The sequence below is a fragment of the Leopardus geoffroyi genome, chromosome D4, assembly GCF_018350155.1.
Source record: "Leopardus geoffroyi isolate Oge1 chromosome D4, O.geoffroyi_Oge1_pat1.0, whole genome shotgun sequence".
In the NCBI taxonomy this organism is placed as follows: Eukaryota; Metazoa; Chordata; class Mammalia; order Carnivora; family Felidae; genus Leopardus; species Leopardus geoffroyi.
Window position 1 is genome coordinate 46962974 of NC_059342.1, and position 288358 is coordinate 47251331.

Consider the following 288358-nt stretch of genomic DNA (forward strand, 5'->3'; position numbering starts at 1 on the left):
TAAGATAATTTATACCTATCACACTTGTTTGAAAACAGTTGCTAAAGGAAAACCTTTAAGCACTAGAGAAATGATACCAGAAGGACACTGGGAAAATCAGGTATGAAGAGCAATAGGAAAAAAAAAAAAAACCCAAAAACCAAAAAACAATGCTAACTAGATAAATTTAAACTATTTTTCTTTGAGTTTTAAAAAACACATTTGACAGTGTATTTATTTATTTATGTATTTATTTTTTCAAAAAGGTGATTTTATTAAAGCACAGAGCAGGACCCATGGGCAGAAAGAGCTGCCCACATTTGACAGTTTAAAGCAAAATGTGTATAGCATTAACTGATAGGGTGTTTCCACATATGTAGATGTAACATACACGACAATTACAACGCTGTACACGACAATTACAACGCTGTGTGGAGAGGGAAAGGGAATTGAGTTGGTGGTAAGTCTCCACATACCAACTGAAGTGATACAATATTGATTCTAACTAGATTTTGAAAGTTAAATATGCATTTTATATTCCCTGGAGAGCCAATGAAATAGGAGACAAATCGAATGGAGCTCAGGAGGCACTATTTCCAACTATAAGATTTTATTGAAAATAAAGTGAATATGGTAAAATATTAACATGTATTACACCTTGGAAGTATGCACATGAGATCTATTGTCCCTGTACTATTCTATTCTTAAAATATCTCATAATATATATTAATTTTAAAATAATTACAGAAAGGGGTTATATGGTTAGGCTCCAGTGTGAAATCAAGATAAAATTACCACTTTATTTAATATATTAAAGGATCTGGTTCTAGAAATAGCATGCAGACTCTTAGCTTGCAGTTGTACAACTTAGCTTATGAAATGTCCATTTCATCTAAAGTAATAGACATGATTTTTTTTTCTGATTCTAAATACAATACATATCTATTGTAGGAAAAGTAAATAAATCAGAAAAGTGTAAAGAAGAAAACAATCAACTACCAACTCTAATCCTACCATCTAGGAAAAAAAAATCTCACTATACATTTTAGCAAATTTCCTTCCAAGTATTTTTTTCAATATTTGTTTGTATAATTGATATCACTTTTTTCATTTTTAGCTCAGCTTTAAATCAATCATTACCCTTCTTTCCATGATTATATTCTTTGTAATCAATAAATAAAAGAGATCAGATGTTACAAAAAATAAGAATCTTGGGTTTATTTTATTTTTTTAAATGTTTCTTTTTAAGGGACAGAGTGAGTGTGGGCACACATGTGAGCAGGGGAGGGGCAGAGAGAGAGGGAGATAGAGAATCCCTGCGCTGTCAGTATAGAACCAGACATGAGCTCGAATCTACGAACCGGGAGATCTAACCTGAGCCGAAATCATGTCGGGAACTTAACTGACTGAGCCACCAAGGCGCCCCTATTTTATTTCATTTTAATTTCAGCATAGTTATAATACAATGTTATGTTGATTTGAGGTGTACATATAGTGATTCAACAATTCCATACATCACCCAGTACTTCGTGGGTTGATTTTAAGTAACAAATTTTAATTTCCCAAATTATAATTTATATAAAAAAAGTTCTTATCAAAGCCCCAAAATCTTTAAAAACGTGAATCATTTGAAATTGTATCTAGACCATGTGTGAGATCCTGTGTTCTTGGCTACCAAATCAATTTATGGTTTTCTTCATATCAAAGTTTGGGACATTTAAACAACAGCCAGTCTACCTTCAATAAAGTGGGGTTGTTTTTTTTTTTTTTTTTTTTTTTTTTTTTTTTATTTTCTGCCTGGAAAATACTTTAAAAATGTGAACCTTGAATATTCACTGGAAACCTATCATTTGCAAAATGTACAGTGTGACCTTTAAAATTCAGCAAAATAAATCATAGTGTTACAGAGAGTACTTTCCTATTAACAAAAGTATACAAGAAGCTATGCAGCTTCTTCAAGTTCTTTCCATGACATTTTTACAATATTTACAAATAAACTTGCCATGACCACTAAACAAGAAAAAAAATGAGGAATTTCGGGGTAAATGCATCAGATGAAGCTTAAATGGCTTCATTACATGAAATGAGAACACACTCCTTCCTGGAAATTAAACCACAACATAAACAATAAACTACAGAAGCAATAACTGCAGTAGAGAGAATTTAACATGGAGGATAAATGTTTATCTTCTTAAGTCAGCTTGCTTGGGATAGAGTATGGATTGTGTAAGGGACTAGTTGTAATTTTGCACAAGTTATCTAAAGTCTTAAGTCTTTATTTCCTTTTCTCTAAAGTGGGGATACATCTGAGATTGTGTTCAGGATTAAAGGAGTTGATATATATAAATATATATAATGTACATAAATCTTCTAAGATGGTATCTAGCTAGGGTAAGCATTATGTAAAGTTTTGTGGTGATGGTAAGTAGTAGTTGTAAATATATTAAATATTGAAATTAGAGTCGGGCGCATGCAATTTCAAATCCTTGCTCTTCGTTGTGCGAGTGAGACTTCCTCAGAACAATATGTACCCACTCTGAACCCGTTTCCCTTCTTTGAAATGACAAACAGCGTGCCTATTGATAGTTTGGCACGAAGAAAACTGTAACCATTATTATTACCATTAAAACCATTGTAGTTGGGACACCTAGGTGACTCAATCAGTTGAGCGTCTGACTCTTGACTTTGGCTCAGGTCATGATCTCATGGTTTGTGAGTTTGAGCCCCACATTGGGCTCTCTACTGACAACATGGAGCCTGCTTGGGATTCTGTCTCTCTCTCTCTCTCTCCCTCTGCCCCTTCCCTGCTGGCACTCTCTCTCTCTCAAAAGAAAATAAATAAATAAACTTAAATATTATCATTATTATTATTATTTATTAATCAGCAAGAATTTGATGTCTAAAGTAAAAAAGTGTTTTTTTAAATACAAGATTAGAGACTGAAGAGTAAATCTGTAGGTTGCAAAAAAAAAATCACAAAATAATTTAATGTACTTTCCTTTAAGAATAGAACTATATTGGTAGCATATTTTCCACAGGCATGTTAAGAAACATGCACCATAAAATCAACTTTAGCTATGGAACTTTCAGAATAAAATTTATAGTACCATATATTGTCCTATAAAAATTTTATATATATCTAATTCTATGCAAAGAAAGTAGAAGCCCACCTTCTGTTCACAGTGGTGTGCAGATTTTTCTTAGAGCATTCAACCTCAGCATCTGATTTTATCTCTAATTCACAGGGTATTTTATTAGCATCATGGCACAATAAAAATAAAACTGTATTGTAATTGGTATCCTGATTTTTAGTGTTGGTTGATTGATTTCTTGTTACTGACCTGAATCTGGGCAGCAATTTGAACCTTTGAAATTCCAGTTTTGTAGTCTAAAGTGACAGTACATATTTTATAAGACTGTGGCAAAGAAATAACATAATAGCATAAGAAAATACTTTGGTGAGAGTAATTATTCAAAACATGTACACTTAATGAATGTGTGTATCCATTCATTTATTCAATCCATACTTACAAGTTTTGCCTTGTTCTATAGTGAACTTTGAACAGCTGATAAGAACTAATTTAAAAATGTGGTATCCAGTTTGGGGTAATAAAACTATATATCAGAAAATAAAGGCCATGTTAGGGGGACATAAACAATACACAACTGAACAAGTCTTAAGGACTTATGTAAATCATATAGCCGAGTCATATATTTTGCTCTCAGTTTCCTGAAAATCAAAGTGAAAAAGGGAAGCATTTTTAGCTATATGGTTCTAATTAGTCATTCAAAGAGATTATATCATTTTCTTTCCTTGCAGTTAGCTCTAACATTATAGTAACATTATAGTTACTTTATGTTTAGTACATTAATGTTACTTATAGTAACATTCCAAGAAATCTCACTTCTCACTAAAATGCAAGTTATCAAAAAAATAAATAAATAAAAATAAAATAAATAAAATAAAATAAAATAAAATGCAAGTTATCAAAGAAGTCCTGCAGGGCTCTAAGACTAGATGGCCCAACCCTTACCTTTTGGTTGGTATGGCTTGATCCAACAATGGGTTATAGGCTATCCAAAGGGACAGGTGACCTACATGTTCTTAAGATAATTCCCCACAATGACCACTTTTCCAGTGAGTCATTCAATAATAATTGGACCACACATTGAGATATGTTACCTAATATGGACTTTAATACCTGCAACACAGAAACTGATTTGTTGTATTTAGCAAAATTCAAATACTTAACAGATCAAAGAATACATAGGAGCATAGAAAATCCTATAAGACTTCTAGCCTGATTAAGTATATGCCTTAAAATAAATGGCTTAAAATCAAAGATTAATTTTATAAACTACAAAGAAATAAGCATCAAATTTAACCATGCCTTGGAAGCATCTTTTCTTAGAAAAGCAGAGTATATAAAATAGAGTTGTTTATTGAGACATATCTTAGCACATATGTGTATATATATTAGGGAAATAGGAAAGCCAAAGTAGATTTGTGCATCTTCTATAAATATTTGTATAACTTTAGAGAAATCAATTATTTAAACCTTAGTTTTTACATCAAAAAAATAGGATTTTGGGTTATGTTACATCTAAGATTTTTTGTAGGTTTAACATTCAATCACTAAGTTACTAATCCCATGAACACTTAACATAAGCATGAACTGATAAATTAGGCTAAGGGCTGGGGGCGGGGGAATTAGATGATGATATATTTAATGCTTATTTATTTTGAGACAGAGAGAGAAAGAGTGAGCATGCAATCTGGGGATGGGGTTAAGAGAGAGGGAGAGAGAATCCCAAGCAGTCTCCATGCTCAGTATGGAGCCTAATGTGGGGCTTAATCCCACCCCCGTGACATTACTACCTGAGCTGATATCAAGAGTTGGATGTTTAATTTACTAAGCTATCCAGGTGCCCCAGATGATATATTTAGAAAACAATATAATTTGAAGACAGTGTTTGACTTCCCAAAAATCCCAGCAAAGAAGCCAGTTTGAGTATTTTTAAAAAAGGATATTGTATGAATGCAATCTTGTGATTATAAGAGATAAAAACCATAATTAAGAATGATGCTAATCATAATTTATATTTGTAGTCAGTTTAGGACAGCAATTTCAATTGCTTGAGCATAGTGTTCGATGAAGTCAAAATTGTAGGTTAATCTAGACATAATCAAGTTAGTTTCAAAAAGAGTACATTTTTCTCTCTGTTTATGGCCCTTGATTTAAGGGCAGCTATAAGACACATGGACAAAATGTAAAGAAACCAAGAAAAGCCAGTTCAAGTCAGAATAGTCTATGAATATCAGTGCCTCCATAGTAGTGATATTACTATCTGCATATCAAGGGATATTAAGGTGCTCTCAAGAAACATCAAAGAGACAATCATATGAGAGTTTTCAAAGAAGTAATTTCAAATAAAATATTTGGTCAAAACATTCTTTGTGGTAGAATGCAAAAAATTTGGCAACAAGTTCCTGTGATTTCTAAATGCATTTGTTTTGCAAGGTGACTCTTAAAGCTGTGTAGTCTTTTCCTCTACCTTTTCAATCTGGGCTTGATTATGTAACTTGACTTCGGTCAGTGGGACTTGAACAAATCTGATGTAAGGAGAAGCTTAAAATGCACGTGTGCCTTGGGACTTAATCGCAGGTGCTGTTTGGAAACCTGAACCAGGTGAAAAACCAGGGCTTATCCTAGTAAGTGCTAGAGACATGTGCCCAGTTTCTCCCATTGCCCCAGGCAACCACAAGTCAACTCTTCAGAAGAGAATCAAACAGATCCAGACAACACTGTAAAAGCAAACGTAGGAATCAAAGACAAGTTCTTAGTATAGTTACTGGCTATGGGAATTTGATAATTTCAGAAATGTAAAAACAAATATACAGTATTAAAATGTATATTAATTATCTTGCTTCAGTTATGATTTCACTAGGGGCATATCCTTTATAAACAAAGGGAAGGAGATATAGGGATGTAATCAAGTAATTAATCAACAAATTAATCTCAACTTTTTATTTGTTGTAATCTCAGTCACTTCAGGCAAGTCACTTAATATTCTAGGCCTGACCTGCTAACAGCTCTCCCAGCCATTAGGCTTAGCCTTGAGTTCACAAGGACTATCAGAAAGATCTATTTAAAACCTAAATATGATCGTGATAATCCTCTGCTTAAAAAAAAATCTGGGGGCACCTGGGTGGCTCAGTTGGTTAAGCATCCAACTTCAGCTCAGGTCATGATCTCACGGTTCCTGGGTTCAAGCCCTGTGTAGGGGTCTGTGCTGACAGCTCAGAGCCTGGAGTCTGCTTCAGATTCTGTGTCTCCCTCTCTCTCTGCCCCTCCCCCACTCATGCTCTGTTTCTCTCTGTCTCAAAAATAAATAAATAAACATTTAAAAAATCTGGCTCCTTACAGTAGACAGCATAGGTTTGATTTTTTGGTTTTAGCCTCAAAAGACTTTAAGTGAAATATAAAGTGTTAATGTAAATAAATACTAATAAATAAAAACCAAGCTGCTCTAGTTGAAAAAGAGGTGAGACCAGAACACATTTCACTCTTTTTTTGATGTCTCTGTAGAGGTTACCACAAGGCACAATTTGAAAATAATCTGGCAGAAGATTATATTTCAAGATATTTAATATGGTCGGTAACTCTTATAGGCTCCTCAGTAGCCTCACATCTAGAACTTTCTGCCTTGCATTTTATATTTCAGATATGCCAAACTAGTTGTAGCTCTGGAAAGGTAGCATGTGTTTCTGCATGTGTTGCTAAATTGATTCATTCACTTGGTTAATCTTTCTCCTCTTTGGAGTAATTTTTTTTTTCAATGTTTTTTTTTTTATTTATTTTTGGGACAGAGAGAGACAGAGCATGAATGGGGGAGGGGCAGAGAGAGCGGGAGACACAGAATCGGAAACAGGCTCCAGGCTCTGAGCCATCAGCCCAGAGCCCGACGCGGGGCTCGAACTCACAGACCGCGAGATCGTGACCTGGCTGAAGTCGGACGCTTAACCGACTGCGCCACCCAGGCGCCCTCTTTGGAGTAATTTCTATTTGCCTTTTAAAATCCACTTTAAGGCACTTGTACCCCAATGTTTATAGCAGCACTCTCAACAATAGCTAAATTGTGGAAACAGCCTAAATGTCCATCTACTGATGAATGGATAAAGAAATTGTGGTTTATATACACAATGGAGTACTACGTGGCAATGAGAAAGAATGAAATATGGCCCTTTGTAGCAACATGGATGGAACTGGAGAGTGTGATGCTAAGTGAAATAAGCCATACAGAGAAAGACGGATACCATATGTTTTCACTCTTATGTGGATCCTGAGAAACTGAACAGAAACCCATGGGGGAGGGGAAGGGAAAAAAAAAAAAAAAAAAAAGAGGTTAGAGTGGGAGAGAGCCAAAGCATAAGAGACTCTTAAAAACTGAGAACAAACTGAGGGTTGATGGGGGGTGGGAGGAAGGAGAGGGTAGGTGATGGGTATTGAAGAGGGCATCTTTTGGGATGAGCACTGGGTGTTGTATGGAAACCAATTTGACAATAAATTTCATATATTAAAAATAAATAAATAAATAAATAAATAAATAAAATAAAATAAAATAAAATAAAATCCACTTTAGGGGGTGCATGGGTGGCTCAGTCAGTTCAATGTCCCACTCCAGCTCGGGTCATGATCTCATAGTTCGTGAGTTTGAGCCCCACGTTGGACTTGCTGTTGTCAACGTAGAGCCCGCTTTGGATCCTCTATCCTCCTCGCTCTCTGCCCCTCCCCCACTCACACTGTCTCTCAAATTAAAAAGAAATAATAATTAAAACAAAAAATTAAAGGTCACTTTAGATATGTTCTCCCAAGAATCTTTCCCTTGCCACTGGAAGAAGGAGGGATTTAATTGTCTGCTAATATTTTATGTAAATCAGTTTACCAGCACTTTTTGAAAATATCAATCTAGAATGACATACATAGAGGGGACGAGGGATTAAAGGACCATAAGAAAGGAAGTATAAATTCCAAAGGCAAACAATGGATGATTTGATATTAAGTTAGAAATGGAAAAATCTACTGGTTATCCCAGTATATAGTGAGAATTTGCATATTTGCAACCATGGATAACTCAAAATTACATCATAAAGGAAATATCATGGCCACCATGTTTCATCCTACGAAATAGGGAAGGAAATTTTTTTCATTTTCAGCTTGAAATTTAGAAGTTTTGATCCTTGCAAAAGGGAGAATTATTGTAAGATCCCCCCTCCCCGTATATGACTGAGGTTACTGAATGTAGAATGTACATTAAAAATATGCCCAAAGATGCCTCAGTTGTATAAAAAGAGGAGCTGACATTTTTGAAGTTCATTATGTTGGAAGTTCATTATGGAGAAAGCAGGCCTTACTGTTAGATGAACCCTCAGTTAATTAAAATAAAACTTGGAATTACTATAGAAAGATAAAATTTGAAGTAGAAATGAACACCTTGATATAGTGAACTAATTCTTCAGCTATAGATTGCTGTGATGCTGGAGTATCCTAAAGCTCAGTGAAGAGGCACAATAGAATCTGAATCATATAATCATAAGATAAACCTGGAATATTTTGAAACTGAGTCAATCCTCCTGGCTACATCTACCTGAGGGATTTCTCCAATTTCTTGGAAGGAAAAGTAGGAAATTTATGTTTTGTTACATTTTACATGTGCATATTTTCATTATCTGAATATTGAGCTATATGTAGTATCATTCATTATTTTTGAGCCCCAATTATTTTCAATAAAATCTTTTAGTTTTTTATTAATGTCCTAAATTAAAGAAACTTTTTGATACAGAAAAAGGGTTCCCAACTCTACCTGTATATTAGAATTACTTGGGGAATATTTAGAAGTGACCAATGCCAGCACCAGAATGTTTCTACCATGTGATTCTACCATGCAGCCATGGCTGAACTGATACAGAGGGATTCCGAGACAAGGTAGTCTTATTTTTTAAAAAATATTTATTTACTTATTTAGAGTAAGAGGGAGAGAGCGAGAGAGAGAAGGAGAGAATCCCGAGCAGGCATTGTCAGCGCGAAGCCTGATATGGGGCTCGAACTCACAAACCATGAGATCATGACCTTAGCCTAAACCGAGAGTCAGAGGCTCAACGGACTAAGCCACCCAGGCACCCCATGGTAGGCTTAATTTAACGGCAGTTGTAAGATTCAGGTCCTAGAATAAACAGACCACATACATACAATATTAGCCCTTACATGGTCTTATTTTTTATCTGTGTGCTTTTTAAGTTACAGTTTGTGCTGGTAACCTTCAAGAGATTAAACCCGTGGTCAAATAACACCTTAGGTTCAACTAGCTATGTTTCTCCCACAACAGGGATTGTACATGACACAGAATGCGATGAAAGGAATTTATGATTACACAGTTCAGTATTTATAGGAAATAAAACAGAGTTAAAATTATATTAGAGGAGATAGTACTAAATAAAGATTTTCAAGAAATCAGCTCTTACTTGAAAAACAAAAGAGGCACATTATTGGAATGGGAAGTTGCTAAGCATTCAGTGTTAGACTATATAGAAGAAGCTACGTAATTTGAAATAAGAAAACAAGACAATTAATAACTAGCACAACAAATTCAACCTTCAGCCCAAGTTGCAATGCACTATAACGCAGAGATGGCAATAGCCTAATATATAATCTAATGCCATAAGGTTTAAATCTAAGACTCACAGAGGACACAGATGATCTTCATTGAAAGGCCCTCTGGATTTTCCTTTATCTCTGTAGAAATTAACATTCCAATTGTAGGTCTAAAACAACCTGCATTTAGATATTCATGTTAAGTAAACTTAGGCTTCCACATGGTGGCAGTAAGTAGCTGCTACATTCAAAGGGGAAAAAAAAAAAACAAAACCAAATGCTTTGTATCTCCACACACTGAAATCTCTGCCATACCAAGATGAGTGTCTGATAAGATTAAATATGCTAGGGAATTTAGAGTCATTGTGAAAAGCCTGTCTTTAAGTGCCCTCTGGGACCCATGTATTAGAGTGCACATGGTACAACTCTGATTATATGGCAAGACCGATAATATCTGGTGTCCACAGTCAGGAAGGACATTGAAATTCTTACTCTTTTTGGTTTGGCTTTACCTATCTCTCCATTTGTGCTACTTGCCAATTCCGTGAATAGCACTTGTGCTACAGTTCGCTGTTAACGGTGACTTGCTTTACCTTTGTGCCTCTTGTTAAGTTTTCTCTACATGGCTAAGTACCGTTCCTCAGGGCATCCATAGGGATCCTATTCCTCTTATTCTCAGTCAGGTATTCCCCCTGTGAGTGTCTGCCTGATTATATATATACATAACTCTGTCCTAATGCTGATCATTCAGTATTCTATTTATTTGATTCCCTGTTAAAATAGCTTCATCTTGCATCTCTCAGATATTTCAGCACCCGTCACAGTCTTGACACATAAAACTGCCCAATTCAATAGCCTTAATGTTTGCTTTTCCCCATTATGGCATCTAGTGATTGTTTTCATCATGACATTTCTAACAATTATAATGAAAAAATTTTTTACATCATCATTTCCTTTAATGTCTCTCTTTAGCCAGACTCCAGCTTTTATGAGGGTAACACATGTGTTTTATTCATCATTCTATAACCAACTACTATCACAGTTCCTGACACATAGGAAACGTGTTTGCTTTATGTCAGGTGTTTTTTGTGTGTGTCAAATCATTAAATGAAGGAAGGAAGGAAGGACTGAAGAGGCAATATACAAGATCAACTTGACTAGATGAGTATCCAATAATTCTATAAAATAATTAAATGACAAGTAATTGATAAGTTTTATTTTAAAACCAGATAGGTCATCCATTTCTGCCTCTTCCACTTTAATTATCCTTTATTAAGTACATTTATCATGACTTTCCTGAGACCCTAGAGAATTTACGAATCCCTAAAGATCATACGTATTTTCTTTGGAGTACAAGTGGTCAGCAGTTTGTTTAATTAGTTTTGAGTGGGGCTCATCCTATTGTATCTAAAATTCAGTTCATTGTTTTCAATGAAAGCTTACCTAGACATGAAAATAAATAAATTGACAATAAATTCGTGCAGACATCTATGTTCCCATCTTCATTTGGATAAGCAGAATAACTATTACATTTCTTGAACAGGAAAAAATTAATAGTATAGTTTACTAAAGTAAATGGTTTTTCTTTCCTCAGTTATGGTTAGCTAGTTAATACTACACCATTTATTTTAGCGACTATATAAAAATGCTTTTGTGTTCAAATCTTCATACTGCTTTTGTCTTAGGCATTGTCACGATTAGCCGAAAAGTAGATAGTTGGGGTACAGAATGTAATGTAGCACTGTTTTATCAGCATATCAGCAGAAAAGCTACTAAGTCAGAAGAAGAGGAGTTAGAGGAAATCTTGCAGGAATATGGGTACTGGTGGCAAACGACGAGACCATTCTTTCTTCCCCACCTTGTGCCACTTCCCACTGCCATTACCCTGAATCCAAACCGTGAGAAGCAAACATTGCAATTCCTAGGCAGATGTCATCTCATTGTGGGGTTGGGGGAGAGTGGAGGAGCAGTTTGAGAAGATCAGAATGGAGATGTCATGAGGTAGATGATCTCAAGAACGGCCGGGCGATGGGAACTGGAGAAAGAGGGTGTTGCCACCTGACTAATGTCTACTGGGCTTCCACACAGCTGTTTGATGAAAAGGACATGGATTTGCAGTTGGAGAAACTTCAAATCTCACTGCTTTATGATTTGTGCAACTTTAGAAAAGAATATTTATTCCTGTAGGCCCCGATTTTGTATTTGATAAACAGGGTAATAGTATTGCCCAGCATGTTTGTGTATATGGTAGGAACACAGTTGACCCTCGCTAAATATTTCCTTTCTCTCCCATGTAAGGTAAAAGCCGTGGCTTTGAGTTTGTTAGTATTTACTCTGAAAACTAAGTTGAGTGTGCAGATTAAATTTAGTTTTCCATAATTACCAACGACTGATTTGAATTGGGAACATATACTTAGTGGATGGGTAAGCCTAAGTAGATCTTTTGCAGGTGGTACAAATGCTGATAATAAAAACATATGCCTGTTTCACTCAAAGCATATTGATAATGTTTCAAAATTCCAGGGTTTTCTTATTGTAACACCTCAACTGAATATCTAATCTGAAAAGCAACAGATTAGGCTCTTCACTGAAGAATTATCCTCAGTGAGAGCATTACCTGTTCTGGAAACAAAGAAAACTGTGATTCTGTATTTAATCACACAGTTGTTGATACCCAGCTTCTTACACAAAAGGTTCTAGATGGGAGCCATTTGAGGTTAAGAATGGAGGACACACAAGATCAACTGTAGAAAAGAAGCCTTAGCAATAAAGACAGAGCAGCTGATCTTAACACTAAAAACAGATGGAAACAATAATGAAGGACAATGTGAGGTGGCAGAATCCAATGCACCCTTTCTCCTCCCACAGAGAAAATGCCTAACGATACAGTGCTTTCGTGCTTGGTACTTTAAACTTAATAAGATGCTTTCCCTCAGTTTACAAAATATTTCTTATAAGTTATGTGTTCCTTAACAAGTAATACTGAACTAAAAATGAAAAAGACTGTTTTAGTGGCAACCAAAGTATTAAACTAGCTTGTAAGCCTGCATTTACTTTCATGAAATAATTATCTTTAAAACACAGGAACCTGCTGGGGAATTAATATCTGAAAATTTTAAAAATAAATTCCATATAAAGCCCATGCCTGGTTATATGTCTCATTTCTCTAATTCTTATTCTTTCACAATAGTAACCCAGATGATTCTCATGTGAATCAATCTTGGAGATCTCTGATTTTGCATGTTAATAATGTCCATGTATCATGGAGGTGCCATTTGGAACAAAAATAAAGTGATAAAGGGGGAGAGAAGGTTATGAGCTTAGGTTACCATTCAGGTCGCTAGGGGTAGTCTTGAGAAATATAGGGGTAGCCTGAGGAAAACTAAGTAGGCAGCAAGTCAAAAGAAAAGTCAGAATATTGGAAAAATGGGAGGAAGTATGAAGTCAAATTTTACCCTCTTTAGGATTACAATGTACTGTAATACCACCATCCAACAACAACTAAAGAAGCAAACAAGAAAACTCAAGATATTTAAACCCCAATCTACAAATACCACTTACATGGACACTTGAATGATTTCATGTTTCTAAGTCCTGATACTTCTATCTCTTTCCACTCTTCCCTTGCCCATGGCTATCACCTTAGTTTAGGTCTACAGTATGTTCTACCTGTGCTGTTGAAATGATCAAGTTGATTCTCATTGTTTTTATTCCCTCCTCACCCTTCCATTCTCCACATTGAATCCATATTGACTCTCCTCAACCAGCTACTCTTCCCTCTCGAAATTCCTGAGCCTGTCATATAACTCCATGATCTGACCTCTGCTGATCTCATGACTTTGCCTCTCATCATGGCGACACATACTTAACAGACTTAGTGGTTTATGTACAGCTATTACAACACAACCGATTTAGATTATGTTTTTAACCTCAATGCTTCCAAGCTCGTGCTACTTCCTCTTTCTGACCTTTCACGACAAAGCATATATACATCCTCCTTTGAGAAACACTGATCCTACCCCTTAAATATCTGTGCTCATTTCACTTTGTGTGCTGTATACTTTTCTATTATAAGATTTACTATATCATGATTCAGTCATTTGCTTACTGTCTTCTAAATCTTATGAAGTCTTTATAGCTCACAATGGCTTGCACCTCAATAAATGGTTTAAAATGAATCTATGAATTACAAGAGAATTTCACCATAAAATAACTTAGCTGATGTTTACAACAACCATAGAGCTGATATTGCATACGTTTATTTTGTTGACATGTCATACTGAATGAAGCAAGAGAATATACTCCGTATCTTTTTTACCTCTGGTCTAGTTTACCTTTCTTTACTTTTATGAATGGAAACAGCTGTAGAACAGCCAGAGGGTCCAGGAGTATCTTGCTGCAATAAAAACAAAAACAAAACAAGTCACTGAGTTTTATTTGCTCAAGGGAAAGTGTTCTTTTTAAGTCATTATGGTATCAAGTTGATATTGTTGTTGTATGAATCAATGAAGAATAGTCTGATAATGGAAACACTCAATGGATATATTTGCATAAATGCTCTGTTTTGTTATAATGATGTGAAAAACTCTGGTCCTCTTTCATTAAGGATATTTTCATACAGAGCATTGTGAATAACACACACACACACACACACACGAATCCATTTTCTCCCTACATTCAAATTTCACTGCATCTCAAGAGCCTAGGCTATTTTACTGTGGAAAAAAAAAAAAAAGACCAAGATAGAACTAGAGCTAGGGGTGATTGTTAAAATTACAAAATGGTCAGAATATGCCACCATTACCAACTAATCCAATTCTCCCTCTGTACCCCATTTTTGGGTTAAAATAGAATTTAAAGGGTTTGAATACCTTGGCATGATAGAGTGTTAATCTTCCTACAGATAAAATTTAAAGACCTGTTAATGTCTTCATTATACCACAGAAACACACACAGTATAAAAAAAAGCAAAGTATGTGTAGAGTGAATATCTAATTTTGAAACCTGCTTTTAAATCAGAGACTTAGAGGGGCGCTTGGATGGTTCAGTCAGTTGAGTGTCTGACTTCAGCTCAGGTCATGATCTCACAGCTCATGAGTTCGAGCCCCACGTCGTCGGGCTTTGTGCTGACAGCTCAGAGCCTGGAGCCTGCTTTGGATTCTGTGTCTCCCTCTCTCTCTGCCCCTAACCCACTCGCATTCTGTCTCTGTCTCTCTCAAAAAGAAATAAACATTAAAAAAAAATTTTAAGTCAGAGACTTAGAAAGTATGATATTTTAGTAAGCTGTGTAATCTCACTGAACTTTGTTTTCTGCACATGTATATTATCAAATGTATAAAATTATAATAAAACTTCCTAAGTTAGCTGGAAATCCAATGAGAAAGCACACGGGAAAGCATTTGATAGACTATAAAACCTAGGAGATTTTACATTAATCATTAAAGGATTATCTACTAATATAAAGTTCATAATTATTATCCACTGTAAAACACTTTTCTCATTAATATGATCGATTATTATCGTATTCTAGATTGCGGTTCCCAGCATTTTTTGGTCATAAAATATCTATCGCAATGATATATAAAATTATTGTGGATTAACCCTTATAATATCATTGATAGAGAAAAAGCATGACAGAAGGTCCCATGAATTTAGGAATACTAAATGACAAAGCATTTCAATTGAGCTATTGCGTGCCTGCTCATAGATCCAGACACACACATACCCCCGCCCCCGACACGCACACGTATCTTTTGTGCTTGTATATCTATTATGATCAATTTTAAAATTCTTTATCATCTGAATCCTAGTTTGTTTCACTGGGAGCAACTCAGGGTCAGCCAGCATCTAGGGGCCTAGAGTGAAGAAACTTTCATCAGCAGGACCAGAGGGCTGAGGGGTAGCTCGGCCCGTGAAGTGCAATGTGCTTGAATAGTAGCTGATCACAAGCTGGTATGCTTGACTTCTCTTACTTTGTCTTTGTTACAAGGTCTTGGCAATTTGCAGAATTCTCCCTCCTTTCCTTTCTTTGACCTGTCATCTTCTTCGCTTCCGAAATAAAAACCATGTGTGTGACACCAGTACTTTAGAAAGGCATACGTTATGTGGTTGTAATCCAACCTGCTGCGTCAGATGACTTACTTAAATCTTCCGTGTGGAAAAGATTAAGAACAGAAGAAATTCATCTAAACTTCTGGGAAATCCAGTTGACTTTTAAATGGAAGAATGGAATCCCACACACCTAACATGTTAAGCTATATGACAGAAACCTAATCGATGGATACAGTATTTTGTGAATAACTTAAAAAATTTTTTTTAATGTTGATTTATTTTTGAGGGGGGGAAGGAGCAGAGAGAGAGGGAGACACAGAATCCGAAGCAGGCTCCAGGCTCCGTCCAAGCTGTCAGCACAGAGCCTGACACGGGACTCGAACTCACAAACTGCAAGATCATGACCTGAGCCAAAGTCAGATGCTTCACCTACTGAGCCACCCACACGCCCTGTGAATGACTTTTTAAATAAAAGAAAACCTTATGTAATAAAAGATTATACCATATACACTGGAGATGATGTATATATGTTTAATACTTATATATAATAATGTATGTTAATGTGTATATATACCCATAAAATATATGTATGTTAATGTGTGTGTATAAATATATCCATGCATAATATATGGACGGGATTTGTGACAAATAAAGCCACAGTTGTTCAGGCATCCTTGCTACTTGAGAGTCAAAAACAGCATTGCTAGGGGTGCCTGGGTGGCTCGGTCGGTTAAGCATCCCACTTGGTTCAGGTTATGATCTAGCAGTTTGTTAGGTGGAGCCCCGCATAGGGCTCTGTGCTGACAGCTCAGAACCTGGAGCCTGCTTTGAAATCTGTGACTCCCTCTCTGTCTGCCCCTGCCCCGCTCATGCTCTGTCTCTGTCTCTCAAAAAATATATCAATGTTAAAATTTAAATAAGTTTTAAAACAACAGCAGTGCTAGATGAACATCATGTGTACAAATAGATTCCGAAACTCTATCAACCTAACTCTAATTTTTAACAACTTCTTCAGTATTCTCCCGTTTCCATCAACCATTATTTTCTTAATTATTTTTTTAAAATGTCTTGCCCATGACAGATATAATAATACTTTAAAATTTTCAAATTGCTCAATACAACCAGATTTTGCATTTTTGTTAGGAAAGTCCTGGTGAGGCATTTGATGCTTTGTTTGAGGTGTTAGTAAAATTAATAGAACAGTGAGCTTCAATTAATGGTATATTTTATAAAGAAAATGCTGACATAACTCTGGATTGGATTTGCAACCAAATTCTACTAACTTGTCAATGGGGCAGCGATGTTTGGAGATTTTACCTCAGAATCTTTGTCCCATTCCAAAATTTCTCAGAATAATTTTGACATCTGTATGGAAACCTCAAGTGTATGAATAATTCTATTTGTCAGCATTTTCTTACCTCAAATTGGGAAAGGGACAGGTAACATGATACAATGTCATTCTATTTTCTTAGCCATTCAGATTTAAAACCTGAGAAATCTGATCACATCTTTCTCCATCTTACTTTACATCTGTTTGGTCCTAAATGCTATGGATGTTATCTCTGAAATAGTCAAAATCATCCTGCTTTGAATGTAAAAACAAATTTGGAAGCGATTAAAATCTTTATAATATTGAATCTTCCAATCTATGCAGATGATTTATCTCTCCTTTTGAGTCCTTTTAAATATCTTCCATAACATTTGTAATTTTCAGTCTGATAGACTTCTCACAAAGTACTTGATCTTTTTCATGCTATTGTAAATCCTTAAAATTTTATTTTCAAAGTCTTTGTGCTTCAAATCTTTATTTTTTATATTGGTCAGTTTGATCAATAGTATTTTTTATATCTTGAATCCTCATACTGGTTATTTTTCTATTTGACCTATCAGCTATTCAGGCATGTATGTTAAAGACTTGCACTCCACTTGTGCATTCTTTCAGTTGTCCTTAGAGTTCTGTTGATTTTTTGCTTCTATATTTTAAAATCATGTTATTTCCTGCATATAGGTGTAGAATCGTAAATCTGCCAGGTTTGATTCAGATTGAGTTGAAAGTACATATCAACTGGGGATAAAAGACATCTTAACAATACTGGACTTGTCATTCCTGATATTGATAATTTGTATTTTCTCTTTTTTTTTATTCTAATCACTTTGGCTATCCATTTGCTTGTTCCTCTCAAAGAAGTAGCTTCAGATTTTTAAAAATCATCCCCATTGTTATGCTTTTTTTCCTGTTTATTCAATTTCTGTTCTCTTTTGTATAATTTCCTTTCTCTTGCTTATTTTGTATTTAATTAGCTTTCCTTTTTCTAGTTTCCATTATAATACAGCAAACAGTAGAAAATGTACTTACAGAAAAGAAAATATAACCTACATTTTCTAATAGCAATAAATACTCTAGAATAAATGTAGTAAAGGTTGTTCAAGTTCTTTGTCAAGAAAATTAGAATTCTAAGACATTCTTGGACACCTAAATTAATGAAAGGTGTCAACTATTTCCTTTGTTCTCTTTTCTTTAAGAACTCCTTCCTGGGGCGCCTGGGTGGCTCAGTCGGTTAAGCGTCCGACTTCAGCTCAGGTCACGATTTCGCGGTCTGTGAGTTCAAGCCCTGCGTGGGGCTCTGGGCTGATGGCTCAGAGCCTGGAGCCTGCTTCCGATTCTGTGTCTCCCTCTCTCTCTGACCCTCCCCCGTTCATGCTCTGTCTCTCTCTGTCTCAAAAATAAATAAAAACGTTAAAAAAAAATTTTTTTTTTAAAAAAGAACTCCTTCCTTATGAGATTTATGGAATCATGAGATTATAAATGTATATGTATGTGTATGTGTCTATACACAGTCTTCTAAATGTGTATACTTTGGGCATTCATATTTAAATATTTAATCTACATAGAAATCGTTTTTGTGTCTGTTGTGAGGTAAAGATATTTATTTATTCATTTATACATATATACACATATTCCCATGGCCACTTCGTGAATGATACATCAATACCCCCCTGTACTGTAAAGTCTACTCTATCAAAATCAAATTTTTTTTTCATAAATTAATGGCTTTGCCTATTAAATCCCCATGATATTTCACCTGCTGATTCTTTGGATCTGCACTAATAATATACTAAATTATTTACCTTGGATTTCAGTAGGTCTTGTCCTACTTCAGAATGTTTTTATTTTTAGTCTATTTTTACAAAAATTTCAGAATCAACTTAGGTGCCACTAAAAAAATATTAGGACTTTTCTTTGAAGCATGCTGAACTTATTGAATAACTTGGGAAGAAATGATAGCTTTACAATATTGAGGCTTTTTGTTCAACAGTGTCTTTTTTATTTAATTTAGGTTTTCCCTAACATCTTTTTATTATACTTGTCTTACTAAAGAGCTTAAACATCTTTTGTTAATGTTATTTCTGGATAATTCACAGTTTGGAGTACTATTGACAAGGTAAAATTTTTTTATTGTTTAAATAAATTTTCAAACTAATTTTTGTTTTGTGATAAAACATCAAGTGACTTTTATATTGATTACATACCCAGAAACTTTGTTAAATGTTTTTTAAGCTAATCTGTAATTTCTGTTGAATGTGCTACATAGAAAAAAAAATGTATTAATTGCAAGTAACAATTCTTTGCAGTAATTTCTTTGCCATAATTTTAATTTTTGGTCTTATTTTTCTGAACTAATAGCAGCTCTATTAGAATGTTGACTAGAAAGAGGAAGCAGGCATCTGGGTCTTATTTAAAGGAAATGATTTTGTTGTTTCATCATTTGTATCTATAGCGTCAGATGTTTTTGTAGACATATGTCAGTTTAAAACTGTTTATTTCTATATCTATTTAGCTAAATGAACTTTTAAAGGTTTGTTTTTTTTTTAAGCTTATTTGTTTTGAGAGAGAGAAAGGGAGAGCCTACATGTGCAAGCAGTGGAGAGGCAGAGAGAGGGAGATAGAAAATCCCAAGCAGACTCTATGCCATCAGCGCAGAGCCTGACTAGGGGCCCCATGTCACCAACCGTGAGATTATGACCTGAGCCGATATCGAGGGTTGGCCGCTCAGCCTGAGGCACACAACTGCCCCTGGACTTTTAAAATTATTATGAATCATGGTTAATTTTGGGTTTTATTCAATATCCTCTGCATCTAGTGAGCAGAGTATATGGGTTTTCTCCTTTAATTTGTTAATAGCGAATTACAGTTATCAATTACCTAATATGAAATCAAGTTTTCAAGCTAAAATAAACACTATTATGCTAACTTTTGTAATAGTTTCTTTAAAATTTCTTTATCTCTAGTATCTATAGTCACAAATGAGAATTCCTTATGATTTTCCTCTCCTATTCTGTTTCTCTAGTTTGGCAATAAAGTTTTGCAACTAATATAAATGAGGATGTTGGGGAATAGCTTCTCTTTTTATATTTTCTAGAAGAGCATATAATTTTGAAATTGCATTGAATTGGTGAAACTCTCTTATAAACTCATTAGATCTCAGTCGTTTTATTGAAGTAAGATGTTTACTTTCCTATCAATTATTTTTTTATACTTTAAACCCATTTGCTTATGGTAGACGGTAGCATCTACTCCTAATATCTACTTGTTTTAATCTGCACAGTATCTGTGGTTATAAAAAATTCATTCCTGATACCATTTATTTATGTCTTCTCTTATTTTCTTGCTTAATTTTGCAGAAACATCATTTTTACCAATTTCCTCATATTGTATATCTCACTGTTGATTGTCTCTGATTTGTGTAATTGAATTATATAATATGTAATTGAAAATTGTTTTCTGTGGCACCTGGGTGACTCAGTTGGGTAAGTGTCCCAACTCTTGATTTCAGCTTAGGTCATGATCTCACAGTTGTGAGATCAAGCCCCCTGTTGGGCTCTGCACTGGGCATAGAGCCAGCTTGGGACTCTCTCTTTCCCTTTCTCTCTGCTCCTCCCCTGCTCATGCTCTCCCTGTCTCTCTTAAAATAAATAAATAAAATGTTTAAAAAGGCAATTGTTGGGGCATGGGTGGCTCAGTCTGTTAAGCATTCAACTTCAGCTCAGGTCATGATTTCGCGGTCCATGATTTGGAGCTCCGCATCAGGCTGACAGCTCAGAGCCTGGAGCCTGTTTGGAGCCTGTTTTGGATTCTGTGTCTCCCTCTCTCTCTGCGCCTCCACTTCTGGCACTCTGTCTCCATTTCTCTGCCAAAAATAAATAAACATTAAAAAAAAATTTTAAGGCAATTGTTTTATCTGATCTTAATTATTTTCTTCTACTTTTTTTGATTTCTTATTCTTTCATAACTCATTAAATTCCAAGGTTAGCTAATTAATTTGATCCTTTCTTATTTTCTACGCAATTTCTTATTTCCTTCTATTTGTGCTTTATTGGCATCCCACAAGTTTTTGACTTCTATATGTTTCTGATTTCAAAGATGACTTCTTATTTGAGGCATGAGGTGTTAGAACTATGTTTTTAAATTTTAAATATATTATTTTAAATTAATTGCATTGTTGTATAATCATATCATTTTCAAAATACAACTGTTTTGAACTTTGATAAAATGAGCTTTGTGGTCATGCACGTACTCAGTTTTTTAACATTGCATGTGTGTTAGAAAATTATGTATGTTCTCTAATTTTAAGGGGCCATATTCCATAAAAATTTAACTAAGTAATTACTTCATTTAGGTCATCATGGTGAACTGAATCAATCTAGTCAACTGAAACTTTGTTTTCATTACTAAGTGACCTATCCCGTCTTTAGTTTGCCTTTTCCTTATACTATCAATTGATCTCTCATAATATTTTTTAGCATTTTCTTGACATATGCATATCCTTATACTTTGGCTTTTATTTTTTTGTGTAACCTTTGTTTTATGTGAATTCCATAAATAATATAGAGATGGATTTTTCAAATTTTATTTTAATATTCTTTAGGTTTTAGGTTTAAATCTGTTGTATTTACATTTGCATGCAAATATATTTTACTATTTTATTGTGTAAATTTTATTTCTTTTTTCATCAATTGTGTTCTCCTTGTTTTTATTTGAATGGATTTTTTTCTTTCCTTCTTCGTCACTCTCTCTCTTTTTCCCATTTTTTCTCTTATATGTTTAGAAATTTCACACAAAATGTCTCTTATTTTTCTTAGTAGTCCAGATATTTTAATATGTATATTTAATAATGTATAATGGCAATATCTTAACCCTCCTTCTCGGTAATACAAAGATTTTAATATGCTTTTATTCTGATTTCTATGCTCCCACATATGGATTTTATCCACTATTTAAGTTAAGCCTTTATACTTTTATATTAGGCATTATTATTATATACAATCAATATTTATAGAGATTTGTCCACATATTTATAGATGTGCTTGCTCTTTGCTCACTCTTCTTTTTATATCTCAATGAAGTTCGTTCTTTAGATTTTCCTAGTGTAGGCCTTTTGGATGTAAACACAGCTTTTGTTTATCCAAGAATGTTTTTGTTATGTCTGCTGCTATAACAAACAAAACCTAATTTCAATAGCTTAATATCATAGAAGTTTATTTCTCATTCATATTAAGTAGAATTGAGTATTCAACAAGCAGCCTTCCATTTGGTGATTTGTGTATTCCTTCTTATCCTGTGTCTCTAACATTTGCTAGGATTCCAAGTTCATGAAAGCATATAGATAAAAAAATACGAGTGAAGGATTGTTTAACTACATATTATACCAAGAAGTGATGTATATAAACCCAACCACCTTTCATTGACCAGAACTCAGACACAGTTCCACCTAATTTCAAGCAAGCAAGGGGGTAATAGTCTAGCTATGTGCGTAGGAGAATGAACAAGGTTTTGGTGAAATCCAAGTGTTCTCTGGCCATCTTTCTTTAAATAGGTATGTGTATTGAATCCAAGGTTCACAGTTAATTCTCTCAGAATTGTTGAAGATACTATTTCATTGCCTTCTTTTCTCGCTATGCTTTTGAGATATCAGAATGTCCTTCTTTTTTAAAATTTTTTTGGTCTATATTTTTACGTTTTATGTTATTTTTTTAAGGAGTAGAATTTAGTGATTTGTCACTTACATATAATGCCCAGTGCTCATCACAAGTGCTCTCCTTAATACCCATCACCCTAAAGGCCCTTCTAAGTGGCTTGTAAGTGGTCTTCAATATTTTTTTATCTCCCTTATCTATCTGTCTTGCATACTGAGATAATTCTTTTGGTTTTCTAATGTGTTTCTCTCTCTCTCTCTCTCTCTCACTATATGTATATGTAATTGTAATACAACTCATTTAAAGAATATAATTCAATGGCTTTTAGTATGTTAATAATGGATTCTTTTTTTTTAACGCTTATTTATTTTTGAGAGACAGAGAGAGACAGAACACTAGCAAGGGAGGGACAGAGAGAGAGGGAGACACAGAATCCAAAGCAGGTTCTGGGCTCTGAGCTGTCAGTGCAGAGCTCGACACGGGGCTCAAACCCATGAACTGCGAGATCACAACCTGAGCCAAAGTCGGGCACCCAACTGACTGAGCCACCCAGGTACCCCAATAATGGATTCTTTTTAAAATCAATTTTTTTATTTGTTTTTGGTCTTAATCATGTCCTACTCCTCTTTAATAGAATCTATGTATGTATGTGTGTGTGTGCATCTGTGTGTGTGTGTGTATGTGTGTGTATAACTTAAGAATAATAATTGTTCCAAAAAAGTTTCTAATATTTCGACTGTTACACTAAATTAATTTTATTCTGATAAAATGCATATACCAAGTGTTTAAACTGTGGTCCTTTTAATCTCTGCATTATATTTCTTCACTTACTTTGCAATTGGAGGCGAATTTTGACAGGAATTATTTTGGCTTATTATTTTTGAACTCTGTGTTCTCCTCTTCATGCTGAATGCATTTGACCTTGCTTTTACATGAAACTTTTATTTGCCTTTGTCCAGTTGGTACCAAAATCCTTGATTCCACCTACTTCCAGACAACAGTGACAAGTAGACCCAGGCTTCGTCCCATTTACCTGCTTTTAATTCTCATTCTATTTCTGGTCTAAGTAGGATGATAAGGCAGGGTTGTCCCATGTAATATTTGGGACATAGTTACACTTAAAAAATCATTTGTTGTTTGTCTGAAACTTGAATGTAACTTTGCATCTTACAACTTTGCGAAGTCTAGCAAATGTAGCTCTAAGTATATGTTTTTTTCTTTCATTTTTTTTTCTTTTTGCCCCAAGCTTTATCTTTCCAAAGTGTTTAAAGAAAGGATCATGAGTCAAATGTAAGATACTTATGCGATCCTGAACAGATTCATAATTTACTCTTATAATCAGAGATATGTAGAATATGCAAAGAGATGAAACTATCTAGAAAGTGAGGCAAAAATAACTAAAATCATGTACCCACAGTTACAAAACCAGTAAAAGACACAGGATTTGAATCCAGTAGACTAGGGAATAATGTTTCAAGACACTGAATTGTTTGGTGGTTTGGATATTTACAGGTTGTAATAGTTGGCAGGAGCTGGTTCAGGATGCTGGTTGACTGATTAAATGAATGGTTATTATTAAACCTGATGCTATTTTGACTTCATTTTCAGTGTTTAAATTGGACTCTGAGATGTGCAAGGAGCTCCACTTCAAAATTGTATCATTCCTTGAAGAGCTGTTTCTATGAGATGAGATCTACTGCGTACTAGTTTATTTGAAATTTGCTTTACTATTATTTTTTGCTGTTTTCCTGCTTAAAAATCAGTCATATTCCTTTGCCATATGTTGGTAAGTGCTAGAAGGACTCTCATCTGTTGAAAGTGATATTAGTTTTGTTTTGCTTTGTTTCTGATCAGTTGCTTTTATTTTTGATGTGTAACTTGAATGTGTCAACTCATTCATCATTTGGTTTAGATACTGTCTTATTGCCTCTTTTTTCTTATGGTAATATTTTATATCATTTTTCAAAGCCATGAGTTTTTCTTAGTCTTCAAATAATCAGTGGGATACAGAAGATTGAAGAAGGCCCTTTATTTTTATAATCCCTCTGACTACAGTATTTTGTTATTTGCACTGTTATATCAAAATGGCTTTTTGCATCTCCTTGAGGTAAATAGGAAGAGAATGAGATGAGATGAGCAGATATTGGACAGTCAAAATCACATAGTGTAGTCATGGTTACCATCAAAATACAATGGCAAATGGGTGACTCAATCTACAAAGAATATATTATATATTATGTATATTCATATATATTAAAAGATGGGTTGGCATTTTGTTAACACCTCCCTCAAAAATTCCCATTTTTGATTGATGGAAAACAACTTGTCATTTCATTGACATTCATCAAGATTACTATGGCATGGATAGAAATAAAATACAGAAAATCTAACAGGAAGATCTGAAAAGAAAGTACTGAGAAGTATGATACAGGGGCTTTCTCTCTCTCTCAAACACATATTCATATAGTTTCTGGTATTTTAGTCATTGCATTTTGCTACAAGCTCTGTGTTATACAGATTCACTGAAGGTTGTTATTCCCCACATGCCTAAGTGATAATAAATATTCTACAGAACTTACCATTTTCCTTTAAAAATTTTTTAAATCACTGAATATTAAATCTAAACCAACAACTTAAATCATTGACAGTGAAGAATGCTGTCTATTCACCTGCAGACCAATGAAAATAATGTTACTGAATTTAATGTGGATAACATTAAAGAAAGCAACTGTTTTAAAGTCAAAATAATATTCATTTTGTATCAGTTTAAGAAATATTTATAAACTAGCCAACAGTGAAAGTAAACCAATCTAAGTATACACAGGACTTATATAGAATTAGAACATTATATGATTTATAAGTTGAGTGTCAGAACCAACTGTATTTTGAAATTGTTGATGCCCCCTCTATCAGCGTAGGGAGTTGACAATTGAATAAATACGGATTATCATTTTTATCAGATTCCTTTATTTAAAGGAATTATATGTATATTATACATTCCTAGAATCGTGGAAGGGGATTCGGAGTAGGGAGATTTCATTCCTAGGAACACTGAAGCTTCTCTGTTGCCATTCCAATGGATGCTCAAATGAAACTGCTGTGTGGTCTATAGGGCTAGACTTCAACTGATGTAAAACTCAGGAAACACCTTAAGAAAATCTAAAAAGTCAGCAGAGCAAGGGCCAAAGTGAGCTGGGAAGTAGTGAACCTACATTTCTGATCCGTGTTATAAGAACAGTTGAGCCAGTTTTATGTTGTGTCTCAATTGTGGAGTTTGAAAGAGGAAGATCCCTTCCTTTATTTCTGAAAGCAATGATTTTCAGAGAGCAACACAAGATTTCTGCTATGTCATGGCGAATACAGAGTAAAGCAAAAACGATAAACTGACAAATCCAAACACTGTAAGTTGTCCTGAGCAATGAGTGTAGAAACCCTTCGATGTCCACTCCTTCCAGCCAGGCTGTTTGCCGTTTAACTTATTCACTGTTTTGTTAATAGTTTCATGTACTTTTTACCCATATACACTGTTTTTTTTTTTTTAATTGAAGAGGAATGGTTGAAACATTTCAGCAGACTTTCTTGCAGAAATTAAGAGTGCTCACTTTTTGCACAATAGTTTCTTGGATATAGTGGCTTATTCTAGTTCACTATATATAAGCTTTGCCAATATAAGTAACACTTAGGTTGGGAGATAGTTGATAATGATGCAGACTGATTTTTGAAAACATAGTTACAGTCAATAAAACACAAATCTATTGAATTTATCCAATGTATTAATTTTGTAAACAGTTGTAAGCCATTGTGACTATAACTGCAAGGGGTTCGGTAGGCAATGGTGAAAAAATGGCAGGGAAATAAATATCTACAGAACGGCCATGTGCCTTTATCTTTTAAAGTGAAATGGAATAGGGGGCGCCTGGATGGCTCAATTGGTTAAGTGCCTGACTCTTGATTTCGGCTCAGGTCATGATCTCACAGTCATGAGATCAAGCCCTGCATCAGGCTCTGGGCTGGATGTGCAGCCTGCTTAAAATTCTCTCTGTCCCTCTCCCTCTGCCTCTCCCCTAAGCTCGTGCTCGCTCTCTCTCTCTCTCTCTCTCTCAAAAGAATATTTTTTTAAATTTTTTTTAACGTTTTATTTATTTTTGAGACAAGGAGAGACAGAGCATGAACGGGGGAGGGGCAGAGAGAGAGGGAGACGCAGAATCGGAAACAGGCTCCAGGCTCTGAGCCATCAGCCCAGAGCCCGACGCGGGGCTCGAACTCACGGACCGCGAGATCGTGACCTGAGCCGAAGTCGGATGCTTAACCGACGGAGCCACCCAGGCGCCCCTCAAAAGAATATTAATAAATAAACAAAATGAAATGGAATACAGGTGCTGGAGCAAATACTCCCAGATAGGTAATGAGAGACGTATTTGGAAATTTTTAAAGAGGACTGGACCTGGACAGGTGATTAAGGAAGAATTGGATCACATGGACACCTAAGGAAACATAAGAAAAGGCTTTCAGAAGGGGGTACAGCACTAATGAAGGAGTTAAGTAAGGAGGAAACAAAATATCCCATTGCTTCTAGAGCATATGGTGAGAAAGCCTGGATGAAAAGCCAAGATCCCATTTGTTTGTAGGCAAAACAAGCATTTTGCATTTTTCTTTCTAGCTAATGGGAACTGAACTGATACTTTCTTTGCAACTAGGGGCATAACATGATCTTGTGAAGGGAGCAGTGAGGTGGATAAGTTGAGAGAGGAATAAACTAGAGCTATAGAGATCAAGGCGGTGATACCGAAACTTTGGAATATTGACAAAACGTGACCAAAGTCGGCATGGAATGATTGGGATACAGTCACTACTTTATCAGAACCTCTCAACATTCTTTGAGCGCAGAAACTGTATTCTTATCTGTTCACTGCTGTAGCAACAAAGGCTAGGACAGTGTGAGATAGATAGTGGGTTTCAGGAAATGAGTCATGAATACAATAACAATAAATGAATAAGCTGCCAATCAAAAACACGACGTTGATCATGGACCCTCAGGACCACTGGGCATCCCACATGCAGCTTTATTCAGTGCTAAATACTCCAGATCTTCTAAAATGGTCACATCCCTGGATGCCACATTTAGAAAAACTTTTAAACACGCACTGCACAGAGTAAGAGCCTGGAAAATAACAATGTCGCGTGAACCATTGCAACAATCATGTCCAATGTTTTGGGGAAGGGTTTGGAGTTTTTATCACCACATGGGATGCAAGAATTGTCGAAAGCATTTTGAAATTTTCTTAAGGAAGCTCACGAAAAGATATCAACAGTACGTTTCCTCCTAGTGTGGCATCAACTCATGAAATGGTAGTCAATGCACAGCCAGTGATTCTCAGCTAAGGAAGAAGGGTGCAAGCTCATTGACAGAACTCTGCTGTCCACTGGGAGGTTTCAAAAGGAGAAGCAGAAGTTAATGAGAAGAGCCCTTTGTGTTCCAAGCAGTCCACTGGCTGTGGCCTCAGCGCACAGAGCACGATGAAGAGAGCCACTTGCAGCTGTACCTTTCCCCGGCAGTCCAGGGCAGGCACTTTGATGTTTCCTGGTTTGCCCCCTGTTGCTTCCTCTTCAAAAGCTTGAGGATGGCTGAGCTTGTACCTCACACACACACGTGAGCCTCAGTGCAGCAACATTTCAAATTTGGTGCTTGTCTTTGAAGTGTAGTGGCTTGTATGCATGGAAATTCTTGCCCCCCAAAGACTTCTTTTCTTGCAATCTTTCCTTCCAAGTAACTATACATTTTCCATACCCAGGTGAATTTAGAGGCCACAGACTGAATCAGTAACCTTAATAGAATGTTGCCTATTTTTCCTCGTTGCTAGAGGCACCACCGTCTTTTTGCCTCGGCATCCAAACAGAAAGCATATGCAGCATATGTTGATTACCTCTCTTTTTGTTTCCTCTTGATATAGGAAGTTCTCCTAGTTAAGTTCTCCTAAGGAGTTAAGTTCTCCTTTTAAGATGCCTGTGTCCATCCATCTGTTCTTTCTACCCTTAAATGAGTTGGACTGAGTCACCCTGTATTCAAAAGTGGAGTGACATCATCAAGAAATGGAGAGCTAGGAAGTGATGCATGCCTAATTCCCTCAAGGTTCTCTAGGATTCCAAGGAATGTTATTAGATAACATGGTATTACATAGGAAACATAGTATTAATAGATAACAGATGAGTCTATATTAATAGATAATAGGGTGACATCATGCCTATTCATTTCATGGTGATCACTTTATGGAGCACTATGCACCCTGTTTCTTGGATTAAGGGTGGGATGATAAGAAGCAGAAAAACTACACTGATAAAATAAGGAAGGCAATATTTAAAATATAAGATGAAAAAGTCATGCCAAACAATATTAAAGATAAAGCATATTATAAATATCTTATTTTCTCAAAATAAGGTGAATATTTTATAAATAAAATAAATTTCAGTTAGCCAAAGACTTGGGATTATCTATGAATGTAAATAGTGCCACAATTTTCTCCCTCCCTCCCTTCCTTCCTTTCCCTTTCCTCTTTCTCTTTTCTCTCCTCTCCTCTCCCTCCTCTCCCCTTCTTTCTTCTCCTCCCCTCCCTTCCCTTCCCTTACCCTCACCTTCCCTCTCCTCACCTCTCCTTTACTCTCCTCTCCTCTCCTCTCCTCCCTTTCCTCCCTCTCCTCTCCTCCTCTCCCCTCTCCTCTTCTTATCTCTGTGTGTAAAACACACAGGTTCCAAAATACAAAAGGAGTAAATGAATATACAATTAGAAACACTTTACATGTCTGTTACTCAGCAACCAGTGAGCAGTCTCCAGAAGCAGCCAGTATTGCCAAGTTCTTCTGTATCCTTGCAAGACATTCTACGTACATTCAGCTACGTATGAATAAAATAACTTAGTTTCTTAAGTATCATTTTACAGAGTTGTGAAAAACAAGGCTTTGAGAGAGTTAAATGATAAACTTCAAGGTTATGCAGAAAGTCAACAATGAAGTTGGGGATGAGCCCAGATTTTGTAATGTTTTTCTCTAGGCATTGTGCCATCTTGCAAATTTTTATCTTCTATATGCCAATATTTCTGCCTTTTGTATGGATGGGCATATATCCAAGGGTTTTAAATTTGATTTTGGTTCAAAAGCTCACCCTAAGAATAAATAAAGTATACGAGTCTCCTTCATATGCAACATTTCAATCTAGACAAGTAGGGGTGTTAGTTCAGGATTCTGTTTTTTCAGGAGGACACTTAAGAATATCATCCTTACGGGGCGCCTGGGTGGCGCAGTCGGTTAAGCGTCCGACTTCAGCCAGGTCACGATCTCGCGTCCGTGAGTTCGAGCCCCGCGTCGGGCTCTGGGCTGATGGCTCAGAGCCTAGAGCCTGTTTCCGATTCTGTGTCTCCCTCTCTCTCTGCCCCTCCCCCGTTCATGCTCTGTCTCTCTCTGTCCCCCCAAAAATAAATAAACGTTGAAAAAAAAGAATATCATCCTTAGATTCGGAGACTTTGCTTCTTTCAGAGTCATAAAATCCTACTTAGAAGTCAAAAATAAACAAAAATATACATATGTAATCAATTTTCAATAAGAAAAGTTTGCCCAAAGAGTTCAAAATTTTAAATGTTTTTTATTAAATTTGGATTAAGACGTATTTCTTCACGTTCACATCTCAGATATTCACTCCGAATAAATGTTCTCAGTTTCTTAAGTCCTAGCTCTTCTTAAGAATTTGCCTTTGCCAGCGTATTTCCATTATGTAGGATAGCAGAGAATGATGCCCATAAGAGATGAATAGGAATTGGTACTTTCCCCTTGCTAGCACCTTAGACACAAAGTCTTCAGAAAGAAGTTTACTTAAAAAAAATAAGTACCAAGCATCTACATTCAGCACATAAAATGTAGAAAATGAAAATATTTCATGCTATCAGTTCCAAATATATAAAGGATCCCCCTTCACCTTAAGAAAAATGGGAAAGAAATATGTACTCTTTCTGTTATGGCTTCCCAAATTTCTCTGTTGCATGTCCTCTGACACCGTGGTCTAGTTTCCCTAGATATTTCTGGCTGTGTCTGGTTATGCTCTTTACTCACAGCTCTTTGGTTCTGTTCTTCTGATTGTCTTCATTTGGGTGCTTAGCTCTTTGATTTGTTTTTGAACCATGGAACAAAGTCAGAAAATACATATTTGGGAAAGCAAGATGGTAAGGAGAAATGCATGGTTATTTTTTCTCTGTCACCATCTTGTTTTTATTCCTCGTTTTTATTAAGACTCTACCTGTTGCTAGACTTTCACCAAAAATCCCCAAATCTGATTTTTACCCCCTCTAGCTGAAAAATTAATTGAAAAAGAAATAGATGTTATCACTTTGCTATAGAGTCTTTGCCTCAGAAGCATATTCTTCTTCACATTGATGATTTTGGAAGGTTTAATGCTTTAATTGCTTGCTTTGTTTCAGTCACAAAATGAAGAGTCATAATAAGGGAAAAACACTTTATGCACAACCTTGTAATTCTCAGTATTTTGGGAATTGATATAATACTAAAATTTAAAGCACTGGTTCCAAATTGACTACCTTAAAAAGGACAGTGCTCATTTAGATGTATTTGTTCATCTGTGTTAATATCACACAATTCATACATCCATTTCTCTGCTGGTAGAACTCCGTCAATTCTCTTATGATAGATTACGGACAAAGATGACACAAAGTGACACATGACATTCCTTCCACAAGAGGTTGCGTCTGTTCCTCCCTTCCCTTGAATCTGTGCTGGATTTATGACTTGCATTGAAAATACATTTAGTTGAATTGAGGTTATACCAGTTTTGAGCTCAGACCTTAAAACTCGTGGGAACTTCTGTTTTCATTCTGTTTTAACAAAGAAATGCTTTACATAATGAATTTTTTTAAAAAAGAGGCACCACAGTCTAAACATGAGTCACAAGTCAAAATAACATTTAAAGTATGCATGAAGTTTTCCGGTGCTAATTCATTTTGATGCATGTCCTGTAACTCGTGAAGAGATAAACAAAGTTTGGTATATCAATACAATAAAATGTTACCAACAAGAAAAAGGGACTAGTTATCGATACATGTAGCATCATGAGGTCTCTTAAAAAGAATATGATGAAAGAAAGAAGCCAAATAAAAAAGAGTACATATGTATGATTCCATTCAAATAAAATTCTAGAAAATGAAAACTAATCTAGAGACAGCAGACCAATGGTTTCCTAGAGACATTGAGAGGATTGAGCGGGGAAGAATTAGAAAGAGGCGTGAGGAGGGGCGCCTGGGTGGCGCAGTCGGTTAAGTGTCCGACTTCAGCCAGGTCACGATCTCGCGGTCTGTGGTTCGAGCCCCGCGTCGGGCTCTGGGCTGATGGCTCGGAGCCTGGAGCCTGTTTCCGATTCTGTGTCTCCCTCTCTCTCTGCCCCTCCCCCGTTCATGCTCTGTCTCTCTCTGTCCCAAAAATAAATAAACGAAAAAAAAATAAATAAATAAAAAAAGAAAGAGGCGTGAGGAAACTTTTGGGGCCACAATGTACATTATCTTGATTGTGGTAAGTACTTCAGGAGTTTATAGATTCGTCAAAACTCATCAAATTATATGTTATTTATTTATTTTTAAATTGAAGCATAGTCGACACACAATGTTGCATCAGTTTCAGGTATATAACACAGTGATTTGAAAACTCTATGCATTATACTATGCTCACCTGAAGTGCGTAGCTGCCATTGGTCATGTTATCATACATCACTATTACAATACTATTACTATATTCCGTATGCCGTACCTTTTATTCTCATGACTATTCATTCCGTAACTGGAAGCCTGTATCTCCCACTCCTCTATGCCTGTTTTGCCCATCCTTCCCCACCGCCCCCCCCAAAATTATATACTTTAAATAAGTGCAGGTTAAAATACTTCAATTATACATCAGTAAATCTATAAAATGACAAAGTAATAAAATGGCTATAATCCTTGTTTTTCATTTCAAAGCATTTATTTATTCAACAAACATTTGATCCGTTGTCAATGAAGGAGATATGATTATAAGTAAAACATATCCCTTCCATCAAGGAAACCAGAGCAGTGTGGGGACGCAGGAAAAACAATTTTGCACTAATGTGTGTAAAACTGCAAAAGAAAAGGGGAGCTGGGTGGCTCAGTTGGGTTAGGTGGCTTACTTGGACTCAGGTCATGATCTAGCGGCCCATGAGTTCGAGTCCCACATCGGGCTCTGTGCTGACAACTCAGAGCCTGGAGTCTGCTTCAGAGTCTGTGTCTCCCTCTCTCTGCCCCTCCCCCCACTCATGCTCTGTCTCTCCCTGTCTGTCAAAAATGAATAAATGTTTAAAAAATTTTTAAATAAATTAAAAAACAACTGTAGAAGAAGAAAAGACAAGAGAGTGATTGTTTTTTCACCCAGTGGTAACAAATAAGTAGAACTATGTAATTAACAGAAGACATAAGGAAACTCTAAGCAAAGGAAAATCATGCATAATCATTGAGTCAGAAAAGAAAGATGCTCTTCTTCAAAATAGCAGTGTAACTCAAGGATAGGCATGGTGGTAAAAAGTGAGATTCAACTGGAGCCTTGAATGCCATAAGAAATTTGAACTTTATATATTCTATAACAGTAAAGAATATGTTAAAGTAAGATTCAATCTATATTTTAGAAAAATAGCTAAGACAGAGAGAGAAGGGAGGAAACTACTACTTTTTTTCAAGAGACAGAAGATGAGGCCTCGAACTAAGTAATGGCAAGAAAAAGAACCATATAAAACATGGAGGTAGAAATGACAGGTTCAGTGGGAGCTCAGATGATTTAATGGACATGGATATATTTCAAAGTTCTCAATCAGTATTTCATATAGAGTATCACTGAACTATCATTTCACTTTAATAATGTCAAATCATAGATGCCTTTTTGCATTATATTTTGGCTTAATGGTTTCAGACTAGATATCCAAACTTCTGGTGGAATTTTAATTCGAAGAATATATGCATTGATATTTTTATAGGTTTTATTATCACATAAAGCTCAATAAATAAATTTGTGTTTTTCCACAAGTAAAAAATATTTTTGATCATGGTTATTTGACAGATGAAAGATTGTTATTGTTTGTAATCTTAATTTGTGTAGGTTTTTTTTTTTTTGTTAAGTTTATTTATTTATTTTGAGGTGGGTAGAGGGAGGGATAGAGAGTGAGAATCTCAAGCAGGCTCCGCAGTGTCGGCACAGAGCCTGATGCAGGGCTCGAGCTCACAAACTGTAAGATCACAACATGAGCCAAAATCAAGTCAGAAGCTTAACCCAGGACTGGGCCACCCAGGAGCCCCATAATTTGTGCTTCTCATTATGAATCATAGAGGGTTTCTTCTCATGCATTTCAAAGTTATTTATATTTACTTTTCTCTGAATTAAAACTTCAGATCTTCTATTTTTAATTAGATTGTCAACCATTTTCTTACTGACTTGCAGAAAACTCTTGATTGAGTTTTAAATATGCTTTCTGAGTTTGTCATTTGTTTGTTTGTCTTTAATTATAGTAATTGCTTTTCCATGTAGGAAAAAAATTAATGTAAGATTCACTGTACTGAGGACCAAAAATAAAATATTATAGCAGAAATAGGAAGAAACTTGTATAAAATTCTTGCTCTGTCCTCTAAAAATTTCAAGAATATATTGGCTCTGAAATATGAGATAAAGATGACACAAGTGGGAAATATTGAAATGAAAAAAGAGGTTTTTTGAGGAGCTAATAATACTGTAATGGGCATAAATGACTTAAAGGAAGAAGAACATAATATAATAAATGTGTCTTAACAATTTCTAAATGCATTCTGAAGTATAACTTGCTAATCAATGAAATATTAGTCAGCCATAAAAGAGACTGAAATCTTGCCAATTAAATAATGTGGATAGAGCTAGAGAGTATTATGCTAAGTAAAAGAAGTCAGAGAAAGACAAATACCATATGATTTCACTCATATGTGGAATTTAAGAAACAAAACAGATGAGCCAAGAGGGGAAAAAAAAAGAGAGAGAGAGAGGCAACCAAGAAACAGACTCTTAACTATAGAGAACAAACTGGTGGTCACCAGAGGGGAGTTGGGCAGGGGGGCGATGGGTGAAATAGGTGATGGGGATTGAGGAGGGCGCCTGCTGTGATGACCCCTGGGTATTATATGCAAGTGCCGAATCACTATATTGTACACCTGAAACTAATAATCACGTTATATGTCAACTAACTGGAATTTGAATAAAAAGTTTAAAAAGATAAAAGGTGAATATGCAAGATCAGAGGAAGTATTGAGGGCAGAGAGTTGGATGAATAAAGCTATTATATAGAAAGAAGGAACAAAATGTACAAAAGTCCCTGAAGATTAAAGAAAGTATTTTGCATTCAGGGATATGAAAATAGTTCAGTCTGAATGGAAGTATAGACTTCACCAGGATTGGAAAAGTTAGAATAACTTTAGAATAACTCTAGAATAACGTTAGAATAACTCTAAGCAACGCCCAGATCCTCTATGGACTTCATAGTATTTATAAGTTATTTATACTTTATTCTGAGGAAAATGAAGGAGTGCATATAGTCTGATTTGCATTTGGGAATAACCTTAAATACCATGTTAAGACCACTTAGAAAGTTTCTTTTTGAGCTTTCTTTCATCTCATCAAGTAATCCCCCTAATAGCTACCAGATCGTTCCACTTTTACTCACATCCACTGCCCACACCAGTATTCACCTAATGGAAAGCAACAGTTTCAGTATAAAATATCCTAGTCTATCCCATGTGACTCTTTCTCCTGGTTACCCTTTCCAATGGTTTGCGTTCCCATGCTTTCACTGCTATCTTTATGGAATCTCTTTTCTACTACAGTATAAATTTTGGGGGGTGCTTGGGTGGCTCAATTGGTTAAGCATCCCACTCTTGGTTTTGGCTCAGGTCATGATCTCATGATTCGTGAGATCAAGCCCTAGGTTAGGCTCTACACTGACAGCATGGAGCCTGCTTGGGATTCTCTCTCCCTTTCAATCTGCCCCTCCTCAGCTTGCGTGTGGTCTCTCTCTCTCTCTCTCTCAAAATAAATACATAAACTTTAAAAAAATAAATAAAATATAATTTTTTGCAGGCAGAAGTTGTGTCTGTTTTATTCAAGTATTTTCTATCAAAATCTAGACATACTCCTCTCTTCCTTTCTGTCTTAAGACTTCTCTGACTAAGCGGAGTGGACCGCCTGTGGTTCTGCTCAGCACTTATATACAGGTACAAAATTGAAAGTTCGACCGACTTACACCTCTGTGACTATCCTTGACCAACAAGAGAGTTGATGGATTAATTGTCCCCTCTTCTATCCCTTGAGTATAAGAAATTTGAGGCTTCTTTTGCTTGAGCACCTCGAAGGATTCCAACAAGATTGTTCCTCACTTGCTCGAAGCGCTGAGCTGCTCCATACTGTACCCTCATACTGGCTTTCCCTCCTTCCCTTTTAATTCTTCCCAGCCTGTTACTGCTGTTCCCTGAGATTACTTCCCAGATTAAACCACCTGCATGCAAGCACAGTGTCTGCTTTCTGGAGAAAACCCAAGCTAAGATGAACACTTAAGGGGCACCTGGGTGGCTCAGTTGGTTAAGTGTCCAACTTCAGCTCAGGTCATGATCTCGCAGTCCCTCAGTTCAAGCCCCGCATTGGGCTCTGTGCTGACAGCTCTCAGCCTGGAGCCTGCTTCCGATTCTGTGTCTCCATCTCTCTCTTGCCCTCCCCCACTCACACTCTGTCATCTTGAAGAGGACAATTTTGGTGGAGTGCAGCAGGAGAAAGCCTGAGTGCAGTGAGTTAAAGAAAGATGAGGAGGTAAACAAGTGGATAATGTAAGTTTTCATAGCTTTTGTCCCCAGTTTTTAAAAAGAATCCACTGGGGGAAAAAAAAACAGAGATCAAGACAAAACTCAGAAAATGATAAATGTGAAGAAGAGACCATAAGGCAAGGATACATATTTCTGTTATTAACAGAAATATGGAATATTCTATAGAAATATAGAATTTCTATGGAATAGAAAACAGTTTAGATCAAGGAAAGAGACTGAATTATTTTCTTGAAGGTATCCACCATCTAGAAGCTGATAAATTTCATGGAAAGATACATGTGCCCAAGTATAGCTTGACTCAAAATAATAAGTAACCTGAGTGCTACAAAGAAAATACATATTCAAATGGTAGTGATCATAAGAAATAATTTCACAGCAATCATTTGTTAGAAAGTCAAATGAAAAAATTAAAATGATAAGAGTTCTTATATCTAAAACAAGCAAAAGTCTAAAATAATACCGGTAAGCTCCACTAGAAATATTTAAGATTGATGGCAGAAAAAATGTAAGGTAAGATATTTAATGAGTTATTCGAATAAAAGAAGAGACCATATCAAGGAAAGATGACAAAAATTCAAAACGAGAAAGATCCTCTCCTAAGACAATCGTAAGTACAATTGCAAACATAATCACAGAGAGATATTTTTGGAACTTGATAATATGATTGTAAAATATATCTGTTAAATTGAGAATAGTCAAGAAAGAAGTGAAAATTTTAATAAAATGACATGTCATATTTTAAAATATGCTACAGCCAGGGTACCTGGGTGGCTCAGTCCGTTAAGCATATGACTTCAGCTCAGGTCATGATCTCACGGTTCACGAGTTCACGAGTTCAAGCCCTGCATCAGGCTCTGTGTTGACAGCTAGGAGCCTGGAGCCTGTTTCGGATTCTGTGTCTCCCTCTCTCTCTGCCCCTCCCCCACCTGCGCTCTGTGTGTGTCTCTCTCTCTGCTCTCTGTCTCAAAAGTAAATATTAAAAAAAAATGTTTTTAATGTGCTATAGCCTTCTGATAATTAAAGCCTGTTGTATTCAAGCAACAGTGCAGTTTATTAATGGAAAAATGTGTAAGACTAACATAAAGGCAAAGGTAAGCATCAGCATTTATATTGTCACAAAGATACAATGTGAAATCAGCAGTAAATGGATAGGTTACTTACAGAATGGTGTTAGGATATTTGGTTGCTATTCTTAGTGAAAAATAAAATTATGTCCTTTCCTCAAAAATAAATAAAAACAAATTCCAGTTATATTGCATGTAAACATTAAAAACATTAAAAACGTAACCCAGAAACATCCTAGACAAAACTATGAATAGCTTTGTAAATTAGAGATAGTAAGGGCTTGCAAAACATGACACCAAAGATAAAGACTATAATTAAAAATTCCAATAGAAGTGATTACATAAAAATGTTAAATTTAAAAATTGCCTTGAAAAACACTATGCAAGTTAAAGGTAAATCATGAACCAGGGCATTATTTGCAATATCAAGGCCAAAGAGTTGACCTTTTTATATACAGATATTTTTCACATAATAACAATAATATAGATGTATGATATATGCAGTACATACTGCTTGACTAATGATCTAGATGTTGGAACTACCTTGTCATTTAGGTTTCAGCATGCTTATGTCTATTTTCCTAATTTTCTTTTTTTTTTCCTTTGATTTTTTTAACGTTTATTTATTATTGAGAGACAGAGAGAGAGCATGAGAATGGGAGGGGCCGAGAGAGAGGGGGAGACACAAAATCTGAAGCAGGATCTAGGCTCTGAGCTGTTAGCCCAGAGCCTGACGCGGGGCTCGAACCCACAAACCTGAAGATCACGACCTGAGCCGAAGTTGGAGGCTTAACAGACTGAGCCACCCAGGAGCCTCTCTATTTTCCTAATTTTCTTTACTGAGCATGTTACTTCCCATACATAATACTATAAATGTTACTAAAGATAAAAATAATATATTAGGTGGTTTCCAAAAATGATTTTTCCGTTAATTATGGATAGAAAGATGGATTGGATAAATACAGAATATAAAACAGCAAGGCTTGCATTTATTTGCCTAATGTTACTATGTTAGGTATATCCCCAGGCCACATCAGCCTAGGGTACAGTTAGCTACAAGATAATAATAAACCCCTTACACTTGGGAGTGCTTAGGAAGCACAACTTTCACACTCCTCTTAGTTCCCAGGTGTTCTATATACACCTATGTCATATACTTGAGCAGTGCGAGGGCAGCTGCCCAAGAATGTGTGTGCCATATCATGTCCCATTCACTTCCATGTAAAATAACTTCCTGGACAATATGCCTACAAGAGCAGAATATTCTATTCTTAACACCACAAGCTATTCTTGCATTTTGATATATTTGCTTCAAATATATTCTACGACTGCTTCTTACCCTAAAATGTAAACCATATAACAAAAACATAGAACTTAATACATACATTTAAACTAACAGTACGATAGTGAGCATCCAAATAACTACCACACATTATTCTGTCATTATTAGTGATCATTTATTTGCTTTTCTGTAGACTTTAAACGTCTGTATGAGCTCCTTTATAATTTAATGTAGGTTTGCCTCTTTCTGACCTTTGTAAAAATAAAATCATTGGCATTTTCATTTCATGCGCTGGTTCTATCATTCAATTTTGTATTGGTAAATTCATCCAATGCTACTGGATATAGCTTGTTTTTATTGTTGAAAAGTAGTTCTATGTCAAAATATAACTTTATCTCCTGTAGTGCTGATAAATATGTGGATGGATTCCAGCTTTAACCTATCACCACCGATGCTGCTATAAAAAATGTGTACAAAGATTTTACTACATATGCAAACACCTGAGTAATTTCTGTGCCATGTGATGCTGACCATGAACTTAACTGCATAGTGGCAAACTGTTTTCATATTTACACCTATTCGAAACCACACTTTTAGGACACTAAATATTTGCCATCAGTTGGCAAACTATGCTAAATTTGGAGTGTGTACGTATACATTATTGTAGTGACAATGATAATTTGTCCTATCATTACCACTATTGAGTAATTTTCTTATATTTATTGTCATTTCGATTCCTCTTATGTAAAGCACCAAGTTAGTCCGTTACCCATTGTTTTCTATTTGTTTTGTTTAGAGGAGTTTTTTATTGTTTATTTTTAAAAATTTTAATCTGGATATGAATATGGTTCAGTTATATGTATTGCCAATATTTTCTCTTGCTTGGTGGCTTGCATTTTCATTCTTTGATACTGTATTTTGGTGAACTAGAGTTCTTAATTTTAGATGAGTCAATTTATTGGTCTCTTCCCTTATATTAGTATTTGTATCTTGTCTAATACAAATTTTTCATTACTCCATGGTAATGAAGATGTCCTTTGCATTGACATCAAATATTTTTCAATTTTTCCTGTGACATTTAGGTCTATAATACAACACAGAATGATTTTTGTACATATACAGGAAGTTCTTGGTTTTGTTGGTATTTGTTTAATATCTTTTCTAAAGTATTGCATATAAGTCTGTAGTCTTCATCATATGGGGCCACTGAGGTCTGTGTTCTGTTAGCTTAGAGGTCAGCTGGAGTTGTAACAATTTTCTTAAATGCTTAGAACCAAGATGAGAAGAGGAGGGGGGGTGGGGAATAAAGAGAAAAATTCTCCCAATCTTTACAGACTGGCTTTGTCTTGGTTCACTCCTTCCGTTATCCAGGTCTTTTAACACTGCCTCAGCCTTACATGGAACCTGAAGGCCAGCCAGAGGGAAAGCTTAGAGTCTTCTCAAGGCTTTTCTGAACACGCATTCAACCATGTTTATGCACATGGACTTCTCCATTACCCAGCGTGTGAGTGAGCTTTTAAAAGCCCTTATTTTTCACCTCTTTTCCCAACCTCTTCCTTTTTAGGCTCTTTATCTGGGAAACCTGTCTTATTTCTTGTTATTCCTGGTCCCAGGCTGCTGCAGCCAGGACTTTCACCTTCATATGCTTCTGACAGAAACCACCAAGGAAGCCATCTTAGCCACCCCGGGAACCCTTCAAGTCACATGAAATAAAAGCAAGCCTTTATGGCAGTCTTTGAGGGAACCGGGTAGTTCAAAACACAAAACACAGTTCTTTGAGACTTGGGCCTATTTTTGCACCATTTGACACTAGTAGCAACCTGGAACATGTGTGGGCTGCCATCTTGTGGCCACCACCAATCTGGTAGGTGGGAGATGGGAGGGGGGCAGTTTGAAGTGCCACGGTGCTCTCACATAATGCAGTAGTTGTTTTCTGTCTTAAGCTTTCCCCTTACTGTTGTAAGTTTTTTACTAAATTCCAAAATGCAGAAAACGTTGATTCGGATAGTTCTTTCCAGCTTATTAGTTTTTTAGTGTGTGTGTGTGTGTGTGTGTGTGTGTGAAGGGTCAGAGCCCCAAGATTCACTCCTCCTCTATTTTCAGTGCTGTCGTTCTCACCAGCTTTTATATGTAATATTTTCATCACTCAACTCAAAATATTTTATAGTAATGATTATTACTTCTTCTTTGACCAAGGGTGTATTTAGAAATGTATTTCTTAATTTCCAAATACTTGGGTATTTTCTAGCCATCTTTTAAAGACATTTCTTATGTGATTTCCAGAGCAATGAATGTATAAATCTAATTAAAAAATTTTTGTGATTGGCTTTATGATTTATAATATCAAATATTGTAAATGTTTCACATATGATTTAAAGAAAAAGTATATTTTCAGTTCTTAGACATGGTGTTCTACATAGGTCCGTTTGGCTAATTTTGTTATTTGTATCTATAGTCCTGTTAAATTTGTGTCTACTTATTTGCTATAGAAATCTGTACTTTACTTTAGTTAAGCCAAATGATGTGGCTGGATGAGATAACCTTAAAATCTCAATAATACAACGTGAAGCCAGGCTGAAGTTCTACATGAATTTTGGTCCATTCCTACGCTGAGAATACAGATAAGTCGATGTACCTTTTAAAAGAATCATTCTAGGGGTGCCTGGGTGGCTCAGTCAGTTAAGCGTCTGACCTCGGCTCAGGTCATGATCTTGCGGTCTGTGAGTTTGAGCCCTGCATCGGGCTCTGTGCTGACAGCTCAGAGCCTGGAGCCTGTTTCGGATTCTGTGTCTCCCTCTCTCTCTGACCCTCCCCCATTCATGCTCTGTCTCTGTCTCAAAACTAAATAAACGTTAAAAAAAAAAAAAAAAAGAATCATTCTAGCTGTGTTGTGGAGAATAGCCCTTAGGTAATGAAGAAAATGACAGGGAAACAAGTTTGGAGGTTATTGCATGAGCATAGAAAAGATGATGGTGGCCTGAAAAGAGGTTTTTAGAAAACGAATTGGAGCTGGTAAATTGTGATCAGATTCTAGATATATATTGCATATAGAAATTATAGGATGTGATTATGATTGGATGTAGAGTGTAAGAGAAAGAAAGAAACCAATTATGCCTCCAGAGTCTTGGTCTGAATAAGGTTGGGTGGAGAGGCCATTTCCCGATATGGGAAAGACAAAAAAGAAATAAGATTTTTGGAGGAAAGTAAGAATTCTCTAGTGTACATGGTAAGTTTGTGGTGTTTTATCAACATCTAAATGAAGAGGTAAAGAAGGGATTGTATTTATGTGTCTAGAATTCAGGGTAGAATCAAGACTGAAGATAGAAATTCAGTCATGTACGTGGTATTTGGGACTCATGGAGGCCAGGAGCAGGTCACTTGGAAATGAATATAGTCAGAGAAACAAAAGAGATCCCAGGACTGAGTCCTGGGCAACTCCAACATTTAGTGATAGGGAAGAGGAAGAAGAAACTCCAAAGAAGCCTAAGATGGGGTTTGTGATATAGAAAGAAAACCTATAGAGATTATTGTCTATGAGGTCAAGAAAGTATTTTTTAAATTAATGTGTTAAGTGTCAAATACTGTTGATAGTTCAAAGTGAGGGCCAGTCATTGGACTTGGAAATGTGGAGGGCCTTGATAACATTAACAAGAGCAGTTTTGGTGAGAAAATCTAATTGGAGTAGGCTTAAATGCAAAAACCTGGAGAGGAGGTAATGACTTTTTGAGAGGTATTTTTCCAAATGATATTAGGTCAGTAACTAAAGGAGAGGAGGGAGGTCAAGGACGGGATTTTTCTGGATGGAAAATAGTGTAGCCTGTTTGTATCATCCAGTAGATGGAATTTTTTTAAAGTTTATTTATTTATTTTGAGACACAGACAGAACACAAGCAGGGAGAGGGGCAGAGAGAGAAGGAGAGAGAATTCCAAGCAGGCTCTGCACTGGCAGTGACATGGGGCTTGATCCTACAAACTGACCTGTGAGACTATGACCTGAGCCAAAATCAAGAGTCTCTAGAGTTGGATGCTCAACCAACTGGGCCATCCAGGAGTCCTAACTAAGTAATGGAAGTTTTGGACTTCAACTTGAATAGTCAAGAAGGAATGCAAACCATGCCCATGTAAAATTCTGGGCATGGATACATAATGAGATGTTCTATCTTAACAATAAATAGAAAAAAACAAAGGCATTTGGAAGCTTGGCATATGTGGAACTTCTCTCCTTTTTGTTTTCATTTTCTAAGGGAGAAAAGAAACAAAATTGCCAAATTAGATAACGAGCAGAAAAAAAGGCTCTTGACTTTTGAGAAGAGAAGCAAAGATTTGAAACGTGTAACCAGGAGACTGGGAGAGAGAATAAACAATAGAAGTACAGAGGTTGTCTAGGCGGCGCTGCAGGCCCATGTGAGTTTTTGATCATAAATACAAAGTGAGTCCAATCACTAAGGTTGTGTGTTTCGACCCAGTCACAGCCTTCTCAGGGACAGGGTAAAGTCTCTTGGCGTCTCTGAAGAGTTGGACGTAACCAAAGCTGGTACTTTTGCCAGGAAAGTGTGAGGAAGGGAGAGAGAGCAAGGAAGGTGAAAGTAAGCAAGGGAATATTATGACTATGGAGCATGGGGTCTAATCCAGATAAGGCTGAGAGAAAAGATGGATGGGAGACATTTAGAAGGTACGAATGATTTTTTTCCCTAGAGGTAACTATTGATTTTTTTTTGACTTTACTTCCAGTCTATTTCCTGTTACCCAAAAACAGTATCTAATCGTACACATTGATGACTTCCTTAATTTTTTTTAAATTTTGTGATAACAGATTCACATGCAGTTATAAGAAATGATATGGAGATATTCGGCATACCCTTTACTCAGTTTCCTTCAGAGGTAACATTTTGCATAACTAGCCTGTAATGTCATAGCCAGGAAATTGACATTGACACAATCTACCAACATTATTCTGATTTCATCAGTTTTATATGCACTTTGTATATGTGTGTGACTGTGTGTAACTTTGGTTCTGTACAGTTTTATCACATGTATAAGTTTCTGTATCTGCCACAATCCAGATATGGAACAGTTCCATTACATGGGTCCCTTATGCCTTACTTTTATAGGCACAGCCATTGCCCTCCCTCCCTGGCAAGCACTAATCTGTTCTTAATCTAAATAGCTTTGTCATTTCAAGAATGTTAGGTAAACAGGGTACTTTGCTGGCTCAGTTGGTTAAACATTCAACTTCGGCTCAGGTCACGATCTTGTGGTTCGTTGGTTCAAGCCCCATGTTGAGCTCTGTGCTGACAGCTCAGAGCCTGGAGCCCGCTTCGGATTCTGTGTCTCCCTCTCTCTCTGCTCCTCCCCTGCTCGTGCTCTGTCTCTGTCTTAAAAGTAAATAAAGGTTTAAAAAAATTTAACAAAAGAATATTATATAAATAGAATCACATAGTATTTCACCTGTTGAGACTGGATTTATGTCACTCAGCATAATTCCCTTGAGATTTATCCAAGTTTGATGTAGCAACAGTTTTGTTTTATTGCTGAATAGTAATTCATGGTATGGATATACCATAGTTTATTTTACGATTCACCAATTGAGAACATCTGAGACGCCGCCAGTATTTGGCCATTATAAATAGTATTATAACATTTGTTTATAAAAAATGTATATAAACATCTGTGTGAACATAACGTTGGATTTCTTTGAGACAAATGCCCAAGTATGCAATTGCTGAGTTTTTTGAAAATGTTTAGTTTGGTAAGAAACTAGCATTCCCTTTATCAGAGTAATTGTTCTATTTTAGAATCCCACAAGCAATGTTTGATGTGTCTTTGCCCATGTTCTAATGAGATTGTTTGTTTGTTTGTTTTTACTATTGACTTTTGAGAATCCCTTATACATTCTAGATATTGGTCCTTTGTCAGTTATGTGGATCACAAATATTTCCTCATGTTGCTTAGCTTGTCTTTTCATCCTGGTCACAAGATTTCCCATGGAACAAGTTGTTTTAAAATTTTGATGAGGTCAAACATCGTTATCTTTCCTTTTGTGGATTTTGCTTTTGATATCAAGTTGAAGAACTCTTTGTCTTAGACCGATTTCCAAAGATTTTCTAAAAAGATTTTTTTCTAGAATGTTTAGTTTTACATTTAAGTCTGTGATCAATTTTGAGTGAACCTCTGAAATTTAGATTGAGGTTCAGTTTCTTTGCCTATGGATTTCCAATTGCTTCATTTGTCAAAATGTCTATCCTTCCTCCACTAAATTGCTTTTGCTCAGCTGTTAAAAATAAGTTGGAAATATTTGAGTGGATCTATTTCTGGGTCCTCTATTCTGTTCCTTTGATCTATGTGTCTATTTCTCTCCAAACATCACACTGTCTTGATTACTGTAGCTATGTCAGAGGCTTTAATATTAGAAGGATTATTCCTCCCACTTTATTCTTCTTTTTGAAAATTGTTTTAGCTATTCTGTAAATTTTGTAATCACTTTTTATATGTCTGCAAAAAAAAAAAAACACATTGCTTAGGTTTAGGTTGGAATTTCATTACACCTATGATTCATTTAGGTAAAATCTGTATTATTACTTCCCATCCATGACCACATTATGTCACTCCATTTACTTAGGTCTTTTTTCATTTCTTTCATCAGAATTCTGTGATTTTCACAGTACAAATACAGTATATATTTTATTAAGTGCTTATATTTCATTTGCTAACCCAATATACATTATTTTCTTTGGAGTAATTTTAATGACATTGTATTTGTATAACTGTTTCCACAGGTCAATTGTTAATTTAAGAAATGCATTATTTTGTGTGATTTTGCATCTTGCAATCATAATGAACTCACTTATTGGTTCTAGGAGTATTTTTTCTTAAATATTCCTTCATATTTTCTACATAGATTAATATGTCATATGCAAAGACAAATTTATTTCCTTCCTTCCAATCTTCTGCTTTTTATTTCTTATTCTTTCTTTGTTTTAGCAGCTAGAACTTGCAGTCATATGTTGAATAAGAGTGGCTAGAGCAGACATTCCTTTCTTATTCTCAATCTTTGTAAAACAGTAAACAGTCTTTCGTGATTAAGTATGATGTTAGCTGTAGGCTTTTTGTACGTACTTTTTCAAAATTGAGATAATTCCTCTCTATTCCTAGTTTACTGAGAGTTTTTATACTGAATGGGTGTTGGATTTTTTCAAGTGTTTTTCTACATCAGATGATTTTTATGTTGACATGGTGGATTGCACTGATTTTTTAAATCAATTAAATTTTTCCGTTGGAAAGAGCAGTTTAAACTGAATGTAATTAAAGTGTTTTATTTTTATAAAACATATATCTTATATATGTATGTATGTATATATGTAAGATATATATATGTGTATGTATACATATGTGTGTGTGTGTGTGTGTATATATATATATATATACATATATATATATATATATCTTGTAATCTTATATTCAACAATTTAAGCACATTGTTTCATCCATCTTCAAACCTTGGAAAGGGCCTATGCAAGTAGATGACATATTTGAAAACATAGTTATATTCATAGTAAATGTGACTGTTAGTTTTCAAAAGTTGAGATTCTTTATTTGTTATTCCATTCTCTAATCTTTGGCAGAATTTCTATCACAAGGGACAGCAGAAAATGTGTTACAATAACTCGCCAACTACTATCACTACCTCTTCTGTTTTCCAAATATTACAAATGCTAATAGGTTTGTAAAAGCACAGAGTCTAGGGCGACTTTTTTCTTTTTTAAATAAATAAAGAGTACGGTGAGATTGCAGGAAACACTTCTGTAATTCTAACTGGGACTAAGCAAAGCACCATAACAGTAGATTTCTGTAGTAACTTTTGGTTATGTTAGAGGAAAGTCAAATCGAGGTTGTATGGGACTCAAGAGAGAAAGAGGAGAAATCAGTTTTTCTTGTAGTAATAGAATGGAGGAAGCAGGAAATAAATGATTCTGGTGCTTTTTCAAAGGGGGAAATAAAGAGGAAACAACTAGAGCAACAAGGGGGGGGGCGGTGGCTATGTAAGATTCTGGAAGCTTGTTGCATATTGACTGCCTTTTGTTATGCCCTATTTTCCATTGGTAATTAGTGATAAAATCCTTACACTGAAAAGAGCTTATTTTCAGTAGCCTCAGAGGAAAGGAGCTAGTTCTACCGAAGAAAGAAATACATTTAAACATCTGTAACCTGCAATTAGAAAATAAGGAATGAATATGAAGCCAGTCTGGGATCCAGAATGTGACCTAAGAGATTACTTAATTCATAAGAGGTCCACAGAGGGTTTATAATCATTTATAACGTACTAATCTAGGTATTTCTGTGGCTTTATGTAATAGCACCATTGCAAATGTATCACTGATGTACTATAAATAGAACAACAGCTAGTGAAAAAAAAACAATTATATAACAGATGTATATATCCTCAAAACTACAGGAAGAAAAATATCACAGGAAAACTTCATTAAAAAGATCAGAAGAACTTGAAAACATTAATTTGGTATAAGTGTAACGTTTAAAATCTACTTACTTAAATACTAATATGGAAAGATAGATCTAATTCTCTCATTTGTGTGCATCAGGTCTTTTTCCAAGCCATTTCTACAAAAAAGAGGAATATTTAAAATATATTTGGATAGAATCTGCGACTTTTAGTTATATGATTTTATCATAAGTTGTGAAATGGTCACAATTAAGGATTAATATAATCCTTAAATATATATATTTAAGATTGCCAGAGAAATTGCATGTACCAGAAGAATTATATACTTAGAATGGAAGTACTACGTGTGCAATTAATGCCTACGTATACTCAATACTTAGAGTCTCATATGAAAAGATGAAAGTATTCGGAAGATCTCAGCTCTGCGCAAGATGGAGTACCATCCTTCTTCCTAGGTCCTCCCTGTCACAACTCTGAAGTCCTGGACATAACGGCACAAATAAGCAAAGTAAGATTCTTGAAGCCAGAAAGAAGGCGGACTGCCTAGGGATTTCAAGACTTGGCCAACAACATAGCAGCGAGTTCCCTGTTTTCCCTGTATTGCAGAAAACTCCAAGATAATCACCAATAGGCACAGATAGACACACCTGCAGGAAAAGCTTGTTCCTCCTACTCAATGGATCAGGAAAAAAATCAAGGAAAACAGAAAACATTCAGAAAACAGAAAACACTTACCCTTTCCCGTTCAAACACAAATGGAAAATTGCCCTCACTAGTGAGTTCCGTGAGGAGAGATGGGAAGCAGATATTCTACCCAGTCATACCCCTCCCCTCTATGGAAGCAACAACCCTCACTCTGATTTCCGCAGTTGGGTGGTGCTGACAGCATGCAGGGGGTTGATCTTCTGTACCCTGCCGAGCAGAAGCAAGTAGTGTTCTGATCCCCCAATTAGGGTAGTGTGCCAGCAGAGCCCAAGGTGAGCTGAGCCTCTAGACCTCCTCCACATGGTAGGTGTGAGACTTAATGAGATGCTGTGAGATGATGTAGCTAATCCCTAATACCTTTCCCTGCCCCTTCCCCACAGGTGTTGTGGGACCAGACAGAGAGCCCACTCAAATATTCCCAACTGATTTTGACAACAAAGGAAAAACAATTTAATGGAGGAAGAATAGCTGTTTTAACAAATGGAGCCATTAGAACTTCATAGACAAAGCGAATGTTTTTATAATAAGCCTCAATATAAACCTCAGACCTTAATTCAAAATGGATCATGAAGCGGGACGCCTGGGTGGCTCAGTGGGTTACGGGTCCGACTTTGGTTCAGGTCATGATCTCGCGGTTGGTGGGTTCAAGCCCCGCTTTGGGCTCTGTTCTGACAGCTCAGAGCCCGGAGCCTGCTTTCGAATTCTGTGTCTCCCTCTCTCTCTGCCCTTCCCCTGCTCTCACTCTGTCCCTCTCTCTCTCTCAAAAATAAATAAACATTGAAAAAGTGTAAAAAAAAAATGATCATAAACTTAAATGTAAAATGTGAAACTATGAACATTTTAGGGAAAAAAATCAGGAAAAACATTCAGAATCTAGGACTAAGCAAAGTTTTTAAACTTGACACCCCTGTAAAGAGGATAAAAATACAAGCTACAGACAGAGAGAATATTTGCAAACCACATATCTGACAGTGCTAGTATTAGGATAGAAAGAACACTCAAAACTCAATAGTAAGACAACTAAATAAACCAATTAGAGAGTGAGCAAAATATTCGAACAGCATTTCATTGAAAATGATATGGACATGTAAATAAACACATAAAAAATATTTAGTATCATTAACCATTAGGAAAATACAAATTAAAACCACAATGAAATGTAATCAAGAACTTATTTATAATGGCTACAAAGAAATAATGAGAAAAGCAAATGCTGTAAGGATGTTGAAGACCTGGACCATTCCTACATTGCTGGTGAGAATAAAAGTGGTCAATATTAACCAATTTTTCTTATAAAGATAGTAGTTTTTTCAATATAGGTGTTTTTCTCAGAGTTTCCTGAAAATCTTTTTTAATAGAGCATATTTTGCCTAATATAGTTAAAGTTGTTTACTAAAACACAACAAAACAAAGAAACTTACTACTTACTATAACTAAGTCAATGTTGTATAGGTTAATAGATAAATAGATCAATTAGAATAACAAGTCCAGACATGACCTTCTACATATATATAGAAAATTGATTTTTGGCAAATGCTCCAAGGTATTCCAATGAGAGTGAATGGACAATTTTTTTTGAACAAAATATGCTTGAACCTCTATATATGCATATGGGAACAAAATTTTACCTTACAACTGACCTTACACTTACCTTACCTTACAACATACACAAATGCCTTACCTTACAACACATACAAATATCTAAGAGGGATCATAGACATAAACATTAAATGTAAATGCATAGAAATCATAGAAATCATAGAAAAATATTTGCTTAATCTTATTGCTGGGAAAATGTCTTTGATATGACAAAAAGTCATCAGATATAAAGGAAAAAATAGAAAACTTGATTTCCACCAAAATAAATATTTTGCTCATCAAAAACACTGATAAGAATATGAAAAAAACCAAGGCATAGACTTAGGGAACATATTCTCAATACACATACCTCAAAAAGGATTTTATTCCATAATACATAAAGATTATATAGAAATCAATAGACCAACAACCCAATTTAAAAGGGAATGTGAACAGATACTTAATACACAAAAAAGTAGTTTGGTGAAGTGTAGTCTTCCCTGGAATGAAATGTAATGAATGTAAATGAATAATTATGTCCCGTCAAAGACTTGTATTTGAATGTACAAATGTATGAAAATCTTTACAACCATGTACTAATGTTTATAGCATTTCTGATAGTGTCCCCAAAATAAAAACAATCCAAATATCCCCACACTGGGAGAATGAATAACCAATCTCAGTGTAGGAAAAGTTTTCTTTAACAGTGCAAAAAAAGCACTAAAAATGAAAAAAAAATATCAGTTTAATTTTACCAAAATTAAAATGTTCTGCATTTTTCTCGGGCACCTGGGTAGCTCAGGTATTTGAGCTTGGACTTTTGGCTCTCATGGATTCCTGAGTTCCAGCCCTGCATCAGGCTCTCTGTTGTCAGCAGGAATCTTCTTGGGATCCTTGGTCCCCCTCTCTATCTGCCCCTCTCCAGCTTCTGCTCGCTCGCTCTCTCTCTCTCTAAAATAAAATAAAAAATAAAAGTATTAAAAAAATGTTCTGCATTTTTCTGGTATCTGTTGAGGTTGAGCATCTTTTTATGCACAGATTGGCTGCATCCATAAATTTCATGGAAATGTAAATTAAAGCAAACTTAAGTACTGTTTCACATTTAAAAGCAGACTAAGGATTCAGAAAAACTGGAACTCCCCATTTTCCGTTGGGAATGTAAATTAACATGACTATTTCAGAAACCAGTGTGACAGGTTTTCAAATACTTAAACGTAAACTGGCCCCATGACTCATTCCTTTCTCTCCTGGGTTTTTACTCATGTTAAATGAAAACTTGTGTCTACATAAAAACTGCATACATAGTGTGTAAATGTTCATAGCGTCTTAACTCATAATACCCTAAACTGGAAGCAATTTAAATGTTCCTTAATAAGAGAATTTATAAGAAATCTGTGGCACATTATCACAATGAAATACAATACAGCTTTAAAAACAAACTACTGATACATGCAACAGTATGGATGAATTTCCAAATTATTGTTTCCAGCAAGAGATCATCCATGTACTTAAAAAGTTCACACTGAATTATGCCCTTGGTGAAACTTGAGATTAAGCAAAAGAGTAAATCTATGACCACAAAAATTGGAACAGAGATTGCCTTTGGGAGTGGTAATTGACTGGAAAGGGGTATAAAGGAACTTAGGGCTAATGGCAATGTTCTATGTCTTGACTGGATTGCTAATTACTTAAGTTTGTATGTATGTCAAAACTCAGTAAACTCTATATTAAATTTGCATATTTTTGTTTGTGTAAAGTGTGCCCTATGAATAATTTTTTTTTTTTAAAAATCCCGTTATTTTCTAAATTTGGTGACATTTGTAGCATTTTGTAAGTTGTATAATCTCTTTTTTCATCCTAATGAATATTTGGTTTATCCCTAAACATTGTATTTGTGATTTTGCATTCTATCTTTGAAAGGTGGCCTCCATAACTATACAAGCTTCAGGCCCCAAAAAACTAAGTACAAATTGTGTGTGTGTGTGTGTGTGTGTGTGTGCGAATATGCAAATGTGTTTTCTACAAATATGCTTCTTTCAGAAATTTTCTCCTCCCTGTTTACCCAACCCAAAGTCACTATTGGGAATTTACTTATTTATTTGTTTATTCACCTCTATTCTTCACCTTCTACCACTCTCACATGCATCTTATTTACCTAATGGAGTCACTTTTATGAAACTGTTACTTTCACAAAACTTCCTTTAATAACCCAGAAAAATGTATGTGTTTCATTTCCTTTTTCTTGTATTTCCTTTAACATGTGTCACTTTTTTACATGACCATAATCACACATATTAGCCACTCTATCTCTTCCACTCTACTGGATTTTTTTGAGGTCAGGAACTCTCTTTTCATTCTTTGGCAATGTCAAGTGCAATCTTTGTCATCTACTTCATCTGCCATGTACTAGGAGATGATGCAAATATCAAGAGATATGTGGCCTCTTCTCTTACAGTCAAATGTTCAGAATTAGCATCTGCATCCATAGTTTCTCAAACAGATATTTAGATTCACATTGTATGGTTTGCTTTATAAATGTACTCACAAAGTCGAGACTCAAAGTAAAAATTCAAGTAAATTAAGTCAGTAAGGGGCATTCAAGATGAAGGAAATGGTTTGTGTAAAGGCTGGAAATAAGAAACACAAAGTGGTGTAAGACATGTAATTTATGGCTAGAATGTGGGGAGTTTTAGTAGAGAGGTGAGACGTTACGGACAGGACTTTAGTGGCATTAAACACAATGGCAGGGAGTTTGGTAATCATCCTGCAGATTTCTCTTTAGTATGTAAAAGTCAGTTAGAAAAATATTAATTGAATATATACTAAACAATTGAATATTTGTTTGGAGTACACCATTTGGTGGAAAAGACAGATATTAAATAAGTAATAGGATAAATAGATAAAACAAGATAAATAAAATAATATAATTAATAAAATTATCTTAAGCTGTGAAAATATTCATGACATTTTATGAATATGGTTTTAATAACCTAGGCTTGTGGGTGGAGGAAAGACACCTTGTTTTCTTTGCTGAGTTGTTTTCCCAACCTCTATTATTGTGTGTGATACATAAAGAAGCTCAACAATTTTTGCATGAATAAGCAAATAAATACTTGAACTCTATCAAATGAGTATGAGTTAGCTAAATAAATAAAAGATAAGTTTTTAGCCAGGAGGAAAAACACTGACAGGTATAAAAACCTGGGAGCTTCAGGTAGTCTGGGATGTTCAAGAAACTGGGAAAACCCAGTAAAGCTCCAGTGAAGAAAGCAATATATAGAAGGCTAAAAGATGAGCCTGGAGAGGGACATAGAATCTGTACCATACAGATGATAATAATCCATGTTAAAGATTCCAGAATTTATTTCAAGGCAATGGAAAGTCATTGGTTAGTTTGTATCGGGGAAATTATGAGATTATTTTGCAATTGAAAAAGATAGTTTTAGCATTATTGTGGTGATTCAATATGTGAGGATGGGGAAGTAGACACAAGAAGATGGGTGGCTGTGAAGGTATCAGAGTCTGTGCAGTCTAGCAAAGAAAGCATTGAAGTTGGACTTGGGGTGTGGCAACGAGGATCGGGAATAGCAGAAGGATTGAGGATCCTTGGGGAAGTAGGACTGAAGGGATCCAAACAAGGCTGAGTGAGGGATATTTTGTCAGGAGCCAAGGATAACTAATGGGATTATATCTTGCAAAACTAGGTGAATGGAGGTTTAGCAAAGTTGCAGAAGACATAGATTTTGAGTATGTTCTTTTGAGATTTCTATGAGATTTTTAAGTAGACTGTTTGAATAAACAGCTGTACCAAAGACAGTCTGAACTGCAGAGATAGATTAGAGAATGTAATAGTGTTCCAGACTCTGGAAGAAGAGGAATATTTCTTAGGAAAATAGAGATATAAAAGGAAAGGACTAGGGACAAAGCCCCAAGAAGCTACCATGTTTAATGAACAGAGCCTTAGAAACAGAATTCCAGCACAAAAATAGAAGACATAGGATGTCAGAAATGTCAGGGGAATAAAATGTGTTTCCTAAAAGGAGAAAATGATCAAAGTTCTTTTAGTTAAAAAAGTGCTAAACCTCACTGTAGCTAGGAGATTTCTATCATCTGACTGGTTGTATAAATCAAACCAAAGAGTTTATGACAAAACCACTAGAAGAAACCTAGGCCTCATGCATTGCCATGTACAATGGCGATGTAGTATTTGATATGCTTGGGCTTGAAAAAAGATAACAAAGAAAAGAAACACCAGCTGGGATTATGATTCTCTCACTTTACATAGTCTTCTGTATTTGAATAGTATCAAGGCAGTCTATAAATACATATTAAATTGGATCTTTAATCTTGCCTTTTGAAACAAATTGCTCGCTTTTATGAGTTAAATTATGCTCCTTCATAAAAGAAAATAAAGAAGTATAAAATATATATTAGTATAATAAGAGTTTAAAATTTGCATTGTTTAAAATTGGCAAATAAAAAAATGTGAAGAAGGAAAAACAGTCCTGATGTAGCATCCATGAAAATCATTAGTAGTATCTATATATGTACATATATATTCATTATGCTCACACAATTAATATATTGATACATTATATGTATGAATATGGTTAATATCATAAAGTAGAATATATTTTTCAGACTGTAGTCAGGAATTTCTGAATATATATAGGATTTATTAATAAATAATGAGACTGACTTGTGAGCATTCACAACATGAAGAATCCTGATATGTTTCCTGAATCAAATTTTATAATAAATAATAGGTACTCAATAAATCTCTTTAAACATTTTTTTTAATGTTTTATTTACTTTTGAAAGAGAGAGATAGAACGTGAGTGGGGGAGGGGCAGAGAGAGAGGGAGACACAGAATCTGAAGCAGCCTCTAGGCTCTGAGCTTTCAGCACAGAGCCCGATGTGGGGCTCAAACTCGTGAACTGCGAGATCATGACCTGAGCTGAAGTTGGACACTCAATCAACTGAGCCATCCAGGCATCCCAAATCTTTCTTTTTTAATATTTATTTATTTTGAGAGATAGAGAGAGAGAGCGTGAGAGAGAGAATCCTTGCTGTCAGCGCCGAGCTGGACCCAGGGCTCATCTCATGAAGTGCGAGATCATGACCTGAGCTGAAATCAAGAGTTGGATTCTTAACCGAATGAGCCATGCAGGCTCCCCCTAAATAGATCTTTCTAACTGTTTGACTCGCCCCCCCAAACAAATAAGAATAATAAATTATTTTTCACTGATAAGAAAAACCTCAGTGAAAGTCTTCGCTTAGTGTTTCTCAGCTCTCTTTTGGTTTCCTGCCTTAAGGAGTTTTCAGTGAAAACACACACTTGCGCACACGCACACACACACACACACACACACACACACACACACAACTGGCTGGTCATGTGTAACTCTGATTCTAAATAAAAGTTGATATATCTGTAGTCAATTCTTGATGTTTTTAGTAAATCGATTTTTATTTTGTATCATGTTTGTTTTCTGTACTATTTATAACTTCAGTTGGCAGTTCTGTGCTATTTTCCTCAGGAATGAATTTACTAAAAACTTTTAAAATTGTCTACAAATAAATTAACTTTTAATTGAAAACTGAAGAGCAACAGAAAATGTAGATGGATGCAAGAAGAAAATTGAGATCCCTCTATTTTTATTACATTTGTGTTCCGGAGCAAAACTATTCACTTAGAATAGATAGTGCAACTGTAAATAAAACACAAATAGTATCCAGACAGAGTAGTTATCAGAGGAAGATTGCATCTCAGCACACAGCTTCATCAGTGTTAAAATGCTGATTCTCTCTAGCAGGGGAATGTAGAGATTTGTTTGCCGCATTAAATGTGAAGACCACATATTCTTACCCTTGTAAAAATAGGTCAGTCTTCAAAAAGGACATTTTTATGCTTAAAGTTACAAAACAAACAATTCTCACGGGCATTGTTTTGTTTACTGAGTTTTAGTTGCATTTACTACGCGTGAAATGTGAAAGATTTATGGGACTAGCTGGAGGCAGAAGTCATAATGGCTAATGCAACTTCATCCTAGCAAAAGCTATTTCTCAACTAGGCACAAGGTTAAGGTGAAACAAACAAACAGAAAATGTAGTATGGAAGGTAGGAGTGTTACCAGACTTTAACCGAAGTTCCTTTATACGATACTGTGCCCTTTCCAGTTCCTTGTCTTCCAAGTGTCATTGACAACTCAAGCATGTACCAATTCATTTATCGACTCTATAAATGATTACAGTGGTTTAGACAATTCTTTCGTGAATTGCCAAAAGGTGAAATTAATAGCCAACGCTGATTTACTCACTGACCTTTCTGGTTCGAACAGTGAAATACAATCTACTTAGCACCTAAAAAGAGAGCTTGGAACATAATGAGTACTCCATGCATATCTATTATATAAAAGAACGAATAACTCATATTAATGAGAGTATTTTCTTTTTTTGCTTATCTCGTCTATGCAGTTAATACATACAGACATACGTGAAATCTGTTCCCGGAACAATCAGCCAGTATATTTGGGTGTGACAGAACATCTTGGTGTGTAAACACATCATGGAAAATATTTGCATCTTTGTGAAGTTCTTCCTAGGCTCTTTATGTGTCACTGCATCTGTTTCGTGTGTTCTAATATGGCTACCGTCCCCATCTTTTAAACTTCCCCACTTGGGCAAATACTCCATAATTGGTGCAAGGATATAATTATCTGCATGTTCCCTTTTAAAGCAATTAAAGCTAGTAGGTTTTTTCTAATACTTTGAAATAAAGGCAAAATTGACAAAAAGCTTGTTAGAAGGGAGAGTTCTGTGTCCATGAAGTGTTAACTCTGAACAGATTTGCAGTCTGACCGCATTGTGCGTGGCTCTTCCCCTAGACGTCCACCAACACGTCCACAGATTTAGTCTCCTCTTCTGAAAAGTGAAGTTATTGCCCTGAATGATTTCTGGATTCTTTTCTCACCTGTAAAGACATTTTGAAATTATTTATGTAAACTCAATCTTTAAAAAGTCCTTCACTGGAAACTGTTGACCATAACATGGTTATAAGTCACCTTTCCTAGAAAAAAGGAATTAGGAGAGTTAAAAATACCAGGCTACCAGGTCTCTTTTTAGGCCAAAATTCTTGTTATTGCAGTTTTGGTAGATGGACACTGATGCTCGCTTCAAGTTCTGTGCTCTAACATTAATATCCAACAGCAGTTACAATTCTAGTGGAAAAATAATAGCTAAGATTTATTTTTCTTTTGTTAATGGACTGGGATCCTGCTCTGTATAAAACATGCAATCTGTGACAAGTGATAATTCAGACTTTAACTTTTCAATTCATGCCTTAACAATTCTATAAGAATATTATGTAGAAACAAATATCTTTAGCTCTCCCCTAACCTTGGTAATTTTCTTTTTATGGGCCATAGGTTCAAAGCCTTTGGCAAGCAATAGCATCAACCTTAAATTTAATAACACTGTTTGTATTGATTCTATTTATTGCAGTAACCTTTAATGAAAAGTGATACTTTCTCTCCATTTGCAATAGTGATGGACATTTTCCTTCTAAAGTAGATTTAAGCAAAAGACAAAGTGAATTGATTTTTAACATATTAAATTGCTAGAAGTACACGTCATATGTGGATAAAATAAAAATAGTGAAAGTGATCATTAGATGTCTAAAGATACATAAACACGTAGCTTTGGAAGTGGATGTGATTTATCGGTAGCTCTCTTAACCATGTGTGATGTCTTAGATAATCATAATAACCCTCCACCAGTTTGCTTCCAATATTATTCTTTTGCTTACTATAAGAAACTTCTCTTTCACTGAGAGCCAACTACGTGGCTGGTTATATGGTGGGTTTTGGAATTGACTGTTTAATGGTGTTTTGCAGCTTTTGGCTCAATTGAAAGACAGAGGTATCAGCTAACCAGAGTTTGTAAATGGGCAAATCACCTCAGGGCATATCTCATTACCTCCCAAGTATTGCTTATTGAAAGGCATCTGAGACAAGGTGTGCATTTTCTTAGGTGTACTCTTTTATACTAGGGACAGAAATGTAAATTTGAATGATTTACTTTTGGTAGCTATAATACCTATCAACATTTTAAACCAACATAGCTTTTTCCTCAAAATTCTATTTCTAGGATTTTAGTCTACCAAAAAAAAAAAAAAAAAAAAAAACGATTACAGGTTAGCTATGATATGGATATAAGAATGTCTCTTGAAGCCTTCTTTGCATAGTAATAATTGGAGATTAAGCAAATTTCCTTCTTCTTGAAATATTTTCTACTCTTGGTTTCAGAGATACTTCCTTCATTCTTCTGGTTTGCATCCTACCTCCCTGGCCACTCCTTCCAGGATTCCTGCTTCTCTTCATCACCTCTAACTCCTAAGAATGGAGTGGGCAAACTTCTTTCAGCTTTTTCTTGATCAATTATTTATGCCTTGGTATTTTTCGCAGTCTTATAACTTTGAATAGCCTTTAACCATTAGTGATTGACTTCTTTTTCTTAATTGTTCATTTCCACTCAAATAAATGCTTACACATTTAACTGATCACTCTACATGTCCACCTGCCAGTCTACTATACATTTCAAACTTAACATTCCCAACATAGAGCTCTTGAGTTTCTAACTTCCTCCTGTATCTCTAGCCTAGTACTTGCATTCCACCAAGCTGAAGTCATATTTTCTTAGATTTTTTTCTTTCACCTACTGCCACATCAAACCTGTTAGAAAATACTGTTTGTTCTGTATTCAGATTAAAATAAAACAAAAGCCATTTCAACACAATCATGGGTAAATTGAGTGTTCAATGATTTTCCCTTTGAGATCAGATGCGAGATAAGATTTCCAGTTATCACCACTTCCATTCTTAGCCAGCTTATTAAGGCAAGAAGAAGAAAGGAAAAAGGATGGCAGATTATATCGTTGTGTATATAGAAACTCCTAAATAAACCGGTAGTAAATTATTAGAATTTATATGAAACTTTATCAAGGTTACTGGTTTCAAATGCCATTGTATTTCCAAGTGCCAGGAACAAAGTTAGGAAAAAATACACTATTACATCAAAATTAAAAATTACCTGGGACTCCTGGGTGGCTCAGTCGGTTGTGTCTGACTTCGGCTCAGGTCATGATCTCCCATTTCATGGGTTCGAGCCCCATGTCAAGCTCTGTGCTGACAGCTCAGAGCCTGGAGCCTGCTTCAGATTCTGTGTCTCCCTCTCTCTTTACCCCTCTCCCATTCACACACTCCCTCTCTCTCTCTCAAAAATAAATAACATAAAAAATCAAAGTGTATTAAAAAAATTACCTAAGACTAAATCTAACAAAACACGTGCAAGTTCTTTTTAGAAAATGATAAAAGGTTATCAGGCAGAGTAGAGAGGATCCAAATATTCAGTGTTATAAAGATGTCATTTGTTTCCATTTCAATATATAGATGCATTGAAACTCCATGTGATGGTTAATTTTGAGTGTCAACTTTACTGGCCATGGGGTAACCCAGGTTAAATATTATTTCTGAGTGGGGCTCTACGTATGTTTCTAGATGAGATTAGCATGTCACTCAGTAGACTCAGCTAAATAGACTGCCCTCCCAATGTGGGTGGTCATCATCCAATCCAATGAGTGTCTCAGTAGAACAAAAAGTGAAAGGATTTGCGCCTTTTTTGTTGTTTCTCTGCTTGAGCTGAGATACCCTATCTCATCTTCTACCCTTTGACGGGGGTGATTCACACGAATGCAGACGTTGGCTCCCCTGGCTCACAGGTCTTTGGATTTGCACTGATTTATACACCACCTGCTTTCTTGAATCTTTAGTTTGCAGATGGCAGATTGTGGGATTTCTCAGCATCCATAATCTCATGAGCCAATTTCTCATAACAAGTCTCCTTTTATATACATAAAGCTTTTATTCTTCAGACAGATTATGAGAGGACAGCTCTGGCGCAGATGGAAATTCTTGCACATGTGCATCAGGATCCACATATAAGAATGTTCACAGCACCATTGCTGGAATAACTGAACCCTGACAACAACCCAAGGGTACTTTACTTATAGAATGGATAAATGAATATTTTTAGCATATTCATACAATTTTATATAACACTGAACAGAATTTACTGCTGGAAAATGGAAGAATGATATACAGACATATATAGTAACACATTCAATAAACACTTCTTACCAAGAATCAGTTAAAATTCTCATGATGAAACGAGAGCCCTCTTGCACTGTTGGTGGGAATGCAAACTGGTGCAGCTGCTCTGGAAAACAGTGTGGAGGTTCCTCAAAAAATTAAAAATTGATATATACCCTATGACCCAGCAATAGCACTGCTAGGGATTTACCCAAGGGATACAGGAGTGATGATGCATAGGGGCACTTGTACCCCAATGTTTATAGCAGCACTTTCAACAATAGCCAAATTATGGAAAGAGTCTAAGTGTCCATCAACTGACGAATGGATAAAGATGTGGTTTATACATACAATGGAATACTACTTGGCAATGAGAAAGAATGAAATCTGGCCTTTTGTAGCAATGTGGATGGAACTGGAGAGTGTTATGCTAAGTGAAATAAGTCATACAGAGAAAGACAGATACCATATGTTTTCACTCTTATGTGCATCCTGAGAAACTTAACAGAAGACCATGGGGGAGGGGAAGGGGAGAAAAAAAGTTAGAGAGGGAGGGAGGCAAACCATAAGAGACTCTTAAATACTGAGAACAAACTGAAGGTTGTTGGGGGTAGGAGGGAGGGGAAAGTGGGTGATGGGCATTGACGAGGGCAACTGTTGAGAGGAGCACTGGGTGTTGTATGGAAACCAATTTGACAATAAATTTCATATTTAAGAAATAAAATAAAATAAAATAAAATAATAAAATAAAATAAAATAAAAATTCTCAATAATTGTGTTAGTTTTCTTTTTTTTAATATGAAATTTATTGTCAAATTGGTTTCCATACAACACCCAGTGCTCATCCCAAAAGGTGCCCGCCTCAATACCCATCACCCACCCTCCCCTAATTGTACTAGTTTTCTAATGCTACTGTGTCAAGTCACCACAAACTCAGGGGCTCAAAATAATACAAATGTATTATCTGGCAGTTTCTGAAGCTGGAAATCTGAAATCAGTTTCACTGCTTATCATCAAGGTGTCAGCATGCTTACGTTTCTTGCCTTTTCCAGCTTCTAGGGCCACCAGCATCCTTGGCTCATGGCTCCTTCCTCCATCTTCAAAGCTAGCAGCTTAGTATTTTCAAATCTTCCTCTGCTTCCATGTTCTATTGCCTTCTGTTTCTCTGATCCCCTGCCTACCTCTCATCAGGCCCTCTATATTCACATAGAACCCACCTCGATAATCCAGGCTACTTTTCCCTTCTCAAGATCTTTAACTTAGTGATATCCTCAAAGTCCCTTTTGCCATATAAGGTAACATATTCACAAGTTCCAGGGATTAGGATGTAGACATTTCGGGGGCAGGCTTTTTATTTAGCCTACTACCATGATATATCAAATTAAATTGAAAAAGCACTGAAATTTTGAAATTGAAGAGGAAAATTATCTCCAAAACATTTGATCAATGTTTATGTGAAAATAGTAAGAAAGAAAATATTTCTGTTCAAAAATTTGCATTTTATCATCACTGACAAATATGAATTAGCACCTCAGCTTCGGAGAATAAAGGAACTAACTGCAGGTTCCTGTCAGCTACCAGTGTCTTTTGTGTGACGGTCTCATCAAATAGTTCTTTAAAAATTTGATGTATAGGATCCTTTTTCCATTTGCAAAAATTTTAATGACTTTTTATACCCCTATACTTAACTCGACCCAGTAAATTTCCCACATGACCTGAAAATCCCCTTAGAGTAGAATTTGGGAAAATTATTTTAAGAAATATTTCTTTCAAACCAAGTGTTTCGAACAAAGGTCAAAATATATTTATGAGTTGTCTTATTATAAACTTCCCATACCTGTTCATTCGTCATTTATTTCATTATTTTTTCCCATAAACATTTATTGATTCTATTATGTGCCAGAAGTTATGGTACAATGTGGGGATCCATCATGTAAAAAGCAACATACTTACACTGAAGTTTTCATTAAAAGAGCATAAAATAAAACGGAGGAAGATTATTATTACAAGTAGAAAATGACAAATGTATTTGGCAAAGAATTTTGACCTATGAAGAGATACGAAGCCATTCTAATGAAAACAGAGTAAGTAAGAGAAGCCTTTATCTTCTCTTGGGTGATCCAACTAAGGCTTCAAGGAGGAGGTGACTCTTCACGGTGATTCCACAATGCATGGACAGTAACATGCAGCTAGGCAAGGCAGGGGAAGTCATTAACACAAAGAACAGCATTTTTTTCCCCCAGAGAACATTTATCTAGAGACATTTCTGGCTGCCATATGGGGGAGGACTGCTGTGGGATCTAGAGGGTTAAGACCGCGGATACTGATTAGCCTCCTACAACGCACAGAACAGCCCCCTCCAGCAAAGACTTAGTCAATGTAAAATGTCAATGGTGACGAATTTGAGAAACCCTGTCCCATGCTCTGCATGAGTCAGATAGCGTGTCATGGCTTGAAATCACAAGAAGCCTTGTTTGTGGCTGTTATTTATTAAGACCATGTAGTGTATTTTACTATTCGAGTATAAGGACAAGTTGAAATGCAAATGAAGACATACATGGTGAGTGGTAGGGAGAGGCTTTAAAGAAAGGACTAAAAAAGTGGAAATAATAAAAAACTTTCATAAGGGCATGAAGTGTATGATGAACTATTATCAGTGAAATATTGTCATTAAAGAGAAGCCCCCAAGACAAATTATTGAAGCATTGACTCTTAAATAATAGACACAGGTATAGAGTATACTCGGAAAAAAGTCTGAAGTAATTATATTTAGAAAAATATAATTGTTGCAATTACCATTATGGAAAGCTGGATCGGTTGCTCAGTGTATTCCAACATTAAGCATCTAAATTCTTTCAGTCCAAATATGTACGTTATACCGTGCACTGTCGTTTTGGAGGTATGTTAGTATTCTTATTTTCAACATCTCAGTTTTCTTTTAGCATCATACAAATAGTATACACATATTTCTTACCAAGTTCCAACGGTTTCACAACTAAAAGATAATTTTATCATTTGGTATCAGCATCATGTGTTAAGGGCCCCAAGACAAAGTGTTCAAGGTCTGAGTGTTCACAAATCATCAGATACAGTATCATAAACATGTTGAGTATTTTTAATTGTTTTGAGTGCTGTGGAAAAGTATAAGACGCCAAGTCAGCTTGAAATAAAATTCAGAGATTTTATTGTACAGGCAGCACCTAAAAGCTATCAGGACTGTGTGGGTGTTTGGATATCGTTTTTTAAAAATGGAGAGAAAACTATTTTAGTGCACAGTCCCCTTGGAGAAGTAACTTGTCAATTATGCTGAATAGTGGCATGGTTTTCAATGTGCAGAAAACAGACAGGGACTGACCTTAGACTCCTTGAAGCAATGAGCTCAGCTGGTTCTAAACCCAGATCCTTAGGGTGCCAAGGCGGCTGATCACCCTCTGCATTAACTAGCCTCTGTGTGTTTACTTCTATTGATGTCCTGTGTGGTGCTTTCTCAGACAGAACCCAGCAATCATAGGTTAGTATCCTTGGAGTTGCAACTTTAGAAAATGCCATTGCAATTTAAGCAACAGTGATCAAAAGTAACCACTTCATATCACCAGGAACCAGTTCTAGCTTTTACACTAGCCCCAAATAAGTAAAGAACATCATGTCCAGAGAAACTATTTTGTATAAGACTTGACTTTTAAGTCTGATGAATTGGTGGGTGAAAAATATTCTTTTTGATCCGAGCTCAGTGATTGTTACCTCCTATCTGAAAAGACTTTGTGGAATAGATAATACGTTGGATTGGGATGTAAAACTGAGAAGGTACAAGGTAATAATTGTCCTAAAAATCTGGCCTCAGAAAAAGTCACATTCAGAAACGGTCCAGTTTCAAGCCCAAGGGAAGCAGCCAGCAGCAGAGATGGGAGTCAAAATTTGACATTTGTCAGGTCCTTCGTTTTGGAGATCACGATTCTGTTTCTTTAGTCATTAGATCTACTCAGGCATCTGAGAATCAGCTTTCATCCTTTAATTCTTATTTCTTCTGCGATTTTTCATAAGTCTACATAACCCATTTCTCTTTAGACGAGCCCCGCAGAACTGCCAATCTCATGGGCATCCATGCCAGACCCATGATGTGCAGCTGACAGATAGGAGTCTAAATACTTGGTTTCTATGGTTGGAGGTATATTATGCAGTTATCGACTTTCTTCCCTCAAAGTCAATACCGAAATTTATTCAAAGAAGAAATGGTGTTCAAACAAATTCAATTTTGGTCGAGAAGTGCAAATCAATGCAACACACACAGTGTTTATATGATAAAATAAAATAATTCTGGGGATAAAGTGAAATGATCATACATATATCTTTTATACCTGGCTGCAAAAAGAGATGATTTGATAATGTTACTTGTAAATATTCCCAGCTCATTTACTCCTTTTATTAATAAATTGTAATAGGACCAGTGTGTTACACTAAAAACTGAACCAGCATCTTCAAAAAGTTAATAAAAACAGATTTAATACTTTGTGGTATCACAGTTGGTTTTTATGAGATACTCGTGCCTTTACAACTGACCTTCTCTGAGACATTATTACATACTCTAAGATTTCAATCAGTTACTAATATATTTTGAAATGGTCAAGGAAAACATCTATTGATTAGCAATTTTAAATATTAAATAGTCTTTAAATATTTAGTAGAAGTGCCCAGACTATCTTCTTTCAAATAAAGCAGTTATACTGGCATGTCATAATGCATTGAAATTAAAAGATAAATTGTATATTTCTTCTTTGCCCTTGACCCCCAGCAATCAGAACAACACCTATCTGCAAGAGAAGGCTAGGACGTGCAGTTATATTTAGTAGGAGGTGTTCCAGGCACAATTCATTTTGAAAGAAAGGGAGAAGGAATTGAGTTTAACAGTTTCCATCACACAATCTGTTTTTTAAAAATGACAATTAGTTGATCTCTTTCCTCCATAATGCTTTATTCCCTCAAGAAGCTTCATGTAAATATATTCTCTTTGGTTCTGTCTCACCGGTTGCTCAAAAATTCCCAAAGATTATCACTCAGTGTGTTCTCTATGGTTAAGAGTCTATTTCTTGGTTTCTCTCTCTCTCTCTTTTTTCCTTTGCTCATTTGTTTTGTTTCTAAAATTCCTCATATGAGTGAGATCATATGGTATTTGTCTTTCTCTGACTCATTTATAAACTTCTAGGATTCTTAACAGATTAGGAGAGAATTCACCGTGAAGCAAATCAAACTTCAGATTGGAAAGATTCAACTATGCATTGGGTAGGACTCTTGCGCTATGTTATATGGTCATATAATTTTGTAAATTTTGCAAGAATAAGACATTTTAATTGCAGTCAGTAGAGTACTTGCGTCTGTCACATTTCCCTTTGTGTCAGGAGCGCTGGTGAAATGGATATTTTATATTAGTAATTTGGGATTTCTCTTTTCTTCAAAGAAATCTAAGAAGTCTGTGAGCCTCAGACGCTACGAAAACTGGATTTACCCCTACTTAAGATGTCTGTACTTTCCTTCTTTGGATACCTGTAAACATAAGAAGATACTCAACTAGTTCATCCCACCATAACTGTAATAGCAGAAATTGGAATGAAAAACCTGCCTAGCCTCCTTTTCATCCAAAGGTTCTTCTTTCCTTTATACTAGGAACGTTAGTTGTGCAGATTCTGTGGACCAATATTTGTATCCAGACAGCAATTATAACCCTAAATGGAATAATAAGAATTGAGAATTGTATTTCTTTGGTTAATAGTCTGGGTTGCAGTATCTAGGAAAATACAGTATCCATGGCAACTTGATGTTCAACTTGTAACTTTTGAACACTTTGCCTTTTTCTTTGCATTGTTATGATTTATAATCACACTAATGACCTCCCAGTCAGGCATTTTCCGGCCATTAACAACAGGCTGGATTAAAGGCCCCTAGCTTCACCTGATACCACCAGTGCTTTTCATTGGTCATTAATGCCAAGAAAATATCCAGTTTGAAGGTCATTATTGCTTAAATAGTAACTTGGAAAGTTATGCAAGGCTAGCAATTAGGTCGTTCTTTAGACTATTTTAGAAAGTCTGAATAAACACCAGGATCAGACAAAACAACAATAATAATGAAAGTCCAGGCCACTGATGAAACTCAAGAAAAGGTAAAAATTTCTCTTCAGGTTGTTGGCCTTTTAAAAATAGCTTTGAGACTTTAATGATGTGAGAGCTATATACAGTCTGGAATTATTAACTTGCTTACTCTTTCTCATCTCCTATTAAGATTCCACCCACTCTTCTAGGAACTGTCTGCCCCAGAATGCATTTCCTGCTGTGTTAATTACCTTGCAGAGTCAGGACTATCACTGGCCTGTTTATGTTAATTGCCCTTGGTGGTTTTACAAGTGAGAAGAAGAGAACCAAAAATTAATTTGGAAAGCTCTCGAGTTCTACTGTGAACAATCAATTGGATTCATGTTTTAAAAATTTAAAAGTCATTTAGGGTGTGTTGTTTTTCCTCCACAAACAGCATTCACTGTAACAAGAAGGGGAAGGGGCCATTTTGGCCACAATATACATTTTGTCCCTTTTGGTCTCATGGCACCTATTTATCCACTTCACTGAAAAACCTCTAAGCTGACCCCCACATTTCTCTTCCCCCAAGAAAAAATGTTTATAAGCTGCTCCTCCTCCTAAAAATGAAAACCTTCTATACTTTGCGACCTTGATGGCAATTCTGTCTTATCCCTCCTGCAAAGGCAAGCTCATGAAAACTATGGGCTGTGGTCATCATCACGTACTTTACTTTTCGTTCCTCAGTCTGCTAGAATCTGTTCACCGCCCTTACCATTCTGAAACATCACTTCAACTAATGCTACCAGAGGTATCCTGATAATCAAATTGGATTGGCACCCTTACTTCGTATCTGAACTCTTAGATCCACTTTCAACACTCCATATAACTTCAAAACGTTTTTCTTAAATCACAAACCTATATTTTATATTATAGTTTCACTCCCCTTACAAAATTCTCTGTATAATCTCATTTTGATCATCTTTTAAATGCTGTTGTCTATAGGACTCCATCAATTCTCCTGTCCTTACTTTATATACTTTCCTGGGAGATTTATCTTAACTTCAAGGGTTAAAAGGCCATCTGTATTCTAACAATACACTAACTGAACCCCAACTGTTTTCCTGTGATCTAGCCCTATATATTCTTTCATTTCCTATATATATCCACTTGATTTTTCGTTATGAATTTAGTATCCATTATTTTAAAATTGTTTTTAACGCATATTACCTTTTCCCTTGAATAGTGTTTCCTTCCGTCCAGTCAATAAAATTAGAAATACAGAAATTATTCCCCATTTTTCCTTTTCTACCACTCTCATATTCAATCTCCAAACCTATAAATTCTACCTTATTAACATTTCAGAAATCTATTCCCTCCAAGATACTAGGCCACAGATACTACTTTAGTCCTACTCGCTAGACATGATGTTTCCACTATACACACTCAATTCATTCTCAAATACAGTTCTCTTAAAAGCATAAACTCATCATGTTTTTCTTCTGTATAAAATGTTTTAGTTACTTCACCTTTCCCCTTATGATAACACTTGAAATTCTTATCATTGTTTAAAGGATAGGTCAAACAGTAGAATATAACCTCCATGATAAGCTTATAAGCTCCAGGATAATTCCATTATCCTTCATTCATAATTTTATTCCCAATCTAGATCTAACTGGACCTCACACCAAGTAGAGCCTAAATGGCTGAAAGGCCTTCAAACAGGCCCTTGATTATTTTATCTTCCTAGGGAGGATGGATAGGGGTGTCTGGGGGAGGGTGTGTGTGGAGGAGGGGGTGTGTAGAGGAAGGGGTGTGTGAGGGAGGGAGTGTTATGGAGGAGGGTGGGGGGTGGGAATTAGCAAGAATTCCTGTTCCCTTCAAGGTCCTTCTAGTTGGAATAAGATCAAATTGACATGAGACAGATTGACAGGAGAAAATCAAATTTAATAGAGTACACATGGGGAATCCACACAGATGTGGAAATTCCAAAGACAGTCAGGCAAAATGAGGTATATATGTCATCCTGAGCCAAGGAGAATGCGCTAGGGGTCTGGGACTTCAGAGGAAAGGAATACAATTTATAGGAGGATGAAAAAGAGTAAATGTTTGATAAACAGATGTTTGGTGAGCTACTCTAACAATGGAGTAAAGAGAGAACTTTGATCAAAATGGCCTTGCTAAGTTCCTCCATGTCTAGCATACCTAGTTCATACCATAATGTAGTTATTAATGGTGATAGCTCCCTTCCTGGAGCAGGTCCCCTATCTAAATTCTTTTGAGGCAGTTAAAAAGGAGATAAAGAGCTTTACCTGAACCTGCTGGGGTTTGATTGTTCTTTAACTCTAAAAATAGTCTTCATGCCAAAGAGGCCCATGTTAGGGCAGCCTGCAGTTGGATGCTACACTGGCTTACTCGTCTATCTCATCCTTTGACAAGCCTCTAATTATACCTAATTTTCTAGCCATTTTGAACTCCTACGACTGAAGTTCCCTGACGATGCCATTTGGGTAATACTTTTGGGTTTTGCTTCCTTTGCTTCAATTAGTCTATCTATTGGCTCTGACTGCAAATGTTTATCCACCTTTTCAGGTTTACATAATAAATAATACATCTGGATACATGTGTTTGTCTGATGTACCTATAAAATCAGTAGAGATTTTCTACATTTAATTACACATTTAATTAAATGTGATCAACACATTTTTTCTTTAAATACAAAGGGTAGGGGCGCCTGGGTGGCTCAGTTGGTTAAGCGTCGGACTTCGGCTCAGGTCACCATCTCGCGGTCCGTGAGTTCGAGCCCCGCGTCAGGCTCTGGGCTGATGGCTCAGAGCCTGGAGCCTGCTTCCGATTCTGTGTCTCCCTCTCTCTCTGCCCCTCCCCCGTTCATGCTCTGTCTCTCTCTGTCTCAAAAATAAATAAATGTTAAAAAAATTTAAAAAAAAATACAAAGGGTAGAATTGAAAATAATACATTCTTACTAGGTGATCATTGTATTGTGAAATTTTATTTGAGACACACACACACAAGATGTATGTGAACTGCATTGTAAAGTGGAATGTCTTTTATATAATGGATCAGGTCAAAAGGTTTTAAGAAGCCTAAACTAGATCAAAATGTCTTGAAAAATAGGAACTGGATCTATACAACATTTTAGCTCTGGCATAGAGCCTTTTGTTAAGCATATATTAATTGCTGAAAAACATTTTGAAATTACTGCCCCTCAAAAAGCATGACTTCCAGAGCTTCTGAGTATCATCATAGTGTAGGGCTCAGGCACTTAAAATTTATAATACTGTGTTTGGGTTCTCAACTGTGGTAAACAGAAAAGTGGTCCCCTAAATATGTTCACATCCTAATCCCTAGGATTTGTGAATATATTACCTTACATGGCAATAGGAAATTTGCATATGTGATTAAGTTAAGGGTCTTGAGATAGAAAGATTATCCTAAATTATCCAGGTAAAACCAATATGATCACAAAGGTCTTTATAAGAAAGAGGCAAGAGGGTCATAATCAGAGAGAATATGTGATGATAGAGTAGAGGTTGTAGTTATGTACCTTGAAGATGAAGGAAGGGGTCAGGGGCCAAGGAATGAAGGTGGCCTCTATAAGCTGGAAAAAGCAATGAAATGGATTCTTCCTTAAAGTCTTGGGAAGAAACTCGCCCTGACAACACCTTGATTTTAGCCTGTAAGATCTAGTTCGGGCTTCTGATCTCCAGAACGGTAGGAGAATAAGTATTGTATTGTTTTTAAATAACTAAGTGTATGGTAATTTTTTACAGCAGCAATAGGAAATCTTGTTCAAAGGAACACCTCTGCACATTGTATATTCTTCCATTTTTGGAAGTGCTAAAGAGTCTAGAATCTGACCATAACTTCCAAAACAATATTTTCTATTCTTTAAAATTTTTTTTTAACATTTATTCATTTTTTGAGAGACAGAGTCAGAGTGCTAGTGGGGGAGGGGCAGATAGAGAGGGAGACACAGAATCTGAAGCAAGCTCCAGGCTCTGAGCTGTCAGTGCAGAGCCCAACGCAGGGCTCGAACCCACAAACTGTGAGATCATGACCTGAGCCGAAGTTGGATGCTCAACTGACTGAGCCCACCCAGGCACCCCAATATTTTCTTTTCTTTAGAGTATGTAGCAACAGGACTTCTGGCTGCTGCGTCTGGTTTCCCCAGACCTTACTTTTAATGCCATTGTTATGTATTTCCAAAGGACAGGTAGACCCTGAAGAGGAGGAGAGGATATTTATATTACTATTTACTCACATTACCTAGCACATTATGTTGAATATCAAAACACCAATTAATATTTATTGACTGATTCTGTTTTTATGATTTTGACTCATAAGGCTTTCCATATTCTCCAGGGCAATGATGTTTATGAATCCGTATATGAACAAACCTTAGAGTTTCAAATTTTGGAATCGGTGTCTTTGTTATTCTCAAAGCATTTGTTATCTAACATGTCTAATCATTACCATGAGTTTAATGCATGCATGTGAAGAAGAGCATAATTTGCCACCCCAAAATATGCCCTTTGGCATAAGAGTTATCTTGAGATGGTTATTTTTAAGGAACGGCAGACCTAAGCTGGTAGAAGTTACCCTTTTGTAAGAGTCATTTACATTAATAAGGGAAATCTCCATTTGTCAGGGTGTCTTCCTCTCTGTACTAGGAAAGGAAGAAGACAGAATCTCTAGAAACTCTTATCAGTGAAGAAAAGAGAAACTTAAATCTACATGACAACCATACGTTACTGTGATTTGCCTGAAAACCTCCCATAACTTGCTCTCTATACCCCAACATCTTCTTTTGTCTTTAGCTGGAGGTGGTATTTAAGATGATGGCTTGGGCCATTTCAAGGAGTTATTCAGTTTTCCTGGGTCTCTCCTTTGTTTACAGGAGGTATACATGTTTAACTTCTGTTTGTTTTTCTCCTGTTATTCTTTCATTATGGAGGTGTCTTAGCCAAGAACCCAGGAGGGTAGAAGGAAAACTATTTGTCCTCCTCTACACATATATGATGTCTGTTCTTTTTAGTATTCGAATTCTGATTTAATCTATAGCCATTCTGTCTTTGTAATGCCAAGAGGCTCTCAGTTCTGATCTGTGGGCAGAAGATTATCTTAAATAAATGCTTAAAGAAGCATATTTATGAGATAAGCACCACTCATGGAGAAGAGTAATGGTGAAATGAAAATCCGTACTTGGCAAGTGCCATTCATATGGAAGGACTCTGGTCTATAGCTTAGAATATCAGTGGACATTCCTTCAACCACGTGTATGCAGGCTAATATGTGAGTAGGATAACAAGTGCATGTTTTCTCTTTATTACAAGCTTCATTAATATATGCTCCCATAGACTACAAATATCTTATCATTTAAAACATTTTTCTTTGTTACCTGATTGTTTTTATTTATGTGTGGGTATTGCTGTTTTCCTAATCTATAAGAATCCATAATTTTGTCTGAGGTGTTCATCATATATCTTTTTAGCCAGACCATTACTGGGTTCTCATCCCAGGACTGAAAAGCAGTGATGTAAATCAAGGTTTATACCTCTTAACCTTGAGACAAGAAGGTTTTTCTTCTCATCTTCAATCTTTTCTCTCACAGCTAATGCAGTCTTTTCAAGGAACAGATCAGGAAATCTGCCATTTTGAATGTCACTCGTGAGGTTACAATAATTTGCAGTTCTTGCTGATGTGTAGCTTAGTGATATATCTATATATGGAACGTGTTTATGTGATTCCTGAAAGCCTAAACAATGTCCATTTGCTTGGGTTTAGGAATTGAATTTGGAATATCTGATTGGTCATTCTCATAATAAAGATTTGAGCCCCTGCTCAGAAAAGAATACAAAGCAAAAAGTAATATTTGCTGAAATAAAGGCTTTGTTGACCTTTGACTTCATATTAAAACTGTGTGAGCCCTCTAATTGCTCTGCTAGAATTTCTGGCATAGGTTATATCAATACATTATCCCAATATTGTTTGTTGTCCTATGCTGTCTATATTTACCACTATGTTATTTTTGACATTAATGTACCACATAGAAAATAAGTAGGAAAAGAACAGGTCATTTTTGCAAATGCACTGTAATTTGTTAGCTTCTATGAATTATGTATCAGTCTGCCTGTCATTTATTAGGATTTGTAGATATAGAGAACAAATGCCTCATTAATTTTAAAATATGCTTCTCTCTCCTTATTCTTTACCATAAGTTCTTAACATTTAAAGCAGTGACAATAAGACCAGATCATGGACAATTAAAACAAACACTTATTTAGGTCATAGACCAGTTTCATATAAGCACTGAACTCTGATTTAGGAATCCTGGGTCCTAGTTTAGGCCTGTTGTTATTAACCAGACATCATTCCTGGGACTTCTGGGTATTCTTGCTTGGCCCTAGTTTGCACAGGTGAAAAGTAAAATATTAAATCATCTCTCTTTTTTTTTCTTTCTTTTTTTCAGTTTTTATTTAAATTCTAGTTAGTTAACATATAGTGTAATATTAGTTTCAGGAGTAGAATTTAGTGATTCATCACTTACCTTCAACACTCAGTGCTCATCTCAAGTGCTTTCCTTAACAACCATCACCCATTTAGCCAAGCACCCTGACCACTTCCTGCCCCCCCACCAGCAACCCTCAGTTTGTTCTCTGCAGTTAAGAGTCTGTTTTATGGTTTGCCTCTCTCTTTTTTCCCCTCCCATATGTTCATCTGTTTTTGTTTCTTAAATTCCACATATGAGTGAAAACATGTGGTATTTGTCTTTCTCTGGCTGACTTATTTCGCTTAGCATAATACACTCAAGCTCTATCCACATCCTTGTAAATGACAAGATTTCATTATTTTTGATAGCTGAGTAATATTCCATTGTGTGTGTGTGTGTGTGTGTGTGTGTGTGTGTGAATGTGTATATACCACATCTTTTTTTTAAATATGAAATTTATTGTCAAATTGGTTTCCGTACAACACCCAGTGCTCATCCCAACAGGTGCCCTCCCCAAGACCCAACACCCAACACCCACCCACCCCTCCCTCCCACCCCCCATCAACCTTCAGTTTGTTCTCAGTTTTTAACAGTCTCTTATGTTTTGGCTCCCTCCCTCTCTAACCTTTCTTTTTTTTTTTTCCTTCCCCTCCCCCATGGTCTTCTGGTAAGTTTCTCAGGATCTACATAAGAGTGAAAACTTATGGTATCTGTCTTTCTCTGTAGAACTTATTTCACTTAGCATAACACTCTTCAGTTCCGTCCACGTTGCTACAAAAGGCCATATTTCATTCTTTCTCATTGCCACGTAGTATTCCATTGTGTATATATACCACATCTTCTTTAAGCATTCATCAGTCGATGGACATTTGGGCTCTTTCCATAATTAAGCTGTTGTTGACAGTGCTGCTATAAACTTTGGTATACATATGCCCATACAAATTTGTATTATCTTTTGGGTAAATACCTAGCAGTACAGTTAACTGGTTTATAGGGTATTTCTATTTTTAACTTTTCAAGAAACCTCCATACTGTTTTCCAGAGCAGTTGTACCAGTGTGCATTCTCACCAACAGTGTAAGAAGGTTTCCCTTTCTCCTCATCCTCATCAACATCTGTCATTTCCTGTGTTGTTAATTTTAGCCATTCTTACAGATGTAAGGTGATATCTCATTGTAGTTTTGATTTGTGTTTCCCCTGATGATAACTGATGTTGAATATTTTTTCATGTGTTTGTTAGTCATCTGGATGTTTTCTTTGGAAAAGTGTCTATTCGCATCTTTTCCCCATTTTTAACTGGATTATTTGTTTTTTGGGTGTTGAGTTTGTTAGGTTCTTTATAGATTTTGGATAATAACTCTTATCCAATATGTCATTGGCAGATATCTTCTCCTAGCCTGAAGGTTGCCTTTTAGTTTTGTTGATTGTTTCCTTTGCTGTGCAGAAGTTTGTATTTTGATGAGGTGCCAATGGTTCATTTTTGCTTTTGTTTCCCTCACCTCAGGAGATGTGTCTGGTAAGAAGTTGCGATGGCCAATGACAAAGAGGTTGCTGCTTGTGTTCTCCTGTAGGATTTTGATGATTTCCTGCCTCACATTTAGGTCTTTCATCCATGTTAATGTATATTTGTGTATGGCGTAAGAAAGTGGTCCAGGTTCATTCTTCTGCATACTGCTGTCCAGTTTTCCTAGCACCATTTGTTGAAGAGACTATCTTTTTTTCCATTGGATATTCTTTCATGCTTTGTCAAGATTAGTTGACCATATAGTTTTGAGTCCATTTCTGGGTTTTCTACTCTATTTCCAATGATCTATGTGTCCATTTTTGTGCCAGTACTATAATGCTCTTTATGATTACAACTTTGTAACATAGCTTGAAGTCTGGAATTGTGATGCCTCCAGCTCAGATTTGCTTTTCTTTTCAAAGATCGCTTTGGCTAGTCAGGGTTTTTTGTGGTTCCATACACATTTTAGGATTGTTTGTTCAAGCTCTATGAAAATTGATGGTGGTATTTTGACAGGGATTGTGCTGAAAGTATACATTACTTTGGGTAATATGGGCATTTTAACAATATTTGTTCTTCCAATCCATGAGCGTGGAATGTTTTTCCATTTCTTTGTGTCTTCTTCAATTTCTCTCATAAACATTACATAGTTTTCAGAGTACAGATCTTTTATCTCTTTGGTTAGGTATAGTCCTAGATATCTTATGGGTTTTGGTGCAATTGTAAATGGAATTGCTTCCTTGATTTCTTTTTCTGCTGCTTCATTATTGGTGTATAGAAATGCAACAGATTTCCGTATGTTGGTTTTGTATCCTGTGACTTTACTGAATTCATGTAGTAGTTCTAGCTTCTAGCAATTTTTTGGTGGAGTCTTTTCAGGCTTTCTGCATGGAGTATCATATTGTCTGCGAATAGTGAAAGTTTGAATTCCCGCTTGCCAGCATGGATGCCTTTTATTTCTTTTTGTTATCTGATTGTTGAGGCTGGGACTCCCAGTAATATGTTTAAATAACAGTTTTAAGAGTGTTCCTGACTATAGAGGAAAACTCTCAGTTTTTCCCCATTGAGGATGATACTAGCCATGGGTCTTTCATATATGGACTTTATGACATTGAAGTATGTTCTCTCTATCCCTACTTTGTTGAGAGTTTTTGTCAAGAATCGATGTTGTACTTTGTTAAATGCTTTTTCTGCATCTATTGAGAGGATCATATGGTTCTTATCCTTTTTTTTATTAATGCGGTGCATCACATTGATTGATTTGCAAATATTGAACCACTCTTGAAGCCCAGAAATAAATCCCACTAGATCGTAGTAAATGGTTCTTTTAATGTACTGTTGGATTCAATCTACTGGTCTTTTGTTGGGAATTTTTGCATCCATGTTCATCAGGGAAATTGGCCTGTAATTCTCTTTTTTGTTGGCCTCATGGAATGAATTTGGAAGTTTTCCTTCCATTTCTATTTTTTGGACCAGTTCAAGAAGAAATAGGTATTAACTCTTCATTACATATTTGGTAGAATACCTCTGGGAAGCCATCTGGCCCTGGACTTTTGTTTGTTGGGAGCTTTTTGATTACTGATTCAATTTCTTCACTGGTTATGGATATGTTCAGATTTTTTATTTATTCCTGTTTAAGTTTTGGTAGTTTATGTTTTTAGGAATGTATCCATTTCATCCAGATTGCCCAATTTGTTGGCATATAATTTTTCATAATATTCTCCCTAATGGCTTATATTTCTGTGGTGTTGGTTGTGATCTCCCCTCTCTTATTCATGATTTTATTTATTTGGGTCCTTTCTCTTTTCTTTTTGATAAGTCTGGCTAGGAGTTAATCAATTTTATTAATTCTTTTAGCTCCTATTTTCATTGATCTGTTCTACTGGTTGTTGTTGTTGCTGTTGTTTCTATCTCATTTATTTCTGCTCTAATCTTTATTATTTCCCTTCTTTAGGCTTTAGGCTTTATTTGTTGTTTTTTTTTCTAGTTTCTTTAGGTGTAAGTTTAGGTTGTGTATTTGAGATTTTTCTTGCTTCTTGAGGTAGACTTGTATTGCTATATAATTCTCTCTTATGACTGCTTGTATTGCTATATGCTTCCCGCTTATGACTGCTTTTGCTGCATCCCAAAGGTTTTGGACTTGTGTTTTCACTTTCATTTGTTTCTATGAATTTTTTATTTCTTTTTTAATTTCCTGGTTGACCCATTCATTCTTTAGTAGGATGTTCTTTAACCTCCATGTATTTGTGTTCTTTCCAAGTTTTTTTCTGATGGTTGACTTCAAGTTTCATAGTGTTGTGGTCAGAAAACATGAATGGTATGTCTTAATCATTTTGTACTTTCTGAGGTCTTATTTGTGACCCAGTATGTGATCTATTCTGGATAATGTTCCATGTTTACTTGAAAAGAATATGTACTTCTGCTGCTTTAGGATAAAATGTTCTGAATATGTCTGTTAAGCCCATCCAGTCCAGTGTGTCATTCAAAGCCATTATTTCCTTGTTGGTTTTCTGCTTAGATGATCTGTTTATTGATGTAAGTGAGGTGTTAAAGTCCCTTACTATTATTGTATTATTATCAATGAGTTCCTTTATGTTTGTTATTAATTGTTTTATATATTTCCGTATTTGGAGGCATAAATATTTACAGTTGTTAGATCTTCTTGTTGGATAGATCCCTTGGTCATCTCTAATTGACATCATGCAGTGTAGCACGAAGCACATAAGCTTTGAAGACAGATTTGCATTTCAACCTTTTTCTAACATGTATTAGTGGCATGAACTTGAATAATTTTTTTCCTTTCTGAGCATAAATTTCCTCATCTGTAAAATGTGGCTAATATACATTTATCATTAAAAGAAGTAAATAAAAATGAGATACGGGATTATTGCTCATTTATGATGGATTTAATTAGGTTTGCTCTTATTATATAATGCTTTCTAGCTCATATGATCATAATGATGATGGTAACAAACACATGTAGTGATGACTATTTGCCAAGCCCTAGCGAAGTAATTTACATACATTGTCACTTAATCCTCATGACAATCGGGTGAAGTAGTAACTATTATTATACCCATTTTGCAAATGAGGGAACTAGGAGCCTGAAAGCATAAGTTAATTATCCGGGTTTACTCAACTGGTAAATGGCAGAGCTGGGGCTTTGCACATTCAAAATCTGGATCGTGAGGCCATGCTCTTAGTTATGCTTTGTTGACAATCACGAAACAGTACTACCACATATTATGACACACGTTGTTTCTAATTTTTAATTATATTAGAACGTGATTCAAAAATAAGGCAAAAGACTTTGCTTTTGGATTCAGCTTGTCAATCACTAGCTGCAACATGTAACAACTCTGAACCACTCTCTCCATTAAAAAATCATAATGCTATTTACTTTCTCAACTTCACAGTTCTATTTAAATAAAATGAGAGAGATATTATGTAAAATGATTTTGTGGGTTTTAAAGCATATCCAAATAATGGAATTTGCATCTTCAATCTTGAAATCACAGTTTTACAACTCAGGCAATAAGTAAGTAAGTAAATAAATAGCCCTCATTTCCTCCTTAATTGTTATAACCCTATCAGTAGCAATACAGCACAAAGAAGTTGACTGCATAAGGGTGAGGAAACGAACATGAAGTTATCATCTAGATTTTGTGGAACTATATTTGTATCATCTCATTTAATATCGATAAGAATGTTGCCAGGTCTGTACACTCCATCTAGAGAAGATCGCTTGTCAGAGTTGATCAACTAGGAAGGAAGCGACTCAGGATTTGCACTCAGATCCCCGCTTTTTACCCAAACGATCTACCTCTGCTCTGTCAATAGCATGTCCTGCTCCCTGGCCTCAGGCCCTGAGTTTGGCCAAGAAAGAATGTGGACCCAAACTCTTAAGCAAGCAATGATAGCAATTTTCAGGGAAAGTATACTCTCAAGATGGGAGAGCAGACTGGCCCCAGAAGTGGCAGCTGCACCGGGGGGGGGGGGGGGGGGGGGGTCACTGTTGTCTTTTCTTTTTATGTTTGTATAGGTTATAGGTCATAGCTAAGGCAGTTTCTAAGGTTGCTGCCAATTATCTAAGGGACTCTTCCCTTTTGGAGGGGGAGTTTTGGGCCCTAGAAAATCCTAATCAGAAATGTCATGGCAGCCATTCTCTGTTGGCGGGGGGGGTTGGTTAAAACCACAATGTAAATGCATTATAATGAAGCTATAGGCTACTGTAGGGCAGTGGTCATTGGGAAGATTGCATGCACATCCCCTGGGGTCTGTCCTGGCTGTTTGGAACTTGGCTTCTGCCCTTTTATTGGAAAGCGTTTATTCCCTGCTCATATCTAGCCATCTGCCTACTCTATCAGCTCTGAGACAAACTCAGAAGATTATGGTGTTAAAGTTAACTTTAAGAAAAATTTTCGAGAACAAACTGGAATAAATTTTTGCCCATTAAACTTAACTATTTTTTTCTTAAAATGCTTTTTAGATGAGTTGGATGTTTCTTTTATTTTTTTAAAATATTTATCTATTTTGAGAGAGAGAGTGAAAGTGTGAGCAGGGGGAGAGGGAGACAGAGAATCCCAAGCAGGCTCCACATGGTCAACACAGAAGCCCGTGCGGGGTTCGATCTCACAAACCACGAGATCATGACCTGAGCTGAAATCAAGAGTAAGACTTTTAACCCACTGAGCCACCCAGGCACCCCAGGAGTTGGATGTTTCTCTTTGTACATTATAAGCAATAATAAAACAAAACAAAATTCAAAGAGGAAAAGATTTTTTAAAACATTCCACAAATTTTCAGCATGCTTCTAGCTAAGAAATGTTATGGAACTGGTTCCTCAGTTTTTCCCAACATTTATGATACTTTGATGCTTACTATTAAAACTAAAGGAAGGAAGACAGAGCATATTCAGCAAGAAGGAGAGTTGGAGAGGCTGGAAAAAGAATGAGCAGTAAAAAAAAGTTAGATGAAGCAAAGAATAAAAGAAAGAATATGCAAGTGATCAAAACAATTGTATTTAAAGAAAGTTGTTTCTTTTGATGTTTTTTAGAAGCTTAACAAGCTTTTCCTTTTAGACTCTAAAATTGTCTGACTGTGGAAGTTGTAAGAATAGGAGCAAGATGAATGTAAGACTCATCTGCCCTTTCTCCCCTGTTGTTAAGAAGTTTTGATAACTTTATGAAAGTTATTGGATTTAGATGGTAGATTTCTTGCTCAGGGACTTGTACTTCAAAGACTATGTTAGGATAATGACTGCATACCAGAAAAGAAAATGTGACATGATAGAAAAATAGAATCAACTGATTCTTTGAAATGCATTGAATACAGTCCCTGTTTCAACCTGCTTGTTGCTTCTTATTTGATTGTTAATAGAATTTTACAAATAAGTGAAAAATGTCAACCTTCATTTGGGATCCAATTTGTAGTGCAAGGGACTGCCATAAAAAAACGGTCACTCACTTTGTAAGAATTCTTTAGTTTTGGCAAAAGTATTCTGGGACACCTCTAGACCACTAGCAAATGCTTGAGATCTGCTAGGAAGCATAATTTATAACGTAAAAGGTACAGTCAAGGAAGGAACCAAAAGGCATAATTGACAAATGTGGGAAAATTGAAAGCCAAAGTCACTGCAGAACATGAGTAAAGACTGACTGGTTGGGCACACATCTGCACACGTCTCACCACGGAAACCTCAGTTCTTATGTCTTTGACACCTCACCTCCTTCAAGAGTCTACTTAGTTGCAGGCTAATGCTAGCAGGTTGAACCATGTGATGTCACTAATATTTGATACACTTTAACCTACAAAATAGTCAATTCTGTATTCCACATACTGGATAGGGTTAAGCTTGCATATAGAAAGAAGTTTGGGGGCACCTGGGAGGCTCAGTTGATTGAGCGTCAGACGTCGGCTCAGGTCGTGATCTTGCAGTTCGTGCGTTCAAGCCCCACATCGGGCAGCAGCTGTCTGCCTGTCGGTACAGAGCCTGCTTTGGATCCTCTGCCCCCCTTTCTCTGCTCCTCCCTCACATGCACTTTCTGAAAAATAAATAAATATATATATTTTTAAAAGAAAGTATGTTTGATTTTAGTTCTGAACAGGTAGGAGGGTAGAGGTAAAGACAACCCACACTTACTTAAAATAGAAAGGTGTTACTTTAGGGACGCCTGGGTGGCTTAGCCGGTTAAGAATGGGACTTTGGCTCAGGTCCTGATCTCGCACCCCATGAGTTCAAACCCCACATCAGGCTCTGTGCTGACAGCTCAGAGCCTGGAGCCTGCTTCGGATTCTGTGTCTCCCTCTCTCTCTGCCCCTACTCCACTCGTGCTCTCTCTCTCTCTCTCTCTCTCTCTCTCCAAAATAAATAAACGTTAAAAAATTTTTTTTGAAGAAATAAAGGTGTTACTTTAGTGTACGAAAAGAAAAGGTATAATCCAAGAAAAGGTGAACCACTATTTTCCCCTGTTGTATGAAAAAAAGAAACACTTCAATTTGGGGATTCTTTACATAACAATAAAACCAAAATTCACGACACTTGAAACACCCTTGCTGAGGATTCACTGAGTCTATGCCGACCACAGCAGGTTTTCAGGAAGGAATGATTAGTTATCATAGTCTATTTAAATCAAGTCTGTTCTCTTTACAAAAAATGTGCACATTCTAACTTCATTTTAGATAGCCGGCCTATAGGAACTGAAAAAGAGAATGTAATTGTTTGGTGGTAACAGTAAGTGACCAGAAGTAACCATCTGCAAAAAAACACACTTTTGCTTAAGGAAATGTGCCTCAGGGAGATACCACAGCATATCCAATCCCATTGCAGGACTCAAGATGAAGGGTTTGCTTTCTTTCAGTCTTGTCCTACTTAAACAGTATAATTGAAGAGACTAGCTGCCAAGTTGCAAGGCCCAAAAGAACAGTTATACCACTCAACCAAAATGTTTGTTAGCACTAGGAACGACTTTTAGGTTTAATCCTCCAAAAGGATGCTAAACCATAGTTTATGGAAAACATGAGAAATGAGATACAAGGCAACACATGCTGCTTTGATTATCACAGACACAATAAATGGGTTAATTTTACTTTGAAAGCTTCCTGCGGCACATTCTGCATCGACTACTTTGAATTCCAGCCATCTTTGCCTATCAGCTTTGGAAGCTCTCAGGGCTATGGCCATTTGTTCAGATTAGGTCTGTCTTCAGTAGATAAGTCTCTCAGGTAATTTGAAGCACAAGGGGAAAATGTCGTGCTTTTGATGGTCTGAAAGTAGGAAATATCTCTTGCCCAATTAATTAATGCCTTTCTTTTAAATTTCCTGTTTGAGATTTGTCTTATGTTCTCAGACGTGTAGACTCCAATGGGCAGCTTAAAGATGTTTTTCCCCTTTGTGTTTGGAAGGAAACACATCAGTGGAGAAAGCCATACCTTTTGCTAAGTGAATATCAGGTAAGCGTTTATGTCTGTGGTACAAGTATACTGGTTAAGACCCTGGTCTCGGGGCAATTAAATTCAGGCTGCTGTTCCCCACCTCGATTTGCTACTTGTTTAAACTCTCCAAACCATAGTTCATTCCCTTGGGAGAGAAGCGATAGTAACACCTTCCTGGAAACTTTATAAAGAATAAAGATTATAAATGTAAAATGATTAGTATAGTACCTGACCCTTAGAAATGTGTGTTGTTACTTTTCGTCACATTTATCAGGGCTTTTCTCTTACCTCCATCAGGACAAAGTTAACTCTCCCAGAAGGAGGTACAAAGAAAGGTTGAATGGATTTTTTTAAGGATTGAGAATTTATTTCAAATAAGCTGTTTTAAACGGAAATGAGACTGTTTGAATCAGAAGCAACTTAAGTTTCCCCCACTACCTCATGAGGTAGAGGGAAAAAAGAGGAGAACTGCAAAGCATTAAAGTTCTACTTTATTAGCACATCTAAGTGTGTCCATGGAACTCTTTCACATAAAGGGACTTTGTGTTATTTATTCACAAAATATTTACAGACGTTTCTGCATGTTCACGTGACAATTCTAGGTGCAATGGAAAGTAGGCTCAAAGATGGTCTCAGAGGGGCGCCTGGGTGGCGCAGTCGGTTAAGCGTCCGACTTCAGCCAGGTCACGATCTCGTGGTCCGTGAGTTCGAGCCCCGCGTCGGGCTCTGGGCTGATGGCTCAGAGCCTGGAGCCTGTTTCCAACTTTGTGTCTCCCTCTCTCTCTGCCCCTCCCCCGTTCATGCTCTGTCTCTCTCTGTCCCAAAAATAAATAAACGTTGAAAAAAAAATTTAAAAAAAAGATGGTCTCAGAGGTCATGTTCTAGCTAGGTGATAAGACATGTACACACTCCCCCATCCAAATTATTTATTTATCTGTTTATTTGAGAGAGAGGGAGGGTGGGGAGGGGCAGAGGGACAGAAAACTGGTAAGAGAGGATCTTAAGCAGGGTCCACACTCAGCATGGAGTGGGTGCGCAGCTCAGTCTCACCACCATGAAAATATAACCTGAGCAGAAATCAAGAGTCTGCTGCTTGACAGACTGCGCCCCCTGCCCCCAAGCGTCCCTCCCCCATCCAAATTAAAATATAAACGGAAAGAAGGACATAACTTTAATACAGAAAAAGCACCAACATCAGAAACTAACATGAAACAATTATTCAAAGAACTATGGTATTCCTCGGAAAATAGTTAGCGCTATAATTTTAATCTTAAAACAAGTTTTAATGCAGAGAGTGCTGCAGGACTGACTATGTAGCTTGGGAGCCAAATACAAAATGAAAATGCGGGAAATGTTACAAAAAATCATGTAGAATTTCAAGACGGCAACAGGAAAGCATCAAGCCAAGCGTGGGCCCTTCTGAGCACAAGGTCCTCCGCAGCTGTACGCGGCTCACACACACAGAGCAGACCCAGCATTAAGCAAAATTCAGAAATGAAGGTAAGATTTGGTTAGCTAGAGTGGATGGGGGAATGAGACATTTCAGGTAGGGGAGTACTGACAGTTTGAGTCCCTCAAGAAGCAGGCAATGAAAAAAAAATGTTAGGTGTAACAAGAATTCGTGTTTGTTTTCAGCTTTTTTTAATTAATTGATTTTTTTAAGGCAGAGGGATGAAGATAATGCCTGTGAAAGATAAAGTGGGAGGAAGCAGGATTGAGTAGGGAAGCCCTTCCCATTGTGAACAGCTGACTATGGAAAGAAAGGGGAGAGAAGGAAAAATGGGGCAAGAACCTCTGACGGTAATTCCAATCTGATAAAGTCTCACCCAAACAAGTTGGTTGGAAAGGGTCACGCCTTAGTAGCTCTGCCGCGTTTAGTCGTTGGCTGGGAGCTTCCCAGGAAGAGCACGGCATCGACTCTTAATGCTGTGGTTGATATTGAGTGCACTGTCGTTGGACAGCTCCCACTGTCGTTGGAATGCTCCTCTTGCCACTGTAGAGCAAGTTCTACTGTGACAGGAGAGCTGAGCGGCACATGTGTGTCGCTGTCACACAGAACAGGAACTCAGGCTTCAAACCTTGTTTTGACTGTAATAAAACTGCCTCAGAGTTCTCCACTATTGATGCTTTTCAAATCACTCTCCCGTTCATATCTCTAGATTCATCATAAAATTACTTGTTGCCAAAGTGCTTAAAAGTAAATGCATCCCTCTGAGGTTGCTCTGTGACTCTGTTCTAAATTTCCCAGCCGTGAGGGTGACAATGGTGGGAGATGGTGCTGTTTTATTCAGAGTATCGTTTTGCCGTCACCCTCATCAAACTGGACTATTCCTGAAGATTCCTTTCACATGAAATGCATACGTGAGCAAATTTCAGCTGAAAGGGAATTTAGAGATTGTCCAATCTATGTTCTTTCACATTTCTTATTTTTCCTCTCTTTCACCTTATAATCAAAGGATCGATCTTGTGGTTGAAAATTTTTACAGTTTATCTAACTCGTCATTTATTCAGTCATTTAATCATACATTTATTGGGTCTGGTATGCGTCACATACAGTGCTAGAAGTTCAAGATAAAATGATGCAAAAGAGTACAAAGCCCCTGGCTCCTGGTTGTGATTTTTTCACCTTGGTTTGTGTAATGATTATTACAGAATCTGTTAAAATGAGTCCTGGGCCTCAAGTCCAGAGGTTTTACTTCGTTTATCTGAGATTTGACTCCTGGATCTATACTTTTTAGGAGTTCCTCAAGGAATTTTGATGAATGTGGCTCTCAGAAATGGTAAACGGTAAACTGAGGGATAGTAAGTTTTCTGACAGTTTATTTGAGCAAACATCAGAAGCAGGTAGTGAAGCTGGAAGTGGTCAGAAGCATTTGCTAATAAAAGCCAGGGGAAAGACTTTTATGAGAATGGGTGGAACAACAACAAAAGAAATTATTTGACTGGCTGTAGCTGAAACCTAGCTAGTTGGTGATTGGTTGTTCTTATCTTTTGGAGTTTGTAACCTTGAGGTGTTAACAGACTTAGATTTGGGTTTGCTTACCTAGGCTGCCATGGCATTAGGGCCACATCAGTCTAATGGCTTTCTTGTTTAATTGATTTAAACGAGAATTGTTTGAATACTGTTTACTGTTGATTGAAGTAGAAATACATTTAATTGCAATTCAGTTAATACCATATGTGGTAGGCTTAATTATGGCCCCCAAAGATATTCCTAACCTAATTCCTGGAAACTGGCATATGTTTCTTGGCACATGTGATTAAATCAAGGGTCTTGAGATAGATTCTTTGGGATTATCAGGGTAGGCCCAATGTAATCACAAAAGTCCTTGTAAGTGGGAAACAATAGAGGAATCAGAAGAGGAAAGGTTTGGGGACAGAAGCAGAGGGTTAAAGTCAGAGATGATTTCATGATACATGCTGGCTTTGAAGGTGGAGGAACCAAGAGCCAAGAACCAGGTGGCCTCTAGAAGCTGGAAGAGATAAGGAAACAGATTCTCCCTCTATTGCGTCCAGAAGGAGGCTAGTCCCTGCCAACACCTTGATTTTGGCACAGTGGGACCAACTTCAGACTTTTGACCTCCAAAACTGTAAGATAATGTATTTATATTGTTTTAAGCCTCTGAGTTTGTGGTAATTTGTTACAGCAACAATAGGAAGCCAGTAACATTGTAACGGAAATATATAAAGCAGAATTGGGCCACGGAAATATTAACTCTGGTTTCCAAGAACTCAAAAAGTGTACATTTTGCATGTACGGAGTGAGTAAAATTAAGGCATTCCAAAATCAACAAATTGAAAACATTAAATCTTGGAGGAGTCGGAGTTTTCCAGGAGTACAAAACAATACAGAAACATTCCAGAGAGAGGAAATTTTTTAAAAAGATGGAAAGGAGAATAAGCAGCACGCACTGGAGATTTATTTGTAAATAGTTTGATTAGCAGAGGCATAGTATGCATGCAGATAAGATAGAAATGACAGAGGTTGAATTAAGAAAGATGTGAGGGGCGCCTGGGTGGCGCAGTCGGTTAAGCGTCCGACTTCAGCCAGGTCACGATCTTGCGGTCCGTGAGTTCGAGCCCCGCGTCAGGCTCTGGGCTGATGGCTCAGAGCCTGGAGCCTGTTTCCGATTCTGTGTCTCCTTCTCTCTGTGCCCCTCCCCCGTTCATGCTCTGTCTCTCTCTGTCCCAAAAATAAATAAACGTTGAAAAAAAAGAAAGATGTGAAAAACGTGCTATTGTATTTTGCCATTTTTTCATCCTGAAAGTGGATGGGGTTGAAAGATTTTAAACATCAGCACAGCAGGATAATAGTTGTGCTGTAGTTATGGACTCTGGAAGCCATCTGGACTAGGACTGAAATAGAATAAATTCTGCTGGAGCTTTCCAGGTGAAAAATGTATAGGAAGTAGGACTTCCTTCGTTAGGATTGAGAGAAACAGGTTAAATTTACGCCTTCAGGCACTCTAAGAATTTAGGATCGTGATACACCATCCCCTCCCTACAAATTAGAGAGAAAATAACTCATTCTCAGCTATAAAGTTCAAAACTCATCTTTCGGCTGAATTTTAACTTTTTTTTTCCTAGATTGCCTGAATGCCAAGTTCTGGGCACATTGATCAATTTTGAACTTTGTTCAGCGTGTGTGTGTGGGGGGGGGGGGGGGGGGGCACACATGCTTGACCTGAACACACACTTGCATTTAGCTGGTGCTTTAAAGATAGTCTGCTTATTGGATAAGAACTAACAGGAAATATTTCGAAGACAAAATTGACAGAATTGGGAAAACAGGTTTTGAATGTGAAGAAGTGAAGAAAAACTAAGAATCAAGAGCAAAGTTTAGGTTTCAGTTTTAAGTGATAGGAATGTATTTGTGCTATTAATTAAGATCAGAAATACAAAATTGAAATGTTTCTGTTTTCTTTTTTGCATTTTTTTTTTTTTTTTTTTGTCTAAAGGCACACCAGGTCAAATAAGAGCCAGATTCAAGTTTGCCCACTAGATTTTGAATCTAGAATTACAAATTGATGAACACAGTTTGATGGAATGGTTAGAAAACTCAGATTGCATTGAACTGAGAAAAAATTGAGGTGAGTAGGTCAGCCTTCAGAGAGGTAGAGATTGACTGTGAAGAGACACAGATTAGCTTCGCAGAATGGCAAAGGAGGGAGAGTTAAGGAAATAGGCATTCTGGTATGTCATTTCTGTTATTTCTGACCTGCTCTTTCGGCCAGCAGAGATGGTAGTGGTGAAGCAAAGCAAGCAAGCAGAAGCTTGGCATATTATCTGTTAACTTTTTTGGTAATAAATCCCAGCTGAGGACAGATGTGTCCTTAGGGTAAGAAAAAAAAAAGTATCTTCTTATGCAGTTAAGTATTACTCCAAGTACCCTCTACCCCTTACTTTTTCTCCCAAGTACCACACACACACACACACACACACCAAAAAAGATAAATATATTGAGGGAAATCATGCAAAACAAATAGGAAAGTAAATGAAAATAATTTATCATACAGAAGATGATAAATGTGAGAGACAAAAAAACAGACAAGATCCAACAATAATATAATTGTTCCTGAATAGAAAATGTTGAAACAGGGGAAAAAATGCTACAATATCCCCTGGAAGACAAGGGATATAAAAACGGCATAAAGAAAGACAGGAAAATAGATGCTAAACTAAAGCTTACAATAAAGCTTATATTGGTATAATGAATAAACTTTAATGAATAATGGGGGGATAACAGATGTTTTAAAAGTCAGCTAGAAGAAAGAAGAAAAATTGCCCTAAACTTTCCCTGTAGTCCCATTCAATATCAAAAGTTAGTAGAATATCATATGACATGTTCTGATATAGTAATTCTGTAATTTTATACCTAACCAAGATACTCTTCAAGATAGCAGAGAATATATTCTTAAACATCTAGTAATTTAGCAAATAGTGTACCCATGAATCTACCTTTAAAAAAATTTTGTTAATGTTTATTTTGTGGCTTGAACCCACAAACTGTGAGATCATGACCTGAGCCGAAGTTGGATGCGTAATTGACTGAGCCACTCAGGCACCCCATTCCGCGAATCTATCTTGAAAAATTAGTCTGAGAATTAAAGGTTAAAATCTTGGTGGTGACTATCAATTTCTTTACATAAATAACAAGGACGAGCTAGATGAATTATTAAGAGTAAAAGACCTGAACATAAATGTAACTTCTGACATTGTAAAATCAGTAAAAAAGTTGAAATGCTAGTGAGAGTGGAATTTGGAAAATAGATAAGTGTACTAATGTGCTCATCATTTAGAACAGGAACTAGAAACTGTCTAGTATGTAAAGATGTTTTTAAAATTAGGGGAAAATTCCTAATTTTAGAAATAATAGTTTTGTCCTTATAAAGAAGAAAATAATATTTTCTTTATCTTAAATTTCCCTGATTTTGCAGTAATTAATATTTGCACTCATAAAAATAAATCCAAAGTATAGCAATTTTTCCATGTAGACTTGTTCCTTTTCCTTGTCGAAATACCCCCCAAAATTTAATTATTTATTACTTGAAAAATGTCAATTATACTATAATTTTACCCTCTAACACTATCACTATCTTTCAGTCACTCTAACACACACACAGACACATACACCCCTTTATCTGGAAAACATCAAATATTATATTTGATAGGTTATGGGACTTAGAAAATTTATTTTAGTATTGCTTAAAACTTTTATAATTGACATCACTTTTAGAAGAAAAAATGTGGTTATTATTCCTAAAGTATTAGACACTATATATTTTGTTTTAAAGAGAAAGAGAGAGCACACCAGCAGGGGGCAGGGGCAGAGGGCAGAGAGGGAGAATCTTAAGCAGGCTCCATGCTGAGTGTGGAGCCCTAATTCAGGACTCAATCCCATGACCCTGAGTTTGTAACCTGAGCTGAAATCAAGAGTCGAACACTCAACAGACTTAGCCACCCAGGCGTCCCTATTAGACACTAATTATTAATTTCCCTTTCCATTTTTGGTTCTTATGGTCTTTCATCTCCTTTACCTTCTTTCCTTTTTTTTTTCACTAATCCTTACATATATGTCTGTTTTCTCATCTTTTTCTCTGTTCCTTTGATGCCTTCTGTCTTTGAGCCTTCTAGTCTTGTTCACATATATTTATATCTCCCATATTGACAAATAATGACTGTCACAGAGTAGGCACTAACTATGCACTTAATGTACTGAACTTCTTCCAATGACTGGGACTACCCAAGACGTTGTCTTTTTTTGTTTCCTGTACATCTCTGAGTCTCCATCATTGTTTTCCCCAGAAATAACATTTATTGAAATCATGAAATACCACAATTATAAATTGTATTAATTAATGAATGACATTTTTATTTCATATTTTTTTCATATACTTCAAACAACAATTGGGGTATTTATGTTTGTTTTTGTGAATTGTAAATGAAAGATAAAGTGACAAAGACGGTTTTAGGGAGTGAAATTATAGCATTTCATGTTTTCATTTCCTTTCGTATTTTCAACATTATGATCAATACTGTAATAAAGAGCCACAACACTCTGCTCTCCTTAATGTGGACGCCATATTGAAAACACTACAATTTTTATTAAATGTAATCTAGATACAAGATCTTTTGGGGCGCCTGGGTGGCGCAGTCGGTTAAGCGTCCGACTTCAGCCAGGTCACGATCTCGCGGTCCGTGAGTTCGAGCCCCGCGTCGGGCTCTGGGCTGATGGCTCAGAGCCTGGAGCCTGTTTCCGATTCTGTGTCTCCCTCTCTCTCTGCCCCTCCCCCGTTCATGCTCTGTCTCTCTCTGTCCCAAAAATAAATAAACGTTGAAAAAAAAAATTAGATACAAGATCTTTTATTAAGCTTCAAATCATTGGTTTTCCAGTGAAAGCCTATTATCTGGAGTCCTTATTCCTGAATGACTCCACCTATCTGTAAACACATGGGATAGAGTGCTCGAGTATATTCTCTTCCTTCGTCAAATCTCTGACTGAATAAATTATCTTTTTATTTTATTAGCTTTAATTCAGGACCCTTTACGACCTGGTCACATATAGCTAGCTGAAGCACATGGGCCCAGTAACTCCACTCTCACTTTCATGGAAAGGGTGGTTTTCACACAGTGGTGGTCAAAATACTATTGTTTTGAAAAAGGCAACTTTGGATAAAAAGTAATATTTATAGATGAGTTATAAAATGTGATTGTCTCACTAAAGAAATTTCTTGGAATGCTTTGATATTACTAGTTGTCATTGAGTTGCTGAACAGAGTACTTATTTTTAACTCTTGTATATAATCCCTTTACCAATTGTTCAACCAACTTTATTGTGAAAAAAGTCCCAGTGGTAAACTTAGCTAAAATCAAGAACATAACTGGATGCTTCTTCTCATCTCATAACCCTGTTGTATTTTTTCCTCACAAATGCAGTGTTAATACCCACTTCTTTGAAAATCTAGCAAATCGAAATTCAGCACTGACTACAGAATATTGTTCTATAATGAGTTAGAAGACACAACAGATACTTATTTTCTTAATTTCAGTTAGGTCCATAATTGAGAAGAAGGCATTTTGAATAACTTTAAAAGTCGTTGGTTTCAGGGTTCCTGGGTGGCTCAGTCGGCTGAATGTCTGACTCCTGATTTTGGCTCAGGTCATGATCTGAGGGTCATGGGATTGAGCCCTGGGTTATGCTCTGTGCGGAGCATGCTGCTTAAGATTTTCTCTCTCTCCCTCTGTGCCTCTCTCCCACTCGTGCTCTCTCTCTCTAAGAAAAATAAAAATAAAAAAACGTTGGTTTCAAAACTGTTGTCTAAATTCTTAAATAAAACATAACCCACAATTACCCATCCTGTAATTTTACAATTCATACTACAATTTTAGAATGATTTTATACTACATATATTTTATATCTGTACAGGTACATATATACATTTGCATTTATTGCGCTAAGGTCATATTCTACCATAAGAAATTTTGGGGTTGATCATATTTTTAAAAGAAAACATAAAGTGAATGTGTTAGTATGATGATGAGTTGAAGTAATAGTTGATCATTTTTAATGTTTTCATCTCAGTATAAAAACTGAAAATAATTAGAGTGTGTGAGACTGTAACTCACAAATTTCTATATGACTAAATAATTCACAAAAAACAACAAAATCTTTCATCTCACTGGATGTGCAACGCATTCCTGTTTCACTAGTAAAGACACAGGCTTCATCTCCGTGACTAAATGTCATTACCTGCCTCACTCTAAACCAAGTATCAGTCTCCTTCCGATGGCAAAATGAATTGGAAACATGTATAATCACAGATTGCAGATTACCTGTAGCTATGGGATTTCTTGTCTTATTTTTGGACAGACTGTAAGGCCAGATACTCTATTACGAAGCCATACTTAAGTCACCAGAGTTACAAGGCAAAGAATATGAGCCATCTTACCTGAGCATTTTTATTGAAATGATCTAAACTTTTGATGTCATTAGAAATGCTAACCTCATTGTGGTTTAGAAACTGCTGGAAGAGTAATCAAAACATTCTCTAAATCAATTTTTTTGCCAAGAAGATAAAAACACATATGTGGAGGCTCAGGACTAAAGAGTTTGAAAGAATTTGTTTTTTTGTGAATTTACATTACATGGATTTTTTCATATACAGGAGGGCTTATATTTAAAGGTTGTAAATTAGAAAAACACTTTATATTTTTCTTTTTTCTCGGGTCTTGAATTTACTCTGTGTTATCTTATTTACAGAATTATCTCTGCTCCTTCTATGGTTTTTCACATGTTTACTGTGTTTTTAATGGCTTCAGAACTTCTCATCATTCACTAAGCATTTTTGAAAAGACATTGACATTTATATTAAACTAAGAAACTGTGTAAATGTCTTGTTAGATGGCATATATATTACAGAATAAATTACAAATTTTATATAAGACATAAAATGTATTATTTTTATACGAGGAACAGTAGTACTCTCTTCCCTCCAAGAACATCTTATACCTTCAACCATCTTAAATTCATCAGTAATAGGTTATAACAACATGATGCCCATCAGGGTTCACAGAACATGATAAAAATATAAAAATTAAAAATAATAATAGCCCTTACTTTCATATTGTGCTTTAGCACTGATAGATACCTGAATAACTTCTCTTGATTGATTGTCACAAAAACATGCTGGGTTAGTGTGATAATATCATTCTTTCAAGATATATACATAAGGATTCAGCAGTTTGACTACAGTTGCCTATAAAACTTTTTTGGTAAGTTTAGAACACACATGAATATAAATACACAAAGCTCAGTATCTGTAATCTTAAATGTCTAGGTTTGTATATACCCTTTCTTTAGAACTAGAGATTGGTTTTTGTGCCTAGCCCAAAAGATATTTGTAGCTCTTCAGCCAAAGATGAATACTAAATATTTCTACTCTTAAAAGCTTTACAATCATTGCTACAAAGGAGGGAGATAATACAAAGCTTTCCATGCTGTCTAAAAATCCACCTAATAGCTGATGTTATCACCTCCTTCTTCTTGGTTAGAAATTGAAGGAGAAATTGCATCCCATATTTGGATTAGACGATGAAAAAATGTCCGGAGCTTATTGTGACAGGTAAATCTTAATTCTGCAGAAAATATAAATCGGACCCAAACAAAGAACTGTTGGAATTTCAGGGTCCCAGGACTAAAGACATATCTCACATCACTATCAGGGGACTCCCAACTTCGGCACTTCTTTTTCTCAGTAGTATGTCACATATGGAGGCCAGACCCATGGGAACTATACAGTTTAAAAATTAAAAGTTGAGTATGTTGTAAGAAGACGTTCTGAAATCAATAGCCACTGAAATGAATACAATTTCTATTAAGTACAAAAATTATCATTTGCATATGTGAGACAACATAATGGTTATTCATTACGAGAGAAAAAGTGTTTGTGTGTTGAGGATATGATTTTGGTAAGGGAGGGACAGTGAATAGTACCAAAAGTCAGTTTTGCTGAGCGGGAAACGTGAGGAAATTACATGGACCTCTGTACTCAAGTTTCCCTACTTACAAAATAGGATTAAATGAGTTAATCCTAATAGTTTGCTAACAACGATGCCTAACACATAGTCAGTGTTATGTAAATCAATCAATCAGCATTATTCCTTGTTTAAAAATGTTTATTTATTTAATTATTTTTGAGAGAGAGCAGGCACACAAGTTGGGGACGGGCAGAGAGAGAGGGGGAGACACAGAATCTGAAGCACACTATAGGATCTACAGAGCCCGACCAGGGGCTCGAACCCACAAACTGTGAGATCATGACCTGAGCCAAAGTTGGACACTGAACCGAATGAGCCACTCAGATGCCCCAATTGATAGTATTTCTTAAAGCTTAGCATTTTCATAATTTGTCCATATCTTAGAAACCAAGGATTAAGTATTTATCTTAAATTATAAAATGATAGGCTAATAGGGGAATAAGGTTTATCTATATTCCTTTCTGTGAGAGATCATTTTGATGAAGATCTTCTGAGACATATGAAAGGTTGGGCCAATTGTACAATTAGAATGGGCCAATTGTATTGGTTATAACAGGCTATGTAGGCTATGCTATCAAACAGCTTCAAGTCTTGTGCTGAATGCCACAAAGGCATTTTTTAAAGTTTGTTTATTTTGAGAGAGAGACAAAGAGACAGAGAGAGCATGGAGGAAGGGCAGAGAGACAGGGAGAGAGAAAATCCCAAACAGGCTCCCTGCTGTCAGCTCAGAGCCTGATGTAGGGCTCCAACTCACGAACCCACGAAATCATGATCTGAGCTGAAATTAAGAAGAGTTGGATGCTTAACTGGCTGAGCCACCAGGTGCCCCACAAAGGCTGTTTTCTGAATTACAGTTTTCTCTGTTTCTATCTGTTCTTCTGCCCACCATAATCACTCAGGGAGTTGGTCTAACAAAGCAGCCATCATCTTAAATTTTGCTGGCTGCGAAGCTAGAGGTAAAAGAAGCTCTGGAAGGTGTTTCCCTGTCACATCAGTCCATTCAACTCTTGGGGTAAAATTTGGGCATCTGGGAGTTTAGCCATTCATGCTCTCCCAAGTGAATAAGAACCAGATGTCTGTGAATTGCATTACTAAATAAAACCAACGCCTGGTGTGTGGACCTTGGGGTCAGGATGGGAATAAGGGAAGGAAGCAGCCCATTTGGTTAAGTGGGTTGACTGCTTTAATTCCGGATCTGTACAACACTCCTCTACTCACTCCTATGCTCCGCTTGCCCACTGCCAGCATGCACATGCACACTGCAAGGCAAACACTCTCATTCAGTTACTGATGTTTCTTAGAGAGAGGAAAAGGAAAGCGCCAGTTTTAATCCATTTTATTTGTGCCCCTAGATCAGCCAAAGCTTGTAGTTCTGTGGACCGGGATTACTGTCACAGCAGTTTACAATATGGCATCATCAGTTACACCTTGATTTATTTCATGAATCAAATCTATGGAACGTTTATTTGCCTAAAGGGCCAACGTGTGACTAGTGGAGTGTCAAAGTGCCTTTGCATTACAAAATCTAGCAATCTAATACAGAAAGGAAGTAGTTTCATCAAACTGAGCTAAAAGAAGGAGGAGGAGGAAGAGGAGGAGGAGGAGGGGGAGGAGGAGGAGGGGGAGGAGGAAGAGGTGGAGGAAGAAGAGGAGGGGGAGAAGGGGTGGGGAAGGGGGAGGACAGGGTAGAGAAGGAGGAGGAGGAGTGGATGTGGAGGGGGAAAAGAAAGTGGAGGAGGAGGTCCTATGCATGTATCAGCCTTCATCTCCCATTACCTGTCCTAGCATGGGACCTCATAGCTCCTCAGGACCACTAACCACCCTCAACAGGATGCATATGGCCCTCTGCTGAACTTGTGCCCACTTCCCTACTTTGTTGCAGCTCTGTGAAAGCTTTAGGGAAGAGAGAAGGAATTTCTTGCTGTCTAGGATTCTGAATCCACCTAGGGCCAGGACCCAATTACTAACACACTTCGGGGACATATGACAATGGATTGGTCACTATCACAGAAGCACAGATGTGCTGCTTTATCTCAAATGTTGCCCTTAGTAACAAAGACATTTTCTTTCAAAGCATCTTTCATAAAAACAACTATTGGAGGCAGAATTGGTCTTATTTAATTAACTTCTTACTTCCAACCCTCAGGCACAGGAGAAAATAATGCAAAATTACCATGAAACAGTTGGTGACCACCTACTGATTTTTTTTTTTGCAATATTTCTAATTGTTTTTACTTTTGTGTAAACGCCCTTTATTCCCTAAGCATTTCAGTTATCAGAGAAATTCAATTCTATCAAAATAAAGGAAACTAGTAGAAAAGTGTTCTAGTGTTTACTTTTTCATTGAATTATCTATTTATGTTTATTTTTATGCTTCTCATTCACTCTAATTCTATTTGATTCAGTACATATGTTTCTTATTTTTTATAACACTGAATTCTGCTCTACCCCACTCAATTTTCATGCATTTATCTTTCCTCTCCAAATACCATATTGTATCATTAACTTAAGGCAGCAGAGTGAAGAAAGTTGATGTTTTTTTCACCTCTCTTAATATCAGAATGCAACTTGTTTTTCCGTTTATCTCTATTTGCTCATTTTTCATATTTATCCAATGGAATTTGAATAAAACTGATATTTAATGAGCTGAAAACTGATTTTGAAAATGCTTACATTGGAATAATACATAGTGTTTAAGTTGCATGACAATATTAGATATGAATATATAATACCATTACTAGTGTTTTCATTTGTTTGTTAATAATACTAATGTATTGATAAATTGTACAATGATCCTGAAAAGGTCCTTGTTTTCATCCACCCTTTGTTTCTTTACTGCATAAATTGTGATGAATAATAAGAGATGTGGATCAACACTTTAAAGAAATAAAAGCAGTTGACCTTCTGTTGGTGCTATTATTTTGAATTTGTAGCTTTTGTAAAATAAAAACATTTCACAATAAGAATTTCACAGAAAGGGGCGCCTGGGTGGCGCAGTCGGTTAAGCGTCCGACTTCAGCCAGGTCACGATCTCGCGGTTCGTGAGTTCGAGCCCCGCGTCAGGCTCTGGGCTGATGGCTCAGAGCCTGGAGCCTGTTTCCGATTCTGTGTCTCCCTCTCTCTCTGCCCCTCCCCCCTTCATGCTCTGTCTCTCTCTGTCCCAAAAAAAATAAACGTTGAAAAAAAAATTAAAAAAAAAAAAAAAGAATTTCACAGAAAACCCAAATACTTGATAAATATTTCCTACAAATTCTTTTGCTGGTGTCTCAAGTTGTATCTGAAAACAAAAAAATAAACTATACCTCCATTTGTTATGTTCAAGTCAAAAGACAAGAGTGATGTCAAAATAAACCAGGCTTTGAAAGTAAGAGAGTTGTTGTGGATGTCCTGTATATGGGAACAAACTTCCACAATTTTCCATATATGGGAGTTAAGTAGATATTTTTGCATACGTGTAAAACTTGGATCAAGAAGCAGGTCATTTAAGGAAAACCTGGGTACCTCAGTCGGTTAAGCCTCTTGATTCTGGCTCAGGTCATGATCTCACAGTTTGTGAGTTCGAGCCCCACGTTGGGCTCTGCAGTGACCCTGAAGAGACTGCTTGGGATTCTCTCTCTCTGCCTCTCCCCTGCTCGCACTCTCTCTGTCTCTCTGAAAATAAATAAGTAAACTTAAAAAAACAGAAGCAGGTCATTTAAGATAAGTGTGCACAAAGTTCCCCATGACACTGTATAAATTGAAGAAAGGGAGATGGGATTAAAATTAAGGTAACTGCACAGAAACTTATCAGAAGATTCAATTATTTAAGGTGGTTGCTATCAGAATGTGAATATGACTCTGAGAATTGAGGTGCCAGGAGGCAATGTCAATAGTTTTGTGAACAATCTGCATAGAAGATAATACCAGCAACTATAGATACAGAATCCAATTGTAAGCATGATATTAAAGAGAATATGTTTTTATTACATCAACTGTAATTGATCATGCTGCTTCATGTATCCATGACTTTTTATAAGCTATCCTTATGGCTGCATTCTCTTCCTTGACTTATCTGCCTAGGGAACTTATATTCAATCTTCAAAATCAGTTCAAATATTAATCCTTCTATGGAACTTCCCTGAGCCCAGGTTAGAATTGATTTCTTCCTATGTTATACTGCCACTGAAGTACACTTACTTGTTTACATTTCTGGCTTGTCAAACGTGAACTACTTTAGAGCAAGAACTCCGTCCATTTTCTTTGTATACATTACTGGTCCCAGTAGACGTAAATGCGTGCTAAATGAATGATTCATGTGATTTTAGTCATTATAGCTCATGGTAACTTCTTTCTGGTAGAAACCAGCTAGCAGGACCAATTGTCTTCTTTCATTGATTCTGAGGTTAAGATGCTAAAAGCATTGGTTTGCATATTGTGTCAGCAGGAGAACACATACGTAGGTCCTTTAGGACATATTGATAGGACAATGTAAAAAGAAGACGGATGGTGGAGAACAGACTGTAAGAAGTTAATGAAATAAAGTGATGAGGAGGAAAAGAATAGTACAATTGTAGATGTTCGGTTCTATCTAGAAGAAGACAATCAGGAAAATACATTTAGGAGATGGCAGGTGTGGTTAAAATTTTGCACAACAAAAAGAAAACTTACTGTTTTTGAAAGACCAAAGCCAAATATTATTTGGACTTCTATTCAATGTGCTTCCTACTCTGACTCTGTGCTTGCTGACAAACTGGGAAAGTTTCCTCAGTGACATTTTCTTAGCAATCTTTTTAGACCCTGGTTTCTATTCATCCACTATCACCACTAGTCTATAGTTTCTTCTCCCACTAGACTGTGAGTTACTTGAAGTCGGGACTCTGGCTTTATTTTTCTTTTTCCTTGCGAAAGAATCATAATTCATTTGAATAAATACGTAGAATCCTGGTGATCTGTAGATAAATATTCCTTTATGTATAGGTAAATGGGGCCTGGCCCCACTGATATGAAAATCTATGTAGAGCATTAGAATGCTAACAAATTCTATTGGCTTCATGTTAACAGTAACGAGTGGTGCACAGGGAGTATGGTCAATAGTGTTGGAATAGCGCTGTGTGGTGACAGATGGAACCTAAACTTGTGGTGAGCACAGCATAATCTAGAGACTTGTTGAATCACTATGTTGTACACCTGAACTAGCGTAACATTGTGTGTCAACTATACTACAATAAAAAATATATTTTTTTAAGTACCCAGTGGTAATCCAGTAAGTTGAGAAAAACAGAACATCTACTTTCTAAATGTAACTAGGAAAGTTCTAGAAATATTCAAAAATTGTTTTTTTGTAATTTTACAAGAACTTGCCTTAGAGAAATAAGTCAAAATAAGAATAAAAAAATTATATTCCCAAAGATGTTCATTGAAAAATTATCTTTAGTAGTGAAAGTTGTAAACAGACCAAATTTCAAAAGGAAAAACTGTCAATTATTCCACATTAACTCAATGAGGCATTTATACAGTCACTAAAATAATACTTATAAAGACTTTACAGACACATAAGTTATTATAAAATTTAAAAGGAAAAAAGTGAACTGATAATTGCAAATGCTGTGCAACTGCAATTATGCTAAATATATATACACTAAATGGAGAAACGGATGCAATGAAATATTATTATAGTCATGGTTTTAGGGTGGTAGGATTATAGCTGTTTTTAATTTTTAAAAATTATCTTTAATGCTATAGTATTTAAAGACAAGAGAAAAATTTGAGGGTTTTTTTTTTTTTACATCTTGAGAATCTAATATGATGAACAAAAAAAAAAGCAGATCTCTTTATAAAAGAGCTTACTATACAATTCATGTATTCAACATTTCTTAAATATTTAGAAGCACCTACTGGGTTTTGTTTTTGTTTTTTTTTTTTTTTTCATCCCAGCCATGTCTTAAAACAACAGAAAGCTTATAATTACGTAGGTCAGAAGTTCAATACCTCAAAACTCACTACCTCACTCAGCTCAACATAACCCAAGGCTTCAGAATATAGTCAGTGGCCAATTGAAATATGTTGTGGTGGCAGTGACCACACCAGGCAGCGGCTGTCATTATCAGTGACATTTTTGGCAGAGGCACCAAGGAATAGAACAGTTGGGGAGAATGAAGTGCTTCGATCTCTGGAAACAGTGCTACTCAATGAAGACTTATGGCAAGGTGGGGGTTAAGTAGCAAGTGCCCGGGGGTTACAAACAGTGAACCCCAAGGCAGTATCTAGTGGGCTAGGTTGTAAAGTTAAAAAGTCAACGAAAATGGCAATTTGGGAATGTGATAGAGCAGAGACTCTTGTAAACGCAAAGGAAGACCACTCATCTAAAAGCAGTCCTCGGCACCAGAGACTAACTTGACCTTCAAGGCCATTTGGATGCTAGTATTTTCCCCTAAGAGATATCGTTGATAAAAGTTGAGGCGTCGGCCAAATCTGTAAGCCAGTCAAAACTCCACGCAAAAACCAAACTGTGTCCATCTTTCAATGCTCTCATGAGCATGGAAGAACAAACGGTTGGAAATTTCTTTTACAAAGCAAGATTAAAAAAATTTTAAAGTGAAAAACTGAAAGTGAAAGATTAGGTTATAGTGTTTGAGCTCTGTGTCGAAAATGAACTCAGAGGACTAGGGAATGAGTAACGTATTGGTCTCTATTTTGTGACCTTCCTCGAATTATAAAGAAACAATGCCCACGGGTAGTTTGACGGTGGAGACGGTGACGTGTACTTGTCTACGATTTCGTTGGCAGGACCTATCTAGACTGCAGAGGGACCCGTGCTACCAGTTTTGCCCCTACAAGTGTCAGATTGTCCTTCCTAGCTGCGGGGATCACACTTCTTTACATTTACAATGAAGAATTTCGAGACTTCGGCCCCTCCTCAGACCAATCCTTCCCTTTGTTCTCCATATCACCTGCTGTAATAATTGCTAGCACTGCCAAGTTTTTACTTATTAGGAGGAAACCTGGGTTTGTACCCATGGAGAGGAAAAAGTAACAAATGTGATTTTTAAAAAGCTGGGGCTGCGGGGGGAGGGAGGGGAGTGGATTAGAATACTCCAAGCATCCTGGAAAGTAAGGCATTTGGAGAAACATTGTCCCCAAATCACGGTGGGTACTAACCTAATTATAAAGACATCGAGGACCTGGGGCAGCCAAGGGCCTCCTTCTCAAGAGCAGCGGGAGCCTTCGGCTGCAATAGCCCTGTGTGGTCTTGTGGTTCAAAAAGGAGGATGAAAAAAATACGTGTGGGAATCTGGGGAAAGAGTGAGCTTTAGTACTTTGTCTTTGAACACTTAGAGTAAGGACAAGACTCACATGGCAACCAAATGTATTTTCCCTGCTTAACTACCTCTTTTCAGCCTGATGGGCACCTACTGTCTTAATTAGGGACCTCACTCCATACAGAAAAGATGGCACAGCAGTGCGGCTTCATGTTTATATATTCTGCTCAGTCCCCTTTGGGTTGTGAGAGCTGTTTTTGATACTAAAACTGATTTGTATCTTTTTTTTTTTCTCCTTAACCTTGGCTCTACGGTCTGTTAGATGTCTGCAGCGGCCCTCACCTCACCAGAGGGGCCGTACCTCACTAGCCAGACAACTCTTTAGAATTGCTGCACCTGGAATAAAAACAAGTGGGATTTAGCGCTCTCACCATGACCCTATAAAACCCGGCAGCCAGATGGTCAAGCACATTCTAATGACTACAGCTAAACACAAAGGGGGGAAAAAATGTATATATACAAAAGTGCGAGGGAGACTCTTCCATTCAAATTTTTAAAGTGGCAGCTGGCCAAACCCCTCAAAAGCTGTAAAAACACCGCCCGGTAAAGATTTCCCCTATTTGTAATTAGATCAACCTTTGCCAACAGTTTTCAGGGAAGAAAAGGAAGGGAATGAACTTGTTTTTGCTGCCTGTTCGCTCTGATTTGAAATATCTTGGCATATACTTGACAGCTCTGGCTGTCTTTGGCTTTTGGGTCCTACTCTTATCTTAATCCCTCCGGCCTGCCATTCAGTGTTTTGCAAGGAAAGGCACTCGTAATTTCCAACTGCACGAGAGAACGCCAGGCCGCTGGTATTGCGCGCAGTGCAACCCTTTCCCCATGACCTTTGCAGATTGCATCACCTTTGAGAGGTGACAATAATTTTACAGGAAGCAGCAGAGAGACTGGGCTCAGTGCTCAGAAAGGATGGATTGTGCCAGTTTAAAGTTATCCAAATACTTTAAAAGTGAGCCGCTCTCCTTTTGCGACAGGTGTTACACACGTTACCATGAGAAATCTGTGAGGGCTGTCAGTGGCGGTGAAGCCTTAGTTAATCATCTCTGTAAGAGCTAAATGATAATGGCAGAAAACAAAAGAGGGATACATATACTGGAAGGCAATGTTAAATGGTATCTCTATGTGTTTCAGCATTTTATTCATCCAAAGTAATTCAGGGGTTCCCAAGCTTTGAGAGGAAGCATAGTACGATCCACTTCAGGCATTAATAAATGAGAATAAAGCCATCTTTCACAATAAACTTCATAGGCGTTTTAAATTAATGTTTCAAAAATGACTTGAATATTATAAAATACTACATAGCGACTAGACGTTGTGATGGCATGTTTTTGAAAGCTATATTTATACATTTATATCTGTTACTATGTACTAGGCAGCCCAGGTGGGAAAGGAAAAATATATAGTCAGCCCTAGTGGGAGAGACAGAATAGAATAAATAGCAAATTATCCAATGGAAGTTCCCAGGAATGACCTGGTCGGTTATAGTAGAACCTTTTATCACCTGTGGCAAGGACTATCTTAAATTTCCTGTTTTCTCGTTGAGCTGACTTGAGGAAAGCTTCCTTCTTATATGGGTACTTATTTAAAAAAAATTTTTTTTACATTTACTTATTTTTGAGAGAAAGAGAGAGACAGAGCACAAGTGGGGAGGGTCAGAGAGAGAGAAAGAAAAACACAGAATCCAAAGCAGGCTCCAGACTCTGAGCTGTCAGCATAGAGCCTGACACGGGGCTCAAACTCACAAACCGTGAGATCACGACCTAAGCCGCAGTCAGAGGCTTAACTGACTAAGCCACCCAGGTGCCCCAGGTACTTACTTAAACATGCACCTAACACGTTTCTAGGAAATGAGAAGAAGGCAGATGCTTCTCTGGTTCTGATGGTCATGACGTCCTTACTGACTATTAAGCCATCCTATAGCTGCTTGGATCTACCCTGCTGTCACGGTGGCCATCATTTTGCCTACCCCTCTGTCTCTCTCTTGGTTTGTATAAATTGACATCATGAATGCTGACTTTTTAAGGGCAGTAGAGTGTGGAAATTAAGAGCACAAATCTGGAGCCAGACTTTCTTGGTTCCAATTCTAATTCTACTCATTACTAGCTGTGTGACCTTGGGACAATTATTTAATCTCCCTTTGTCTTAGGTTTCTTGTCTTACAAGGATTGTGTAACTGGACCTCCTTTAGGATCGTTGTGATGATCCAATGATAATTATGAAATAAGCACATAGTAATAACTATATATCTGCTCACTTTTATTTTTCTTCAAATGACTTGGTAGACTATATTTCCAGATTGTTGATAGGATATATCGGGGCATTGCTAAAAGAAGCAAAATCTTTGCGCAATGAAAAAGGAAAGAAGGAAAAGTCAAGGGTGGGTCCATAACCTGCCAAAGAGATGATTCCATTTTACTTTGTGCTGTGCTGACCTCATCTACAATGCTGCTTACTTCTCCAAATTGTGAAAAATATTAATTACAACTTTTAAAAAATGGGATAGATGCATTTAGAGATAGTGTATATTTTACTTTTAGAAAAGGGATGATTGGTGAAAATTGTATATGCTTCCATGAAACTTTATTTCAATTTTAAATAAGGATTTAGTATGTATATATATGCATCAAAGCTCAGCAAAATGATATTTTGCAATCAAACTGGAATTTGACATGGAGAATTTATTTGTGTCCAACAAATGTTATGGGAAGCTGGATGCGTGTAGTTACCTACAAGAATAGCAATATTTGTTTACATCAGGAATCTAATTTTTATAGAAAATATTTCAGAGTTTTGAAAAATCTCTTGAGGTACACTTATCGAAGGATTGTTAAAAGTTCAATGCTAGAAGTAAATGACCTAAAACCATAGCCAAATTAACTTTTTGAGCAAAGGAGCATAAATGGATATATGGGAGCTTTAGTGTTTCATGAGGGAAAAAGGTAGAATAATTTTAAGTCACAGATAACCAATCAAAGCAATTGGCCATGTGTTGTGATATTTACTAGTTCCTCTGCTCAAAAAAGGCTTAAAACATCACAAATAGAAGTATAATTAAGAAGGTAAGAAGTAGAATTCTGACACTTGGCAAAGAAAACATGAGAAAACAAGAGAAGAAATGAATAACTAAACCATCCATGAAAACCCATGATCACTCTTAATACTTTAAAAGTATTTCAGTCAATAGATGAGCTTTAACTTCAGCCCACATTTAGGAGTACAGCCTTCAAACAGAGGATCAAAGGTGCCATATCTATTATGTAGACTGCTAACTGAAATTAATGTGGCCAAGGGACACCTGGGTGGCTCAGTCGGGTAAGATTCCGACACTTGGTTTCCGCTCAGGTCATGATCTCATGGTTTCGTGAGTTCAAACCCTGTGTTAGACTCTGTGATGGCAGCATGGAGCCTGCTTGGGATTCGCACTCTCCCTCTCTCTCTTCCCCTTCCCCACTTGCACTGTCTCTGTCTCTCTCAAAATAAATAAGTAAACTTAAAAAAAAAAAAAAGAAACTAATGTGATTGAAATAAATATAAATAAATGCTGTGGAAAAAAAGGTTTCTGATATAGAACCTATGGAGAAAATACATATGCATACTGGTTTGTGTCTTTTCATGTTTTTCAAAATACAAAATGCAATTATAAAATATACCCATTTACAGAGTAGACCCGTTATTTGTGTGTTTGCTCTCAGATCCACTCTTCACCTTTCTACTGCTCTCATTTGTGTGGCAGGCACTGACATTTCTTATGCTCCTTCCCGTGTTTTCTGGTTTCCTGATAATTTCAGCCAATAAGAGTCACTGGGAGTAGAATGAAAGAGAGGTCGAGGTGGACATCCAAGGTCCCTTCTTGCTGGCCAATCCGTTCCCCCACCCCTCTCTTCAATGTTTCCAGCTTTCACTCTTTAGGTACCCTTTCTTTCATATGATTTCATCTTTTGCATTGCATATATATTTTTCTTTAAAAAAGACTTACTTTCATTCTCCAAATTTCTTCTTTATTCTTTGGTGTTTCTTTGAAGATTTAAATCAAGTGTTCTTTCTCCTCTGAAGCTTTCTTCAGGCCCATCAGATGGAATTACTCTCTTTCTTCTGTGACCTCGTAACCTTGTCTAGTTGCCTTATTTAGATCTTATCCTATTTTATTTTTTTTATTCGTAATTATTTGCTTTACACGTGTCTTTTCCATAGATTGTGAGATTTTCAAAGCTAGGGACCCTGTGTCATTTATGTTGGTATCCCTGGGACAAAAGCAATCCCTGGGACAAGCAGTGTGTGTGAAAGAAAAGCATGAAAAAGAAAGGAAGAGGAAAAATAAAGGAAAAAATATATAGAATATAAACATCCTACAAGGAGAATGATTAAATTTTGAGTCTAGAGATACCTTTTTAACAAGTGAAGGAGAAAAGATAGTTAATTTTTCTATTAAGGGGGAATAACTCCAACTAACTAGAGATCCTTAATGAAATATGAAACGTATGAAAGCAAAATAAAACTTTAAGATGAAGTTTAAGGCCTGTGAAAAGGTGAGATACTGAGCAATTTAAGTAGGTCTTGAAAAAGCATTAAGAATCATTAAATAACATTTCCTTCCTTCCTTCCTTCCTTTTTTTTTTTTTTTAAACTTTAACTTTTTTCTTTTTCCAAAGAATGGAGGAAAACATCCTGGGGAAAAGAACACTGGATAGACTATGAATTTCTAGGTACCACAACCACTGGAAGTTCCACAAAGCAAATGCTAAGCTTGTTGAAGACACCTGTTTTTCACGTGCAAATCTGTAGGACTCTGGTATGACTAAATTACACAGCAGGAAGTAGACTTTTGTAACCACTGAAAAATAAATATAAAAAGAGGTGAAAGTCTCAAGATTGTTTTCCAGTTTATAAACGGGGATGTTGAAGTGTTTAAAATAATATCCAGTTCTGCCAATTACTTCTCAGGTCATTCAAAAAATTGAAAACACCTATAGCAAACTTGGGCTTGCTTTCGAGGCTTTGCCCTGCAATTCTCTTGGTCTAGAATTCCCTTCACCTAGGCCTTCCTAAGGCTGCTTATTCATCTCATTTAAGTTTCAAACTGCATATCATCTCCTTCCACAGTTCTTTCTGACCTGACAATGTAAGGCTTTATACACCATCCATCATGAGTTCCAAGATAGAGAAATCCTGATCTGCCCTGCCTGTAACTTGTTAGTATGACCCATTATATAATAGAACTAAAATTTATAAAACAAATTAAAAATGAGATTGAATGAGGTCACTGATTGTGTGATTCCTCAGATGCATATTAAGTGGATCTGTTTTACTTTTTAATTGGTCTAAATATCTCAGAAAGGCAAAAAGAAAAGAAAGAATAATAATAATTTCACATCATTCCTCTTAAAAATAAGAAGTGTGTTGACAAATTTTAACTCCAGAATATCTGGGAAGTTTCCCCTTCCTGATGTTACATCAAGTGAATGTATAGACAGAAATGGGCATGTGTAACTTAATTTTGGGTGGAAAGCTGAAACTTACTTCTTTGTTTATAATTGCAGAGTAACCTGAGAAAAAAATCCAAAAGTCACGATAGATATATGTTTATTTTATTATATATCTTCTACACATTCTATACAAGCAACTCTGATTTAATTGAGAACCACCTGTTATGTGATTAAAGATATCAGAGATAATGGTTAGCTTGGAATGTAAATTTGTATATGCTTTTACATCAAGAGAAAAGAAATGAGGTTTTCAGTTGAGTTTACAATATGTTGGATTCTTTTTTTAGTGAAGTGTCAGGAAGCAGTGGACTTTTACTCTAATGTAATAAAAGTTTTCTTTAACAGGCTGTCCATAATATTAAATCCTGAGTTTGAGGAGCCACAGTATTAAGTGGCTAAAATATGCTCATTGATGGAATGAGTTTCCTGTGTGGAATAAATAATGTTTGATTAAATACATTTTTTGTTTACAGGATAAAATATTGTGTCTGACAAAATTAAATTTCCTCCATAGCCCACACATTAGTATATTGTGGATTTTCCAAGCTGCTTTTATATATGAAATAATATAAACCAAAATGAATGAAAGTAAAAACAAGTTATTTCAGTGGCAATTCTCCAGTGCTTTCCAGAAGTTTTGATGGCAGATCAACTCTTTGAGGCTAAAAAAGTTGTTGATGATGACCCAATGGGCTGTTATAACATCCTCTCTCAGACCAAAGAATGACCACAGAGAATGAAAGATGTCCAGAAGAAAATCTTTACTCCAATTTATCATATTTATAAGGGCACCAAGGTACTGTGTTAGATTATTTCCTCTAAGAAGGAACCCATGAATAAAGTTGCTATTAATGGAAATTAATCAGGATCTAGATGCAGGGAAAAAAAGAAAAGAGAGTGGTGGGACAGATCTTTAAGAAATGCATGGAAAAATAACCTCATTACCAATTTAGTTGCAGAATAGATTGCAGGAGGTAGACATAGAACAAAATTGCATATTTGTGTTTTCACCATATTTAATTATAGTCAGTGATACAGCCATTTCCTGAAAGCCTAGATTTTAAAATTAGATTTATTGAGGGTAAATACCTATGGAGTAAAATTCAACCTTTTGGTGTGTTCATTTTCATTAATTTTGACAAATGACGGAAGTTGTGTTACCACCATTACAATCAAGTATAGAACATGCTCACCATTCCAAAAAGACCCCTTTGAAGTCAATCCCTTCTAGAATGCCACATAAACTTAAATACAGATTGTGTTTTCCGAGTCTGGCTTCTTATACTTATTATAATGCACTTGGTGAATATTATGTAGTTGCATGTATCAGTAGTTCATTGTCTTCGGTGTTGAGATACGCTGTATTCCACTGGATGAATGTGCCACAATTTTTTTATCCATTCCCCAGTCAATAGACAATTGGGGTGTTTCCAATTTGAGGTAATTATAAATAAAACTGCTGTGCACATTTGCATAGAGGATTTATTTTGACATATGCTTTTGTTTCTTTTGGGTAAATACCGAGGTATCAGGCTCTTGGTTGTATGATAAGTGTATGCCTTACTTTGCAAGAGACTTTCGAACTGTTTTCCAAAGTGGCGATCCTATTTTACATTCCCATCAACAACGTATATGAGTTCCAGTTTCTCTATGTTCTCATCATCATTTGGTATCTTCAGATTTTATTGTTATTGACATTGTTATTCTAGTCATTCAATAGGTATCTTGGTATCTCATCATGATTTTAGTTTTTACATCCCTAATGACACGATGAGTATCTTTTTTTTTTTTTATGTTTATCTTTGTGTGCGTTTATTTGAAGTATCTGTTCAAATCTCTTGCCCTGTTCTCTCTTCTGTGTTTCCTCATTGATATATAAAAATTCTTTATTATCTTAGATACCAATCTTTTATCATTTACATGTTTTGCAAACATTGTTCCTGGTCTGTGGTTTGTCTCTTCAGTTTCTTAATAGTGTCTTTCAAAGATCAGAAGATTTGATTTTGATGAAGTCTACCTTATCATTGTTTTCTTTTATATGTCTTGCTTTTGTTTTATATATAAGAAATCTTTGTCTCACCTAATGAGACAAAAATATTCTATGCTTTCTTCTAGAAGTTTTAGTCTAAGGTTTTACCTTTAGGAATATAATCCATTTGATGATGGTTTCTATGGCCCCAGGGGCTTCAGAGACCTCTCCAGGGCTTGTCAAGGTCTCAATAAACCCATGGGCTGTGAAGAACACAACGTATTTTTAAAAGATATAATATGCTCCTTGATATGTAAACTTTTCAAGCAGCTACAAAATGGCAAATTCAGATACTCGTGTAACTAATGCATGGGGAATTAGGCATATTCTGTTAACGCAGATCTTAATTTCTCTTTTTTCTTAATATCATTAAAAAAATTTTTTTTCAACGTTTTATTTTTATTTTTGGGACAGAGAGAGACAGAGCATGAACGGGGGAGGGGCAGAGAGAGAGGGAGACACAGAGTCGGAAACAGGCTCCAGGCTCTGAGCCATCAGCCCAGAGCCCGATGCGGGGCTCGAACTCACGGACCGCGAGATCGTGACCTGGCTGAAGTCGGACGCTTAACCGACTGTGCCACCCAGGCGCCCCTAAAAATTTTTTTTAACATGTATTCACTTCTGAGAGACAGAGAGAGATAGAGTATGAGCTGGGGAGGGGCAGAAAGAGAGAGGGAGACACAGAATCCAAAGCAGGCTCCAGGCTCTGAGCTGTCAGCACAGAGCTTGACGTGGGGCTCGAACTCACTCACCATGAGATCATGACCTGAGCTGTCAGACACTTAACTGCCTGATCCACCCAGGCACCTTCTTAATTTCATTCTGATTCTTCTTTATATTCTTTTGGCAGAAGTATTTCAGGTCAAAAATTCAGAACCGTGTTTCAGTGAATTGAATTCACAATTTGCATTGTTTTTGACATAATCTGTCATGGTGGTGATAGGATGTGCATGTGTGTATTAATGTATTACATTATTTTTGTACTCTTTATGCTTTATTTCTGACTGAAAACAAAACCAATCCAAGCCTCCACTAACTAAGACAAAAAGGGTAATTTTTCAATTTGAAAAAGTGCTTTAAAAAGCTCACAGCATTCTTATTGGTGGAGGATTGAAAGTTTTGCTTCTAATTTGCTTCTAAGATAGTAAAAAAGAAGAACATCCAACATTACCAAAGTTATTAGACATTGCTAGAACTGGATGTTCTAGCCAATCTGAAGAGGAAAGGAAAATAAAGAAATAAAAGACATCCAGATGGGAATGGAAGAATTAAAATTTTTTTGATTCACTGATGGCATGATCTTGTACAAAGAAAATCCAAGGGAGTGTAGCAAGATTGGCAGAATGCAAGATCAATATGCACAAATCAGTTGTATTTATGCACAATATGAGATTGAAGTTTTAAAAATAGCATTTAAATTAGCATAAAGTTTAAAGTATTAAGGATAAACCTGATAAAATACATGAATAATTTAGCCTCTGAAAAATGTGAAACATTTTTGAGAAAAATTTTAAAACCTAAATAAAAGACGATATATTCCTTATTCATTTGTTAGAAGAACCAACACGACAAAGATCTCAGTTTTCTACAGATTAAACTAAATTTTCAGTGCAACCCCTTTGAAAAACATGATTATTTGATAGAATAAACCTGATTCTAAACTCATATGAAAATGAAAAGAACACAAATAACAACAACAAAAACAACCTTTGAGAAAGAAGAAAAGTTTGTAAATCTATAATGATCAGAATAGTGTGGCATCAGTGTAAAGATAGACATACAGATCAATGGAACGTGAGAGAGTCCAGAAGTAGATCCCCACTGTGTGGAAACAACTGATTTTTGGGAAAATGCAATCAATCGTGAAGTAGCATACCTTCAATACTCAGCCAGGTATTTATCAAATCTGTCTTTGCCTTCACATCCTGCTTGTGCAGAGCCACAAGTTCAGCCAGAGATGAGAGCTCAAGGCTTTCTTCTGACTTTTTTGAGAAGGAAAGAACGCTGACTAGGGCATGTGCTCTATGCACGTATGTGGCCTTCTGGATTCCCAGTGATATTTCAGGCTTTTCAAAGACCCATATGCATTTCATTTGCAGCTTTTCCTCTTAAGCTTTTTGTCTATACTAGTGTTTGTGCCATCCATCTATCTACTACCTCAGGAAACCATGCCTTTAAACAATTGCCTGTAATATTTTATGACAAATGCCCTTTTCCACAATGCCCCCCAGGGAAATGGCTGGCCACACTGGGTAAGCTCCAAGGCATGTCAGTATAAGTAGCTTTGCAATTGGGATGTTCTAGGGAACCACCAGACAAGTCAAATGATGGCAGCATTTTGAGAATGAGTCTTTGAAAGAGATCTGTCCCTCTTCGGCTCCTGCCAGTGGCTCTCCTGGTTTTCACAACAAATGTTGGGAGAGCAGGAGATGCAAATAGAGAAAGCTTAAAGGCCACAGAGCTGACAGTCACTGCCAAGATACAGCCATTTTTTTCTTGAAGAAATCTTCCCCCGGTTACTACAAGCCTTTGGTTAATGTCTAGAGTTCTGAAATAGTTGATGCAGGGCGGGGGGCTGTTTTGTTTTGTTTTGCCAATTTTCTCATTGCTTTTCTGGAGTAAAAAGCAATTATTTCTATATTTCTGTATTTCCTTTTCATCCCCAAATTGTGTTCCGTCATTTCAGCTAGATTATACCGAATAATGTTAACGCTTATACCTCTTTGTTTATTTGCTTTTTCTGCCTCCCCATTCCAGAGCACTGCTATGGAAACCATGAAAACTTAGATTTCAGTGTTACCATATAGATGCAGATGGCAGGTTCCAATGGGTCCTCAGTTCAGCGAGAAAATCTGTTTACTTTTCCATGGTAACATCCCTCTCTAATCACCTTGGCTTAGATGTTTTCTAAATTTTGGCCACTCTTGTAAATCTTTACAGCCACTTTCCTGTACATTTTATTCAGAGAAAATAGAAACCACCTTATGGGATTTTTCACAAGATTCCTGTACTTCGTTACCCTTCAAGTAAGAATTTATCTTCTTCCATGCATAATCCATATTTCTTCTTTCCGTATACAAGGCATAGCTCATCCCTCTCCCAGTCCCGAACTAATTCCTATCCAAGTACTCTAGATCTCAGGGCCTTCTGTCACAAGAGTACATAGGATAAGGACACAAAAAGTCAGTAAACTGATGAGGCACAAGTATTTTCATTTTGAGAACGGATATGATGGTGATTCTGGCTGATCTCCAAATCTGGATATAGTTCCCTGAATATGATAATACAGGAGAGGGACTCCATCAGCAGGTTTTGTTGTCATGGGGGAGGGAATAGGTAATAGGTAAAACAGTGTGCTACCCCTCAGATCTTTATTTTAGACTCTCAAAAATCTCCTTTTCTTCTCCAAAACCTTTTAATGACCCTCCATGACCCTTAGACCAATTTTAAACTTTTCATCTGGGGGTTCGTTTCAGTGCCACTCTTAGTCCCTAATCTATTTCCCCACTCACGTATCTTTTCTCACTTGATTGTCTTTTCGATCCTGTGAAACAGAATTTCTTGGTTAATTTAATTTATTCTTACATTAGACTGTTCCATCTATAAGAGAATGAGTCCTTACAATGTACCTTGTTGATACTATTGACTTGCGAATGTGTAATGGGCGAGGAGCTCTAAGGCTTCTGAATTAATCCAATTGTTTATCTACAAAAACACCTGCAGCCAGGAAGTGAGATAACAAAATCACCGAAGAATCCAAACATGAGAGTTGAATCACAAAATCTTAGTTTATTTTGATCTTCTACTGTAGGTATCTATCTTAGCACATCAATAGAAAGATAATTTTGTCCAGTGAAACAAAGGAGCTCATTATGAGGATATAAAAGCCAATGACATTAAAAGCTGCATTAATGCTCAGCAGACTGAAACCAAATAATCCAGTATAATGAAATGATGAGGTTGGAGTCTTAATAGATTGTTAATTATTAGGAGAATAATTTACAGCTAAAATATTTCCCCATCTATAAAGGTAAGCAAGCATTGGGAACCATTTTAAAATACAGAGACCTAAATGCTAAAGGTAGAACAATATTTCCCTTATTATTAGAGAATTAAAAAAGAGCAACTGAAATGAATATTACAAAGCCACATTTCCTTTTTCTCTTTTAAGTGTTTTGTCATAAAAACCTGAAAGAAAAAAAATTGTTTCAGGTTCCTTTGGCAAAAAAGCCAGATAGTTACTTTGCAAACATTTTTATTGTTCATTACCGAAAATAGATTGTTTATAAGACAGCTAAAATGGCTCGAGTAACAAAAATTAATTATTTATTAGAACATTAACAAGTGTTTCGTAGTCTAATCAAAAAGGAACGTAGGTAGGAATGAGTGGGCCAGCCAAACAGCATACACTGGAGGTAATTGTCTAGCCTAGGGCACAAACTGGACTGAGAGTAAAGGAGAATTCACAAAAAAAACCACTGTTCCTCAAAGAGAGGAAAAATACAAATCTAGTCTCAGTATCTGTTCAGAAAAGCAACTGCAAGTCTACAGATAAGCACTGGGTTTCTGATTTCTCTTTTTCTATCATTATATTTGTAGTTGTGTAGCACTGAGAATATGCAGCAGTTATTGGTAGAAGTAGCTTAGGAGCCCAGAGTATAGACGGTGGTGTCAGCAAAACATGGCTCCCAATCCCGACAATGTCACTCACTAACAGTGTCACCTTGGGCACATCATATGCTTTTTCTGTTCTGTAGTATATAAACTGGTGGTAAGAATAGTTCTTACTTCATAGGAGTATTTTGAGGATGGAAATGATATAATGCATGCAAAGCACCTAGTATATTGTTATTAAATTTTACGTAAATATTAGCCATTATTTTATTACATACAGTTATAGAAAGACGAATAAAATACAAATCTGGAAGTGCTACCCAGATACAGTATTTATTTCTAAAATGATTTTATTTCTGACTACCTGGTAAGATTTCTTGTTTTCCCTTTCTAACTTTCCACTAACCGATTGGAACAATTCCATTAATGTACTAAAAATTTCTCCATTCTTACCACTACTTCAGGACAACAATTTGTATGGATTATGACTCCTATTCCATTCCTTCCATGCTTTTACGTTGACCCCTGGCGTGGTATCTGTTGACTTTTTAGGAGAAGGATGAACAGGCTTGGCATTCTGGTCTGAATTTCTTGTAAATCTCTTCTAGTTCAGTTCCTCCAGCTTTGGCCCCATTCTCTCTGGCAAGACCTAGCCCCAAGCCTCAGACCCCACAGATTGGGACCATTTTCTTCTCATTATCTAAATATAGGCCAATCCAGTTACATTATAATACTCACAGTCTTAAGGGCTTTCAGTGGCGAACAAAGGATTTGAGACATGATCCTTTGAACAGTGGGCATCATTTAAGATGCTTTAGCACAGAAATGAAATAGAACTTTAGCTGGTTTGTGTCGAATGGACTGGAAGCAAGACTACCCATTAGAAAGCTGTGTAATAGTCCAAGTGTAACTTTATGAGGAGAAATAAAAGAAATAGAAATAGAAATAGAAATAGAAAAGATATGAACATCAAAGGAACTTCAAAATACCTTTGATGGAGTAATAATTTGGGGGAAAAATATTTTCGCTTTACCTTTATTCAATAGTCAGTAAATGGGTAGCATAATAAAATTACTAATAGAATGGAATTGCTTCAAAAAAGAAAAGGCCGGTGGTTTTCTTTAAAGCCTTAGCTGCTACTTTCTTAGTTTTAATAAAGGAAACAGTTTCCTACAGCAAAATTTTAGAATTGTTCATATCAACTGTCATATCAGTTTTATTTATTTATTTATTTAGCTTTAAAAATCTCCTCTGATAGAATACATTTCCATTTATATTTATAATGCTTTCAGAGTACGTGGAAAAGTTAGTACTAGCAGTCTCCATCACAATTCACTTTAGGCAAAATTTCTAGTATATCACATTAAATACAAATACGAATATATTGTACAAATAGGTACTTCTTAGGGGTTCCAGTTAGAGAAGTACAAATATAACTCCCCATCTGAGAGCACAGGGGTATATAAATGTTCTTAACTTTTAAAGATATCTTTAATTTAGACACATAATCTGTGTTTTATACATTTAAAGTTAAAGGATCTGTTTTACTTCTCAGAACATCCACTCTCTAGTGTAGATATGGTACCACTAGGTAAACTTAATGTAGCATGTCTATGCGAGGGCAGATAAGTTAGTTCAGTTACAAAGTTTCTAAATCATGTTGTCCAACACCTTTAAACAATCTTGTTTGGGTGAGAAGAATTAGACAAAAGTGATTCAAATCCTGGAACTGCCCAAACTGGCTGGGAAGTTTGTGTTGAGTTCAATCCCACCAGTGGATTCCCATTTCTCTAGATAGACAGACACTTTCTCCTGACTTCTAAAGCTCTTTATCATCAAACTTCTGTCCCTTCACCAGCCTGATCACTGTCCAGACTTAGCTCATACCCCACCCTTGGCCAGTCTCTCTCTTTCATTGTGTTTATTGGTATTGTTCCAATGACACATAAAACGATAAAATGAATAGTGAAAAGGGGTATTTTAAAATTGGATCTTGGAGCTCCTGCGTGGCTCTGTTGGTTGAGCATCCAATTCATGGTTTTGGCTCAGGTCATGATCTCATGGTTAGTAAGTTCAAGTCCCACATCAGGCTTTAAGCTGGCAGCACTGGGCCTGGTTGGGATTCTCTCTCTTCCTCTTTCTGCCCCTCTCTCCAGCTTGCTCCGGCACTTTCTCTCTCTTTCAAAATAAATAAACAAACATTTAAAAAAATAAGTTAAAAAATAAAATTGGGTCTTACTCTTATATCAGACACTTTGTCCTGCTCTCTGCAATGTGGTAACTATCAACTTCATTTTTTTTTTTTGTTTCTTACGTAAATGGAACTAAGCTATACACATTGGATTTTATATTGTTTTTCTTGCTCAGCCTTGTTCATTTTTTGTACCACCACTTATGAACCTATTTCATTCTTTATAAATGTTGTGTAATATACCATTTTTTGGTGCTTAGTAATTTGTTCATTTGACCTCAACTGGACATTTTTATTGTTTCCATTTCTATCATTATTACTAATAATACTAAAATTAACATGTATTTGTATATACATGTGATGTTAGGTGGATGAAATATTATGTCTGTGATTTCTCAGTGAAAGGTAAAAGAATGCATTTTGATACGGTGTTCTACATCATTCCCTGAAGAAATGCTGTTCGCCCATAATCTTCTGAACTCTGTGTGCCGTCCAAATTTTAATGTTTGCTAATATGATAAATGAAACAATGATGTTCCTATTCATAGGAACTTTGAGAATGGTGACAATAAATAAATAGTTAAAATTCTATCAAGCAAAGAAATAGCAGAAAGAAATAAAGGGTGAGAAGGGTGGTCATGTGGCTAAAATAATCAGGAACGTATCTGAGGAAGGGACATGTGAACAGAAACAGCTATGAGGGTACATGCTTTGTGGATATCTGAAAGCAGCACATTCTAGCTGGAGGCAACGGTAGGACCAAGCCCCTGAGATAGCAGGAGGTTGTTTGGCATATTTAGGGAAAGCAGCGGAGTCCTGAGCTGGGAAAGGAGGGGCAAAGGGCAAATGTGTTAGAAATTGGCAAAGGTAGGAACTTATGGATCAGATAATGAGAGCTATTTCTTTTCAGAATATGAGCCTCTTGTTTGGAAAATACATTGTAGATTATTTTCCTACTTTGTCTTTTGACTCTTGACTTTGTTTTTGAAGAGTTTTTCTATACGGAAGTATTCCATTTTTACCTAGTCGGTCTTATCATTTTATTGTTTGTTTATGGCTTCAGGGATTCCATTCCAAGAATATTAAACATCCCATCCTTTTTCTTTTACTACTTTCATGGTTCCACTACTTTATATTTAAATTTCTGCAACACCTGGGGTACATTTTGGCATACAGAGTGAGATAAAGATGCGTTTACACTTTCTCACATGGCTAACAAGTTGTACCAAGAATATATACATCTATATTTTGTCTTCCTTTTTAAAAAATATGTTACTACGTTCTCTATTCAATTCAATTAAAATTCTTCTAATGCAACATGACCAAATTTTTGAACTACTGCAACAGTGTATTATTTCTTAATATATGACTAAGTCAGCACTTATTTTAGAGTTTTTCTACCTATTTCCACATGCTGTTTTTTTTAAGTGATCTTCATAGTCACCATGTCTAATTCAAAAATGGTATTTTTTTAGTGGAATGGCCATTTCACTGTATGTTGAAGAACAAGCTATTGACTTTAATTAATTATACTGTGTTTCTACATTAAAATGTGCGCATTTAATTTTCCTCCTCTTTGTAAGTCACGAATTTTGCTTTCTTTACATTGTCATATGTTGTCTACCTATTTGAATTTAATAAAATTTTTTCTTGTTTGATAATTTAAACATTAAGTCTATGAGATAAATTCCAGGGTGTATAATGGATAGTTTTCCTAAACATGGTCATCTGAACCATCTGTCTGTCGAGCAGATTCTGGCTCCCACATTCAGTGAATGCACTGTTTCACACCAGTTTCTGATTTTTCTAAGAACTTTTCCCATTAATTCCTTCCAGTCTTCACAAGTTTCAGTTTACACATCATTTTTCTCATTGTTTTAGGAATTGTGAAAAGCATTTACTTTCTTCCACAAGTTTGTTCAATGCAGACCACAAAGCCAAAAGAGGCTTTGTCATTTTTGTTAAGAAGAAAAGATGACAGCTTTAACTTATTTAATCACCATCATTACCACCATAGGTTAGTAACTGTTGATTGTTCAGTCAATTCCAAAAAGTTCAGTTTTAATCCATGTAAAAAGAAACTAAGAAATTTCTCAGAATTTTAATTTTTTCAAATTTTTTTTTTAGTTTTTGAGAGAGAGAGAGAGAGAGAGAGAGGCAGAGAGAGGGAGACACAGAATCTGAAACAGGCTCCAGGTTCTGAACTCTCAGCACAGAGCCTGATGTGGGGCTCGAACCCATGAACCGCAAAATCATGACCTGAGCCAAAGTCAGGTGCTCAGCTGACTGAGCCACCCAGTGCCCCCTCAGAATTTTAATAAGGCAAAATCCATGATATCATCAGTGTTATATTTTGCCTTTTGATATACACAAAAATGTGATTTTTTTTTTTACTTTTTATTCTGAAAAAATTATTGATTCACTGAAAGTTGACAAAAGTAGTACAGAGAAGTCCCAGGTACACTTTACTCATTTGACTACTGGTTACACTTTATATAAAATGTATAAATTACTAAACTAGGAGATTGATTAATAATAGCAATAATAATGATGATACCAAATGCTATTCTTCTAATATATTCTTTCCTCATTTCATATGTGTCCCGAATGGTTTTGTACCATGTTCTTGTTTGGATTAATATAGAAAAACTGGCTGTTCTTCTGGACTTAATTTTTCAATAGCCATCCTTTATTGTTATTCTATTTTCTTTTACATACCTCTACAGATATAAAAGAGGTCTTTTTCTCTGGAGTGTAGAGTTCTTACACACATGATTGATTTAATTTTAATTTATAACCCAACATTTCTGGGAAAATAAGTATGTCCTACTCTGCCTCCCTTCCCAGTTCTGTAACTGAAAGGCTTTTTTAAAAATAGCAGACAATTATCCACCTAGTCTCGAATTGTGGAGATGGATAATATAGCAATGTGATTTAAAAATTGATCTTAGCTCTACTCAGCTGAGCATAAAAGAAAATATATGACCTGCTAAAGAGACATGGTAAGCCTGCGGCATATAGTACATCACTGCCAAAGCTAGAAAAGGCTTTCAAAGACCTTTCTGCTAAGGATGTAGTTTGCTGTCTGCTGTATGATCGTAGCCAGACTTTTCCTTGACCTTGAAAATACTAAAAGCATAATCAATGATCATCTCATAGCAGTTACCCAGGCACTGTGTATGGTGTGTGCTTCCTGCTGAACCACAGATGATGTTTACTTCATCTGCAGAAGCCATACCGTCAGTCAGTAAACAAAGATGTTTCTCCCCGGAAATGCCACAGACTGTAAATGCCAAACTGGTCACCTGTGGCTATTTCAGACTCTATTCCCATTAAAAACATCATACTCTAGAAATGCGATGTATTTATAAATCTGCAACCGTTAGCAGGATTGTGGTTTTTGAAAAAAAAAATCATTGTTGATACGATTTGCCAGTAGAGGCGTTTATGATCAGACCCCAAACAGTGGATGGCTGCCAGTAAGGTGATTCTGAAGTGAAAATGCCAACTCTATGGTTCCGAAAGAACCATTTGAATCAGTATACAATGACCTTGCATCAGACGGAGCAGAATATTTATATGCATATTAATGATTAAGTTATGTGCAGTATCATGTATCAGACAAGTAGAAAAATAAATCCAAAAACATTGTCTGATCTAGCTATCTTCTGCCAGTTGGGTGATTTTGAAGCCCACAACATGGACAGGATATTTGTTCGTGATAAACTCATTCATCTACTCAACAAACTTTTACTGAATACCTATTACTTACTAGTCACTGTGTTAGGAGCTAGGGATACAGTGAGAGGACCACCCGTACCTTGCTCTCAAAGAGTTCATAATCTAGGAAAGAAAGCAGGACACTGGGGTAATCAGAGCCAATTATTTTTTCTCCCTGAAAGAAATTTTTCAAGTAGCACTTATCTACGTAGTTGTCATTTTACCATGAGAAAACTGGATGTGTTGCTAAAAATTCACCACTATTGCAGAGAAAAAGTAAAAGATGCTAGAGGACAGAAAAAAGAAAAATTTAAGTTGCAAGCAAGTGGCACAGTACAAAACAGTGAGAGGGAAGACAGGCTTCCATAAGCACTATGAAAATCTGTCCAGTAGGAAAAGTGCAAGAAAAGTAGCTAAAGTTCCAGAGATGCATTCGATGAAAACTTTGTATATACAGTGCAAAATTTGCTAAATTACTGCCAGAAAGCGAGAGTCACAAAGCAAGTGCAAATGATACCCAGAGATGGTTACTCTAGCACAGATGAAGTCAGACTGTGGCCATAGAAAATAAAGCAGCAACACAGAAATAGATAAATGACACGGGACAGAAGGTCTCAGTTGAGGTCAGAATGGGCTTTACGTCTGGTTAGGCTTCACCAACATATTAATTCAGCAATTGAGAGGTTTGTTGTATACAGATTTTCTTAATTCATACCTAATGGTTACAAAAATAATTTCCTATGTTGAGCAATTCTAAAGACCGGAAGATTGTGAAGGCTTTTCCTTCTTTCCAAAAGTCTTCTTCTGCACAGCAAATAAGGAAGGAAAAGGTGGTGATAGATGATTACAAGCACTGGAGCTTTTCACAGACTTCACCATGTATCTGGATACTTTAATAATAAAGTCCTAGAAGATACATTTGTACTAAAAAGCTCTATGGTAAAAACAGAAATAACTGAATCTTCTGATAGATAATATATCATAGAGAATAAGGTACCAAATGATACTGGCTCCATTGCATGGGAAAAGTCAGAGAATCACAGTGAAATCCTTCTCAAAAAAAGAAAAATTCTTGCTTTATTGTTCATGTGAAAATAAATATATTGATACTTATTCTGTACCAAGTAGAAAGTCAAGAGCAGTGAGCACCAGGACATAATTCAGTGTTTTTACAAAGTTCCCGAAGGTTAAAGGAGGAGATAGCATGTCAACAGATGAATAAAGCATCTTGGGTATGCTGTATTGTAAGTACATGGCTTGAATTCTGTGAAATACCAAGGAGATAAATAACAGTGCCTGGTGGAGAGGATTGTGTTTAATGTTTATACTTTCTTTCACCCACACCTCCAGGAAAACTTAGAAGATTGCAAATAATACTTGCAGATTTGTGAATTTTATTTATAGGTTTTATTTTGTAAACATATTATACAAAAAAAGAAAATCTTCAAATCTTTTCCTCTCAGTGGAATAACTATACCTATAGGAAGCCTAATTGTATGGGTTACACAGTGTTTTAAAACACTGCAAAACTCCTAGGATTTACTATGTCAAACATAAAGATGAACCAAATCAGACTTTGTAAAATGCATGGCATTTATTCAAATTCATTTTCATCTGGTCTCCTCTGGCTTTCTTCTCCTTGGCAGAGGAAGACATTTAAGACGCTAATAAAGATGGGCTTTATTTGCTGAATTTAAAATTCTGGTTGAAACCTTGAAGCACTCATAGAACTCAAAAACTGAACCATTGTATATCTACCTACAACTCTTCTCCAAATAATATTGCATTAGCTGGTACCATATTTTGTATACAGTGTCATTAATCTCTATGCATCATAATCAAGGCCTTCATTAAAAAATAGATTACAGCAATAAAGGTATATGCAGTACATATATATATGTATATGTATATGTATATGTATATATATATATGTGTGTGTGTATGTATATATATATTTAATCCTCTATTTATTTATTTTGAGAGACAGAGAGAGAGAGAAAGAGAGCACAAGCGGGGGGAGGAGCAGAGAGAGAGAGGTAGAGAGAGAGAATCCCAAGCTGGCTTAGCGTCAGTGGAGAGGCCAATGTGGGACTCCAACTCACGAACCACGAGATCATGATCTGAGTCGAAGTGTGATGCTTAACCAACTGAGCCACCCAGGCTCCCCTGCAGCATGTATTTTTTAATGTCTTAACATGTATTTTATGAAATTTGGATTCTTATAGTGGGTGTGCTGTGAGTTCAGGGAGTTGCAAGTTTTGTGGATTGCAATTTTGCAAAGTGGAGAACTAAGAAACAAAGAAATGAAGTAACTTGCCCAAGGATTACAATTATTGGGTACACAGTTTAAAAGTATATAACCCATTCTGGAGTGTTTTTTTCAAGTTAGAAGTCCTCCGAACATGAGTCCAGATGTTCCATATGCTTACTTTCTATACTGGATATGACTAACCTGTATCCTAGAAACAAACCATTGTTTTTCTCCTTCTCTTCAGATAATTGATTTTCTTCTTATACCCTTAATATGGTAATTCATCCTGGTTGACTTTTAACTAGTAAGCTAACCTTGCATTTCTGAAGAAAGTTCAATTGAACCATGATATAATTTTTATATATCACTAGATTCAATTAACTAATACAGTAAAACGTTGGTTTGTGAGCATTATTGGTTCCGGAAGCATGCTTATAATCCAAAACACTTGTACATCAAGGCAATTTCCCCATAGGAAATAATGGAAACTCAGATGATTTGTTCCACAACCCAAAAATATTCACATAAAAATTATTACAGTACTGTATTATAATACAAAATAAAAAATACCAAATATAAGCAAAAATAAACCAATTAATCTGCACTTACCTTTGAAAACCTTTGTGGCTGGTGTGAGGGAAACAAGCAAGAGAAGGGCCATTGTGTGGGAAGACTTAAATCATCACTAACAGAATCACTGCCACCTATTGGCTCAATGGAATCTTTTCCTTTTTGTGCAACTTTAACAAGGAACCTATCTAATGACACTTGCTTTTGCCTCCTTTTGAGGATTTTGCGAAAATGGGACATTGCATTGACGATCACCCACAATCCTGAAGCAAGAGAGAGAGGGAGAAAGGGAGAGAGAGAAGAACCATTGGCTCAGTTGTGATCATGTGACATTTGGCCTCACGTACTACTAATATTCGTTTATGAAGCTAAAATTTATTAGAAATGTTTGCTCACCTTGCGGAACATTCACAGAACAAGTTACTTACAATCCAAGCTTTTACTCTATATTTTTATAAAAGATATTCATTTATATTATTTATTATAATAAATAATATATATTTATGTATTATATATTTATATATATTTATTTATATATCATACTAAATAATAATATATTATAAAATATATATAATATATTGGTGAAACAATACATACATAAAGTTTCCTTTGTGAAAAGGTTTTTATTTATGTAGTCAATCACTTTAACAGATAAAGACTACTCAGATTATCTGTTTGTTCTTATATTAATTTCCGACTCACTTTTCTAGGAAATTATCCATTTCATCCAAGTTGACAAATTTATCATCATAAAGTTTCTCATGTTATTGTATTATTATCTTTTAGTGTCTATAATAGTTGTAGAATTATCCCTTTTTAAAATCATGATGCTGATATTTATACTTCTTTGCTTTTTCATCCATCTTTTAAGTCATGCATCAGCTTTATTGTCTTCTTATAGAGCCAATATTATTTTTAAATTTTTAGCGTTACATTTTCCTTAGTTTTAAAACACCCAGACCTTGACACAAAGTGTCAAGTGCTGGCAGTTTATTTGAAAGAACTACCAGCACAGGAGTAGAAAAATGAAAAGAACATAGGAAAGGATCTCTTATCAAGCTGCGAGTGACGCAGATTAATTCCACTGGAAACGCTTTGGGGAACTAGCGCAGAAACATTCCTTGGAGGTATTCCTGTCCTCTTATCAAGGAGTGAGGGAGATCTGTGCAGTCCATGCACAGATTCCTATCAGTTATCGGTCAAGAGCTTGTGAAAATAGTTTTATGTTTTTTACCCACAGGTACGTTGGTTTCAAAAACTTTTCAAAAGGTTAATAGCAGGCATTGCTGAGTAGTGGATTATAAGATTATTGTTTTCCAATTTTTTATATAAGCCCAAATTTTCTTTAATAAATATGTATTTTAGTAAAGAGTAAGAGTATAATGTCTATCTCTTAAACCTATGGACTCAAGGAGTGTGAGTCTGTATTTCTGTTCATTCATCTATGTCAATCCATAGAAACGCAGACCTCATACACATTCCAAATCCGTTCATCCATTTGGTTTTTAGGGGTCCTTTGGAGATCGCACGGACTTTTTGTGTGTCCAGATGCATAAGACAACTGAACTGCGATGTGTGGTAAGTGATAATGAACAGTAAACCAGGGGCAGTTACCATCTTCTGAATTTCTCCATTATGCTGTCAACATCGCCTGAAGAAACATTAGTGTCCCGTACCAGCACAGCGGTGGAAGATGGCGTGCCAAATCCCAAACCACACAACTTCAATCAAGCAAGCCATCGAATAGCTGTCATTGTCATTGGTGTAAGGGCTATTTATTCTATACTTTCCCTTCTGTCAGAATTCTATATGAATTATTTTTGTAGTCCACATTTGTTATTCCAATGCACAGCTGGCTAGAATTTCCATTTCCTTCCTTAGAATATTTTGCTTCTATTTACTTTATTGTTCTCCTTTCTTCACCGAGGTCACTATTAGAATGTGCATTATTATAAGAACAGGGAGTTAGTTTTTCCTCAGTGGATCAGAATTAGGTCTGTAGATAAAGACCATGAGGTTAGGGGTAAGATCACGGTCTTCCTGTGCACTGAATTATTGAATACATGTTTAGCTGTACTTTGTCTGCTTTGCAGTAGTTTTAAATACTGTTATTCAGCTTGAATATCTAACACAAAAGCACTCTTTTTGACCAGATCTCTTTTGAGAATGAGAATACTTGCATAATACTAAGTTGTTAGTAGGATTTTTCTAACATTTTTGTTTTCCGTGAAAGATTGGAGTAAAAACTCAGGTCAAACAGATCAACATTAAATTGAAATAACATTGTTACCAGGAAAATCAACACAAAAATACCACTTCTGATTTCTATGATCAACTTAAATGACAAGGCAATTCTACTTGGTATGGAGATAGTAGATACAAAAAAAAAAAAAAATCCAAATCCCCTAAGTTACAGGAGTCATATTATAACATTTTTATGGTTTTGCCTTATAGACAAGAATGCTTTTAAACATGGTTTCATCTTATTTGTTAGAAAGCAGTATGGGGATGGTTCTTCCAGATCTTCCTCTCTTTCACTCATTCTTAAATTAAGGTACAATTATTTTTGTCTTCCACCCAAGGAATTTCCCATGAGATCTAACCACAAGTATAGCTTAATATATTTTTATTCAGGTTTTGTAGAACTATTGAATTTCAAATGAAGTTTACTTTGTACTTAGATGATCAAAGTCTATGTGAACAAAACACTAAAAACTATTAGCCAGTATTTATTGGAATTCCCAATACTCAGGATGCCACAAAAGGTCTGTTAAGGATACAGAAAAGAATTGGTAGGTACACTGGACTTGGGAAGCTGATCTGTATTTATAACCCAGAAAGTTGTATGTGAACTTATTCATAACTTTTTGGACTTATCTTATGTTCAGCCATAGTTGCAAGAGAGGTAAAAAGCACCTAGCATCTGGCCCCTGGTTATTTTGAAGCAAAGATTTGCCATTAGGGGCCAGGGTAGTATAGATAAATTTATCAAGAGCACATTAGTGTAATTATTGCAAAATTAAGTTTTACTTCTTTCATATAGTCAAGATTCTTTGAAGGAGTTAATAAAATGCATAGAGTGTTTGTATTTACAACAGGGATTATAATTAACTTAGATTTTGAGTGGATTTTTTTTAAGTCTCTCCCCATAGGCTACCAAAGAAACCTGATAAGTCTGGAGTAAAATTCCCTAATAAATTATAAAAGTAATTCAGGGCTGGAAAACACAGAATATTTATAAATGAACAAATATGAGCATCTGGGAAAGCCAACACCAAGTATCATAAAATATCATGTGTACCAGGATTAAAGTTGTCTAATTTATTAAGTAAGATTGAGCAGAAGTGAGAAGTGTTCATAGGAAAATGGCAGCCATGGCGAGTGTATTGTACTTATTTTGGAAATGAAGAGAAAATCAGTATGTTTCATGAAATATTAATTGACTGGTGATCATGGCTCAGGCACAATAGAAGATAATGACACAAAGTCTCAGGACAAGGGTTTTTGACATCAAGGGGCTCAGAGTCTAGCTTCAATAATAAGTTCTATGAGAAAAAGATCCACAGAGAGCACAGCAATTCAAGCTCAGAGGAATAGGACTTGACCCTACCTGAAGTAAGAATGCTTCCGATGAGAAATGCTTCCGAGAGAATGCTTCCGGTGAGAAATGACACGTGAATTCCTTCTTGAAATGTGTAGAAGGTGGTCAAGTGAAGACGTAGGAGATAGGGAAAGGGTAATTTAAACAGAGTTTTCAGAGTGAGCTCAGATATAGAGGAATGAAAGAGTATAGGGCATGCAGTGTTTTCCACAGTTGAAGTATGAAGCAGGGAGTACCGTGAAGGCCAAACATGCAGGCAGGGGCCACTTTACAGAAGATGTTTTATTCTAAACAAAGAGAATTAGATTTTATTTTGTAGATAATAAGGGTACACTGAAGATTTTAGCAAATGAACTCCATGGTCGAAGTTTCTTATTTGAATGATCGTTTTGCCAATAACGTTGGACAGGGGGAGAAAAAGTTGATTTAGGATGACTATTTCAGTGGTTTGGGTGATAAATAAGGGCCTGACATAATTAAAGAGAGTAGAGGTGGAAGATATATCGATTTAAGAAATAGTTCGAAATTAGCATCATTAGACATTGATTTGGGTGTGGGAAGTGAGAGAATAAAAATAAGAAGTTAAGGGTATTTGTCAGGAGGAGAAATGCACATGTGGAGGTAACAGAGAGAGTTTTATTGCTCTAGCTATGGACCTTGAAGAATGGTTACTGAGCAATGTTTGGTGAGCTACGTTGGAAAATTCAGCCCCGTTCTTGAAAAAGTAGAGCAAGAAATAATGCCTGCCTTTGAAGACTATACTATATTGCTGGAACAATTGTTCTTGATGCCGGGATGTTTTGGCCCTACTAAAATACTTTCTTGCACTGAAAATAAGTAACTGATTCTGTAAGTTGACATTCTATCTTATTTTTGACACTCAAACATAGTTCAAGACAAGATAAACTTCCTGTAAGAAAGGACATTGACTGGTTTTGAAAAACAAAATGGTAGGACATTTTGTCCTGTTTTATTTTCTCTACCTTTGCTCTAGTATGATGCCCAGTGGTACATAAAGTTACTGTAACCCATGGGTCCATGATGAGAAAGGTCCATGTGACTAGAGAGTAGGCTACTAAAATGTGTGGTCTTTGAGGGAATGGGGTCTCTGTTGTGCATATTTTATCTACAGCACCTCACATAATGTCTAGTACATAGTAGGAGCATAAATAATGAAAGCTAGATTTAATTTAATTACATTAAAATAAAGTTGTTATACTAATTACTTTCACAGATTAAGCTCTGCAAATTGTGTTCCAAAACATTTTGGTGCAGTATCTTGATGGTTGAAATCATTACTTGAATTGCTCATAAGTGGGTTAGCAGGAATTTTTTTTCAAATAGCACTATATTATAAAAATAGGAGGATAAGCTCATAAAAACAATTTTTATGTACCAGCTTAGAAGGGCCATTGGCCCTAAGTATCAAGGAGATAGCTTCTGTGCTCTTTTCTCTCACAATTGTCTTAAGACCTAATGTTGTTCTATTCTGCTAAACCACTATTGGCTTTACCCTTAATGTAGTCCCTGACTCTTTTCCAATATTTATATATTCCTGCCCATCATGTTGAATCTCACTTTACTATAGAGCCCCTTAAGTTCTGCAGAATGCGAACATACTGCAAGTAGATTTTCTACAAGAAGGAAAATTAACATTTATAACACCCCCAAAATTGTGCCAGATGTTTTACATAAATTTATTTACTATTCAAAATATCCCACAGGATAATACTTGGAGATATCAATACCAATACTTGGAGAGGTTAAGTAACTTCCCAACATCCCACAGATATAGAAGCACAGCTGGAAAAATCAACACAGGTCTCCAGGCTTCAAAAGCCACGGCTTTCCACTGAACCCTGTAATCCAACAAATGCATATTTGAGGAGCTTTCTTAATTTCCACATGTTAGGCTCTAAACAGATTGATCACCCTGGTATAGTCTCCAGGTTTTCAGCTTTAGTTTTCTAAAATGGCATACTTCACCTACTCAGTATTTTATCTTTGTTTCACTTTCTCATACTCCTGAAGATTGACATCACTGTCCACCGTATCATTATATTTTTCAACCATCTCTTCAACTTGGTTCACCTTCAGATCTCTCCTGGATTTTGTGTCCACTATCCTCCTAGCAGCATATTCTTCTGACCTACTGCACTGTCAAACTGCCCTCATGGTCCTTGAGTCTCTCATTTCCATATGCTGCCTTTGCCTTCTCCTTGCTCCTTAGCCTCATTGCCTAGTGAGTCACCTCTGCCCCCTTCCTGCAGATCAGCCATTTTGAAATGCATGCAGTTCCACAAATATACCACGTTATTTCATCTCACTGTAGTTTTGTTCATGGCTGCCATCTTGGCTTAGAGCTTCCAATCTGATACTATGAGGACCTCTCATCCATCATTCAACATTCACCTCAAGTGAAAAGTCCTTCATTTCTTTATTTGTTTTAATGTTTATTTATTTTTGAGAGAGACAGAGACACAGTGTGAGCGGGGGAGGAGCGGAGAGAGAGTGAGACATAGAATCCAAAGCAGGCTCCAGGCTCTGAGCTGTCAGCACAGAGCCTGACGCAGGGCTCAAACCCACCAACCATGAGATCATGACCGAACCAAAGTCGGACGCTTAACCGGCTAAGCCACTCGGATGCCCCACGTGAAAAGTCCCTTAAAACATATCATGACACTTACAGAGGATAAAATTCTATATTCAAGCCACTGATTATAAGACATATAAAGGCTTTGTTACATATAAGGTACATGGTAGACAAAGCTTGAAACCAGAGATAAAATAAAAAGATAGGGAAAGGACCTCTGCTTTTTCAAAAACATTGGTTCTACTTTCATACCACAGCTGATCAGGTAAGGGAGCTCTGTGGTGGTTCGTGTTTTCTTTACTCCATTAGGTTATTTGATGGTTAATGTTTATCTCTCTCAGTACTACCTCTGCTGACCTGATCCCAAATAAATTAGAGAAGATTAATTTTAGGATCTTCTGTGCTTGTGTGTCTTCTGGTACACATTTCTATTTGCTTTAGTTTAATGAAAGTAGCATCATGTAAAGACAAATATGTAAGATTGGTGTAAGTTATTCCTTTTTTAAAGAAAAATAAAATAAAAATACTGAAAATTCCCTGAGTGTCCAGGAACCTGTGTGTCTGAAGGCTCAAGATGCCATGCTAGCAGTGACGAGCATGCTTTATCCAGGGCTGTAGCTCCCTTTGAAAATCAAGCGCCCAGCTGATCCACTTGGTATCATTTTAGATGTAGCTGGGGTTCCTCTCGGTTTTAAATTCTGTTAAAAATCCTAGGCAGGGTGATAAACTGATTCCAATTTAGCTTCTTCTTTAAACAGAATCTAAGCCCAGAAATGAAGCCAGCCACACCTTTGAAGTGTTGTTGAACATGGCAACTGAGTGGGGGGTGGGAAGAAGCAGAGAGAGAGAGTTGAGAATTGAGCTGAGTTTAAAAAGAACCACAGGATCTGGGTTGCATTTGCTCAGCCTCTGGGTTGTTCAGGTAAAGGAGAAAATATCATTAAAAATAGTGGGGGACCAACAAAACAGTTTAAACAACATATACCCTGGGATTTTCCATTGCCGGGTGAAGCACTTTACATTCAGCTCAGCTTCTACATTGAAAATAGAAAGGTTCAGAAAGTATCTGTGCCTATGACTAATAAGGCTTTCAAACAGATGTTATTGCCATGGACCCAGTTTACTTCTGGTTTATTCTTTGAGATAACTTACTAGCAACTAGATCTATCTAAATGGCTAAGTGATTGTATGGTATTGTCCAAAAGTTTCTAATACATTTTCCAGAAACACTTTCCCAACAGTGTAAAAGTTCAATATTGTCAATTATTTTAGAAAACTGAGATGTGGCATGTTCACGATTGTTTTTTAAATGGATGTATTTCGGGACGCCTGGGTGGCTCAGCCAGTTGAATCACCGACTTCAGCTGAGGTCATGATCTTGCGGTCCCAGAGTTCAAGCCCCACGTTAGGCTCTGTGCTGACAGCTCAGAGCCTGGAGCCTGCTTCAGATTCTGTGCCTCACCCTGTCTCTGCCCCTCCTCTGCTTAGACTCTGTCTCTCTCTCTCAGAAATAAACATTAAAAGAAAATTAAAAAAATAAATAAAATGGATGGATTTCTGGAAGGAAGGCTAGTAACCCATTAGCACATTAGAATGACTTCATCAGAGATTGGAAAGCAATGATTTGACAAGAGGTTCAGAAGGACGAGGAAAGGGGACAGGGAAGTTTTGATTCCTGAGGTGAGGGAAAGAAGATTGATGAGCTGAAGGACGTTGTAGCACTTCAGGAGTTTCATTAGGTAGAACAGGAGAAATCAGGAATACTACAGAGAAGGAGTCTGCATGCATGTGACTTCCTGTGACTAATTGCTCGGTCATAAAGTCTAAAAAGAGATACAATGGGAAAATGGAAACAACAGCCCAAACAAATTACTTCTGACTCATGCAAAATTATTTGTGTGATGTGTCTGGGGGCAAGGACTTTGCCATTGAACCCCTCAGGCTCTCGATTTCCCAATCTGTATAACCAGAGCATCAGACTATTGGACTAGATGATGTTTAAAGTACCTTTTGGAGTTAAGCTAAGTAATGCTGGTGTTAATTTTAAAGACAAGGAAATTCATGCTTAGTCGTTTGCCCAGGGTCATAGTGAGTCAAGACATGGATAGAATCTGGATTCAAGTTCAGGACTCTAGCTAGCACCTATATTAATCATTATTACACTATAGTGGTGTGAGGCATGTGTTATCTTCTCTATTCATGAAGAAGGAAATCAAGCTACTTGTCCAAGGTTGAAGTGTCTTTCCCACTTGCTCATGGACTGCTTCTAGGCAAGGGCTCTCTCTTGGTCACTTTTGCATCCTTATCCTGACACATCATAATATCGTGTATGTACAGAATGACTGGAGGTGACTGAGGTCAAGACTTTAGTCCACCTCAACTGCTTCTGAGATCTCTGTATTTCTCCTTCCAGTCAGAGTCTTCCCAGATCTAGCCCTTAATGTAATAAAATGTCACCTTGAACAATCGTAATTCATCCAGTGGATCAGAATGCAACATTTTTAATATACTTGCTTTGCAAGCATGTTAAAGGAATTAATGAGTTTTGGGAAGAGGTTTTTCTGGGCGAATAAACTATGTTTTGAACACTTTAGTAACCACATTAACTCCTTGAGCCTGTGTGAATAGTACTTCAACTGAGCAAATGGTGCCCTAGTGGCCTTTATTTTAATGACTTTCCCAAAGATGGTTGACTCACCTCATCTGGTCAGATCATTTGGTGAAATGACTTGAGCCACTCAGTGGGAGAATTGATAAAAATGCCAAGTGATTGAAATGTAAGAAAAACATTCTGAACTAAAGGAAGTGACCTGCCATGAAGTTCAAGTTCTTCTCTAAGAAAATTCAGTTATTAATCTAAAATTGTTCTACACACGACTAAGAACAAAGCATTGGACTGTTGCATAGGGCATGCTATGCGGTTACCTTGAACATGAACTGAAGACTGGCCATTTTAGTTAGTAAGTTTTTTTTTTTTTCAAGTATTCTCTGTTACCTCAGCTCGGATCGCTTATTCCTATTCAAGCAGAGAATTAAGGGACTCAATTTACTAGTAGTCAAAAGCAACATCCTAACATCGGATTTACAATGATAGACTTTTTTTTTTTTTTTTTTTTTTTTAGCTTTCACACTCTGGCAGGCAGAACTAGCAAGATGTTTTTTTTTTCAAACTTTCAGCAAATCAAAAACATCCTCTTTCTTTTCAAGGTCCTGAAAACAGGGCATACTTGTCTTGTTAGAATTCCAGCACACATCCCAAACGCCGCCACAACTGCCTCAAGCCCTAACTCCGGCCCTCGCTCCAATTTACAGTAAGATTGAAACTATTTTGAGCTACTTTGTGCATCTTCACTGGAAATTACTTTTTTGTGTGAAATCTAACTTAAATTAGCCAATGTTTTTTTGGTCTTGTCATACATGTGAAGCCCTCCAGCATGTAAGCTTCCTTCAAATTATAAGACACCATTGTGACCACTTTTACCTGCTCTTTATAGTATTTTTCATTGGTGACTTAAACAAAATAGTGCATTATTAGTGCTAGTGAATAACATTCAGTGAAAATGAGGTGAGTCAGCATAATCATGTGCTATTTTACTGATGAGTAAGCCAAGGTAAAGAGAAGCAGTGACTTTCCCAATGTCAAACACATCAGCAAAAGGACAACTTGAAAACCCTGAGCCCATGAATCTCCATCCAGTTGCTTAATGTGCTGAGCCAGACTGCTTCTCTTTAATGTCTGAGATGAATTATTTCTACACGTCTCTAAATACAACAGTGGTTGAATTAGAACCTGCTGTGTTTTCATGGCACACATTTTAATATAATTGTGATGCCAGGTAACTTTCTCATTAGGAGAAACACTTCATATTAACTGTCAAAGCTTACATTCTACAGCTGTTTTCTAACTCTTAGAAACCATAAATTTTGGAGGAACCACACCAAATGGTGCAAGGGGAGGAAAAGCAAGAAAAAAAGAGGAGATGGGAATAAGAGATGAAAAGTCACGTGTCTTCTCAAATCCTTTCAATGATAGAAAGCTTTAGACAGGAGAGTTTCCCATGGAATTGTGTCTGGTAGAGCACTCCTATGCTCAGAAAATATTTGAAAACTCCACATTCATACTGAGGTATAATATCTTTTACATTTTATGCCGACATCCTAAAACTTGTATATCATTTGTGTTGATCTGGAGACCTTAGGGATCAAAGGAGAATTCAATCTGTAGCTCATAATGCAAATGGGAGATGTCATAAGGGTGGGTTTCTTATGAAAATATACAGTCTTCCTTTTTAATTTGCCCTAACAGATATGCAGACGGTCTTCGCAAATTTTAAATTTGAGTAGCCAGTAGAAAATAACCCCCAAAGCCTTCTGCATGTTAGGGTCCAGCTAACTGTGGTTAGGGAAATCAATGTTATCAAAAGCAAACAGAAGTGATATCTATAAATTAAAGGCATCATGCTGAAATCTGAGCCTCAGGGAGAAGATTGTAGTCATTCATTCAATCAATTCATCAATACCTAAAGGAATATTTATTAAGTCTCAGTCTGGAACAAGGTGCCTTTCTATGCTCTAGGGACCAAGCATGAAAAAGTACGCAACTCCTGAATTTGTAGAGTTTCGACTGTGTGGGGAAAGAGGGCAGAGCGTTAGAAAGTGGGGAAGGCAGCATTTAACAGGCAGCCCTTTAATCAACTAGATATATCATCAATATTAGCTTCCTAATCAAGAACCATATAGCAAGCGCTCTTCATGGAGCTTACAACGTAACACAAATCTTATAAACATACAGAGGCAATACTTCAGAAACCAAATTAATGAGGATTGTAGGCCTGGGTTTTTCTCTCTCATCTGCTATGACTGTATCTTCACTTGCAATTACATTTTTTTTTTTTCTTGCCCAAGCCATTAGTTTAATTCCTTACATGCAGTATATGGTCAAGGAAGTTTTGTTAAATACATGAATAAATAAGTTAATGTAAAAAAATTTCAAAGCATATATCCGGTCCCTCTTGATAAGCTAAAACTTTTCCTATACTTGACTAATTAGAATAATGTGGTGCCTTTTTCACACAAGCTATCAGGGAGCTTACACTGGCATTTTGGTTCAATTGCTACAATTTGCCTAATAAGATTTTCTTTTAAGCTTTTTATTTTTCTCGCCCCATTTGCTTTTTGGCTTTTTTCTTTTTGTCTTATGTTAGATGATTTTGGCCTTATGCTTCCTGCATTTTTTTAAAGTTAGCAGAATTAAACAATTTTCAAAAGCAGACCCATTCCAATCAATAATATTATTTAGGAAACACAGAGAGTGGAGTGTAAAAATATTGAATTCATTCATAGTGTTTAATCCCCAAGCATACTTTCTTTTTCCTTGACAGGAAATAAGTGTGAATTTTAGTTTTGCCATTAGGGGAGGGTAGTAAAAGATACAAGTAAGTTGGGGCACCTGGGTGACACAGTTTAGTGTCTGCCTCTTGGTTTCAGCTCGGGTCATGATCTCACAGTTGTTGAGTTCGAGCCCCGCATCAGGCTCTGTGCTGACAGCATAGAGCCTGCTCGTGAACCTCGCTCTCCCTCTCTCTCTACCCCTCCCCCACTTGCACGTGCTCTCTCTCTCAAAAATAAAATAAAATAAAATAAACTTTAAAAAATACAAATAACTTTTACTTATACATAAGTTTTCTTTCCCTGATTAAAAAAAAAAGAGAAACCATTACTATGGAAAGGATAATAAAAAGGGAAGAAAATTAACACCATCTCTAATACTTTTGGTGTATTTTCTTTCAGTTATGAAAAGAAAGAGATGCATATCTTGAACTTACATGGTTAATAATAGTTTGAATCCAGATTAATTTTCATTGAGATACATCACAAGCCTTCTTAAAAGTCTAGGAGACTTTTTTAATCACTACTTTTAGTGGCTGCACCTTATCCTAGCTTACTGAGACCTCTCCTACCACTATCCACTTATATTGTTTCATTTTAATTGTTTATTCCTAGGAATAAAAGGTATATGCAGGGATCCTCTGAATTTTGGGCGAATCTTATATTTCTTTTGGACTTTTCCTATAATTGTAGGGCCAACAAGAGGAGGAGATTTTCGAAGATGATATTCTAGATGAAATATCTTTTTACATATCATTTACTCTGCTGTCGACTCTTCTATTCCAGAAACTGATTCCCATTTGTCAAAGCCAAAGCACATTGACCTCAGATATGATTGAGCTAATGAAAAGAAATATTGTGCTACCATTATCTTTTTCTGGAAGTCTGTGCTTTCTTTAAGGAAACCCCCAGGCTATGCCAGCGTTAGTTCTTATAATAGCACATTGATAAATCCTATTTAGCATTAGGTTAACATCTCCCAATATGTACATTGGACTGTTTCACATATAATACTCTGTGCAAGCTCCACTTACTGTGTTCTCTGTTTAGAAAGCTAAAGGATTTGAGCCTTTTTAAATGTTCAGTTTTGTACCATAGCACCATTTCTATACTTGTCTCATACCCTTATTTAAGAATATTCCAATGTGTCACCAACCCATTTATTCACCCATTCAAGTTTTTAAAATCATTGAACTAATATTTCTTTACCTCCTAACCTGTCCTGGGAACGTTTCTATGTTTTGGGCATATAGCCATGAAAGGAAACCTTTGATTACATTAAAACGTTTGGAGGTTTTATATAAAAAGGTACTCAAACAAGCAATTTAAAAAATTACTTAGAGAACATAGCAAATAATGCCCTTTGGAGGAGGATAATAAAAATAACAGAATAGAATAATACGAATAATAATAAAATCGACGATCAAATATTACATCTCTTTGTGACTAGCAAAGCCAGCAACTGTTCTATTTTGAAACAAAAAAGATCGTCTGAAGTCTGTAAAGTCTAGCAGAAACCGCCCAGGACCAATGTCTGGCAGAAGCTACCCAGGATCATGAGACTCACGACATAGCGATAAAATACAACATTCACAGATGCCTCACTCAGACTCGTGGTAAATAGACACTATAATGTGGGAAAGACCCATAATTAGAATGAGGAAATACAATGTGAGACCTTTTTCAGAGTACTTTACAGAGTATGATTGCTGCTCTAATTTTCATGATGATTTGAACATCATGAACACCTCACATCACTCTACAAATAGAATTTTGTTTCTTCCAAATTTAGTTATTCTGATTGTTTAATCTTGGAAGTTAGACCAAGAGGTATTATGACGAGAATCTGTGGTAGACATGGAGATGTGCCATCAGATTTCATTTTCAAAAAGAACTTGCTGCCCAACGATGCGGAGGGCAGTCAGGAGATAGTGTCCAGCTTTTCACTCCTTCAGGTTCTGGCTCAACTGTAAGACCATTCACTCAAGGCCAAGCCCTTCCCAAGACAACTTGCCTCCAGTGGCTGAGTGAGAAAGGGTATTTCAACCAGACATGAGATACTCTCCAGGGCTCTCTCTAGGGCTGGTTGAGGCAGTATTTAGTCTGCATTACACTTTGGCTTCTTCCTCTCACCATCCTGCTTTGAAGGGCCTTGATGGACTAGAATTGCATCACTAAGAAAATACCTATTGTAGGGGTGCCTGGGTGGCTCAGTCGGTTGAGCGTCAGACTTCGGCTCAGGTCATGATCTCACCATTTGTGAGTCTGAGCCCCACGTCGGGCTCTGTGCTGACAGCTCAGAGCCTGGAGCCTGCTTCAGATTCTGTGTCTCTCTCTTTCTGCCCCTACCCCAGTCACACAGTCTCTCTCTCCCTCCCTCTCTCTCTCAAGAATAAATAAACATTAAAAACAATAAAAAAAAAAAAAAAGAAAATACCCATTGCAAAGACATAAAAGAGTATTATAAGGGATCAAATACAGCTTTCTGAATTTTATAAAAGTTTATAGGTTGGAATATAGTAATTTCTATTGAATTTCATAAAATAGCACATGTAGAGCCCTTAGCTGTGTCCTGAACATGGGAAGGACTTCAAATCATTCACTAAATAATTTTGGGCTTATAGGCCCTGCCCACAGTAGGTATTGAGAATGTAAAAAGGATAAAGTTCAGGCCCAGCAAAGAAGTACTACATAGACGGGTGACAAGAGTAAAGGGCCCCCAGGACGTTTTAATTAAAACTGAATAGCAATAAATAAATAAGTAAGCAATCGAACAAATAAATAAATGGAGGAGCAGAAAAACATGGGGGAGAATTTCATGTTCCCTAAGGTTTCAAGTCTGTGTTCAAAGAGAGCCAGAGGGGCGCCTGGGTGGCGCAGTCGGTTAAGCGTCCGACTTCAGCCAGGTCACGATCTCGCGGTCCGTGAGTTCGAGCCCCGCATCAGGCTCTGGGCTGATGGCTCAGAGCCTGGAGCCTGCTTCCGATTCTGTGTCTCCCTCTCTCTCTGACCCTCCCCCGTTCATGATCTGTCTCTCTCTGTCTCAAAAATAAATAAAAAAAACGTTAAAAAAAAAAAAAAAAAGAGAACCAGAGAGCACTACCCAGCCAAAGTCAAAAAAGATAATGAGAGCAGTACCTGGTGCCATCTCTGCAGATTGCTAAGAACAGACTTCACGATTTCTTCAATTTTTACAATTCTCTTTCCCACGAGAGTTGTTCTCTTCAAACAGAAGCACATTACAAAATAATCATTTAAATAAGTCATTTTGGAGTCCTGCTGACACGGAAGAGGATTTGTGTACGTTTTCAAACTGTTCTTTTTTATTTTTGAGAGGGACAAGATAATGGGCCAGCATTGTGTCTTAACAAAGAAGTCTAAATCCATTCACAGGCATAAAAAAAAAAATTTGAATGCCGGATCCAGATGAGACTTGTAGGGGAATCTGTAGACAGGCAAAGATTTAGAATGTACATCCCACAATCCAGGGCCAGCTACGTAACTTGCAGGGAAAATTAAGACTCCCCAAGTTCAAAAACAGTTTGATTTCAAGACGGCAAAGGAGAACATTAAGTCAAGTACAGGGTCTTTCTGAGCCTCCATCCCAGTCATGGGTGTAAAGGTCTATAATTGCTGTGATTGGTACAGAATGAGCACTCACAAATATTTGCTAAATAAATAAATACACACATGCTGACTACAGTTTATGGTTTACTTGTCATACTCCTTACTGGTGAAGGGGGTCTCTTCGGATGGTATCATCAGCCTCATGATGCCTGAGTTTTCCATGAAGCTTCAGACAATGCTGGCGGCAGTTAAATTTCCCTAGTTTCAGTCTGCTCTGATCTTGCTTTTCTCCTTTCCCCATAATCAGAATGTATATATTTTATATCCCAAGGTATTTTGGCTAGCTTATGAAAATATGAACACTGCAATAAAATAGAGACATTAATGATCTTAGAATATAGAGCAATATACATGGAAACATGAGCTAAGACCAGACAAAAACTTAATATGTAGCCATATAGTCCTGAAGAGCCTGTATAGTAAAGAAACTAACCCACAACACTTGGCTGTGAGATTCCCAAAAAGCAAAACAAAAGTATGATTCACTAAAAAATTCCCATTGTTTATAGGAACCAAGTTGTAATAAATCTGCTGAATAAGCAGGGCTTGCATATTCACTGTTAAGCAACGGGTTCTTTTCTCCTGAGGGACAATTTCTTTCTCTTCCCCTGAATGGAATTGGGGGCAAATTTCCTTTATTTTGAAGCACTACCAAATGATAAAAATCACTACCAACTTACTGACCCAAGTCAGTAATTTAAATGTCTAATCTAGGAATTTGAATGCCTAAAAGAATACTTTGTAAAGGGTATAGCTACTACCCTCACCAGTTTGCACAATCCATAGACCAGCCCCATGCAGGATGAGAAAGAGGGTATGGTTGGCCTCCACTCTCTTTCTCCACCTTGTGTTTCTTTTTATCTTCTTCATTATGCTAATAATGGTCATTGATTGTTCTAGACAGAATTACTCTTGGACCCAGGAACTGGAACTCTTACATTGGGTCTTATATCTTTAGAGAGTCCCATGTTGGCTGTCTTCTAGCTTTGCCCTATCCCATGAGACAGAGAGACTCTCTAGATCAAGGAGAAAAACCTTTTCAGAACCAGCATCCTCTAGCCTCACTCTGCTTGGAGTATTTAGGACCCTGTCATTCTTCATCCAAATGATGCCAAGTCTGATTCTATGGTCTGTACTGGGCTCTTCCTTAGGGTTTGACTTCCTGAGGGAGGAAAGCTTTGCCAGTGTGAGCTTTCCTTAGACTGTAGGGTGGCCAGGACTAGCTGTCTGTGGCCATGTGGATGAAACTTGGACATTTGGTCTGGGTATTTGTTAGTATCTCTGTGAGATTGCCCATGATTCTGAAAGAAGGTGGGCTATTAACAGGAGGGAGAGAGGTAGAAGGTGCTCCCAAGATGTCAGAAGGCCAACAGTGGGCTCTCTTTATGCTGCTAATTTCCAGCAATAGACTAAAAGGATGTCAAGAATTCTAAATTCAACTTTGGTAACTCAGATATTTACAAAGGCATATTTTTTAGGTATATGAATAGATCATATTTTAAGAGTTTGTTGCTTTGATTTGTAGCTAACTTTTTAGACATATGATGTTACTTGGGTCCCTCAAATATTAGAGGTGAGTCTTGAAGCCAGATTGGCTTCAAGATCAGTTGAGATAGGGATGCTGGAGAAAAGGGAGAAGGACAAAGAATTTTATATTTGACTAAAACTGTAATTCTCTGTCAGGCTCCCTGAATTTTGTTTTTCAACATCACAGACAATTATGATAACAAGCAAAGGGTGAACAGTTTATATTTCAGTGGCAAATGATGTGGTTGCTTTTGTATTTATATGTAGAAAAGGAGAGGAGATACTCAGGTGTTTCAAAAGGAAACACATTCTGTGGGTTCTCAGAACCCTTGCATCACTGGGGAAAGAACAGATATGTTATGGTCAATATATTTATTCTTCCTTTAAAGAAGTATCTGGGTTACCTGGTCCCTTGCCCTTTTATGTGATCTTCTTAGTAAGTCTCTAGGACTCTAAGACAGCCCCATACCATCTCTCTTTTGGATGTGATCTACATATAGCTCACAGAAGACTGAGGTCTAACATGGCCATCTCTCTGTTATTCTACTGTGAGAATAATTAGCCTTCTAGTCTCATCTTTGAGATCTCCTAGGCTTGGTAGGACATCAATTGACTTTTGCTTCCACATTTCATGGGAAACACAATTTCTCCAAGCGATCTCCTTAAAGTTTTCCTCTTTTGAGCTGAGATGAAGAGAGAAACCCACTTATGGGATGCCGTCTCACAAGCAACTCTCTTCAAAGAATCATCCTTTAACATCCCATTTCCTAGCCCCTTTCCATGCTTGTTACAATGGGGTTAAGAGTTACAGAACAGGTTTTCTATAAAGTTATTTTGCAGTTGTTCATAGTGGTCTCGGACTTCAATTTAGTATATGACATATATTGCTTTGGGGTTTCACTTCGAACTGAGAATAAAATAGTGCATTTAACACTTTTACAAGGGCATATTATTTGTTTTTCAAAAGAAACAAAGATTTTTTTTTGGCCTGATCCGTAAATCTAAAGATATTTATAACTAAGCTCTTTATATAAGGGATCTTATGATAAATAAAAGTAACAATGATAATAATAGCAGCTCACATTTAACCAAGTATATATTGTAAAAGTACATATCAGAAGAAATTCTGAGAAGGCGAAATATGTAATCTAGAGTATAAAGAGGAGGGCTTATTTATCAGGGATGGTTCTGAGAAGTCAGTAAAATCCTGGGAATTTTTTTCGCAAGTGTTGTGTGTAAATGTGTGTATGTAATTTTCTGAGGAAAAGGTCATTTGCTTATTATGTTCCTCATAAAGTAAATCACACAAAAATGGTCTAAAACATTGACTAAGAGGGTGATTGTATCAGCATTGCTTATATAAATTATGGAACCTCATCATAACTCTCTTCAAATGAAGTGGTCGTCAATAAAAATGGTCGAAAGATCAATTGATGTCAGAATTGTTTGAGGCTAAATTTCTGCCTTTTTTCCTCAAGTGATTTTGTACTTTCAAACTCATTTGTGGAAGGGATTAAACTCTGAAAGCTCAGGTACTAGGCAGAACTACTGGATCAGGATTTGAAGTGTGCTGGGGATCCGTTATCTCTCTCTTTCTGTCTCTCCTCTGTCTCTCTCTCTCTCTCTTTAAGGTTTACTCATTGATTTGAGTACATAAATAAGTTTGAGAATAATTTCCAGTTCTCAACTGGCTAGGGTGGGTAAAAGGAAAAGCAAGCCAATTCTCAAGATACTTGGAGAACTTTACCAAACTACATGTAACAACCCCCTTCTCCCCACCAAAACATGAAAATGGCAATCCACAGAAATTGGTTAGGGAACAACAATAAAAATCTAAATCAGAGAGTATAGGGACATACATCAGGGCAATCGAAATGGGAAAGAAAAGATATGGATTCAAGACTTTTATCCATAGTGTTATTAACCATAAGGATTAATATCCCATGACCCATGATCCCATTTTTTGACCCTAATCCCACAGATAACAGCTTCTAACTGCATAGAGTATTTGAAGGTATACATTGACCTTGAAACCTTCTATATCTGTGAATTTAAAGGGATATATTTTTTTGCCTTTGAGTTTGTCTTTATTTCTTTTCTTTAACTTACATGTCTGTAAAAAGTCTCCAAAATTTCTTAAAAGTCTCTGAGAATTTTTGAGGATTTATTTATTCATTTATTTTTATTTTTTTCAATATATGAAATGTATTGTCAAATTGGTTTCCATACAGCACCCAGTGCTCATCCCAAAAGGTGCCCTCCTCAATACCCATCACCCACCCTCCCCTCCCTCCCACCCCCCATCAACCCTCAGTTTGTTCTCAGTTTTTAAGAGTCTCTTATGCTTTGGCTCTCTTAAAGGGATATTTTGAGTGGCATCAAAAATTTTGTGAGATCCTGGAGATTTTCCATTTTGAAATGTCTACTTAAAGATATATTTACTATATAAATTTCTAGCCTTACACATTAACTATTTAAGTTTTCACTATTTTGTACAGTCATGATACCATATATCCATATTTCTGAACACTTTGCATACTTTCAGAAAAATCTTCCCTTGCATTCAGAGACTCCCATAAAGACAGAAGATAGTTTCCCTACTAACAATTATTGGTGTTTTTACTCAATTCTACGCAATTTCTACCAATTTCTATTGCTCATAGATGTGGTATAATTTACTTGACTCTATTTAAAGTCTAATATGGCACAGTTAGAATAATATTGGAAACTCTTCCCCCCTTGATTTCAATAACATTTCATTCATAACCTCCCACTCTATGTGAACTTGAGGTGTTTCTGTTACAATAGCATCGAATCTACCAGTCATTGGATGCCTATTCAGGGGCTGCAAAGTGTATAAAAATCCCCTTGAAGAAGCTACTTCAGAATTTTGCTCCATAGGTCATGCACATCTATGCACTACTTTCTTTATATATATAATTATATAATATATTTATATTTATAATTTATATAATATATATATTAAATATAACTTCTTGTCAAATTGGTTTCCATACAACACCCAGTGCTCATTCCAGCAGGTACCCTCCTCAATGCCCATCACCCACTTTCCCCTCTCCCCCCAACCCCCCATCAACCCTCAGTTTGTTCTCAGTAGTTGAGAGTCCCTTATGGTTTTGAACTGCATAGAAGAATCTGATTTATACAGGCATACCCTCATAAACGCATATATGGAAGCATGGTCTTTCCTTGTTGTTTTATCACACGGGAAAAATTGCTTAAAATGGGTGATTGGAGGAATTGTGTCAATTCTCCTTAGGTGAGTAATTCAGTTGCCGTCAGAAACAGAGGACAAGTCAGATGAAAGTACATCTTGACAAAAGGGAAATTCTAGCCGTTCACTCGACGGACATTAAGTGCATATGGATGTTTCATAACAATATACACCCTGAAGTTCTACCAGCATTTTTTGCTCTTCTATAGTCAGCCATGCTCACTCCCTAAGGACCTGATTTTTTCCTGGCTGAGGGAGAAGGTTACATTGCGTGATCTAAGATGTTATTCCTTCCTTGGATTTCTATAAACTCACGTATATTTGGCAACTGCAGAGATACGTAGTGTGGTCCCTTGGTTGTTCTGCTTGTCTGGTGGGAATGATTGGCTTCACCCAGAGAACAGGTTGCTCAGACTAACTTTTCCAAATGATAACCCTGAAATCCCAGAATGGGGGGTGACTGAACCAAGAAATCGTGGTTCTCTCTAGTTAAATATTTCATGCCTGATCTGCTGTGGCTCATTCTATGGAAAAAAAGAAAATAAACTTTATTTCTATGTCGAGCTTCTCTTATTTCTTGGAAAAGCATTGCAGGTACTTGCTCCTCGGCTTGCAATATTTGAAATATGAATTCTGAATTTGTGGCTTATCAATAAAAACACATTGACTTTCGCAGAGGTTGTCTGGTGAATTCCAGTACAGGAGTAGAAACATTTACTTACATTGTGTTCACAGCTGATAAACTGCAGTTGCTAACAGTTTGTTAATTAAATCTTAGTTAAGCTTTGTCCTTCCTGCTTAGAAACGGGAACTCTTAACATTTGAGGCTGCAATTTGCATGCATCAGTCAACACAAATGCTGAACAAAGTGCTTGTTTAGGTAATAAGATAAGGAGGTGCCCTCTCCACATTTCAGCTCTAACCGCCTCAGAGGCAACATTTCCCAAGATTCCCAGCTGCTGCTTGTTCAGGCAGCTCTGTGGTTTGCGCTGCATATTAATTTCTGTTCGACACGGGAATTCAATTTGTACTGTACATTTCATTTCTTCACAGATTTAGATTTATTTCATGTTCTCTGCTTTTAATTAACTCTCTGGCACAGCTGCTGGACAGGATAGAAAAACTCATTGCTCTCCCTGTGTTATGAGTACACCACCAATCATTTGCCACTTAGATGGTGGTGCAGGAGCTATCAGTTTCTATGGCAACCAGAGCCGTGGTGATTGATTCCTTGCCAGTATGGCATCACCACAGGGAGTGCGGCTTGTGATTTTTTCTACGCTCACAACATCCATCTAATTAAAACAGGATTATGGAATCATCCCAGTATATGTTCGACAACTACACTGCAATCCATTTATGTAAATGTCAACACTATTAAATACAGTGGTCAGAGTGTCTATAAAGAAATACTTGTCTTAGTCTTTGGTTGGTGCTTTGGGAAGCGAGTGCCCAACCACCTGGTTTGGGCTCTAACATTCTCTTAAATGGTAGCCTTCAATCCAGCACAGTCATTTTGTACTGAAAATCTTAGGAAGCAACACCAAATGACTCCATTTCGATTGGTGCAATGCTAGCTAACTCTAGCATGCAGTACTAAGACTGACTTGGAAATCGGTTCATTAATTTAGCGTGTATGAATTATTTATTCATCAAAAGCTCTTAATTCACGTCATTGATTTTCTCTCAGTGGCCTCCCTTGAGGGCAGAATATCCTTCTGCTCTCGTGATTTTCTTCTCACGGAGCATTCCTCAAGTCCTCTAACACTTACCTGGGATTTGGGGGAAGGCTCGCCTATCAGGTGAGATGAAAGATGTCATATTCACAGTTCTGCATCGAGGCTTCCGAAGAAAAAGGCAGCTCAGGGACTTCCTGAAGGGCTACTCCTGAAGGGAGGCAAGCCCTTTAGAGAATTGCGAGATGTATATGCAAAGTAAAAAGGAAGGACAGCGGGTGACAGATCTATTAGCGATGTTGTTTTATACAGCAGAGTTGTTACTGGATAAGACTGACAAAATACTCTGTTAACACGAAAAATGACAGTCTGTACTCCTAATAGCTGCATGTTCCTGTGTTTCATTTTCCAATGCGTTTGTATGTTATAGAAGCTTCTACTATGACATGTATCACTATGTCCTATATACTATGTGTATTTGCTGTCAAAACTATTCATTTTACAGATTTTTCCCCGTTGCCTTCCTATATGTTGTATGAAGAAATCGCATAACCAAATGATACTGCCAAAAGTACTTCGGGTTAAATAGTAATTGTTAGTACTATACTTTCCAAAAGTTCCGTGACATTTCAAAGTTCTCATGAATTGACAGTAAAATTATTCCCAAAGCAGGAAATTCACAAAATGACAAAAATATATAAAACATTTTGACTAGAGAAAGAAAAAGGATTATAATATCAGCACAGCTATCCACAGAATGTGATGATAGGTTGAGATAAAAATTGGTGGAAATAAGAGTGCTTTGCTGAAGGTAACTTGTAAAATACATACTGTTCTGTTGTGTAACTAGGGAGTGTGTAACTAGAGAGTGGGTGTGATTTGATGTCTTTCCTTTGTCTTGGCCGCACAGTTCATTCATATGTGTAAATCTATACTAGGCAATAGTATGGATATAGTAATCACAGTATGTATTATTCATTCCTAATTCATTAGTGTGAAGCGGGTGAACATCCGCGTCAATCATGACCAGTAATGGCATCACTCTCCCTATTGTAGTCTATTGTACTTCCAATATGTTTGTGGCATTACCAATATTTCCCTTGTATCCCAAGGAAACTTCTATTAATGCATAAGTCAAAAATATATTTTGAGGGTTTCTTTTTGAAAGGGAAAATGTACATGTTGCAAATGCAAAACATTTCAGAATAATTTTGAGGTTTATTTGCTTCAAGTAACGTGACCAATAAATTAACCTCATTTTTAGCTAATTAGTTTTTCTCAAAGAATGTAAACCTATGCTTTCCTTAAATTTTCCTCTGTTAAATTTTCCTCTGTAATAGTATGCTCTGTCCTATAAAAACAGCAAGAATAAATCAGAAATTTGTATTGCTTAATTCGTATATAAATGCTGGGTATCCTCAATGAATGCTCGACTAATGAAATTATAATTACACAAGCTAGAAATAGCAAAGGTTTAAGAATATTATCTCTGCTCCCTGTCCTCAAAAATTATATTTTATGATGGTTTTTAAATAATAAATATCTGTTCTGTTCATCCATAGAAACTTGACATTTTCTTGAGAAGTCAAAAAGTTTATCTAAAGTACAACTGGACATATTTCATGAAATTAAAGAAAAATTATGCAAAGAGATAAGAAAATATATTTCAGAACCTAGAAAACCCTTGACAAATACATTTACTCTCTGAAAACAGTCACACGTATTATTTAGATAGCTATTATTTTGTACATTTTTAAAAGTTTATTTATTTATTTTGAAAGAGACAGAGACAGCAAGAGCAGGAGAGGGGCAGAGAGAGAGAGAGAGAGAGGGAGAGAGGGAAGCCCAAGCAAGCTCTGCATTGTCACACAGAGCCTGATGTGGGGCTCGAACTCACCAACTGCGAGATCATGACCTGAGCCGAAACCGAGTCGGGAGCTTAACTGAGTTACTCAGGCTCCCCTTTTGCAAATTTTTAAATGCGTAATGACATCTTTGATGGCATCCCACAATTTCTAAAAATGAAAATATGTACTGCTTTTAGAGTCTTTTTTGAGAGTTTATTTTTTAATTCCCTTACGGCCAACCAGGGTAAGGGAAATATTGAGTCAAGGACTTGGTTATGGTGCATTCCAGATGTCTGGAGACATATTTGATAGAGCAGGTGGCAGGTTAATCTGACAGCACTTTTTTTAGGTGTGTACTAGGTTGATGGAACCCAGAGTGTCATTGCTCCATAAGCCACATGCAGGGAACAGCTGACCAAAACCAAGATCTATACCAGTGAGTGAGTTGCACAAACTTTATTCAAGTTTTGATGGTCTTGAAAAAAGTAAGAGATATATTCTTTCCCTTTTTCTTTCCAACAATTGAGTCAAAAAGAACAAAACATTTTTGCTGCTAAAGTGATTGTAGTCAATGCACACTTCACTCGGAATACAGTTCGTTTGTATTGGACCAAAGGAAATGTTTCCAAACTAAATGTTTTCATTAGTTCTCTGGCCTCCTTTCCTTTCCTGTCCTTATTTTACGTATATGGGCATTAAGCTTGGAAATATGAGCCTGAGAATAGTCAGTGTTATCTCTTAGGAGTCTGATAAGGGCAGGATGAGACATGTATAGATATCAACTTGAGTTGAATAAGCAAATGGCAAATAGATGAATGGACAAACAATAGAAAATTAAAAACCCAAAGAGACAAAGATGATAGATAGATGATAGATAGACAGATAGATGATAGATAGACAGATAGATAAACATAGGTGTATAATGTAAAATGTAGTTTTAGCAGAATACTCCAAAAATGTTAGACTCCTTCCCATACAGAAAAATAGGAAAGGATGGACTCATAGGCTGAGTATACCAGCCATCACTTGACCAAACCTGTAATAGCTACTGCTTCTTGGCTACTTATTATGTTAGACACTGTGTAAACCAGTTTTATAAAATTATCACATTTAACTGTTAACAACATCCATGTGAGATAGATAATCTTTCTCCATTTTGCAGATGAGGAAACTGAGACTCAGGAAAGTAATATGTGCATGGTCACCTAGGTAGCCCAGGGCAGAGCAGGAATTTAAACTCAGAAGCACTAAGTGCTCTGGAAGAAGCTAAGAGCAGTCAGCATGGTTGCAGGAAACTCTGTGACCTGAGAACACCTAAATGTTTCTAGCATATCCCTTAAGTTTGCTAACTTGTGCTGAGCCCCGAAGATAACTCATCCTTTGCAGCACTGTCCCAGACTTCAGGGTCACAGAAGGATGGTGCTGGCCCTGTGGATAGAATGCTGTCATCTAGATCAAACAGTCAAGGTCTAGAGATGAAGGTAGTATCTCCTCAGGAAACAATAAATAGTGTCACAGACACCCACTAATCCTCTTTCTGATCAGCTTAATTTGATCTGGGTGCACCTCCTACCATGTGGTTTTGTAGACCTCGGCTAAGAGTTACCTAAATTTATGGACTGTAATATTGGGGGATGTTCAGGAAACATGTAGTTATTTTAATTAGATATGGACGTAGCACTTTGGAGTTTTCTGATGCCGGAAAGAGAGAAAATTACATATGTGCGTAGTATTTAAACATTTTTCATAGCACAGTAACTCAAGTACTGTCTGGGAATCCCCTGGCCTTTAGAGATCTGGTTACACTTGATGTGAATCGACATCCCACAATCTTGTCAATTCTGTGAATTTCAGGATCATTTCTAATTTTTTCTCTCTTGGTGCTCTTGTTATCAGTATGCATTCGTTGCCTCCATTCTACCCCGAATCAATCTGGATGTAAATTCTGGCCCTATCATCAATTCCCTCAAGGAAATTAATTTGATAATTTTGCTGAACGTTTCTTTGCCCCTTGGCAACGTGACTTCGAATGTGATTGTGTCATATAACTTCTAGTCTTTCACGTCTCACTAATTCAATCTCCGTCTCCCCTCCTTCTATTTTCCTCCCTGAATTTCTGTAGAAACAGGGAAATTCTTCATCTCAGATATCGAAATAACTGGTGTCCAAGCTTCTACCACACATTTAGACTGGTATCCCCCTTTCTACAACTGGAGAAACTCTATTCCTTTCCTAAAAGAAATTTGAGTGAATAGAATGATTTCCAACTTATTCTCATGTTATTCTCCCTTATATCTTTATATATATAAATATTTCTCTATCTTATCTAAAGTGTTTCAATGAAAAATCTAGAATTTCCATCGGAATATAAATTTATGTGATTGTTTATATTATTGTTATTATTACTAGCCCAAATGAATAATTAAATTATGAATTTATAGATCTAAAGCAAACTGTATTATGAAAAGACTTTAAATCATTGGGATTTTTCCTTCCTCAGATTTAAGCCTCTTTCCTTTACCAAAATAATTTAGGGAAAAATGATAATATGTCAAAAGCTTTATTTTTTTAATAAGAAAATTGGGGACCTCTTTTGCTTGTTTAATCTAATTACCCATATACGTGTACAAATACTGGTGGACAGTGAAGGCACCCACCTCCTGGGCCTGGTACAGACCTCTGACAAAGTTCTTAAATACGTCCCAACACTCAAGAAAAATGTTGGTTCACTTTTTAAAAGCTTCCACTAAGCAAAACTGTCTTGAATTTTTTTGCTAAGGAACCAAACCAAGTAAATGAGGTGAATTTGGTAAATGATATGGTTTTCGTGAAATGTCATTTGATCTCAAGTGGTCAGAAAAGAAAAATACTGTTTCTAATTCAGTATTCCTAGTTGCCATCAGTTTTTGCAATTTCTTTTCCTTATAATGCTAATTTATGGGTATTCTTTTGAATCGGCAAGTAATATATACCCCTTGTAAAAAGTTCTAATGAGATTTAAGTCATTGAGAAGAATGGGAATGTCCCTCTTTTCCCCACTTTGTCAATCTTTTCCTCATAGATAACAGCTGTTAAAAGTTTGATGTGGGGCGTACCTGGGAGGTTCAGTCGGTTGAGTATCTGACTCTTCATTGCAGCTCAGATCATAATCTCACAGTTCATGAGATCAAGCCCCCCGTCAGGCTCTGTGTTGACAGTGTGGAGCCTTTGGGATGCTCTCTCTCCCTCTCTCTGCCTGTCCCCCACTCTCTCTCTCTCTCTCTCTCTCACTCTCTCTTAAAAACATATTTGATGTAGGGGCACCTGGGTGGCTCAGTCAGTTATGCGGCCAACTTAGCTCAGGTCACGATCTCATGGTCTGTGGGTTCGAGCCCCATGTCAGGCTCTGTGCTGACAACTCAGAGCCTGGAGCCTGCTTCCAATTCTGTGTCTCCCTCTCTATCTGCCCCTCCCCTGCTTGCTCTCTGTCTCTCTCTCTCTCAAAAATTATGAACATTAAAAAATTTAAAAAAACCATTTGATGCAGATTTTTCTAGTTAATTTTTCTGTATATGCCTAAATAAAAAAGCATAGGACAACATAATTCACATTTTGGACTTTGTTATTTAATAATACACTTTGGATACTGTTTTATATACTAATAATTTCTTGATTTTATGTATCACTAATTTTCATCTTGAAGGCTGTATGATTCGATGATTATCATATATCTATTACAAATAATGTCATTGTGTTATACTTTTCTGTACATATGCAAATATTTTTTATAATAGACTCCTAGGAACAAGTGTGCTGTATCAAGAGTGATGTACCCTTTATTTTATTTTTTTTAAAAATTTTTGAAGTTTATTCACTTTTGAAAGAGAGAAAGAGAGAGACAGAGTGTGAGTGGGGAAGGGGCAGAGAGAGAAGGAGACACAGAATCCAAAGCAGGCTCCAGAATCTGAGCTGTCAGCACAGAGCTTGAATGGGGCTCGAACTCATGAACTGTGAGATCATGACATGGGCCAAAGTTGGATGTTCAACCAACTGAGCCACCCAGGCACCCCTGAAAGTAATACACATTTTTAAATTTAATTGACACTACTGAATTGTGTTTAAAATGGGAGGGGCGAGATTTACCAATTTAGGATCTAATTTACCAATTTAAAGATTCTGCTTTGCCTCAGGCTTCAATATGGCCAGTCATGCCACTGCATAATCTGCTTATGTCTCTATTAAAATTTTTGATATTTTGTTTATTAAGTTTTTTACACTGATATTTATGTATGTATGTATGTTTGTATGTATGTATTTATTTATTTATATTTTTTATTTTAGACAGAGAGAGAGAGCACGTGAGCTGGGAAGAGGGAAGAGGGAGAAAGAGAGAGAATCTTAAGCAGGCACCATGTCAGCTTGAGTCTTGATCCCACGACCCGGGGATCATGACCTGAGCTGAAATCAAGAGTGAGATGCTCAAACAACTGAACCACCCAGGTGCCCCTGATTCTTGTTTGTTTTTTTTTTAATTTTGCATTAAAATATTATTTATCTTGGTTATTAAGGTTTTTAACAATATGTTCCTTCATTTTGCTTGTATTTTAACTTTATAAAATTAATAGCATACTATGTAGTCTTCTGGGCCTAACCTCATTTTTCTCAATTTTATATTCATCCTACCATAATACTAATATTCCTCCATTTACTACTATAGTAATTTCGTTGTGGGAAGGAATATATCACAAATCATTCATCCATTTTTAATTAGCATTCAGTTTTTCCCAAGGTCCTTGCTATTATGGACAAGGCCCTATTAACATTCTTGAACATATCTTCTAATTATTAATGTACAAGTGTCTTTGAAGGTATATACCTTAGTAAAGAATTTCTGCATTACAGGATATGTATGTGGGAAGGTTCACATTTTCAAGAAAGTAACAAATTATTTTATTTTAAGATAATAAATTATTTTTAACATGATTGTACCATAATGAACATAATTATTTCATTTTAATATAATTACATATATTCTTTTATGGTGAGTACTTTTGTTTTATCTAAGTGAAGGACTCCTCTCTATCAGTGGCATATTGCATTTTCCAAAGATGAGCACAAGTCTTATCCCACATACTCTTCTGTAATGTGATGTCATTCTTCTCCAGTCAAGAAATGGAATATATTGGTGCCTGGGTGGCTCAGTCGGTTGGGCATCTGACTCTTGATTTCAGCTCAGGTCATATCATGATTTGTGGGATTGAGCCGTGTGTCAGGCTATGTGCTGGCAGCAAGGAGCCTGCTTGGGATCATCTCTCTCTCTCTCTCTCTCTGTCTGTCTCTGTCTCTCTCTGCCACTCCCCTGCTCATCCTTTCTCTCTCAAAATAAAAACATAAAATTAAAAAAAAAAAAAAAAGGAATATAATTCCCTAGACCTTTAATCTCTGCTAGCTTTAGGGCTTTCTGAGTAGAAGTGACCTTCCAGAATTTCTGTGGCTAGGACACAGAATGAGTCTTTTGGAATGTTACCTCTTGGGATACTTAACTTCCAGATATCAGCCACTAGGCTCTGAGAAGCCCAAGCCACAAGGAGCAGCCATCTATAGGCACTCTGGGGGATAGCATATACAGAGCTCCTTTCCAAACTCACAATTGGTTGCTGCCCAGATCAGTGAGTCACCTTAGACGTCTTACCAAGTGAGGGATTCAGAAAACTCCAGCCCATCCACTATCTATCCATCCACTATAACCACAATAAGAGATCTCAAGAACTACGTAGCTATAGAGATAATAATAAATTGCTGTTTTAAACCACTAAGTTTTAGAATAGTTTGTTATATAGCAATAACTGCACTATTACAAAAAATGTTTTATATTCTTCTAAAAGTTGACACTTAAAATTTTTTTAATACCCAAATCCTTCATCTACCTGCAGTTGATTTTGTGTGTATAATGAAATTACAGACCCGATTTTATATCCTTCATAAGATTAACAATATAAAACCAACTTCCTTGGGGCGCCTGGGTGGCTCAGTTGGTAAAGCATCTGACTTTGGCTCAGGTCATGATCTCACGGTTTGTGAGTTTGAGTCCCTTGTCGGGCCCTGTGCTGACAGCTTGGAGCCTGGAGTCTGCTTCAGATTCTGTGTCTCCCCCTCTCTCTCTCTCTGCCCCTTCCATGCCCATGCTCTGTCTCTCTCCCTGTCTCTCAATAATAAATAAATTTAAAAAATTCTTTAAAAACCAACTTTCTTATAGAGCTTATTTTTATTTTTAAATGGTGAGTATGTCTAGAATCTCTTAACATTGTAGTAGGATTCTTGCGCACAGAGTCGTGACCCCAAGGCTTTTCCTTCCAGGAAGTAACTTTATTCCTGCTGGCACAGCTCAGTTGGATTTGTACCCAAAGAACTGAGCCCCGAACACCGTGTGGCATAGTTTTTTTTTTTAATTTTGTCTGCATATATGGTAACACACACAAACATGCAGTCTGATTAAGTGGTCTCATGTTACAAGATCATGAGAGATGTTGTCACATACACGTATAGCCAGGTTGCCTTGAGGTTTTTTTTTTCCTCTCCTTAGGGAGGGGACCCTACCACAATGTGATGTGGGTATGCAGCTTTATCGACTTTCAGATTTGTGCAAACATAAGTTTAACTCATGACAGATTCCAAAGAATGTAGTTTGTTGAACATGAAACAGATTAGCCATTATTAATTGAATAAGTAAATTACTAAAGAGTCGGGGAATAATGGTTACATATACCCTTTTTCTTTTCATATACTTTTTAAAGGTCAAATAAGTTAGATTTAAATCTCATGCTCACATGTTCACTGAGCTTTTTCATCTTCTTAAAAGAAACAACTTAACTCATATTTCAGCATTTTTGTGATAGTGAAATAAAATAATCATATTAAATTGTATAGCATTAGGGACTGGCATAAATTATATTCTCTGTAAATATCATCTCTCTTAGTCCACAAAAGGTAGAAAAGAAACTAACTTGTGGGAAGATGTGCTGAATTTGAATCTATAGCCTGTTACCTGATTCTTCTTTAGAATAGACTCCTGCATTGTCATGAAAGATTTTGGGGTGGAAATGTTTGTCTTACTTTATGAGACTAAATGTGCTTCTTAATACTTTTCTACACACCACATGTGGTATTTTAATTACATTTTTTCATTTAAAAAATTATCACACCAAACATGTTCCGAAAAAATATTTTACCCTAAGGAATAGCAATAATGTAAAAATATTGTGATGCGTATTTTTAAAAGCTGTGACCTTTTCTTCTGTATCCACAATATCAAGCTTTTACTTCATTAGCAGTAATTGATTTACAGTTATGCTTAATCTGTTTATGTATGTAATGATATTATAGGAAAAGATAATACCTTCCTCAGGATCTCATAAACAATGAACTCTGGTATGAATAATCAAGCGCTTGCTGGGGTATAATCCTTAACTTCATATATAATGTGAAATTTAAGCTACTACACTTTTTTATAGACGTGCCTTTTTAGAGCCATTTTAGGTTTGTAGAAAAATTGACCACAAAGTAGAGTGAATTTACAAACATTTCCCGACCCCTTCCCCAATACACAATTTCTTCTGTTATCAACATCTCGCATTAGTGTGGTACATACGCTAAAATTGATGAGGCAATATTGGTCCATTATTATTGAAGAAAGTCCACAGTTTATATTAGGATTCCCTTTGTATCATGAAACATAGTTCCGCTGCCCTAAAACTCCCCTGTGCTGTACTTCCTCATCTCCCCTTCTACCCAAACCACAAGCAACCACTGATCTTTTTACTGTCTCCATTGTTTTTCCTTTTCCAAAATGTCATATAGTTGGAATCATACAGTATGTGTCCTTTCAAAAGCGCTTTCTTTCACTTAGCAATATACACTTAAGGTTCCTGCACATTTTTCATAGCTTGATAGCTCATTTCTTTTTATCACCAGATAATATTCCATTGTATGGATGTACCAGTTTGTTTATCCATTCCTATCGAAGCATATCGTGGTTGCTTACAAGCTTGGCAATTCTGAACAAAGCTGCTATAAATACTCCTGTGCAGCTTTTTGTGTGATCGTACGTTTTCAACTCATTTGGGTAAATACCCAGAAGTTTAATTCTTGATCATATGGTAAGAGTACCTTTAGTTGTATAAAAAACTGCCAAACTGCCATCCAAAGGGGTTCATGCCACTAGCAATGAATTCAAGTTCCTGCTGCCTCAAACCCTTACCAGCATTTTCTGTTGTCAGAGTTTTGGATTTTAGCCGTTCTAATAGGTGTATGGAAGTCTATCGTTGGTATTTTATTTTGTAATTCCCTAATGACATATGATTTTGAGTATCTTTTTATATGCTTATTTTCTATCTGTCCATTTTTTGATAAGGTATCTCTTTAGGTCTTTTGCTCATTTATTAATTGGGCTGTTTGTTCTTATTGCTAAGATAAAGAGTTCTTTGTGTATTTTCGATACCGGTCCTTTATCAGATATGTGTTTGGCAAAGATTTTTTTTTCCCAGTCTGTGAGTTGCACTTTCATTGTCCTAGCAGTGTCTCCTAGAGCAAAAATTTTTAATTTTTATGAAGTCCAAATTATCCATTTTTTCTTTCATAAATTATGCTTTTAGTATTTCATCTCAAACCTCATGAACTTAAAGTCAACTAGATTTTCTTCCACATTATCTTCTAAGAGTTTCATAGTTTCATGCGGCATATTTAGATCTCTGATCCATTTTGAATTAACTTTTATGAAATGTGTAAAATCTATGTCTAAATTCTTTTTTTTTTCTGTGTGGAAGTCCAGTTGTTTCAGTCATTTGTTGAAAAGGCTGTTCTTTCCTCGTCAAATTTCCTTTGATCCTTTGTTATCATCAGTTGACTACGTTTGGCTGGGTCAATTTCTAGGCTTTCTATTCTGTTCCATTCCACTCTTTGTTCCTTCACCAGTGTCATGCTCTCTTGACTACTGTTGTTGTAAGTAGGTGTTCAAGTTTAGTAATGTCAGTCTTTTAACTTTTTTCTTGCCCTTCAATATTTTGTTGGCTGTTCTGAAATGTTTGTCTTTCCATATGAACTTCAGAAACAGTTTGTCAATATCCATACATTAACTTACTGGGATTCAAATTGACAGTACATTGAAATTATAGATCAAGTTGGGGTAAACTAATATCTTAATGTTGAGTCCAGTGATTTTTGGATATTTTGTTCAAATCTTTTCATCCTGGTTTTTTTTTTTTTTTTTTTGCATTTCTGTTATATCTCTTGATATTTCTTGATATTTCTTGATATTTCTTGATATCTCTTGATATTTCTTCAAGTTCACTGATTCTTTTCTCAATCATGCCCAGTTTATTGATGAGCTAATCAAATTTCTGTTACAGTGTTTTTGATTTCTACCATTTCATTTTGATTTTCTTAGAGTTTTCGTCTCTCTGCTTACATTGTGCATGCTCTTTTATGTTCTTTACTTTTTCTGTTAGAACCCTTTCCTTATTTTTTTTTTCAACATTTATTTATTTTTGGGACAGAGAGAGACAGAGTATGAACGGGGGAGGGGCAGAGAGAGAGGGAGACACAGAATCGGAAACAGGCTCCAGGCTCTGAGCCATCAGCCCAGAGCCTGACGCGGGGCTCAAACTCACGGACCGCGAGATCGTGACCTGGCTGAAGTCGGACGCTTAACTGACTGCGCCACCCAGGCGCCCCAGAACCCTTTCCTTATTAATCACAGTTGTTTTAAATTACCAGTCTGAGAATTCCAAAATCTCTGTCTTACCTGGATCGGGTACTGATTAGTTTGCCTTTTCAATTTGTACATTTTGTCTTTTCATTGTGCCTTGTAATTTTCTGTTGAAAGCCAGATGTGATGTATCAGTAAAAGGAACTGAGGTAAGTAGGTCTTTAGTGTGAAGTTTTACACTTATCTGACTAGGAATTAAGTTATGTTCACTGTTTTAGCTGTGGTGTCAGAGGCGCCTCAGGGATCCTTGTTTTTGTATCCACTGTTGTATTTGGATTTCCCTAGAGATTTCTTCCTTTTTTAAATGTTTTATTTATTTTTGAGAGAGAGAGAGAGAACATGAGCAGGGGCAGTGGGGATAGAGGATCCGAAGAGGGCGATATGGGGCTTGAACTCATGAACCATGAGATCATGACCTGAACTGAAGTCGGATGCTCAACCGACTGAGCCACGTAAGCACCCCTTTCCCTAGAGATTTCTTAAATGATGCCCAAGATGTTCAGTTTCTTTAGTTGTCTTACCCTTTTATTATCCAAGAGCATCATCAACATGATGGTAAGGTATGGGAGAGGAGAAAGGTTTTATAGACTTATTATTATGTCTCATTCCTTTAGTGAGTCTGTGTTCTTGGGCTGTGACCTTCCTAAGTGTGTCTGAACTTAGTTTTATTTTATTTGCCCCTGTAGGTGAGACAAGAGGGCCTAAGGCAGCTGGCATTGGATATGTCCTTTCCCCACCTGGAAGACTAGAAGCTGCTAGAATTGCATATTTTCCTTTACATAGGTCAGTTAGGCTCTGGTTAGACGCTAGTCGGTTAGGGTTTGGCAAAATAGTGTGTAGGACTTGTTAAGGAGTACATAATGTTCTGGACATAGTTCAAAATGGCGACTTTTGTCCTTTCCCTACTGAAAGTATAAGAACATTTTCCACTGATCTTCACTGTGAAAACCTAGTAGGGTTCCTAAAAGTGAACTTCAAGAACGCGTGGGGTCCCTATGACTGTCCCTCCTCAGAATTTTAATTTTCAAGCTTTTCCACATGGAACCTCCAGCAATTCATCAATTGCAGGTTAAATTTCTTAACCCTGTACTGGCCCCAGCAATGGTTTCTGTCCCTGGACTCCAATTCTGTCCCTGGCTCTGTTTCTTTGTATCTCCCTGTCTATCTCAACGATGTGGGAGCAGCAGTTGGCCGTGTGATCTCTATTTACTAAAGGATCTCAAGAGAGATGTTGATTTTGTTTACTCAGCTTTTCTCGTTGTGAAATGGAAGGGAAGCCAAGCTCCTCACCTCCTGGACCAAAAACGAGAACACGTCTATATTCTTAAAACTTTTCATTTTAGGATTTTGCAGATTCACATGTAGTTGCAATATATATAATGCAGAGATATTCTGAATACTTTTCTGCTGGTGTCCTTCAATAATCGTATCTTGCCGATCTGTAGTACAGTATCACTACCAGGATATCGATATTAATACAATCCACTGATCTTGTTCAGATTTCCTCACTTTTACTTGTAGTGATTTGTATTTGTGTGTATGTATGTGGGGGTATGTATGTATGTATTTAGCTCTATACAGTTTTATCTCATGTGTAGGTTAGTGTATGCACCACCCCAGCCAAGATAAAGAACAGTACTTCCAATACCCTAAGAATCTCTCTTATTGCACATTTTAATACCTACATCCACTTTCTTCCCACCATATTCTATTTTAACCCCTGGAAACCACTAATTAGTTCCTAGTTTTTTAGCTACTAAATTTTTTGATACATTACATTTGTATTTCGTGTACAAGTCCAACAATATTGGAATATCGGTAAGCAAATTCTCCTTCTATGCCACATTTTCTGCATAGTAAAATGAAATTTCATTATGTGTGTAATATATACACATATATATTTTTCTGTGTAGTATATGAAAAGATGGGCATCTAGTTCATAGTGGAATGCAATCTCACTCCAATCTCCTGAGACATGATTCCGGAGTTGAAAGTCACTTATGCCATTTGTTGTCATGGAATTCCTTCTCCTGTCGGTGAATATAGAATTCTAATGGTCAGAGAAGATAGTGGCTAATGTCAAGATGCCCTCTCCCTATGTGGTTAACAGCAGAATGCCCCTATTATAGGTCTGCCTCAAACAGGAGGCTACTTTCTCACTTTAACAGTGAATCAAGGCGAGAGTGCTTTCAGATGAGTAGCCCTGCGAAGGATTCGGAGAACACCAGGTTAGAAGTAGAATATGGTGGGAGCTTATATATGGGACTGGTATTTTCTTTATTGGAATTCCAATTTACTAGTATACATATAATTGAATATGACTACATAAAATTATCGCTTTTTAATTTCGCATAAGATTGTGTTATTCTTCCTCTGATTTCTCTTCTATTATATATTTATACTTCCTTATATATTATTAAAAGCTATTTTAATAAATTGCCTTAATTGGAGACACTAAACTAGTTTTCTGCAGCGTTTTTCCAAGAAAACTTCAGTGATCTCATGCATGGATTAGTGCTGAATTGATCTTTGTATTGATTACCCATCTCACTTTTAAATTATGCAAAGCTTCAATTAAAATATAAAAATAAAATGTGAAAGCAGGGAAGAATCGGGTCTTTCAAAATATGCACATCAGATGAATACACTTTATTTAGGACATCTCTCCTTTTTGCATCTGTATTTTGAACATATCCGGTTATATGTTCCAAGAATAGGCCTAGATATTACAGGGAAAAATCTGCTTTTAAAATGTACTCAGTAACTATTCACTAATCCTTTCCTCAGAGAGCTTAGTCTGCTAAATATGATACAACATATTCTTTTGCATGCATTGATTGAATGCCAGAACAAGACTGCAAAGATAGCGTAATCTAAATACCCAAGGGTCCTCAAAGAGAAGATGGTTTAATCGATACCTTTAACACAAAGGTTTAGCAAAAGGAAAAGTATTTGAACGTTGTAATGTCAGTGTGGAGGGTTTAAGTTTATACAGTTATATTGATTCCAAAATAGTATATCCAAATCAATTTATCTCTCTACCTATTATCTTTCTATTAATGCATACATTAGAGAAAGAGAGAGAGAAAGAATTTACTTACACCCAAATTAGATCAAATCCAATAATAAGGATAGAACGGTGTCATGAGGAGCTCCTTGTTCATGGGACATATTATCCTGTGGGAAAAAAAATGTATTTTCAAAACTTAGGAATATGACATTCATTATGGCCTGAATATAGCTGATATCCACTTAGGGAAAAAATGTCAATATCAAAGTTATATGTGTATATTTGCTTTGTGGAAAAGATTGAGTTACTGGTGAGGCTACTTTTCTTATCTGATACCCATCATCCCCACTACAATTCTTTTTTCTTTTTTTTTTCTTTTTCTTTCTTCTTTTTTTTTTTTTTGGAAATTTCCCTTTTGAGGACTCAGGTGAATCTACATGGGCCAGCTCAGGCAGGCATTTAAAATGAATAATGAAGTCTGTGTAAAAGGTAAACATGTGATGAGTCTCATATCCCCTGCCCTTATGTGGGTGATAGAAATAATTACTTCCAGACGTATCACTGCACTGGGCACAGTTGGCATACGGGAGTCAGCCAGGTGTTAGACGTGATAGGAAATGTGCCGCCTGATTACACGGACTGCAGTCCAAGTGCAACAACATTCTCTCTTAAACGAGATGAGGGGCGGGAATTTAAAAATGCCATTTAATTTTTCATCTGTGGCCAACGCATGCCAGTGTTTCAGGATGATTTTGTTAATCACATGGGACTATTCACTGCATGTGGTAATAAAAGGATAGGAAAATGTTTTTCTCAAACAAGGCAAACACGGTCCAACTCAGTTCCGTTGCAATCAGTGCAGTTGAGAATTTTTTTCCCATTCTCTTGGTTTAGTTCCTCATATAACTACATAAACATATTTTGCTTTGTTTTGTTTCTATTTAAGGCAAAACCTTCTTTGCAGGCATTCTAAGATTTTTATTTCACTGAGCCTTTTTTATTGTGACAATTCAGTCCTACTCTGGGCCATACAGATGCTCTGGAAACTTTATTACTCCCAACGATGCCCTGGAGTTTTTAGCCAAGATGGAAACTTTTTTCCAAAATACAGATCACAGGGGTGTCTGGATGGCTCAGTCAGTTAAGAGGCGGACTTCGGCTCACATCACTATCTCGCAGTTCATGGGTTCGAGCCCCATGTCAGGCTCTGTGCTGACAGCTCAAAGCCTGAAGCCTGCTTCAGAATCTGTGTCTCCTTCTCTCCCTGCCCCTCCCCTGTTTGTGTGCTCTCTTGCTCTCTCTCTCTCTCAAAAATAAATAAACATTAAAAAAATTAAAACCAATATATAGGTCATATACATATGATCATTTAGCTTACATTCTTATTCAATTTTCGATCATTTACTGATTTTTGATTCCCATTACGTATTAAGAATTCACTAGTAATAGTAATGGTTAACATTTACTGTGACTTTATAATATAGCAAGCACAGTGGCAAAACGTTTTGTATGCATTATCTCATCGTTAAAGAACATGATAACCTTTCAAAATTAACATCATTATTAACCTTACTATTTGAGAAGGAGGAGGTCTTGCCTTGACAGGTTGCATAAAATGCTCCGGGCCATGCAGTGTATAAGTGAGGAACAGGACTTTTCCTGAAATTGAAGTCTGCAGTCTCAATCATTCCTATGGATGCGTCAGTTTATTTTCTATTTCCTATATAGTGGTTCTCAAGGCCCTTTGAGGCAGTTCATCAGGGAAAAATATTTTCATAATAATATTGACCTTCTTCATCTATTACACTATCACTTTTGCACACAAAGTTCATTTATATGATTTCAGTTTCTAACCTTTAAGAAACTATTAAGTTTTGATGGAGTATTAAGGAGAAATGTTAGGTAAGGCTGTTAGAATACGTCTTCCTTTTCCAACTATGTATCTGTGTGAGGCCAGATTTTCTTATACTTCAACCAAGACAATATATCTCAACAGACTGAATGCAGAAGCAGACACGACTGTGGCCTATTAAGCCAGACATTTTACAGATCTGGAAAAAAGTCACTCTTCTCTTTATTTGTTTTAATTTGGGGGGGGGGGGAATACAGTTAAATTTCATAGAAATGTTATTTACCTCAACATGGAATGGATTTATTATTGTTATTTTTAAATGAATTAATATCTAAATAGTTTAAGTATCTTTTGGTATTAATTTTGAATAATTTAAATATTGGTAGATATAGCCAACATAAACAAAATATCTCAATGACTTGTAAGAGTCCAAAAGGATTCTGACCACAAAATTTTAGAATCATGTCCCTGGCACATTCCCCAGAAGAAATACCACTCCTGATAATGTAATGTGATGTAATAATGTAATAATATAATAATGTGATAATGTAATAATGCCGATAGCACAGTGACTTCCAGGTAGGGTGAATTTTCTTCACCAACCTAAGGGTTTTAAGCTGTATCTTGAAGGAAATTAAGAAACACTGATGCTTTCTAAATTAGGGAACACATAATTAAGGGTAAGTATTAAGAATGTTCTTCAGGTTATGTCATGCAGGATCAACTGTCGAGGAGACCAGTTGGAATGTTATTAGATTAGTAGAGGAAAGAAACAGCAAGAATGGGAAAGAAGAGTTGAGACCATGAACAGTGACTGGCACAAGACTGAAGCACTGTAACTAGTTTCAGGAGGAAGAAATATTTCAGTGTTATGATGACATGACTTAAAAGCAGGTATCAGACTGAGATGTAGGGCAGCGAGAAGGAGAAGACACAGGCAGACCGCCCTGAGGTTGGGAGACATATTGCTGTGTGTATCAAATGTTATTATCATAGTTGCCATGAAAACTACTATGATAAAAATTGAAGTGCAAACAAAAATGGAAAATAATTTTGTACATATGGAACTTAATACAATATTTTCAAAAACGAAAATCATTACTAACTACAAGAAAATAAGTAGGGTGTTTTTCACAACTGCAACTTATGCACCATTGGAAGAGAAGTATCTTCTGTATGTTCACTGTTTTATCCCTAGACCCTGGAAGAATACTTGACATATAGTACATGCTCAGTTAATATTTAATGAATTGGTGGTTCTGTTGGAGCAAATAAACAGACTGTGTTCAATCAAGAAAGAAACTTCGAAATCAGGTCATTCAAATTGACTATTTTTTGACAGATTAGATTCAGAAGTCCTACGTGGAATGTTCTATATCCAACACTTGTGATGAACAGAACCCAGAACCCAACACCTGAATCCCTGAGCAGGGATAAGGAATTCCTCATTCTTAATTATTACAGTTTTAGTGGAGATGTAAACAGGATCCCTTCCAAAATAAAACAATATAATTTAGATTTCAGCCACAGCACATGTAGTCAATTTGCTTCACTTTATTTTTTTTAGAATCAGCAAATAAAACCCAGTTATGCCTCAGGATTTTGAGGAGGTTACAGGAGGAGGAGTCATAGTTATCCACTTAAGAACAGGGGTTGCAAATAGGTTGAAGAAGAAGAAGGAGAAGAAGAAGCAGGAGGAGAGGGAGGAGGAGGAGTAGGAGGAGGAGGAGGAGGGGGAGAAGGGGAAGGGGTAGGGGAAGGGGAAGGGAAAGAGGAAGAAAGAAGAAGAAGAAGAAGAAGAAGAAGAAGAAGAAGAAGAAGAAGAAAGCAGAAAGCATTGGGGCTGAAACTTTTCCTGCTCCAGAACTATATTAAGATTCAGTGACGTTTTGGGCACCTGGGTGGCTCAGTCAGTTGAGTGTCCGACCCGACGTCAGCTCAGGTCATGATCTCATGGTTAGTGAGTTCAAGCCTGGCATTGGGCTCTGTACTGACAGCTCAGAGCCTGGAGCCTGCTTGGGATTCTGTGTCTCCCTGTCTCTCTGCTCCTCCCCACCCCCCCCACCCACCGCCACCTCTCTCTCTCTCAAAAATAAACATTAAAAAAAATTTTTTTAAGATTCAGCGACTTTTTATCTATACTAAATCATTTTATTGTTTTGAACAATTCCTTATTTGATGAACAGAACCATTCAGAACCTCCACATTCAGTATCTCAGAACATTTTTTACTTTTTGCATAGAGGATCTAAAAAAAGAAGGTCCATGTAGAACCCAGATGGGTGAGTGAACTGTTCTCTAATCAGTGCTATAATATGTCACTTATGTTTTAGAATAAATAATTTAATAGAAAAGATGCTTCAAGATAATAGTGTATTAATTTGTCTCTTTAAAAGGTATCAGTTGAGAGTCAATCATCCTAACCATATTTTAAGCCTCAATTGCTGAACATTAACTTTTTTTTTTTCATTTCAAGAAGACTGGCTTGATTTTCATTGATCAGTATTTTTAAGATCTTGTGACTTGATCTGAGTTTGTTTGGCTCTTTGACAAATATCTTTAATAGTTTTCTTTTTAAATTTATGTCACCTTTACTCTTTCATAATCTTTGAACTACTCCCTTTCAGTGAGATTAATAACTATCATTCTGTTCTCCTTTTAAAATTCTATAAAGCAGGAGAAAATGGGCCAATCATCGATCCAGCAACTCCACGAATAAAGTACATGTCTTTTCATCCAATCCCTTGAGCAATTAATTTTGATATTTTGCTTCTTGGATCTAGTGTACTCATGTCTCCAAAATATAAAATGTTTAGAATAGGACTTTTGTTATTTGTGATTGTTTTAAATACTAAAACTTGTATAAATATAGAGCATAATTTCAAAACACCACAATTGTAAACAAATCCTTTTATCCAGTGACTAGATCTTCTTTCAAATAAAAATGAGACATTTTATCATACTGCATGAAGATAATCCCCTGCACCCTAGGTGGAAGCATTTTGTCATTCTTTACAGCTCTTAACTTCTGAATAAAATTATAACAGTAAGATTTTGAAGCTATTATTTCATAATAACTATAGAGCTCTATTTCAGTGTTGAGATATGTCAAATTCTCTCATTTTATCACATCTTTTCAAAGGGGTAAAAGAAATATGACTGATTCCAAGGACTGTACCACCTATTTTGTTTAGTAATATTCATAAATATCTAGTTTATCTCCCTAATGCTATAATCATGTGATCCATCCCAAGCGTATTGGAATATAGGGAAGAAAGAAGGAAAGAAAGAAAGAAGGAAAGAAAGAAAGAAAGAAAGAAAGAAAGAGGAGGGAGGGAAGAGGGGAGGAAGGAAGGAAAAAAGGAGGGAAGGAAGGAAGGAAGGAAGGAAGGGAGAAAGGAAGGAAAAGAAGAAAGGGAGGGTGGAAGGGAAGGAGGGAGGGAGAAAGGAATCATACAATTATAAAACACTAAGAAACTGATCTGTTTGGTTTGTTATAATTGTATAAATTAGTGAAATAAACTGGGAATTGAGAATTTTAGGAGAATAGTATAGTTCTCTTTGATTACAATTAAAATAGATTTCAAACATAACTCCCAAAAGAAAAGAAGTGAGGAACACAGAATTTTGTGAGGACGTAGGTGTGCAGGGATATAAGAGAATTACCAAACTGATAGATTAGCAGAAAGACACAGGCATGACACACATTGATTCCAGAAAGCAAACAAGAATTCCTTCAAGAAAACACTTGTGGACAAAATAGTACCATGATGGTAAGACTCTAATGAATATTTCCACCACTTTTTAACAACCTTTTCATGTTGTGGTAGTTTCCCTTTCCCTTATGAATTCTACCTTCCCAGTGTAGGAACTAGGTAACTCTTTGTCCCAGCTATTCTTGCCCTGAGGGCATCGCATTGCACTAGATCTTAATCAGATTCAGTCAGAATAGACATTGATTTGGAAGATATCAGTGTGAAAAATCTCTTCTGTTACATGGGTGGCAGAGTATGGAAAAAACAACTGAAGCTTTCAAAACCAGCCATGGCAGGGATTGTGCTATAACTTGTGCTGTGTTTGGGTTCTTGTGCTCAGTGACCACTGTGCGAGCTGCAGTTCCAACACTCAGTGGCAGTGCTATTGTGTCTGAAAATTTTTCGGCGGTGTAATATTTGTGTACCCTACCTGATTGTATAATCTCTGATGGTAATTCTCTGGTGCCACATTCCCAGAGAAGCTGTAAAACACTTAACACCTCTAATAAATTCATTTCATACGTTTATAAGTTAGAGAGGATCTCGTGGTCTAAGATCTATGATCTCTGAATGAAACAAGGGTCCCACCTTGTTTAACACGAACCATGTAGAGAACTTCCTCCTCACGTGAACCGGTGCTACAAAGGTTTACTCATTTCCAACTAGTCTTACTTCTCCCTCTTGTGTCAATAATGCGTAAGGCTCAATAATTTCCTCCCATACTCCTCTTTCTCTTCCTCATTCCTACTCTCCACACTAAAGCATTTTCCATTTTCAAACCTGGGATAGTTTGGGTGCAGTCTGGGTTAAGAAGTTGTTCTCTAAAGCCAGATTATGGAGAGGAAAGCCAATAGTCACCCAAGTTCTTACAGAATAAGAAAAACAGAAGCTATAATAATTGTTAGCTATATCGTTTAGAGACAAATACATTAAGAATTATATTGAACAAAGCAGCATTTATGGAATACAATCAGGGAAATGAACCCACACATTTTTCCCCCAATCTCAAAACAAAACAAACAAAAGGAACAGTAAACAAATGCTGAAATCTAATTAATGATATACATGCTAAAGTATTTAAGGGCAAAATGTTGTAGGAGAGGAAAAAAATCTCCTCCACCTTCTTTGGGTCTCTGGTTGAGCCAAAGAATTAAACTGACATCAGACAGATTAACAGAAGAAAAGCATACAAATTTTATTGAACTGTTAACGTGTACATGAGGGACTTCACAAGAGAATGAAGACCCCAAGAAGTAACCAGAGCAGGAACTTTTATGTTTTTTAGAGAAATAATAAATATGTGAAGAATTGACAAAACAAGGGTGTTGGGGCCACGGGTGGAATAACAAGGATTGTTTCTGTAACCTTCTAGGTCCTAAAGTCCCTGTCTCTGGTGATCAGGATGCTCTCTCTGTTCCTCTTGCTACAGGGCAGGTAACTTTCACATGGGACATTTATCTCAGTTTTCAGGAAAGAAGGGCAAGGGAGGGAAGGGTCGGAGCCACCTTCCTGCTTCTGCCATTTTCATAAACTCCTTCAGCTTAAGATATTTAATCTGCCAGGGGCACCTGTGTGGCTCAGTTGGTTAAGCATCTGACTCTTGATTTCCACTCAGGTCATGATCTCACAGTTCGTGGATTCAAGCCCCACATCTGGCTCTGTGCTCACCGTGGGAAGCCTGCTTAGGATTCTCTGTCTCCCTCTCTCTCTCTCTGCCTCTCCCCCACTCACTCTCTATTTCTCTCTCTAAAATAAATACACATTAAAAAAAAAAAGATATTTAATATGCCAAGGTGCATATTTTGGGATACATGCCCCAAACCCCATCAGTATATCCATGACTACATATCACTTAAACATATTCGTCAAAACTACACAACAAATATTGACAGTGGATGAATTGAATAAGTGGAGAACTTTTTAATAAAATAATATAATAGAAATTAATTGTAGGATATAGGCAGTAGGTATATGAACATTTGTTGTACAACTCTTTCACTTTGTGAATGTTTGAAATTTTTAATAGTACACTTTGGGGGAAGATGTCATTTAAGAAGCAATTGAAACAACTCTGTATAATATAAAAATAAATGTCCAACGTCATGTCCTAGACATAATGCTGCAAGAAAATTTTTTACTTGAGTTAATTTTTGAGTTTAAGACATTAGACAAATATATAAACATGTGGTTGGAAAAAATTTTTTTAAATGTTTTAAAAGATTTAAATGAATAATCTCAATAGAGTGTGATATCTGTACTTAGTTTTCTTGCACATTTAACAATTCTTTGTTGTCACAGAATTGTATTTTCTTACTATGCTAAAATAGTCACCCTGCCTCTCTCAATTGGAAATCAAAATTAGAACGAAAGACTCCTCACTTTTAAACTGGCTTGAGCATTAGAAGTCATTAATTAGAAGTTTCAAATTTTATACAAGAACATTTAAAATGATTTGCCTAATGTCATTTTCCTGAGTCATAGGGTGAGAAAAGGACCCATTTTTCCTGACTTCTAACATAGTGTGCTTCCTAATACACTTCACTGTCTTTTATTGAACAGCAAGTTTAAAATTTGTGTTAAAAATAATATAAAACTCCATATAAAGCCTTCAGTCATTATAGGATTTATCAAATTTCTGTCCTATAATTAAAGCCTAAATTCAGGGACCGCTGGGTGGCTCAACTTGTTGAATGTCTGACTTATGATTTCGGCTCAGGTGGTGATCCCAGGGTTGTGGGATCAAGTTCTGCTTCAGGCTCCGTGCTGAATGTGGAGCCTGCTTAAGATTCTCTCTCTCTCAATCTCTCTCTCTCTCCCTCCCTCTACCCCCTCCCCTGCTCGTGATCTCTCTAAAAAAAACAACTAAATTCAGAAACAAAAGATATTTAATTTTGCTTTAATTTTCCTATATCATTCTGAGAATATTATCAATTATTCTTACACTATTATATAATGTATAACATACAAGATAGTGTGTATTCATACCTAGGTACATGTATGTATATCTTTTGGAATCAAAACCCTTTGGTTTCCAGTGCGATTGTTGGTGAACACAAAAGCTATAGAAATACAGTTGACACTTGAACGGCATGGCGTTAGAGGTACTAACCTATCTGCACAGTCAAAAATCCACATAAAACTTTTGACTACCCCAAACTACTACTAACCTACTGTTGACCAGAAGCCTTACTGATAACCTAAACAATATATTAGCACATATTTTGTATACTGTACATATTATATATTGTATTTTTACAATAAATTAAACTAGGGAAAATAAAATATTAAGAAATTGATCAGGAAGAGAAAATACATTTACAGTACTGTACTGTATTTACATTTAAAAAATCCACATATAAGTGGACCCATGCAGTTCAAATCAATGTTGTTGTTCAAGAGTCAACAGTACATAACCCTGTTTTGAGATGTGGAAAACAAACAAAAACAAAACAAACGTGGAAAATATTCTAGAATAGGGTTTTATATTCGCATCATTTATAAGAGAAAGACACTTTAAAACAAAGATGTTTTAAGACACAATATGTAATTGCATTTCCCTACAAAAGTCATCTACTTAAGGATGCTTTTAAGATTCTAGCAGGTCAGTTTTTAAACTGAAGATCTTAGTTGCTTTTCATTGTTTCAACGATAAATGAATATAGCAAAAATAATTAACAACCCTTTTAACTCTCCCCATTTTCTCTTGTTTACCTGGAAAGCTGAAGGAATCATTAAGAGAAGTGAGGTCTTGTGAGTAAAGTCAGAGAATTTTATTTCTACAAATGATTATTAGCAGCAAATGATTAAGACTCCATTTTAGGTGCCAAACACTATGTTTTCATACTTCACAACATTTTACTATAAACTTTTCCCATTGAGATTAACTGGAGAATAGAAGAGTAAGAATTTATATAATCTTTTTCCTGTAAATCTCATAAACATTGGAAAAAATTTTGTAATATCTCCAGGGAAAGAAAATTCAGTATATTCCATGTTTTTATAGGATATTTTTCTTCCTCAGATCTCAGTGTGCAATAGAATTACTCGGGGTAACTTCAAAATATTTTTTATCCCACTCCAGAATACTCTGACTCAGTGGCAATATCTCCTCAGATAATACTGAAGCCAGGCTTTCAAGGTCTAGAATTTGAGAATCATTGCTTTAAGAATCTCTGTCATTTTTAGAATTGAGGGTATAGAATCAATCACAGATTACCCTCACAGTCCATATGACTCCAACCACAGTGATTCAAGAACATTCTGCTCTCAACTCTCAGCGGAAAATTCTGTTGAAAATCAAGTGTCTCAAATCCAACAGACTAAAAGCTCTGGATCACCTGTCATAGTCCTCAATCCCAATTCCAGGCAAAATGCTATTGATGATCCTTGCCTGGCTGACCGGCTTTGAGCTTTATGTCATTATTTGGAGGCTGGATCACCGTGACTCTCCTCCTGCCTTCAAGCTTTCCCATTAATTATAGAATTAACCTTAACATGTACTTTTAAAATACCTCTAGTAGCCCTAACCTTCCACCCAACATTAGCACTGAGAGCTTATACTGTCACAAAGTATCACCAAAAACAGGATTGTAGACCCATGTCCCTGAGAGCCTATTTTTACCAAGCAAGCTTGAGTGAACAAAAGAAACAAAATCTAGCAGCCATCATGAACAAGTTCAGCATTATAAAAATGCAAAGACAGCAGAAAAATAAGTGGCATCTTTTTAGTAACAGTTGCGGAGAGCAAGATTTTAGAGGGGGAAAAAAAAAAGCTGCCGTCTATTCCCTGGCAAAGGAAAAAGAACACTGATTCCTTAAAATAAAAACCAATAGAGGGGCACCTGGGTGGCTCAGGTCATGATCTCACGATTCGTGAGATGGAGCCCCGCATCGGGCTCTGCGCCTATGGCAAGGAGCTTCTTGGGATTCTCTCTCTCCCTTTCTCTCTGCCCCTCCCCCGCCCACATGCATGCTGTCTCTCTCTTGCTTTCAAAATAAATAAATAAACTCCAAAAAACAAAAACAAACAGAAATTGTTCATTAATGGAAGAAATATGATCATCAGTGGAAACACTAGATAATAAAACCAACCCTGATGACATCTAGGTCAGTAAAACAAATAATAGACTCAAGGCATACATGCATATATACACAATGTGTACATATCCACACTAACTGAAGAAGGACAAGGTGATGGTAAAATATACACTTACAACCTAGAACCCAGTCTATGAGGTCAGCTAGACTGTAGTTTGAGTTGCTGCACTTAGAACCATTTAACATCAGCAAGTTACTTAACGTCTCCAAGACCCAAAATTCCTTCTCAGAAAAATGGAAATTATATGTACTTGACTTGACCATTGAAAAAATATAGGGGCATCTGGGTGGCTCAGTCGGTTAAGTGTCTGACTTTAGCTCAGGTCATAATCTAGCAGTCTGTGAGTTCGAGCCCTGCATCAGGCTCTGTGCTGACAGGTCAGAGCCTGGAGCCTGCTTTGGATTCTGTGTATGTGTCTTTTCCTACCCCTCCCCCACTCACACTTTGTCTCTCTCTCTCTCTCAAAAATAAATAAACATTAAAAAAAATTTTTTTTAACATTTATTTTTGAGACAGAGAGAGAGAGAGAGCATGAACAGGGGAGGGTCAGAGGAAGAGGGAGACATAGAATCCGAAGCAGGCTCCAGGCTCTGAGCTGTCAGCACAGAGCTGGACCTGGGCCTCGAACTCGCAAACCGCGAGATCATGACCTGAGCGGAAGTTGGACGCTTAACCGACTGAGCCACCCAGGCGCCCCTAAAAAAATTTTTTAAAAAGAAAAAATACAGATTAAAACCTACACAAAGTGTCTAAGGATCTGGTTTATGGGCATCTCCATAAATGACAGAAGATGACAAACACTAAGAGAGAGCATTGATATTCACTCTGCATTTAGGGTAAATTACTAAAAAAAAGTCAGAAAACAGTTTAAAAAAGAGTTAAATTGCTCACCATTCTAAATTCTTTACATGTATTAACTCACAAAATAACCTATGAGACAAGTGCGGTGTCATTTTTCAGATGAGAATATTGAGGCACAGAAGAAATCAGAACTTAGAGAACCGTAATTGGATATTTTGGAGACAGATTATAATTTTTCAGGCAAAATTAATAATTTATGGCATATAGGGAAGAATCTGGTGAAATTCTATAATCCGAGAAAATAATAGTTATTTAAGTATCTAAATAGGAAAGAAGAAATACCATCACCAAAAAAAACAACAAAACATAATTTTATAGCAGCTGAAATCAGAGTGGCTTTGGAAATTTGCATAACAAACATTGCTGCAAATAATCAGGCTATAATCAGCTGAAAAGTTAAAAGAGAGACATCAGTGCACTTCCAAACAATTAAAAAAGTATAGACTTTCTGTAGAGAGCATCGGAGTAAAATTCATGATTGATATAATTTACAAAACCAAGTACTCATTATAGAAATAAACGAAAATGACCATCAAAAATAAAAGATTTTCGGTAAAAATTAATTATATAGGCAATCATTATATGGACCCACTGGGGTCTGGCATGCAAGTACGTCTTCACCAACATTATTTAAAAAGTATTCTATTTGCTTCTGAATAGATAATGCAAAACTCCACAGTGGCAATGAAATTTATTTATTTCTAGTTTTCCTTGGGAGAACATAGAATAGTGCTCCCCTCTTGAAAATATGTACCTACCGTGCGGATCCCTTTGTAAACCAAACATCCATTGTTGTGGTCTTGTTTTCTTGCATTTTTATGTACTTTGTGCTGTGAATGGTCAGGTGTTAATCGTTTGGTTCAAAGTCGAGGAGCTCCCAGAACTACTTTCCAATCCTTGAAAGAAATCGGTAGGCTCTAGTCAGGCTGCAGGAAGAGTCAGTAGGCTACCGTTACGCTTTCGTGGTATTTGTCAGGCACTCTAGAAGACTTCGTGGCAGCCTTACCTATTTTTCAATGAAAATGCATCATCTCACGTTACTTTGACATCCTTTACAAACACACAATTATCTTCGTTTCCGCAAGGTTAGATTCCATTCAGGTAGATGATGATGATGTGTTCCTAATTTAAATGTGCAAATGAATTAGCACAGTAAGATTTATGATGCAGGACCCTGGGTATTTAGGGGTTCACATTTAACACAGTGTGTAGGAACACGATGAGTGGTGCAAAGATTAACTCTGACATAATAACTGTTTTTAGATCCGCTGGGTAACAGTTTTCATTTTATTTATGAGCCTCATATTTTAAATTGACGTTTGTGCTGGGCAATGTGTGAAATTATTTGACTGTGACCAGACTTATTTATAAATTCAATGTGAAGACTGACACATTTCATATGCTGTTTGTATTTTGAATATATTGCAAATGGTACAATTAAAAGATCTGAGCTTAAAGAGTGGAGGGGAGCGATATGGATCCAGTTAAAAAATGTTTGAGTGCACACATATTTAAAAAGTTATAAAAGGAAAAGAAGCAATATGAACTACTTATCTCAGTGCCTGAAAATATGCAGGAAGTAAAAATAAGACCTGCTAAGGCTGGCATATGAAAAGGACTTCATGAAATGTTAACTTAACACATTTGAAATCATATTATAATTAGTACCGGGTGAGCCATAAATGTTCCTAAAAACACCTAGAAGTTAATACGGTTCTTCTCTCTCCTTCCCTCCCTTTCTCCCTCTTGCTCTCGCACATATTATCTTGTAGGAAGGTCTTAAGTGAAGATCATGTTCCTAGAGAGTGTGCATCTTGTCAAATGGCAAAATATCACAACCGCAAATGAGTTCTCTTCAGGTATTTCAGCTCTGAGTGGCCTCTGGAAATTTAAGGGTCTAGGGTCCGGTTTGTGCATGACTTCCTGCCGTTTACCCCGATCTCTTCAATTTACCTGGCTAGCAACAGGGAAAAGACTCTATGGCCGAGAGGTTCTAACAGGTGCATCTTGTTGCTTCTGAGACAGCTAGGAAAAGGAATGATACTATAATTACTAGCAAGGAAAATTCTAACAAGGCGCATTGAATTTGTTCCTTTTTTGTGACTCAAAATTTCTGACTCACGTTTAGCATAATTCATTTCCTTTTAGTGAGAGTGTCAGTACCATCCTTTGCAAAATATTCCTTCTTCAGAATTCCCCTCTGCATTCAGACATGACATACAATAGCAATAATAGCAATAATTATCGTAATAACAATACCATGTATTTAGCGATTCAGGATAGAGTGATTGACACTGGAGACAATTATTGCTAACATATAGTAAAGAAAAACTGGTTTATTGGTAGGTAGACACTTGGCAACTAGTGAAATGATGAAATCTGTTACCAAACACATGGCTCATTAGAATCAAGGAGCCTGTCATGCTGAGGGCGGCAGTAGAATACTGTAAACTCTTTCGTGTGTATATATATATATATATATATATATATCCTTTATCTCATTACTGGGCACATAGTAGGTACTTAATCAACGTAGTTCATTTTATCAGTGGTGACTGCAGAGTAAGATTTTGGGAAAAGAAGAGTTGAGAAATTCTTGAGGAATGAGGGAGAATTTAATTTCTGGGGGAGGTGAAAAAAAAAAAAAAAAGCTCTGAATCAGAAGCAAGAAGGGAAGCCAGAATCAAAGGATATATTTAAAAAATCAGGGGAGGTTAAAGCGGCAGATCCCAAACTGTGTTAGACCAGCAAACACGAAAGGATGCTTATACCAGGAACAAAGCTGTAAGTGCAAAGTCCAGTCACACAGTCAGAGATTTACTATCAGCAGATGCTGAAAAAAGGGAAGGGAAGGGATGGGAGATGCCAGCCCCAAAGCAAAACTGTGACAAATGGTCTGAGAGCCATTCCAGTGGAGTATTTAAATGAACCCTTGGAAGGAGGCACACAATGACAAAGTCCGAGCTGAGGGTGGAGATTGGTGTTAATCATGGTAGATGGCAATGACAATAATAAATACCAGCCAATAATAAATGCCAGAACCAAAACGTCTAAAAATTAACAATTGGGTTGTAGAATTTATTGTTATATATTTTTTAAATTTTTTTAATGTATTTATTTTTGAGAGAGAGAAACAGAGGATGAGCGGGGGAGGGGCAGAGGGTGAGGGAGACACAGAATCGGAAACAGGCTCCAGGCTCCGAGCTGTCAGCACAGAGTCCGATGTGGGGCTCGAACTCACGAACCGCAAGATCATAAACTGAGCCGGTGGGATGCCCAACTGACTGAGCCACCCAGGCACCCCTGTTATTATAATTTTTAAATGTAAAGTTTACCCAATACATTTGGTTAAGTTCCTAATTATTAGCGTACTGAATAAGTTATATAAATTATAAGAAGTTTTAGTAATTAAATGTACGGTTTCTCTCGTTTGTAGTCCAATGTCTATAATTACCATTGATTCGATCAGATATCGCTGAAATGATCATAACGGTTTCTATCATGTTTATCTTACAAACACTCTAGATCCTTAGAATTAACTACTCGCCGTTCCCACCAGAAAAGGAAATGTCCCCCAGAATATGAACTCCAGTCCCTTCGAATGTTGGAAACTGGGACAGAGGGAGAGGAGAGGAAAGCACAGGTAACAGAAAAATGAAGAAGTGTGAGGAAGGGGGTGCGCTCCGGCCGTATCCGTACCTTCCGGCAGGGCCGCAAAAGTAACAAAAGCAGGTTTACCATAGAAGCTGATTTCAGGGGTGGCAATGATCCTGCCTCCCCAGTTCTTTCATTAAAGTAAAGAAGACCCAGACACTTTTACCTGGGGGACAAATCTTTTTAAAAGATCAAGGAACACTTAATTCCAACCAGAAAGATAAGAGGTTTAGACTACAATGTTTCTTAAATCCTGGCTCTCCATCTTGCCCCTTACCAGAATCCCCTGGCCCTCACTCCTGTTGACATGGTCCCCGAATGTCACTGTATCACTCGAACAGTCCTGCTTCTTTTCCTCAGGCTGTGTACTCCACTTAAGAGAAACACCGTTGGCAAAAATGTTTCTGCAACACAAGCCATGGACCGGTAAAAAATGAAGCTACCTGCTATCCCTCAGGCATGCTCTCTGTGAGCATCACATGAGCAAGAATAAAGAAGTTCCTAGTTACAAGGAGCTGATGCGAGAGCCAGAAAGATTAGGAGTAACAGTCATTGCTGTCATTGTACTCACATATTCAAATATGCTAAGTTCCAAACATTCAAAATTAAAAACAAGTTTTTTAAATGTTTATTTTTGAGAGACAAAGAGAGAGTGTGAGCGGGGGAGGGGCAGAGAGAGAGGGAGACACAGAATCCGAAGCAGGCTCCAGGCTCCCAGCTGTCAGCACAGAGCTGAAGCGGGACTCAAACTCACAAACCATGAGGTCATGACCTGAGCAGAAGTCAGACGCTTAACTTACTGATCCACCCAGGCGCCCCTCAAAAAAATTTTTGACCAACTTTATCTCCATATAAGATGAAAGAGCTCAATCTATATTCTGTTTCTTGTTTCTTATTTGCTTGGTTTTATTTTCACAATAATAATTATGGTCATCAAAACTTAAAATACTGTTGCCCTGTGCTTGTTTTTAATTATTGTTTTATGCTTTAAAGTGTACGCCTTGTTTCTGCTCCTGATATGCAGGGGTGAGTTCCTTACAAACTGATTCTCCTAAAAAATAACAGCGATGAATTCTATATAAAATACAAAATAAGAATAAGAATAAAAATAATAGTAATAATAATCTACCTAGGGCCCTAGAGAGTGGGGGAAAAAAAAAAACCCCAGAGCAGATTATGGAAGGAGACCACAATGTAGCAAGTAACAATCAGAGTAAGTTGTTCTTGTCCCCTGACTTTATCCTGAAGACAGCTGGTGGCGGTGAGAGAAAGGCATGTCAACTACAGGCAAACTTTGACTTCTTTTGCATGAGTCTCTCCTGATACCTTACCTACATGTGTGCAGGACAAATTGAAAGCAACTTGCAACAAAGTCTTAAAGAATTGCACTGAGATCTGAGCCTCTGACCACCACAGATGTGAGTCTACATGTTGAGCCCAGGGCATTCAGATCTCCTGAAACAAAAACATCAATGCATGTTGGAGGAATATAACAGAATTGAGAATATCTATATCGTAAGTCACATCTACGATAAAATAAAATAAAAAATTATGTGGCATACTCAACAATAAAAAGGAAGCAGGGGTGCCTGGGTGGCTTAGTCGGTTAAGCATACAACTTTGGCTCAGGTAGTGATCTCGCAGTTCCTGAGTTCCAGCCCCACATCTGGCTCGCTGCTCTCAGCCTGTCAGTGCAGAGCCCGCTCTGGATCCTCTGTCCCCCCCGCCCCCCCCGCACCTCCCCTACTTATGCTGTCTCTCAAAAAATAAAGCAGAACCATAAAAAGGAAGAAAGTATTAAGTCATTATACAGCATGGGTGAGCTTTAAAAAGCATTCTGCTGTGAGGAAAGAATTACAATACAAAGGACTGTGTATTACCTGATTCCGCATCTAGAAAATTAATAATTTATTATTATAAATTTTAATAATTTATATTTTTATTAATAATTAATAATTAATAATTTTATTGATTATCAATTTTTATTTTATAATTTATTTTATAATTTATTTTATAATTTTATTAATTATTAATTATAATTAATAATTTACTATTAATTTATTAATAATAAATTTATTATTTATTATAATATTTAATTTATTAAAATAAATAAATTGATATTTAATTATGAAAATTGTGTCGAGAAAGTTTATACATAGAATAACTCATTCCATAGCGAGGGGATAAAGAAGGTGTTTCTGTAAATAAGCAACACTTGGCAAAAGGCATCAATCAATGAGCTATTTTAAAACATTACAAAATATTTCACGGAGGCTGAATCCTCTCCACTTCAAAAATATAAACGATTATCACAAATTAAGATTTCTTAATGACAAAAATATACACATTAAAGTATTATTATACAGTGTATTCAATTAAATGTACTTAGCAGTTTGGGAAAATACAGTGTCTAATGGTGTATTTTCACCATATATAAAAATAATTTTGGAATGTTTTAATATCAAAGCAGTTTTGGTTTTTATTCTGAAAAGAAAATATGCAGCCTCACAAATTAATCCCTAATGGTAATCATTACAAAACTCAGATTCTTATCGAAACATAAAGTAATGACAATGAAAAAACCAGAGGTCAAATGAAACAAGAATTAAAACAGTAAGATTTATCATTTATTTCCTATCTTTCCTATCTTCTTAGTTCTGGTGAAACAGAGCATTAAAGGCCCATTAATTTAATATTACTGGAGTTTTAAATAACTTTAATGAACGTGTATCCTATTACTTAAAATTCACGTATACCATTCTATAATTAAGTATGCTTTGAATTTAAATCTACTAATTTTTTTCATTTCATGGTTTGAATCACTTTTTTACAATCTCTCCATATTCTCATAGCATTTTAGGGGACAATTAATAATTCAATTTCTTTATATCTTTCAAATATCCATTTTGTGCTACACTAAGTGAAAAATCATCAAAGAGAAAAAAAAGCTTGCATATTCTAAATAATTGCCACTAATCTCTTTGCTAACATAGGAATTTAGGGCACCATAAAAAATAATGTGTTCAAATTTCTTCAAACTCATAAAACCCTAATTTCACCTTAATTATTTAGTATACACAGAAGTATAATGATATATTTAAGGTAGTATATAAATATAAATATAAATGTAGTATATATGTATAATGTAATATATAAATATAAATATATTTAATATTTAATATTTAATGTAGTATTTTAAAACTATATAACCTTTAATTTGGCTTTCTGTGAAGTTCTACCTTGCTCATTGTTTTATGTCATGTTTATTATTTTTTCATTATTATTTTTTAATCAGAGAATGTAGATGTATAAATAGAGGTGCACTCTTTTCTCTGTTTGAGACAGTAGTCTACTTAGAGCTTCATTTTTCCCAAATCCAACTGATGACTAGCTTATCTGACAGTAAAAGAATGTTTCCTTCCTATTTTCTTCTTTATGTAAAAAACACATAACATAAAATTTACCATCTGTATTATTTTCAAGCGTACAGTAATGTTAAGTGCGTAGATCTTACTGTGCCAGAGATCTCTAGAACTCTCTCATCTTGCAAAACTGAAACTTTGTACCTATGGAATAACTCCCCTTTTCTAAAATTTTTTTTTTCAACGTTTATTTATTTTTGGGACAGAGAGAGACAGAGCATGAACGGGGGAGGGGCAGAGAGAGAGGGAGACACAGAATCGGAAACAGGCTCCAGGCTCTGAGCCATCAGCCCAGAGCCTGACGCGGGGCTCGAACTCATGGGCCGCGAGATCGTGACCTGGCTGAAGTCGGACGCTTAACCGACTGCGCCACCCAGGTACCCCGATAACTCCCCTTTTCTTACCTTCCCTCAGCTACTGGCAACTGCGATTCTACTTTCTGTTTCTAAGAATTTTACCTTTAGATAACTCACACAAATGGAATCATGTAGTATTTTTCTTTTTGTGACTCGCTCATTTCACTTAGCATGGTGTCCTCAAGTTTCACCGAAAATGTATCATATGACATGTTAGCAATGTTTTTGGCTGAATAATTTTCCTTGATTCTAAAGTTTGTGCATTTTGTAGGTTAACAGTTGTGTGGTGGGAATAGAATAAAATAAAGGCATGTAAAATTTTTAAAAATGAATAATGTTCCGTTGCATGCATATCCTACTACTTTCTTTATCCACTCACCTCAATGGTCATTTAAGTTGCTTCCATTTCTTAGCTATTGCAAACAATGCCTCAGGGAACAAGGGTGTGAAAATCTCTCTTCAGCATCTTTCGTTTTTATGAATATATACCAGAAATGGGATTGCTGGATCATATGGTAGTTCTATTTTTAAATCTTGAAGGAACTCTCGTACTGTATTCCATAATGACTGGACCAATTTACGTTCCCACCAACAGTCCACAAGGTTCCAGTTTCCCATATTCTGCCCAACACTTATTATTTCTCCCCCTCTTTTAAAACAGTGGTCATCCTAATAGATACAAGTGACAGACATCCTACAGTGCTATTGATTTTCATTTCTCAAATGATTAGTGATACTGAACGTCTTTTTATGTATTTCTTGGCCATCTGTATATAGTCTTTGGAGAAATGTCTATTTCTTTTGCCTATTTTTTAAATTGGATTATTTGAGGTTCTTTGTTGTTGGGTTATAGAAGATCTTTATTTATATATTCTGAATATTAACTCCTCATCAGATATCTTATCAAATGTTTCCACACATTCTGTAGGTTGCCTTTTCACTCTATTGATGGTTTCTTCTATGGAGCAAAAAGTTTTAAGTAAGATGTAGACTCATTTATCTATTTTTCGTTTTGTTGCCTGTGTTATTGGCATCGTATCTAAGAAATCATGCCGAATCCAATAACATGATTTTCCTCTACATTTTCTTTTGGAAGTTTATAGTTTCAGGCCTTATGTTTCGATCTTTAATGCAGGGTGAGTTAATTTTTATATAGGTATAAAGTAAACATTCAACGTAATTTTTTTTGTATATGAATATCCAGTTTTCCCAGCATCATTTGTTGAAGAGATGATCCTTTCCCCATTGTATAACCTTGACATTGTTGTCAAAGAAATCTCTTTTATACCCCTGGGAGATTCTCCTAGTTCTAGAGCACACAATTTCTGCTTTAAACATCTGCCAGTGAAGCAGTGCTGAATATGAAGTTTGAATGGTCACTTCTATATCTGGGAAAATGCAGGGTCAACTGGGATCAGATTCCCTCAACCTAACTGAGCATGCGATTTTAGTTGGTATTGTAAATATTTGAATCCGAGAAAATTGTAACAAATCAACCAGTTAATGTCTAGAAATATATTCAAATTACCCCAATAATATAGGCATTATAAGATAATATAAGCAATATATATGTAATAATATAAGTAATACATGATGTTTTAATAATTTTTTTAAATGTTTATTTATATTTGAGAGAGAGAGAGACAGTGGCCAAGTAGGGGAGAGGCAGAGATAGAGAGACAAAGACAGAATTTAAAGCAAGCTCCACGCTCTGAGCTGTCACCACAGAGCCTGATGGCGGGCCGGGGGGCTTGAACTCACAAGCCATGAGATCATGAGATCATGACTTGAGCAGAAGTCGGGTGCTCAGCTAACTGAGCCACTCAGGTGCCCAGTAGTGAGATATGATTTTTAAATATATTGTTTATATTTAATTGATTTAATTATTCTGTTTAGGGCACCTGGGTGGCTCAATTGTTAAGCAGCAACTCTTGATTATAGCTCAGGTCATGATCTCCAGGTTTGTGGAATTCTCTCTCTCTTCTTCTCTTTGCCCCTCCCATGCTCTCTCTCTCTCAAAATAAATAAATAAACTTAAAAAATAATTCTATTTGTACATAATTTAGAGACTTGCAGAACCAAGGAGTTTCAATTTTGCAATCCAGCAAATAGGGGTTTTACTTAATTTGTACCACGAAAGTTCTACATCTCTTATCAAAGACTTCCACATGTATTAATAGGATGAATGCTATGATGTTCTTTATACTTAAAGTCTTCTATAAAACATGAAACAAGCAATGGATATATAAAGATACGAATTTTGGTAAAAATAAACAAAACCTACATTTTTCATGAAATGAAAGAATGGGCACCATACCTGCAATGTTTATGTTACCAGAGTCTCTTCCATTGTAAAATCTTAAGAAAAAGATATGAGTATTGCCTTACCCCTTTTAATCAGAAAAAGCATAGAGTTAGCTTGCAAAACTTGAATGTTGGGTTTCCTCCATTTTGTCATGGTAAAGAACAGCAGAGAAATTTATGCTATCCTAAATGCGAAGCTCAGTTCCTCCTTTAAGGATTGATCACGGACACCAGCATTTTAATACTCTACATTTGCTGGGAGAGAGAATACAAACATTAGAAAGCTCCATGTGCATATGTTATGAATATCAGCTAATTTTCTCAGCGGAGAACAATTGGCAAGTTCGTGACTTATTCTTCTGCATATGTGTTTACACAAAGAGCTAAATGCTACTTTATTGGCCTTTATGCCTTGATCACAGGTGTTAGCATAAGAAAATAGTGAATAATCTTGACTCTCTCCTGTGAAATGCAACTTGAGAAATTCAAACCTACTTGTGAAATTCAAGAACTGTTTCATAGATTAGTGATCACTAATGGCCTGTTTGGTCACAACCTGTTAGTTAAACAAAGAACGTGTCTATGGTTGAAATATGAAGAGAAAATGTATTAATTTGCCTGCTATTTTCCTTATTGCATACTTTAGCTGGTCTCATGGACTCGATTATGGTATCTGTTGACTGGTTAACTCTCTAGGACATCACCAATCAGTTCAGAGATATCCATAGCTCCATAAAACTTAATACTTAACATGCCAATATCATAATTAATTTCACAACTTTGCATCGGATTCATTTTCTCAACTTTTTTTCTTTTACAATTTGTTTAATGATATTTTGCATCTGTTTTGCAAACCTAACCAGAATCAGCCGAGAATTCTGAAATGTAATTAAACTTTGGAACTATTTCCTTTTTGATCATTAATGTTCTATCCCATATTGAAAGACAGAGTTTACTGCATTGCAGGAGAATTACCTTAAGAGAACTTCATAAAGAAGCAATATTATGGGTTGCCTGGGTGGCTCAGTCGGTTGAGCGCCCGACTTCAGCTCCTGTCATGATCTCATGGTTCGTGAGTTTGAGACCCACGTCAGGCTCTGTGCTGACAGCTGGAAGCCTGGAGCCTGTTTCAGATTCTGTGTCTCCCTCTCTCCCTGCCCCTCCCTCGCTCGCACTCAGTCTCTATCTCTCTCAAAAATAAATAAACATTAAAAAAAATTAAATTAAAAAAATAAAAAGAAGCAATATTTGCTGGCCAGAAGTTAGTCACTTTTTTGCTTAATACAATAATTAGGAACAACATGTCGAGGGCAAGATTCTGTAGTATGAGCAAATCTTGTTATGTGGAATCATGATACAATTCTAGTTAAAGGAATACTCTTATGTCAAGTTTTTTAGGTACCTTTTTATATTTGCTCAGTTCTGCCCAAATAGTATTAGAAGAGAAAATTTTAATATAGGAGCCTCTCAATATAACCCTGTTTCACTGTTTTTGCAACTCATGCTAACGATACTAAATGTAAAGCTCTCCCTAGATTCTTGCTCTGCAAAATGATATTCATGGACAAACAGCATCTATACACCCTAAAAGCTTGTTTAAACACAGAATTTCAAGTCTGACTCCAGAGATACTGACTCAGAATCAGCTGTTTAACATTATCCCAGTTTATTAAATGACAAACACCAAACAGATATATATCATCTGCCCCTGATTCCTGCTCCTGAGAAGTTTTCAATATAAACATTAAATAGAGTGAGAAATGTGATAACCAAAGAGACAAGAAAGAATGTGCCTGTCGATGCCTTCTGGCATTTAGAGGTCTTGATCTGGAATGAAGGTATGTGATCTGAAGCTGTCTATATGGAGTCATCTGCTGTTTGATCCAAGGTTCTTGGGAAAGCTGTCTCCTTCATGACACTGTCAGCTTCTGGACAATCTTGAGAAGTCGAAGAGATAGCGCATGATGCTTTTCAACTAGAGTCATAAATGCAAAGTTTAATTCCCTAGCATTTTTACCTTAAAAGGGCTTTACGTCTCCACACTCTGGACTTTCATCTTTCATAGACCACTGAAAGAATGGAACTTAAGTAGGACTTCAATAACACCACACAAAAACTATTTTGTAACGGCAATTGAAGAAGATATGTTATTATTTTCATGCATTTTCTGTTATCTGTATTGGAAGCAGATTTACACAGCTCAACAGCCATGGTATACCTAATATGAACAGATACAATAAACTATTTGGAGGTTCTGAGAATGTATGAAAACAATAGTTAAAACAATGTGTGAAGTACATCTTTTGCAAATGCTTTCTCTGGTTCAAAAGCTAGACTTTCTAGCTCAGAAATAATATATTTGCCTCTTATGTTCTTCTTTTAAAAAGATTTTTTTAATGTTTATTTCTTTATTTTGAGAGAGAGAGAGAGAGAGAGCATGAGCATGAGCAGGGAAGGGCAGAGAGTGAGAGAGGGAGAGAAAGAATCCCAAGCAGGATCCACTCTCAGCCCAGAGCCCCACACAGGGCTTGATCTCGTGACCACAAGATCAGGACCTGAGCTGACATCAAGAGTCGGAGGCATAACCAAGTGAGCTACCTAGTTCTTTTTAAAATTGTTCATAAGTAAGACTTCTAAAACTTGAGAACTATACGTATCTTCTAGATTTGTTGATTTGATGAAGACAAACCACTGAGGCCATGTTTCCTTCTCATTGCAAAGAGTAAAGTAGCAAATGCTTTATTTGAGTAGCCTCCAAATAAAACTATTTTTGTGACCTTAAATTTACAAAACATTCCACTGGAAAATCTACAGCTCTGCTAAGAAGGAAGAATATGGAAAAAATACAAAATTCAATCAGGCTCTAAAGAGATTGATGAAAAACTTAGCTACAACCTTAGTGACATGTGCAGCGGAGTGAGGACCCTTGTTTATTCAAAATAGAAAAAAGTAGTGATTTAAGGGTCTGAATGCAGGCATTAAGCTGTCTCAGAGCCAAATAGAAATATATTAACATGTCTTGAGAGAAACAAAGAAATATAAAACGCAACCAAGCAGTAAAATAAAATAGTTGAGATTTTAGTGGTTTCGGGACTCTGTCTACCCAATCAAAGAATTATATAACCATATATAAACAAAAACTGTGAAAATCAGCTCTTTACAAACAGAATGGAACGTACTGCTCTGATGTCATAGCAACCACAAAAATGGCTTATTGTGTCCATCAGTGACATAGAATCATCCTGACCTGCACATTACATTTGAACTGGAAACAAGCATAAGGTCCGTCAGTAGGAAAATGTTTGATTGTATTGTACAACTTTCTTATAAAGTAGAATTTTGCAGATACATACGAAAAAATACTATAGCTCTAATCCCTTGACTTGCAGAAATAGTCATGTTATATTTTTCAGTGACAAAAGCAAATTCAATTGTGATGTGATTAACATGAAGCTAGTCATGTAAGAAGAAAGGTAATGGAGATTGAATATATAGTAGTCTAAATTGGTATGAGAAGGGACATCAGAGATTTGTACATTATGATCAATGTTGGTTTTTGGCAGTAGGGGTGAATGTTCTACAAAACCTTCTGTTTGCCCCCATGTTTAATGGATCATGGAAAATGTATATTCCTTCTGAAATTTTTTATAGGAAATATAAAAATTGTCCTTAAAATTAAGGTAGTAAAATTTAACTTGACTATAAGTAAATATATAAGTAAAATATCATACAAACAATAAACTGTATTGGATCATAGACACAAATAAAAAAAGTAAAAGGGTAAAGCAATTAAAATTACTTTAAAACAATAGGAGATTTTCATGACCACTGGTTAATGCAAGACTCAAACAACACATGAAAAAAAATCCATTAAATGTACTGAAAAGTGAAAAGATGAATCAGATGAGAAAAAGATATTTGCAATAGATATATTGAATACTGCTCTACAGAATAAAGATATCCTATAAATCAATGAGAAAAAAAGTGTATAATGTAATGAAAATGCTTGGTTTTCAGTTTCTCATCAAGATGGAATAACAGGGAAAGATTTACTCTCTTACTTCAAATAATTAGTAATATATGAAACAACTAGAATATAAAGTACTCAACTTCATGGGGATGAGAAAAAAGAAAGAAGATACATAAATTATTATCCTTTTTTTTTAAATTAAAGTTTGAAGTATTCCTAGGTCACTTTCTCTGTTATCGCTTTGCTGAGAACCTAATCACATAACCACATCAAGCCTGAATGTAGATTTGAAATTCTAGTATTAAACTATACACTGGTGGGAAGAGACAGAACTTTTATTACCATAGAGGAAAAGGGAAAAGATGTGGAAGGGGGAAGAAGCAGTCTCTGGAAAAGGCAATGTTTTAGATCTTTAGCTGAGTATTGGGTTTATGGGTATTTGTTTACCATTAACATTTATTGAGCCACCTATTTGATTTAAATGTTAATTATTATATCAGATCCTAACAGAAAAACAACCAACTTTATATAGACTAAGATCTATGACTCTAATGGAACAAAATTAGAAATCAGTAACAGAAACATAGGTAAAAAGATACTAAATTTTAGGATCAACAATAACTATTCTGTTAAATAAAAAGTGAGTTACAGAGGAAATCATAAGGGCAATTGCAAAATCTATAACCTTGAATGAAAATTAACCACTATATATGACAAATTTTATAGAGCATATATGAATGTTTAGTTAGAAGTGATTTTATTATTATTTATCAGAGAATAAGAAATATTAGGGAAAGTGATCTAAATACTTAAATCAAGGGGCGCCTGGGTGGCGCAGTCGGTTAAGCGTCCGACTTCAGCCAGGTCACGATCTCGCGGTCCGTGAGTTCGAGCCCCGCGTCGGGCTCTGGGCTGATGGCTCGGAGCCTGGAGCCTGTTTCCGATTCTGTGTCTCCCTCTCTCGCTGCCCCTCCCCCGTTCATGCTCTGTCTCTCTCTGACCCCAAAATAAATAAACTTTAAAAAAAAAAAAAAACCCATACTTCGGGGCGCCTGGGTGGCGCAGTCGGTTGAGCGTCCGACTTCAGCCAGGTCATGATCTCGCGGTCTGTGAGTTCGAGCCCCGCATCAGGCTCTGGGCTGATGGCTCAGAGCCTGGAGCCTGTTTCCGATTCTGTGTCTCCCTCTCTCTCTGCCCCTCCCCCATTCATGCTCTGTCTCTCTCTGTCCCAAAAATAAATAAACGTTGAAAAAAAAATTTAAAAAAAATACTTAAATCAAGAAGTAGGGGGAAAAAAGAAGTAGGACAAACCTAAGGACACAGGAAGAGATCACTAATAGATATAATGGCTAAATTAATGTAATAAAGAACAAAAATAAGAAAATAATGTAGAAAATTAAATCTTGCTCTTCTGAAGTTTATTAAAATAGTTAAAATTTTGGTGAGTTTGATGATGAAAAAGAATATTTGCATAAACAAAATTAAAAAAAAGATTTCTATGGCTCGAAATATATATATAAGGGAATATTGACATGAATAGAAAAAAAAATCTCTGAATCTAGCAATGACTCTTAATGTAATCATAATTAAGGAACTTTTTCTTTTAAAAGCCCCAGGATACAGATAGTTTTAAAGTGAACGCTATCAAAATTTAGAGATGAACCTGTACTTATTGTGTAAGTTATGGCATAAAATAAGTGGGAAAAAAGAAAATTTCTGAAGCATGTGAAATTATTCTAAGCTATATTGACAGTGTTACAAGACGGGGCATACTCATGAATCACGACACAGACATGTGCACATAAAAAACTAACGTTACAAATCAGTGAAAAAATGATGAACTATCCAATAATGCTTAAGTAAATGGTGCTCCAAATGGAAAAATTAAATTATATTCCTCATCTGAACATATATAAAAATCAATTCCATATGACATAAAAATATAAATATTAAAACTGAAGGGTGCCTGGGTGGCTCACCTAGTAAAGCATCCAACTCTTGATTTTGGCTCAGGTCATGACGGCAGGGCCATGGGATGAAGCCCTGCCCTGGGATCAATCTCATGATGGGCTCCATGCTGAGTGTGGAGCCTGCGTAAGATTCTCTCTCTCCTTCTGCCCCTCTGCCCAGCTCGTGTTCTCTCTCTCTAAAAACAAAACAAAACTGAAAACTATTAGAAGAAAATTTGGAAGAATTCTTTATAAGAGTAACATATAATGGGGCGCCTGGGTGGCTCAGTCCGTTGAGTGTACGACTTCATCTCAGGTCATGATCTCACGGTTCATGAGTTCAAGCCCTGCTTCAGGCTCTGTGCTGACAGCTTGGAGCCTGGAGCCTGCTTCCGATTCTGTATCTCCCTCTCTCTGTCCCTCTGCCCCTCACGCTCTGTCTCTCTCAAAAAAAATAAACATTTAAAAATTTTAAAAAAAGAGTAACATATAATATAAATATATCTTAAAACACATTATAAATATTTTTAAAATCATGTGTATAAATATTACATATATAATTATAAATTAGATAGATAGTGGATTCACAAAAATGTAAAAACTGCCCACATATTGGACAAAAGAAATGTAAAATAAGTGTAACACCATAGCTGACAATAGATTAATATTTATACTATATTAAGAAATTTGTTCTGGGGCACCTGGGTGGCTCAGTCAGCTAAGCGTCCTACTCTTAATCTCAACTCAGGTCATGATCTCACAGTTCCTGGGATCAAGCCCCATATCAGACTCCTCCTCACTGAGAGCACAGAGCCTCCTTGGGATTGAGATTCTCTCTCTCCCTCTCTCTTTGCCCCCCCCCCACTCATGCTTGCTCTCTCTCTCTTTCTCAAAAATATATAAATAACTTTAAGAAAAATAATTTGTTCCAATCAATAATAAAAGACGAGCAACCCAATTTTTAAAATGGGAGAAAACTTTCAACACTCCATAGAGAATGAGCTCTAAATGATCATAAACATATGAAAAACACTCAGCCTTGCTAATAATCAAGAAATACAATTTAAAATGATAATTTACTGCCATATTTAGTAGACTCACATAATTATAAAAGACTGATAATATGAAATATCAATGGATGTGATGAACTGGGAACAATAATACTGCTAGTAGTCATGTGTAAGTTGATAAGAATTTTATATAAAAACCTGGTGATATGTAGTAAAGGGAAGAGGCAAATTTCTTTATGATCCAGCAATTCCATATGTAGTTGTGCATCAAAGGAATTTCTTATTAATGAGAAAGGGGAAATACAAGAAAGAAATAAAGTTAATTGCATTATTTTGATATGCATGTGTGTATATATGTGTGTATATATGTATGAATGCATATATGTATATATATGTAATGTATTATCTTATATAGGTCATTTATATATTCATAAATAGGGAAATTTGGTAAAGTCACATTCAGGTATCAACATAGAAGACTGTAGTTGAAGTGAATGGTCCTACGTACACAAGTAAATAATGGATACATTGTAAAACTTAATGTTACAACTTATACAATAATGAATACCCTGCAATAACGTTTATGCATGTTTTCATAAAGCTACAATAACAAACCCCACTATTACATATTATTAATGTCTATGTAACTTTAGTAAAATTGAAATCATATGTTATAGTGAAATATATAAAAGCCATAAAATAGTGGCTATTTCTAGAGTGCAAATTAAGGCAAATGAGTTCAGGCAGACCTCCAACCTTAACTTTGATGTTTTATATTATTTTAAAATATCAAACTGAAGCAAATATGGATAATGGTAAGATGTGGTATATCAATAGATAAAAATTTGTTTACTATTATGTAATATTTTTTAATAGTTGGAACATGCTGTATTTATGAGGAAAACTGAAAGTTTTATTTCTCTTTGTTTGAAATACTTTATCACTAAAACAGGAACAAAAAAAAGTTAAGTGAGTTAATGAGTTGGATTTCCTTTGTTAAATTCTCCTTGGAGAAAAGCTATCAAAAGTTACAGGCTTTAAAAGACAATTACATAATTGCTATTGATTTGTAACTTTGTAAACACCTGGAGTCCTCTGCTTTTTGTCCTGTTCCCCATACTCTTTTCGTTTGCTGAGTTAGCCAGTTTGGTTATATAAGTTTTTAACCACTTTTCTTTTTGCTCATTTCTTTTTGTTTCTTCCTTTTTTTCTTTTTTTAAGAACTACCTTTTTTTTAAGGTTTATTTTATACTTATTTTGAGGGGGGTAGGGGGCAAAGAGAGGGGGAAAGAGAGAATCCCAAGCATGTTCTGTGCTGTCAGAGCAGAGCCCGACATGGGGCTCAAATTCATGAGCCGTGAGATCATGACCTGAGCTGAAACTAAGAGTCGGGCGCTTAAAGGACTTGGCCACCCAGGCACCCCTTGCCCATTTCTTTTTATACTGTTCTTTGTCTTAGATGATATCAACCTATTTTATCGGTTTTATTTCTGTTGGTTTTGGTTATTTTATCTTCCCTCTCAACTTAGATTTCCCCCACCATCTGTACCATTGTAGTTGATGTATACTGAAGTTTTATTTCACCATTTTACTCTTTAGATGACTGGCTCAATATTTTATATTCAATGATATTCCCATTGCTACTTTTATTTACCTTTTATAAAGTTGTTTGGTCATCTGTCTTTGTTATTATCAAATATGAAAACCATTTTGAAGTAGGAGCACTTTTGTCCTAAGGGATATTGGATGACTTTGCTTTCTAGATACACCTGTGCAGAATCTGCAAACATCCTACCATTGATTTCTACACTCCCCTCCAAAATGAGTCATCTGATTGTAAAGTCCTTAAAATGAGTCATCTAAGTAGAGGAGACATAACCCTGCTTCTGGTACAGCATTAGAATGGTATTTTCTTTTTACATAAAACATCCCCCAAACATTTTAGGAATTATATATATATATAATTATATATATATATATTTATTATATATATAATTATATATATAATTATATATTTATTCATTATTATACAGTGTATTTAGTATATATTATATATTATATTATATTATATTATATCATATTTATGCAATATATTACTTTATTTTATATTATATTTGATATATTTATATTTATATATATTTATATTGTTATATATTATTATTACATTTATATAGTGTATTGTATGCTATATATAATATATATATAATTGTATTTCTAATAGATAGTATATAAATATAATAATATAATATATAACATTATATATTATGTACATTTGTATTATATCATAGTCATTATCTCATGTTTTCTTCTCCAAGTAAATCCTGGAAAGCAGCTAACATATAGACAAACAGTGTCATACCCAGAGAGTGGAGCACACAAGACAGAATCATTTTGAGGAGACTGGGATTGAGGAAATATTCTCAACGGGTAGCCTGATCTAAGAAACTCAGACTTCTACCAAAATTCAGTGAGCTGCTGTAGTAAGGGGCCTATGTGTTGGTCATCACTATCTTTGCAGTGCTTGGCTTCACATAACAAAAATTCAATAAAAATGTTGAATACATTAATGAGCAAGTAGGACGTCGTCCATTCAGTATGTCAGAATGAGGCTTGTCCTACCCCAGGAGTGGGAATGAGTCAAAGTCATACAACCTTAAACTGCAAAAAGCAAATGGCTTGACCTTCTCTGGCCTTACAGACTCCCTGGAATAGAACTTTCAGTGCCTTCCACCCTCTTCTGAAACGAGCAGCTAGAGTTCAAGATGCAAAAGATTTAACTTTCCCACAAAATGCTTTTTTATGCTATTAACCTGTAAGAGGTCAGTCCTTTATATTTCAGAAATGTATTATGAAATTTCTCCACATAATGCTCAAATTAAATTACATATATTCTTATTATGGTTGTGCTTTCAAGTGGAATAGAATCATATTTTATGGAAAAGATAAAGGGACTAGCCATAAAAAATTTTTTTTTTGCCAGATTCCAGCACAAGTGCTTAAAAATAGTTTATTTTCCAGGGATCTTAGTCTTCTATCTGTAAAATAAACAGATTAATTAGTTTATTCTTTAATTTTTTTAATGTTTATTTTTGAGAGACAGAGACAGAGTGTGTGTGTGCGCGGGGCGGCGGGGCGGGGGGGGGGGGGGGGTTGGCACGGGGAAGGGCTGAGAGAGAAAGAGAGGGAGACACAGAATCTGAAACAGGCTCCAGGCTCTAGGCCATCAGCACAGAGCCTGACGCGGGGCTTGGGGCTCAAACGCAGAAACAGCAAGATCATGACCTGAGCCGAAGTCGGACACTTAACTGACTGAGCCATCCAAGCACCCCCAAAAACAGATTAATTTAGATTAGTGGTTTCTAAAACTGATTTATTAAGAATTTTTAGAAGATCATAAAACCAATTAGGTGATTAAAATCAGCATTTACACATTTTAAAAATAAAATAGAATAGAAAAAGGATTTTTATAGGGTATTATATATATAAGTATTATGAAAATTAGTTTCTAATTCATGTATGTGTGTTTGTCAGTGTATATACTTGATCCTGATAAAATATATCTTTTCTGTATATAGATTGTGTTTTTTTAAAAGAGGTACTTGACCAGCTATTTTCCAAACTTGACCAATTCTGATTTGAATATTCTAGTCATTTTAATTAACCAAATTCATTCTCGCCTCATTTTTTTTTTAATTTTTTTTTTAACGTTTATTTTATTTTTGAGACAGAGAGAGACACAGAGCATGAACGGGGGAGGGGCAGAGAGAGGGAGACACAGAATCGGAAGCAGGCTCCAGGCTCTGAGCCATCAGCCCAGAGCCCGACGCGGGGCTTGAACTCACGGACCGTGAGATCGTGACCTGAGCTGAAGTCGGACACTTAACCGACTGAGCCACCCAGGCGCCCCTCGCCTCATTTATTTTATAAAAAACTTAAAAGGAATCTAGTGTGAAAATCATGTTCTTTATGTTTTTAATTAACTTACGACAGAAAATAAAATTTGAAGTGACTATAGGACCTGGTTGCTTTCCTATTTATTACATATCATGTAATGTTATATAAGCCTCTCTGCCTATGCATCTATTTGTTTCATCATTATTTTAAACTTATACGTACAAAAAATAACACACAAAAGAGGAAAACAGAAAGTGATAAAATGAGTCACTGAGAAAATTCCTGTTTTGTAGAAACCCAAAGCATTTTCATTTCATTTCAGCTCTTTGGAGCTGGAATTTTATGTTACAGACTCCCTTTCAGGTCTCTTCCTTTCTAGAGATCCAGGGCAAAGCTTCAGTGCCCACATACTAGGGTCCATATCTACATCCAAAACTCCTGCAAGCCATTGGCCTTACCAGCCAGCTCTCACTTTCTGGACTGATTTTGATTTTGCTCCTTGTCTCTAGCACTTATAATTTCACTTTACTTTAGAGAAGCTATTTCTTTTGAAAATTGTATCTTATCCAGAATTTCTTTTTTTTTTTTTTTTAATGTTTGTTTATTTTTAAGAGACAGAAAGTAAGCAGGGGTCGGGTGCACAGAGAGAGGAAGACAGAGGATCTGATGGAGCCTCCAGCTGAAAGCGGGGAGCTCGCCACAGGGCTGAACCCAGGAGCCACAAGATCATGACCTGAGCTGAAGTCGGACACTTAACCAACTGAGCCACTCAGGCACCCCTTTATCCAGAATTTCTGTTTGTATCAGTGGGCTGCCTTGCCATATCAGCTCAAGATACCTTGGGACAAAAGCCAACCCAAAGCATTTTCCAGATGGAAGTTACACCACACATACCCACTTATTAGACTTTTATTTTTAAGTTTGTTTGTTTATTTATTTAGAGCAAGTGGGGAAGGGGCAGAGAGAGAGAGAGTCCCAAGCAAGTTCTGCACCATCGGTGCAGAGCCGGATGCAGGTTTCGAACTCACAAACCATGAGATCATGACCTGAGCCTAGGTCAGATACTTAACCAACTGAGCCACCCAGGCGCCCCACTTATTAGACTTATTATAAATCATTCATTTCCAGTTCCAGAAGAATCAGGCCAATGGGAACTCCTCCCCCACAACATAAATCACATTTAAAAAAAGAATATATTGTTTATAATTATGAACTATTATTATTGTATAATTGAAATCATATTGTATAATTGAAATTTCCTAAGGGAGTAGAACTTAAATGTTCTTACGGAAAAAAAGGCAAATTAAAAAGGATGTATTGTTTAAAAGCCATAATCCTCAAATGGAAAGGGCACACCAATTGCCTGAACCAGAATAACCCAAAATCACTCTTAGACGTACCATAGCAAAATTTTAGATCCCTGAAGAAAAAGACAAAAATTATAAAAAGCTTCCTATAACAGAAATCCTATTGACCCCAACTTTCTTGTTCATTTACATTGAATGTAAAAGGACATTATCTTCAAAGTACTATCATAAAAAAATGTAACTAAACTTTCATATATTCATAGCTATAATGATAACTAAACTGTAATTAATAGTGAGGAGGAAATAAGGATCTTTTTCAGATCATCTTGATATTACTAGAAGATGCATCATAGCAAGAAAAATCTATCCAGTAGAAAATGGGATACAAGAAACCATTAGGAGGGTGAATATGACATGTTATATCTAAAGGTAATTGTAAAACGTAAGTAGAGGTAGAAGCTAAAATCTCAAATGATAAAAAAGAAAAACAAGATGCATCAGTCAAGATCAGCCTGCTCTGTGTACAGCAGTAAGTAATTTAAAAAGACAGAACTTTGCTATTTTCTCATGTAAAAAATAGTTTTGAGGTAGGTGATCCAGTGCTAATATGGTGGCTCTACCATTATTTATGTAACATTTATATGAAACATTTGTTTAATATTTAAACATATTTCTCTATCAACATGGAAACTAATCAGCAACTATAACATTTCCTTCCAAATAAAAATACTTTTTGCAAGCTGTCACTTTCTCCTTTTCCTTCCAATATCCCATATTTTGTTGAAATCTTCTGGAGGTTCAATTTCTGGTTTTTTATTATATTTTCAATATGCTTCTACTTTTATAGATGTAAATTTTATTGATTTTCTTAAGGTTTGTAGTCATACTGTCTATTATGTATATTTAACTCTAATTTTTGCTGGCTTCTTTGCTTAATCCTGTTTTCATGTTTTGTGAGTTCAATAGTTCCTGACCTCATGTTTTTTTATTTTGTTACAATAGATTATTTATTGTTTCTGAAAGACTTTCTGACCATCCTATACGTTGGAATATGTCATTAACTTGCCTTCGAAAGTGAATGATGTTTTTGAAGTAAATAATATTCAATATTCACCATTTTTTTGGGATTTAAAAATATCTGCCCTTTTTTCCCCCAAATATCTTGAGTTACAAAACATAAATTTGACACTAGTCAAATTCCTTTGACAAAAATCACCTTTTGTTTGCCGGCTTTCTTCACAGGAAGCTCTTATGAAGCTTTTTAACTTTGGAATTCTTCTATTTCAATGCAGAGTCTGTAGATCTCCTTCACCAACACCCAGGTTTGAGGTTTTATTCAACTCAAGAAAACTATTTATTTTTGTATTTCCTTCTTTCCATTTCCTTCTCTTTTCCTACAACTCTTGCTAGATTGTACAACTTCTAGTTCTGTCATAATGTTCTCATCTCTTTATCTTTACACATTATATTATTATACAGTCTGTTGACCAAATGTCCGTTCAAGTTTTTTGTTTATTGCCTGTTTTCTTTCATTGTTGTCATTGTTGTTACCTGTTTTCTTTTAAAATTTTCCCCACCATGTTTTTAACTTTCAGTGCTCTCAATGTTTCACTTTTGCATAACAATAACTTCTTATGGCAACACCTCAATAATCTCAATGGATTTGAATTATATGTGTTTATCTTTTATTTCTCTGATACACACTTTTCTTCCATATATTAATTTTTTTTTCTTTTTGTGATTGGTCCTCTCTTTCATGATGTTGATTTCCCCAAATGTTTGTTGACTCTTTGTTGTGCTGCCATGTTTAAAACCAAAGGGCTGTAGTGATCTGTACTGGTAGATCATATGAAATGTAGCATTTGTTCTATGTATCTTGTCCCATTTCTTGTGGTTGCAAAGTCGGTGTCAAATATGTAATATGGAACTAAAGGTATAGTTCAGGGAGTCAGATTAGCTGGCTTAGAAAGTGAAGGAGCTCTAAGTCTGAGGTAGCTAGTATTTGACTCCAGACCTATCACTTCTCTGTTCCCACACATCCTCAGAAAGTGATCTGGGTCAGGATTTCCTCTTTCATTTGAAAAGCTGTGCTGGATGTCTTAACATCAAGATACATGGAGGATTAACCCACTTTAGATGTATAGCTCTTTAAGTCCTCACACTGATGAGTATGATTTTAATTTATTGATTTTTATTTACTTAATTTTACATGAGGATATGTTTGTAGCATGAAAAAATAAGAATAGTAGTACTTTACTTGCAAGTATTTATAATGTTGCCTAGGTTTAAACTCAAAATTTTACTAATTTGAGGAAAATTTTCATCTATTATGATCTGGGATGATATGTATGTCATAGAAATTATGGGTTTCTTGAAAGCTTGAGAGCCTTATTTTTTTAAATAATAATTTGTTAGTTATTATTATCCCAGAAAATATTTCAAAGAGCTAGACTAGATAGAGATGTTTATTTTTGCTTGGCGTATATGTGAACTTTTTTGAGATTCGATTCTTTTTTTTTTTTTTTTTTTTTTTTTTCAACGTTTATTTATTTTTGGGACAGAGAGAGACAGAGCATGAACGGGGGAGGGGCAGAGAGAGAGGAAGACACAGAATCGGAAACAGGCTCCAGACCCTGAGCCATCAGCCCAGAGCCCGACGCGGGGCTCGAACTCACGGACCGCGAGATCGTGACCTGGCTGAAGTCGGACGCTCAACCGACTGCGCCACCCAGGCGCCCCGCGAGATTCGATTCTTAATATATTTATTTTATATATACTGCATATGTCTATATGTCTAACATATATATCTATGTATACATATAATTGTTATGTTTCCCCAAGATGGTAACTTTATGGAATGATGAACAATGAAACATGCATTCATATCCCATTATGAGTCTTGCTAGGGAATATGTTTTATTAATTTTAAAAGCACTAATCAGCATTTACTCTCTCTCAGTCAAGGATTCAACTCTTAATAACCATATTTCATTTTTTTTCTTTCATTATTTTATTTTAATTCATCTTACCTGACTATTAAATTATGTATATATTTTATTTCTAATTCTCAAAGAATTTAATTAAAATGTCTTGGTACTCATAAAGTAAGTTTTTTGTTAATAATCGTCATGTAGATAACTTATGAGTTAATGACACTTCCCTAACCTGGAATATTTTGGAATATTTAGCATGTTTTTTTAACAGCAAAGAATTGAAATTAACAAAACTGTTGAACTTTCAACCAATAACCAATGATTAACTTAATATGCATTCTATGCCTCACTACGTTGCTACCTTACTAATGTGCAGTGTGTCTTTTTTTTCCACTGGATTTTATTGCTACAGTTCTGTATTCTTATGTAATATCTATAATTATTGAGGTATAGGCAAAATAATTTTGAAAAATTTTAAATAGGCCTTTTTCAACATTCATGTCAATCTGTTAAATTAAGGAGCGTATTGATTTTAAAAGACTATATGGGCCTATGTAGATAACTTTTTAATTAATAAGATACAGAGTTTTGGAAAACTTGTAGTTTAAGTTCTGTGCTTTTGGAAGTCTTAGTTCTTTTTCTTTCACTTCTTAGTTTTCCAACTTTTGCCTTTTGCAACAACTGTTCTGCGCCATTTAAAAATAAATGACCCACTATAAGAAATAATTTTTGCTAGTTTTACAGGAAAAATCAATATAGTAAATAACTTTTTCCTGGTTTAGTAGCTAAACCAAGAAAAGTAAAGGGTCATAGACTCCAGCTGACAGATGGCCCAGACATTCTTTAGTATAGGCTTCAAACACACATATTTCATCTTATATGTTATTTGATTTCCCATAAAAAGTTTATTCTTAAACTTCTACCTCTTTTAATGATTATCTTATGCAGCACTATACAAAACTTAGGAGGCTTTTTAAAATACTGAATTTAGACTGAAATAATTATCAGCACCATGCACAAGTGGGTCAAGCTTGGAAGAGAAAAATTGCACTGCCAGCTTTGAGTAACACCCGAGAGGCAAGGCACAGAGCACATGATGTGGATCAGCCTTGTTTGATTATTTTCAATGAAGTTCTTCAGCTATTGTGACCTAAATCTCTACTTAGGTTGCTTGTTTTCCTTGGTTCATTGTTTTAAATGTGCTTAGTTGTTTAAGAGAAGTCCTAGACAAATATTAAAACATCAGTGAGAGTCTGCTTTACTTCTGGTAGCTCCCTTGAGTCTCTTCTGTACCGAAGGCGAATGTATTAGCTAGCCTTCATTAGGTCTTAAATAACCAAAAAAAAGTTGCTATGATATCACAGTAATTAAAATTACTTATTTTTATAAATTAAATTTACAACACTACTTATAAACTCATGCTGGTCTAATTAGAAACATCTTGAATTTTAGAACTGGTTCTCCAAGAAATTATTGTCAGTTGCTGGCGGGCAGTAGAGATTAAAGGTCAAAGTTACCATAGAATATGCCTCCTAATCAACCAAGATGATTTTTATTTCTCTCTCTCTCTCTCTCTTTCTTTCTTCCCTTCCCTTTTCCCTTCCCTCTTCTCTCAGACAATCCAATTGAGGACTCTGGAAAGTTAGCTAAAGGCTAAGCCCTAGAGGGCAGGAGGGATAAAAAGCAGTAAAAATATATATGCTCTTATAGCTATTTTGAAAAATGAATGCAGTACAAAAGATTTCGATAAAGAACTATTTCAAGGCTACATGATTGCATTGTTAAATTCTATCAAACTTCTAAGAAATAATTTCAAAAAACAAATCTTCCAAAAACAAAAGGAGGAAATATTTTCAACCTATTTTTATAAAGCCAAAACAACCATGACACCAAAGCCTGGCAAAGATATTATAAGATCAGAAAATTAGAGCCCAGCGTCCCTAATGTACAGGCATACAAAAATTGCACAACAAATAGAACCCAGAAACACAGAAAAATATAAGACCTAATGACCAAGTGGATTTACCCTCAGAATGCAAGGTTGGTTTAACATTAAAAACAGAAGCATAAGATATGCATAAAAGTGATATAATAAAATTCAGAAAATGGCATAATTGTTTTTAAAATATAGAAAGGAACTTATTCTTCAGAAAACATAGAGTTGACATCTTTATTAATGATAAAATATTGGACCTTTATCCCTTACAGTAACAAGGCAAGAATATCCACTCTCATCATTTCTAATCAGCATCATATTGGAGGTTCCAGTCAGGGAAATTAGCAAGAAAATGAATTAAAAGTTATAAATGTTGAGGAAGAAGAAGTAAAATTGTCTTAATTCACATATAACAGCATTATTTAAGTAGAAAATCCTAACAAATCTAAAAATAACCTACTAGAACTAATAAGTGAATTTAGCAGTCTAGTAAGATGCCTATTTGAACCTCTCAGCTTAAAAGTGGATTCGATGTGCCACCAAGCCATTGGCACTCCCATTGTGTGTGTGTGTGTGTGTGTGTGTGTGTATTAAATGTTTACTTCCTATTGTGAAAATATAAAACTTCACAAAGGCTGAGATCTGTTATCAGTTTGCTTCACCAATGTATCATCAGTGCCAAGAACTGTGCCTGATAAGTGGTAAACACACTGAACAAATACCTGTTGAATTTAAATCGTTTGTGTTTATGATGTTTTTGTATTTATGATTTAAGAGAAACTAAGAGTAGAAAGGAATACTATTGTCTTCAGTTTAATAAGTCTCCTTAGGCATTACTAAGTTAAAACACCTTTAAAAGAAATAATACTCAAATGACTCTGTCATTTCCTGAGTGGTCATGGATATGCTGAATTATTTAAATAGAAGGTCTTGGTCATTTCTGAGAGTCTATTTAAAAGAGAATATAGGGGTGTCTGGGTGGCTCAGTTGGTTAAGCGTCCGACTTTGGCTCAGGTCATGATCTCACAGTTCGTGGGTTCGAGCCCCACATCGGGCTCTGTGCTGACAGCTCAGAGCCTGGAGCCTGCTCCGGATTCTGTGTCTCCCTCTCTCTCTCTTTCTCCCGCGCCCATGCTCTGTCTCTCTCTCTCCTTCAAAAAATAAATAAAAACATTAAAAAAATTTTTTTAATAAAAAAATTAAAATAAAAGAGAATGTAGGGGGCACCTGGGTGGCTCGGTCAGTTAAGCGTCCAACTCTTGATATCAGCTCAGGTCATGATCTCATGATTCGTGAGTTCGAGCCCCCCATCAGGCTCTATGCTGACAGCACAGAGCTTCCTTGAGGATTCTCTTTCTTCCTCTCTGTCTGACCCTCCCCCCCAACTTGTAAATGCTCTCTCTCAAAATAAATAAACAAACTTTAAAGGAGAATGTGTGTGTGTGTGCACACGCTATATACACATAGCTAAATTACTTTCACTTTTATGTCAAGTTCTCAAAAAAAAAATCCACTGCTTTGCCATAATGATCTATGTAACTTATGATTTAATGTAAGTCTTGTTTGTTCATTTTAAAGATTGCTTATGAATGATCTTTTTTTTGGGGGGGCAGTATTCACAGTGAAGAGTCACAGTGATTACAAAGTAGTTACAAAGTATGTATTGGAAATTCAACCTCATTGTCAAAGACTTTTCCAAAGAAATAAATGGTTGAGAATGACTGGCTTTTCCAGATGCATATATTGCTTGAGATTGGAAATACAGTGATAAAGTTATCTGAGTCTTGTCAGAGTGATGAATTTGGACAATAAAGGGAAAAATATAAAAATTGACATGGGAAATATTTGGAAAGTTTCAGCAATATAGTTACAGACGCCTATTGGTGAACTTCACAGCACCTCCAATTTTACATTCAGGTCTACAGAAAAAAGCCGTTTTTCCATGGAAGGCAAATTTGTCACATTAAAAAGAGTTCACCTCTACCATATAAAACAAATTTCTTTCCACCAGACTTTACACTTCCCAAGGCCCATTGCCATTTAGTCCCATTTTCACTAAAATGTTCACATATTACCTGGCTCATAATTTGAAGGGTACACGCGTACTTGAACTGATGGATCCCTGATTTACTTGGTAGATTTATGAAGCCGACTCAGTGTTACTTTGCCGATGGAGTACTTATGCCTCAGAATTACTTGTTTCATCATATTTTATCAGACATATGAAGTAATGTTCTCTGGTAAATTCCCAAAAGTGGTTTGCTGCACTCTTAATTTTAAATGGCTGTCATTCATACACTGATTCCCAGATTCCAAGTACAGGCCACAGTTTGTTTTTAAACCAACGCAAAACAATTTTCACTACAGAAATTTACCAATACACCAATGAGGTTTGAGGGGGAAATATACCTTATTTAATAAAGTATTTGCAAATATATGAAAGACATGAAAGAATTTTTAACAACTTGCATACATACATACAAAATACTTAACGCATGTCTATAAATCTGACAGCTCCCTTTTCATATCGGTGTGCTTGCTCATTATCTAATCTTCCAGGCTTTATTGTCTCCATTGCCATCCATTTCCTTGACAGTAAAAATCAGATGCTGTTAAAATTTGCTTATGATTCAGACTGTTATTTATACGATCATCTTTCCTCTACCTCATGAGGGCTATGTACATTCCTTTCATTTATATTATGTAATTTGTTCAAAGAACATAAGCTTCAAGTCTATTTCTCCTTAATTGAAAATCAGTCTTTCCTAGGCAGAGTTTTACAGAAGTAGTGTGAGTAGGTTTTCACCAGGTCTCTTACCTTTCACTGAAGTGTTGTCAGAATCCGCCAGTTAGATCATAAACCACGGAACCGTTTGATATAGTTCTACATGATCACTTCAGGAATCCCACAGACTTGGTGGAGTGAAGGGGAAGGAGCTAGGAGAATAAGCTCTCCTAGAAGAGAAGTCATGTCTATATGATTTCTGGCCTGTGTTTGTTGAAACTGCTGAGTCGGTGACCAGCTTCGCATATTTAGTTTTCATTGGGACCTGGTATCTATTCTGGGCCCCACCATGCCTGAGACCGGCATTCTCCCCAGTCTGATTGCCCCTTTAGAGACTGCCTGCTCCATTAAAGGAGGATTATGTTCCATTGGGTTTGGGCCCCACGTCAGGCTCTGTGCTGACAGCTCAGAGCCTGGAGCCTGTTTCAGATTCTGTCTCCCTCTCTCTCTGCCCCTTCCCCACTCACGCTCTGTCTCTCTGTCTCTGAAAAATGAATAAATCTTTAAAAAAAATTTTTTGTAACTTAAAAGCAACCAGTGCAACCCAGAGACTTTGTTTCAATGGCATTACTCTTGGCTTTTAATCCCAGGTACAGATCCCATTAAGTGTTCTTAACCCCCACTGGAAAGGGAGATCCAAATAAAAAATCTCTTACCTTAAGTCAGTCACATCTCCAGCCCATGAGTCTCCAAATTCTAGGATAATTGGTAAATTATGCCAGTGTTTTTACCTGTAAGCCATGAATTTCATTTATTTATATTAGTGTTTATTGGGGCGCCTGGGTGGCACAGTCGGTTAAGCGTCCGACTTCAGCCAGGTCACGATCTCGCGGTCCGTGAGTTCGAGCCCCGCGTCAGGCTCTGGGCTGATGGCTCAGAGCCTGGAGCCTGTTTCCGATTCTGTGTCTCCCTCTCTCTCTGCCCCTCCCCCGTTCATGCTCTGTCTCTCTCTGTCCCAAAAATAAATAAACGTTGGGAAAAAAAAATTAAAAAAAAAAAAAAGATTTTATATTAGTGTTTATTCATGAAGTGATTAGTAATTGAATAATTACTATGTTCTAGGTTATGTTCTAGACACTGGATATACAGTAGTGAGCCAAAGAGACCACATCCCTGCGTTTAAGCACTTGCTTTCTTATAGGAATATTGACCTCCTTTCTCTGGAAGGGGAGTTATGAGTCAACTCTAAATTATGTCCTTTAATCTAGTGCCAATTGTCCTATATCTAACTATAAATCCTTAATAATGTTCATGTTCATCATAATTTTTTATTTTTATAGTGCTAATGTAAAGGGTTCTTTGTGTTTGAAGCTTTGATCATTTAAATAGTTTTTGGAGGATTACTCTGGAAGATGGACTTCAATTTTCCCAGAAAGGAGAACAAATAACATTTGAACTTAATAACTTGAGTGGGGTATGTAGAGTCATAATTTTCTGTACTAACTGGGTCAAAAAACTAAGATTACCTTTCTCATCACAAAGATATTATAACTCTGTTTCTTTCATTTTCTTGTGACTCTTCCCACTGAAGGGCAATTTCTAGCACAGATCAGCATTGTTGGTATTAGAAAATAAGAAAAAGAACTATTGAGGCTTAGTGGTTTGAATAGAAAAATGTAACGTATGATATTGGTTTACAAAATTTATACATGAACCCATATGTAAGAATATGAATTAATTAAAAAAATTTTTTAATGTTTATTTATTTTTGAGAGAGAGAGAGACAGAGCGTGAGTGGGGGAAGAGCAGATTACATTTATTGGCCAAATAAATGTAATCATCAAAACAGAAACTATCCTGAAATATATAGAAATTAGTCCCATAGGGAGAAAAAACAAACACCCAGGCTGCCAATGTCCACTTTACAGGTCCAACCCAGGGACAGTGTTGAAATCGTCTGGAAATTAAAGCTGTATTGTATTGAATTTTTTATAAAAGTGTCAGAATATTTTTGGCTCCTGGATAGACTACAAACAAAATGCAATAGAAAGGCAACCCCATCTTTTTTCCTCCTCATGTAGAGAAAAGCCTAGTTCTTCCCTACTGTGCGTTTCTTCCCTGCATGCCTCCTTTACTACTCACACTGGGCACTTCACTTCTGACACTTCTGGTCACCAGATGTATGGAAGCGTTCCCCACAACAAGCAATTCTCTGGGACACCAGCAGGATGCCGAAGAATTTAACTCAGTTCTGACACTGTGTACCTGGAGATAGCGTTAGATTCCACAGTGTAAGGGCTCAGTCCCATCCCCTTACATGAGACATCAGTCACAAGTCCAGACTGTTACTTGTGTTTCTGACCAACTGGCTATAGATTGGAGGTTCCAAAAACCCCCTCCTTGGGTTAGATTAACTTGCTAGAGTGGCTCACAGAACTCAGGGAAACATTTGTTTACTTGTACAAGTTTATTAAAGGATATGGTAAAGAATACAGATGGCTAGCCAGATGAAGAGATACATATGGTAAGGTTGGGGGTGGGGGGGGGGGCTGAGCACAGGAGTTTCTAACTCAGTGCAGTTGTGCCTCACCCACCGTGTACAGATGTGTCCACCAAACTGGGAGCCCTCTCAACTCTGTGTTTTTGGGACGTTATGGAAGCTTCCTTTGAGATCGATTAACTCATTTTCCAGCCTCTTCTTCTTTCCAGCATTTTCTCTGGAGAAGTGGAGTGGGGGGAACTGAAAATACTAAGCTTCTGATCATGGCTTGTTGGTCTTCCAGTGAGCAGCTCCATCCAGGGATCCCACCAAGGGCTCACCTAGAGTTGCTTCCATAGAACAAAAAAAAAGCTCCTAGTACTCTTATCACTTAGGCATGTACAAGGGTTTTAGGAGCCTTCTGTCAGGAGCCAGGAACTGAGGGCAGAAACCAATATAGATGTTTTCTGTTATCTCATACAAAACCATTCCCAATATTAAAAGGGACTCATCTTAATAAAATGTTATAGTGCCCCCTTTTTTGTTTCATTTCATGGGTCAGAATTTAGCAAATGGAGAGGAGGTATATTTTTAACTGCTTATCAGAGACAGGGAGGTAAAATCTTCCCAGTATGGGATATATAGCATCAATAAGGAAATACCAGCATAACCAAACTTCGCAAAACAGTTGACAGAACAGAAAGAAATAGTAAATGGAAAACCAATCAGTGTGGCGACTAAAACAACTTCCCGATAACTGAGGCTGTTAAAGTAACATATGCATGATTATATAGACTTAAAATATGAGATGAGGGTGATTTCAGAAGGGCAGTCCCCTGTCTAGTCTATTGTGGATAGGTCTTTTAAGGTAAAGATATTTTAAAGATGAGTAAACATAGGCTATATTACTTGGATAATAGAATATGTATATAGGGTTTTTTCTTTTTTTAATTTATTTTGAGAGAGAGAGAACGAGTGGGGAGGGGCAGAGAGAGATGGAGAGAGAGAGAATCCCAAGCAGACTCCACAGGGTCAAAACAGAGCCGACATGGGACTCGAGCCCACAAACCAGGAGATAGTGACCTATGCTGAAACCAAGAGTCAGACGCTCAACCGACTGAACCACCCAGGTGTCCCATGTAGGGCTCTTTCAAAATGCTTTCACGATCATCACTTCCTTTGAGATCAATGTGAGATAAGGCAAGGAAAGTACTATTACTCTGAGATTCATAAAACAGAAAGTAATTGACTGACTCAGCAAAATTGGAGCTCTCCTTCCATCACCAGGATATGGTTCCATACATAGGCTACTGTGTTTTGGGAACTTAATATGTAAATGTTAATCGTACTCAGCATAACACCCACAATCTCAAATTCTTATTCTAGGAATGAAAGGGACAATGGACATACGCAATATTACTTATTTGAGGGATCTTCATGCAAACAGTAAGAACTACCTGAAATTGAAAACTTATATAAACAGAGCAATTATAAAAAACTCTAAAGTTGCATATAGTCTCATTTTTCTTTTCTCAATAAAGCAAAACAACCAAAAGCAATGAATCCAATAACTCTCTGGAATTTTCAAAGATGCTTTTATCTCTGGTGTCCTGAAATTTCATTTATTGTAGTGATTCAGAAAACCCAAAGTGTTTAAGTATAGAAACTTATTTTCTAGGATAATTTATATTCTAACAGTTGCATTATCTTCTCCTTCTCAAACTCCAATTAATCAGACATTGTCCTTTCTGCAATGACTGATTTTCACTTTCGTACCCTGTTTTGCAGCCTTTGTCTTTTTTATTCCCGTTTGGGATTATTTCCAAGCTATATATTTTTGAGCCTTTCATTAAACTTTTAATTTCCTGATTATATACTTTATTTTTCCAGGGCTGTACTTTACCCTCTGATAGTTCCTTTGTAATAATTTCTGTTCTTATTGCATGGATATAATATCTTCTTGTCTGTAAGAGGTATAAATTATAATTATTTGCAATATTCTTCTACTCTTTCCATTGTCCTCTCTTCTTTCTGTTTATATTTATTTTTATAGTATTATGGGGGCATTTTAACAATGTATTTCAGTCTGCTTTTTTTTTCATATTTAAAAAAAGAAACACAAGAAAGTTTTTTAGACTTTCCATGTATATTAGCAAGGAAAATCTATTTTTCTCTACTCTCACAACACTTCTGACGCCAAGTGTGTGGGTTTTTCACACGAGCATTTCTTCAGTTCTCTGCAGACACCAACTAAGTGTCCTATAATTTAATTCATTTGGACTCTAATTATCTGGAATTAGTGCAAACCCCAAAGGTTAAGGGCTCAGTCCCACAAATCTGCCCCCAACTTCTGAGGCCAATCATAAGTCTATAAGAGCAGCGCACATTCTTGAATAATTCAACATAAACTTAATAATAAGAGTACAGGGGCGCCTGGGTGGCGCAGTCGGTTAAGCGTCCGACTTCAGCCAGGTCACGATCTCGCGGTCCGTGAGTTCGAGCCCCGCATCAGGCTCTGGGCTGATGGCTCAGAGCCTGGAGCCTGTTTCCGATTCTGTGTCTCCCTCTCTCTCTCTGCCCCTCCCCCGTTCATGCTCTGTCTCTCTCTGTCCCAAAAATAAATAAACGTTGAAAAAAAAAATTAAAAAAAATAATAATAAGAGTACAAAATATTATGAAAAACCTGACCAAAAGATATAAAGGTGACAGATGCAAAGTCATTTTATGTTAATTTATCAATCAAATCAATTCAAGTAAAAATACCAGCAAGTTTTTATTTTCCAATCAGATTAGAGATGTCATTACTAAAATTGACATGTAAATGAGAATTCTATGGCATAAAATCGACATAGACTAACATTCAAGAATAGCAATGAAAACACTAAAAACAAAAGGCTGTGATGGTGTACTAGCCTCCCGGTGTTTAAAACCTCAGTAATAGAAATGGTATGTTACTTGTGCATGAATAAACAAATAAAACAGTGGAATTGAATAAAAAGCCCAGAAATAAGCTGAAGTACATAGAGATATTTAATATAAGATAAAGTTAGCATTTCATATCACTGAAACAAAGATGGACGCTAAAGAAAAAAAACAACCATGGTAAATGATTAGCCATTGGAAAGAGAAGAAATTCAATCTTTACCTCACATTACACAAAAGAATAAACTTTAAATGATCAGGGATCTAAAGGTAAAATAATATTAATAATGAAACGGGCAGACACTAGAAGAAAACACTAGTAAATTCGTCGATAACTTAGGCATAGAAAATGGTTTTCTAACTATGATTCAAAATCCAGATGCAATCAATGAGAGACTGACAAATTGGACTACATAAGATATGTTTTAAACTTTCCATAGCAAAACACACAATCAAGAAAAACAAAAGTAAATTAAGATAATAGAACAAATTTTGGCATTATATATCACATATAATATCATTGCTGTATGAAGAATATTTACACATGGAGGTAAAAACAGACCTACCGAACAGAAGAGAAAATGGGTTAGGACACGAACAATTCACAAAAATACATATTAAAATGGCTCTTAAATATATGAAAATATATTTAAACTTACTCAGAGTTGTAGTTCTAAGGAGACAGGGAAGCTCTTACATTTTCTTTTGAATCCTGTGTTTCCACTTCTCGAATTCACTTTGAAGATATACTTCCAACAAAATGGAAACATATATATGCACAAGATTATTCATTATATTGTTTGTAATTGCATGTTGAAAATAAAAATGGATGGCCAAACACAAAAGAGTGTTTGGGTAAACTATACCACATATAACAAAGTACAGTGCAGCTATATAAAAGATTTAGGTATATGTTTACGAACTGATATGGAGGGGTTTTCAGAATATATATTCTCAAGGGGAAAATATCTATAGCTTTACATTTTTCTTCAGAAAGAAATAAGAAAATATATGTCTATATAGTATATAATAGGTATTTGTGTATGAGATAATATTTATTTTTTAATGTTTATTTATATTTGAGACAGAGACAGTGCGTGAGCAGGGAAGGGGCAGAGAGAGAGGGAGACAATCTGAAGCAGGCTCCAGACTCTGAGCTGTCAGCACAGAGCCCGACACCGGGCTTGAGCCACGAACCACAAGATCATGACCTGAGCCTAAGTTGGATGCTTAACCCACTGAGGCACTCAAGTGCCCCTGTATGAGATAATATTTAAACATACTTATATGTATACTACTATAGGTATAAAATATGTAAGAAAGTATTCTATATATTTTCTCTTGTTGTATAAAGAAATGAACAGAAAGGGTAAGCAGAAACATAAAGTAAGAATAAACTAGAAATAAATGAGATTGGCTTCTTGCAGGAGGTGGGTGGAAATAGGTTAAAAACAATGGAGATTAAGATGGGAGAGAATGGATACAAGTGACATTTAATATAAATGTGTAAGATACAATGATCTGAAATGCATTTTGAATTAGTCACTTTAGCTGCTTATTAGCAGCTTTCAAGAAGAATTTCTTTAAGGAAAGCTTTAAAACTAGAGGCTAAAAAGGGACTCCTGTGTGACAGAGTCAGTTAAGCATCAGACTTCAGCTCAGGTTACTATCTCAGAGTTCATGAGTTTGAGCCCTGCATTGGGCTCTGCGCTGACAGCTCAGAGCCTGGAGCCTGCTTCAGATTCTGTGTCTCCCTGTCAGTCTCTCTGCCCCTCCCCAACTCGCTCCCTCACTAGCTCTCTCTCAAAAAATAAATAAACATTAAAAAAAAAACTAGAGGCTAAAAGGAATTTTTTGGATTATATGTGGATTTGATCTCATTCTTGGTAATCAGGAGCTGTGTGTCCTCATGGGATACAAATGAATAAGCAAAACTCTGTAAGTCAGAAGTCACCTGCAAAGCTGGCCTTACACATTAATTTTAGATTTTTCAAGAGATTAAATTTATCATATGTTTTACATCCACTGTAATAATTGATTATATTGTGGCTCAGTTTTTAAAATTTATTTCTAAACACTACAAAATGTCATCTAAAAATACATATGTAAATGTTTGATTAAAAAAGATTATTATTAAGACATTTTTCTCATCAAATTTCCAACAGCATAGTAACATATAATGGTGGTTTCAAAGTGTAGTCCAAAAAAAGAAACAAAAAAGCAAAAGCAATTGCTTCTAAGTGTCTTTCTATTCTAGGTAAAAGAGATAAATTCTTGAGAGGAGAATAATGTTATTCAAGAAGATTTTCTAAATAAAGATTTTTAGGTCAATGGTAAAAATTATAGGAATCAATTTGAACGGGTTTTACTCCTCTTGGAATTTAAAAATCAAGCCGTTAAAATTAACAGTTGCAGCGTTAACAGTGAATGCTTGTTAAAATGAAGCAGTTAATCACCTGGAATAGCATATTAAAACTGTTAATTTGTAGGTTTGAAACTTCCTTTTAATTAGAGCTGTAGGAAAAGTTTCTCGTTCAAGGTAAATCTGAGATCTCAGGTTCTCTGTCATTCTTGTGAAGTTTCACAAAAAAAAAAAAAAGTCCTTATAGAGGGATGGTCGGGTAATAAAGGGAAATTCAAGGGCTTGATTTCAGAAGATTAACCTGTTTGTTTTCTCTTGGCCTTTAAAAATAAACCGTAACTTTTTATGCGTCTGTTAGCCATCTGGATGTCCTCTTTGGAAAAGTGTCTATTCATGTCTTCTGCCCATTTGTCCACTGGATTATTTGGTTTCGGGTGTTGAGTTTTATAAGTTCTTTATACATTTTGGATACTAACTCTTTATCAGATATGTCATTTGCAGATATCTTCCCCCATTCTGTTGGTTGCCATTTAGTTTTGTTGATTGTTTCCTTCGCTGTGCAGAAGCTTTTTATTTTGATAAGGTCCCAGTAGTTCATTTTTGCTTTTAATTCCCTTGCCTCCGGAGACATGTCTAATAAGAAGTTGCTGCAGCCAATGTCAAAGAGATTGCGGTCTGTTTTCTCCTGTAGGATTCTGATGGTTTCCTGTCTCACATTAGGTCTTTCATCCATTTTGAGTTTATTTTTGTGTATGGTGTAAGAAAGTGGTCCAGGTTCATTCTTCTGCATGTCGCTGTCCAGTTTTCCCGGCACCAGTTGCTAAAGAGACTGTCTTTATTCCATGGGATACTCTTTCCTGCTTTGTTGAAGATTAGTTGGCCATACATTTGTGGGTCCATTTCTGGGTTCTTTATACTGTTCAGTTGATCTGTGTGTCTGTTTTTGTGCCAGTACCATATTGTCTTGATGATTACAGCTCTGTAATACACCTTGAAGTCTGGAATTGTGATGCCTCCAGCTTTGGTTTTCTTTTTCAATATTACTTTGGCTTTCAGGGTCACATGAAAAGATGTTCAGCATCACTTATCATCAGAGAAATGCAAATCAAAACCACAATGAGATACCACCTCCCACCAGTTAGAATGGTTAAAATTAACAACTCAGGAAACAAAGTATGTTGGTGAGGATGTGGAGAAAAAGGAACCCTTTTGCACTGCTGGTGGGAATGCAAGCCGGTGCAGCCACTCTGAAAAATAGCATGGAGGTTCCTCAAAAAATTAAAAATAGAACTACCCTATGATCCAGCAATTGCACTACTAGGTATTTATCCAAAGGATAAAAAAAATGCTGATTTGAAGGGACACATGCACCCCAATGTTTATAGCGATGCTATCAATAATAGCCAAATTATGGAAAGAGCCCAAATGTCCATTGACAAAGGACATATATCCAAATGTATAAAGAAGATGTGATATATATATATATATATATATATATATATATATATGGAGTTGTTATATATATAATATAATGGAATATTACTCAGTGATCAGAAAGAATGAAATATTGCCATTTGCAACAACATGGATGGAGCTAGAGAGCATTATGCTAAATGAAATAAGTCAGAGAAAGACAAATACCGTATTATTTCACGCGTATGTGGAATTTAAGAAAAAAAACAGGTGAACATAGGGGAAGGGAAGGAAAAACAAGACAAAAACAGAGAGGGATGCAAACTGTAGGAGACTCCTAAATGCAAAGAACCAACTGAGGGTTGCTGGATGGCAGGTGGGCAGAGGGATAGGCCAAATGGGTGTTGGACATTAAGGAGGGCACTTGTTGAGATGTAAGTGATGAATCACTAGGTTCTACTCCTGAAACCAGTACTACACTGTATATTAACTAATTTGGATCTAAATAAAAAAGATTTTAAAAATAAAATAAAATAAATTGTAACTGAATGGCAGTGTTTTTGATTTCTGGGAAGTGACTGAGCCCATTAGACTGGGTAAGTGCTCTGCAGAATGATTGGGTTGCATCTAGATGACATAAATACTAAAAGAGACAGCGAGAAGTTATTTCTGGAAACAAGATCTAAAAAGCTACCATCAGAGAGGCAGCTTTCAGGACTAAAGGAGATGCTGAAAACCATGTATTTGAGGTCAATAGGTTTTGGTTCCTGAGGCCAGCTTCTCTGACCAATATCGCTCTGTTGTAGTTTTAACCTAGGACAGGGAGGTTGGTGAAATGCAGGCTCCTTGGCCATGGCAAACAGAGATTCTGATTCCATGATTTGAGGCTAGCCAGGAACTTGCATTTTAGTGTGCAACTTGGGAGTTTTTTTATACAGATGCTTTAGAAACTGACTTTGAAATATGCTTCCTTCGTCTCTCATCCTTGAGAATGTGTTTAGCCTCCGATTTTGGCGAGATCTCTGTATGAATGAGAAGAACCAGTAGAAATTAGAGGGCACTATAGAAACTCCATTTATAAATAAATGACGATCACAACCACTGTGAAATTTGTAAGTCCCAAGAGATGAAGATAATAAGCAAAAGAAATGAAATAATTTCTAATATAGTTACATTGATAGCAACTAATTAAATAAAACATACAGTGAAAATGAACAAAAAGAAAGAAAGAAAGAAAGAAAGAAAGAAAGAAAGAAAGAAAGAAAGAAAGAAAGAACCAGCAACCAGGAAAAGTTACATCAAACTTCTTCTTGCTTTTGAGCCCAAACATGGACTTCTAATTCTACTTACAAACAAAATGACAGCAAAGACTTTAGGTATATGTGTATTGAGCATTTATCGCTCATTCTGTGCCTAACCAGATGGAAACATATTTCTGGGTTCTCAGGTACAGCACAGTATACGGGATATAGAAGGCACTCTGTAAATGTTTCTTCGATGGGGTCATTTTCCAGTGATATTCTATAGTCCAGGTAAAATACTCAAGTATGGGCCTCCACCGTGGCCATAACAGCAGTCTGGGCTGGTAGATACAGATGCAGGTCCTGAGTCAAACAGACCTCACTGCCAACACTTCCCAGCCATGTGCTATATTCACACAATTGTTTCACTTCTCCAAGCCTCAGTATCCTTAATTATAAAATCCGATAATAAAAGTAACTACCCTAAAGGATGTTTCATAGATGGAATTAGCATTGTTTGTGTCACATAATGCATAATAGATCAAAAGTATTCCTTGGAACAGCTATATATGCAGTATGAAATTTCTGTTTAATGAAGGAAAAGTATGCTAGAATATTAATTATGTTGATGACCATCAGGTCAGAAAACTAGAAATCCAAACTGTGCCACTACATTGTAACATAAAAGTGATTAGTGAAGAAGTATGTATTCTTAATAATGATAGGAAAAATCAGTCAGAAGTAAATGGTCCAAGTAATTCTTTGTCAAACTGCAAATGTGTATTTATTGACATACACACACTCACATACACATGTGCATGAATATATACACATACCACAGCACAAGGCCAGTAACACACTTTTATGTATAAGAATGACTCTAATCATTAACAATTTTATCAGGATGTAACTGATATACATTAAGTTGTACATATTTACAGTTTACAATTTGATGTTTTAGCACATATACCCATGTGTGAAATATTGACAGAAATCAGAGAAACCTATGTGTCATCCCCAGAAGTTTCCTTGTACCCTTTTGTAATTTCTCCCTCCATTATTCACTTTTTAAACAGATATGGAATATATGATATCTCTTCTTGTATTGCAGATTTTCAGAATTTGTGTCTTTTATTCCATCTAGATTAGTATGACTAGAGATTTATCAATTGTATATGCCTTTTCTAAAACTCCACTTTTGAGGGGCACCTGGGTGGCTCGGTCCATTCGGGCTCTTGGTTTCGGTTCAGGTCGTGATGTCACAGTTCACGAGTTGGAGCCCTGCATCAGACTCCGCTCTCATAGCGCGGAGCCTGCTTGGAATTCTTTCTCTCCCTCTCCCTCTGCCCCTCCCCTGCTCACTCTCTTTCTCCCAAAATAAATAAATAAATTTTGAAAGAATCCACTTTAAAATTTTTTTTTATATTTATTTATTTTAGAGAGAGAGAGACAGAAACGGAGACAGAGACAGAGAGACAGTGCGTGAGCAGGGGAGGGGCAGAGAGAGACGAGACAGAATCTGAAGCAGACTCCAGGCCTGTGCTGTCAGCACAGAGCCTGATGCGGGGCTCCAACTCACTCACGAGCAGTGAGATCATGGCCTGAGCCGAAGTCAGATACTTAACTGACTGAGCCACCAGGCGCCCCTAAAAAATCCACTTTTGATGGCATGGATTTCTTTTTCCTATGGAATTACGTTTTCTAGTTCTTTAAATTTTTTTTTTTTTCAACGTTTATTTATTTTTGGGACAGAGAGAGACAGAGCATGAACGGGGGAGGGGCAGAGAGAGAGGGAGACACAGAATCTGAAGCAGGCTCCAGGCTCTGAGCCATCAGCCCAGAGCCCGACGCGGGGCTCGAACTCACGGACCGCGAGATCGTGACCTGGCTGAAGTCGGACGCTTAACCGACTGCGCCACCCAGGCGCCCCTAAATTTTTGTGTTTAAAGTATCTATATTTAGTAGTTTCTCAAAGTGGAAGTTTAGATCAGCCATCTTTAGAGCATTCTTTCCTAATTTAAGCTTTGCATGCTATAGATTTCTCTCTACATGCTTCCCTAGCTACATATCACAAATCTTGGAATGTTTTGTTTTCAAGATCAAAGTTAGGCTTCATCTTGAAGCTAATTCAGCCCACTTCTTCATATGACCTCCTCTAGTCTCTACTTCTCTGCAAAGAGGGTTTTCCTCTCTGGCTTCAGAAGAACATCTGATTGCCAGGTCTGTGTTTGCTCTGGGAACGATTTCTCCATACAGCAATGCCAATAAGTGCTCTTTCCTCATAAGTTATTCTTATCCAACAGAGTTGGGCTTTATACTCTGCATGTAGAGACTTGTGTCTAGATTGAATGGGACACCTATGCAGATTTCTGGACCTCTTTCTGTGCCTACTCTCTACGTGGCGAATGAATAAAAACATAATAATTTTAATGGCTCATGCTAGACATTTGGTTGCTTATTAGCATAGCATTAAAACTGAGAGAGAAAAATAATATTTTGAATTAATTTGCCTCATGGGAAAAGAACATGGTGCTTATTTCTAGAAGATCAAAACATCTTTTCTACTTTTCCATAGCACACAGATGAACTTAATAAAAGAATAGCAATATGAGAAAAGAATCATTGTTATTCTAAAATAGTTAACTTTACCTCATTATGTTAAATATTTATAAACAGTGCTGATCAGCATAGTACCAGGTGGTGAAATACAACACAAATTATTGTAAAAAAAGCTCTCATGTAGGTCAGACTTCTTATCCTTTCTTAAGAATTTACATTATTTTCAACACGTAATCCAATCTCACAAATATTCATTGCATCCGAAAATTACTTCTTTTCTGAAATAAGAGGAATATGCCTCCTATATTTAAGGTTGAGGATAAGACAATAGATCACTTAGTCAACAATTTTTAAATATTTTTTAGATATGGAAGGATTTGCATATGCATGTAAACTATAAAGTAAAAATATACTTTTTGAAACTTATTACTCTTAATATCTTAGTTGCCTGAAAAATACATTTTACAAAACTTCACAAATTCTTCTATTTTATTAGTAAATAATAGAATAGTTATAATACACATTTATACATCTTAGGGAATATTAATGTAATAAAATATACATAACTCAAACTATGCTATTCATAATTTAATATTTAATTTAATACATTGCTACCGGTTATGTTGATTTTGATCATGATGAGAGTTGGCAGAAGTTCCCATTGGAAATTACATTTGACAATTGCTGGGTAAATCTGTGTACTTAAGAGATCTAGACTGCTTGCTAATCATTGCTTTAACCAACTATAGGTATCAAGTATAGGTATACTTGAAGTCCCATTAAAAATGTCTGCAGATGAGGGGCGCCTGGGTGGCTCAGTCGGTTAAGCGTCCGACTTCGGCTCAGGTCATGATCTCGCGGTCCGTGGGTTCGAGCCCTGCGTCCGGCTCTGTGCTGACAGCTCAGAGCCTGGAGTCTGTTTCGGATTCTGTGTCTCCCTCTCTCTCTGACCCTCCCCCATTCATGCTCTGTCTCTCTCTATCTCAAAAATAAATAAATAAACGTTAAAAAAAATTTTTTTTAAAAATGTCTGCAGATGAGAACAGGTATGTCATAAACAACCAAGCAAACCATTACTTTTTCCCTTCTAAAATATCTGGTACTGCTGATATCATCCAACTTGCAGAATTTTATTCTCATCTACATTTAGACTTGCCCCTCACTCCCCAAAATGTGTCCCTTGTTCTATTCTTCAGTGGACTCTCTCCTTTACTTAAATGCACACAAAGTAAGAGCTCAGGTGGGCCTTAAACATATGCATAAGTCCCTGCCCAGAGCATCACTCTGTGATACTTACCCATGGTCTCAGTCTCTTCCAATCCTTCTGTACCAGAAAACTTAAATATTGCATAATGGAAAGTCTTAGCTGGCCTTAAAGTTGATGACTAGCTTAATACATTTTTCCTTTCCTTCCTTTTAGAGCCCAGCTCTCTATTCTACCAAGGCTAAGCAAGATACAACATGTAAGAAAGACCGCATGACTTAAGTCCAGATAGACCTAGATTCAAATCTCAGTGTGCACCGTTAATTATTTCCATAATATTTGGTAAATAATAAACTAAATCGTAATGTAGTCATTGATAAGCTTAGTTTCACAAGATTATGAGAATTAAAAGTAAGTTATACACACAAAATTGAGAGAAAATAGGAGCTTGGTATGTAAATATATTATTCCAGTAAGTTTTAAGTTAACTAGTTGGCTTTGGAGTTAGTCAAGTCCAAGCCGAATGAACATTGGAATAGACAGTTTTCCTGGAGAAATGAAGATCTGTAATGCTAAGGGATTTGAGCACTGGATGGTCAGTGTCATGGCTAGCTCCCTGTGACAGAATGATTTTCAGACACTCCATTTCTGTCTGAGCTTTAATCTTTACAGCTCCAGGGTTACTTTTCATTGCTATCCTTTCTTTGAGAACGGGCTCTTTTCAGAGGACTTGTCTCTATGGGTTTGTGGAATTATATTTCTCTTTGGAGTTTTTGGTCTTCATCAACTTTGTTTGTCTGGCTTATTTCTTTTTCTTTGATAGATTGACAAGATTCTCCCAGGTGCAGAACCCTCTTCTACTGAGAAAGCTCATCATCCATCATGTCCCCATCTTTCTTAGATAAGATAGAACTCATGCCAGGATATAATCCTGACTCCTTCCTACCACAAAACACTTCACGTGGGTGGGACAACACCAAGCTACAGTACTTTCAGTACTTTCAGTGTGCAATAGTACCACTAAGGCACTAGCTAGTAAAGACTAATTTTAGGCAGGACTGTTCGATCTTTGATGCATTCTTCTCCGCCATTTTTCACATCTGCTCTATTCCTGGACTCTGCTTGCTAAGAGGAAACTTCTGTGTGTTGTTCCCTAAATGAACACCCCTGTCATCACTCCAAGATACTTCGTGTTTTTATCGCAATGTTATGAAACACGGAATTTGTTCTTGAAGCTAAATAACCACTTTTGTGTTTTTGTTATCAGTTGCTAAAGAATTTGTTTCTTACAATATACTTCATTCCCACAAGATAAAATAGCAATCATTTAAGTGACCCATGAGTCATGTTTTAGTTTTGAGCATATTTATAAGGGGGGAAAAACACCTAATGGAATTTCACAGGAGAGAATTTTTATTCACTAAAATTGCCACATGATGAGACCGATGAATAACATGATAAACATTAGAACTAAGAGGAAAAATGGTATTTAACAATCACATGCCCATAATTTTTCTCAGGAAGAAAATGTGTGTTTTTGGACATACTATATTGTCCTTATTTTGTGTGAAGGTGAGGCTATCTGAGTATATCCTGAAGGACTGAATTGAGGCCAAAAAAGTAGCTAAATATACCATGTATATATATTATTTTGTATATTTTTATATATATTATAAAAATATTTATTTTATTTATATACAATAAATTTATAATATAATTTATAATTATAATCATACATATATATTTATGTATTTATATTTTATTTATATATTTAATTTATGTGTATATTTATATTTATTTAGATATATTTATATTTAATTTATGTGTATATTTATATTTATTTAGATATATTTATATTTATGTGTATATTTATTTATATATTTATATATTTATATGTATATTACATATATATATATATAAAATATATATAGAATTTGTCTACACTAACTCTGTTTACTACAGTCCACCCTTATCCATGGCTTCATGTTCTGCATTTTCAGTTCCCCGCAGTCCAGAAGCAGAGAGCCCCCCTTCTGATGTATTGTCAGGAGGTCAGTAGCAGCCTAATGCTATGTATCAACTCCTCTGTAATTCACCTCACTCCATGCCTTCCAATAGACATTTTAGCATCTCACATCCCCAAAAGAAGGGTGACTACAGTAAGATATTTTGAGAGAAAGAGACCATGTTCACAGAGCTTCCATTAGACGATACTGTTATAATTGTTCTATTGTATTAGTAGATAGTGTCATTAATCTCTAACTGTGCCTAATTTATAAATTAAACTGTTTGATAGATACATATGTGTAGGAGAAAACATAGCGTATATAGGGTTTGGTACTATCTACCATTCCAGATATCCACTGGGGGTCTTGGAACATATCCCCTCACAGATAAGGGGGAACTACTATATTAGAGTCTCCCATTTTTTTTGCCTTGTGCTTAAAAACAATTGTGCAAGTGTGTCATTAGAACATGCTGAGGATGGGGCGCCTGGGTGGCTCAGTCGGTTGGGCGTCCGACTTCAGCCAGGTCACGATCTCGCTGTCCGTGAGTTCGAGCCCCGCGTCGGGCTCTGGGCTGATGGCTCAGAGCCTGGAGCCTGCTTCCGATTCTGTGTCTCCCTCTGTCTCTGCCCCTCCCCCGTTCATGCTCTGTCTCTCTCTGTCTCAAAAATAAACATTGAAAAAAAAAAAAGAACATGCTGAGGATGCTTTGATAGATGGACCTTAAAAAAAGAAGTTTACATTCTGGAAATCAAATGAACATACAATCACTGCCTTTACAAATTTACTTGTCTTTGGTTTTAAGAATAAATGTAGGTGACTTTGTTCATAATAGTGACAGCCAGCTCTGTATCCATAAAGACTCTCCTTCATTTTATAGACACGATTATTAACAAGGGCTGTCCTGGTTTCTCAACCACCTTTCAAATTTCATACTTCTGCATCTCAGTTTTCCCTTAAGATTCACATTTTTATTTGCAGCTTTAAACTCAACACTCCTCAAGTTGAGATCGTGTCTCCCTTTGGTTCTCCCCAGCTTGCACCTCCTCCCAGTTTCCCAACTATACCAATAACATCTCCCTTTACTCATTTACTGAACTATAAATATGGTGTCACCCTCTCTATTCCTCCCACCAGCTCATTGTCAGAAAGTATCTTCTTTCCTCTCCTCTGTCACCGCCTCATTTCACATTTCCTAACTGCATCTCACCTCTGTTCTCATTCTCTCCAGTTCATCCTCTTCATGATCATGCTAGGACACAAATACACATTGTATTACTCTCAAAGATACCTTTGAAAAGCTTGCCTTTTGCTGTACCGTTAAGAAAACTCTTTAAGATTAATCATTGATGGTGCTCATCAGTCTATTGTTTTAACCTCATATTGTAATACCTCTCTAAGCCTCCTTTATACTCTAAACATACCAGAAAAGTTCTCTCATTCAAATCACAACATACTGACTCTTACTTCGTATTGTATCCTGACATTCTTCTCTCCATCTACTGTGTGAATTACCACTCATTCTTCAACACTGAGTTGGAATGCCGCTATCTTTCTAAGACAAGACAGACATTTATCTAGCAAATAAAAAAATAGCTGCTTCTGATTAATATACTAACTTGGAATTTATTAGAATCTGCAAATCTCCCAAATGGGAAAGGTGGTTTTCATGGATTTAAGTATGTTTCCCACCAAGTCATAGCATATCGGAGAATGAGATGACCAGGCAGGAGAATTCTGTGGTCGGTCACCTTACTGCAATGAGGCACCCGAACACTTATGTCAGATAGTTGGTGTTCTTTAAGGCCTACAAACAAAAGTTGTTGATACAGCCATTTGAAGGGAAAGTTAATGACTTTGCTCAGGAAATGCATATTTAGGAGAAGGGATTAAAAACAACTTTGCAGGGTCAGCAGAGCACTGTAGGCTAAGGATATGCCTGAAGAAGATTGGGGTCATGAAGCCTATTGCACTGGGGAATATTTGCATTTGGCTAAAGACTTACCTTCAGTCAGCTTAGGAAAATAGCAGAAAACATCCTCCATGAAGAAGATTCAAGCAATAAAAGGATATCTTGATGTGCCTCCCAAGACTAAGAGGCTAGATAGGAATTAATTCTCTACCAGGAAAGTAAAAAAGCCAGCTGGCTAGAACATTATTGCAGAGAAACCAGATACACAATTGGGACACCCGTGAAAAGGGAGACCTAAGTCAACGAAAGGCAGAAGTAGATGAGCTTAAATTAGAAACAAATGAGATAGTTCTGCCAAAAAGATATTTTTTAAAAAAAAGGATTTTTTTCTAGATGGTTGAGATATATAGAGAAAATAGTTTTTTACGAGTTTTACCCGGAGCCAAGATTTGAACAGATGGCATGGGTGGGAGAGATCATAGCCTAGCAAAAGATGAGAGCAAGAAGAAACCTTACAGGGGTGCCAGGGCAGCTCAGTAGGTTAAGTGTCTGACTCTTAGTTTCTGCTCAGGTCATTATCTCACAGTTCATGAGTTCAAGCCCTGCCTAGGGCTCCAAGCTGACAATACGGAGCCTGCTTGGGATTCTCTCTCTCCCTCTCTCTGCCCCTCCCCCACTGGCTCTCTCTGTCAAAATAAATAAACTTTAAAAATTGTTAAAAGAAGAAACCCCATTTAAAAATCCACCCCATCATTCTGTAGATGAGAAAATTGAGACTCAGAGAAGGGAAGAGATTGCTCTAACTCACAGTTTAGTGCTGATACCAATGAGAATTGGTACCCAAGCCACTTAACACCTAAATAATGCAGTGTATTTCTGGGACCATTCCCTCCATGACCATATGAGTGGAACTCTTCTGGTATGAATATTATTGTTCTTTTTGTCTCTTATCATACAGCTATCTTGATGAGATGTACACAGTTGGAAAGTTTGCCCACAAAATGGTGGTTGTGATAAATTTTTCCTCTTGCTTGGCCTTCCCTAATGGATCTTTCAGTCTAAGGACACTTCTTAGAGGTGAAGTTTCGGTTATTATTTATCCTATGAGTAGAAAGATTAGGACCTGGAAAGCCAGTGTTGTGTCAATAAAGGAAACCCCTATGCCTCAAAGTATATTATACCTACAATTCAGAGGATTCATGTGTCATTGTTTTTTTTTTTCTTTTCTGCTCCTCTAAGCCTTTAGAAAAGTCTTTCTCGTTTTGTAATTTATCAATGTTTTCTCTGTCTTGTTATGGATAAATAAAAAAGATCTTAGGTCCATTGGATAAAGTTAAGAAGGAAGCTGTTACTATCTTACATAGTATCAGAGAATAAAAATAGATAATTTAAATACAAATCTCTATAATCTGGAAAGGTTAATGCATTATTCCATCACTAATTAGATACATTAGGAATTTAAGGCTCTGTCCTCCATGTTAACAAATTTCCGATTCTTATAAATGACTCAAAGGATGTATGGAAGACATGTTTATTAATATAAAAAGTGACACCAATCATGAAGGAATAAAAATTACAATGGTTATAGTGTTAATATCTAAGATGATCTTGTCAGGTTGAAACAAAAGGCCACGTATTTAATAAGATGAAATTGAAAAGGATTGAATATAAAATACTGCATTTGGATTTTATTTATTTATTTATTTATTTTAATTTATTGTCAAATTGGTTTCCATACAACACCCAGTGCTCATCCCAAAAGGTGCCCTCCTCAATACCCATCACCCACCCTCCCCTCCCTCCCACCCCCCATCAGCCCTCAGTTTGTTCTCAGTTTTTAAGAGTCTCTTATGCTTTGGCTCTCTCCCACTCTAACTTCTTTTTTTTTTGTTTTTTTGTTTTTTTCCTTCCCCTCCCCCATGGGTTTCTGTTAAGGATCCTGAGAAACTTAACATTTGGATTTTTTTGAAAAATCAATCAAACAAGTTTCAAAGAAACAGTTATTTCTGAAAGCTTTCAAAGTTTTGAAGCATATTTATTTTTTAAACTGATCTTTTAAGTGTTGGTTTTCATTTTAATTACCTTATGGTTAAAAAATGTGTTTTGTGAGTAATCATTTCTTTGAAATTATAGTCAGTTTTGTGTGAAAAATATGTTGAGTGCAAGCATGTATCTACTTGATTTACCAGAGTGTGGTGAATTTACAATACTTGCAATGTTTACTCTGTTGATTTCTTGACTATCTTATTATGTACATAAAATTTCATAATTTCTTATGTTTTCTAGGTTAATTTTTATTTGATTATTATGCCATCTTTTTTCTACATTAATACTTTTGTTTTAGTTTTATTTTGTCTATTATTATTGGGATAATAGATCCTTCTGAACATTTTTTAATTCAATATATCTTTGTTCATTTCTTTATTTGGAACATTTCAATGTGGCTTTATTTCTGATTATGTTTTAAAAGTTGATAATAGCTATATAAAATTCTTTTCTATCAAAAAAGTTTGTAATTGTGTACGTGTATATAATCCATTTACACTTATTGTGGTGATATTGTGTAACTTTTTCTACCATTTTATTCTACATTTTATGCTTCTTCTTATGGTTGTTTTCTTTTCTACTATTATTAAATTAATATTATTTTCTGTAACCCATATACTTCTTTCATCCATTTCCTAGATTGGAAGTTAAAATATATGTGAAATATAACTACATGTATGTTACACTCTATATATTTTAGAATATGATTGTATATAAATTATTCGCATATTTATCTAACAAAATCAATTATTATTCAATATTTTTGTATTCCTCCCAATATGGCAGGAAAGTTTACCATGCTTAATTGCCTGTTACAACTACCATCCCAATCAATACATCTTAATATTTAGAGTTTGTATCTTACTTTTCAAACTCAGAAAAGTTATTATGCTTAAAGCTAATCAAATGTGACTATAAATCAAATTTATAGTTAATCAAATTTACTGACATCATTTGTCAAGTTCTATGCTTCAGTTCTTTCTCATATCCTATACATGCTGTCTGAATTTCCTTATCTTTTTTTTAGGTGTATTTATTTATTTTGAGAGAGAGAGTGCACGTGGGAGAGGGGCAGAGAGAGAGAGAAGAGAAAGAGAATTTCAAGCACACCCTGCACTGTCAGCACAGAGCCCAATGTGGGGCTCAATTTCACGAACCGTGAAATCATGACCTGAGCAGAAATCAAGAGTCAGGTGCTTAACTGACTGAGCTGCCCAGGTGCCCCTGAGTTTACTTACCTTCTTAATCAAGTGCACTTTTCATGAGTTATTTGAGTGACCTAGAGTGCTAAATTCTCTGTTACAGTATCTTGAAAAAGATTAATTCCCCTCACTGTCAAATAACAATTAAGCTAAATATAAAAACATAAGCTATATAAACTTAGGAGAGTTTAACTTCCCAGGGCCTCAGTTTTCTCTTTTGTACCTTATAAAATATATAAATTATTTACAACACAGAGTAAATCCAATGTAACAGTTAAACTGTCATTATTTGAAGCAACTAATATGTTTTCTTCTGGAAATTATTATTGCTAATAATACTTATCGTTCACATGAATACGTTGTTGTTTTTTCCTTTCTAATAGATTTTAAGATTGTGTCTTTTGTCTTCATTTCTTGTAATTTTGCTACAGTGTTTCTTGGTATGCCTTTACTTTTATGTTAAAAATTGCAGCTAGGTACTTGAAATAAACTTTTAAACTTTTAAAATTCTTGGGGTGCCTGGGTAGCTCAGTCAGTTAAGCATCGGACCTCGGCTCAGGTCATGATTTCTCAGTCAGTGAGTTCGAGCCCTGAGTCGGGCTCTGTGCTGACAGCTCAGAACCTGGAGCCTATTTCAGATTCTGTGTCCTGCTCTCTCTCTGCCCCTCCCCTGCTCATGCTCTGTCTCTCTCTGTCTCAAAAATAAATAAAAACATTTAAAAAATAAATAAACTGAAAATTCTTGTCTCCCTTTAAGTCTAGAAAAATCTCAGCAACTATTTCTTCAAATATATATTGTCATTATGTCTGCAATTCATTATTTCCAAATATCCTACTAGATAAATTCTGGTGTTCTCAGTCTATCCTTCATGTCTCTTAAATGTTCTTTTGTATTAAAAAATAAAAAGCTTACCATGTTTTTATATAAAAAATATCTCTCTATGGTTTGTTTTTAGGAAGCTTCGGTAATACATTTTAGTCCAATCATTTCTTTGTTACTGTATTCACTCTAAATTTTATTTTTTAAAATTTTTATATAAACATATCATTTTATTTTCAAATATTTTAAAAGATAATATTTCATTTTCAAATGTTTATTTTCAAATATTTTAAGTGAATGCATATCTTATTAACCTTGTTTTGTGTAATTGTTGTCTTTATTTGTTTCAAATTTTTCTACTTGTTACAGAAGTCAGGTCTTCATTTTATTTCACTTGCCATAATAAAATATTTATTCCATACTTTTAAAACCGTTTCCATGAAATTAATTTTAGCTGTAGGGAATTCATATTCTGCTTTTCATTTTTGACACTATATTTCTTCATGTATTTTAGCATTTTTGTCTACAAATTCATTTTAAGTGGAGGTTTTCTTTTGTTTTTATTTGTAAGTTTCTCTCTCTCTCTCTCTCTCTCTCTCTCTCTCTTTCTCTCTCCTTCTGTGCTTATTCCACATGGGCAGGTGATATTGCAGTTATTTCTACTACCCATCCAGTCCCTCTTTCCATAACTAGATCTTATGAATCTGTTGCCAAACCCAAGTTCAGCTGCCCATCGCCTGAAAGATCATTACTCAAGAGACAAGGTTTTGTTTTGTTTTCTTTTCTTTTTAAGAAAGGGTCTACTTTTTATTTTTTTAACGTTTATTTATTTTTGAGAGAGAGAGACACACACACCTAGAGCGTGAACAGGGGTGGAGCAGAGAGATAGGGAGACAGAATCTGAAGCAGGCTCCAGGCTCCGAGCTGTCAGCCCAGAGCCCGATGCAGGGCTTGAACTCACAAACCACAAGATCATGACCCGAGCCGAAGTTGGAGGCTTAACCGATTGAGCCACCTAGGTGCCCCAAGAGACAAGTTTTGATTGGAAAGGAATTTGAGCTTTATTCACAAGGCCAGCAACCTGGGGAGAAGGCAGGCTCTCATCCAAAAGCGAACTCTTGAGGTTTCTGCCCGGTCTAGGGGTTTTTAATGGGTTTAGGGTAGCTCATCAGCAAAGAGAATGCAGTGGCCCACAGCACTTCTTGATCATATGCAGACTTAATGAAGTCAGCTACAGATGTTACCTCAGTGCTCCAGGCCTGGGCAAGAGGGTCCAGTTCTTGTTTCATGATGTATAGGAGTATTCTGTTATTTCTGCAGAGTTGGGTAAGGTCTACAAATACACAAAGGGAGGTAGTTAAAAGAAAGAAAAGCATTTCACTAAAAAAAAAGAAGAAAGAAAAAAAATGTTAGGCTAGGGGCATCTGGGTAGCTCGGTAAGCATCTGACTCTTGATTTTGGCCTACAGTTTGTGAGATCAAGCCCCACATGGGGCTCTGCACTGGCAGTATGGAGCCTGCTTGGGATTCTCTGTCTCCGTCTCTCTCTGCCCCTCCTCTGCTCATGCTCTCTTTCTCTCTCAAAATAAATAAACATTTTTATAAAATTCCTAGGCTGATCAGAATGACAAGGTGGCTTCAAACAGACTTGCTTGCCTGTGTCCTGGGAAAGTTCTTGGTCCTTCACTCCTCAAGGCTAGTTGTCTGCAAATCTCAAAGAAAGTAAGTTAGTTCTATTACAGACCAAGGGCCTTATGTCAGCAAGTAAGGAATAAGTTAACTCGAAGCAAATTAACCTTTAAGACCAGTTGGAGTGCTGTTATAATTCCAGTTCAGGTTTCTTTTGCCTTGTGGTGTTACTGCGAATGTCGTGTATGCAGCACTGATCCACGAAGCGAGCTTTTTCAGATTCTGATGGAAGACGCTCTCCATACTTCCTTTTGTCTCTCTTCCATGTGCGTGTCTGTGTGTGTGTGTGTGTGTGTGTGTGTGTGTGTATGTGTCTGTGTGTGGTTTTGTTCATTTCACATAGGAAAAATAGACACAGGTTTTGGTTTTCCTCACCTTCTGTAATAGTTGAGGGTTCCAGGAAAAGTCCAAACTCAGTCCCTAGTTTTAAGACATTAGCCTGGCCTCATTCCTCTGTTTTACATAGAATGCTTTCAGTCATCCTTAGCCCGTATGAGCCAAACCCTAGATATCCCTCCCTCCTTCTTATTGTAGAACCACTCCCTCCATGATAGTTGCTTAATATTTCTGTTCTTTTCTGTGTCTTAGTTATAGGCATTTTTTTTTCTTTTTATTTTACCTGGGTCATTTGGTTTATTCATCGTTATAATTTTATCTGGCATTGCTATGTTTAGTATAAAGGAGGTTTCGAGGGATAAACTTTACTCACTAGGTCATCTCCAAATGTCAAGATACAAGGATATAATACAAATTATGATCTCAATGATCAGAGTCATAGATAACTTGGTAATCTCAAGGGAAATAATCTTGTGGTAAGGTCTGAGTTTTGTCATTTCGTCTAGAAGGTCACTGTCCTCATCTCCATATGCAGTGCTGCCTCTTCCCTAAAGAATTTGGGAGTGAGAAATGTTTGTTTCACCATAAGAGTCAGCAACAGGGGCGCCTGGGTGGCGCAGTCGGTTAAGCATCCGACTTCAGCCAGGTCACGATCTCGCGGTCCGGGAGTTCGAGCCCCGCGTCAGGCTCTGGGCTGATGGCTCAGAGCCTGGAGCCTGTTTCTGATTCTGTGTCTCCCTCTCTCTCTGCCCCTCCCCTGTTCATGCTCTGTCTCTCTCTGTCCCAAAAATAAATAAACGTTGAAAAAAAAAATTAAAAAAAAAAAAAAAAGAGTCAGCAACAGTAATAATTATTGAGAACTTACCATGTGCCAGACAGTGTTCTAAGTGTTCAAAATGAATTAATGCATTTAATCCTCATGACAATATTAGGCATATATTTCATCATTCGCCTTCTCTCAAAGATTTAAAAAAAAATGACACACAGAATGGTTAAGTACATTGCAAATGTCACTCAGCCGGTAAATGATAGACCTGATATTTGAGGCTATGTGAGCTGGGGCCTAGATTCATAACTAGTATTCTCTGCAGCCTTACAGTGGACTTGTGGACACATTGTAAGGTCACCTAAAATGATTCACAAATACGTATAATCCCTTTGAGTGAGAACAAGACCTGTGACTTGCGTCTAACCAACAGCATATGGCAAAGACGATAAAACTTTACTCCCACGCTTAGGTTGCATCGTATAAGATGCCACCTTAGCGGACTAGAGCCATAGACTTCTGTTGACTTCAAACATGCAGGCAGCTACGAAGAGCGTACCAGTGGAGACGGTCACAAAGAATGAAATTGTACAAACTCCAAGAGCTTACAGCCTCAGTCCTACAACCAGTAGGAACTGAATTCTGCCGACAACTATATTAGCCTGGAAGAGAACGTTGAGCCTTGGGGGACACCACGGCAGTAGCTGAAACCTTGAGTGCAGCTATAGGACCCTGAGCAGGGAACCAAGTTAAGCTGTGCCCAGATTTCTGACACTAAAAAAAAAAGAAAAAAAAGAAAAAGAAATAGTAAAGGTGTATTGTTTTAAGCTTCTGTTTGTTTTGATTTTTTATATTTTTTTATATTTATTTATTTATTTTGAGAAAGAGAGGGAGGGAGGGGCAGAGGGAGAGGGAGAGAGAGAATCCCAGGCAGGCCCTGTGCCACCAGCATAGAGCCCGACATGGGGCTTGATCCCACGAACTGTGAGATCATAACATGAGCCAAAATCAAGAGTCTGACACTCAACCGACTGAGCCACACAGGCGTCCCTTGTTGAGATTTTTTAAGGAGCAATAGAAAAGTATTACAGCAAGGTAGAGATGAGCTTCCGTGTAAGCCATGATGATATTTTACTTTTCTACAGCTGTACTTGAGCTCTACTATGCCCATGACCGTATAGGCTACTGTTAATGCTTTTGTTATTTTGATTGTTATTATTACATTATAATCGTATTCATGTTAATACCAATGAGGCATGAAACAGTGCTGTAACAGAGCTTAAAATGTTAAAAAGAAAGCAAAATAGAAATAAACACACCTTATGGCAATAAAACTTTCAACTCAATATTACTTTTATTTTTTATTTTTAAAAAAATTTTTTACATTTATTTATTTTTGAGAGACAGAGACAGAGCACAAGCAGGGGAGGTGCAGAGAGAGAATGAGACACAGAATCCGAAGCAGACTGCAGGTTCTGAGCTGTCAGCACAGAGCCAGACGCGGGGCTCAAACTCACAAACCGTGAGATCATGACCTGAGCCGAAGCCTGACGCGTAACTGACTGAGCCACCCAGGCGCCCCCTTAATTTTATTTTGAAGCCATTTCAGTGGGAGAAAACATAAGTGTGCTTTCAAAATAAGGTCTGTGACCGTGCTAGATTACACAAAGTGTGCCCAAATCCTTGCACAGATGAGAATGCCCACACAGAACTAAAACCTGTGTTATACACAGAAGGAGTCACCCGCCAGCATCAGCAAATTGATAATTTGCATAAAGTATCTCTTACTAACAGTGCACATCGGGGTGGCAGCATTGTCACCTCTTTGGTTAATGATGTTGCAGCCTTGAACGTATTCAGATGCTCTGGCTCTGAAGGTAGAGCCACTTCATGAGCTTAATCAAAGTTCATGACGTATTGCCTCAGCTCAGAAATGTATATGCCCTGCACCATTCTGAGCTCTTACCAGCTTTGAAGACCCCTCCCAAACTGCAACTGACCACCTCCTCTTTGATCCTCCTGGACACGAATAGAGTAGCGCTGGGGTTGGTGTGTGAATGCATGCAGATATCATCGCCACTTTCCCCGATGCATTATGTTTGTATAAACTCCACGTTACACCCATTTCCATTAACCTTAGACCTCCCTCTTCGCCCAAAGGTAGCAGTTTAAAAACAAACGCCCTTCTACCATGTACGGGTAAGTTCATGCAAATAACTTGTAACGCTTAATTAAATGAAATTGTTATCAGCAGACGTCATCTTTCAACAACCATGTATTGGGAGCTTTATCTGTTGAAAATTATCTGTAAGATTGACTTGACTTTTAAGGCAGTATGTGAGTTTCTCATTAGCCTTATTATCATTTCTGAATCATAAATATGTAAATGATGAGTTTCACACGGGAGATTTAATTCTGCACTCTTATTTCTGATTAGCTGGAGACACACTCTGGCTCTGTCAGATAATTGGTAACACTGCACACCAATAAGGCATTTCCCTACGCTTCATCAGAAGCAGCTGAAATTAGAGAAGGCAGGGCTGTTACGTTTTTGACAGTTTTGTAACACTGACTTGTTAAAGTTTTAACTCAGCCATTAATATAGTCCATGAATTATTAATACAATTTTTATGTCAAGGTTCTTTTTTAAAGTTGAGATCTAAGACTAAAGTAAAATGCTCTGGGAAAGAGAATGCTTTCATTTTTTTCCATCATATTTTTAAAAATTCTGTACTAAACAATAAACACCAACGTGATATGAGAACAAGGGGGAAAAAAACACATACTGACCGTATACTGTGAACCGTCTACTCCGTAGCTCATAGGGTGAGAATATTTGTCAACTTTTAAATGTCTGGCACTAGGTGAACTTTTACTACTTTAATATATGATGTTTGGTATTGAATATATGAACTTAGTCCCTTTGTTAGTAGGAATTGCACAGAAGGAAAACCCTGTATCAATTTTTCTCAAGTTGCCTAATCATTCTAGAAATAAACGAGTTTCAGTTTTACTTCAACCTAGGGAAATCTAAGCAGTTTCCATTCATAAAGAGTACATTTTTGGGGAGCGCCTGGGTGGCTCAGTCAATTAAGCATCTGACTTCCGCTCAGGTTATGATCTCATGGTTCATGAGTTTGGGCCCACCTTGGGCTCTGTGCTGACAGTTCAGAGCCTGGAGCCTGCTTCAGATTCTCTCTCCCCCTCTCTCGCTCTCAAAAATAAATTAAAAAAAATTGAAGAGTACATTTTTTTTCCTGACAAGCAATACTTATATCCCCACCAAGTTCATGAACTCCTAAGAATAAGAAATAACTCTCTTGGGGCGCCTGGGTGGCTCAGTCGGTTGAATGTCCGACATCAGATCAGGTCATGATCTCGCGGTTTGTGGGTTCAAGCCCCACATCGGGCTCTATGCTGACAGCTCAGAGCCTGGAGCCTGCTTCTGATTCTGTGTCTCCCTCTCTCTCTGCCCGCCCCCCCCCCACACACACACACTGTGTCTCTCCTTCAAAAATAAATAAACATTAAAAAAAAAAAGAAATAACTTTCTTTAGCTGCATTGTGTGTTCTACACTAGTACCCAACAACGATCCACATTGAATGCCTGTTTACTAAATAAAGAAGTAAGTCATTACTTAAAGAAAAATACTATTTCAAAGTATGCTAGTCATAACCTCTGGTGGAAATACATAAGAATTTTTTAAATATCTAACAACTGGGGCGCCTTCCTGGCTCAGCTGGTTAAGCGTCTAACCTCAGTTTAGGTCATGATCTCACCACTCATGGGTTTGAACCCTGCGTTGGGCTCTGTGCTGACAGCTCGGAGCCTGGAGCCTGGAGCCTGCTTCGGATTCTGTGTCTCCCTTGTTCTCTGCCTCTCCCCCATTCGCGTTCTCTCTCTCAAAAATAAATAAAACATTAAAAAATTTTTGAATATCTAATTGATCATTCTTTTTTTTAAATATTTATTTATTTTTGAGACAGAGAGAGAGAGTGTGAGCAGGGGTCGAGCAGAGACAGAGGGAGACACCGAATCTGAAGCAGGGTCCAGACTCCTGGCTGTCAGTATAGAGCCTGATGCAGGGCTTGAACTCATAAACTGTGAGATCATGACCTGAGCCGAATTCGGATGCTCAACCAATTGAGTCACCCAGGTGCCCCACAACTGATCATTCTTAAACCTACTATACAAATTTCTTAAAGGGACTGCAATATCTAGTTGGCTATTAGTTCATTATTTCTGTTTCAAAAATTAATATTAACATATTCATGAAAATTTGTGCTACAGACGATTATTAAACTTTCAAAACAATTTGAGATTTTTTTCCCAAAGTTTTTCTATGGAATGAGTCACTAATTATCACAGGCAGAACTGTGATCCTACTGACTTAGCATCTGTTCACGCTCATTCCTCCCAGCTGCATTCCTTGATTTTTACCACTTTCAGAGCTGATCACAACACAGCATCCCTTCAGAGTAGGATCAGTTTCTTATATTGAGATTATTTCAATGCTAATTAAAACACCAATGTTTTAAAATCAATGCATATTTGGTGTAGCAAAAGATCGCAGTCATTTTCACAGGCTTCCATTCTGGCCTCTCTAAACCTAATTCATTCACTGCTGATTTTTCAGCATAAGTACATTTTCCCCTAAAAAGATAAGTGAGTTATTACATGCGAAACAAGATTTGGTGTGAAATTTAATTCCAATTGTCAGCACACACAATTGAATGGAGTACATTGTCCTTAATCAATCTTGTACTCATGTGCATCCACACATTTGTTGATTCTACAGTAAGTTATGAAACAAAAAAAAATGGCAGAAAATGTGCTGAATATTGCAAAATTGAGAGAGGGCTGAATGCGTAGAATGCTGTATCCAAGACATGCAAATCAATCATATGAGGACTATGTAGAAGACAAGTGGTAAAGCTTCCACTGGTGGATGTGAAGGGGTAGTTCTAGGGCTGTGAAAGTTGATGCTAGATATTCTTGGTAATTAGAAATGAATGCTCACTGCTGCTCTGAGAACGGAGCTCAGGTGCACTTATCTTCACACATGAACCAGCCATATAACATAGAGTGAAATGAGAAATGAGCTATCAATTCCCAGCTCAATTATCAGCCATCGTGAGCTAAAACAGTAAGGCAGCATAACACCACAATTAACCACATGGACTGTGGGCCCAGTGTCCTTATTAATAAGACAGGGAAATAAGACTTATTTCGTATGTTGTTAATAGGATTAAGTGAGATAGTGTGAGGCTTGTTACATAACAGAATATTCACCAGATGTCATGGCATTTTTTTTTCTTCAATTTCCATTTCCCTGATTATCCAAGAAATAGTGGTAAAAATTCAAACACTACATATATTAACCTAATATCCTACCCTTTGAAGAAGAGAAATGTTGACAGTTTTGTGTATAGTTTTCCAGATTTATTTTTTTCAATTAGGTAATTCATTTTTAGAAGACATTGTTCTGAAAGCTAGGAAACGTTTTAAAATGATCCATGTTGGGGTTTGAAGGGATCCAAAAATAGCAAAACTCTTCCCATCCATAAGGACTTACTCAATAGAGTAATAAACCATAGGAGCAAATCAGACAGAATCCATATATCAGCTTTATAGGTGCTAAAGTTGGATTACCTAAATAATAAATATGTGTTTATTCTGTTTGGTACCTTCTTTCATTCTCAGAGTTCTCTGAGTATGGACAGCAAAATATACGGTCACCAAGCTAAAGTTTATATTGGAGAATGTCACTCAGATATGGGGAGATATTTGACTTCCTAATAAGAAATTCCATAATTAGTCCATTTGGAAATACAGTCATAGGTAGTACCAGACCAGCACAGGCATTCCCACATAGAGGGGCTTACTTAGACAAACTTACAGGAAGAAGGAACAGAGCAGCATATTCCGGCTGTCCTCCTGGCTCTGTAGAGAAATGGGGCAGAAAGTCCGTGTGATGCATGCCTCATATATTTCCCCAACCTACCAGTTTGGTAACTCACCATTTGTAGATAGGAGTAAGAGGCAGAGCAAGAGCCCAAGAGTATTTTATGTTGGATGGTAATCAATGTAGACATATAAGGCCAGGGAAAGGAGCGACCCCCTCCTGAAAAAATGCATCTGGCTTTCTATCTTAGAGAGATCACTTAGCAAGAACCTGAAGAAGCCCAAAAACTGGCTTCTGTTGCATTTTCCGAAGTGATGTGACCTAAGTTTTATTACATTTATTTATTATATTGAATAAATAGAATATTTGGAAACATAAAAAATAAAAATCACCAACAATCCAATGACTGTCACGTGTATGTTTTCATATATATCCTTCTGGTCTTTTTTTCAGTGTAAATATAGCTAGCTAGATAGAAAGGATAAATAGTAGTACGTGGCCTTCCTGTAGCTCAAGACACTTGAGGTTTTGTCCTTTGATTGAACACTCTTTTAATGATAATCCAAGGAACTTACTAGAGTATAACAAGATCCCAGAAAAATGAGAATCTGGCTAAGGTAGCATGTATAGGATCAAGCACCTGAAATTTATATATATTGTTTACTGAGTAGTGATATTTATGAGATATGGTTATTCTAGAGAATGAAATTGGTCATATATCCCTCAAGAGACCACATAACCAAGGCATAAAAACTGAATATATTACAGATCTGGTACCCAACCAGTCTAGAATTTTGTGTCCATACAGATCCCAAAGGCAAAGCAGATGAAGTGGATGGGACATTCAGAAGTCACAGTGAGAGAAATTTAGATCTTAAATCCACTAGGGAATTGTCCTTTGCTTCAGTTTTCTGTTGCTATGTAACAAAACTTAGTGGCTCAATTATATCGGCACCATTTATCTGTTACCTTGACAAGGAAGGAGGGAAGCACATCTCTGCTCCATGCGGCTTCAGCCAAGATGGCTCATCAGCTGGTGTTGTCATTTTGGCACCTTGATTCACCATATGAAGCTGTCCATGTAGCGTCTTAGCAGTCAGGTTCCAAGAAGGAAGAAGTATAAGGTGCCAGGCTTTCATATTGCTTCAACTTAAAGTTCCAGAACATCAGTAAGCACTTAAAGGTCCAGTCCAATTCAAGAAGAAAGGATGAAACCCCACCCTTTGATTGGAGATGTGGTATGTACCTATAGAGAGGGGAAGAATTTTGGTAGGTAGTGGGAGAATCTCTAGGTACCCAGGGTTATTGTGTTACCTGTTTTATATCGTTTCTTAACATAATGTAATCTTAGGGCTGGGGGAGCCAAATCTTGCCTCATGGGTTCAGTTGCCAATCCAAGGCCAAGACCATTGCTGTTGGCTGAATAGAATAGGTGTTGCAATAGATATATTTGTTCTTAATATATTGGGGTCATCCTGGATATGTTTTTGTGTATCCTTTCATGTTCACTTAATATTATATTTTGAGCAATCTTCTCTGCCATCAAATGTTTTCAAAAACATGTTTAAGTGCTGGATAATATTTCTTTAGATGAAACAATTAAATTTCTTGACCATTGCTACTATTAGATATTTTATGTGCATTTGCTTTTTTATAAATAAATATTTAATGATGCTGTTGTATAAATATTGGTGCATATCTAAGTTACATTTTTAGGCTAAATTTCTAGAAGTAGAATTGCTAGGGTCAAATGTGTCTAAGATTTGTAAGTTAGTTTGACAAAATCTCTTCCAGAAAGGTGTTCCATTTTGTTGCCTTTTCCAGACAATATTGGACTTACAACTTAAAAATTCTTGTCAGTGCTTGCAAACGCCAACTCACTCATTTTGGTTTATGTTTTTCCTGTTGTCTTGAATACTGTATTACCTACTAAACACATTTATTCTTTTTAAGTCATTATTAACTATTTATTTTTAAGTTTTTTAATGTTTGTTTATTTTTGAGAGAGAGACAGAGACAGAGACCGAGCACGAGCGGGGGAGGCGCAGAGAGAGAGGGAGACACAGAATCTGAAGCAGGTTCACAGAATCTGAGGAGTCAGCACCAGCCTGACAGGGGGCTAGAACTTACAAACCATGAGATCATGACCTGAGCCAAAGTCGGACGCTTAACTGACTGAGCCACTCAGGTGCCCCGACTTCTGTCCTTATTTATTTACTTAGGCTCCATGCCCAGCGTGAAGCCCAATGTGGGGCTTGAACTCACCACCCTGAGATCAAGACCTGAGCAGAGATCAAAAGTTGGACACTTAATCAATTGAGCCACCCAGGTGCCCCATTTTTAAACATCTGTCATCTTTTTTTTTTTTCAAATATGATAAGGCTGTTGTTTTCATTTCGTTCTAGAGGATAACCTTCTAAGTTTTAAAAGTCAGTGACATATACAGCACAAGATGGGTTCACTACACAAGCATCTTGCATGCCATGGTCCCCTCTGGCCTGACCTTCTCCTTCGCTCCCTCATAGACAATCACCTACACCTCCTGTAAAACTCTGCTCAACCACCATCTTGCCTGGGCTACCTGTCCTCACTTCTCTAAGTAGGAGAGTGAACTTCTTTCTAGGTGTCCTCATTGTGTTTATGCATACGGTTACAGGTTTTTCTTAGCACATGATAAAAATTCCTGTCCCTTATAGACTGAGATTTTTCATTAAAATCCAATAAAATTTGGAAGCCTACTTTATGACAAGTAGTATGCTAGGTACATAGGTCACAAAGGTAAGCACATATTTTCCCTTATTTATGGACAAAATAGACATCACATCTTTTTCTTGTATCTCCCACAGTGCCTTCTTTGAATATAATCATAGTAATTGTAAAATGCTATTCAGTATTGAATAAATGAATTACCAGAAAAAATAAAAATAGCCGAGACTCAAGCCATTTTCAGGGAAAAGTCTGGCAGAAAGTCCTTTTCTGAAAGGATTACTTAGGAAATGTAGTAAGCCTACATTGGCATGGCTTAGCCTATGGAGTTTTTAAATGTTTTGTTCAATGAGTATTTTTATCTCCTCAAGCATAATTATTAGGCATCACAGAGGAGGCAAAACGAAGATTTGCTTTCATCTTCCATTATTTTCATTTAAAAATCACAAAGCATCAGTGGACCTTTCTTTCTATCTTGCTGGTTAGATGCCTCTGTTCCCTGTGGCTATTAGTCCCAAGGATAAAAATGTGAAGTTTCTATAAATGACTTTGTCAATTTTATTTAGAAAACCAAAGTTTCAAACTGACACCAAGTCAGGCAACTGCAAATGTTATTGAACTTCACCCTCATGTGTATACCTTCGGGGGAATTTTCTTGCACAAAGAAGAAAAAAGTACCGGCAGAGAATTGTTTTCCAAAGCACAAAAAGATTTCCGTTGCTACCAGTGTCACCTATGTAATGACAAAAATTTCAAAATAGCTATTTGAGTTTTCCATTTTGTTTTCGTTAAATCAGTCCTCAGAAGAGATAAATAGTTTTTCAATATGTTAGATAAACTTATTTTTCTTTATTGTTGAACCTATTGGCTTGTATTACTTAATTTCTGCATAGCCTATCACAGTATGCTAAAGCACCTGGGGATCATTAAAATATTGAAGATGATTATATGGAAGCTGATGAATAATATTTTCATCTGCGTTACATAAATAAATTTCATTGTCCTATATTGTGAGCGAGAATAACAGGGTCAAAGCTTGAAGAGGTGGCAGGAAAGGAAAGTAATAAAGTAGCAAAAAGTAGAGACTAAAGGGTTTTCAAAGGAAATTGAAATCATAACACAAATGCAGATATGAGGAAGGTATAGTGTTTCTGAAACAATCGCACATTCTGGAGTCGGAGCAAAGTTATTGGAGATTCAAAACGAGTAGTCAAAACAAGCTTAATGACAGAGGAGAAACTTCAAACTGCCTTCTGAAAAATTGTAATGTGTTCATGTCCATTTACAATATTCTCTGTTTGAGTCCGTGGAGATTTTCAATTTGTTTTGAGAGAAAAGCTGAACAAGTAATCTCATAATAAACTTACAATAATATGTCGTCACTTTTTCCAGCTAGGGTTGCCCAACCTCAACCTCCAAGTTTATTTGACTCCTACTCTCACTTGAATCAGAATGGTTTTAATAGACCCTTCCCAACCAACCATTGTGGAACTATCCATCTAGAATCTGTCGCACTGATTTGACTGTCTTTCAGGTCTATAACTAGGCAATGTTCCTGAGACACCAAATTCGTTTTGTGCCCCAGTTTAGATAACTGGGTCTCTGTCTTCTTTCTTCTACCTCAGTCCCTATTTTTATCATCTAAGAAATTCCCTAATGCTATTAGGACTACACCTTTGCTTTGTTCCTATCTTGTGACCAGGGAAGAGAGAATGGCCTCTATAATCCAGCCACGTACTGGAGCCCTGCTACTTGCTGACAGACTAACCCTTGCCTGGTGTCTCGTTATCATTACCATATTAAACTGGCTTGTTTTGTCCACCATTAGCTAACATTGAGGGACATCGTAAGAATCAGCCAGCTCTGTAAAATCCACTTCTGTGAGCCCTGGTAAGCTGCTGTGGAGGCTGTCTCTCACCATCCTGCACCGTGAGTTCTTTATGAGGATCCATAAGAAGACTTTCTCTTGGACCATAGAAACAGGAATCGTATTGCTTTATCTAAATTGCATTATTTTTTTTCTTTATTGGCTTGTTTGTTTTTACGTTTCGGACCTCTGAATTATGTAACTGACCATGTTTTCCACCTTTTGATGCTGTTAGAAAATTCAGCATCCCCTTCTATCGATTATGCAGAACCACGCAGCCAATATTTTTTTGCAGTCATCTCATCCCTGACTCTCTACCAAGTTATCTCCCCAACGTCCAGAAAGGCTCACCTAATTATTTTTAGTTTGATTTTACCTTGCTGAATTGAGTGTATTTTTCTAAGCTGTTTATGGCTTGGGGCAGGGTAAACATGGGATAAAATGGATAAGTACTACAGCAACACTGCTTCCTGTTCCAGCCTGCGATCACGTGATGCACTTTATTCAGGGATGAATCTCCCCAGCCTCCACCATCCTGATGTTCTGCTCTGACTGCAGATATTCAGAATCCACATGTGGGTCTGTGTCCCTGGTATATGCCCCGGGATATGGGGTGGAACAGTTCTAGGATCGAAGTCCTTTCAGCCTTCTCTGTGTTGCTGAAGATGATTTGTAGAGCAAAGTCGGATAGTCTAATCTTTGGTCTGTGGGCCTTCAGATATAAACAGCTTCTAAAGCCTCTTTCTCACCTTTAACAATCTCATTTTTAAATCTCTTCAAAGAAGGAACTTCCACTTCTTCAATAATCCTTCAATAATCCTTCAATAATGCATAATCCAATGGATGCAATGGATCCAAATAATCCATTTCGATGTACAAAGTATTTCAGGTGTAGAAATTCCTATTTCAAAGCCTATTCCTATTTCAAAGCCTTATTGCTTTACAGTAAGTATGCTGTTAAAGCTCAAGGGTGGTAGAAGAGAGCATCTATTCATTCTCTCAAAGGTGGTCATTAACCATAATCTCAGGTGTAAACGTTTTAAGAAGGGTCAGCTTACAATGGAGTACTACGTGGCAATGAGAAAGAATGAAATATGGCCCTTTGTAGTGACGTGGATGGAACTGGAGAGTGTGATGCTAAGTGAAATAAGCCATACAGAGAAAGACAGATAGCATATGTTTTTACTCTTATGTGGATCCTGAGAAACTTAACAGAAACCCATGGGGGAGGGGAAGGAAAAAAAAAAAAAAAAAGAGAGGATAGAGTGGGAGAGAGCCAAAGCATAAGAGACTCTTAAAAACTGAGAACAAACTGAGGGTTGATGGGGGGTGGGAGGGAGGGGAGGGTGGGTTATGGGTATTGAAGAGGGCATCTTTTGGGATGAGCACTGGGTGTTGTATGGAAACCAATTTGACAATAAATTTCATATACTTAAAAAAAAAGAGTCAGCTAACGTATTGCTTATGCTTTCAATGTGTCATCAAACATCCATTAGCCAATGCATATGGAAGAACCACAGCAGGGTTAGCTAGCATTATTATTGGTTGTTGTTCTCTTTCATACACTTAAAAATATAAATGTATGTATTCTTCTAAAAAAAACCTGATAAGATGGGAGCTATTATTATCTCTGTAGTGATGATGTGAAAACTGAGGCACAGAGATACTTAGGAATCTTCTGGTCACGACCAGCCTCAGGTGATGGAGCCAGAATCTAAATTCAGGACATTTGGTGCCAGAACCTATCTGTGAACGTTCCACTGCCTCTAAATTCCAAGGCCTATGCAAATGGCCAGATGTCCCCAATCTTTGCAGAAGTCTCGTTTCTTGTTTCTCATCCTCTAGGTAAGCCACATTCCCCTGAAACAACAATATCTCATATAACGCTGCATATTTTATATGAAATTGGAATATTTTGATTTAATGGTACTATTACAACTCCATAATTTTCTATTGTTTTCAGTGCAAACGGACAGTATTTTAGTTTCAGACTTGTGTGAGCTTGCCCAGACTCAGCTCTTCATAATTGTGATCCTGTTTCAACGGAAAGTGGGAAAAATGAAAACAATTTCCACTTTCTATATATCTGAACTTGAGGATTATCAATAAGTGAACTATATTCATAGTTCACAAAGTAAGAATCTAACTCTGCTTTACATAAAACTGGTCAGAAATCTCACAACTATCAGTTCTCATTATATACGTTAAGTTGATATAATTATATCGTCATATCGACTACCATATCACTGCCCTAAATTTCAACTGTCATTTTCCAGCACTGCAAAATCATAGATCTAAGCTCTTATAATACATCGTTGCATTGATTGCACACAAGAACTCTATGACCTAGATAGAATTATTAACCCTGTTTTACAGGTGAGAAAAATCAGGACTCAGAAAAGGTAAGTAACTGGCCTCAGTTGACTCATTTAGTTCTTAGATGGGATCAGAACGTTTTTTGCCAAGCATGTCTAACAGGAAAGAGCAAGGTTTTATTGTAGTATAAACAGTGTCAACATTATAATTGCTTACAAACATGCAATACTTGTCAGACACTCAGAGCATGATTGCCCCTTTGCATCAAAGTTTATTGAAAATCCTTTGCAATCTCTTAACCAAACCAAGTTTGCAACCCAAGCAAAGGAAGGATGGTGAAGTATGGCCCACTGGCCACCAGGGGGAGGAAGGCCCAGATCCATCCTGAGTCGTCCTGAACTCAGCGGGCTTTTCCTTGTTTGTATTATTCTGGTGGTATATGGAGAGACTCTCTCAGAAAAAGCATAGAGTAAATCTAAGGGGTTTTGTAAATCAAAGGTCAACATCTCTTTGAACTACACCTGGTGGTAAATGTATGTCTTTGAGTTATGAAACTTGATCGAGGACTGACAGAATGTGATAAAAAGAAATCAAAGAAATGGAACCTCTACTTCCTCCACACTACTTTTCAGCATTATAAAAATTTGAAAGTGTCTGGGAGAACAGTTAGCCACAAGGGTTTTTAAGGTATTGATTTCTGGGAGACAATTTCTCTTGATAGACAGCCTGCATTTTAATGATGACCACTTCTAAAGGTGAGCTCGCCTGTCTTCATGTCAGGTCATGCAAATTGCATAGAGTAGGATATTATATGCCCAGCAAGGCAAAATGTGGATTCAACTTTGTGTATCTTTCTTTCTGGAAGCTCTAGTTGTATATCTAAAACTTACGTGAAAGCTGTTTCCTCGGTGGTATGATGCAACTATTGTCCTGTATATTCCTGGGTCAGTGTTGTTTGAATCCATCCGTTGTCATGCAGATTGTCAGCGTGGTCCACAATTATGAAGAGTCCTTGATTGTAAAATAAAATAATAAAGAGAAAAATCAGTAGGAGAGTGCCTGGGGTGAATTTATAATGCATTTAAAGTGTGAAGCTGTCCATTTAACCCTTAACAATATTCATTTTCTTCACAGTGTGCAAACCTTGTCAGTAGTTTGAAAAGCTATGAATTTAAATAACCTTAAGCAGCCTGAGAAATGAATAATTTGATAGGTATATCTGGCAGATGGTTGAAATGTCTAAGTTTTTTTTTTCTTTTTCCCTGAGAACATGCTGTAGGGTTTCTGCCAAACTTAGGTTATAAGGAGAGGCAAAAATCAAACAATAAACTCTCTGTATTTGCAAACTACCAACACTAAGGTGGCATTTAAGAACACTTGTTAGTCTCTCCTCCCTTTTGATCCTTTAGAGGAAGGGACTGAAAAGCAAGAGCTTTTTTGTTGTTGTTCGCGTGTTTTTCCTAAGACGCATCTTTTCTTTTAGTTTGTCAAAACGAGTATTTAATCTGACCAAGATTAAAATCAATGACTTGCTGGGACCTCTCCAGCTTGTCTTTATTGTTTTGTAAAGTTTAACGCATATTTCAATACTAATGTGGGTACTGACAACTCCACTAACGTACTTTGATTGACATCTCATTGAAGGGACTCTGGTGAGAACCGGAATACGATCTTTTTCCTTCCGGCTGTTGTTGATGTGTGCGGGACAAACTCCTTATCTTGTGCAAATAGCTGCAAAAAATAACCGAAAATAATACCATCGACCCATGTCAACATACCTTTATCAATGTCCACTTAATAGAAGCCACTGTCTTAACCGGACGTGTGGTCTGGATGTAGAGAAGATATCTTTGGTGCTGTAAAAGTGGATCTTGATACAAGAATGCCTAGGATTGACTTGACTCACATTCATAAATATGGGTAATATGCCATGAACCAGCAAAGGAATATATACCCTAGACTCCAAAAATAACCCCTAAACTAACAAAAATGGCAATATGATAGCATTTTTTGGAAAACATCAAGGTGGGACAAGACATTTTTAAGTAAGGTTCAAGGCTATACTAAAAATGATAATATAAAAGGCATTATATTTATACATATAATATATTTATAATAATATAAAGGCATTAATTTATGAATCCAAACATATGGTATGTCAGAGCATATGTAAAAACCTGAAATGTTTGAAGATATTGCTGATAGCAGAATTCCAATTTTCCACATGATTACAATTTATTAAATACTTTAGTATGTTGTGATAATAACATAGGTTAAAAATATAAAATATTTTAAAGTACTTAAAATATTTTTTAAAATAATAAAATATTAAAATAATAAAATATTTTAAAATATACTTATATACATGGTTTTATTCAAACCTCATATCCTAACAATAATATAGGTGCATAAAGAGAGAAGGGAAGCCATGCAGTTAATGACAGGAATTAGACTACAGGCTTCTAATTCTTTTTTTTTTTTTTTTTTTTTTTTTTTAATTTTTTTTTCAACGTTTATTTATTTTTGGGACAGAGAGAGACAGAGCATGAACGGGGGAGGGGCAGAGAGAGAGGGAGACACAGAATCGGAAACAGGCTCCAGGCTCCGAGCCATCAGCCCAGAGCCTGAGGCGGGGCTCGAACTCACGGACCGCGAGATCGTGACCTGGCTGAAGTCGGTCGCTTAACCGACTGCGCCACCCAGGCGCCCCAAGGCTTCTAATTCTTAAAGTCAGTGTATTTTACCACACAAAGCTGCAACATATTTATAAAAATTCATGGTAAAAGATTTTCAAATTTGTAATTGAAATAAGAATCATCTCTCTCAGTTACCTTAAAATTGTACATTGAAGATAAATATATAAATAAGAGGTTGATTTTCAAGTTTCCAGGTTTACTTTTATAGTCTTAGTTACCAGTATGTCTTTGGTTTGAGTTTCATGTTTCAAAAAATTCCTTTCTATTGGAATTTCAGTTGTTCTCAATAACCTTCATTCAGTGAGGAAGACAACCATAGTTCCTGACCTGGGAAAGCTCCTATTCTTCTGTCTGGGGGGAAATACCTTAAAGAACTATTACAAAAGCAATATTTAATTATTCCTGTGCTAAGTACTATGCAATAGAATCACAAAGTGTTATCAGAAGGCATAATAGGGTTTCCTGAAGTGAGTAAGGGCAGGGACCCAAAATTGTTTTTCAGGAAGGTAAAAATTCGGCTGAGATTTGAAAAATTGGCTTTAAAAATGTGGCCCACGAGGGGTGCCTGTGTGGCTCAGTGGGTGAAGTGTCTGACCTCGGCTCGGGTCACGATGGGCTCTGTGCTGACAGCTCAGAGCCTGGAGCCTGCTTCAGATTCTCTGTTCTTCCCCCACTCGCACTCTGTCTCTCTGTCTCTCAAAAATAAATAAATGCTTTGGGGTGCCTGGGTGGCTCAGTCAGTTAAGCGTCTGACTTCGGATCATGTCATGATCTCGCATTTCATGGGTTTGATATGCCCCGATTCGAGAGACCCCCTGAAAACAAACCACCAGAGTCCAGAGTCAAAGCCAAGCGGCAAGGGTCGTTTATTGCAGGTTCGAACCCGGTCCTCTGCGCACTCCTTGCCGGTGATGCTAAGAGGCCCCGAGCAAGGATCTTACAGCTTCTTTTATAGACAGACACAAACAAGTTAGGGATTTTTTTTGAGGTTACAGAGCTGTTATTGGTTGACATTTAAATTTGAACGCTCAGCAGAACTTGTTTGGTTCCCGCCTTTATTTCAAACCACTCAGCAGAACTTGATTGGTTCCCACCATTAGGTCAGACTACAACTGGGTACGCCCTGGCTGGTTTTGGGAATGGCTGGGGGGGGGGGGGGGTCTTTTCATTGCAGTTGTGAGTACACCTGGTAATTTTTCTCTTAGTCTCTCAGGTTCAAGCCCTGCCATGGGCTCTGCGCTGACAGTTTAGAGCCTGGAGCCTACTTTAGATTCTGTGTCTCCCTCTCTTTCTGCGCCTCCCCTGCTCACATTCTGTCTCTCTCTCTCTCTCTCTCTCTCTCTCAAAAATAAATAAAGCTTAAAACAATTTTTTTGAAATAATAAATAAATAAATGTCTAAAAATTTTCTTTAAAAATTTGGCCCCAGAAACAGCATATACAAAGTCATGAGGATTTTGAAAGGGCAGAACATGTTTGAGGACCCTAAGCAAAGCTATAAGCTAGATCCCATGTAATAAAGGCAGGAAAATCAGAAGTTTAGCCTTGTACAGTTGACAGTGACCAGACTATAGAGATCCTTGTAAGGACCGAACAAGTATTTTGTTGCTTATAAGAAATGAAGTGTTTTATGCAAGGGAATGACATGGTTTAGTTGGGATAGCTTGGTCCTAGTTTATCATCCTCATCCACTCCTTTGTTTCTGAACTTCTGTTCTAGCCACTAAATCTTAAATATATCATTTATTTTCCTACCCTATTTTCTATTCTATTTCTATTCTTTTTCCTTGCCTAAAATTATCTATTCTTTTTTTTTCAGGTTTTTTTTTTTTTTTTTTTTTTGAGAGAGAGAGAGAGCACAAGCAGGGGAGAGGTAGAGAGAGAGGGGAGTCCCAAGCAGGGTCTGTGCTAACAGAGCCCCAACTGGGCAGCAACTCATGAAACTGTGAGATCATGACCTTAACCAAGAGTCGGACGTTTAACTGATTAAGCCACACAGGCATCCCTAAAATTATCTTTCTTCTTGTATATATTTGGATATATAACTATGCCATCTGCTTGGCAAAGGTGTAAGTACTTATTAGTACACCTATATTTTCACACACTGTGGATACACCTCTGACAGGCTGGAAAAAAACTTTTTCCTCCATCCTCTTAGGTTCATTGCCTGGGGCCCTGCAAATAGAACTGACAAAAGACAAATTAACAAGAGAAAAATGGTTATTTCATATGCATATGTCAGGCATCACAGAAATGAAATGAAAACCCCAAAGAGGCTTCAGACCTGGAGGTTTATAATCCGTTTTTAACAAAGGACAATAGCTTTGTGGAGAAGTGGCAAGAAAAAGGAGAAGGGTTTTGAGCTTCTAGGGGCAGGAGGGCAACTATATGGGGGAAACTAATGCAAGATAATGGTTATTTAGTAAAGTTTGTTTGTGCAAGCCCACGTTGGTGCGCACTTTCCACTTTTTCATGGCAACAAAACTGCCCCCCCCCCCCCCCCCGGAGAGAGAATTTATGGCCATCTTCATTTCTCAGAAGTTTCTGCTCTAAGATAAGGGAAGTTCTAAGAAGGCTTCTTTCTACAACTGTCGATTCTCAACGGCCTCCAGCTCAAAATAATCCATATATGAAAGTAGTATTGGGAGGGGGGTGGGGGGCAGATCATGGTTCCCTTCACCACTTTGAATTACTATGACACCCTCTCCAGGCTGCACTTTACCCTGGACAGTGAGTCTTTGTAATCACTGAAAATTCTGCAGTTCTCATTAAGAGATACTAGGAAAGTCTCAGAAACAGCAAAAAACAAAAAAACACCCAGCAAAAACTTAGAGAATGGATCCAGATGAATGCTGGAACACACAAGCCAAAATTCTATCCAAAATTCTTAACATTAATATTTATTTAAAATTAATAAATAGTACTCAGATACAGAGAATACTGTCTGTAGGCCTAGAACGTTGGAAATTCCTAAAAGATAGAAAGATATGGATCAGATTTCTGAAAGTACCTATAGCCAAAAACATGCAAGAATATTATAGTTCTGGAAAGGTCTCGGAAATTCTGAAAGGGTTCAGGATAACTTGAGAAATAGCACTTAAAACAGCCTAGAAGTTTGGCTTCTCAAGAAGTAAGGCAGAAGAAGCATTCACCTGTAAGTATGGAAAATTGTATCTTAGAAGCAAGGCAATGTCCCTCAGAGATGGAAGTCTTTTCCTTATGGAGGCTTTCTGAAAGAATTACTAATGGGTGTACTTGAGCAAAATAAACACTAATTTAATGTAAACTCCTCAGAGTGCTACATCACATTAACTACCGCCTACTCAATTAACTAATTTAACGATGACTTTCAGGTGTTCAGTCAGTACATGGCTTTCATCTTGGATCAAGCGTAATGTTTTTGACATAGTGTTGCAAGTAGGATTCCACCAAAGGCCAAATCTTCGTGTGTTCCTAATCAGAGTAAAAGTCACACCCACCTTTAAATAATTTTTTCCAGATCTTTTTTCTTAAATTTTTTTTTTTCAACGTTTCTTTATTTTTGGGACAGAGAGAGACAAAGCATGAACGGGGGAGGGGCAGAGAGAGAGGGAGACACAGAATCGGAAACAGGCTCCAGGCTCTGAGCCATCAGCCCAGAGCCCGACGCGGGGCTCGAACTCACGGACCGCGAGATCGTGACCTGGCTGAAGTCGGACGCTTAACCGACTGCGCCACCCAGGCGCCCCTCCAGATCTTTTTTCTTGATTAAAAAAAAAAATTTTTAACATTTATTTATTTTTGAGAGACAGAGACAGAGCACAGAGTGGGGGAGGGGCAGAGAGAGAGGGAGACACAGACTCTGAAGCAGGCTCCAGGCTCCAAGCTGTCAGTGCAGAGCCTGACGCTCAGCACGGAGCCCTAGGCAGGGCTCAAGCCTATGACCCTGGGATCATGACCTGAACAGAAATCAAGAGTCAGATGCTCAACCGAGTCACCCAAGTGACTAGAAAATATTTTTAACTAAATGATAACCAAGGTGCATTTAAATCTAGAAGAAAATTATAGTGTTAAATTCATATATTAAAAAAGAGAAAAAGCAGAAAAAATAAGCTAAGTACCCAACTTAAGAAGTCATAAATACAAAGAAAATCAAATACAAGAAAGTTAGAATGAAGGAAACAATACAGATAAAAATACTAATAAAAGGAAATAAATATACAATGCATGAGTAAACAAATACAAATGTTGGATATTTGAAAAGCCTAATAAAATGAATATCCTTCGAGGAACACTAATCAACAAAAATAAAGAATAGGCACAGATGACTGATATTAAGAATTTAAAAATAACATCACTAAAAGTGCTATATCTATTAAAACTAGAAAATATGATATTATAAATAACTGAATCTAGATTTAAAATGTAGATTTTTAAAGATAGGTTCCTAGAAATGAAAATGAACAAAACTGACACCAGAAGATATAGTAAATCTGGACAGTCTTACAACAATTAAAGAAATTATGTTTCTTTAATTTGAAATATTTACATACCAAAAGAGTTGAGGCGCAGATGGCTGCTGTAGGAATTTTTATCAGTTTTAAATTGTCAGTCTGATAATACCAAAATCTCTGCCATATCTGAGTCCACTTCCAATGCTTGATAAAACATTTGGTAAAATTCAGTATATTTTTGTGAAAAAGAGGATGCATAAAAATTAAGAATAGAAATAAGTTTCCTTAATATGGGTTAAAACTCTACACAAAGGATCTATATTATATATTATTAAATATACAACATATATTATAACATATATTTAATTGGAAATACTGAACATCTCCTCTTTCCATTAGAGAACAAAACAAGGTATCTAGGACCACCATCCCTTTTCAAGAATTAACTTGAGATGCTGTTAGAACAGTAAGGCAAAGCAAGCAAACAAGCAAGCCAACTAACATGGCATAAGGATTTGAGGAGGAAAAATGAAACTCATTATTTCCAGATGATATGAGTGGATATGGAAAATCCAAAAGAATGGACACACTATTAAAATGAATTATTGAAGTTAATAGGTTTGTTCAACACAATTTATTTTGTGCAGCACTAACAAAAAGTTAGAAACTAAAATTTCATAGTAGATGCCTTTTACCAAGGCATCAAAATGATCACATATCTAAGAATAAATCTAACAGAAGAATGTAAGACATATATGTAGAAAATTATAAAACTGATGATGAAAGCTAAAGAGCTAAATAAATGAAGATTATACCACATTCGTCAATGACATACTTTAAGAACTGCAATTCTCAAATTAATCTTTAGATTCTGACTAATCCTAGTTTTTCTTTTGTTTTTCTTTTGTTAAATCAACACGTGTATGGTGAAACATCACAAGACACTTTGAGAGTCTACTAGAGGAGAGTTCAACTGTAGAGATGTTTGCTTGGAGGACGCACACTCTTCTCTTTTTCCTACAATATGATTGGTTGACTTTCTATGATGGGGGCACTCTAATTGTGAGGTTTCCTTAAGCTTTACATTTTTTCTGCTATTCAGAATAATCTCTATGCTTTTGTCTTATACAAAGACTGCACTGAGGGTTAAAGTTCTTCATTTCTCTTACCTTCCCCAAGCAGTCATTTCCACATTAGTCCTAATAAATGGGGTACCTATTCTACCCATCATCTATATCTGTCTGTCTCCAAGTTGAAGGAGATGGGTTTGATTTTCCTGGACTTAATGGACTCCCCTTTCCCCATCTGACCGTGTCTTTGAAGCATAAAGAATATCCTCACCAAACCCTACAAATATTTCTCTAGATAGTTAGACACTACCTTTTTTTTCTTTTAAACAAAACTTTTCAAAGATTTGGGGACAAAGTTGTGACCTGCTTTCTGTTTGTTAAGTTTGCTATTCTTTGGTGGTTTCTGTTTAATTTAGACCTCTAGGTCAGAAGGAGTAGAATTTCAGATCTGCTTTCTTGGTATAGTAGTTTACATCCACTAGTGTAAACTTTGAGATGTTAACATTATTTATTAATTATACCTATGTGCTATTCTTAAGCACAGACCTAGTAAATGACAGTTGTATAACCAAACCATATTAAATACTGTCATTCAAAGTGAATAACAAAAAATATTTTATCTTTGAGTAATTTCGAATCTTACTGTGACTAGTTAAATCTATCCTTCTCCAGTCTTTACACCATGATGGCGAGGAGAAAGGTAGAGAGGGAAGGAAAAAGACAGAGATATAAGGTGAACCAAATAGAAGGAGGACAAGAGAGAGAAAGAAATAGAGTGGGAAAAAATGGAAGAAGGAAAAGATAAATTGAGAGAAAAAGGGGTCACAGAATCATTTAGACCAGAAAGAGATCATTTTATTTTTTTAAGTTTTTTTTTTTTTTAATTTTTTTGAGAGAGCTCATGCTTGGTGCAGAGCCTGATGTGGGATTTGATCTCCCAATTGTGAGATCGTGACCTGAGCCAAAATCAAGAGTCAGATGCTTAATTGAGCCACCCAGGCACTCCAAGAGATGCCATTTATTTATATGTATTTTTATGTCAAAAGTCAATATTCAGAGAGAATTATGTTATAATTATTTTAGATGGGAAGGGATTCTTTATTTCATTTCACAACTGAAGAATCAAAGTTTTACTGTGATCACCATGATTTAAAAAGTCATTCTGCTGGCTGGAACTGTGAGGTTGGAAGTGACAGGATGTTTATAGTATTTGCTTGGATCTTACACATGAATTGAGCCTATGTTAAAAAGATAATAATATATGTTCTGCATCATTTAGCAATCAAAAAAAAAGAAAGAATAAGACTATAAAAATAGCTTTGACATTCTCTCTTTTTCCCAATAAAAACTTAGGAGAAAGCAATAAAATGCACAAAGAAATTTACTTACACGCACATGTGGGCACGCGCACACACACACACACACACACACACACACCAGGTGACCCATCTCTTCAGGAGCAAAAGGCTAATACGAGAAAATGGAAAGAAATGAATTGAGGTGTACTATTATAACAGATTCACTTTTATTTCTGTATTTCAGCTAGATTATTATTTACAATAGATTGCTGGAGAACCTGAATATCTAATAGTTACATTTCCCAGCACCAAGGCAAATTATTCTTTCACATTAGTTTCATACTTCAGAACAGTATGCCTTGCATTGAGACCTTGTAAAGCACGGCGTTACATGTGAAACTTTGATCTCCAAAAAAAATATCAGGATCAAAGTTTTCCCTGATTTGGACATAAATCTCAGCTAAAATAAAGTGATAATAGTCTAGTCAAGAAAAAGCAACCTGGTACAAATATCTTTGAATCGGTGTTACTATATACATGGTGGGTACATCACTGAATTAATTAATCATTTCTTTGAACTTTCATATTCTGCTGTCACTAGGTTAGGAATAAATGCCAGTCACTGTTACTCTATTTGACATTCATTTTCAGAACTAATATTTTGTAAGTGGAAAGAGAAGAGTAAAATTTGTGGCTCTGAAAAACACAATGCAGAGAGAGTTCGTGATGTAAAGAAATGCACAGACAGAATTTAACATCTTTACCCTGTTAACTGGGAAATCCTCATCCTTAATAAAGGATTGAATTTGGGGTTGTTATATTTTTGTTGTTGAAGTAAACTTGAGTATCAACTGCTCTAATTAATGTAGTTATTAATGTGAAGTCAGGCGGCCTGGGCTTGAATCACAGCTCCTTCAATTACCAGCTACTTGAACTTGAGCCAATTACATGCCCTCTCCAAGCCACAGTTGCTCCATTTGCAAAATGAGGATGTTCATAGTACCCATCATGTAAGATTGTCACAAGCATTCACAAAATAGTAATTGTAAAGTATTTTCCACGGTGATTGCACAACATTCCTGCTTATACTTAATTATTAGATCATAGAAACTTCAGAAGTATTTGTCAATGGCAGAAATTTTGAAGTTTGTTCTGAGGAATTGTGGGAATTCTATAAACTGGCAGCTAAGCAGAGAAGTAGACTGGCCTCAGATTGTCCATCTCCTGGTTCAAACAGGACAGTTATACTCTTAACTTCTTTTATGCTTTTCAGAAAGTTTAAGACATATTCAAAAGCATTAAGAACATCATAATAAACCCCATGTACCCATCTCCTAGGTTTGTATAATTCATATTTCAATAAATTTTACACTGTTTTTCTTCATGAGATTTGGCTTACAAAACATTTCTGATGACAAAAATAAATAAAGAAATTTGAAAATCACCCACATACTGGCTAAATACATTCTAGGGAAAACTAAAATCTTTCTTAGCCATCTCTTGGAGTTCGGGCTCCAAAAAGAATGCTGTATATAAAAAGCACTCTAATTCTGAGTCAGTTATGTGCTAAACGTTATCATCTCTGTCTACACTCTCTCTGTCTGTGTAACCCAATCTGGTCCCAGCCCCATGGCTTTAAAATCTATTGATAAGCCGGTGACCCTGGATGTTCTGTCTAGCACTGACCTTTCTGAGTGTATGAAATATCCACATGGATATCAAATAAGCATTCATACACAAAACGCACCAATCAGAACTCCTTATTCTCTCAGTCAGGAATATCTCAGTCTTCTCCATCTCAGTAAATGACACTGCCGTTCACCCAGTTCCTCAAACCAAAACTGTAGTGATTATTTCTCTCTCTTTTAATACTATTCACATCAGAACTTTGCCGCTAAAAAAGAATACACCCCAATTCTATTCAGTCCTTACATATCCACTGCTACGACCCTAACTGGTCTCCATGCCTGTTCTCTTGCCCTTTTATAATCCATCCTCAATGCAGAAACCTGAGTGATCTTTTAAAAACATAAATCAGATGGCATCATTCCCCTGCTCAAAATCCTCCAAAGGAGTTCTATTGTTCTCTGAATGCAACCCAAACTCATCCCAGGGCCTTGTTATCTCCCCTCCACCTCCTCCTGTGTCACTGTCCTTATTCACTGTGCTCCAAACACATGGCTTTTTGCCATTGTTATGCTGCTCTTCACATGACCACACCAAGCTTGCTCCTTTCTTAATGCCTTTGTGCTTGTGGTTCCCTCAGCCTGGAGCACTTTTCTGTCAGATTTTAAAAGGCTGCCCTCTTCATATCCTACAGGTCTCTCTCTGCTTAAATAGTTTCACCTCAGAGAGTCCTTTTCTGCTCACCCAATCCTAAGTAGTCTCTCCCAGTCACTATCACAGGACAACCATAATTTACTGTCTTTTTGGCACTTAATCCCCATCTAAAACCATCTTTTCCATTCATTTGTATTATTTTCTGTCTTCTCATTTTCTAGAAAGCAATCTCAGTGAGAGCATGGACTCTGACTTTCCTGTTAAGTACATTTTTTCTCAGTGTCCAGATATTAGCTGATGTAAATTTGTTGTGATAAATATTAGACAAATTAAAATATCAGTAAATAGTGGAGTTTGGACTGCATCTTTGTAGGTCAAAGGTTTCACCCTATCCATTTCTAAATGAACTTTACTTACTCTTTTTATTTCTCGGAGTCATTTTCCATGTCTTTTCTTTTAAGTTTATTTATTCTGAGAGAGAGAGAGAGCGAGCAAGGGAGGGCTGAGAGAGAGGAAGAGAGACAATCCCAACAGGCCCTGCACTGTCACCACAGAACCCAATGTGGGGCTCAATCTCACCTACTGTGAGATCATGACCTGAGCAGAAATCAAGAGTCTGACACTCAAGGGACTGAGCCACTCAGGTGCCCCTCCCCTGTCTTTTAAATGGAGAAACTACTGGGGCACCTGGGTAGCTCAGTTAGTTAAGCATCTGACTTCGGCTAAGGTCATGATCTCATGGTTCGCGAGTTCGAGCCCCGCATCAGGCTCTGTGCTGACAGCTCAGAATCTGGAGCTTGCTTTGGATTCTCTCTCTCTCTCTCTGCCCCTCTCCCACTTGTTCTCTCTCTCTCTCTTTCAAAAATAAACATTGACAAATGTTAAAAATAAATAAAATAAAGATAAATGGAGAAACTACTAAGACACGTTATTGTTGAGTAGACAGCATGCAATAATGTAGAGTTTATTCTCCATTTGCTTCCACCTGGATCCATTCACTACCCTTCTCCATTCTGCTGTTTCCTGCGGTTGGCATCTGTGACACACATCACCTAGATTTATTTTTCCTTTGCTTGTCTTTGAGACCCAACAATGAGTGGAACTTCCTGTTCCTGTTGGCCTCCCATCTTCTTCCTGTTGGGCTATGGTTTCTTTACCAGCTGACTATGGTAGCAGCTTCTGTCCTCTCTTCCAAGCCCCAGCTCTTATCAGGCACTGCTAACTCTATTCCTCCCTCTTGCCTTTTCAGGGGTAGTAATGTGTAAGGTTGGAAAAATTTTCCTTCTACCCTTCTAGGTTCTTTGGCTGGTCTAACAACTAAATTGACATAAAATAGACCAACAGGAGAAAAGCAAATTTTTAATTTTGAACGTATGGGAGCCCCATAAAAATATGAGATGCAAAGGCAGTTAGGCAATTGAAGCTTGTGTGCTATCTTGAGCTAAGGATAGGGGTCTGGGGCTTGAAAGGAGAGGAGTGAATCATAGGAGAATAAGAAGAACAAAATTAGTTGTTTGCCCTGCCATACAGCTAGGCCACTCAGACAAAAAGTTTTTTTCTGGTAATAACTCTCTTTCAGGGCCGGACCCACTGTCTAAATTCCTTTAGGTAGTCAAGGGAGAGGTAATGGTTTTTCTTGAGTCGGCTGGGTCTTGATTGACTTCCGCTTAAAATAATCTACATGCCAAAGGGGCACACTTTGGGGTGGCATATTCTGCTCCCCTTTGATTAACCTTCCCACTATTGTTAGTGCCTGGATGCGTCACTGCCTAAATCTTTATAAATAGTTCTTTCCTAAATTAACTTTAGTTTTTAGATGAGCATTTATTTCCTGCCAAGACCATGATTGACACAGATATTGTATGTGGCATTTTCTACACTGCCTAACACATACTTTATTTCAATAAATATTTACTGAGTGCTCACTGCATACCAGGCATTAAACAGATGCTCAATCAACACTACTTGTATCTAACATATTTACATGAGGGTCGTATAAATGTTTTTATTAAATGAGATAGTAAGGTTAAGGCAAAATTAAAATTCAAAATAAAGTACCCCTAATTAAAATATGGGTTAATAAAATACAGCAAACAATTTCTGTTCTGGTGTTTTGCTATTGTTCTTGCTGTCAGTGTTTCTGTTGATTTTATGCGCATACTCTGAATTTAGAAAATAGATACATACACATATACATACATACATAGATTGGTTTATTTGTGCTTGATCCTTATTCATAGCTGCAACTTATCAAGCTACAGGTATGAGTTTACATATATGCAGTTATATATTCACTGGTATGATCTAAAAATGCAGTACTTAATCCGATGAGGCAAATAAAATAAGTGTTTATTCCGAGCAGAAGTCCCTGGTAATGAGCTACCTGTTGTTGGTGTTCTTACATATCCATGGCAGGCAGGCATTGGGACATTGACTCTCAAGGGCTTTGATTCTGGGATCAGAGTTCTTGGGTTCAGATCCCAGCTTCACATCTTACCAGCTCCTTGACTTTGGACAAATTACTCAACTTACATAAACTCTCCAAGTCTCAATTTTTTCATTTGTCAAAAGGAGATAAAAACTAATTGTGCCAGCCTCAAAAGGCTATTGTGATAATAAACTGAAATAATGTGTCAAATACTCCTAGAAAGAGTGCAGTAAAGGTTCATAAAATAGTTGCTACTACTATGATTATCAATGATGATCCTGAGGTTAGGTAAGATACTACAAGATTCAGGTATGTAAAAGTTGTAGAGTCTCCATATTCCTGATAGCATATGACACAATATGTTTTCCATATCAAACATTCTATGAACTGTTCTGTATTACTATTTTATTTTCCTTGAAGATTACAAATACACATACACACCTATAAAATATATATTTCAGATTATATATAGGGACTTGATTGACCAAGTATAGCATTTGCTACCTCTGTAGTAATCCAGTATAATTAACTAAACCCTACAGCCCCCAGTCAAGCCTGTGGATAATCTAGTAGGAAAACAATAATAACATGAAAGTAGGAATGAAGGTATCTGAGTAAGCTTGCCTTCTCAGTGAAATCATCAGGAAACATGAATAGATCTTTTTTCTATGGTCTTTACTCTTCATCTATAAAGCAAAGGAAGTAAACCAGATATAGTGCTTTCCAAAGCATCATACATGACATACTTGTTTAGGAATGACCTAGGATCTTGGTTTTTAATATACAGATTGCTGGCTTCTACACCCAAACCTATTGAATCTGAATCTTGGAGAAAGGAGAGGAGGCAAGAGAACTACTTTTTTTAAACAAGGATCTCAATTCTTGTCTTCGCTGACCTGCTGAGAACTTCAAGTGCAGAAGGTAGTTTAAGGTATCTCCCAATTTCAGTCCTCAGTGAAATATATCAAACTATTACTACTATATTTAGGATATATTCCTGAACTGGGGACTGACCCCATGCATTAATGTGAGAATTGACACTGGTCTAAAACATACAGACCTTTCTCTCCGTGTTAAAATGATCACCATTTACCTTATCATTTGACTGGAATTTTTACATCACACAATTTTAACATAGAAAAAACATAGCCTTAATGGACTGTGAAGCAGTGAGCCAATCACAAAAGCAACACAAAATTCAATCACAAACACCTGCAACTCATTACAAATTTAGCAGCACAAATGCCAGAGGCTGTAATGGGGCTCAGATAGTCTGTGCAACTCTGCCAATACTCACCTATAATTTGGACTTGACATTTACAAAAAAGACAACATTTACAAAAAGAAAAGGGCAAAGAGTTTTACCAAATAGTCCCACTCTTTCAACTTCCCCCTCCCTGCCAAGGCACTGCAGGAAAAAAAATCAATTCTAAATTACAGGTGCTATTTGTATTCCTTCGTGAGTGCTTATGAAACCAAATTAATTGATGAAGAATAAACCAATATTCACTAAGGGATCTAGAAGTATAATAGTTTTCCCCAGAAAGTAACATTCTCTATAAATGTCTTTGGCATAAAAAAACTAGAGGTAAAAACGAAAAAGAAGGAAGGGAGAGGGGAAATAAAAAGAAAAATCAGTTTTGTTTTTAGATTTTCGTCCTAGTTTGCTTTAAGGATTAGGTGTATTCAGTAAATGTAGTCTTACAAATGAAAACTGTCACTTTGCAAATATGGATCTTTTTTTTTTTTTCAACGTTTATTTATTTTTGGGACAGAGAGAGACAGAGCATGAACGGGGGAGGGGCAGAGAGAGAGGGAGACACAGAATCAGAAACAGGCTCCAGGCTCTGAGCCATCAGCCCAGAGCCCGACGCGGGGCTCGAACTCACGGACCGCGAGATCGTGACCTGGCTGAAGTCGGACGCTTAACCGACTGCGCCACCCAGGCGCCCCGCAAATATGGATCTTTATGGTTGTCATTGTGTGGAGGGAAAAGAAAACTAAAGTCAGGCATCTGGAGAGTTTAATTCTGGTTATGGATTTGTCCCTAGTGGGGTAACGTTGGAAAAGTTGTTTAACAAGCTACAAGTCTGTTCATTCCATTTCATTTCAACTTTTGAGGACTGCGGACTCTGCCTTGATATCCTTCTTAGTAGCTTCTGTTTTAATGTAAGGAATCCTCATAGGCTGTGACCTACAGACAGTTAATTTTTCTCTCCGCATTTCCTTCAATGTTCATTCTCTTCACTGTTTTTCATGGCATAAGTCTGAGAAACAGACACTGTCATTAGGAACAGATCCTTTAATGGGCCTACTACTAAGGCACTTACTATCCTAAGGAGAAATAATACCTATACCTTATTCTGGGTGCTTAAAAATCTTAGCATGATTTTCTTTGACCATTCTCTCAGTAAATTTTGGAAAGTGCTTCCCTTCAATGCCATTTGATATAAACTGAAGAAATCAAGCTCATTTCAATACGTATTGAAAGTTGATACGTATTTCAATTTATACTTGAAATACAAATACGAAAAGAGTCTGTTTGTAAGAAAATCATAATTAATAAAATAGTACAGGGTTAATCTTGGCTCCATGGCCAATCATTCACAAGCATTATTGAAAGTTGTAAAAAGAATCACCATTTGGGTTCTACAAATGGCTGATTTCACAAACGAAGTCACTCTCATTTCTTTTCTCACGTATTCTGTAACATTTTTTGGCATTTCTCCATACTTCAACTAACAAATATGCTTTAACTTAACATATAAACACCTTACTTTATCTGCCAAGTATGCTTCTAAGAGCTAAGAGCACCGACCCTCTGTGATTTAGCAGACTCACTCTCGTATTTTAGGTGTCACATCAAAGATCCAAATCTCATATAGAAGATACTCATACATAAGTCATTTTCTTAGAAGTTCTAAGATTGCCCTTTCATCACCTGAGGCAGTCTGGGGAAGGTTCTTTCTTTGAGAAGGAGAATCTATGCAATATCTGGATATCAGGATAGCGTTTGGTAGTCACGGCAGAAGGGAAGAAAAGGAAATAAAAAGGAAAAGAGACGATCAAAGATGGCTCAAAACTCTACATATGTTTGTCTTAGTCTGCTTGGGCTGCCATAACAAAATACTGTGGAGAGTGTGGCTTAAACAACAGAAATTTCTTTTCTCACAGTTTTTGAGACTGGGAGTCTGAGATCAGGATGCTAGCTAGCATGGTCAAGTTCTGTTGACAGCTCTCTTCCTGACTTGCAGACAGCCACTTTCTGTCTGCATCCTCCTGTGGCAGAGATAGGGACAGAGAGGGAGAGAATGAGAGAGAGAAAGGTCTATTTTTTTTTTCTTGTTAGCCATAGTCTTATCAGATTAGGGTCCCTCCTTTATGACCTAATTTAACATTAATTACCTCCTAAAGACCCTATTTCCAGATACGCTGGGGATTAGGGCTTCAACCTATGAATTTGTGAGAAACACAATTCAGTTCATAGTAGTATCTTCAAGTAATAAGGAAGGGAAATACCCACATGTATTAGATTAAAGCAACAGTTTACCGTGATAGTGTGATTTTTAGAGAGAGAGGGAGAGGGAGAGAGAGTGTGTGTACATGAGTGGGGGAGAGGGGAAGAGGGAGAGAGAAAGAGAATATTAAGCAGGTGCACCCTCAGCATGGAGCCCGACACAGGGCTTAATCCCATGACCCTGGGATCATGACCTAAGCCAAAATCAAAAGTTGGACACTCAACCGACTGAGTCACCCAGGTGCCGCAGTGACAGTGTGACTTTTAATAAGAAATATATATTTGGTCTTCATCCACTTTTCCTTGCACAGAGCTCCCAGAACCCTTGGATATACTAAGGTAACTTTGTTATATTAAAGATTTTTGGAAAGCCCTAAAGTTGGGCACTGTTTACCAGAAAACTAACTATGTGATTGGAGGGTTGTAACTTCTAGTCCCACCATCCTGACCTACAGAGGGAAGATGGGCTGGAGATTGCGTTCAACTGTCAATGGTCAACAATTTGATAAAAAATGACTATGTGAAGAAACTTCCATAAGACCCCCCAAAAGGACTAGGTTAGAAGAGCTTCTGTGTCAGCAAATATGCTGAGAGTGGGGAGAGTGGCACCCTTAGAGAGAGCATGGAAGCTTTGCACTCTTTCCTCATACCCTGCTCTGTGTCCCTCTTCCACCTGACTATTCCTGAGATATATGTTTTTGTAATTACACAGGGATCCAGGAAGTAAAATGTTTCTGAATACTGTGAAGCGCTCTGGTAGATTAATTGAACCCAGGGAGGGGGGGTGTTGGAACCTTCCATCTGGAGCTGGCCGATCAGAAGTACAAGTGATAATCTGGGCTTGCCACTAGTGTTTAAAATGTTTAGGGGGTTCAGTGGGGAAGGAGACAGTCTTGTGGGATTGAGCCCTTAACTTATGGTATCTTATGCTATCGCCAGGTAAACCAGGTCACAATTGAGTTGAATTGCGAGAATTGCCTGTTGGTGTTGGAAACCCCCTCCCCACTCGTTGGAATTTGTGACTCGAATCTTTACTTACAAACGATATATCTTAATGTTTTATATACATTTATACATACATAGAAAATGGCTAGAAGAAAATGCTCAACATATTTATGATGGTCGCTTTTGGGTGATTGGATTATGAGTGATATCCAATTAACTAGTTTTTATCTACATAATTTCTTCTAATTAGGAAAAATATTATTAACAACCATTATGAGAATGAACCGACATCCTCTGCAAAATAATCTGCTAATTTCTACAGTGATTTATAACTCCCTACCTCAGATCACTGTAAGTGAAACTATTTCTCTGTTCCAATGAACTCTCAACCTCAAAATGCTTTTGGGAGTTCTCCTGGAGTGTAAATTATGAGATTATTCCTAACCTTGTCAGGTTCTGGTGACATACTGCCTACTATAATATAATAGAAGCAATTCATAAAATATTCTTTCACCTGAACCAGTTTCAAGTTCTGTGGCTGTGCAGCTGCCACCGTTCTTATTCTTTACAGAATGTTTACTGCAAGGGATCCTTTATGGGACAGACAGGTAGTTAAGAGCTGATTTTACTTGCTAATTCTCAACATTCGTACTCTGGCTTTAAGGTGGCATTAGAGGAATGCAAAAGAGATGTTTGATAAAAGTGTGTGCTCACGTTGGTGCTCAGCAAGTGCTTTAAAGGTGCGGCAACTCCTATTGAGGCAGTGGTTCTTTGGAACCACCGACCAGCCTGGGGCAGACAGAAGCCGTAGCTTAATTAAGACCTGTTCCAAAAGCCTCATCAAGGAACTCTTGGAGAGTGAAAGGATGCAGCACCCCTGAAACCCTCACAGGCAGCAGGAATAGTAAGCAATGTTCCGGCCTCGCTCTTCCTTAGGGGTGCACACAACGTGACCTTGCTTTAGCATCTCAGTGCAGATGAGACATCTTCCATTAAACAAGGAAGTCAGGACTTTGCTACAGGAAGTTCATTCCAATGTAAAGAGTGCTGTGCTCAACCAAAAGTGGGGGCAGCTGGAGACAGGCATGGGGCCAGGGCAGAAAGAAGCAGGGAAGGGCTCTTATACGCACCATGCCAAACACAAATCTCCACATATGAGATATGCAGTTCATTTTGTAGCTGATGAACCTGTCTGGTGGCGTCCCAGCTTGCTTCATGAGGGACATCTGGACCGATGTGCACTATTTTTAATACTAACATCTGCGTTGGTCACCATGATATTAAAAGATTGGGAAGCAATGAGTTAACCAAATAGCATTTTGCCATCGTCTAAATTCAACCCAGTTATGAGAATTTAAAGCAAAGGAAGAAGACTTAAGATATTTGGTAGTAAAAATCAGTAAATACATAGAGTCAGTGTCTCTGCCCATTTAGCTGCCTCGTTGACTAACAGTCTAATTGTGGATGGCTTAAAACTTAAGTCATTTGGTATTTCCTTTGCTGCTGAGCAGAAGTCGGGGCACATGGTTCTCTAAGATGCTCTGCTTAGTGGCATTTCCAGCAGCACACTCTTCAGGCTGGTTGCTTACCCCATCACTGGGCTAAGAGACCTCAAAGAGTGTTTATTTCACATAGCCCTAATCAGGTGCATGTATCGGACCCTGTAATCTCTTCAGGGCAGCCTGAAAACAGGTATTGCATTCTTGGACACAATACCCTCTGAGTGAGAGCTGGTGTCAGAGGCAAAGCAAAACTCTAGATGCGGTATACAGGAGGTGACCAATGTCTTTACCTACTCATGTAGTATTAGGAGGACCTCTCATTTTCTTGATTCAAAAATCAGACTTAATATTTGCCTTAGCAAAGGGTCTGGTGATCAGAGGGAGGGCATGTCTGAATGACACCATCAGGTTCATTTTTGAAACATGATGTGCTATAGACAGTGCTGGTAATGGAGGTGCCCACGGTGGAGAATTCTTTCATGGGTTGGCTGACTTTCTCTCTAAGAACACGAGCACTCATCAGTACATTCAATTTTATGATCAATGTGTTTTTCTTTTAAAATATCCAAACTCTATTTCTGTTTAGTCTATTAGTTTCCATTTCTACTATGCTTCGGTTTTTCTCCTTAGATTGAATTCCCTTGGACAGCCATAAGGGCCCCAGAGAAAATGCTTTATTGTTCTTTGAGATTTATTTCTTCATAAATGATAAACTTATCTTTTACTGCCTTTCTTGGTGTTGAAAAGAAAAGATAACAGAAACATCTAGAGATCTCAAAATCTTCCTCAGTTGTATTTGCTTTCCTCCCCGCTCTGACCCCCACAGCATCCTTTTAAATTTTAAATCTGATAAAAGAAAGGAAGCAAACATCAAAGATCCTAAGGCTTTATTTTCAGTCTCCACAGAAGTGGAAGTATGGGATTGTGGTTGAGAACTTGTGTTCAAGAGTTAAAAAACAAAACAAAAAAAAAAACAAAACAAAACACCAGGATTCAAATCCCAGATGCACTGTGTAACCTTGAACACAATATTTAACCTCAATTTCTCTGTTTCTCAAATAATGTAACAGGCCTCCAAGTGCTGTGTGAGGGCAAAATAACAGGAAAAGTACCAGGCATATAGTGGTTACACAATAAATCACATTACTGTTATCTATAAAAATTGACTGTGACATAGTAATTATGATTCCCAATTTACTATTGAAAAAGAAAGACTCAAAGCTTTAAATACCGTGTCAGAGTTCATATGGTTGGGGAATCACAATTCATATCTTTTTTAACTCCAAAGTATATCTTCCATTCATATGCGATTGTAGATATTTAGGTTCTTTTATTTGTAAATTCCAATAAACTAGGCCATCAACCTCTGGGAAGGAATTAAAAACAAACAAACCAAAAACCCACTGGTTACTCTTGGTCTTTCAGAGAACACATATTAATAGTAAATGAAATCCAACCAGAATGGCCTGCTTCAACCTTTTCATCTTCAAATCCATCTGCCTGATGTGCAACAACAAGAAATAACCAGGATGCTTCTTCACTAACTGAATTTGTTTGTTTGTTTGTCTCTTTCTCCCCTACTAGGTCTGCATTAACATTTTCTTTCTTTTATGAAAAAAATATTCAAATGCAAAGAGGAAGCAAAACACTTAATCCACTCTAGTGGGTCTGTCAGACATATGGCCTGTGGAGTAATTTAATCCAGCCCACCATGGAATCTGAAAATTGCTTCTTCCATCCCCTGCTGTACCCAAATCTGAATGTGGGAAGAACACTCTCAAAAACAAGAGCTCCTGAGTGCTGTTTCTAAGGGGCAAAGCCACAGAGGTGTACAACAGTGGGGGTTCGTGAATTCAATTTACTCATATTCAGAGCAGAAGAGAAATGACTGTAGTTTCATTGTCTCTTATAAAACTCTGAGTTGGAATAGAAAGAGAACTCAAAGCTTCTGATTCATTTAAAGAAATACAGAGCCAGATTGGACCCAGGAGCAGAAGGGGAATTTCTGGAAATTTAGATAGCACCCATTGATAAATTAATCTCTTGCTGACACAAAACTAACATTGTTACCTCGTCAATGATGATGGTCCTTTGTACAAACCATCTTAGCGTGCGCGCGCGCGCGCACACACACACACACACGCTTTAAGAGCTGCTGCTGATTTATAATATTTCCAGATCCTTTAAGAAAAAATAACATGTAAATTTGCTTCAACCTCTTTTAAAAGGTTCTTGGATATTCTTCTTTGAGTACACATGATTAAAATATTTAATGATTCCTCTTTGTAAAAATAAAAGGCTATCTCGAAGAGTTATACACCCTGTAGTAGTCTCATTAATTTGTTCCCTCTTAATCCCTACTCCGATCTATTTTACTTTATTATTTTCTCTTTCTTGGATTATTTAGTGGGCTTTTATTATCCATAGGGCTGGAGCATGTCCAAACATGAACATGACAATTATATTAAATTAATCCATTGGCCAAGAAATGTAATTCTTAATAAAATATAAAGGCATGTTCAGGAAACACAATTTGGTAGAGATATTTTCAAAGATTAAAAATTTTTTTTCCAGCAAATAATCATCATCATACCCCAGAACACTGAAAACACACAGAAGAGGGCATACAAGCCTCCTTTAACTAAAGGCCATCGCTGCATCTGGAGGGAAAGAATCTGTTTCTGTCTCTTGGGATTGTCTCTTCACCCAGCTGTCCATTCAGTCGACTTATCAAATAATTCTGAATATTTTTACATCAGTAGAGCCTGTGCCATAGGCAAAGATGAAAAGACTATGTCTCAGGGGTGCCTGGCTGGCTCAGTTAGTGGAGAATGTAACTCTTGATTTTGGGGTTGTGAGTTCGAGCCCCATGCTGGGTGTAGAGATAATTTAAATATAAAGGTTTTGTTGTTGTTGTTGTTTTTTAAAGACTAAGTCTCTGTAGGCTGGTTTAATGGATTAGTCATCTCTTATTTGCTGTCGAAACCTAGCAAAGTCACTTAAACACCAGTTCTGGCATTACCAAATGAGGATACGACTACTTTAGCCTTACTGAGAGGATTACAAGAGATTAGCCATGTAACAGTGACTAATTGGTGATGATTTCACTCCAGACTTTTAATAGTGTTAATAAATTATTATTCCTGTCTTTGTTAATCTTACCATGATCAGCAAGGGCCTGCTCACTGAGAAAATATGCTCTAAGGGACGTTACTGGACAAATTTAGAATACAGACAGTAAATTAGATAAAGTTGTTGGATCAATGTTACATTTATTGAAGATGGGAATTATACTATTGGTAGGTAAGAGAAAATGCTTACTCCTAGGAAATGCACGCTGAATTATCTAAGGTAAAGGACCATAACGTGAACAAATGACCCTCAAATGTTTCAAGAAAAAATATACACAATGTATATGTACGTATAATTACACACATACATACACACATATGGGGGGCATGTGGCAAGCAAATGGGGCAATATATTAACAACAGGTAAATCTGGGCAAAGGGTATATGAATTTTTTGATAGAATTCTTGTAACTTTCCTGTAAATTTGAAATTAAAACTAACAAATAAAAATTAAGATAATTATAGTAGTAGAGACAAACAATGTAAATACAGCTAGATTTCAGTCATGCTATAACTGAGGGGTGTGGAAGAGAGTTAGGGCATGCTTGGAATGTGAGGAAGCACATACAGACAATCTGAATTCATCCTGGGGAAATAGGACTGATATAGAAGGTGGAGTACAGGTAGAGGTATAGAAGAAGGTTTCCCGTGGGGCTTATAAAGATATATATAGAAAAATGTTAGATACAATTTTTTAAATGTTTATTTATTTTTTGAGAGACTAAGCACAAGCAGGGAAGAGAAAGAGAGAGAGAGAGGGAGACACAGAATCTGAAGCAGGGTCCAGGCTTTGAGCCATGAGCACAGAGCCCAGCACGGGGCTCAAACTCATGAACCGTGAGATCACGACCTGAGCTGAAGTCAGATGCTTAACCGATTGTGCCACCCAGGTGCCCCAGATACAATTTTTCTAATGAGCAGAAAGAAAATTTTAGACACTCATTATTCCCCAACAGGTGGTACAGGGAAATGTAATATGTTAAAAAATATTTAGCTGAGCTCATGACTGAAAAATCAACCTACAGTGGACCGTGGGAAGTGCTGTGCTATTTCTCTAACCTATTTTTCTGCAGAACAATAGTCTGGTAATGTTCCTAGGGGGAAAAAATGTTAACGATCAAGTTTGGAAAATGCTGCACAGCAGAGTCTGGTCTCAGAGATTCACGATGCATATTGGTATATTACAGGCTCTAAGAATTTCAGAGGTGAAAACTCAGATGATATTCCAAACTTTTAATAAGGAGTCTGGGGTCATTTTGCTGGTGTCATGGGTTGTGCTCTCTGATGTAGATACTGAGATGGCATTTGGGGGGCTAGGGGAAATGTCCTACCCTACCTCAGTCACTGGAAGAGGAAGACCCAGAAGGCAGCTCTCTGCAGCCAAGGCTCACCGTGAAGGAACTGAGAGCAGGATGCAGTCTGATGACTGCATGCTCTCTGCACTTCCCGTAGCTGAGGGACAAGCCCTTTCCTGAACAGAACGTATCTCCATGTTGATCCACATTGGGTCACACCAGTTTCCATCCTGCATAATACGCTTTAGGAAATAATGCTCTAAACTTTTAAGACTAAACAAGTTATTTCTCAAGCCAAATATTAATTAAACTGTCAGAGATAGAACACTAAAGTATATGACTACTGCTCTCAAATGTAACTTTTCTTTTATTCTTCTGTGTCTGTCCTGATGCTATGTTCCTGGTGATAGAATATGTTAAAGAGTACATTTGCAGGGGCATCCAGGTGGCACAGTTGGTTGAGTGTCCGACTTCAGCTCAGGTCATAATCTCATGGTTCATGAGTTTGAGCCCCATATTGGGCTTGCTGCTGTAGGCCTATCAGTACAGAGCCCGCTTTGGATCCTCTGTCCCCCTCTCTCGGTCCCTCCCCTGCTTGCCCTCTCCCAAAAATAAATATTTTTTTTTTAAATTTGCTTGTCATAGCATTTACACAGCATCATAGAAGTAGCCAGTTAATACTTTTGATGATAATACCTCTTTTCTCTTAATGTGTTCTTTAAACGAAACCTTAGATGTTTAATATCATGATACCTACTTTGCTCCTAAATACCTTATGGTTTAGAATGAACCATAGGGTCACAGTTAAGTATAATAATCAAAAAAGCACTAGAATTGGTGACAGAGACCTAGCTGGATAGCAGATACCCATAGTAACCACCTATAAAACGTAAGCAAATTCAACTCCTCTCTCCTTTCTCTATGATAATTGTCAAGTCACTATATGTGAAAACATTTTGCAAATGGCAAAGCACTCTAAAATGCAGGGGATTTGCTTTGTTATTACTATCATTATCAACCTCATCAAACCTGGAAGTATTATCATTGCATAAATAATGAAAACAATCACACAGGAAAGATACAGAAGAATTTCGCCTTTGTTTATTCATACATTAGTTCATTCAACAAATACTCTTTGTTTTAGCATTTGTGATGGATCAGGCTATGTTTTCGGTGGTTATACCAAAAGATGAGTGCCTTGTTGAACCAAAAAAAAAGACATCAACAATAAAAGGTTTAATAAACTGTGTATGTAATTTGTTGTTGTTGGAAGGACTGTGACTTCAGGCACAGCCACCTATTAATTAAGGCTGATTATGAGTCTTACAAATCTGTGCTAGAGTACAAGCAAGGGAAAAAGAATTCCCCGTTGTTCATCATTTACCATTTGGGTCCTATACTCTTATCTCTATCAGGGCACACGCAGTGGCTCCTTTGAAAACTACTTGGCAGTCAATTCACTAAGTGTGTGTCCCCTCAAAGAAACTGAAGGCCAAAAACACAAGATGTGTCCTAATGTCAGGTTATCAAGACAATAAAAGTGGACCACAAGAGAGCCCTGCTCGATCTCTGTGAGAAGGTGTTTTCCTCAATCTCTGCCGTTATCAGTAGACAGGATTGGGGGGCAGATGGCAGAGAAAGGAAGGAAGGCAAGTCATATTCTTTTTTTTTTTTTTAATTATAGCCCTGTTAAAAACTTTCCAGGTCTTTTAAACATATGAATCATGTATTCCACTCATCTAAAATATTCTATCTATTCTGACACTGTTATATAACACAGGATGAATTAGTAACACTTTGGTGTATCTCAAACTCCTATCATCATCTCTTGGAGCACAGAGAAGTGAGAGAAAGACAAGAGGGAGAAATAGGAAGAGAGGGAGGGAGGGAGAAAGAGAAAATGAATTTAGTGTGTTTCATTTCATTGACAGGAGATTTTATAAATTATTGGACAAAGATATTAAGACAAAATTTAAACCAAATAAATTATTTAATAAACAGATGCCAAGTGGAAATGCATAATTTATTGCTGATATGCATAAGCTGGTTTCAGGATTCCAAGGTTTTTCCTTGTTTGCTAGACTAAAATATTCCCACACATAACCTTTGCATCATTTGAGGGAAAAGCACAGAAGTAGTTGCATTCAATCAGTGTTCTCTTTAGTTTGGCAATTATTTATATAATGTACACATTTTCTTATATGTTGTGAGGGATGAATAATTATTAAAGACACAGAAATTTGAAGAACAATACATAAACACCAAAAATTGTTTCCAGATTCATCTCTTTCACCAAATGTCTTATAATGCTCCTCTTGCCCAATGAACTAATTTGGGCCACATCTTCATAATTCTGGGGCCAGAAAGGCCCCTTCCCACTTCCCAGCCCTGTAAACGGTTCCTTCAAGGCACCGGCTAAGGGCACGTTTCCCACCTCCCCAGCTGCTGAGTTGTTCCAGTTACTGCATTTCATTTATTTACTCAATAAAAATGTGTTATAAAATATATCCTGGACCAGTAATTATTGGTTTAGATAAAAGTGTCAGCCAGTAGGATGTAAGTTTCTTGGCCTCAGGGAAGATGTCTTGTTCTTCTCAAGAAATGAATAAAGTATTATTATGTTCAAAATGGGGAGAAATGGAGTGAAGGAAGTTATGAGCTTACAAATATATGCAAAAAAGTGCAGAACAGAGATTCTTAAACATTAGTGTCTGCCCCTCTGGCTTCCCTGCCCCTCGGCTTCCTCATCTCTAAAAGTATAATGATAGAATGTCCCTCATAACATTTTATGAGGTTGAAGTGAGTTAATGCATAAGAAATTAATTCAAAACGTGGTGTGGAACTAGCTGAAGAGTTAAAACTTGAAAGGGAACGGTACTAACGCATGGTAAGCACTCAAAAAGTGTAACAGTGGTGATAATAATAAGATGGTGATAACAGGGATATCTGTGAGGCTCCTTGATAAAGTAGTCTGATAGCAAATTACTTGCGTGAGCGGATGTCGATAGAGTTTAAGTTTTGTTTCTATTCACAAGCTAGCTATAGACCTTGGGTAAAATATTACACCTGCTGAATCTCAGGATCCCCATCTGTAAAATGAAGGGTACAAAGGGGACCGTTTTGCTAAAAGTGTCCTGCCACCCCTCAGCCACCCCTTTTAACTACCTACACAGAGATTTCTTGCATTGAATTTAGTCCTTTTTAAGGTAGAATCCTGATCATAAGGAGTTTTAAAATCGACATTATTTTAGGCAGAGTTAGGATAAATAACTTAATATGGAAGCCAATGGTATAACAAAACAGGAGCAGTGAGAGGAATGGCTTACTTGGTTGGTAAGTTATCCCTCCACCAGCAGGGGAAAAATGGTAATTATCTGCTAATAATAGAAAATGTTAGTACAACTGTCATTACTAGGGCCTGAACTGCTACTTTGTTAAATGAAGTGAGATCTGCAAGCTGACCTCAACATTTTCTTCCTGTAGGTTGTCAAATGCCCCATTACAGGAGGAAATGTATTTCCTGGTAACTATGTTAGAGTGAGAGGAATTCCAGGTAATTATGATGATCTCCATAAAATCAATCAATTGCTTTACTTCATTTCTCTCTCTTTCTCTGGCTCTGTTCTTCCTTGTCTCTTTGAGGGCAATAAAACCTGGAGACGGGATGTTAGCATTCAGAGTACATGCCTGCAACTTCCCATGTGGTCAAGTACTGCTCCTTCTTCACATCCGTTTTTTTCCTCCTTTCCACAAAAGTTGTCAACTTCTACTTGTCCTCTGCTTCTTTCTCTGCTTCCAGTAACTAATCAGTGTTCATGACCTGACCATCCTTCTTTTTGATGGCTCACATCCGCCCACCCCATTTTTTGCTACTGTAGCCACTGGCCTTCAGCTCCGGTGGCTAAGATACCACGTATGGTCTTCTGGTCTGGTCTCAGTTGGGTTCAACTCAGTAAGCATTTACTGACAACCTAAACCAGCCTGCGTGTTGGCCAATAGGAGTTAACTGAGAGATGGCAACAATTCAAGTCCACTGCGTTTCCACCAGGATTACTCAATTATTAAATTTTGAGAAGGACCTTTAGAAATAGTCCAGCCTATTCCAAGAGTTCTGTGCAATGAAGGAAACATCCTCTACGTGTGGCTCCTGAACCCTTGAAATGTGCCTAATACCATTCATGAAATGAATTTTTAATTTTATTTAATTTAATTAGTTTAAAATTTTTTTTAATGTTTATTTATTTTTGACAGAGAGAGACAGAGCATGAGCGGGGGAGGGGCAGAGCAAGAGGGAGACACAGAATCTGAAACAGGCTCCAGGCTCTGAGCGGTCAGCACAGAGCCCGACGCGGGGCTCGAACTCACGGGCCGTGAGATCATGACCTGAGCTGAAGTCGGACACTCAATGGACTGAGCCACCCCGCCGCCCCAGTTTTATTTAATTTAATTAGTTTTAATTTGAAATATATATTTGTTTTGAGAGAGAGGGGATGGAAAAGAGACGGGGAGAGAGAGCAGGGGAGGGGCAAAGAGAGGAAGAGAGAGAGCATCCCAAGCAGGCTTAGCGCTGTCAGCACAGAGCCTTCCACGAGACCGGATCCCACAAACCATGAGATCGTGACCTGAAGCAAAATCGAGAGTCAGATTCTTAACCGACTGAGCCACTCAGGCGCCCTAATTAGTTTTCATTTTAATGTCAACAGCCATATGTAGCTAGTGGCTACCGTAAAAGGGATTTTACACATGAGGCAACAGACCTACAGAAGTGAAAGTTACTAACCTAAGATCACATAGCTAATCTAAGCCCTTTTTTTCTTTCAAAACCCACCATCACCACAATAGCAAATTCTAACTTGCAAATATATCCACTCTCTGAAAACTTCTCACCATTCTCACCGTTACCCTCCTCCCCCAAGCCATTGCCTTCTCCCTCTGCTTCCACCCTTGCGTACAAGGATGACATACAAGACCTTACACCAACTGGCTCCTACTGCTTTCTGACATCATTTTACCAATCTCACACTCAGTACCACTTTGCTCCAGCTCCTCGTTACTGGCTCCTGGCCAGTAACCTGGCTCCTCGTTACTCTTCCGACACTCCAGACACACCACCCGGGGCTTTAGACTTGCGGTGCCCTCCATCTCTAGACCTCTTACCCCGGTATCTGCGTGGTACATTTTCCCCCTCCTTTCTTCTCAGAGAAATTATATACAGTTGTGACCACTTATCTGTGCACCATTCGGAATACAAGTTTTGTGAAAGAAATCGGCTGAATCTTAAACAAGAAGGAAAGAGGGTCGCCTGAGAAAAATTGAAATGCCAAGGTATGCCTCAGCATGAGGTCTGAATTGATACTATTCATTACAGGATAAAAGCTTAAGGCAAAAACTGGTCTGGAACCAGTAAAGACACTTAGGGTCTGAAAGGAAAACTTGGGAAATGGCTTATAGGGATTCCTTGATTTTGATATTACAAGTGTAAGGACTCCCCACTCCCCCCAAAATAATAATAATTTTTGCTAAAAGTGAGTTCAGTCAGAATTTCCAGAAGCACCCGAGGAAAGAAAGAGTCCTGAAGGACAGTGAGTCAGTGTAATTAGTGGAAGGATTCATATCCAAGAACTGGTGATAACAGAAAAATCCGTGTCTTTCAAATGTTGCATTCCATTAGCAAACATGCCGGCAACTCCAAATCTCCAAATGCAGAGCAGTCCTCAAGACTGGAGACTAGAGGCAGAATTGATGTTATAACTGGAGTCCAAAGGCAACCTGGAGACAGAGTTCCTTCTTCCTCTGGGAACCTGACCTTTACTCTTAAGGTTTTTAACTGTTTGAAAAAGGTCCATCCACATTATGGAGGGTAATCTTCCTTCCTCAAAGTCTGATGGTTTAAATTTTAACTGTATCCCCAAAAATGCCTTCACTGAAACATCTAGGCTGGTGTTTGACCAAATATCTGGGTACGATGGTCTCGCCAACTTGACACATAATAGTAATCATCTCAAACCCCAAAGTGTTGTCCTAAATGCAAGCAACAAGCAGTCCAGGTTGCGATGTCTTACGATTTCAGCAATTTTGTTGGAGTGTACAGTCTTAGAAATATTGTAACATTTCACCTGAAATTTCTATGTGCTTAGTTAGAGAAAACACATTGGGTTATAAATGTGTATATCTGTTTAGCCTATAGTGATTGCTTCTTTTTGAAAAGTTGCATCATTTGGTCCCTAATTTGTTCACATGACCATCCTCACTCACTGATTGAAGCAGAGTGACATTTAAAGAAGAGATTGAAATAAATGATATTTTGGAATATTACTATAATATTTGTAACATCTACACCCCTACTTTCTACCCTTATAAGAAGATAAACCATAGGAAGGAGTGACAATCCTGCCTATGTTGTACATTGCCTCATTCTCTCTCTCCTTCCATCACCAAAACAATCCACAAACATAATAAACAGCACCTTTTTCTAAGAAAGATAGAATAAAAATACTTCAGGACTTCTTCGGAATTTCTATTTTAAAGTTTTTATTTTTGTGCGTGTGAACACTTAGAATCTTGATATTTATATTGTTACCAACTGGAATATAAACGCACCTGGCTCTTTCTATGCCTCAGAATACCCCATGTTCAGCTTTCATGTCAAAAAGCATTAGCACTTATACTGCATAAATAATAAAATAGATGTAGAGACTCAATATTTTATGATAACCTAAGACACTCACCAAAAAAAGCTATTTTGAGCTCCCTCAAGCCAATCAAAGACCTCTATTTAGATGCAGAAAATACAAGAGATGAGAGGAGATTTTCCCTGTCAAAAATAATTATTCTATTTAATAATATGTTTTGAGCGACGACTACATTAGGCATCATCATACGAGACACTCATAATAAAGAGTGAGAACAGAAGGGGAAGTTTCAGTCAATGCCATCATGGAGATTTTCGTCAAATAAACCACCTTTACTAAGGAAAATAAAGAAACTAGAGCAGGTCCTCAAGATGCAAGGAATACAACTAATCGTGCAGACAATTCTTTTTACCCCAAGCAACTCTGACTCCGGGAATAAAGGTAAGAGAACGTAGGCAGGTTTCATAATTGCTTTGTTCCTGAAGCTAGATGTTCAGCTCAAAGCATCCCAGTTGTGTCTGAACATTTGGCTTCCCTAACAAGACACAGGCACCAGAAAGCCCCTTCTGGAGAATTAATTGTCAGCCTGCCCAGACATTTTTTCCTGCCCCAGTAGGAATCCTCCTGGTTGAGATCGCATGTTTTGTCTGTACCAGGATCTGCATGATCATTACCTCATGTGTGCTCTGCGTGCCGTCCACTAGATGTTTAGTGTCTGTGAATGTCCTCCATCCGGAATCTTTTCTACTTTTGTTCTGATCTGCTTGCCTGGCTTTTAGCTCCCTCGTGCTCTGGTGTGTGATATTTTGGACATGGTGGCCTACATCTGTCAGCTTTGTTTCAGCTCACTGCTCCTTCCTAAACTATCTGAACTGCTTAAAGGTCTTTCTGACAAGGCACCAAGCCTAGAGTAACAAATCTGGAATATCTACACATATTTCTAGGCCAAGTTTCCAGCTTTGTCACTAGACTCTACCAATATGTGATAGTACTGACACCACGGGTCTAAATTCAGATGTGAGGTGTGCTAATAATTTACTGTAACATTATAAGTAAAGTACTTTTTCTCCTACACTTTCTTTATAGGTTATCACTAGAATGCATAGACACGTTGCCGTAGTATATGGAAAAAGTGCAGTGTAATCAATGATTTGTAAATCTAGATGCATTTATATAACAGGAGAAAAAAGAGAATAATATGGTGTTTCATTATCGTGGATATATTCTAGGTGCCACTTAGTGATACAGCGAAAGATAATATGATCCCTGACCTTTAGTAACTCATGACTTAAAAAGGATAGTATGACTTACATGGAATTTGAAGAACTAGGATTATTTGCATTGAATATTGAGGCGTATTGTATTACAGTTACCACTACTGTTGGAACTCCAACCTTACTTGATAAAATCCTGCTGCCCTGATCTTTTGAAAACTAATTCTTGAAAAAATGTAATATTTAGCATGAAAACATTTTACTTCCATGAATGAAATCAATTGGATGGGGTAAATAGAATACGGTATGCTTTCTTTTGTTACAGTATTATATATTTTTACCTTCAGTAACAAAGGGAAGGGAGTTAACAATAAAGATGTACCAAGAATTAGTTTTTTTACTAGGCTTTTTACACATATTAGTGCATTTAATCCTAATAATACACTAATAACAAAAAATATTAAAAAATTCCATACAATGTGGAAAATATCACTCAATGTAACTGAATAAATTTCTAAATAACTAGCAGGTAGAGCAGAGTCAAAATTGGAATGCGTGTCTATTTGACTCCAAAACCCATACTTTTTCAATTGCATACTATAAAAAAATATCTTCCTACAACTAGACAATCAGAAATTCAAATCTTTGATAATCTTAAAATTGCCTTCCATGAATGTAATATAATTCTATTGGCAGCTTTCCCATTATATGTTCTACTGTGTGTACTCTAGAATCCTCATCTGAGCATATGTTTGGTTTATCTTTTCTTGATTTGTGTATTTTCATTTTCTGTAAATTTTCCGCTGGGTGGGTGTAAGAAGAAACTCCACGTAAGCTGTTACTGTGTCCCTATTGATCAATCCCTAAAACATGATAGGCATTCAATATATATTTAGTAAATAGAGTAAATAAATGACTGTAAAGAGGGATACATGTTTTTGATTTACTCATATACCTTGGTTTTGCAGAAATCTAATGATTATCAGTAATCATTTGAATTATAGATTATTTTATGTTGGTATGTTTCTTCTAGTGCTTTTCTTTAAGCTAGTAAATATAATATTTTAAAAATAGATTAATTGAATATTGTCTGGTTTTTGTTATTCTAAATCTTATAATTTATCATACTTACCATAAAATATCACTGGGAAATTTAGTTATACTCCCTGGGCATAATATGTGCTTTTTACAATATTATAGTCAGAAAAAATGTATTGAACACCTACTTTTAGGTGTTATGGAGTGCTGGGAGCCCCCTTATACTTGTGGCTTTGATGTTACATCTGTATTTCTTCACAGTGCTGGGCTTAGCGGTTAAGTACAGCATTTCTCCAAGCATAATCATTGTTATGGCTTATTGATAGAGACTCCCAAGGCTCACATGAATTTCAGCCATCATCTTTTTTCTCCTTACTAATTTCCAAGTGAGGATATAATTTTTCATTTCATTATCACTCTGTGTGTTTTTCTCTTTATATACTGTACTTTATTTCTTCCTTTTATTTTGCTTCCTTTGATAGCTTAACAGTTGGATATAAGAGAATGTCACTTTTATTTATTCCCTTTTTTCTTTCTACTGATGGCAAGGAAATTAGCACCTTAGTGGAAGGCACACTGTATAGAACCTATTAGCTTCCTAGAACTCTTAACGAAATGCCTGTATTGTGTTATTACAAAACTTAAAGAAGCCATCACAATTTTCCACCTCAATTCCCATGGTCACACAAAATGACAGTAATAAAAATATGATTCTTGGAAAGCAAACTGAACCTCTTTAACATTGTTATCAATCCAAGTGAGAAGCAAGAATCAAATGTCTGCCTGTGTGAAAAGATGAACTGACTGAGAGCTGGTAGAGACAATTAAATTACCACACATTTTCTTAGATATTCTAACAATGTTAATTTGCCCTTTACTCTCAGAGAAGGTCTAGGATATTGAACGTAGAAAACAGGAGTCTATGACCCACTTCTGATTAAAATTTCTATCATTAATAGAGTAAAAATTTCTTCAGAATAGTTCTGTAAAGATAATTTTCTTATATTATTTAAGAATTACCTCACAAAATTTTACTTGGTAGATTTATAAAAATTTTTTTTGCTTTTTATTTATTTTTTGAGAGAGAGAGAGACAGAGACAGAGCACGAGTAGGGTAGGGGCAGAGACAGAGGGAAACAGAATCCGAAGCAGGCTCCAGGCTCTGAGCTGTCAGCACAGACCCCATGCGGGGCTCGAACCCACAAACTGCGAGATCATGACCTGAGCCAAAGTCATATGCTTAACAGACTGAGCCACCCAGGCACCCCTACTTTGCAGAATTTTTCTTGCTTAAAGGAATTAGTGCCATTTTCTTTACCACCATACAATAAGCAGACTCACTCTGTTATAAACTCGAGAATGTATCTTCAAAAGTTTACAGGATGATAGCATAACACCTAGAAAATAACATATTTGGGGCGGGGGGAAGAAAGGCCAAAAACAAATACACGTATATCATCTTTAAAATGTCTTTTCAGAGCTCACTTGAATATTGTCTGTGCTACAAATCATATTTCATACTTTACTGAGATCAGATGGGAAAACTATACTGATTCTGAAATTAACTGTAATCGAGTTTTGTTATCACTTAAATGCATGTGCGGCCCCCAGGTCACACCTATAGTAGCTACCTATATTTTAATCCCTCCACATAGTCTCTTAAAATGCTACAAAACTACCTGGAGAACAGGAAACCAGCTAAGACCCATGCCTAACCACATCCGGGAGGCACTACTACCTGAATACCTGAAAACAACAGAGCTGGACCAGAGTCCACACTAGCAGAGAGAAGCCGGGAATTTTGCACAGAGAGCGTGTGCAGAGTAGTGGGGTCATGGTAATGGCCCATCACAAACGGCACCTGAGTGGCGGCACTCCTGGAGACACCATCTCCATTGGGGTAATATTCAGAAGAGCCCTGAGACTTGTTTGTTTTTAGACCATTAGAGCTAAAATAAAGGAGCTTGGTGACAGTCTTGGAAAGGCAGTACGCTGAGAAAAGCTAGAGCCCAGTTCGAAAAGGGAGGTCTTCTTTACGGGCTTTTGATGAAGAGCGGAAAAAAAAAAAAAAAAAAAAAACCACAATACGACTAACGATATCATAAAGATGCTGAAAAAAGACAGTATCAAAAATTAGAAAAAGGCAGGTAAAAACATACTACTTGTTTCTTTTTTTTTTTTTTTTCGTTTTTTTTTTTTTTTTTTTTTTTTAATTTATTTTTGGGACAGAGAGAGACAGAGCATGAACGGGGGAGGGGCAGAGAGAGAGGGAGACACAGAATCGGAAACAGGCTCCAGGCTCTGAGCCATCAGCCCAGAGCCCGACGCGGGGCTCGAACTCACGGACCGCGAGATCGCGACCTGGCTGAAGTCGGACGCTTAACCGACTGCGCCACCCAGGCGCCCCTTTACTACTTGTTTCTAAAATTAATTTCATTGTGGCGCAGAAGAGAACACTAAGTACCAAAGAGATCATCCCACCGAATTACATGTTTTCACCTATCTTTTAAAAAACGTGATACGACACAGATAAACAAGAAAGGAGCCAAGTGTCTGTGAAAGTCCATACAAGAAAAAAACATAAAATAGAATTTAATAATTCTGCAAATGAGAACACTAAAAATAGCTAGGAATCAGAGGCAAGCTATTACATAACGCTCCAAGAGAAATTAAGTAAAATTAGGCACTTGTAGGCATAAAAGAACATCACAAATCCAGAATTTAAAAAATTCCGAATAATAATTAAAAAATACTGAAGGATGTGAAATCAGAGCTTACCAAACCTAAGAAAGAAATTAAAGAATAAGGCAAAATCATTACAGAAAGGGAAAATTAAATTACTAGCTCTAAGGGAGAAGAGATATGACCAAAACCACAAGGGATATAGGGCTATAGGTACAGTAAAGGGTCAGAGAAAAAAGTGATGATATAAAAGATCTTTCCAAACCTTTAAAAAAAAATACCTGAAAGAAGATCTTGTAAGTATTTAACTGGATAGAAGAAAAATGAAATAATTGGATTTTTAGTATAAAAACTATAACTTAAGAACATTTCAAAAAAACTATTAACTTAAGAAAACTTTGTTACAATAAGACTTGAATTTCATATTGAAAGTTCCCATCAAGGGGCACCTGGATGATTCAGTTGGTAGAGTGTGCAACTCTTGATCTTGGAGTTGTAAGTTCAAGCCCCATGTTGGGTGTAGAGTGCACTTAAATGTAAACTCTTTAGGGGCACCTGGGTGGCGCAGTCGGTTAAGCGTCCGACTTCAGCCAGGTCACGATCTCGCGGTCCGTTCGAGCCCCGCGTCAGGCTCTGGGCTGATGGCTCAGAGCCTGGAGCCTGTTTCCGATTCTGTGTCTCCCTCTCTCTCTGCCCCTCCCCTGTTCATGCTCTGCCTCTCTCTGTCCCAGAAATAAATAAACGTTGAAAAAAAAAAAAGTAAACTCTTTAAAAAAAATAAAAATAAATAAAAAAGAATGTTCCCATCAAGTATGTGGGAAAAATCAATCCAGCACTGTCAACTACAAGACCTACAGTAGTAGTTAACCACTTTAAGTAGTTAACTTCTTTAAGTAGTTTTTAAAGAAAAGAACCCTTTGGTTCACTGTCAAATATGAGGTAATTAAGAAGCAAAAAAAAAAAAAAGTGTTGGCATCTAATTTTTCAGCAGAAACATATTATCCAATAAACAACGGAGCAATATTTTTAATAATATCAAAGAAAATCAGTGAGAAAATTAATATTCAGCCATGCTGTATATCACAGCTATAAAAAACATTTAAAAGTTTTATTATTATTATTATTATTATTATTATTTTAGAGAGAGAGCAAGAGAGTGAGGGAGAGGGGCAGTGGGAGAGAGACAGAGAGAGAGAGAGAGAGAGAATCTGAAGCAGGCTCCACACTCAGCACAGAGACTGATGCGGGGCTTGATCCCACGACCCCGGCTGGGATCATGACTTGAGCAAAACTCAAGATTCAAACACTTAACTGACTGAGCCACCCAGGTGACCCCCAAAACAGTTTTAACATAAAAAAACTGTGATAGCTTTGGACTCATGAGCTCTTCCTGAGGGATATCCTAGAGGAAGAGTTTTACCTGACTAACATAGCAATGGAAAAACTATAGATAAAATGACTGCTGGTGTCCTTCTGAAAGCTAGAACAAACAATCCTAAAATTTGTATGGAACCACAAAAGACCCAAAATAGCCAAAGTAATAGTGAAGAAGAAAACCAAAGCAGGAGGCATCACAATCCCAAACTTTAGCCTCTACTACAAAGCTGTAATCATCAATACAGTATGGTACTGGCACAAAAATAGACACATAGACCAATTGAACAGAATAGACACTCCAGAATTGGACCCACAAATGTATGGCCAACTAATCTTCAACGAAGCAGGAAAGAGTATCCAATGGAAAAAAGACAGTCTCTTTAGCAAATGATGCTGGGAGAACTGGATGACAACATGCAGAAGAATGAAACTAGACCACTTTCTTATACCATACACAAAAATAAATTCAAAATGGATGAAAGACCCAAATGTGAGACAGGAAACCATCAAAACCCTACAGGAGAAAGCAGGCAAAAACCTCTTTGATCTCAGCCGCAGCAATTTCTTGCTCAACACATCTCCAAAGGCAAGGGAATTAAAAGCAAAAATGAACTATTGGGACTTTATGAAGATAAAAAACTTCTGCACTGCAAAGGAAACAATCAATAAAACTAAAAGGCAACTGACAGAATGAGAAAAGATATTTGCAAATGACCTATCAGATAAAGGGTTAGTACCAGAATCTATAAAGAACTTACCAAACTCAACACCCAAAAAACAATCCTGTGAGAAATAGGCAGAAGACATGAATAGACACTTTTCCAAAGAAGGAACCCAAATGGCCAGCAGACACATGAAAAGATGTTCAATGTCACTAATCATCAGGGAAGTACAAATTAAAACCACACTGAGATACCACCTCACACTGGTCAGAGTGGCTAAAATTAACAACTCAGGAAACAACAGCTGCTGTTGTGTTCTCCACATCCTCACGATGTGGAGAAATGGGAACCCTCTTGCACTGTTGGTGAGAATGCAAACTGGTACAGCCACTCTGGAAAAGAGTGTGGAGGTTCCTGAAAAAATTAAAAATAGAACTACCCTACAACCCAGCAATAGCACTACAAGGAATTTAGTCGAGGGATACAGGAATGCTGATTCATAGGGGCACTTGTACCCCAATGTTTATAGCAGTGCTTTCAACAATAGCCAAATTATGGGAAGAGTCTAAATGTCCATCAACTGATGAATGGGTAAAGAAGTTGTGGTTTATATATATAATGGAATACTACTTGGCAATGAGAAAGATTAAAATCATGCCATTTGCAGCAACATGGATGGAACTGGAAGGTATTATGCTGAGTGAAATAAGTCAGTCAGAGAAAAATGGTTATCATATGTTTTCACTCATATGTAGATCTTGAGAAACTTAACAGAAGACCATGGGGGTAGGGAAGGGGAAGAAATAGTTACAAACAGAGTGGGAGGGAGGCAAACCATAGAGACTTTTAAGTACAGAGAAAAAGGTTGATGGGGGGATGAGGGAGAGGGGAAAATGGTTGATGAGCAGTGAGGAGGGCACTTGTTGGGATGAGCACTGGGTGTTGTATGTAAGCGATGAACCACAGGAATCTACCCCCAAAACCAAGAGCACACTTTACACACTTCATGTTAGCCAAGTTGACAATAAATTATATTAAAAAAATTAAATAAATAAAAATAAAAATAAATAAATAAATAAAAGTATGAGTGAAAGTCAAAAAAATAGAAAAAATGATTGCTGGTGAATAAAGTAAATATTTGATAGTAAATCTAAGACTAAAATAAAGGTGAGGATATACATGGAAGAATGCTATGTAAATGTTCTATGATAACATGGAAGTAACACAAATTAAAAAAAACATTTTTTTAATGTTTATTTTTTAGAGAGAGAGCAGGGGAGGGGCAGAGAGCGAGGGAGACAGAATCTGAAGCAGGCTCCAGCTCTGAGCTGTCAGCACAGAGCCCGACACGGGACTTGAACTCTCAGACCTTGAGATCATGACCTGAGCAGAAGTTGGACACTTAGCCGACTGAGCTATACAGGCACTCTGGTAACACAAATTTTTAAATGTAACGAGAAGGGGAAAAATAGCATAAGCTCATTGATTTCCTCATAGGAGCTGGTCAAGGGATACCATTTAAAATTGACAATTCTTATGCATTGTTTAACTGCATAAATGCATCATGTAAAACTACCACAAACCTCAGTGGCTTAAAGCAAAAATCATGTTCTCATGAATGGGCTACATTTTGCTGACCAAGGGTACTGATCTCAGCTTGTCTCGATCTCACATCTGGGTGTTCCTTAGGGACATCTAAACCAGGTGGAGCTCAGCTGAGACAGTTTGGCTTAACCTGTCTGTCATCTGCATCCTAGAGATTTCCTAGCTAGCCAGCCATGATATTTTCATGCCTGTGGGAGAGGTGCAGTAGGGCCTGTGGAAGCACACGGTCCTCTTGAAGCTTAGGCTTAAGAATTCCTACTATTGTTTTCATCCCATTCTATTGGTCAAATAAAGTCACATAGTTAAACTCAAAGTCAAAATGTGGGAAGAATGCAAGCATGCCCCAACATAACACGAGAGTACCACAAAATTACACAGCAAAGGGCATGGATGCAGGACCATTACACAAGCAGAGCTCATAACAGTCTGTACCACAAACACATAGTAGGACCTAAGTAAGGAAAAAGAGATTGTGTTCATCTTATGAAGTTATCAATATGAAAATTAACACTAGAACAAAATACAAAATTTTATAAATACCAAAACAAATATAAAATCAAAATAAAAGGCAAAAACAAAAGAAAGCAGACCATATTGTGAAAGAAACAGCAAATATAACATGTATATAGTAATTTTAACGTAATGTGAGCAGATGCCAAATATATTAGTGATTTTAACAAATGTAAATAGACTTAAAAGACCCATTAAATATATTTCCTAATTGGCTCACCCATCATATCTCCAAAAACTTCACACTGAATATAAGCAACAAACCTAAGGACAAAAAGGACTAAAAGCAAAATTAAAGACAGGAGCAAAGGCATATTAGAAACATTCAGGCAAAGTTATGCAGGGGTTACAATGCTGCTACCTGACAATATTAACAATCAGGCAAGAAACATGAAGCAAGATGAAAAACAACGCTTCACAGTATAAAATATGCAATTCACAATGAAGACAGAGCAATTATGAGTAGCTATGCTCCAATCAACATAGCAGCAAACTTCACAAAAACAGACGTGGAAGATCACATAAGAAAAAATATATAGGAACCTACTAGTAGGATACTTTAACCACAGAGCTCCTTGCTCAAGACAGGTCACTTAGACCAAAATAAAAAAATTACATAAAGAAATAAGTAAATAATAAGGATATAAAAGACCTAAACAATTTAATCAGTAAGATATATATAACTTATGGTTGCATATCAAATTTGGCACTCTGTATCACATTCTAAAACTTAAAAATTATATAAAGAAATTGTAAATGTCTCTTGATCCCTACAGCTATAGGTAATGAAAAACACCTGTGGTTGAACAAGATCGAGTTTGCTACTTGTTGCAGCAAATGAGTATGCACAGAAGAGGAGAGTGTGGGCTACCTCAATACAGGGCATTGGGAATGGCTTGTTCTAGGATTTGGCCCTATGTTACATAATTTGGGGAAAGGTTCAAAGAAGTGAGAGTTTTCTCCAGACTGAGTGCTATCAGGAAGGCAGGGCAATTCAATGATTAGGTATCTTAATTTTTATTTAGGAGACAGGAGGAGCCAAATGGACTTACTGTAACTGATAACAAAAGAAGAAGAAGAAGAAGAAGAAGAAGAAGAAGAAGAAGAAGAAGAAGTCAGTCACTCGTGTGAAACGGGGGAGGAGGATGTTTGATTGTTGTTATGATTTGCACTGTTTTTCCCCTGGCTTTGGTGTTCCAACCTGATTATGCCATGATACTGTTTTACCGTGTCATTAGTGTCACAGAGTTGGTGACACTGATGGTGGTGTTCTGTGAAATTCTGTGAAAACATATACACCATTTAAGGTATTCTACGGGACCACCACCCTGGTTTCTTCAAATACTCAGTGTGGTGGTTGTAAAGATATAGCCAGAAATTCTTTGATAGCCATCTCTTCATCAAGTGCACCTTAATTCTTTGTCCCTTGGCTGCACATCCCATTATAATTTTAGGTTCTTTCTCTCTTTCTTTCTCTCTTTTTCTCTCTCACATCATTTGCTTGGGGGAGCCAGCTGCCATGTTTTGGAAAGTGCTATAAAGCGCCCCATGTGGTTGGTTAGCAACAGAGGCCTTCTGCAAAGTCAACACGTGTACGAACAGCTGTGTGTGAACACGTGAGTGAACTTTGAAGAGTAGCCTTTAGTCCCAGGGAGTAACCAGATGACCACAGCCCCTGTCCACACCTTGACTGTCCCTAAGCCAGAATCACCCAGCTGAGCTGCTTCTGGATTCCTGACCTACTGAAACTGTGGTGTAGTAATGTTTATCATTGTAGCCATCGAGCTTGAGGGTATTTGTTACACAGAAATAGCTAAGAGAGAAAAAATAGTTTTGATTAACTAAGACTACAGAAATATAATGTTACCATGGCCAACAGACACTAAAGAAATGTTAACAAGTGGGGCGCCTGGGTGGCTCACTCGGTTGAGCGTCTGACTTCGGCTCAGGTCATGACCTCACAGTTCGTGAGTTCGAGCCCCGCATCAGGCTCTGTGCTGACAGCTCAGAGCCTGGAGCCTGCTTTGGATTCTGTGTCTTCCTCTCTCTCTCTGCTCTTCCCCCGCTCATGCTCTGTCTCTCTCTCCTTCAAAAATAAATAAAAACATTTAAAAAATTAAAAAAAAATGTTAACAAGCAAAGCAATGCATAAAACAATTCGATGGCATAGAGACATTTTAATATGGACCAGAAAACACATGGTATGAAGAGTTATTTCTCAACTGTGATAATGCTATTGTGGTTATGTAACAGAATGTTACATATTTAAGAAATGAACGTGGAAGTATTTACAGTTAAGTGATATAATCTCTGCAACTAGCTTTCAGAATAGTTCAGCCAGAAGAGTTATATACACATACACACAGAGCAAATATAGCAATATATTAACAATTGCCTAGGCTAATTTGTGGATATATGGGGGCACATTTTTCACCCTTGAGAAATTCAAACATTTGTCTTATGTTTGAATTTTTTCATAATAAACAGTTGGAAAGAAATTACATAAAGGTGCCCTGGAAAGAAATTTGACAATATGTACAAATTACCTTAGAGCTTGCCAAATTCTTTGACCTAGTAATTTCTCTCCTTGAAATTTAACTCAAGAAAATAATCAGAGATATGGCATAGGATTGTATATCGGGAAATTTATTTTCAGTTCTGTTATAGTTGCCAAAATTTGGAAACAATGCAAATTCACACAGTAGCAAACGAGGAAATAAATCATGGTGTAGTCGTGTGATGGTGTATTTTGCTGTGCTTAAATATAATGTTTTAAACATACTCAAGAACATAAGGAATTGGGTTACCATTAAATATTGAATAGAAATGCCAGATACAAAATATGCAGCATTTTAAAATTATATAATGTTGTAGAATATGTAGGCTTACTTCTTACTTATTTTTGAAAGAAAATATGCCATGAAATGGTAATGTAATTGTTCATGATTAATAGAATCATAGTGAGTGGTGCTCCTGGGTGGCTCAGTCAGTTGGGCATCCGATTTTGGCTCAGGTCATGATCTCACTGTCTGTGAGTTCAAGCCCCACATCATGCTCTGTGCTGACAGCTCAGAGCCTGGAGCCTGCTTCAGATTCTGTGTCTCCCTCTCTCGCTGTTCCCCCACCCCTGCTCACACCCTGTGTCTCTCTCAAAAATAAAAATAAACATTTAAAAAAACCCAGAATCATAGTGAGTATATATTATTCTTTATTTATTTCACCATTTTTTTCTAAAAAGAGTATTACTTTTGTGATCAGAAGTATTGATAATTAGCTTTAATCATTTTACATAATTATATTAAAAATGTTGTATAATGTCATATAAGATGTTAATTCTTTATAAAGAAAATATTTTGAGAAGACATTAGTTTAGCAACTAGGCATGTTGTGAATATCTGAAAATTAAATTAGCACCCCATTTTTTTGCATAGCTCTTAACATATCACAGTTCAATATTACTGGACTTTGACAATTAGATTTCATTTCATGATATCTTATGTTTTGTTTCAATGGAGTGACTTTTTTGTATTGCCATAATTGACCTAAATTTGTATGCAATACATTTAGCTTTAACTTAGGCTAATACTTTAGGCTTTAGCTCTGTCTTACTTGATTCAGGAGGAAGTTGTGATCTTTGATGGTGTCTCAGTCTGCAACATTTGCTGCTCAGGTCCCTATAAACACTTCAGCGTGCTGCTTGTCATCTAAACTGGGAGTTTTGATCATATTTAAGACATGCTCTATTTTTTGTGCATTTATTTCATACCCTTGCTTTGATGAATCAATCTTGTTTGACATGAACTTTGAGTGCTTTTGTAGACCTCTCTTTATTCTCTCTTCTCAGTTCTCTGTGTTCAACTAAAATGCCTGAATGACAGAAGCAGCCTAACTGTATTAAATCACCAAAACACCAGTCTAGTTTAAGGACTACCCTTATGGGTAGTCTAGTCAATCTCTTTTCCTGTACTGCGAGGAAGGAAGGAAGGAAGGAAGGAAGGAAGGAAGGAAGGAAGGAAGGAAAGGGAGGGAGGGAGGAAGAAATAGGTATTTATAAGCTTTAAGTGAATTGGTACAAGAGTTGATTTTAGATGAAATGAAGCCAGCCCCTTCCTATAAATTCTCAGTTCTTCAGAATATTTGAGGGCTAATCTATTTAATGCATTGAACAAATGCATGTTAAATTTTGGGCAGCAAAATGTTGTTGACCTTTTTAATCCCCAACATTGGTGCAATATTTACCACTTTCCTCTGTATTTGTCTCTGTCCTATGTGTTGCAGATATAAAGGTGACTAAACCATAGCTCTGGCTTCAAGGAGTCATGTACTAATGGGGGATATGGACACATAAACCTATACTGATAACCTCATAAATACTATGAAAGGGATATATGCACAGGATGTATGAGAAAACAGGGGCGAATCAAATCCAAACCCAGGAATCCATGTGATATTTCACACGTATTAAAAATATCCTTCCTCAGACTGTAATTTGTACTCATCTTCATTAACAATAGAACTAGATTTATTCTTCTTGACACCATTATTTCTAGAATCACATTTCTTATACATAATGCCATTATTTTCATCACCATCACTAATAACAAACCAGGTTCAAGAATATGGGAAGTGAAGTCTGCATTAGTAAAAGATTGGAAGAGATTTAATTTCCCTTAACATAATTACAATTGAACTCTCTACCTCTTGCTGCCTACTGTCTTTGTTAATTATGGCAGGGATGGTTTTGTATATGCATTTCAAACTAAACAATTTTCCCTTTGTTTGGGCTTTTGATTCTTTCATCACTTTGGTCTGCAGCTGGCATGTACTTAATCTTTTGGAGAATGGCATGGACAAAATTTCCATCACAGACTCAGGCAGTGCATTTTACTAACTTTTTCCCATGAAAAAGTAAATCATTTAGATTTACTGAGAATGTTGCATTTGAAAGTCTAAGAAAAATGTTCAGGCTATAAAGTCACTTTGAGTTTTTCAATTATTCTGATCTAGTAACAATATGTATGGATTATCAGTTAGCTCTCACGTGGATATGTTTGAAATTGCTATTGAATTTTCCGAGCTTTGGAAGCACGCACACATCCATATAGAGAGATAATGATCAGCAATTCTTTGAATATGTTGCTAATATTTTTTCCCATGATTGTTTTATTTGTCTTTAAATTACTAATCCAACTAATGTGGAATTGGAAGTCTTTGCCACAATTTGGAGAGATGTTTCTCCTTTTGGAAGTTCAGTTTAAAGGCTCTATTTGCTATTTAAAGCTGTTCCATTTTCATGATTTCATGATAGGAAAGTATATAGTTCCTACACTTGTCAAGTGTTTTAGCCCTGTTACTTTATGCTTCCTTCTATAGCTGTCCAACCACCAGCATCTCATGCTAATTAATGTGTGTTTTTAAATTTCAACTATAATGTCTACCTTTGTTCAGTTTGGAGGATAATTATCAACCCTAACCCCATCTCTGAATAGAATATTCAAGGTAGAATATTCAACACAATAATGAGGTACTTAGGAAATTTTTCTTTGTGACTTTGTAACACAGGGAAAGATTCAATGATAAATTTATTGTCACTTTAAATAATAAAGTATATGAAGTTACTTGGTACCTGCTGATTACTAAAAAACCAATATGTTCCATCCTTAATTATGAAAGAGATCAGGGCCAGTGGCCTCTAAAGTGATGTATATACATCCTTTGGTGGAGGGAGGGGTGAGAAAAGGTTCAATTAGGTTAGAAAAAAAAAATCGCAATTTTGACTTTCACTTCTTATTCTTACATTTTATTAGATTGTTCATTTGTATATGTCTTGTATGTAATAGACATATATAGATGTATAGTAATTTAATTTCCTGGATTTGTAAATACTCAAAAGAGTCCAGAATCAACTAGATTAGATGGGTTTTGCTCAAACTTCAGTCCCTTATGTATTATTTCATGAATTTTGCTAAATTTGACTATCACTAAAGGTGATTTTTTTTCTTTTTTTCCTTTTTTTTAAATATGAAATGTATTGTCAAATTGGTTTCCATACAACACCCAGTGCTCCTCCCAACAGGTGCCCTCCTCAATGCCCATCACCCTCTTTCCCTTCCCTCCCACCCCTCATCAACCCTCAGTTCTCAGTTTTTAAGAGTCTCTCATGGTTTGGCTCTCTCCCTCTCTAACTTTTTTTTTCCCCTTCCCCTCCCCCATGGTCTTCTGTTAAGTTTCTCAGGATCCACGTAAGAGTGAAAACATATGGTATCTGTCTTTCTCTGTATGACTTATTTCACTTAGCATCACACTCTCCAGTTCCATCCACGTTGCTACAAAAGGCTATATTTCATTCTTTCTCATTGTCAAGTAGTATTCCATTGTGTATATAAACCACAATTTCTTTACCCATTCATCAGTTGATGGACCTTTAGGCTCTTTCCATAATTTGGCTATTGTTGAAAGTGCTGCTATAAACATTGGGGTACAAGTGCCCCTATGCATCAGCACTCCTGTATCCCTTGGGTAAATTCCTAGCAGTGCTATTGCTGGGTCATAGGGTAGATCTATTTTTTAATGCACTGCTAGAAAGGACAGTGTGAAGGGCTGGGAAATTCAGCACATGAAAAGCCATACCTAGAAAGATGATAGATAGACAGACAGATGATAGACAGATGGATGGGTGGATGAGTGGGTAGGTTGATGGATGGATGGATAGAGAGAGAGAGAGAGAGAGACAGAGAGACAGAGAGATCTATTTAGAGCACCATCTTTCTCAGAAGACTTTCAGCTGAAATTTAGGTAATGCATGCTTAAAACATACAGGATCACCCCCAATACCACACCTATAATTTGTATGTTCTATATAAACTGGACTCCAATAACCCTACCTTAATTTTTACTTTGTTATGAAAAAAAAAACCAATATAGCTGGATACAAATTACAGTATGCTACTGACATTTGTACAATACATATACAGATAAACACGTGGCTACTAAAATAATATATATGATTTGCAGTAGATACTGTCTAAAACTTTCTTACTCCCAATACATATACTCCATTCCACACTCAGAGTAATTAACACTAAATGCCCCGAGGCAGGTGTGTACAATGAACACAAGACGTGTCACAGATTTTTCTCTTCCATCTGTCACGTGCTAGTTTTAAGCTATTGAGCAAATAACTCACATTTTCTGAACCTCAGATTTCACTGCAAAGTAGAGATGACAGTAACAACCTTGAAGGAGAGTCATGATGATTTGATACTATGTTGGGGACTAGCCCAGTGTTAGGCACATAGCAGTCACTCAATAAATTAGAGCTACAAGTTGTTACAACTGCTAATGTCCTTGTATTTGTGTTTCCACTTGGTGTGAGGAACTTTCAGTTAATATTGGTGCCATGAATCCAACATTAATAAGCCTTCATGTGCCGTCCTATCTCCCCTCTGTGATGAAAGCTCGGATTTATGACTGTGGCAAACCAGGAAATTAATTTCAGATCCAATTTTGCAATCTCCAGTATTCCTTTCTCCAGGTATCTAAATGTTGATTTTTGACATCAATGTTCATACACCACATATGAGGAAATGATCTGGTATCTATCTCCAAAATTGTTGCTAGATCTCAGTGCTCACGGCTAATATTAAGAGTCCTCTCAGACTCATTTCGCCAAGTTTTGAGTTCCTTGAACTTCGTCTAAGGTGGATACACATATCAGCGTTTCTCATTCTCCCTTCAAAATGAAATTTCCTTTCAGCCTTCTCCTCTGCCCAAAGCAGGAAACAACCTTCCTGCTCCCCAGCAGCTCTCACTGTGTTTCCACAATATTAGGAGCACTGTCTGCAATTTGAAATCATTTTGGCTTATTATAAGGGCTCATACTGTACTTCATTAGCAGGGCTGCTGTGAAATTATGAAACATTTTGATGAAAATTGCAAGATATTTAGACTTGTTTCTTGCTGAAAATATGCAAAGCCCCTCAGGGAAAATACAGGCAGATGGTGTTTGAGACATTTATTGTTTTCCTATGTATTTGTAAACAAATACTATAAATTAAAGAGTTTCAGAATTATCTTTAGGAAGTCTAGCAGCAAATTAATGTATGAACTGATACCAAATTAAAGAAACTGCGATGCCCATTTCCATCTTACCAGCATTTTTCTTTCCTGTCTTTAATATTTTGAAAAGGTTTCAAAATTGATCCAAAATTGATTGTTGAAAATCTCCAGAAAAAGCAAAAGCAGCAACTTCTTTTTTTTCCCAGGCATAATTGTTGTAACTCATGTAAACTGTATAATTAATGCTACCCAAAATATTATTATTTCTGAGATATATATAGCAATGTTTGCTTGTATCTACCCAAAAATCTTAGGTAGCACAAATCCACAGGCATCTAGAAATGAATTGAATTATTCACTTCTTACCATGTAAGGGTCTAAAAATGTAATTTATATCCTTTGTGGCTTCTCTCTGGGGAAGGGCTATGATTTTTGGAAGCTTACAAGTGCTACCCTGAGGACTTTGTTGGAGCAAGTGATAGCACATGAGTAACTGTGTGTAAAGGAAAATAACCTTAGTTTCTAGCTGCTCTGTCCATATATTACAAGTCTCGAAGGCAAGAAATTATTTATTAGTCGTAATAGAGTTCAAAGAGGACTCTCATGCAAATCAACGAGGTATATTCTGAGAGCATAAATCATCTCTATCCCTCCACCAATTGATCTAAACTTTCCCTTCTACTTTACCTGATGTGATTTCCCCTTGTTCTTGTGGTGTTCTCCCTTCACATTCTATTATTTCATTACCCGATTCTGTTTACAGAAAGGCAGAGAAAAGGTCCAGATGAGGTATTTGATCACCAGAAAATGTTTCTTTTTTTTTTAATTTTTTTTTTACATTTATTTATTTTTGAGAGACAGAGCACAAGTGGGGAGGGGCAGAGAGAGAAGGAGACCAAATCCGAAGCAGGCTCCAGGCTCTGAGCTGTCAGCACAGAGCCCGACGCGGGGCTCGAACTCACAAACCGTGAGATCACGACCTGAGCCGAAGTTGGATGCTCAACCAACTGAGCCACCCAGGTGCCCACTAGAAAATGTTTCTAAAGACTGTAGTGGAAATAAAACACCTTTCTGAGAATATGTTTGAGGATATGTTATCAATAAGCAATGCTATTTTAGTGCAAAACGCTACTGCATTTTGACATTCAGATTAATTTTCTCTGGTTGAAAATGAACACAAAATCAGGGAGAAAATATTCTATTTTAGTGAAACAGTTTAAGCTAGTGAATCATATTGTTTTTCTGACTTTCACAAATAGACATAGTCTTTTTCCCCAAAATTCTCTTAAGAATTGAAGTTAGAAATTGAATTACCATTCTTTTCCTTTCTCTCTCTCTCCTTTGTTGTATTTTCTGCATAGTCTCATTTTTACAAAAATATTAATAAATAGACAATATTTTAGGAACTGCTGAGAGTTTATGAAGGAATATGAAGGTGTTCCTAATGTCATGGACAATAGTTAGGTGTCTCTCTTAAAATGGCTGGTGATGGGGCGCCTGGGTGGCGCAGTCGGTTAAGCGTCCGACTTCAGCCAGGTCACGATCTCGCGGTCCGTGAGTTCGAGCCCCGCGTCAGGCTCTGGGCTGATGGCTCAGAGCCTGGAGCCTGTTTCCGATTCTGTGTCTCCCTCTCTCTCTGCCCCTCCCCCGTTCATGCTCTGTCTCTCTCTGTCCCAAAAATAAATAAACGTTGAAAAAAAAAAAAAAAATGGCTGGTGATGAAGGATGCGTGATGGTTAATCCGGCTCCATATTCTTTACAGACTGTCCACACAGGTAGTTTAGCGGAAATCCTTCATATTAAGTACCAGGCATTTTGATGTGAGGAAGAAACAGTCTCATCTATTAAACAACTCCATACTGATGCATAGGGGCACTTGTACCCCAGTGTTTATAGCAGCACTCTCAACAATAGCCAAATTATGGAAAGAGCCTAAATGTCCATCAACTGATGAATGGATAAAGAAATTGTGGTTTATATACACAATGGAGTACTACGTGGCAATGAGAAAAAATGAAATATGGCCTTTTGTAGCAACGTTGATGGAACTGGAGTGTGATGCTAAGTGAAATAAGCCATACAGAGAAAGACAGATACCATATGGTTTCACTCTTATGTGGATCCTGAGAAACTTAACAGAAACCCATGGGGGAGGGGAAGGGAAAAAAAACAAGAGGTTAGAGTGGGAGAGAGCCAAAGCATAAGAGACTCTTAGAAACTGAGAACAAACTGAGGGTTGATGGGGGGTGGGAGGGAGGGGAGGGTGGGTGATGGGTATTGAGGAGGGCACCTTTTCGGAGGAGCACTGGGTGTTGTATGGAAACCAATTTGACAATACATTTCAAAAAGATTCAAAAAAATAAAGAAAAAAAATAAAAACAAACAACTCCATAACTAGTGGAGGAAAGAACTACAGTATGGTTCTCTAGGTCTTGATTCATAGTTTTGAGTACAAAAATAGAATTAAATACAGTTGGTTTAAGGCATACAATCCTGAACGTCTCCTCCTGGATGACATGGGTCCCTTTTCCATCTGTTCATACCCTGCTTTTGAATTGAATGACTTAATTTACTCCAAAACGTTCTTTGCATGATTTTTAACTTACACCAGAGCCTCCTAATTGCCTTGCTTCCCAGTCCACACTTTTCCACTTTGCCCTTAAGTCACCAGTAAAATGTTTTTTAAATACTTTGCAGAAATCAAAGCGCATTCTTCCAATGGATCAAAGAAGATGAAGAATTTTGCTTCAGACCCAGAAGACCCAGACCATCACCCACTTTCCTCTTTTCTTCACAAGGAGCATAAAAGCACCTGGTGGCATCACAGCCATCATCCTTCTTTGCCTCTCACATACAGAAAATAACAATAGACACATTCCACGTGCATTCTAGAACACAGTTCCCCTGTTAACCCTCTTCTCTTTTGGGCCCCTTCCCCGAAAAGCAAACCTAGCTATATGAATCACATAATCACATAAGCAGAGAGAAAGAAAGGAAGCACTGGAAATGAAAACTTGTTTTCTTCAGAGGATATATTTGTTTAAGAAAGCCTAGAAACCCTTCATGCTGTAAAATTACTTCGAAATCCTTGAGACCAACCAGTGGCTTCTTTGGTGCCCATTGCACTTGCCCCTGAAGATAAAACACCTTCATTTTGTGCACCTCATGGAATTTGCCAACTCAGGTTGTGGAACTTCAGAGCATAGAAGCATCCATGTACTTTGAGTTGGTGGATGTGTCACCTGATGATGAAAAAATCCTGCTTCAAAAATAAAATTAGACTCGAGAAATCTGACCATAAACAAATGATAAGTAGTCTGTGAAGAGGAACCACACCTCCAGCTCCCAATAATTGAGCTTGATGAAACCGTGCTGGAAGCTAGCAACGGAGCAAGTGAGCCAGGACACCAAGGGTGGCCTTGGTGCCTAGAGGACTCAGGGCAAACCACAGGTGCCTAAGATCATATCCAGGTGGCTGGCATCTGGAGGAAGTCCAAATTTAGCCTTCTGGTTCTCAGGTTTTGCCGAAATAGGATGCAACTTCTCATTTCCAAAATAAAACGGGGTGGGGAGAAAAGGGTGGAGAGTTTTAATCATCCACGTATTGAGTGGAGAAGCTTAAAAACAATCTCAAATATCTTTCTTACCCTGTAGATAGTGAAAAATAGACCCCAGAATCAATGAAGAGTGTGAGCTGTGCCCCACATTATGTCAGGGCATAGTTAGAATCTCGTTCTTGCAACTAACACGTACTGAGGTCCCGGAGATAAAGTAGTCCACAAAATGATCTTTCCCCAGTTGGGCTTGGGGAAGAGACAAACAAATACACAAGTAAATATATGGCATATATGAGAGAGATTTGTGCAATGAAGGAAGATAAAGCTGAGAATCGGGAATATGGGACGGGAAGGAGGGAAGGAACGAGGGAGGCTATTTTAGGTAGTGTTTTCAGGAAAAGCCTCATTAACATTTAAGTAGAAAGCTGAAGATGAAGAAGTGGGCCACATACTTATGTCCTCACTCCTTTGCTGTACTTTCCTAGCAAACCAGGCTAACTTTTGGATTACGACAGTTAGAATATCTGATTCTCTGAAACAAATTCAGACTTTGTAATCATTGACAGTGTAGCCATTGAAAAGGCCACCTTCTTCAATCCAAGAGGCTCTAGAAGTGAAGCTCCTCCAGGGGCCATACTTCCTAATTCCTAACCACCTAAGCCACTCCTTACCAGGTCTCCATTCCCCTTCATCTCCCCGTCACCGATGGTCTCGCCTTTAATGAAATGCTTTTCTACGTTGGATATTGAGAAACTATACAAGTCAGATTTTCCTAATAGCTCTCCAAGCCATCTGTCTTTTGCTCTCTTCTCCACAAATTCCCTGCCTTCATTGGCTCCACTGTGAATTACCTCATGATGTTCTGTCTTCTTTCCCTACCATAGCATGTGGTATCAGCTAAAGCTTGCGCTTTAGTATCAGCTAAA